Below are 288,358 nucleotides of genomic sequence, written 5' to 3' on the forward strand. Positions count from 1 at the left end.
TTTGGGTTGGCTCCTGACATTTTGGCCTGATTTCCTCCAAGTGATCAGCAGACATATAGTAGATCTTCAGCTCTGAGGCTCTCGGTGGAGGAAAAAAAGCAAACATAGTCCTTAGTTTGACCAACTCAGAAATGTGTTAATCCCAGTGGGGAAGGGAAGGCTCAAGGCATCCCCTCCCCCGCCCGAGAAACTAGAAATCTGTAGCAAGAAGCTGGAGGTGGAGGCAACATCGTTTGGTCACTAAATTTTGAAAATGAGCTCACTGGGAGTGCCTGCCTTGGAGGAAGTCTGTGGAGGATGGAATTCACGCTGAATCTTTGAGACTCTAGTTCCAAGGCCAAGGAGAAAGGAAGGGTGTCATCGGTACCCTCTAGCTCTGAAAGCCACACTGGAGCGCCCCAGTGTCAACTGAGCGGGAGAGGGGCCATATGGCCAGAGCTTATGGGAAGGAGCTGTCGGGGCCATTTCCTTAGTAAAAGCCATCTTATGAAGTTCCTGCATTTAAACAAGGTACCATTTGATGGTGGAGTGGTAAGGAGAGAGGGAGAAGGGTCAGGGCTGGGCAGGAATCAGGCAGTTGTGAAGTGACAGGGTCCATAGTCCCATGGGACTGCCCAGGTGGGTCTGCTGGGTGTGGGGTGGAGACACTGCACACCACCAGGCCCAGCTTGCTGGTTCAGGAGAAACTTCCCTGGGCTCAGCAAGATCACCGTGGTGAATCTGGGGTGGAATATAGGAAAGAGGGAGACAAGAGGCTGTCTGGAAGCTGCTTGGTTGGGGAGGCCAAAGCTATACAGCAAAGCCAGAGGTGATAGGCACGGGTGGTGGGTGCCCTTCCTGGGGGATGTGGGTGTTAGGTGAGCAGCTTCAGTGAAGAAAGAGAGTGTGTGTTGAAGATGGCATAAGAAAGTCACATCCGAGGGGGACAGGGCTCCCCTCTAATGGCCTCCTGGCATCACCCCCCAAAGCTCCCTTTCTCTTTGGTCCCAATATACTTTTAAAGGAAGGAGGCTCACTCACCTCAGTGGCATACTTTGCTCTTCTCAGCTGGAATCTTAGAGTACAGCTGGGTTGGGGGAGAGAGGGAAGTCTGGAGGTTTGGGGGTTATGAAGTCCCAAGTGCCCTGAACTGTATCAGAAGAGAGACAACAGCATTTAGAGTGCCGGGATCTGAATCCTGTGTGGCTCAGGGTAGGTTAGCTATGGGTCTTGAGCTCAGTCTTCTCACTGGAAACCTGGATCTTATCTGTCAGGCATGTGGCTTCTGATGCGCCCTCCCCCAGCCCAGGTGTGGGGGTGGTTGGGGGTCTGGGGAGGGAGGGAGCCCTGCCTGTGGAGACACAGTGCCACTCAGCCTTTGCTGAGTCCAGGCCTTTGACCAAAGTGGGTAGATGTGGGTTAAGGGAGGAAGCCTGAAGCCTCTTGGAAGCTTTTGCTCTGATGGAACACAAGGTGCCCACCTCTGGCTGCATGACCATCCCTAGCCTGGCGCTGACTTGGCTCATGTAACAGTGAGTAGTGTAGATCACCGGGTCCTGCTTGGCCCAGAACTTCTGCAATCTTTCTGTCCCTTCCTGCCCCAACCTGTCCCTCCTGCCCGGCTCTGGGATCTCCTCCACTAGGACCGCCCTTATCTGGCTCTGAATCCCGCTCTGTCCTCGTGCTTGGCCATGGCTCTCCAGCCTGGCACCATTAATCTATTTCTCCCTGAGCATTTTCTTAATGGCACCATCAGTCTTAAACACATGGGCACACTGTCCCTTGACCTCCCTCCAGATGCCCTATTTCTTTGCTCCACTTTACAGCAAACTTGAAAGCACCCCTGGGATTTGATGGCTCAGCTTTCTTACTCCCATTCTTGTCCATCTGCCCCAAGAGGCCCTCACCCCACCACCCCATGTCACCTCTCAGGAGCTGGGGTCTGGGTGGCCTCCCTCCTCCCTGAAACATCTTCTTCCCTAGGCTCCTGACATCATACCCTGTGTTTTCCTGGGCTCTTTCCTGTTCTCTAAATGTTGGAGGGCACAGGGGTTCCCACGTCTGCTTTCACATCGACTTCCCCTGACGCCCAGGTTCTCCTATCCAGCTGCCTGCTTGGCCTCTCCATTTGGGTGTGACACAGGCACTTCAAAGGTGACCTCTCAAGAGCAGAACTCTTGGGGCCCCTGGGTGGCCCAGTTGGTTAAGCGTCCAGCTCTTGATTTGGGCTCCGGACGTAATCTCAGGGTCGTGAGATTGAGTCGGCGTCCAGTCTGTTTTGTTTTTAAGATTTTATTTATTCATGAGAGACACAGAGAGAGAGGCAGAGACACAGGCAGAGGGAGAAGCAGGCTCCATGCAGGGAGCCTGATGTGGGAGTCGATCTCAGGATCAGGATCAGGCCCTGGGCCAAAGGCAGACGCTCAACTGCTGAGCCACCCCGGCGTCCCATGTCGAGTCTAAGATTCTCTCTCCCTCTGCCTCTACCCCTCCCCTGCGCTCTCTCTCTCTCTCTCTCTCTCTCTCTCTCTCTCTCTCTCTCTCGAAACCAAACCAAAACAAAACAAAACCAAAAATCTACCCCCCAAATCCATAACTCTTGCTCTCCTCCCAACTTGCTCTGACACTTATACAGCTTAGTAACTGGTGCTTAATTAGCATCAAAATCCTGGGGCTCCTCCTCCATTCCTGTTTCCGTCACATCCCACTGCTAGCTCACCAGACAGACTCACCTCTAAATATATCCTCACTTGGGTCATTTTTTACCACCTTACTTCCACTGCTGTTCCCCAAGTCCTCATCATCTGTCCCCTACCTGGTCTTTGTCCCCATCATGCCACAACAGATCTCTTTGCTCTGTCCCTGTCCCTTCCAGCCCATTCAACATGCAGAATAATCTTATTAAAAGTCAAACCCTTTGGGGCACCTGGGGGGCTCAGTCGGTTGAGCGTCTGCCTTCGGCTCAAGTCATGATCCCCAGGTCCTGGGATCGAGCCCCACATCGGGCTCCCTGCTGGGTGGGAGTCTGCTTCTCCCTCTCCTTCTGTTGCTCCCCCTGGCTCGCGCTCTCTCTCTCAAATGAATAAACAAAATCTTAAAAAGAAAAAAATCAAACCCTTTAAACACCCATCAGCTGTGTGCTACTGCAACCAGAATAAACCTTTCTTGCCCCGGCCTGCAAAGCCCCACCCTCATCTGCTCCAGGTTCTCTAGCCGCAGGCCTCCCTTCCCTGGAGCAGGCCAAGCTCTTTCCCGTCACAGAGCCTTTGCACGTGCTGTCCCCTCTCCCTGGAAGTCTTGCTGGCCTCCCTCCTCAGCCTCTTTCCCCCCTTCAGGTCTCAGCTCAGAGAAACACTCCCTGACCACTCCTTCTCAAGTACTTCTGTGCCTGCCCCTTTCTATCTGATCTCCATAGCTCTCACCCTCAGGACTTCTTACTCAGGACTTGGCTTACCTGTGTGTTGTCTCTCTTCTCCGCTAAAACAAAAGCTCTGCAAGAGCAGGAGATTTTCTAGGTTTCGGCCCTACTCTCAGGGCCCAACCAGGTCTGTACAGAACTCTTAGGTAATAGCTCTAATCGCTGTTGTAACTAAACCTATACAGAGGGCTCAGTTTGTACCAGAAATCATTCTGTGTTGATCATTTCATCTTTATGACCTTCTGTGCTAAGTACTATTATCCCATTTTATAGGTGAGATACATACGCTGCTCATGGTCACGGGGCCCGTAGTGGCAACGGATTTCAAACCCTCTCTTCACGCTACCATCTGGGAGTCCTGCCCTACTCTACCTCTCACACAGCCTGGGCTGGTCCTGTAGGGTCCCTGTGGTGGGTCCCTGCTCTGTCCTCAAGGACCTGGGTGTACAAGCCTCTTACCCTTCCCCGCTCGGTCCTGGCTCCTTCTCCAGCCACCGCACCAGTGGGCTACCTCTGCAGAGTGTTGGGAGTGAGGGCAGGGGGGGACCTCGGTAGATTTCTTATTTTATAGTTCTTCTGTGCACATTCCTGCTGGTACTGCTTCCCCACGAGAGGCTACCCTGGGCTCAGATTAGGAGCTCCTCCTCTCCCCTAATTTTCTGTTTCAGCCTTTTATTTCCTTTGCAGTTCTTTTTTTTTTTTTAATTTAAAAAAATTTTTATTTTATTTTTTTCCTTTGTAGTTCTTATCATAATTAGTAATCATTTTGTTTATTCATTTATTGTGTCTCCCTCACTGAATGGAAATCCCGGAGAGTGGGAACAGACCCTGTCTTGTCCTTTACCGTATCCCCAGAAGTGCATAACATGTTTGTGGAATGAATGGGTAACCACACCCAGCCCCACACTCGTGGGCATCTCCAGGACATTGGCTCTCAGGAAGCCTCTTGCTGGGGGGAGCAGGGTTTCAGGAATCTTTTTTTCACAATGTCTGGACCTCTGTTCCAACTCAGCTGCATAAATTTTGGTTATGTCCACAGTGCACTAAGGACAAGGAGAAGGGAAGCAAAGTTCATTACTGAGTGTCCACCAGACACAAGGAGTCCTACCCCCGCAGCTGCCAACAGTGATTGATCTCATGGGTCCAGACTTGTGCCGAGATCTTTACATGCATTAATTATTAGCTTGTTTAATTCCTATGCAAAGACCTCGTAATTGTGCCTTTTTTACAGATGGGAATATTGAGTCTCATCAAGAGTATACAACTTCAGGTAGAAGCTGGATGGAGGTATGTCTGACATCCCAGCCCAGCAGGCTGTTTCCACTGTCCGGGCTCCCTCGGGAAGGGTGTCTGCCCAATGGAAGGGGTGCCTGTGCAATTCAGGCAGCCTCCACATCGAAGAAAGTGAGCCATGGGTTTCTAAAAAAGTTAATATGACTCCCCAGTCTAAAATTATGTTAATTGCACCTTTAAAATAATGAAAAAGGGATAAGTGAAAAACCAATCTTTATCGCACCTCCGAGAGATAACTGCTGTTGGAATCCGTTTTTTCCTTTTGCGTGAGACACATCTACAACTTTACTAATTTAAGGCCATATTATTATTTGTCAGCATATATATATTTTAAAGATTTTATTTATTTATTTGAGAGAGAGCAAGAGAGCACAAGCAGGGAGAGCCTCAGAGGCAGAGGGAGCAGCAGGTCTCTGCTGAGCAGAGAGTCCGAAGCAGGGTTCGATCCCAGGACCCCAGGATTACGACCTGAGCGGAAGGCAAATGCTTAACCAACTGAGCCACCCAGGCCCCCGTCAACATACTGTTTTGAAATAATAATTACTAACATTTTTTTGAGAATTCACTGTGTGCCAGGTATTGTTTTTCTGTTAACATTTTCCTATGAGCATTTTTCCACATCACTGCTCTTTGGACACACCATTTTGTTTGGCCGCATGTTATCCTGTCTCATAAATGTAGCATAATTCATTTAATCCAGCTTTTCCTCCAGAGGGTGGGGGCCCCACCCCCTCCCAACCCGAGCAGGGCCCTGTGCAGGTGCCTGGTGAGCTCATCTGCTATAGTGACCTGGATTCCCCTGGGGACCCAGATGCACCCTCTTCTGCAGAGGAGCACGGTCTAGTGAGAGTGCACTGGTGTCCGTATGTGATTATTTTCTAGCATAAATGTTTGAAATGTAATTTCAGGTGGAAGGGCTCAGGACCCGTATTAGTAAATTGGCCCCGGAAAGATTGTGTGCTGCTGTCTGTGGCAAGCCAGGTGCCCTGAGCCCCCTGCTCCATTTGTATGGCAGGTGGAACAGCAGATGGAGAAAGGGCAGGGAGGGGCGTTAAGGGCTCACCTTTACCGGGTGCTGGGGTGCCCACGGGGATGTCTCTGTGCAGTTCTCAGGTGCTGCAAGTGGGTGTGGGCACGGGGACTGGTGGATGCTGGCCAGTGGCAGGAGTGTAGTGGCTAGGAGTCCAGAATGATTTGGGTTGGAGCCCCCAACCTAGGAAGGCTATTTTGCTGCTCTGAGCCTCAGTTTCCTCACTTAGGGAAATGGGGGCAATAATGGGGTCGCTGCAGGAATTACAGTGATACTGTTCTGTAAATGGTCAGCACCAAGGGCTGGGCTGGCCTATATGGAAGCACGATAAATGCTGTGTGTGCATGTGTGTGTGGAAGCTCCAGGAATGGGCACAGGATTAGGATGTGTACAGGGTCACCCTGGCCTGCAGCCTCCTCCCTTGGTGGACCGTGCACTGTCCTCCACATTAGTCCTCTGCACTTGGGCTTCTCGGCACAGTGAGTCAGAGGAGAGGCTGTGAGGACATCTGGGTTTGCAGCCCCAGGAGACTCAGCTGTGGGGGGGTTAGGAAGTGGAGAGGAAGTGTCGTGTGTTGTCAGGGATCAGGGGTGCTTCTCTCTCTGTCCTAGCTTGCCATGCAGGGGAGTCTCTGGGGACAAGGGCAAGAAGTGGGTCCTGCTGGCAGGTGCTCACCCCTTTGGAGTTTGGGTGAGGTGTCAGTAAGTCCATGGAAGGAGCAGGCCTCCCAGCCTGGGCCAGATTCACCATTTACCTCCTGCAGATCAGTGGCCAGAGGGAGGTGGCTACTATGTCTGAACAGGTTGCTGGCTTCATTCCCTGCAGCTCTGAGGAGCCAGGGATCCCCCACAAAGGCCTGGAAAAAGTTTAGTCAGGGTCCCCACACCTGGTGGTGTGGTCTTTTGTTGAGTATGGCATATGGAAAAAGCACTGGACCTGAGGCCCAAGACTGTTCCTATTGGTTCTTACTGTACATTTCGTGAGCAGCTGACCTCTTTGAGCTGCAGTTCATTTAGCTACAAAATAAGTTAACTTTCTGCTTTAACCAGGTCCTCAGGGCGTGACTGTGGCAATGATTAGTAACTGCTGGTCAGCCTGCTGTAAGGGGCCAGCCTAGAGTGCAAGGTCAGAGACATAGGATCCCCCCACCCCTTGGTCCATGTTTTATCCAATTACTCAAGTCACACTTGTCCACTGAATTTAAAAATTAGAAATTACAGAAAGGCACACAGTAAAAAAAATTAAAATATCACACAGAGGTTACCTGGGTGCGTATTTTTGTCAAAACTGATTTAACTGTGCTCTTAGAACAGGTACAGCTTATTGTATGTAAATTGTGCCTCAATAAAATCTTTATTTTTAAAAACTTTGTTTTTAAAATTGCCACCATCATTGGTGTTTCTGTATATTTACTTCTAGATTTTTACTTAGATATAACATATATTCTCATATATATAGGTATGTGTGTGTGCATTTCTCTATATAAATATTATGTACATAAACTCTAAACAACTCTCAGACTCTAAATGTGTGTGTGTGTGTATTTGTTTTTTAAATAAAAATGGACTACGACATGCGTGCTGTTTGTGAGTGGCGGCCCTCTGGAGCCGTGGCTGCTAGTGGGCACTCCCCACTCTCAGGCAGCCTCATCCCGCCTTCGTTCTGGAACTGGGCTGTGTGCACGGGGCCCCCATCCACAGTGCATGCTGTCTCAACCAACGTCACTCAGGGTGGGGAGCCAGCCTGCCTGGCGAGAGTAACACCCCCTGCACTCAGCAAGGCCTCTCTGGGGCCCTAAGGCCCCAGGCAGAGGAGATACAGGGCCTGTGGACAAGGCGGGGGAAGGAGGCCTGGTCCAGAACTTTGCAGTGAGTGTCTAGAAACTTGGGGATGGCATAAGGAGAAGGGAAGGCCAGCATGAAGGTGGAGGGATGGCAGTGGCATGGGCTAGGTCACAAGAGGTGTCAGGGGTTAACACAGAGTCCTGTTGGGCTGATAGAAGGGGGCTCGGCAGAGCTTGGAAGAGCTGTGGAGGGTGGACGGATGGAGGGCAAAGAAGCTTGGATTGCTGTGGGGTTTACCAGAGAGACAGGGTCCCCAGAACTGCCACTGGGGTTTTCGTATGGCTGGAGCCCCTCCTGGGAAGCTCTGAGAGGTGTCTGAGCAAGGGAGCTGGCCTGTGTAGAACATACGATCCATGTCCAAAGGGCAGAGGGGACAGATGAGAAGAGGAGGCTCTAGGGGTTGACTTTGCTTCCAACAGGAACAACAGCCAACAGGCCGGCTGTCTTCCCACCATGAGAGAAACTTCCTGGTCAGTTCATCCTCCATCCCTCGAGCCCCCTGGAGTGAGTTTTCACGGTGACATATTACAGAACCACATGCTCAACAAAGTGCAAACAGTCTGGCTCAGAGTTAGGAAGGATGTGGGACTGGTCACGGAATTGAACAGATGTCAGGACCTGGCACCAGGGCTTTGATGCCTCTCTTTTGCTTTCTCTCTCCTTCTCGATCTCTCATGCTCTTGCCACTTCTATCTTTTGTTTGGCTCTGCCTGGCTTCCTTCTGTAAACAGACGGATTCCAGATGGGGGGACGATGGCCACCGACAGCCCCGAGGGCATGTGCTCCTAGCTCGCAGCCTCAGTGGAATTCTGCTGATAGCCTTATATCTCGGGAGCCACAGTGATAAGCCTGAAGGGGACAGGGTACAATCGGCTTCCAGAAGGAAATGGGGTTGAGAGGGGCTGGCCAACCAAAACCAATAGCAACTTGCTGCCGTCACATACGGTTTTCAGGATAAAGTTAACAATGAGGAAGGCAGAGGGTCTACGCTGAAGACCACAGTCTGTTCAGGATGACGGAAACACGGCAGAGGCCTGTAGAACGTACTAGTGGCTGGCTATCCTCAAACCACCACGAGACTGCTTAGCTCTTGGAAAAATTTGAGTACAGAACTGTTACCCCTACTCTGCGACTGGTTGACTCACATTTCAAGGCCACAGCAGTCAGAGGAATGAAACCTAGAAATAGGGGTCTTATTTTTTTTTCTTTAAGATTTTATTTATTTATTCATGAGAGACACACACACACACAGAGAGAGAGAGAGAGAGAGGCAGAGACACAGGCAGAGGCAGAAGCAGGCTCCTCGCAGGGAGCCCGATATGGGACTCGATCTGGGACTCCGAGATCACGCCCTGGGCCAAAAGGCAGGTGCTAAACCACTAATCGACGCAGGCATTCCAGAAATATGGGTCTTAATTATGGTCACAATACAGTGGGGCAGGGCAGAAGAAGCCAACAGACCAGAGATCGAATACTTGCTCTTTACTAGCCATGTGATAATCAGTGTCTTTAAAGACTCAGTTTCATCATCTGTAAAATGGGAACAGTGAATAGCCTCCTTCCTGGGGTTGTCGTGAGGATTAAGACATGCACCTCGGGTGTTTGAGAGAGCATGTACACAAGCCCTCCATAAATGAGATCCAACATTATGGAAGTAGTCTTTTTCTTTTTAAGATTTTATTGATTTATCCATGAGAGAGACGGAGAGAGAGGCAGAGACATAGGCAGAGGGGAAGCAGGTTCCTTGCAGGGGGCCCAATGTGGGACTTGATCCCAGGACCCTGGGATCACACCCTGAGCCAAAGGCAGACATTCAACCACTGAGTTCCCCAGGTGCCCCTAGAAATAGTCTTTGATCCACTGCAGCTACCAATAAAATGGCTGGAATCCTAGCTCCCTTCCACTATCCTGGGGGGGCCCTTGCTTCCCAGAAGTCACCCCAGATGCCTTCCTTGGGCAGAAATGAGGCATCCCGGTCCTAGAAGGTGGGTGGGACCTCGTTGGATGGAGGAAGATGCCTTGAGGACCTGCCTTGGGCTGAGTCCATCCTGCCTTCCCTGTGACCTTGCCCCGAGGCCACTGGTTTGGCTGCAAGGCCCGGAAGCCCACCTCAGCTACTTATATCAGAGGGACCTGGGATAAGCAATCAGGCATTCGGGCGCACGGCCGCAGGCTGCAGAGCAGGTGTCCCAGCAAGGAAGGACACCAGGCAGCGGCTCCACGTGGTGTTTCTTCTCTGGGGCCATGTGCGCTCTGCAGGCTGCCTTCCTGCTTAGCTGTTCCCTTTCCTGGCCTCTGGCGGCTCACTCTGTGTGCCTCTCAAGGCCCCTCTCACAGGCTTGTGACCCCACATTTACAACCTCCCAAACCTGGCACCAGCCCTGGCTGACTCAATCTCTCCCTCCACACCAGGTGTCTGGGATAGGATCTGGTTGCCTAGCATGGAAACGGGGTCACCCCAGGCTAGTGAGTTCTGATAGGGGAATGGCTCATGGGGGGCTGAAGCCCTTCTTTCCCCAGTGAAGGGTATGGCCAGCTCTCTGAGGGGGCTAGTGGTCAGGAGGTACTCTCGGTCCCCGGGGGCAAGGCCAGACGGCGTCCCAGGGTCTGTGCTGTGCCTCGCGTGCTTGACAAATGATACCAAGAAGTATTTGGTGACACGTGAACACTACATAAAATTCCAATTTGGTGTTGCATTAGTTTCCTGGAGCTGCTGTAAAAAAGTGCCACAATGGGCATCTGGGTGACTCAGTGGTTGAGCGTCTGCCTTTGGCTCAGGGCGTGATCCTAGGGTCCTGGAATCGACTCCTGCATTGGGCTCACAGGGAGCCTGCTTCTCCCTCTGCCTATGTCTCTGCCTCTCTCTCATGAATAAATAAACAAAATCTTAAAAAAAAAAAAAAAAAAAAAAAGGAAAGAAAGTGCCACAAAACAGGTGGCTTAAGAAATCCATTTCTTGGCCCATAGTTCCGGAGCCTTGGAAGTCCAAGACAAGAGGCCCTTGCAGTGCCACTCCCTCTGACCCCTCGAAGGAGGATCCTTCTTTGATTCTTCCGATTCTGGTATCCCCAGGGGTTCCCTGGCAGGTGGCAGCCTGGCTCGGATGTCTGTTTTGTCTCCACTTGGCCACATTCCCCCTGTGTCTGCGTCTTCAGATGGCATTCTCTCCGAGTGTCTGTGACCAAATATCCCACTTTCCCAGCAGGACACCAGTCATACTGGATTAGGGGACACCCTGAGGACCTCATTGTGACTTGATGACATCTGCAAAGACCTTATGTCCAAACCAGCTCACACTCACAGATACGGGGGGTTAGCACTCCAAACGGTCTTTCTGGGGGATGCAATTTCATCCACAACAAGTATTTATGTGTAAATGTAGTGGGGTCACTGCCGTGCTAGCTGTACAGACACGGTATTCAAAACTTAACTACTTACCAACTGGCCCTTCCCAGGGAGTGTTTGCCATTCCCGCCTACAAAGGAGCAGAGTGGGGTTCACAGGAGGAGAAGGTGAGGGGGCATCCAGGCTGAGCGGCCACAAGGCCAACTGCAGAGAAGTCAGAGAGGCTTCTACGGGATTGCGATCCCGGTGCGCTCATAAACAAGGCATCTTGTGAGCTAGAGTTACAATGCAAAGAGGAAAGATGTTCAGATACAGGCCTTCAGTCTTCCCCCACCTCAGGAAGGGCAGTGTGGGAACCAGGGCCCTTCTGCCCGGCAGCCCACGGCAGATCTGGAAGGAGTTCCACGGGAAAGGAGCCTCCATGGGGTCACCTCCCTGCCCCCCGCTGGCCTTGGTGGCTCCCACTGCAAGGGAGAACCCCCCACCCCCTCAGATGACTTTCTCCGAGCAGCCGGAGGAGGCCCGGTGGGCATTGTGATATTTGCTCCTTGGCTATCAGATCCTGTTTGCATCCGGCTGCCCCCTGGGAGCCGTCTTCTAGCCCAGACAGCCCAATTCCAGAGTCCAGGCCTGGTTGGCTGGAAATGTGTGGGAAGCCTCATGTCACATCTGCTGCTGGGTGGAGAGATTTCCCTTTTTGGTAGTGGGCCGGCTGGGAGGGGTAAGAAGGCTGTGGGAGACACCCAGGCCCCACTGGCCCGGTTGGTGAGGGGACTGGAGGATGGTGCCTGCATTTGGCAAAAAAGGGACCTCACGGTAGCCTTTTAGATACACAAGGCAGAAGAATGATCCCCATCTGTCTGCTGGAGACTGCAGCTCAAGGCGTGTTTCCTGAGCTGCCCAAGATCACACAGCAAGGTCAGGCCTGGCAGGACAGGCATCTGGGCCTCGTGCCCCCTAGCCGGGCCTCCCTCTGCTCGTCACCTGCCTTGCGCCCTGCATCCTTTCCTCCTCTGTTCATGGATAACACAACATGGCCACATGAAAGAGAATCATTTAAAGAAAATCTCTCAAATCCTTCCACCTTAACTCATTTCTAACTATATATGCACATGCTCTTTAAAAAACCATCCCTGGCTCAGTAGGTTGAGCCTTAGCTCAGGTCATGATCCTGGGGTCCTGGAATTGAGCCCCGCCTCGGGCTCTCTGCTTCATGGGGAACTCGCTTCTCCCTCTCCCTCTGCCTGCAGCACCCTCTGCTTGTGCTCTCTCTCACTCTGTCAAATAAATAAATAAAATCTTAAAAAAAAAAAAAAACACCACTCCTGTGTGATAAAATTGTATGGAACTACACACACACACACACACACAACTGTCATAAGTAAAACTGGAGAAATCTGAACGAGGTCAGAAGATTCTATCACTGTCAATATCCTGGTTTTGCAAGATGCTACCATGAAGGAAATTGTGTAAAGCTGTATCCCTTTATTATTTCTTACAACTGCATGTGAATCCACAATTGTTTGTGTAAAACTTCAATGAAAAAGAAAAGCAATTCTGAAGGATCTGTGAAATGGTACGAGTATGTACCATTTCACACGAACCGCTTTCCATTAGCGTGATGTTACAAACCATGTTTCTGCGGCCCCAGCAATAATCACAGAAAGGCTGCCCAGCTTTCCATCTCATGGGTGTCAGTCCTTTACTGAATCTCTCTCCTTTCCTAGGTTTTCAGTTGTTTCCAAATTTTAGCCACTGTCAATAACGCCATAGTGAACATTACTATGCAAGTAACACTTTCAGTTTCTTGGGACGCCTGGGTAGCTCAGCGGTCGAGCATCTGCCTTCAGCCCAGGGCATGATCCTGGGGTCCTGGGATCGAGTCCCGCATCAGGCTCCCTGCATGGAGCCTGCTTCTCCCTCTGCCTGTGTCTCTGCCTCTCTCTCTGTCTCTCATGAATAAATATGTAAAATCTTAAAAAAAAAACTTTACAGTTTCTTAAAGTATTTCAATAAGATAAATGGCCAATGAGGGGGGGTTACTGGATGTAAGGTTTTGGAACTTGATGGCTCTATTATGTAGAATTGATTTAATATTTTTTAGGATTGATTTAATATTATGATATCTTTATGATTGCTCTTCCTTTCTAACATACAGATTGGCTTTTCCCCCAGTGAACAAAAATCCTCTGCTGCGCCTTTCAGCATTTAGATTGGTAGGAAAAAAGACAAGGAACCTCCCACCTGTTTCTACCTGCACAATGTCACCTGGGATTAGGGAAGGCAAGGGCAGCAACATTCAGCTACAGGAACTGTCACTGGTCTCACCCTCCTGGGGGGCCTTGGCAGGTGTTCTGGGACCTCACGGACACCGGTGGCACCCATGTCCTTCTCTCCAGCAAGACAAAGCAGCAGAGGTGAGGAAGGGGTGCAATCTTCCTGAAAACACAGCGATATTTGCTCACTCTTTGGGGACTCCTTCCAGAGCTGCAGAAAGCCGTTTCCAGAACACACTGGGTTCAGTTTAAAGCGGTGGAGAAACCACTGCATCCTTCAGCCACCTGGTGGGGAGGATTCTGGGGGACAGGCGCCTATTTCTCAGGGGTGATCGCTGCCCAGGAGGTGCAGTGGGGCGAGCTGGGTGGAGCCACAGGTGGGCCCTTAAAGTGCCAGGCAGGGCATCGGGCTGAGGGCTACTGCCAAACTGCTGGCTTGTGAAGGAGCTAGGACTGGAGCAGGCCTGTTAAATAAACAAACAAATTTATATTATATTATATTTTTCATTTTTATTTTCTGATTTTATATTATATCTATTTTTTTCTCTAAATTTTATGTATTTTATTATTTTTAAAAGATTTTATTTATTTATTCATGAGAGACACAGGAAGGGAGGCAGAGACATAGGCAGAGGGAGAAGCAGGCTCCATGCGGGGAGCCCGATGTGGGACCCGATCCTGGGAATCCGGGATCACGCCCTGGGCCAAAGGCAGACGCTCGACTGCTGAGCCACTGGTCGTCCCTCTAAATTTTATATTTTATGTTAGTCTTAAATTATGTCTTATTTTACTTTTTTAAAAAAATATTTTATTTATTTATTTATTTATTTATTTATTTATTTATTTATTTTGAGAGAGAGCATGAGTTGGGGAGGGACAGAGAGAGAAGCAGACTCTCCGCTGAGCAGGATCCCGGGATCTTGACCCGAGCTGAAGGCAGATGCTTAACTGACTGAGCTACACCCAGACACTCCTTACTTTATCACCATGTTTTATCATTTTATTTTTATACTTTATTAATTTAATTTTGCAATTAAGATTGCTAGATAAAATACAGAACACCCAGTGTAATTTGAATTTTAGATAAACAATAGGTAATTTTTTAGCTTGTGCATATCCTGTTAGCACATCCTATTTAGCATAAATATGTCCCAAGTGTTCTGTCCTGTATTTTTTAAAAAACATTTTCTTTATTTATTTGACAGAGAGAGAGCATGAGCTAGGGGAGTGGCAGGCAGAGGCAGAGGGAGACTCAGGCTCCCCACCGCAGAGAGCCTAACCGCAGAAACCTAACCGACAGAGCCACCCCGGCGCCCTCGTCCTGTATTTTGTTTTAAATCTAGCAACCCTATTTGCAGAACACCTTCTTTGGAGGAAATCTGACTGGGAATCCTAATATCTAACACAGAGAAACTTCCCAGAGGGCAAGATAGCAGGAGTCCTAGCCAGCCTGTCACTATTCCTGTCCTCCTGGATTTGCACCAGCAGAGGGAGCCATGACTTCTGCACTTTGAATTTTCACAACCACGACTGGCCCACATCCTCTGAAAATGTCCCTCAGGCTCATATGTGAGCAACAAGCTCTGAGCGTGGGGCCCAGGTTGGCCACTGTAGGATATGGGCAAGCCACTGACACCTCAGTTTCTCCATCTGTGAAATGGGGCTATTGCTGGGGTTGCACAAGACGAGTAAAGTGAAAGTGTTTGGTGAGCTGCAAAGCACAGATACCTTGATATGCATTATGCTCTAATTCTCAAGCAAAAACACCCACCGATTAGTATAAAATTCAGGGAGCTCTGACTTGAATTGTGTGATTACCACAATTACGTATATCCCCTTTTATCAGGTCAACAAACATTTGTTGAGCACTGCGTCCCAGGCTGTGCCAGGCATTCCAGGCACAGAGACGAAAGCCAGAGTCCTCTCTTGAGGAACTCAGAGCTACACACACAGCTGTGTGAGAAGCAGCACGTGCAGGCGGTGCACCAGGGCACAGAGGTCCATCGAGGTACGACGTTGCTATTATGACTATAACTCCCTTGAGTGTTTCACGACCTGAAGCCCTCAGCCCACCCTGCAGTAGCCCACTGGGTCCCATGTACATCTACACCCTCTTTTCTCCTCTTCATCTGGCTGGAGCACATTCCTCTTCATGCTTTGAGGCCCAACTCAGATGCTGCCTCCTCTGAGAAGCCACTCTGACTTTCCTGAATGGTTCTAAGACAAATCTGTGGCTCTCTGCTCAGTGCATGTGGGGCCTACAGGTGCTTTGGGTTCCAGGGAAGCCCAACAGGAAGGGCAGCAGGGTAGGCCAGAGAAGGATCACTTCCTGTAAACAGCAGGTGCAAAGGGCAGGGCAAGGAGTGTGGGTGCCGGGGCTCAGGGATGCAGGCAGGGATTTTGAGTAGCTTCCTCCTGGACCAAGTCCTCTCTGACAGGAGACTCTGTCCTGTGCAGGAGCCAGAGTTCAGGTATGGGGGGAGAGAACAGTGTACCTGCTGGGTAGGGGCCCTGCTTGCACGGCCTCCTGACTGGGGAATAGGTGCTACCCATTCAAATGCTTACTCAGCAGCTGCCAAACAGGTTCCTACCTGGTGCTGAGGCCTGTCTCCATGAGAGTGCGTGTGAGAGTCAGTGGGGTCAGTGGACAGAACTGGATCAAACCGTTTCCATGCTTTAGCTTTGGGTGGTAGGGGCAGGGGTCTCCCAATCAGAGGATCTGAGTTCTCAGAGCCAGCGGCCAGCCACTGGCCTCCAGGTTCTGTTCCAAGTGGAGAACATGACAGATGTGGTCTCTGTCCTCACAGTGGTGTGGGGGATGACATTTGCCATAGGGCAGAAACGTGGAGTGGGAGGGTATGTGTGGGAACCCAGAGCCGTTTCAATCTTGCCTGTCAGGGTTGCCTTTTAGGTAAATCTGGAATCCACTGATTCCTCTGCTCTATGGCCATCCCAGCCACCGCCATGCCCTAGCCAGATGGCCAAATGTCTCTCCACAAGCCACCCACGGCTCCTGTGGTCAGTTCACACCATGTGATCCTAAACAACAGCAGTGATCCTATTACAGAAGTGATACATGCTCATGGTAAAAATTCAGATCGTGAAGGAGGATATAAGGTGAAAAGTGAAAAATAGACGCGTCTCCCCTTTCCTCAAACTCCAGGCTTACTTCCCAGAGGTAATCAGTTTCTTTTGTATCCTTCCACATTTTTTCAAAGCACCTGAATGCTTTCATCTATGTGTGTATACATATGTCTAATTATACATGTGCATTTGTATGCAACCTTAAAAAACAAACAATTCAGACTTCCGCACCTTGCGTTTTTCCGTAGAAAGTGCATGCTGGAGCTGCGGCCCTATCCAAGGACCGCCATCCTGTTTCCAGTGATTTACTTTTATCATGAATACAGCAGGGAAGTCAGTTCCTAAAAGTGGGGTTGCTGGCGTAACGGGGTCGTACAATTAAAATGTCAGTAACCGCTGTCCAGCGGCCTTTCAGAGTGGCCAGACCCATCAATTTCCATCTGTGTGATCCCACATTTCTCCTCTCCCTTACCAACTTCCCCCTATTTTTGTCACCCTGATGAGGTTAAAAATAGTGATTTATTTTATGTTTTTAAAAGTATGAGTTAGGCTGAGCTGCTAATGTGTCTGTCATCCACGCAAGTCTTTTTCTGCTATGTATTGTCTTGCTATTGTCTTGCTTGTTCTTTTTCCTGTTCTTTTTGATAGAAATATACTCATGCTTTCTTCTCATGCTTTCATGGCCCCGTTTTTACATTTAAAACTTTGATCCAGGGGCACCTGGGTGGCTCAGTGGTTGGGCCTCTGCTTTTGGCTCAGGTTGTGATCCCCAGGTCCTGGGTTCAAGTCCTACATCAGACTCCTCATGGGGAGCCTGCTTCTCCCTCTGCCTATGTCTCTGCCTCTCTCTTTCTGTGTCTCTCATGAATAAATAAATAAAATCTTAAAAAAAACAATTTTGATCCACCTGCAGTTTATTTGGATGGGAAGAAGGGTACAGATCCACATTTAATCGTTTTCTGAATGGGAAGCCATCTTCCCAGTGCCATTTATTGAATCATCCATTCCCCCACTGAGGTAGTACCACCTTTATCATATTCTAAATTTCTCCATAGAGTTGGGGGGTACTATTTTTGGTCTCTTTATTGTGTTCTCTTGATCCTTCTCCCTATTTTTGTCTGTGTGCCAAATTGCTTTATTTACTCCAATTTATAATATATTTTTATTAGCTGGTAAGATTTTTTTTTTTTTTTTAGAAATGTACTGGCTATTTTCACTTGTGTGTTTTCCAGATGAATTTTTGTGTTCTTGTACCCAGGTAGTGTGTAGGCAGTCGAAACATACGATTACAAAAATTATCACAGCAACATACATGTTATGGATGGAAAGCACTGGAAGTTGAGAGGGTGTAAAATGGGGCCCTAGGATCCAGATGGTTGTGTTAATATGTGTGTGGCAAATACATAGGGAGATGGGAGAAAACATCACATTTTCACAATACTGTCTTTTATTTGAGACAAAATGTGTCTTTCCATTCATTCAAGTCTCCTTTCCGTCCCTCGGGAAAGTTTATGGCTTCTCCTTAGATATGTATTACATATTTCTTGACAAACGACTTTCCAAAGAGTTTGTTCTTTGTGTCACTCTTATGAATAGATTCTTTTCTTCCAGCGTGCTAACTGGTTACGTCCTCTGTTACAGGGCATCTTTCTAAGAAGCCAGTCTTGCTCAAAATACTCAAAAACCGGTGCAGACTTCCTGCTGACCCCGAGAGACCCCACACTTGCTCACCAGCTTCCAAGATCCTGGGAGGTCTGGCCTGCTGCACCGCGCCCACCCCCTCTGTGCTGCAGATTCCTGTACCTGCCCCGCCTAAGCCCAGCTTGATGACCTCTGTGTGTCCTTGAATTCTGAGTTTCAGGAAGCCCTCCTGGGGGGCTCGGAAGTCAGATTAAGCTGGGACACTCTGATACTTTCACCTATGACAGTGGAATCAGAACTGTTTCTTTCTTTCTTTCTTCTTTCTTTTTAAAAAAGATTTTATTTATTTATTAATGAGGGAGACAGAGAGAGGCAGAGACACAGGCAGAAGGAGAAGCAGGCTCTCCCATGGGGAACCTGATGCGAGACTCCATCCCAGGACCCCGGGATCATGACCTGAGCTGAAGGCAGATGCTCGACTGCTGAGCCACCCAGGTGCCCCAGCAGGGATTATTATGAAGATTGTGGGAACACAGGCTATGACAGAAATGAAGATACCAGGGTAAAAAACTAGAGTGATTTTGGCTGGGATGTAAGCGCTCTGTATCTTCTTGATTGAATGAATGAACTAGGTATAAAACAGGAATAATCGGAAGCTCTGGGAGCATCCAGGGGTTAAGATGATGTGACAATTTTTTATTTCCTTACTTTCTGTCTTCTCAGTTGTCGACAACGGAGTCAGGCAATTTTTATAATGAAAAAAAAAAAATTCCCTAAATTGTGGTCAAAGCTGCTCTGCGATGGCACTGCACGCGGTGGCCACCAGAGGGCAGCGCTGCCCTACTGTCGGGGTTTGTAACCGCTAGACCGAGTTTATTCTAAAGACTTCACAAAGTGGAGTTTTTGTTACATGCCTGGGGGCCTTCCTGGTGACGGGAATCAATCCCATTTCCCCCTCACCCATATCTCAGCTCCCCAGATTGGAGACAAACTGTGTCTCTTGGGACACCTGGGTGGCTCAGCGGTTGAGCATCTGCCTTTGGCTTATGTAATGATCCCGGGGTCCTGGGATCGAGTCTTGTATCAGCCTCCCCACGGGGAGCCTGCTTCTCCCTTTGACTATGTCTCTGCCTCTCTCTCTGTGTCTCTCATGAATAAATAGAAAATAAAGTCTTAAAAAAAAAAAAAAGACCCTGAGCTGGAGGACTCAGCTAAATTGCTTGCAGGGCTCAATCAATTAAGCATCAGCCTTCAGCTCAGGTCATGATCTCAGGGTTCTGAGGTTAATTTTGAGCAGGGACCTTAATAAAATGAGGGAGCTAGACTAGTGGCCATGTGAGAGAAGGCAGAGCAAAAGCCCTGGGGAGGAATGTGTTCGTTCAGGTGGGAGTGAGCTTGCCCAGGTGGGAGTGTGTGTGTGCTCAGGCGGGATGTGTGTGTCAGGTGCGGGACCTGTAGGGTGTGAGATCCCACAGATCCTGTGGACTATTGTACATTCTGCCTTTTGCTCCAGGTGACTTGCTGCATTGAGAATGGTCTGTAGAGGCACAAGGTGGCAGCAGGGAGACCACTCATCCAGGGGAAATGCCGGTGGTGGCTTTGTACCTGGGACACTCCGTGGAACTGAGCCATTCCACACAGAGCTGGCCTGAAATCATGGCTTCCTTTTTTTTTTTTTTTTTTTTTAAAGATTCTATTTATTTATCCATGAGAGAGAGAGAAGAGAGAGAGAGAGAGAGAGGCAGAGACACAGGCAGAGGGAAAAGCAGGCTCCTCGCAGGGAGCCCGATGTGGGGTTCTATCCTGGGACCCCAGGATCATGACCTGGGCTGAAGGCAAGCACTAAACTGCTGAGCCACCCAAGGATCCCCGAAATCATGACTTCCTGATCCCCTACAGAGAATGGAAAAATCACCACAGGAACAAAGCTTCCGAAGAAAAAACTGCCCCGATTTTGACGGTTGGGGTAAAAAGGAAGATTTATTTCTATTCTCAAATGAGAATCTCCGAGTTCTAAAGCGGGGAGGATTCTGGGCAGAAGTTGCTGGTCACATCTCACATTTGACAGGCGAGTTCTCTAAAACTCCGGGTGGTCAAGTGACTGATCCAGGGTCACCCAGTGGCTGGGAGGCCACCTGGGATTCAGCATTCTCGCCCTGCACTGTGTCTCTTTCTGCTTTGTTCCCTTCCTCGGCCCCTGTTGCCGAGTACCAGTCACCTCGCCCCCGAGGTTCCCAAGGTCTGCTAGTTACTCGGGTACTTGGCAGCTTGGCCAGATTGTGCCTTGTTCTCCTGGGACCCTGGGCTGGCTCTGGTCCTCTCTCCACTTAGCAGGCCACCTGGTTCTCTCACTCTCCATCCAGAACAGAAATAGATTTAGTCCGTTACTGAGGCTTTCACGTCATGTTGATGAGAGAGAGAGTTTGCAGTATCTCAGAATTACAAGTGCTCGTGTCCTTCGACCTAGAAATTTTGCCTCTAGGATTTGTCCTAGAGAAGCAGGAGGAGACTCAGACCCAGGAGCCACTGCTTAGGGTACCCTATTTTGAAATAGCCAATAGCCTGGGGCCCCCTGCCCTCCTGATCGTCCCCTCTCTGGCCTCCCCTCTGGGTCTCTCTTGTGCGCCCCTCCTCTGCCACCCAAGGTCAGCATGGGGCTCTTTCTCCAGGCACAAGGCTTCCATCACTTCTCCCTTCTGTGGGCTACCTTAGGTATGTCTTAGTTCCCTTGGTTTTAAAAGTCATCTCTATGCGGACTCTCCTTCTGTTTGGTCTTCAGTCCTGACCTCTCGATGGCCCCAGTCTCCTTCAGCCAAATGCCTTTTAAAAAAAAAAAAAAATTATAACTCACATAAATTAAAACTCACCATTTTAAAGTGTATATTTCAATGTTTTTTAGTATATTCACAAGATTGTGCAACTATAACCACTGTACAATTCCAGAACATTTTTATCACCCCCAGATCAAACCAGTCACTGCCATCCCCCTCTCTCCCCAGTCCCTAGGCAACCACTACTTTACCTTCTATCTCTATGGATTTGCCTATTCTGGACATTTCCTATACATGGAACCAGACAAACAACATAGCCTTTTGGGTTTAACTTCTTTCACTTAGCATCCTGTTTTTGAGGCTCATCCATGTTGTAGTGTACCTTATGACTTCATTCCCTTTTGTGTCTGAACACAATTTCATTTTATACCATCATATTTTTTTTTTTTAAGATTTTATCTATTTATTCATGAGAGACACACAGAGAGAGGTAGAGACATAGGCAGAGAGAGAAGCAGGCTCCCTGCAGGGAGCCCAATGCGGGACTTGATCCCAGGGCCCCGGGATCACGCCCTGAGCTGAAGGCAGACTCTCAACCACTGAGCCACCCAGGTGCCCCTATACCGCCACATTTTGTTTATCCATTCATTAGTGGATCGACATTTGAGTTCTTTCCATTTTGGGGGCTAATATGAATAATGTTGCTATGGAAATTTGTGTACACGTTTTTGTGTGAGCATGTTTTCAGTTTTCCTGGAGATACACCAAGGAATGGAATTATGTTTCACTTTTTGAGGAACCGCCAAACAATTTTGCAAAGTGGCTGCACCGTTTTACTTTCCCAGCAGTCATGTAGGAGTTCCAGCCGCAGGCCTCTAGAGATTCCCCCCGAGGGGCCTCAGAGGGCTCTCACACTCAAGGAGTCAATATGTGCACACTCTCTCTCCTTCATCTGGGTACTTGGCACCAGCTAACTGTTCAAGCCAGACACTGGGGACCATTCTTTAAACTGCCTACGTTCTTGACTCCTTCGGCCAACCCATCAACAAGTCCTCTCAGTGCTGATCCTAAACCTTTCAATCTGCCCACCTCCACTGCCAAAACCCTAGCCACTCACTTGAATGGCCTCTGTGGTCTCCTGTGGGGATACCCACCTCCAGGCTTGCTTCCTCCAATCTACTCTCTAGCAGTTACTCAAAATAAATTTTGAAAAATTAAATAAAAATTATATACATATTCATGGTGAGAAAAATCAACTATTAGCCAGAATTTACAATGGCCCACAGGCCATCCCTGATCTGACTGCCTTATTACCTCCCTGACCTTATCTCCTACCTCTCTGCCTTGGCTCACTCCAATCCAGCCTCACAGATCTCCTTACTGTTCCTCAAACCAACCAGTACCACTCCAACCGCAAGGCCTTTGCACTTGCTATTCCCTCTGCCAGATGTCCATGTGGCTCTCTCCTTTGCCTTCTTCACTCCTCTACTTAACCCATCACTCAGTGATGTCATCTCTGGCCCATCTATCTGAAGTCGTAACTCCCTCGCCCATCCCATCCTTCTCTCCTGCTTTTTTTCCCCCATTAGCCCTTATCATTCTGTACCATAGTACAGATTTTATTTATTGTCTCCCCTTCTGGAATATAAACTCCATTTTTTTTTTTTTTTTGGCTGCTTCTGCATCCTTAGTGCTTAGAACAAGACCTTGCACCAAAGTAGCTCAGCAAGTATGTGTTGAGTGAGTAAATGAATGAATGAAAAGCAACTCTCCTACCACTCACCTCTTTCCCAACCCCCAGTCCTCTGCCTCAGAAGTAACCGCTTGTCATTGTTTGTTCTGGTTGTTCACTCAGTTTCCCTGCATAACACGCTACTGCTGCTGGTTCTGATTTATCCATTGAAACATCTACTGACTTCCTCTGACCCTGCTACCTCCTTTTCATCATCCCCAAACTTATATTTTACATTTAGTTAAATCATCGGGACTATATAAATACTGGGGCAGCCCCGGTGGCGCAGCGGTTTAGCACTGCCTGCAGCCTGGGGCCTGATCCTGGAGACCCAGGATCGAGTCCCACATCAGGCTCCCTGCATGGAGCTTGCTTCTCCCTCTGCCTGTGTCTCTGCCTCTCTCTCGCTCTGTGTCTCTCATGAATAAATAAAAAAATAAAATCTTAAAAATAAATAAATAAATACTGTTCTCTGCAAAGACAAATTCACGCTCTGATTATCTTTCCTTCCTTAAACAGTTTTTTGCTCTTCTGCTGCTCATGGCTTGTATAATTTCTTTTTTTTTAAAAGATTTTATTTATTTATTCATGATAGACACAGACAGAGACACAGTCAGAGGGAGAAGCAGACTCCATGCAGGGAGCCCGATGCGGGACTTGATCCCCGGACTCTAGGATCACGCCCTGGGCCAAAGGCAGGCACTAAACCGCTAAGCCGCTAAGCCACCCAGGGATCCCATGGCTTGTATCATTCCCTGCGATGTTTATTGCTATTATCATGATCCTGATAATTTTCAAATGTTGCACCACATTGGAGATTCTTAGGAATTTATCTTCCTCTGTAGTATATTCCACAATTTGTAATTATATGCTTATTTCAACATTTACTTTCTTTAATGTCTATCACTCACTGGAGCATAAGCTTCTAGATGCCTTTTTGTTTACCAGAGCATTCCCAACATCTGGCATCTCACCCCGTGCTTGGCACTTAATAGATCCTCAATATCTATTCAGTGCATAAATGAACAGTAAAAACTGGTGACATATGTGGCCATCAGTGGCTGGTTGGTTGGACGAATTGTGGAGTTGTCTTTGCACTGGAATAGCATTCATTTAGAAACAATAAGCTATAAAGGTTGAATATTCCCCATATCATCGTTGTTTTGATTCTTTTTAAAGATTTTATTTATTTATCCATGAGAGACACAGAGAGAGAGGCAGAGACACAGGCAGAGGGAGAAGCAGGCTCCTTGCAGGGAGCCCGACGTGGGACTTGATCCTGGGTCTCCAGGATCATGCCCTGGGCCAAAGGCAGATGCTCAACCTCTAAGCCGTCCAGGTGCCCCTTGATTCTTTTTTTTTTTTTTTTTTAGGTTTATTTTTTTAGTAATCTCTACACACATCAGGGGCCTCGAACTCATGACTCCGAGATCAAGAGTCACATGTTCTTTTGACTGAGCTAGCCAGGCTCCTTTTTTTTTTTTTTTAAAATTTAAGATTTTATGTATTTATCCATGAGAGGCACAGAGAGAGGCAGAGACACAGGCAGAGGGAGAAGCAGGCTCCATGCACGGAGCCCGACATGGGACTCGATCCTGGGACTCCAGGATCATGCCCTGGGCTGAAGGCAGATGCTCAACCGCTGAACCACCCAGGCGTCCCTAGCCAGGCTCTTCTGTTTTCATTCTTATTACTGCTAAATCCCCTAAATTTAGCAGCTTCAAGGTCACCTTTTTATTACAGTCAAGGATTCTGTGGGTCAGGAATTTGCCTCCATGTTATTGTTTTTAAAACTTAACATTGTGGGGCGCCTGGCTGGCTCAGTCGGAAGAGCATGCGACTCTTGATCTGGGGTGGGGGAGGCATGAGTTTGAGCCCCACGTTGGGTGTAGAGATTGCTTACATAAATAAATAAACTTAAAAAAATAAAGCTTAACGTTGTGTTTTTTCCTGTAAGACTGAAACGTGGTTATTACAGAAAAGTCAAAGAAAAAATAAACCTCATCGTCTAACTCCTCTAGCAATAAGCACTGTTAATACCTCCAGCATGTCCTTTCTGAGCCCTTCATGTTTTGTTTTCATGGAAATTCTTCCAGGCTTGAACACATGTAAATGCAAATCCACCATGCTGACTTGCCACTCAACAGCACATGGTGGCTGTCTTTCCCCACCAGGAGTACCAGCTGTCAGGGCTGCCTGGGTGGCTCAGCAGGTTAGGTATCAGGGTCCTGAGCTCAGGGTTGTGAGTTCAAGGCCCACTGGGCATGTAGCCTACTTAAAAAAAAAAAAAAGGATTACTAGACCCAGTGTCACTCTTCTAAAGTGTCATATCACATAGCTTTTGCCTGCTTGCTCATTTGTGCCTTCCTTCTTGAGCAGAGACCTACTATGTGCCACACATGGTCCAGGCGGGGTTGGTGAGGCAGACATGGCTCTGCCCTCATGGGGTCTGGGGTCATGTTAGCATGTGAAAGCACCAAGATTTACTAAACCATACCCACCCCCCCATGGATGTTCATGCTGTTTCCATCTTTTCTTTCTACAAATACAAACAAATACATATATCTTCAGGTATGCCTTAACGCACTTTCTCAGGATGAACATCCTAGAAGTAGAACTGCTTTGGTAAAGGACAGGGACGCTGACAAGATGGATATGTAAACCCAGAGTTGCTATCCAGTGAAGTTGTTTCAGTTTACATTCCCTGAGCCGTGAACGAGGGTCACTTTTTGTTCCTGATCCCCACCTTGTGGGTGCCTGCCAGTGCTTCCATCTTTCTGGGCATACCTGCCATCTGGCCCGTTAGGGAACAGACTATCTTTCCAAGCCCTTTCCTGGTCTCAAAAGAGAGCCCCTATGATAAACACGCAGCCTCACCTGTTCAACACCTCTACTGTTCAACCAGTAGAACACCTGACTATCACCTGTCTACTGGTTGTCTCAGTAGAGGCCATGAGACACCACATGCAGCCCCACCCTCTGTCTCATGACCCCTTTTGGACTCTCCCTCTGGGCCTCTGCCCTCCCTGCTCTGCATCTCTTCCCAGCAACTCAGCATTTCACTCTCCCGTAGCTTGATGTCATTTGGCACCTTCTCTTCAAGGTCATGTATCAAAGTGCAGTCCTTGCACAGAGCCCTGAGATGGCAAGCCCTTCCATCTCGCTGTCACGACGGTTTCCTGTTGGTGACGACACTCCCTCTCACACACTGACATGTTTTCATTACGGTGCTTTTGGTGGAGAAGTTACATGTCCAAGTCTGAGAGTATGATGACGTGGGACTCTCAGCTGCATGCACACATTGCCGTCAAAGCCTCATCCTTTATTCCTTAAGAAGAGGCCTCTGCCTAAGGGATTATTTTGGGATATGGGGGTTTGAGATACTGTAGCAGAATGTGTGGGGGGGGAGCTTTGTATTGATTTATTAGTCATTAAAAGAAATTTTTAAAAAGATTTTATTTATATTCATGAGAGACACAGAGAGAGAAGCAGAGACATAGGCAGAGGGAGAAGCAGGCTTCCTGTGAGGGGCCTGATGCCGGACTTGATCCCAGGACCCTGGGATCACAACCTGACCCGAACTCAGACACTCAATCACTGAGCCACCCGGGTGCCCCTAAACATTTTTTAAATTAATTTTTAAAAAGTCATCTGTAAAAAAAAAAAAAAAAAGTCATCTGTATACCCAATGTGGGGCTCAAACTTATGACCCCAAGATCAAGAGTCAGGTGTTCTACTGGTTGAACCAGACAGGTGCCCCTAAAATTTATTAATAAAAATTTTGTCCTACAACTCATTTTAGAAAGTTTAGCAAATAGGGACAAGCAGGAAGAAGAGAAAAACCCCAGTATTTCCTCAGATAAGCTTTCCTACCATACACTTCCTTCAGAGTTTTACATTTTCTTGTATATAGTCTTTGAAAATAGCAAAAATAGTATCACATTATAGATATTGACTTACAACCTGCTATTTATCACATAATAATAACATGAATATCTTTTCACATCATTACACAGTTTACGACAACATAGAGGTACCTAATCCAATCAATCTGAGGGAGAGACTTCTGGATGCTCATGTTGGCAGCGACCCACTCAGCCATGTGTGCACGAGCCCTGCTCACCCATGAGTTGTAGATAAGAGAATCCCCCTTGGCCACATGCTCTGGCATCTCAGGATCCCCAGACAATGTGCAGCCCTGCCCCCCCACTGACTGTGAGGGGCATAACCCTGATGGCCACATGTGGTCTTGGGTTTGAGTTGATCATTCCCGATGGCCTAGCAGGCCCCTGAATGGGCGGCAGAGGAGGCTGGCTGTGGAGGAGAGACCCCAGGCCCCCTGAGAACTTCTGAGAGGCACCCCCTCCCATCCTCCCTCCTCTTTCTCCATTCCCCCCATGCCCTTCACATCCCATCACCCGGGTCTGGCCATCGTTGTTAGCGTCTAAAACCTACGCGGGCAGAGAGTCATGGGGTCCCGGGGCCTTTGTCTCCCAGCCACTTCACTGTGAGTGCAGCGGGCTGCAGGCCTGGACACAAAGGCCAGTGCCTCCCCCCACCTGCACTGACGCAGCGGGGCCTGCGCTCCTCTGAAAGCCTCTCCCCTCCCCAGGTCCACCTCCCCAGCAGCTCCATCTGGGAAATCTGCCTCTTCAACCCGGAGCGGGCAAACCACTTCCCCTCTCAGCATCTCAAGCTTTTTAAAAGCAGAGGGAAGAGACAGATATGACTACCCCCCTTTGATCCCCACCTCCCTCCACTTCTCCTCCGCATCTGGCTGCAAGGTGGAAGCAGTGACTACCCCAGGAAGAGCTCATGGCTTTGTTAGGGACAAATGGAGCCGGAGCCGGCAGACCTTCCTTCTCCCCACTGGCTGCAGCTGAAAAGGCAGGTCCCCTTGACAACATTTGTTCCCTGTCAATGACTGTCTCAGGGCTAGTGTTCTCAAGGCTGGGCCACCAGCTGCCCTGGGGACTAGTCAGCACAGATCGGAGGTGGGGGTGGACCGTCTGTCTGTGCTGCTCCGTGGCTGGTCCTGGGGACAAAGCTGCCCTGCTCCGTGGGGTCTGTTAAAGGACCCAGAGACCCTTCGTGGGCAACCATGGCCATCATTCCCTTCTCTTACCAATTGGGGTATAATTTACCTACAGTGAATTGCACCCGTAGTAAGCATACCTTTCGTGGGCCCCTGACAGATGCGTACACCTGTGTAACCCACACCCCATTAGGACATAGACTATCTTTCGGACTCTAGAAAGTTCCCTCAAGTCTCTTCCGAGCCAATCCTCCTCACCATCACCAGGGGCAGTACTCATGGGACTTCTTTCACCCTGGATGAATTTTGCCTATTGGAGAACTTGATACAAACAACCATACAGCGTGAATACTTCTGACTTCTTTCACCCAGTGTAATGTTTTTTTCAGATTCATCTGTGTTGTATTTATCATTAGTTTGTTCCCTCTTAAAGTAGCATTCCCTTCTGTGAATATACCATAATTTTTTATAAGTTTTCCTCCACAGTCATCCCATCTCCATTTTTTGTTTCTTTTTGTTTCTCTTTCTTTCTTTCTTTCTTTTCATTCATTCATTCTTTCTTTCTCTTTCTTTCTTTCTTCTTTCTATCTTTCTCTTCTTCTTTCTTCTTCTTCCTTTTTTTTTTTTTTAAACTAGGCTCTGCGCCCAGTTTGGAGCCCAATACAGGGCTTGAACTCATGCCTCTTACATGAAGACCTGAGCCAAGGGACTCCTTGGGGAGCTCAGTGGTTGAGGATCTGCCTTTGGCTCAAGGTGCGATCCCGGGGTCCTGGGATCAAGTCCCACATCAGGGTCCCTGCAGGGAGCCTGCTTGTCCCTCTGCCTAGGTTTCTGCCTCTCTCTGTATGTCTCCCATGAATAAATAAATAAAATCTTCAAAAAAACAACAACAACCCCAAAACCCAACCTGAGCCAAGATCAAGAGTCTGACACTTACCTGACTGAGCCACCCAGGTGCCCTGTGTATGTTTCCTCATACAGCACTGAACTGGATTTTTAAAAACCCATCAAACGTATTTTTTCTTTATAGATGATTCAAGTCCATTTACATTTATGAATATACTTTTTTAGGTCCCAGTTTGTCATATAGCTCTATGTTTCACATGTTATATCAGTATATACCATAGGTTATACATTCTGAGTAGAGCTTTTCATTAGATGGACTATATTTTCTTTCTCATTTTGTGGTGTTTAGGAAGGTATATATTATTGTTCCAGGGATGATCACTAATGAATACTTTTATTATATAATATAATACCTTTAGTTATCTCTCTCTTTTTAAAAAGATTTTATTTATTAGAGAGAGACACAGACAGATACCACAGGTGGGGAGGAGGGGCAGAGGGAGAGGGAGAAGCAGACTCCCCGCTGAGTAGGGAGCTGGATGTGGGACTCTGTCCCTGGGACAGGACCCTGGGATCATGACCTGAGCCGAAGGCAGGCGCTTAACCTCCTGAGCTGCCCAGGTGCCCTCTAGTTATCTCTTTATTTAGAGATTTAGATGTTGTCCCTTGGTTTCCCATTAGGAGCTATATTGACATTAACTATGAAGTACTTCTTTCTCTCTTTTGCCCACTATTTTGCTGCACAGGATTTTACCTCTGTAAAGGGAAATAAACACCTATTACTTGATTTATCAGTTTCTAGTGTATTGTTTTATTTTCATTGAATACCCAGAAGCACTCAGAGACCTTATTCTATTTTACACTTATTGCTTTCCTTCCTCTCCCATTCATTGTTAGTTGAATTATTTCTACGTTGTCAGAACATATAACACATTCTTACAGCTTTGCTTCCCTTCTCCAAGTTTTAGTACTTGGGTTATTCACATTTAACATTAACACTTCCAGACTTATGCTGAAGTTTCAAAGCTATCTTGTAGTTGCCTTAAATTTGGTCTGTGGTCAATCCCTGTGCTCCTCATTGGTTGTCTGTGGTCTTTGCTTTTTTTTTTTTTTTTTTTTTTAGTTTGGAATATGACCTTTATTGAGTTTATCCACTGGAGTGGAAATAATGTCTGTACAAAATCAAATGTTTGTTACAATAACTTCTGTATCATAATTAAAATCCAAACAGTGTTTTTTTTAAACAGTCAACTCAATCAAAACCCACTACTTCAGAATCAATAGCTTCTTTGAAGCCACAGTAACATATACATATGGTTAAGACTCGAATGCAGAAATTTGGTTGGTTGGAAAGCGAATTAAACTTCCAACTTAAAAAGAATTACAAAAAGGCAAAATTGTGTTTTTCAGAGAGGTACAGTCCAGTGGAATCACCAACACTGTAGAGCTGTTAAGAGTATTTGAGTCCTGAGATAATAAGGAATCTAGGCATCCTTTAAACAGTCTTCGTTGTCCTTTCTTCCCAGTCAGAGATTTGTGGATATGTGGAATAACACCACCACCAGCAATTGTAGCCTTGATGAGGGAATCCAATTATTCATCTCCACGAATAGCAAGTTGCAAGTGATGAGGGGACTTACCCCTGAAGACTTACCTTCAAGTCTTTCAATGCATTTCCTGCCAATTCAAGTACCTCTGTGGCAATTCAAACTCAGTCTTTGCTCTTGAAGAATAATTTAGGGCAAGACTAGAACCCTTGGCTCACATTTTTCCATGAGAATGGCACTTTATTAAATAATAATTGACTGTTATTAATTGATAATTGATTTCCTGATAATAAGTCTGATTTTCTTTGATTTGTACAGATTTAGACTTCCTGTGTTATGCTCAAAGCATGTTTCCTTTTAATAAAAGCCCAATGATTGATTGTATGGGAGTATGTGTTGGCACTGAACATTTTGAGTCAACTTTTCAAGTTATGGAACGCCCTTTCAATATAAATATCAACATATATGTATACCTACATATGTTTAAAATTTTTTCACATTTATTATTATTTTTTTAGTCATATCTACCTCCAAAGTGGGGTGCGAACTCACCCCAAGAGCAAGAGTCACACTCTCTTCTGACTAAGCCAGCTGGGCGCCCCATGTATATCTGTATTTTAAGGTCCTTTTAAAAGCAGTGTTTCCTTGAGTTAGAGTTTTATTTTATTTTATTTTTTTACAGATTTTATTTATTTATTCACACACAGAGGCAGAGATGTGGGCAGAGGAAGAAGCAGGCTCCAGGCAGGGAGCCTGATGTGGGACTTGATCCTGAGACTGCGAATCACACCCTGAGCCAGGGGCAGGTGCTCAATCGCTGAGCCATCCAGGCGTCCCGAGTTAGAGTTTTAAATATTTATTCCATTGCTTTGGTTTTCTTCTCTGGAGACTCCAGTTAAACATCAGTTAGATCACAGTTGTTTCACTTCTCTATCATTTTCTCTAGAAGCTTTTCTTTTTCTTTTCTATGTGATTTTTCTTTTACCTATATCCTTTTACACTTTATTTCCTTTCTGTGCTTTCAATGATGTGCATTTTCTCTGGTGTTTGTTTCTGTATTTCTTCTAATCTAGTCTTTATCTCTGAAACATGATTCTCTCCTAATATGTTTTTAATTCAGTAAGCCTTCTTTTGCCTTCTCCTGCCCACCCCCACCTCCCAAATAACTCCTTGAGGTGTTAGATCATATCCCTGTTTCTTTTCCTTTCTTTTTTTTTAAAAATATTTTATTTATTTATTCATGAGAGACACACACACAGAGAGGCAGAGACATAAGGAGAGGAAGAAGCAGGCTTCCTACAGGGAGCCTGATGCGGGACGCAATCCCAGGACCCTGGGATCATGACCTGAGCCAAAGGCAGACATTTAACCACTGGGCCATACATGTGCTCCTCATCCCTGTTTTCTTTTGCATGTTTAGATTGGATGAGTTTTCTGAGGCTACTACAGGAGGAATTGCATGAGATCACGGGACATAGTATTATTGAGATAACAGGAAATATGTAACAATATCTCTGCCCTTGGTTCCTGGCACTGTTCCTAAGACCCTAGCAATTTCCTAAGTGATAAGACTACTAGGGGCATCTTTTGTCCTATTGAAGTGACTCTGAGTGGGCTCCTGGATGGCTCTTGGATGGACCCAGTCACCAGAAAGACCAAGGCATATTAGAAGCTTGAAGTTTTCAGCCTCCTACTTCCTCCCATCCTTTAGAGAGAGGAGAGGGGCTGGAAATGGACTTAATCATTGATTATGCCTATGTGAGGAAGTCTCCATAAAGCCTTAGTAGTAAGGGGTGCAGGAGCTTCCAGGTAGGTAAACACTGGAAAGGTGACACACCCCACCGGACAGAGGCTTCTGCTCTCGGGACCCTCCCAGACCTACCCTATGGGTCTCCTCATCTGGCTGTTCACCTGTATTCTTTATCATATCCTTGAATAAACTGGTGGATGTGTTTCCCTGAGTTCTGTGAGCCATGGCAGCAAATTAATCCAACCTGAGCAGAGGGTCCTGGGAATCTCGTTTGTAGTTAAATCAGATAGAAGTCGTGGGTAATCCAGGGACCTGCTATGTGCAATTGGCATCTGAAGTGGGGTGGGGCCAGTCTTGTGGGATTTAGCCCTTAACCTGTGGGATCTGACTATCTCCAAGTAGACAGTGCTAGAATTGAGTAAAATTGTAGGATACTCTCTGGTGTTGTGGAGGATTCTCTGATGTGGGGGGAAAAACCCATATAGTTGGTGATCAGAAATGTCAAAAGTGAAATGTCCTGTGTGAGGAGACACACAGCAAAGACATGAGAGAAGGGCAGCCCAGGTGGCTCAGTGGTTTAGCGCCACCTTCAGTCCAGGTCCTGATCCAGGTCCTGATCCTGGAGACCAGGGATAGAGTCCCACGTTGGGCTCTCTGCATGAAGCCTGCTTCTCCCTCTGCCTGTGTCTCTGCCTCTATCTCTGTGTGTGTCTCTCATGAATAAATAAATAAAATCTTAAAAAAAAAAAGACATGGGAGAAAAAAAACTGGTGTTTTTTTTCTTACACAAAGGGGTGGTAGGTCTGGGTGGTTTTCAGTTTCACATCTGCAGAATCCCCTTTTCATTTATTATGTTGAGAGATTCAATACAATCCTTTCTCTGCAGCCATATCTTTGTGTCTCAAAGAATTACCCCCTTTTAAATCATGGTGTTATTGAGATATAATTCACATACTATACAATTCATTCGCTTAATTCATGTACAATAGTGGCATCTAGGTTCCTCAGTCAGTTAAGCCTCTGCCTTCAGCTCAGGTCATGATCTCAGGGTCCTGGGATGGAGCCCCGCAACGGGCTCTCTGCTCAGTGAGAAGTCTGCTTGTTCCTCTCCTGCTGCCTCTTCTCCTCCCTCGCCTCTGTGTGTGTGTACACACGCTCTCTCTCTCAAATAAATAAATAAATAAATAAATAAACAAAATCTTTAACAAAAAATAAAGTGTACAATAATACTCAGAGAGTTGTGCCACCATCACCACAATTTTATTTATTTTATTTTAGTTTTTAAAAAAGATTTTATTTATTTGAGAGAGAGAGAGAGAGAAAATGAGCACAGAGAGGCAGAGGGACAAGCAGACTCCCCACTGAGCTGGGAGCCAGATGTGGGGCTTGATCTTATGCCCCTGAGATCATGACCTGAGCCAAAGTCTGACAGCTGACTGAGCCACCCAGATGCACCTCATTACAATTTTGGAAGATTTTAATTACTCTAAAAGGAACCCCTATACCCACGAGTAGTTACTCCGATATCCCCCAACACTCCTAGTCCTAGGTAACCACCCGTCTACTTTGTGTCTGAATGAACGCACCTCTTCTGAACATTGTGCATAATGGAATCACACAGTAGGTAGCTTTTTGTGTCTGCCTTTTAGTTAGCACGTTTTAAATATTCATCTGTGTTATAACATCTATAAGCACTTGGTTTCTTTTTATTGCTGATAATATCCCACTGTACAGGATATGCCACATTTGGTTTGTCCATTCATCAGTGGATGGAGATTTGGGTTGTTTCTGCTTTTTTTTTTTTTTTTAAGATTTTTAAAATTTATTTATTCATGAGAGACACAGAGGGAGAGGCAGAGACACAGGCAGAGGAAGAAGCAGGTTCCATCCAGGGAGCCTGACGTGGGACTCGATCCTGGGATCCCAGGATCATGTCCTGGGCCAAAGGCGGCATTAAACCGCTGAGCCACCCGGGCTGCCCTGTTTCCAGTTTTTGGCTATCATGGATAATGCTGCTACAGACATTCTTGTATAAGTTTGGGGGTATATACCTGGGAGTGGAATGGCTGAGTCATGTGGTAACTCTTGTTTAACTTTTTACAGAGCTGCAAACTATTTTCCATTCCAACCAGCAGCAAAACTCCCTTGAAAAGCAAATATTCGGGGGGATCCCTGGGTGGCGCAGCGGTTTGGCGCCTGCCTTTGGCCCAGGGCGTGATCCTGGAGACCCGGGATCGAATCCCACATCGGGCTCTCGGTGCATGGAGCCTGCTTCTCCCTCTGCCTGTGTCTCTGCCTCTCTCTCTCTCTCTGTGACTATCATAAGTAAATAAAAATTAAAAAAAAAAAAAAAAAAAAAAAAGAAAAGCAAATATTCGGGACACCTGAGTGGCTCTGAGGCTGAGCATCCGCCTTCAACTCAGTCCTGATCCCAGGGTCCTGGGATGAGTCCCACATCAGGCTCCCTGCAGGGGGCCTGCTTCTCCTTCTGCCTTATGTCTCTGCCTCTCTCTCTGTGTCTCTAATGAATAAATAAATAAAATCTTAAAAACGAAAAAAGACCTTACTATAATATAAAGGAGAAATAAATGGGACATAATTGATGCATTTTTTAAAAAAAACTTTATTTTTAAAAAAGATTTTACTTATTTGATAGACAGCTCAAGTGCGCAGGGGGAGGGACAGCGGGAGAGGGAGAAACAGACCCCGGCTGAGCGGGGAGCCCAACTTGAGGCTGGATCCCAGGAATCTGGGATCATGACCTGAGCCACCCAGACGCCCCGTTGATGCATTTTTAAAAATGTGACTTTGAGGCAACCCTGGTGGCTCAGCGGTTTAGCGCCGCCTTCAGCCCAGGGCGTGATCCTGGGATCCCAGGATCGAGTCCCACATCATTCTCCCTGCATGGAGTCGGCTTCCCCCTCTGCCTGTGTCTCTGCCTCTCTCTCTCTCTCTCTCTCTCTCTCATGAGTAAGTAAATAAAATTTTTTTAAAATGTGACTTTGGAGTCAGGAGACTGGCCTTCTGGGGTGACTTGGAAACTGGCCCCGGGGGCGGCTCCCCAGCGGGGTCTGCCAAAAGCTCCAGCGCTGTCCCCACTGCAGGCATCAAGAACAACTGTGGGAGGATCCCTGCGTGGCGCAGCGGTTTAGCGCCTGCCTTTAGCCCAGGGCGCGATCCTGGAGACCTGGGATTGAATCCCACATCGGGCTCCCGGTGCATGGAGCCTGCTTCTCCCTCTGCCTGTGTCTCTGCCTCTCTCTCTCTCTCTCTCTCTCTCTCTCTCTCTGTGTGTGTGACTATCATAAATAAATAAAAAATTATTAAAAAAAAAAAAAAAAAGAACAACTGTGGGGGCGCATGCATGCTTTGAAGTGCATCACTTTTCAGCTGGATGTCAAGATTTTAGCCGGTTTGTTAAATCAAACTACCCCCCACCACGTCGGTGCCCTCCCCCACCCCCAACGTGCGCTCGCTAGTGCGGCGGGATGGGCGCCCGGGGCCGCGGCCCATCAGGTCACCGTGCACCGGTACTGCCCAGGCCTGGCGTCACCCTCCCAGGGCAACGGGACTTGAGGGCACGGCGGGGGCTCTTTGGGCCTCCATTCCTTTGAGCAGGGCATGAAATGCAAGATGAGCCCAACGGGTGGGGCTCCGGGACAGGGCTGAGCTGAGTGCCCGTAAAAAGGCCACTTCAAGCCCCCTCCACAGCAGCCATTGTTGGATCTGCAGGAAGAGGACAATTCCTGGGCTTCTGAATGCCTCTCCTCTGATGCACTAATGGATGTACATTATCAGTGTCCTTCCTGGCCACCAAGTCACTTTCCTGACTTCAACTCCTGGCTAGAGAACTCTGCATTCTTCTGGAAAAGCAGCTGTCACCCCCAAGGCCTCACAAAGGCATTTCCCCACAAAAGGACCATTATGACCATCGCTGCATCAGAACGGTGGCTGCTGGCATCTGGGCTCTGTCTAGAACTAGTGGCAGCAGGGACATCGTGTAGTAAAGCTTAGTGTGTCCTGTATGTCTGTGACATCTTCAGCAAGACCCCCACCTCCAGGAAGTCCACTTTGATTGCACAGGAACAAGCCCTCAGTTTGAAGAAAGGGATTAGGATAAGAGAGTGGGTCTGAAAGAACATACACCTGGTTCTGTGTGCCCATAGACCTACGTACAGAGTGGGTACGTAGGTCTAATTTAAAAAAAATTTTTTTTTTTTGTTTTTTAAAGCAGGTTCCACACCCGGTGTGGCTTGAACTCACAACCCTGAGATCAAGACCTGACCTGAGATCAGGAGTCACATGCTTCACCAAGTGAACCAGCCAGGTACCCTGGAGTGGGTGACATTTTTAAGGTGGGACTGTAAATATGAAACCCTGTCACACTGAGATTGGGCCTGTATAGAGAAGGCCCAATTGGGCCAGCCCCCTTGGGGACTCTACTTGGGGCTGGCCATCTGGAAGCCCCTGGACCCCTCAGTAGCTGCCTGCAGGACTCTGGGCAACAGAAGAGAAGGAGGTTTGTCAGGCCAACCCCCGGCTTCCTCTGGGATTTGGGGAGGAGAGAACAGAGATTTGACTGGCCAATGGAGGCAACTAGAGCAGAAAAATGAGAAGAGCATGAGAGAGGACTAAGAGGAGGGACAGAACTTTGCTCCTTAGGCCAGCAGGTTTTGCTGTCCCCATTCTAGGCCATATTCTGCAAAACTAGCTATTTTTACCACAGAGTTTCACTCTAGATATGAGCTTAAAACCACAGAACATCAGGCCTGGATGGGACCGAGGGGGCCATGGACTCCAGGAGTCCCTTCCCTGCCACTGTTTGGAAGAGACAGACCCACAGGTCGGGGGAGGGAGTGCTGGCCCAGGTTTCAAGGCCATCTGCAGCAGAGCTGGGGCTGGAGCCCTGCCCCTGCTTCTTCCTCCACTCTGGACTCTGCCTTGGACCCTAAAGAGGCTGCAAACCAATTCCAGGGGGGCTGGGGTGGGTGGACTCTGGCTCCTGGGCCCCTCCAGCCTTGTTCCCCCCTCCGCCCCACTTCCTCCCTCCCGCTCCCCCAACCAGATGGAGGCCCAGGCTGCTGCACTAATGCACGCAGGAGTGGATAAAAGCAGTCTCAAGGGTCTCTTCAGGAGGCCCCTTTGGCTGTAATAAAGCAAATTAAAACCCCATTCAAAGGTCAATTGAAATCACTTTCATTCCAATTCTCTGCACAAATTGATTCCTCTTTGCCCTTGGGGTCAAACTGAAGGCCATCGAAGTGGCCCAGCTGCGGTGCTGAATGGGAAGCACAGAGCAAGGGCTGCAGCTGGGGATGTGTGGGTGGCAGGGCATAGAGGGGGAGCCGTGGGACCCCTCCCCCTGGGCCATCGGCACACCTCATCGGGGACCCTCTCCACTGTGCTGCAGACTTCAGGGTCCCTTTCTGGAGACTAGCTCTGCCCCCAGCCCCCATCACGCTCCCCTTGGACGACTTCATTTTTTTTCCCCCTTGGAGGAATTCTAATTAGTGCTTCCATTGATAAGACCCTACTTAGCATTTCTCACACCTGCTTAGGAGTCTCTGATCTAGGGCTTTGAAAATCCCCAGGGACGCTCAGAGGAGTAATTTGCCCAAGGTGGCAGAGCTCATGGTTTTCTCCTCCAAACCTCTGAGGCTTTCAGTATTCCCCAGTATCTCTGAACAATCCCAGGGACTCACTCTCCAGCTGCTTAAACCAGAATCTGGAACCTTCTTTAAACCTTCCCTTTGATAGATGGATAGATAGATACATAGATAGATAAATAAATAACACCCCCCCCCCCGCCTTGCTTCACTTCCACATCTGCTCCAAGTCCCGTTGATTCTGACTCCAAAAAGAAGTTGGTTTTTTGCCCTCAGACTGATTCTGCAGACAACAGCCAGAGCCATCTCTTAAAGGAATTCTAGTGGATCCCATTACTCCCTTGCTCAAAACCCAGCACTGGCTTCCTTCTGTTCTTGGCATAGAATCTAAGTCACCATCTAATGACCTTCACAGCCCTCAAGACCTGTCCCCTCAATATCATAAAGGGAGACAGAACATGAGAGACTCCTAACTCTGGGAAACGAACTAGAGGGGGTGGAAGGGGAGGTGGGTGGGGGGTGGGGGTGACTGGCTGATGGGAACTGAGGAGGGCACTTGATGGGATGAGCACTGGGTGTTATTCTATATGTTGGCAAATTGAACACCAATAAAAAATAAATTTATTAAAAAAAAAAAAAAGACCTTTCCCCTCAGTTTCCTTCGTTCCAAGAGTTACTCTCTTCCCCTTGCTCCCACTGGAGCAGCTCCTGGAAGGCTCTTATCTTCTCTGCCCCAGGGCTTTTGCATGTCTTTTGATTCTGCTAAGAAGTTTTCCCCTCCTCTCTCCCACTGTTTCCTTCATGGTATTCACCACAGTTTTTAATTATTTATTAATGTGAACATTAGTAATGGGAAGCCTCACTTAAATGGAGTTGGGAGGATTCAGCAGGGGGAGCTGTACTGCCCTACCAGTCAATTGCAGACCCAAGAGGAAGAGATGGACTTGACCTTATCTAGACTTGACTTTGCACAGGACACTCCTCTACTACTCCAGCTGGAGGAAGAGAAGCTTTCCTCATTGCCCAGGGTCACAGCTCCACCTAGGAAAAGCCAGCACATTTCAAACTCCCAGTTGGCTCATGAACAGTATGAATTACTGTTAATTCATAACAGCCATCCCAACTTACCCCTTTTCACCTTAAAAAGTATGGCTCTCCTATGTTCTGCAGACTTGTCTATGGTTTGCTGCAGCTTGCTTGTTCTGTATTGCAATTCTTTTTTTTAATTCCCAAATAAATCCATCTTTTGCTGGCAAAATAACTGGCAGCATCTATTTTTAAGGTTAACATCGACTAGTTTATTTGCAGTTTTCCTAAAGCTGAATTCCCCACGAGAGAAGGTCTGTCTAGGCACACATAGGGGTTAAGAACCATTTGTTGAGTGAATGAGTGATAGAAGTAAATCTGGGCACTCCAAGCCAGCACTTTCCCCACCATACCAGGCAGCCTAATAAGCCCTATGTGAGCAACCACTGGGTGCCTGGTTTTGGGCCAAGAGCAGATGGGACAGTAGTTGCTTCAGAGTCAGGATGTCTCAGCTATTCCCCATCCCCGAGCCTCTCCCTTGTTCTCCCAATCTGCCCCCAGCCCCAGGGCCCCACTAAATCCTGCCCAAATTCTCTCCCCCCAAACTTTGCCTCAAGTCAGAGCTAAGGCATGACCATGGCCCTTTAATGGCCCTTCCTCCCAGTCTCTCTCCTTCCCTTGCCCTCCCTTCCCTCCTCTGCTCCTGGGGCAGAGTGTGCCCAAAGCCCTGGTCACCCCATCCACCCTGCTGTAACCTTCTCATGGACCCTCCTTTCTGAAGCATAAGGCTGGTGGGCCTGGGGTCTGTCAGGGTTTTGCTCCCTGGCCTCCCGCTGGAGTCTCCTCTTCTCCCAGAGAAATGTGCCCGAAACGAACTAGGGGTGGTGGAAGGGGAGGAGGGCGGGTGTTGGAGGGGAATGGGTGACGGGCACTGAGGTGGACACTTGACGGGATGAGCACTGGGTGTTTTTCTGTATGTTGGTAAATTGAACACCAATAAAAATTAATTAAAAAAAAAAAAAGAAATGTGCCCCTCTGCCTCAGCCCCTAGGCTCAGGGCAAGGCCACCTTCCTTGTGCGTCCCTCCCCTGTTGGGCTCCCAGCTACCCATCCTTGTTGCTGTCCTCTCAGCTATTCCCTCTCCCCGGGAGGCCAGCTCTGCACCTGTCTATGTAACGCACTCACACCCTGGTGACATTTTGCTTTTTCAATTAAACCCTTAAAGGTGAAAATCTGGAATGACGAGAGCAGCCCTGGCCCTTTGCCTCCAGCCAGGTGTGGGTGCGTCACCTTGTCCCAGGGTCCTCACACTCAACGTCCCTTAAGGAACCCTCACCTACTCTGTCCAAAGACCCTGTGTCTGCTCCCTCTTCTTTCCCTCCCTCCTTCCCTCCCTCCCACTCTTCTTTCTACTCCAGGCTGGGCTCTTCTGGGCCAGAGCTTCTATAATGATAAGGACAAGGGCTAGCTCTCTACAGGGCTAACTAGCAGCCAGGCTCTGCTCTAAGGTCTTTGCATGTATTATCTTATTTCAGCCACATGATAGCCACATGGGTTAGTACAACCACTTCCCTCATCTCACGGATGGGCCTACTAAGTATGGAGAAATTGGGAATTTGCTCAGAGGCTCACAGCTCAGCAGTGGTTGAGTGAAGGGCCCAGGGAGTCTGTCTGGCTTCAGAACTGTGCCCTTAACCATGGCACCATATGGGGCCATCCATGTAGCCACACCTACCTTAGAGAGGGGGCTTCCCTGGCTCCTTCCTTGACACTGATGCTGCCTCTTTAATATTTCATAAATTTACCTTTGTCTCATCTTCCCCCTCCCTGCTCCCACTCCTGGCTGGACTGGTCTCCAGGCCCTGGAGCAGAGCACTGGACTTCTGATCATCCCTTGCTGTCTCCAGGCTCCCTCCTCTCTGCCACAGAAACCTGGTCCTATTGCTCCTCTGACTCAATCCCAAAATGGTCCTCTACTTCCTCTCCTCCTACTTCTGACTCTTTCCAGTATTCTCTCTCTCCCTCTACCACATGCACCCAGCATCTCAGGAACATAATCGGATTTCTCCTGCCTTAAGCTCTTCACACATGCTGTTCCCTCTGCCTGGGTTGCCTTTTCTTTCTTCATCCTGTTGATCCACCGTATCATGGCTCAGCCCAAGTCAGCATTCACTTCTCTGAGAAGCCCTTACTGACCACCCACTGCCTCTACTTGGCAGAGCAACCTGCCTCCAGATGCATGCTTGGAAGGCCTGAGCTTTGTGTAGGCAGTCCAGCTGCAAGAGATCACATGGCAAGGCTACATAGAGACAGAAAGGGGTGTCTGAGGAGTCCCACCTCTTCTTGTCCTCAGCTGTTTGAGTTTTTCCAGCCCAGGAACCAGTCATATGAAGGAGTGATTTTAATCATAGTAGATGCCAGTCCAAGCTGATGCCAAGTGGGGCAGGGACATGCTGGTCATACTGCAGATTTATAACCAAATAAGTGTTGTTTAAAACCACTATGTTTTGGGAGTGGTTTGTAATATAGTGTTAGATAACCAGAACAACCACTACAGACAACACTTTGATATCTTTAATCTTTATCTCAATTCCTATCTCTATTTATACCATTATCTTATTGTATTTCCTTCACTTAACAACACATAGTGGCCATTTTTTATGTCTAGAAATTAATATCTACATTGTTATTTTGAAATGCTTCCAAGTATTCCATTATATGCCTTTAGAATTATACCCTACTATAGATGTTCAGTTTATTTCATTTTATTGCTAACATAAACAATTCATATGAATAGTCTTGAATAGTAATTAGTGTAACTGTTAAGATGATATTCTAAGGATAATTCCCAGGAAATGCTGGGTTCAAAGGTAAAGGCTTTGGTTCAGACAGAAATCCACTCATCTTGCTATAGCTTATCTTACAAGTTTACTTGTATCTGCATCTCCTTCTCCTCCTTCACTACTGCTGTGGAAGAGGAAGACCTTCCACTGTTCTAAGGTTCAGTTCTACCTAAATCCCATCTTGTTGATACCAAAGGCTTGGATTATACAGTTTCTCCCCTCTCAACTGTAGCATCAATTTCCCCCTCTCCACTAGATTATTCCCATCGGCATGTAGTGATCCCCTAGTATCTTTCTACTCTCTTTATCCTTAACCCTATATTACTCTCTACCACTGCCCCACATTCACCATTAAATTCATAGAAAGAGTTGTTTTTATGCCAGGACTAAAGAGAGAAGTAGATGAATCTACAAAAATAATGAGGAGATTTTATTTTTTTTAAAGTATTTTATTTATTCCTGAGAGAGAGAGAGTGAGAGAGAGAGGCAGAGACACAGGTAGAGGGAGAAGCAGGCTCCATGCAGGGAGCCTGACATGGGACTCGATCCTGGGTCTCCAGGATCAGGCTCTGGGCTGAAGGTGGCGCTAAACCGCTGAGCCACCAGGGCTGCCCATGAGGAGATTTTAAAACATACATCTATTCGTAACATAAAATAAGATAATAAATAATCAGAAAGGATATAGAATATTTAAGAAACCATAAAATACAATGTTTTGAACTGGGTATGAAACATTAATCAAAACGGGCCAGGGGATTCCTGGGTGGCTCAGTGGTTTAGCGCCTGCCTTCAGCCCAGAGCGTGATCCTGGAGTTCCAGGATCGAATCCCACAACTGGCTTCCTGCATGGAGCCTGCTTCTCCCTCTGCCTGTGTCTCTGCCTCTCTCTCTCTCTGTCTCTCTCTCTCTCTCTCTCTGTCTTTCATGAATAAATAAAATAAAATAAAATAAAAAAAACATGGGCCATATGGTCATCTATTAAGCAGCTCCACACATGTACACTAACTTCAAAGGACTGAAATAAAATAGAGCATGGTATTTGACCACAGGGGAATCAGTCTAAACATTAGTTTCAAAACATAACTAGAAAATCCCCAATGTTTGGAAGTTAAGCAAAACACCTTTTAATAACCCATAGGTCAATCCAGATATCTTAAGGAAAATAAGAAGATATTTAAAACTAAATGGAAGTAGAAATACAACATAGCAAAACTTGCAGGATGAAACCAAAGCCATACTTTACTTATTTTTTTAAAGATTTTATTTATTTATTCATGAGATAGAGAGAGAGAGAGAGAGAGGCACAGACACAGGCAGAGGGAGAAGCAGGCTCCATGCAGGGAGCCCGACGTGGGACTCGATCCTGGGTCCCCAGGATCACACCCAGGGCTGAAGGCGGCGCTAAACCGCTAAGCCACCAGGGCTGCCCTAAAGCCAAACTTTAAAATAAATTCATAGGGGCCCTTGGGTGGCTCAGTCAGTTAGGTGACCAACTCTTGATCAGGTCGTGATCTCAGGTTGGTGAGATCCGGCCCCATATAGGGCTTCTGTGCTCAGTGCAGAGTCTGCTTGTCCCTCCCTATCCCCCTTCACTTACACATTCTCTCTCTCTCAAATAAATAAGTACAATCTTATTTAAAAAAAAAAAGAAGAAATTTATAGCTGCAAATACATATATCATCAAGAAGAATAAAGGTTGAATATCAATTATCGAAGTAAAAGCATTCATTTAGTGTCTAACTCAAGAGGATAAAAAGGAGGGGCACCGGGATCCCTGGGTGGCGCAGCGGTTTGGCGCCTGCCTTTGGCCCAGGGCGCGATCCTGGAGACCCGGGATCGAATCCCACGTCGGGCTCCCGGTGCATGGAGCCTGCTTCTCCCTCTGCCTGTGTCTCTGCCTCTCTCTCTCTCTCTGTGTGACTATCATAAATAAATAAAAAAAATTAAAAAAAAAAAAAAAAAAAGGAGGGGCACCGAGGTGGCTCAGTTGGTTGAATGTTACTCTTTCTAAAACTTTTTTTTTTTTTCCAGAGAGAGAGAGAGAGCACGTGGGGTGGGGAGGGGCAGAGGGAGATGCAGAGAGAATCTTAGCAGGCTCCATACTCAGCGAGGAGCCAATGTGGGGCTCAATCTCATGACCCTGAGACCAAGACCTGAACTGAAATCAAGAGTCAGATGCCTAACTAACTGAGCCACCCAGCACCCTAAGCCTTTAACTCTTGATCTCAGCTCAGGTCTTGATCTCAGTGTTGTGAGTTCAAGCCCCATGTTGGGCTCCATAATATGTGTTGAGCCTACTTAAAAAAAAAAAAAAGGATAAAAGAAGAATAGATAATTAGGAATTAGAAAGCAAAAAATAATAACAGTGGAAATTTCAGAAGTAGATAAAAGTGTATATGCAATAGAGAAAAATCAATGAAACTAAAATTGATTCTTTAAAAACACTAATAAAATTGAATAACTCCTAAGAAACTAATCAAGAGGAAAGGAGAGATGACATAAATTACCAACATCAGAGATGAAAGGGGACCATAATTATAGATTCCATAGATGCTAAGAGGATAATAAGAAGATATAGTAAACAATTTTAAGCCAATTAACTTAATTTAATTAATTAAATAAATTAAAAAATTGGGCAGCCCGATGGCTCAGCGGTTTAGCACTGCCTTTGGCCCAGGGCCTGATCCTGGAGACCCAGGATCAAGTCCCGCATTGGGCTCCCTGCACAGAGCCTGCTTCTCCCTCTGCCTGTGTCTCTGCCTCTCTCTCTGTTTCTGTGTTTCTCATGAATAAATAAATGAAATATTTTTAAAAAATAATTAATTAACAATTTTAGATAAAATGCATACATTGTTAGAAATATGCACTTTGGGGCAGCCCGGGGGGGGGGGGGGGGGGGGGCTCAGCGGTTTAGCGCCACCTTCAGTCCAGGGTGTGATCCTGGAGACCTGGGATGGAGTTCCACGTCGGGCTCCCTGCATGGAGTTGGCTTCTCCCTCTGCCTCTCTCTCTCTCTCCCCCCCTCCGTGTGTGTCTCTTTGAATAAATAAATAAATCTTTTAAAAAAATATGCACCTTACTCAAATTGACACAAGAAGATCATTAGAATAGTGCTAATCAAGTGATTGACACTGATTCAAAGCCATTCAACAAATAAACAAATGTGGTATCACTGACGAATTATCTCAAACATTTAGGGAAGAGATAAATATCATTGTATATGAATTGTACCAAATTATAAAACTAGAGGAGATGGGGGATAGAGATTTCCAGCTTGTTTTATGAGGACAGCCTAATTTTGACACCAAAATCTAAGAAGAATTCTATAAGAAAGGAAAATTACAGGCTAATGTCATAAACACAGATACAACATCTTAAATAAAAGATTAGCAAATTGAACTCAGTGTTACATAATGATAACATATCATAATAAATTAGGCTCAATCCAGTAATACATGGTAGGTGTAGCACTAAAAATCAACAATGCTATTCACCACATTATCCCAGTAAAGGGGAAAAAATCATATTATCATCTGACACTATTCATTCTATATTCTGTTAAGAAAATTATGTCAGTATAAGAAATCTCTCAAGAAGATGTAAAACATCAGACTGGGGAAAAAGCAATAAAGTATCTGACTAAGGAAAAAGTCTCTTAAGGAAATAATATTGGAGGGGGACCTGGGTAGCTCAGTGGTTGAGCGTCTGCCTTTGGCTCAGGTCATAATCCTGGGGTCCTGGGATGGAGTCCTGCAGGGAGCTTGCTTCTCCCTCTGCCTGTGTCTCTGCCGCTCTGTGTCTCTCATGAATAAATAAAATAAATAGAACTTAAAAAAAAAAGAAAAAAGGAATGTTGTGGATGGTTGAAGTGCCAGGATGTAAGATGGACAGGTGGGAAGTGACCCTTGAGACTCAGGGCAAGGTCAAGTGATAAACAATCTTGTTTACTGTTTAGGAGCTTAGATTTCTCCTGTATCCCAAAAGGAAAGGATTGTGGACTATAAAGCCAATGTCACCAACCAAGAATTCTCACAGGACTGTTGGAGTCCGAAAGAACATCTGACTGGGAATAAAGAAAGCTGCAATTGGCAGACTAAAATGAGCACATAAACAAACAAACAAACAAATAAATAAAACAAGCACCTTGATCTGAAGTTCAGTTTTGTTCTAACACTCCCTCCCACCCCTGCCCCTCACAATTTGTTTCTTCTTTACTCCAGGTTAAGGTAGACCACAGGGAAAGTACTTCAGCTGTTCTCCATAGAGCACCCCATTCCCCTCCCCATTAGTAGTAGAAGGTTAACAGCACCTTTTCCTTGGGGTCTGGAGCACAGGAAGGAGCCTGCTCTGGCCTAGGCCCCAGGAGCGGCAGTGCAACTTGGCTTCACACCTCCAAGAAGGCAACCTTCCCTGGGCCTCAGGTGAGTGACCCCTGACCTTTTCTGCTCCCCTCCCTACCTCCCTGGTTCCCACCAACCTACTCTGCTAACCTGAGGCAGAGGGATTGTGATTCCCCATGACATCTTCACCACAGTTTCCAAAGGATGGGGAAATCTGAGGCATTACAGACACACTCCCCTTTGCGGAATATTTACCTCCAAGTGTGAAGGAGGCTGATGCCAGACCAAGCACGCACACAAGTAACTTCACCCTCTCCTCAAAGACCTCAGCCAGCGCTCCAGGCCTGCCCCACACCGGGGTGCTAAGCCACCTGCTCGTCCTAACTGGAGACCCAACACCATCCTTAATTAAGTTCTCTCCTGATAGCTGCCAGGTGCACCCTTCAGCAGAGCAGTGTTAATTCCAGCCTGCGGGGTAGAGACCCGGCCCCCTTTCCGGGCACTTCTGCCCTTTCGCTAGCCCTTACCTGGAAACCTCCCTCCTGAGCCCCATGGCCCCCCTTCTCATGGTCGGGGGAGTTGCTTGTTACGCTGCCAGGAAGTCCACGTCCGTTGCCCACCCGGGCGAGCCCCGCAGGTATATAAGGACCGAGGAGAGCGACTCGGACCAGGCGGCGGCGGAGGAGAAAGGAAGAAAAGTGACCTGACGAGGCCGCCGAGCATCCTCGCCCAGCGCAGCGGGAGTCGCCCAGAGCGCAGCCTCTCTGCAACAGGTAAGGGCGCAGCGGCGCCGAACCTCGCTCTTACCCCGAAACCCCCTGCCCCTGGGACTCGGGATGGTCTCCCCGGCTCCGATCGCTGACTTGAGGCGCCTCTGGCTCGCTGCGGTCCTGAGTTCCTTGAAAACTTTCTGTCCTGAGTGCGGCGCGGGAAGCCTCGGGATGGTGGGCGAGCGGCTGCGACGCTGAAAGCGGTCCCTTCCAGGAGCCGGCGGCCGTGTCTTTCCCGGGGAGTCGGGCTGCTAGGACCCCTGAGACTCCTACCGCCTTCTGGGGGGAGATCTCGGTAAAGCCCCGTCTTTTGGTTCCTCTTCCTCTCGATTTTCTTTTCTTAAAAGATACCATATGCTGTAGAGCAAATTAACGTTGGAAATGAGAGCAAGAGAACAAAGGCTAGAAGTTACAATAAAATCCCTGCATTCCAGACTTCTTTGGATTCAGACTCCTGAATCCTCCTTTCTCTGCCCACTTTAGGGCACCTGAGGTGTCTGGATGCAGATGCGGGTCTCTAAGACCCAGCTGGGGTTAAAAAGAGGTGGCCCCGTGTGGGAACTGTCCAAGGTTCTGAACACCCTGTGGGTGCCCTCAATAGGACCGCAGAGTGGACCTCTATCCTGAAGACCCTAGATTGCAGGGTGGAAACAAACCTTTGAGCTGTTGGAGGCTTAGTTGATGGAGATTTCCAATGAAAGAGGAAGAGTTCTGCAGGGCATTTGGATCCCCCCAATTTTTCGTGTATAAATGGAAAGGTGGTGGTTCTCACAGACGGCTGGAAGAAGCCAAGGAAAGTACAAGTGCATTTATTTTGTCACTTGTGAACATATGCACAGATTAAACCTTATTTAATGACTTAATATTCCTTTGGCACTTTTGTTTTAGGACTTGATGCACGTGTATCATGGTGAAAGGAGAAAACTCTGCACCTCTGCTCCTCTAATCTTTACAGAAGGGCATGACCAGTGTGCAGTTTTAGACTGACAAACAATATTTTGTTTAGCTCAAAGAGAATTTGCCTACACATATGAAGTGCTCATAAAAGTAGTTCTGTTTAAAGTTAATGTCAAGATTAGTAAATCATAAATTTCTATTTATTTTCCCAAGGCTTTCAATTATTAAATTATATATAACACTATCCCTACCTACAAAAGCACGACATCTGACATTTCTTCGTTACTTTATTGCTTGTAAAAAAATGACACAAGATAATATTTGTTCATTATAGAAAAATAGAAAATACACATAAGCAAAAATAAATCAAGTTGCTTTCAGGAAACTGACTTTTTAGCAGTAGAATGGAACTCTGAGAGGGAGGGCAGTGTGAATGTTATTATGTTGTATGACACAGCCAGTGCAGTAGAGAGAGGAGAAATGCTCTCTGGGGCTTCTCAGGAAGGCCTGAAATCATGAGGTAGGTTTTAAGAAAATGGAAATCATCCCAGAATGGCCAGCCTTGAGGAGAATTGAAGTATAATTGAAGTGACTGGCAGATCTGTATGATTTTACTTTTTCTCTTCTAATGTTATTTTGCACTTGCCCACGGTGATATGTAATGACCATTTTTCTGCCTCTCTTGTAAATCTCACATTTTTCTGACCCAGATGTTTGTATAATCTCAGAGCTTTTTTTTTTAATTAAGATTTTATTTATTTGACACACACACACACACACACACAGAGCACAAGCAGGGGGAGTGGCAGAGAGAGGCAGAGGGAGAAACAGGATCCCTGCTCAGAACCTTGAGATTATGACCTGAGCCAGATGCTTAACAGACTGAACCACCCAGGCACCCCATCAGAGCTTTAATCTAAATTGCTTTGCCCACCAAGTTTGGGCTCCAATTTTGAACTGGAGCATCAAAATGCTACAGTGGGGGCAGCCTACCCCTGGTCAAGACTTAGACATCAAGGGGCACCTGGGTGGCTCAGTGGTGGAGCATCTGCCTTCGGCTCAAGGTGTGATCCTGGGTCCAAGGATCGAGTCCCACATCGGGCTCCCTGCGGGGAGTCTGCTTCTCCCTCTGCTTATGTCTCTGCCTTTCTCTCTGTGTCTCTCATGAATAAATAAATAAAATCTTAAAAAAAAAAAAGACTGAACATCAAGGTTGATCAAATGCTCTCCTGGTTGCCCCTTCAGCCAGCTGACTGGCTGCCAGCGCCACCTAATGGCTGCTCTGAAGACACTCAGGTTGTGCCTGGCAATCATTCAAGAAGGGAGCCCAGAGCTGGCTCAGCTTTGGGGGGAAGGATTGGGGGTGGGACAAAGAAAAGGAAATGGCTTTCTGAACTAGACAATGAGAGCCAGAGAGAACTTTCATTTCCAAAGCCTTCTCTATAAAAAAGATTTGCCCCCCCCCCCCCTCCACAAATAGGAGATTTCTTTTAGGCAAACATTTAAAAATGCAAATGTCCATTAGGACAGATAAGAAAATTAGTCATCCACACCTTAATGTGAATTACTTTTCTCATCTAATTAGATTTCTTTCTGCAGTTGGTTGAGAAGTTCTTCTGAAATGTAAAATGATTGTGGGTTGGTTGTGAGCTAATCACAAAAGAAGCTGACCTGGGTGAGGGGGGAAATGACCATGGGAGAGGTGGAAGGCTGGGGAAAGTGTGGGGTGCAGGGGCGAAGGGCAGCATCAGTGCTCCCTTCTTTACTGCATCCTGACCTCTTGACTTCAGCTTCTGCTGGGAGGTGCTTTCTGACTTCTCCAAAATTGTCTTTGGTGGGTGTTCACAATGGGGGGGGGTAGTTCCCTTCTCTTTTGTGTGTCCATCTCCTTCCCTTCTACACTTATAGCATCTTCCGCTCCGGCTATTTCAGACTATGAGAGACTCAGAGAAAAAGAGGAGGTCCAATACGGAATGTATTTAGACGATGAGCCAATTTTAAGAGAATGGGGGTCTGCTTTAAAAAGAAATCTCTTCAAAGCTGCAGGAATCTGAGAGATAGTGATCGTCTAAGTGATTTCTGTACAGGACCATCAAATTAGGTTGGTTGAGGTTTTGACCAAATTGGCCAGAGGTTTTATTTGCTTTTATGTAAACCTACTATTCATAGGAAATAAGAGTTTCCAAAGAATGATAGGGTCCTAGGGGATGAGGAGGAGGATAGACCATCTTGAGCAGGAATTTCAGAATCCCTTGTCTTTCCCAAGTTACTCCTTGGATCTGGAATGTTAGAAATATGCTGCATGAGGGTGGTGAAATGGGGAAGTTTAGGATAACAGTAGAACTTGTCATGAACACCCAAGTTATTCTCTGTCTCTGGGCCTCAGTTTCCCCATTTCTCAAATAAGGGGCTGGACCAAATGATCCCTAAAATAGCTTCCAGCCCTAATGTCCTTTGGGGTCTGATTTTAACAGGAGACAAAATGGAAATTGTGCAGAGATTACCCAGGTCCCGTTCCCCTGCTCATACCAAACTTCTCATACCACAACTCATACCAAATCTCTCCTTGAACTGCCCCTGTCCTCAAAAACCCTCGAGCTCCACAAGTGAGTGTGTTGTTAATATTGGCTCACAGTCCTTCCTGGTCAGTGGCCAACATTGTTCTGCTCCTCGCAGGGGTCCCACCAATCTTGTTTGCCTCTGCAGAGCCTCAGCCCGCCTGGAAGATGCCGAGATCATGCTGCAGGCGCCCAGGGGCCCTGCTGCTGGCCTTGCTGCTTCAGGCCTCTGTGGAAGTGAGTGGCTGGTGCCTGGAGAGCAGCCAGTGTCAGGACCTCACCACGGAAAGTAACCTGCTGGTATGTGGGCTCTGGCCGCCATCTGGATTTGGGCACTGGCTGGGACTGGGGCTGGGACTGGGACAGCACAAAAGAAAGGGGTGCAGGGAAGGGGAAATTCATTTCCAGAGATCTGGTAACTCAGCTCAGGGTAGGAACAGATCTCTAGGGTGAAGTCAGAATTGAGCTAAGGAGAGAGGGAGAAGCTTCGGGGAGATGAGTCTGGTCCACAATTTCTACTTGATTATCTTCCTACCCTGTCTTCTTGTATGAAGACCCACTCCGTTTAAGCTATTTAGAGATATTGCCATTAAGATAATAATGATAGTAACAGTAATAATAATTGTTCCCTCTATTGATTCTACATTTTCAATCCTTTAGCATTTTATTCCCTTTCAAATAACTTTGTATCACTTGACATTTTCATTCCCTAGAATTCTCTACAAGGAGAAGGAAAAACCCAGGTGCCATTTTCCTCTAACTGGTCCCAAATGTCTCATGCTTCTTCTGGAAGACTGATCTTCTGAAGCCTTTCCAGAAGCATGTAAAGACCCTTTGTGCCAGGCTGGAATTTTGTGTGTGTGTGTGTGTGTGTGTGTGTGTGTGTGTGTGTGTGTATTGGGAGCTCTAAATGAAAAATTACACCACGTTAAGGACTCAAAGACACACTGCCAGTATCAGTGACTGAGTTCCATCCTGCTGCCAGCATCTGCCTGGTGAGGGTGGAATGCACGTCATTACATTTGTGTGCTTCAGTTAAGGTGAAGAGAGAGAATTTAAAAACATGGAGCAGGGGTCATGTACAATATAAAACAGAAGAAAAAGCCCAGGGAGTTATGTCCCTTCCAGTCAGAGAGAGACGCAAGAGACTTTTGATTAGAGACACCCACTGCATAGCCTCTCCTGTTGAGAGTCCACTAGGGAAGGAGCAGTGGCCACAGTCAGAGCCCATGGGTTCTAGCCCCTTCTCTCCCACCAAAGAGTTGTGAAACTTCGCCAAGGTCCTTTCACCTCTCTGAGCCCCCTGTTATGTGTCCAGGGGAGAGGGGTATGAGATAGTTTTCACTTTCCACTGTTAATATTCTGCAGTGTCATGATTCTAAATCCCTGGAGTATGAAATTCCCAACTCAACAGAGTGGATGGGATCCTTCTGTTTCCTCCTTTGCAGTCCCACGTAACTAAAAACTCAAGGTTGCAGCCTATAGGTCATTTCCGCAGGCAAATGTGTACCATAGTGGAGTTGTCTGCTTACAGAAAGCAGAGACATAGGCCCCGTGACTAAAGCAATGGAAATAATCGTGGCTGTTTACCCTTCCCTCCAGTCAGAATGAAGTAACAGGGAAGTGAACTGCTCCCTCCCAAAGCTCACTGACTGGGAAAAGCACAGGATCAGCTCAAAAGACTTGAAAGAAACAAAGAAAGTGCCAGATGGCATAGGAAACATTTTTGAGGCATGGTACAGGGTGTGCCATGAGTTAGGTGTGCAGATCACTGGGGTGAGGTTGAGGCATTATTGAAAACACAGGCTCTAGAGGCCAGGCTTCTATTTCTTCCACCTGAATAACCTCTCCCCCAAATTTCAGCCCAATGCCCCTCCGAGACTCGAACTGAACCATACTTATTTATTCAATATTGATTGAGTGCAAACAGCTACCACCCATTTACCATTTACTGATCAATTCCTATGCATCCTGGGTATTCCGGGAAGCTGCTGCCCCTGCTCACAAAAGCCCTGGGATAAGTAAACCGCTGGATGGCATGGGGTGGGGGTGGGGATTGTTGTAGCTGCCAGGAAGGAGAACCAAGGGGTCCAGGGGACAAAAGGGGTGATGCTTAAGCCGAGTCTTAGACGTCCGCGGGCGCCAGCTGGGCGGGGAGGGCAGGCGTCCTCGAGCGGGGTCCTCGAGCGGGTCCTCCGCGGCCCTGGGTCCCGCCCGCACGTGCTGAGGGCCGCGGGCGCACAGGGCGCATGCGCAGGCGTGGGGGGCGGGGCGCAGGGCCGGGCGGCCCTAACCCTCTGGCTCGCGGCCCTCCCCGCAGGCGTGCATCCGGGCCTGCAAGCCCGACCTCTCCGCAGAGACGCCCGTGCTCCCCGGCAACGGCGACGAGCAGCCGCTGGCTGAGAACCCCCGGAAGTACGTCATGGGCCACTTCCGCTGGGACCGGTTTGGCCGCCGCAATGGCAGCGCGGGCCAGAAGCGCGAGGAAGAAGAGGTGGCGGCGGGCGGAGGCCGCGCCCCGCTGCCCGCGGGCGGCCCGGGGCCCCGCGGCGACGGTGGCGAGCTCGGCCTGCAAGAGGGCAAGCGCTCCTACTCCATGGAGCACTTCCGCTGGGGCAAGCCGGTGGGCAAGAAGCGGCGCCCGGTGAAGGTGTACCCCAACGGCGCTGAGGACGAGTCGGCCGAGGCCTTCCCCGTCGAGTTCAAGAGGGAGCTGGCCGGGCAGCGGCCGGAGCCGGCGCTCGGCCCCGAGGGCCCGGCCGCGGGCGTGGCGGCGCTGGCCGACCTGGAGTACGGCCTGGTGGCGGAGGCCGGGGCGGCCGAGAAGAAGGACGACGGGCCCTATAAGATGGAGCACTTCCGCTGGGGCAGCCCGCCCAAGGACAAGCGCTACGGCGGCTTCATGAGCTCGGAGAGGAGCCAGACGCCCCTGGTGACGCTGTTCAAAAACGCCATCATCAAGAACGCCCACAAGAAGGGCCAGTGAGGGCGCAGCGGGGCCAGAGGCTTCTCTTCCCAGGAAGTCCACGGAAGGCCCCCCTCCTGCCTGCCCTCCTGCCCTCCGCCCCCCGCCCCCCAGCCCCGGATGTGCTCCTGCCCAGGCGGTGGGGGGCAGCCCGGTAGTCAGCCTCCTAAAGCTGCCTGTAGTCAGGAAATAAAACCTTGCAAAGTTTCACACCTGACTCTGACTTTGAATGTCCACTGGGTGAATAAAAATCGCATCCATCCAAACAAGAGCAGCATATATTCATTGGAGAGACTGGTTTCCATGTGGCCGCGTGGCAGTATAATTCATAGGACACATTGGGAATGGAAAGAAAACGTACCCTTCCTTGTCCCCCGTGGGTCTCAAAGGGGAGGCTGCAGGAGCTCCCCTCTGTTAAAGAACAAAAATTCACCTGGGTAAATTAATCGATTATTTATTTATTTAAGTTCAGTTTGCCAACATATAGCATAACACCCAACTGGGTAAAATCTGAAGATGTAATTGGCTTTATTAAGTGATTCAAGAGTCTAGAAGCATCCCATCTAGGAAGTAGAAGGAAGCTCAGAGGAGTGAGACAAGATGGAAGATTTTTATAGGAAGGAGGGCTGGGCAAGAAAGTTATTAGCAAACGAAAGGATTGTTCAGGGCAAGGTGGCTCCCTTAGAAGGAAAAGGCGGGGGGTGTCTTACCCTGATTGCCTAATCTTTGGGGTGGGAGTGGGTGATGTTTGCCTTTGCACACATTGTGCGTGTTTGCATGTTGGGTGCTGGTGGGAGGCAAATGGGAAAGGCCCATGTGACAGATTACCAGATTGGTGCTAGTCAGAAAATTCCCAATAGAGGAATTAGATTTACATTTCTGGGGGAGGTTGAAACTGCAGTTAGGTAAGCCCCGGTTTGGTGACTTGGCCTAAGTGATGCCATTTTGGGCCTGTGGTTTTCTTTTTAATATGTCCAACGGCCAGCCAGACATTTGCTGAAGCTTACTGCTACGGGGCGGGGGGGGGGGGGGGGCCCTCTGGGCTTGGGGGTGGGAAGCTGTGGTAATACCTCCCTGGCTCTAGCTGTCTCTGTGACCTTAGGCAAGTCTCTAAACTTCTCCAAGATTTGGTTCTCTCATCCATCCACCCCTCCATTCCTAGTTTGAGGACTATTGTGAGGATTAATGAGAAAATAGATGTGATTTTTTTTTAAATTTTATTTATTTATAATAGTCACACACACACAGAGAGAGGCAGAGATATAGGCAGAGGGAGAAGCAGGCTCCATGCACCGGGAGCCCGACGTGGGATTCGATCCCAGGTCTCCAGGATCGTGCCCTGGGCCAAAGGCAGGCGCTAAACCACTGCGCCACCCAGGGATCCCAGATGTGATCTTTTCATCACTGAGAGGTTATGTGTGACAGCTGAGGATGGGTAACAGTTCAGATTTGACTGCATTCCCAGGCTACTCACAAATATTCGCAAACCCTTGTTCACACCTACAGATGTATCTTCTAGTCCCCCAGGCTCAAGCTTTCATGTCTCTGGTTTTCTTTTTGCTCTTGCTGCACCCAAACCCCTCCCCATGTTGCCAAGCTGCAACCTTTCTCTTTATTATACTCAGTGCTTAGCCTTGACCTTCACTACCACTTCCTAACCAGCTGGTGTCCTTGTCTCCCCAACTGGTCCCTTTCCTCCCTAACCCATCCTACACAAGTTCTTCAGATTAACACATACGAAATCTTGCTTTCCTCACATTCCTTGGTTCAAGAGCCCAAAGTCACCCCACCTCAATGTTCTTTGAATGTCAAATTCCAAGCCATGGCAGGACCCTCGTCCATCAGCTTCACTCTCCTTACCAAACCCCATTTCCCATGTTTTCACCGACCAGTATTCTCACTCTTCTTTTCCCTTCTTCCTTCACCTGTGCCTGAAACCCCCCACCTCCCCCGATTTTGAAACCCTTTTAAAAACATGAGTCCAGGATTGACTTTAGTTCTGCTGGGAAAGTTGTGATCTCTTCCAGGTAAGCCTCTTCATTCTCTGCTCTGGAGGGCACACAGTCCAGCTGGAATGGCAGTTTCTAGCTGCATGTATATCTTGTACTCTCTTCAGGGAAATTCTAAGCTCCAAAGGGCAAAGGCCAGGAGTTGTGTTTTTCTTTTTCTTTTTCTTTTTTACATAGGCTCCATGTGCAGCATGGAGCCCAGTGGTGGGCTTGAACTCATGACCCTGAGATCAAGACCTGAGCTGAGATCAAGAGTCGGACACATAACTGACTGAGCCGCCTAGGTGCCCCTGTTTCTCTTTTATATGTCCCATGGTGTTTGTACAATGCTGGGGCTGTAGATTTACAGCTACATTTATAATTCACAAGAAACTCATACTTACATATACACAGAGATCCACACATATATGTCAATTGCATTAGACATGCCCGTGAATGATATAGATCAAATCCAGCTGGGAAACATCTATGTATGGCACTTGCACGTAGACCCCCATATATTGATGCTGTAGGAGTTCATAATTAAAGAAAACTGGAATGTATCCTCAGAAATCCCATATAAAGGGAATCAGAAAGCCTGATTTTTAAGTCTATTGTCTCCCCCACAGTGGATTATATTATGGGCCTAGAGTCTAGTTGTTGTGATGAAGAAATGGCCCAGGCTTTCCCATCTGAGGATGCTCCCATGCTGGGAATCCTGAGCTTCATGTTTACATCTTGTTAGCATCTTTTCCCCTAGTCTCCTTCCTTTTTAGGTGAGTAAAGTAATGGTAAGTGGAGGTGGCTAAATGTCAGTAGTTAATGTTGGTATTTTCAGATCCTGTTTGCATCTCAAAAAACCATTTACTTTAAAGAAATCAAATACACAACCACGTGGTGACAACATTAACATTTATTTGAAAAGGGCATCATGAAGACTCACTGGGAAATCATGACTAAGAGTCTTAAAGAATGATCTTGCTAAGAATCCTTCTGCCTACAATCCCCCCCTCCCACTCCTTTTTCCCCTTCCTTAAAATAAAACTAATTTGATCAATGAGTTTAAAATACAGAAAACTGCCACAGGCACTAATTCTGCACTCCCATATAAATACATCAGCTGTTATGTACATATATTGTCAACTATGAGCTACATTAATCACACGTGTGCACGTGGGCACACACACACTCAACCAGGTTATGAGGGTCTAAATGGACACAGACACATTACGATGTATGTGTAATGCTGCAGCATTTGTGGATTTACAGCTCTGTACTACATAGGCCAGAATCAACACTCACGGAGGAAGAGCTCAGAAGGGGAAAGTGATAGCTTGAGGCCCCAAGATCCCCTGAAGGAGAAAAGACCAGGTCAACCTGGCCGGTGCTAAAAGAGAGCCACAGAGCCCCATCACAGTCCCTGTATTGCCTCCCCACTTCCCCAGCTGGCGAGGCCCACCATGAGCATCTTTCCAACATTCTGCAACCTTCAGACCTAGGGTCACTTTTACCAGAAAATTTCTAGGGGATGGAACAGCAGCACATGGCCCTAAACTTCCCCAGACACCAGGGAGATACCTTATTTTAGCAGGATCTGGCTGTCAGGTCTATGGGTTAGGAGAAGCAGGCATGACCTGCTCTGATGGGACATCTTTCCTGTTGACTTTTAAATTTCATACTCAAACTCATACACAGGTCTAGTCCTTTCCCACAGACCCTCATAGGCCAGTTGCCATTTCATGGTCACAGAGAAGGATTGGAAGAAATGGCCTCACTTCCCAGTGACACTCTCTGTGCCCAGGTTAGAAGGCCCAGGGACCATGCAACAGCAACTGGAAGCTGTCATGACCCAGGGGCCCCCAGAGAAACCCAGAGGCCTGGCCTTAGAGCTGTTTCAAGGTACTCTAAAGCTGCTGTGATTCTTAGGCCAATTGAATCATGTCCTCTGGGACCCAGGACACCCAGGGCGAAGGGTAGCATGTATATGATCCTCTTACTACTTCTCAAGTGCTGTAGATTGTTCCAGCCCCACCTTATCACTGCACATCCATTTGTCCTTGTGTAGGAGGCTGGACAAAGGACAGTATCTGAGTGAGGACGTTTCTAATTCTTCTCACCTACTTGGGCTCCTCCTTTGATGAGGAGGCATTTAGGAGTCAAGGAACCATTTATCTTTACTTTTCAGAGTCAGGAAAGTGGGAACAGGCACAGGGTAGCAGGGATCCCATTGAAAGGAAAACAAAGATCCTCCAGGATCATATTGGTACTTTTGCTGACCTGCTTTTTACTTACTTACATGATTCAAACAATATTTTTAAAAAGATTTTATCCATTCATTTGACTGAGAGAGAGCACATAAACTGGGGCAGGGACAGGCAGAGGGAGAGGGAGAAACGGCTCCCTGTCAAGCAGAGAGCCTGACACAGGGCTTGAACCCAGGACTCTGGGATCACAATCTGAGCTGAAGGCAGATGCCCAACCAACTGAGCCACCCAGGTGTACCATGATCCAACCAAATTAACAGACTCTCCAAATCTCAAATACATTCATGCCTCAAGTTCTGCCAACAGAGTGCTAACTCCATGGCCATGAAGCAAGAGTTCTCAGTGGCTCTAGGGAGCAGTTGGCTTAGATGGGCTTTGCTGGCTCAAGCAAAACAGAGACAGGCAGCAAAGAGGGTTGGTCGAGTGACACAGTGCAGCCAGACACCAGAGGGTTTGGAGGGCAGTAAATGGTGAATTTCAGCCAAGGGCTGGGGTGCCTGCCACACTCTGCTTCATCTTTCTTCCCGGGCTTCTGGGAGTGGTGGGGAGCTATGTGTGTGAGTGAAGGATACTGCTCAGTTTACCAAGTAATTGTCTGCTCGAGTTAAGTCACTTTACACTGTGACTCCGAGGCATATTTGGTTAGGATCCAGGTTCTACTTCATGTCAGGAGGCAATCCAATATTCTACTGAGTGAGTTTTTAAATTGAAACTGAGAAGAGGGCATTCAAGAAATGGCTAGTCCTCTAAAAGCAGTTGTGAGGTAAAGAGCGAGCTGCTTTAGACAGGTACAGGGGTGAGTGTGTATGAAGAACAGCAACTGCACCTTCTCTTTTCACTCTGTTCCCAGGGTGGGGAAGAAGGAGAGGCATCTGAGTGGGCCTACGGATCTCTGGTTCTAGTGCTGGCTCTAGAAAGAGGCTCGAGGGCCACAACGCCCCAGTCCAAGGACCAGGACCCCATGGGCAGGGCTCAGGGTACAGCTGCCATGGGGTAGACCCTAAAGTCAAGTGGACACAAGAAAGAAACAGGGCTCCTCATCAAAGACAAGCAGGGGATAAAGATGGAGAGATCTAGTAAGGAAAGATGTTTGTGGCTCAAGATTGAGATTTTTCTCTGAAGTTTCTTCCAAAGGTTATTTGCCTTCAAATTTTAGCTTAAATTCTGTTTTTTAAACATAAAGAGTAAGGTAAAGAGAAATCTTAGTTCATGCTTATAAATTTGGGTTGAGCATTAGCCAAGAGCCATAGGACAGGGCCAAAAGCCATTGGGGCAGGGTGGGGATGGGGAGCAGGAGCCAGGCTCCTGAGGGCTTGTAATCATGCAGGCTGTCTGGAAGCCACAGGCCCATAGCACAGAGGCACTGACCAGCATGGAAACTATGGGAATGAGAGTCAGATAGCTCCCCCATCCAAAACATTTATTGCACATGTAATGGGAAAATGCATATGTTAAGGTTTTCCCAGTTTGGGAAAATACACCTATTTATCCTAATAATCAGGCTTTCATTGTGTGTTTGTGCAGGGCTGTGTGCGTGGGTGGGCCAGGTGTCCCGAAGAAGCCTGCCTTCCCCTTGGCAGAAACATCCTACTTCTGGCCCTTCCCCACACAGCCTAAAATTGTAAAAAGAGATTCCTTTGGGTCAGGAATTTACTTACTCTCTCTGTTTTGAAAAAACAAATTCTCTAGGGAGGAATGGTTTGACCATTCACATTTTCCTATAAGTTATATCAGCTCAGAAAAGTTATGAGAAGTCTGCCTGGAAGGGAAGAAAAGGGCTATTTGGGATTACAGGGTGCTGCCACGGAGGATACCCAGGAGGCTCTGGAGGTACAAAGGCCCCCAGAGGGAGGATGGGTGCGGGGAGCGGAGGGAGCACAGCAGAAGGCCTCTAGCTCTGCAGCAGCCCCTCCTCTGCACACAGGCAGGCATGGCACTCAGGGAAAATGGAAATCCAGAACCCACAAGGGTCTCCACTGCCTGCCCCCCAACCTCAAGCTTTGCCAGTTGGCAATGATGTCCTGACTTTGTCCAAAGAGTGAAGACATCATTCCAATACCAGGTGCTGGGGCCTTCTTTCCTTGAATGAAATATCCAAAAGGTTGACTCTGACAACCTTGCAATGCAAAATGCTATCCTCATAACTTGCTCCCCTTCCCTCTCCCTAAACCAGGCTGGGAGCTTCTTCCATAAGCAGTGAAGTAAGCAGGCCTGGGGCCCCTTGCCACTCTTCTTCCTTTTGAGCCAGGTAGAACCAGATTTTCCAGAACCAGATTATCCCATTCTACCCTCTCTCAACCCAGAGGCTATAGAAACATGCCAGGATCCTCAGGAAGAAAGGCATCAGAGAGAGAAAACTCAACTCAGAGAAACATCCAGAAGGGAGAGAACGATGGGAGGCCCCAACAAGCTCCCTCTGAACGAAGAAGGTGAGAAGATGCCATAGAGGGATGGCGGCCTTGCCCGCATCTGCCGGCTGTTCGTCTGTGGGGGGCAGGCCCAGCCTGGGGAGAGCCAGCCCCCTCTATGGCCAGCCTGCCCACCCTGCCTCTTCATCCTTTCTGGCCCCGCATGGTATCTCTACCGCAGTTCCTGTTGGAAGGGCTCAACATGAACAAATAGTAGAACAAATCACAAGGACACAGCTGGCAGGGCGAGCAGGAGAGTGGAAGGGACAGCAGGCCGAAGGAGGGAACGCTCCGAGGAGCAGCCACCTTCCAGCCTGGCACACTGCTGCTCTCCCAGAGGAGCTGGAAGCTTGCCCTGCTTCCTCCTGACCACAGGCCGTGGCGGCTTCTTCTGACTGACCGAGTCTCCATCTGGTTCCCTCCCGGGGGGCTGGCAGCAGTGACCCCTGACCCACCCCCGTGAAAGCCCTTCCCACGCTACACCACGCAGGAGCTTCTCGGGACCCCAGCCTCCTTCTGGAGACACCCATGGTTCTCGGCTCCTGGTGGACACAGAAGAGGAGAAGGGTGGTGAGATGCTTATTGACCCCAGAGGCAGGGGAGGCCTGTCTCCCTCGGGGAGGACAAGGAGGAAGTGGGAGGGCCGAGAGGTGGCCTGAGGGAGGGCCCTCCACCTTGCTTAGCCGAGAAGGTGATGCCAACCACAGTGCTTTTTCTCTGAGGTCCCAGTTCCATTTCCATGCCACAGGGGTGGGTTGTGAGGGCAAGTGCTTCCCTCAGACCCCACCCCTCCGAGGAGCTCTGTCTTCTGGAATTCAGTATACGCACAGATCAGGAAACTTCATCTCGTAGACGGGGATGGAGTGGTTCTGAGGCTGGCCATAGGCTGCGGTGATGGTGCCTGATGGGCTTGGGGGTGGCCTGGGCAGGAGCACACGGAGGAGAAGGGTGTGGGAAGGTAGGGTTCTGGGGTCCCGCCCCGTGCAACCAAAAAGCATAGCTGATTTGGGTTTTTCTTTGGACAGGAACCAGAGACTGTCACCCCATGGGTTCCTAGGTTGCAAATTCTAGAATCTTCTAAACTTCACTTGAAGTCTAACTTCACTGTAGGTTCTAGTAACACTGTTGCTTTGGAAAGTACCAGCCTGGGACACTAGGACCACTGGCCCTTTTCTGGGGTTCACTGAGCTGTCTCTATCTCTCTCTAGTCTTGATTTCCTTGTCTGGGAAAGAGAACTGGTGACAGACTCCAGCCCTGGAGAGAGAGGCTGTAGGCAGGAGGCCTGGAGACAGGTGTGAGAGGAGGACTCGGGAAGAGGGGTCCCTGCCCAGGGCTGCCACTTACCGGATGGTGATTTCAAAGATCTGGTTGAGTTTGCTCTGCAGCAGTGATGCCTAGACACGAACAGAGGGAATGTGAGCTGGTGGGTCCCCCACACCTGTGCTAGTTCTCTTGGGTCCATCTGTCTAGAGAACCCATGGAGGCATGGGGCAGTTACAGTCTTAGGAAGGGAACTAGTGTGAGCTCCTTTCTGACACTTATCTGTGGATCCTGGCCATGGGTTCAGATTAGGCAGGGCCACCCAGGGAGGCCTGCTGGGGACAGAACAGAGGCCAGGACCACCAGGAGGACCTCGGCAGGCAGTTCTTAAAGGGCCCTTCGTTCCTCTAAGTGGGCAGCAGGGCTTCCTGGGTATACAGTCATGAGGCTCAGAGCTGGTTTCAGATCTCCCCTTAACTCCCAAGGAGTAGCTGTGCAAAACTGGTGGGTTAGGGAAGATGCTCTCTCTGGTCCCTTCTGGCTGCAGCTAAGCCCATGTGTATAGAGAGCGACAGCCTGCATGTGCTCAACTCTGAGCTCATGAAATGAGCAATATCTATTTCTGGAGCTGGGACAAGAGGTGAGAATAACGTAGGCCCAGGAAAATCTATATGCATTTACATATACTATTATATTGTTATATATCATGATATACTAGAAATATAGATAATATATCTTGGGTAATAGAAAAGAAAATACCATGTATTCTTACTGAGAGGAAAAATTACAATAAAATAGAAGTTATTTGTAGATTTTGGATGTCTGCAATTATGTTTCATTGTTATGAAGATGGCCACTGTGACTAACAAATCCTGGCATGTAATCAGTTTCAAGAAATGCAAAGACATAAGTCACTCTTCTTACTTATCTGGCACTTTCTCTTTCAAATCTCTTTTCCAGGGCCAGACTATTCCATTCCCCCTGTTGGGGTCCGCTGGTTGGAAACTGGGCCCTGATGCAAATGTTGGCCATCTGCCATGGCTCCTTCCCCCCTTATCCATAATGAGATGAGCATAAAGGCACAGACCTCACAGAGTTGTCTTGAAAATGACATAAGCTAATAAATGTAAGATGCTCTGGCTGTGCCTAAGTGCGAGTTACATACTTGCTATTCTATGTATTACAATCTGTCCATCTGATGCAGGAGCTCCTGAGTCGGGACTTCCTCATTATACAGAAATTATGAGGTCTAAAGGAGTATATGGCTAAGAGCCCAGCATTCTGGTTCTTGGGGGAAACGATGTAGTACCAGGGCACTGTTGGGATCTAAACCTTAATTTCTGGGTGACAAAAGTGCCAAGACCTCCTAGAAACTCAGTCTGCCCTGGATCCAAATCCAGTGTCTGCTTGGTCCCCAAGGACTCACCCCTGTTAGGGCTCACTTACCCGGGCCCCACAGTGTGCTGCAATCTCCTCAAAGGGTGCCTTCTGGAACTTCTCCACCACCTGTCGCCGCCGTTCACGTTCCTGCTCCTCAACGGCCACACTGTCCACTGCAGCACAGATTGCTGGGTCAGCCCTGGGGTCCCACCCACTGATGCCGGGGTGAGGGCTGGAGAAGATGGACCCCTCCAGGGGAGCTGGGTCTGTGACTGCGTTTTGGGTTCTGCCCTCTGCTGATGAGCAGGGCCATGAGCATGGCATGGGGGATGTGGTGCCCATTAATCAGGCCTACAAAGGCTAGATCTTTTCCTGACTTGGTCTGAGGTTCAGCCCCACTCCTTGTGAAAGAGTTTGAGAACTAGTTAAGTGGGCCCTTAGGCTGGAGTTTATTTATTTATTTATTTATTTATTTATTTATTTATTTATAACAGATTTTATTTATTTATTCACAAGAGACACACAGAGGCAGAGACATAGGCAGAGGGAGAAGCAGGCTCCCTGTGGGAAGCCCGATGTGGAACTCGATCCCAGGGCCTGGGGATCACAACCTGAGCTGAAGGCAGATGTTCAACCACTGAGCCACCCAGGCGTCCCTAAGCTGGGCTTTTAAAGCCCCTGAGTAGCTGTGTTACCACTAGGACTCTCAAAGAAGTTCCTGGAACAGGAAGTACTCTGTCACTAATTTGAAAGGGACAGCAACTATGGAAAAGCCAGATGGGTCCCAAAAGCTAATATGAGAGCTCAGCCCTCCGTGGCTCTGCAATCCGAGATTGTCCAGTTTAAGGCTTCTATGTATTAGCTTCCAAAATAAGTCAGTGAAAATAAAGGGGGAGGGTGGTCAGATATGTTCACATGTTAAGGCGGCAGAGCAGTATGCACATTCAGAAGGTATTACTACCAGAGACAACTGAAATTAAAATGGTTTGGCATTTGAAGGTATAATTTATCATCAGTTATCAGAAAAATTCTCTTACTTGGGACACTTTATTGCCCAATAATCCAAGTAAATGAGGTACTGCTGCATTTTAAAATCTGCTGCCAACAAATATTAATATGATTGGTTCTTAATATCTTCTTTTTTTAAAGATTTTATTTGTTTATTCATGAGCGACAGAGAGAGAAGCAGAGACACAGGCAGAGGGAGAAGCAGGCTCCATGCAGGGAGCCAGTTGTGGGACTTGATACCGGAATGCCCTGGGCCGAAGGCAGGCGCTAAACCGCTGAGCCACCCAGGGATCCTCAAGTTCTTAATATCTTTCATTAGTCAACTTGTTCTTTTGTATTATAGTGCACCAAAAAATGGTCTAAGTATTTATACAAAATTGCTTTTTATCTAACTGGCTGTAACCCTCAATTGATTACTTTTTTTAAAAGCTTTATCACTTTATAAAACATTTTATTTATTTATTTGAGAGAGAGAGAGAGTGAGAAAGAGTATGAGCTGGGGGAGAGGCAGATGGAGAGAGAGAGAGAGACTCTCACTGAGCTGTGAGCCTGATGTGGGGCTTGATCCCAGGACCTCAGGTCATGACCTGAGTCAAAGGCAGACGTTTAACTGGCTGAGCCATCCAGGCACCCCACAACTGATTTTATTTATTTATTTATTTATTTATTTATTTATTTATTTATTTATTTATAATATTTTATTTATTTATTCATGAGAGACACATAGAGAGAGAGGCAGACACACAGGCAGAGGGAGAAGCAGACTCCATGCAGGGAGCCGGATGTGGGACTCGATCCCGGGTCTTTAGGATCAGGCCCTGGGCTGAAGGCAGACGCTCAACTGCTGAGCCACCCAGTCATCCCCAACTGATTACTTTTAAAGGCATCTACTTGTCAGTAGAGAAAGGGTTGCCTGACATAGGATATGCTGGCAGCACTACTGATCCCCATCAGGAAAGTGGAACTATTCACTGCAGTATTTGTAGCTGTCATGAGTTTTGGGAAAGCTGCCAGCCTCCCTTCACCTCTGCACTGAATCCCGTGCACACACCTGTGCCTCCCCCAGGACCAAGCACTCCCTCTCCTCCAACTTACCGATGGCCTTCTTCAGGGTCTCATAGGTGATCTCCTCGGCAGGCACTCGCTGAGAGAGAAGATGCAGAAATGCTCAGAAAGGTAAAGTCGGGGTGAGGGAGGGCGGTTTTGGCAGCTCCTTTGCTTCTCAGAAGAATGTCTCCATGGGCAGAAACTCCCCCAGGACCCCTACATTCTCACCAGTCTCTGAACCTCCCCCAGCAGGTGGCACAGAGCCGCCATGGGTGGGGGGGCCATTCCTCATCAGCATGCAGAGGATCACCAGATAGAGCTCACTGCCCTCCCCCCACCTCCAGCTTGTCCCATTAAGCCCCATGGGAGGAAAACACTGTGAAAGTAAAAAACAAAAAAAAAATCTTCAGAAAATATTGGCAGCAGGAGGAAGCAGTTGGCAAATATCTCAAATGTAAATTTTAAGAAGTGAATAACATTTTGAAAGAATCAGGATATAAAATTATCCACCATGGTGATTTGAATATTTACTAAAGGTCAGACATGCTGAAGTTATTCAGGGACCTGGGTCACAGGATCTCAGCCCTCACAGAGCCTATTAAAGGAGGTGAAAAATAATAAACCCAAAGAAGGATTATCCCATAGATGCCTAGCCCCGGGCCAGAGGCTGAAAGCTGTGAAGAGTTTGAACTAAGTCCCAGGTATTCCCCAGTAGACTCTGAGCTCCCTGAGGCAGGATCCATGATCCACTCCTATCCCATCATTCAAATGTAGTATTAAGTGAAAGAAGCAGACACAGGAGAGAATGATGTCACTGATAGAAAGTGCAAAAAGTGACATAAGTCAGGCTTTGGGAAGAGGGTCCTCTTGGGCAATGACAATGTTCTATTTCCTGATCTGGGCATGATTGCACATATACATTCCTTTTGTGAAAATTCACTAAGCTGTACTTTTGTGATTTGTTTGGCATTCAGCAAATGCTAGTTTGCTAGAACTAGAGTAGTTCCTACTAGAGTAGGAAAGGCCAGAGATGTAGGTATGGGATACAATCGTTTAAGAAATATTAAGTAAGCACTGGGTATGTGCGGGACTTGTGGCTGGTCACTCAGTAGAAATGGCACAGTCTGTCAGCATGGGAATTACAGGCCAGAGGGAGCTGTGCTACCAGCCACTCTGAATCCATCCTCCGCACGTCCATCCATGTAGCTGCTCAGCACTGACCTGTGTGGGAGGTGCCAGGGAAGATCGCAGAGACAAAGAAGATCACTGGTCAAGGGCAGGTAGACAGGGGCTTATGGAGGAAATGGGACACAAGCTGAGCTTGGAAGAGTAGATGGTTCATGGGCACAAAGGTGCAGAGGGAGGGGCTTACATATGGGATTACTAGCAAAGACCTGGCCGAGACCTCACGGGTAGACTGAGCAGACCAGCCACAGTGGCACACAGGCTGCCTGCCAGAGCGGAGAGGAAAAGAACACGAACCAGTCACACCAGCCCAGACTATAAATGGCTCTGGATGCCAGGCACTGGTTGGGGGTTTGATCAAATCAGTATTTATTGATCAACTGCTTTGAACTTGGCATTTAAGGCTATAGGGGGCCAGCGTGGGATTCTGATAGGGCATGGTGGGCTGAGAGTGGAAAGAAGTGCAGCGTGGCGGAAGGGCACAGGGTGGAGGCCCCCACACCCCTTGCTTTGGCTACCAGGCTCCCCCTGAGTTAGGTGGACCCTCCAGGAGGGAAAGGAACCCATTCTGGTGACCCAGAATACTAGAGAGTAGTAGGCTCTGTACATGGGCAAGCATTTCTCCTTCTCCTTCTGCTTCACTTAACTCATCAGTTCCTGAGGGTCTTAACTCCTGGGCAGGGAGAATCACAACTATGGTGGGGGGACCAGCCTACTCACATCGCAGTCCTGACACATGTGAGGTCCCCTGTCCTGCAGAGCTGGAAGGCCTTGGAGGGCACATGGTTCAACCTCATTCTACTCTTCCAGTTAGCCTGACTCAGAGCTTCCTTCTTTCCATGGGAAATTTCCAGACAAGTGTCCCAATGAGAGAAGAGTTGGGAAAGTGGAAAGTGGGCACAGTTGGGGGAAGCTCAGTCTGGACCCCAATGACTTGCCCTTGCTCCAGGGTATCTGGGGAAGGGCTTAGGGTTGAGCTGTCCCCCATGGCTACCCCAGCACCAATGAGCAGAAACTGACCCAGTTCCCCCTTCCCTGCCATGGGCATCCTCCTCACTTCCCGCTGAAGCTCTCTCGTGTGTCTGTCAATTCCGTTAATGGTGGGAGACACCATTAGACACAAGTATGCTGCATCTTATGGTTTCACCTCCCTCACAACCCCCTTCTCTCCCTCTCGACCTCTTTCTCTCCCTATCTGCCCCTCCCCTTATTTCTTTTTCACTTGTAGGAGGAAAGATGGGTCTTTCCACTGTGATTCCTTCTTCTCTCTTACTCATGGGCTCATCTGCTTTATTTTCTGAGGCGGAAGAAGTAATGGCAGGGGAGATATCGCCAGTTAATTTGAGCAGAAATTAGGTATTCATGGCCCCCAAGAGAAGATGAAAGAGAGATCTTTAAGCTGCAACTTTGTCTTTAAAAAAGCACTTCTATCGATCTATGTGGAAGAAACACTGTGAAAGCTATTCTTGCCCTCATTTCTCCCATTAAGTCTTCCAATTTCCTACATGGAGCGCATCTGCCTCCGTTGGGAATGGGAAATGACCACTAGCAAGCGATCCGTGTGATCTGTATGACACTGTCATGGGAGTGTGTGTGTGTGTGTGTGTGTGTGTGTATGTGTGTATGTGTGTAGCACATATATTTTTTCCAGATGGAGATATCTATGATATATGTGATTAGAGACAGTAAGAAAATAGGATATTTGAGAACTTTGCTTTCCATGCAACTTTAAATGTGTTATGTAGTTAAGGGAGCCTGGAGCATGGAGTGTCTGACTGCAGAGGAGGCAGGAGCAGGTTCCTTCCCTGGGGATGCAGGATAGCATTTAAACAATAGGACACTCACTTCCTCCTTCTCGGGGCTGTTCCTAGATTCCACCTCCACCTGCAGGGAAATGGTTTCTCCAATGCTCTTCCTCTTGGATAAGCGATCTTCATCTGGGGAAGAGAAGCCCAGAAGCTAGAGTTTCCACTGCTCAGAGCGAGCCAGGATCACACCCTTCATACTGTCTCCCAATCCCCCTGCCTTTGCCAAGCCCACAGCCCCCGGAGGGCTCAGGACACACTGAGGCTATGGCAGGTTTTTTGAAGGCTGCTGGCCTCCTCTGCCCACCTTAGGGTGGTGATTTTGCTGTTTATGGCTAAGATTTTGAAACCATCGAGGAACACAAAGGTGCTGCTTGTGGCATCTCAACTTGCACGAGTAGCTAGCTGTCACTTGTGGAGCATTTACTAAAGTGCCTTTGCCTTTATTATTCTGTGTGCATCTCCCACCAGCCCTCTAAGGCAGGTGTCATTAAGCCCTATTTTATAGTCAAGGAAACTGAAACTCAGAGATGCCAGGAGACTTGTCTAAGAATTTTCTGGAAGTAAACGGCAGAGAACTCGCACAGTCCATGTGTGCTCTTTAGGGCTCCGTGGGGCTGCTCCTGCCTGGCTCATGGGCCACTTTCTCCCAAGGATCCTGCCCTGGGGAGAAAAGGTGGGGGAATCAGAAGGCTCTCACTTCCACTACGTTTTTCAGCTCCTGTGTGACATGCAAGGTGCCGGGCGGGGGGGGGGGGGGCGAGCGAAGGGCACCCGTGTCCCTCACACCCAGGTGCTGTCCTGTGAGGAAGAGCAAGGGGGCAGGCTTGGATGTGCTTGCATGGAGCACCTACCTGTCAGCTGAGGGATGTAGGGCAAGCAGAGCCTGTCTGAATTGTAGCCGCTGCCCCCCAGGACTTCACTGATCTTGCTCTGGCGGAAGAGGAACTCAATCACTACCCCATCAAGATTTTGGGACAACCTGCAGGACAAAGAAGGAAAGAGGCAACCAGAGTGATTTCCTAGTGACTTGATTATAAAAGGAACATGCATCATGCAAAAGTCCCACTTTCCAGAGTCAACATCTCTACATTCTGCATGAGTTCCTTCAGTCATGTACGCTTCTGCACACACACACACACGCATCACCCCACCCCTGAATTCATCTGTTCTCTGATCCTTTTTATCTACAGATTACACAGTGCGTGTTTCACATGAACTCTTCTTCCAAACCACTGTGGTGGAAAGGCCATAGTTTACAAAGCTACCCCCTATTGTTGGACATTTTGCTTTTTCACAGTATTTTTTTTTTAGTTTCTCTGAGGCTGACGAGGTGCTGGCCCACAGACTGCAGTTGAGGATGCCCCTGGGATGGGTCTAGTGTCTCACAGGAATGGCTCCTCCAGGATGCACATCCCATGGGCTTGGCCAAGGCTCCCAGAGGTTATGTCACATTATCACACAACACACTGATATGGCTCAAGGCGTGGATGATGGCCCCATGACAAAGTCCCACTTGACCTAGGATTTCTGGGCCACAGGGTAGGGTCCACTTTTGACCCTCGTGCTCATAAAGGACTCTGCCCCTGGCTTCGGACTGCCCACCTTCTCACTCCGCTGCCTTGGGTGCCTTTGACCATGTCACAGGTGTGCTCCTTACCTGGGCCTCTCCACAAAGACATCCTCAGGGAGCATGTATGGAGCCTCCTTCTTCCTGGTCTCTATCACCTGGAGTCAGGAGGAACCACATATGAGAGCCGGGTTTGACAGGAAGGAGGAGCTCCAAATAGGCAAATGACGGCATTCCCTCCCCTCCGCACTCCCTCCCCTCCGAGCAGTTCCTTCCTCCCACAAATGCCTTGGCACGGCACCCTACAGCTGAGCTGCTAAGGCAGAAACTCCAATCAACAGTGACCCATAGAGTACCCCAAGAAGCCCAGGCAGACTGCTTAGGCTATCCCCAATGACAGGTATGCATTAAGTGTCCTCCAAATGTAGGGGACTCAGCCCCCAGGAGACAGCAGTTTCTTGTTCCTATGCCCTATTCCTGTTTTCTGCATAAATATGAAAAAGGGAGCACAGGTCACATGGTTCCCCAAACCCTGGTGCATTGCGGAAACATCCTGATGAGCAGTCACACGTGGAAACCTTTGCAAATTTTTGACAGGAAAAGCAAAAGTTATTAAGACAGTAAGAAGTGGGAGGATAGTTGGCAGGCAAGTATGTGCAGGAGGTGAGTAGGCCATGCTGCTGCTATTTTAATGAAGAGGCCCTCTGGGCATTGCCTTTCCTAGGTCCCCTTATAGGCCCATGCTGGGGGGGCACAGTGACACAGCACCCTCTCCCATGCCCCCTAGCACCCCCAAACCAGCTGAGATCCAAGGGTTATTTTATTTCATTTTGCATGTGTATTTTAAAGTTAATCCTAGACATTATATCATTCCACCTTTATACTTTGGAATGTTTATTTATTTATTTATTTATTTATTTATTTATTTATTTATGATTTTATTTATTTATTCATGAGAGACACAGAGAGAGAGGCAGAGACACAGGCAGAGGAAGAAGCAGGTTCCATGCAGGGAGCCCGACATGGGACTCAATCCTGGGTCTCCAGGATCACACCTTGGGCCAAAGGCAGTGCTAAACCGCTAAGCCACCCAGGCATCCCGACTTTGGAATGTTTTAAAACATTTAAAAACATGTCTTTTGGGGACAACTGAGAACATTTGATTATAGACTGGGTACTACATAATACCAAGGCATTATTGGCAACTTAATTAGGTATGTTAATAGCACAGTGATTATGTAGGAAGGTGTCCATATTTTTTACACACAATGCTGATGCAGGTAGGGTAAAACAACATGAGAGCTGAGATTTGCTTTAAAATAAGAAAAAGAAGAAACAGTAAAAGGGGCCAAGGGAAGGAGGGGAAAAATTAGAGAGGAAGACAAATCATGAGAGACTCCTGCCTTAGGAAGCAAAGGGTTGTGGAAGGGGAGGTGGTGGGAGGATGGGGTAACTGGGTGATGGGCATTAAGGAGGGCACATGATGGGATGAGCACTGGGTGTTATACTATATGTTGGCAAGTTGAATTTAAATTACAAAAATATAAAATATAAAAAATTAAATTAAACATTTAAAAAAAAAGAAAAAGAAAACGAGTTAAAGAAAAACGGGGAAAACCTTCCTAACTATTTCATCTGCACGATAGCTATATGGATGTTCACTGTTCTACTCACTGCTTTGGTGATATTTGAAAACTTTCATAATAAAAAACTTAAAAAAAAAAACTAGAGTTAGTCCCAGATGACATGAGAGGCATGAGTGGCTGGGTTTCTGGGAGTGGGGGCGGCACAGAGCAGCAGGAAGTAGAGGCGGGCAGGTAGCAGGTGAGGAAGGGGTACTGGTTCCTGCCTGTGGCGCTCTCCATCATGCTATGTCCTGTCATACAGGAGGAAAGGCTGCCTCTAGTAACTTCTCACTGTCCCTAGTCATTCCACCAACCCTTCCTCAATGCCTAGACTAAGCACAGGGGCTCAGGTAATTAAGGAAAAGTTCTGGGGAAACTGAAAGCCAAGGGCCTCCTGAGCTCTCAGGGTCACGAGAACACCAACCTCATGGATGTGCTGGCAGAAGGCAGGTACTGTTGTGAGCTGGCTGATGAGGTTCAGGTAGGCTGCGCCCAGTGCGTAGAGGGCACAGCGGTTATACACAGGCAGGTTCTCTTCATTGACCTGGGCCACGTCCTGTGGCGACACAGAGGGGCCTGGAGTTTTCTGATTGACAAATTATACTGGTGCCGCACTCTCCACCCAACCTCTTCCAACCTTCTGTAGAGAGGGCCCATCTCTCTAGACTAAGCCTTTTTCAGCATTTGTCCCATAACCTCCCAGGAGACAGAAGTCATCCTCAGTAAAGCAGAAGTGAATCATCCTTAGAACAGTCCATGAGCTGGGAGCTCATAAATACTTGAGTAGAGGGGTGATGACCTATTCTCTACTTTGCAGTGCCAGCTTTGGTGACCTTGACTGTCTAAACCCTCATCGTTAATCCTACCTCTAGGATGCTGTGTCCTTGAATATAGATCTTGAATGATTCTTGGGGGGACTGGGCTGGTTTGCTAAACTGGGTCCATATGTTAAGTTGAAAGAGTTGCAATAGTTACTAGGGATTGGGACACAGAGGAATCTCAAATTCTAGAGTGAAGACAGTCACAGCAGCTGGGTTGGCCTTGCAGGATTTAACACTGGTGGCCTAAGATTCTCTACCACTGAATTCCCAGGGTTGCCATCATTCCTGCTCCTAGGTAGGATATGATGCCACCTAGCTTCAGGACCCTGGACACCCCGGTCTCTTCAGGTCTGAAGGACCCACCCCAATTCTCAGCATCTTTGAGAGTACACTTCCACCCAGAAAGACTCTGGAAGTCTGAAGCCTTATGTAGTGAAGCACTGGCTAAGAGTCATGAGAGAGGCTTGTTGAATCTCCAGATCTCCAGATGTGGGGAGAGAACTGGGAATATATATTTTTCATAATGCTTAGAATAATTCTAAAACACAGCCAACCTTGGGAACCAGACGATCTTTAGAAAAGTTTGTTTTGGGATCACTCGGGGTTTATGAGCAACCTCTTGGTATTCTTGGAGTCTCATCCAGACCTTGTGAGACTCAAAATACTAGGGACTAAAGGGTGTTTTTGAAAGACCCTGTTCCTTGGGTCTCCTTTAGCTGGAGGGATGGGCTAAAGCCATGAATCAAGCATTCTTGGGTGGTTCCCCAAACAGAACCATGGCTTGTGGTCTCTGGAGGAATGGGCAAGCATGGGTGCAATATTCCTGGGCTCTGGACAGTTAGTTGTTGAGCAGCCACAACTTGGTGGTCCCCTGCCCCAATCTCAACCCTATGAGATGCCCACCCAGGTCCCACCTGAACAGCCAACACCAGGCGGATGAGGTCTACCACCACCTCCTCATTGGCCAGCTCAATGCTGATGAGAGCCAGCAAGCCGTAGAGCGCCTCGTAGTGCTTCTGTATGTTCGTCTCCTCCTTACAGCTCAAGTAGATGTGTCTGTAGAGCTGCTGGGAATGCTGGGTGTGGGGGAAGGGGGGGGAAAGTTCGCAGTGGGGTGGGGGTGGAGGCAGGAAGGGCAATGAGAAAGAGAGGAAGACCAATCTGCAGGTGGCACAACAGCTGTGTGTACCCCACCTCCACCTTCAGGGAGAGGATGCCTTCTCTCTCTCTCTCTCTCTTAAGTTTTATTTATTTACAGGTAGTAAATAAATACAGGTAGTAATGCTTACACCCAATGTGGAGCTCAAACTTATGACCCTGAGATCCAGAGTCTTATGCTGTTTGACTGAGCCAGCCAGGCACCCCAGGGAGAGGATGCTTTTAAAGCAGACCCCAGTGGAAGCAAAGGTGCAGGACGCATTTAGGGAAGGGTGAATGTAGCGAAACCAGCATCAGAAGCTGCTGCCTAAACTCAGCTGTGTTTAGGAGAACACAGCCTGCAGCTCAGCTCCGGCTAGGCTCACCAGCAGGTGCTCCCAACTCTGGCCTCTGTGTTGGGCTTGACCCTGGGGGTTTGCTGCCCCCCTGCCCCACCCATGGGTCAACTGGTCTTCCCGACTAAGCATGCTCAAAGAGCAAGCGAGAGAGCAGGCCTGGCGGCAGTGGTCAGCACTGACTTAGGGGGCTGGGAGGTGGGGGTCCACAGAGCCTGGCCCACCTGGGCTTCACTGGGGCTTGAGGTCACACTTGCTAACCTTCTTCATGAAGACGGTATCCTGTCGGGAGCACTTGTCCACTTTCAGCTTCAGGACCGAGATGTCGCTGAGGGTACTGAGAGGGGACATGAGGGGCTGCCTTAGCCCTGTGCGAGGCCAGTCAGAGCTCATGTGGTGTCACTGGGTTTCATCTTGACATTGTTAGTTGAGTCACAGCCACACTGTGCTCTGGTTCTTAGACCAATCTCCACTTTCCTCAAGTTCTCATCCTCTCTCCTGCCCAATTCTTGTTGCTTTTTCTTAAATCCTGATCCAGAGTATTCTCTTCCTCCCTTCCCTCCTCCCCCAGTCTTTACGGATAAACCTGCATCCCCTTCCTTCCTCCCCACCCGCTAACTCCATTTAGTACCTGCTCTTGGTCTCCCCCATGTCCAATCCATCCCCAGGCTCCCTGGGAAAGGTGACCCTCCATCTCTCCTGCCCCCATGGGACCCCAGGGTCAATGTCCGGGATCTGCTCCTGCTGGTTCCCACCAAATAAGGGAACTGTCCTCTCACCTGGGTGTGAGGCCTATCGGGAGTCTTCTCCCCCATCACACACCAACTGGAGGGGAGACCCCAAGTTCACCTGATGGTTGAGAACTTGTGGCGGTTGCCATGACGATCGATGAAACTGATGAGAATCTCTAGAACGAAGAGGCGGATCTCTGCATCCTCCATGAGGGCGGTGGAGAGAAGGCGGTCAAGGAAGTTGCTGGGCAGTGCTGACATCATGTTGTTGCACTGGAAACCTGTGGATACCTGCAAGGGAACCCAGAATGCCCATGCTTAGGAATGCTGGCCCTCCCGGTGTAGGGAGGCTCTCATGCACCCAATCTCTCTCAACATCTCCCAACGCAGGTCCTCTGTCCTCCACCCTAGGCCCTGGATGCCTGATGCAACTTTTTTGAACATGCCAACAACCACCTAGACAGGTCTTAGGTTGTTAAAAGCAAGCAAGGGGTAAGCGCAAGAGGGGAGCAGGAGCCAAGGAGCCTCTGAACCTAATGTTCCCGCCATCTAAGCGCAGCCAGTGAACGCTTACCACAAACACAATGTTGCATTAAGAGCGTGGACAGTCACAACGACATGGAGAGATGGTGGAAGAGCATACAGTTGGGCTGAAGAACCAGAACCCACACACATAAAACAACCATTTTGTTACATCTCTTCTACGTAGCCTTACTGGGGGTCTTCTGGTTAAAGCCAGCGGGCATCAGTAGACACATCATATATGATGTTGTCAAAGCATTCACAAGCAGCAAAACATATTTCTTGTTGAGTTCATATTGCAAAAACAATGCCTTTGATGATTCAGTAGGCCCCAGGGGATCTAGCAAAGCCTGGTGGCATCATTGGTGAACATCAGCTGAAGGATATGAGTGTACCCCAAACTGTCACCTTGATAAGGAGCTGAATGCAGTGAGAGTAATGAGAGTAAGCTCAGCAGAAATGGCAGGAGTACACAGACCAAGGAGGTCACCAGACGTGGGCAGTGCCCGCATAAAAAGCCTTTATAAAAACACAATGACATGAACGGTGTGGACTCGGGACAGGGAATGTATGGGAGTGACAAGGTGACAAGGTGTGAATGGGAGTGAGTGGGGTGTGTGTTTCAGTGTGACTGAACAGAGACTGGGGCTATGGGATGAGATGGGGAGTCGGGGAGGGGAAGGGGACTGGGGATTTCCCACTGTTAGTCTGAGAAGTGTGAAATCTGAAGGCACATCAATTGTACACTGCCACCTACTATTTGAAAAGGAGCATTTCTAGAAAATTCTTCTTGTGATTGTATGTGTGACTGGTGAGGGTAGATGGAAATAAGGACAACCATGAGAAGAATCTAGTTGTGAGATGTCCAGAGCTTAGGTGGGGCCGTGTGTAAGAATAGTAGGGGAGGGGCTGTTATACACAGATTCCAGGACCCCCCTGGGACTGATAGCTCCGAATCTCTAGGGAAGCTATACCTATTTTAACAAGTTGATCATGGAGATGGCATTGGATTGGAGGATAATGAATCTGGACTCCAGTGATGGCTGCAATGATGTAAAGAAGAGGAATGTAAAACCCTGATGAAGGCAGAGCTAGTGGCCAGGGGACAGAGGTGAGAACAAGTGCGGAGGAGCAACAGGTGGAAGGGACCTGGGGAGGTACTTGGAAGGTGAAAAAAGGCAGGAACTAAAGATGCCATCCCAATTCAGAGATGATGTTTGACAAGGCTATCAAGAAACTTTGTGAACATTAGGAACAGTATCCAGCCTGCTCTGGGTGACCCAGCTCTGTGGATACCCAGACTGCTAGAGTGTAAGGCAGGTTGGATTTCAGCCCCCCTATTCATTCACCCTTTAGGCTGGGCATATTTGTGCCGTGTGCAACCTGAACCACTGTATATGGTAGCCTTCTCTTGGTCCCTTGGAGGAGCTGCCTCCCGTAGAGGCAGAGCAGGAATGGGGACAGGAGAGACTCACCTGAAGGAGGGATTTCAGCAGCATAATCTGGGTCAGCCGGTTCCTGTTCTCTCTGTAGACCAGAGACACAAATACTAGGATGGTGATGTGGGCAGAGATCCCATGCTTCCCATGGGCCCCTTGTGATTAGATTCTCCATGAGGCTTGTTACCCAGGACTCCAATTGACTTCGAGGGCCAGGAAACAGACCGGAGAATTATTGGCTTGCCTCAAAAGTAGGAGGTAGCTATTGGTAGGGAAGCTTGAGGAATTGTTGTGGGACCCAAGGGCCCCACTAAAGCCTGCTGAGGGATTCGAGAGTAGAAGAAGAGAAGTGGGGGCAGGACCAGGAAAGTTAAAATGGAGAAAGGAGTCAGCGAGAAAACACAGGAAGGGAAGCTGGGGTGGAATGTGGGCCGATAGAGGAGAAAGGGGAGCAAGGCTGGTAGGCTTACCCTGTTTTCCCTGTCTCCATGGGATGGTGCAGGGAAGGCAGGGGGACCTTGCTCATGATGAAAAGGATCACCTCGGAGCGCTGATAAGTAGGCAGCGTGCTGGCAAAGGAGCCTGCAGGAAAGGGATGGGGCCCAGGTGAGGCTGCCAGCTGCCAGGGTCTGCCCTCCACCCTTCACCTGAGCAAACCACTGCCCAGAGCGCCGGCTGCGTCTCTAGGGAGACAATTAAGACGCAGAGGGAGAAACCTAGACGACGCCAGGGGACTCCCGGGCTCCGGCTCCTTCCCTGGTCTTTCCGCAGGCTGTGGTGAGTGTCTCGGGGAAGCAGAGGGGAGCGCCCGCGGTGCTAAGCAGGGAGGCTCTGAAGTGAGGAGCCCTGCACGCTGGAGGGGTGGAGGCCCGGTCCCCCGGTCCGCAGCCAGGAGCGCACCCACGGCCTTCTCCCTGTCCTCCCTCCCGCTTCTTCTCTTCCTCGCTCCTCCCCTCCAATCGCTCTAGGGCGGAAGCATCAGACACGCCTGACCCGGGGGCTTGGGTGCGGGAAGACTTCGCCGCTCTCAGCCTGTGATCGGGAGTCCAGCCCGAGCAACCCCGCGGACCTCGTTCCGTGCTCTCCCTCAGGCCCGGCTCAGGCCAGTCCCAGAGCTGTGGGCGCCGGTGACTGATTCCATCTTCTCCGACGTCCGCGGGGAACACAATTTGAGCCGACGACCCTCTTAGAGCGCCGGGGCGTCGTGGTCCCTGCGGCGGTGGAGGCTGCCCCCTGCCCCGCCCAACCCGGACTGACCCTGCAGCGCAGGCCCCGCCCACCGCCCGGCCCCGCCCACAAGGCCCCGCCCACCGCCCGGCCCCGCCCACAAGGCCCCGCCCACCGCCCGGCCCCGCCCACCGCCCGGCCCCGCCCACAAGGCCCCGCCCCCGGTCCCACCTATGGTCTTGATGACCGCCTCCTGGAACATGCGCTCTTCGTGCTCCTTGATGATCTTGGTGCCCAGGCTCATAGCCACGTCGTAGCTCCCGGTCAGGGCGTAGTCGATGCTGAGCCGCAGCTGCCTCAGCAGAGTGTTGAACATCTCCAGCACAGTGGGCCCTGGGCGCAGCCGGGGTCGGGGGGTGTGTGGAGTGAAGGGAAGACCCGAAATCCAGGGCTGGCACCTCCCCCTCCCCCCCCTCCGCCCCCCGCTCATTCTCCCCTGTCTTGCATTCCAGCCAGAGGCTTCCTCTGCCCCCACACCTGCCCTGGTTGACTTCTTCCGAGGAAAACCGTCTCTGACACCTCCCTGCGCTCCCTTGCCCTTTTCTGGAAGGCGGAGGCAGCTTCCCGCTAAGGGCAGTGCTTTGTATTTGGAGGCTTCCCGGCCTCCACGCTGTCACTCAGCGCCCCCTTACCGACAGAGCCGGTGGCGGCGATGACGGCAGCTTCCGACAGGACCTCCACGATGCCCGCCCGCACCGTGGCCGCGCTGCGGCTGTTGGCATCCAGGTGGCTCAGGAGCTGCTGGATAACCAGGTGGGAGTGCTGCGGCTGGGGGGAGGAAGACGTGCTGGCCCCAAACAGCAACCCCCACATGGCCTCTGCGCCAGGGCAGCCCTGGGACCCAAAGGCTGGCATGGACAAGAGTGAGGTCCTGAGGCCAGTGGGCGCGGGAGGTGGTGCCCAGATTCCATCTCCTTAGTGTCCCCCCACCTTGGTCCAACAGGAGCAGAGCCCCATCCCAGTGATGACCTCTATTTCCAGAGTTGTCCTGGGCCCTTCCACTTCAAGGGAGTCAAAAACTAGTTTAAAATACTGTCTTTTCATTGTTCCCGGGTCCCAGGTCATACTGATAAGGGCCCCACAGGCTACAGGGTTAGTCCAGTGCTGCACAAAGTGTAGCCGAATTACCCTGGGATAGTACAGAAATTGAAGGTAAGCACTAGTAAGCAATGTGATGATGCTGATGATGAAGCCCGGTATGGTCTGTGGGCTTGTATTTTGCATGAGTTTTCATTTACTTTTTCTGGGAATTCTTTAAGATTTTTAAAAAAGATTTTATTTTTTTTAAAGATTTTATGTATGTATTCATGAGACACACACACACAGAGAGAGAGAGAGAGAGAGAGAGAGGCAGAGACACAGGCAGAGAGAGAAGCAGGCTCCATGCAGGGAGCCTAATGTGGGACTCGATTCTGAGACTCCAGGACCACGCCCTGGGCCAAAGGCAGGCACTAAACTGCTGAGCCATCCAGAGATCCCCAAATTCTTTACTTTTTAAAAAATTTATTTGAGAGAGTGAGGAGAGAGCTCAGAGGGGAAGAGAGGGAGGGAGAAGCAGGCTCCCCACCAAGCAGAGAACATGATGTGGAACTTGATCCCAGGACCCTGAGATCATGACCCGAGCCAAAGACAGATGCTCAGCTGACTGAGCCACCCAGATGCCCTAAGAATTCTTCTTAATTGTATTTTATAAAGTATTGATCTGTGCTGGATCGGAAATAAAACTGAAACCCGCCCTTCCTCACGGCTAGATCAATGAAGCGGCATGTCTCGACAAGTAGGGGCTTGGAAGAGGTCACAGAGCAACCCTGCTTTCTCCTTTAGCACATTGTCCTGCCCCCCTCCCCCCGCCACCCCGAGATGTCCTGGGCTAGGGGTGAAAGCTGGACCGAGGGATCCACCATACCTGAATTGAGTACATGATGATTTTAAAGCAACGGATGGCGAACACCTTGGGTTCCCAAAGAGAATGGTTATCCAGGTGGCTGTGAGGCAGAAAATATGGGGGGATGGCTGTAAAAGGCAAATGACTGAGGGAGGACAGGCAAGCTTGAGGGAGAGGGACCTCCTGAGAGACCCAGCCCCTGGTTTCGCTCCCAGGTAGCGAAGGTTATAGGTAGCCCTGAGGGAAGGGGATGAGGGACCCCGGGGCCGTCCCGGCGCAGGAGCTGGAGAGAAGACAAGGACTAGAGTCCCACAGCTGTGGACTCAGGAGTGAAGCTGGGCACTGTCCTTCTGTTCCGGGGGGCCTCCTAACCAGCACCTCTCCCCAACACCGAGCTAGGCCACTGTGGGGTAGCTTCTGCTGTCACGGTGCAGGGAACACAGGCACAGAGGACCATCTGGACACAGCACCACCGCCAGACACCTCCTTCCCCTCTCCCCAAATCAGCCAGCAGGATGCCAGCACCTGAGACAGTTCTCTGACGGCCAGGGGCGGGGGGCACTCACATGAGAACAGGCTTGATGGCATTCTTGATGTTGCCAAAGGCAGCCCGGCCCAGCAGTTCCCGAAGGCACCTCTCGGCCAGCTCTGCTGGGTTCTCTTTCTCCTTCTCTGGTGCTTGGAGGGGCGAGGGCGAGCGGCTATAGAAACAAGCAGTGTGTGGGGGTAAGGGGCAGCCAGCAAAGCCGGAGGCAGGCTTCGTGCAGCCTGCGTTTCTACGCTGCATCCTTGCCAGCGGTGGCACTAAGACAGGCAGGAATTTTCCGTGGGCTGAACGAGATAATGTAGGAGATATCTTGGCTGGTGGAGATGAAACAGGGTAAAGAAGCCCAGGGTAGAGGAAGATCACGGGAGAAGGGATCCAGTTCTCTTTCTGGAAAGCCTTGAGGACCTGTGTCCCCCACGGGAAGGGCAGATAGCCTGCACATAGTGGGCCTGGTGAGGCTCGGACCGAGTGCCTCCATGCCCCGGACCTCAGGAAAGAAAAAGATGGGGTGTGAAGAGAGGGAGGCAGAGTAAGAGAAGGCATGAGTAAGTGGGAGAGAGGAGGAAGAAGAAAAAGAAGGAGGGGGGGGAAAAAGAAAGAAAGGCATGGAGGTTGGCCCAGGTGTGACTCAGTGGTACCTAAGTGTCAGGGGCTGGGCCGGGATCTGGACAGAGGAAGGAGCCTCAAGGTCTCCGGGAGCGGGAGCGCGGAGACCACGGGCGGAGCTGGTCGGTGAGGCGCAGTTCCTCGAAGGGCCACCAGGGGGCACTTACTCCCCCCGCCCGTCCCCAGCCGCAGAGGCTGCACGGAGTCGAGTGCGGGAGGACCTTGCTCTGCGCGGACAGCGGGACAGCGCGGGGCACAGCCCAGGTGCACAGGGGCACCAGCCTTTCCCTGCGTCCCGCTTCACAGTCGGGGAGAGCGAGGCGCAGGGACAGACTGGATCCCCCGACTGAGGGCTCCCAGATTAAAACGCAGGACCTGCAACTTGTGTCCTGTGGCTGCTGGCTGGTCAAGAGGGTTTTAAGGGGCTGAAATACCATTAGGAAGGGAGGGAGGAAGGTAAAGTCCTCAGTAACTGGAGCCAGTTGACTTGGCCTGCTGCTTTCGGGGAGACAGAGATAAATAACCTGATTCTTGGTTCTGTGTGTTCTTACCAGCACACACTTTCGCTCAGGGAGTCCAGCACAGTTACTGTCTTTCCCTCCGGATGGACGCAGACCGTAGGGGGTACAGCAAGCTGGCAAAAGGCCAGACCCAAGGCTCCTAGGGAGCCGGCCTTGGGCTTATTGCAGAACAAGCCACAAAAACCACGATCCCTGGCCTTTTAGTTAGGCTTTACCAAGCAGCCCAAGCCGTCTGGGTCCCCAGCGGATGGCAAAGGCAGCCGGTCTGCTGCCCAAGCTCCAGCCTTGCCTGCTTACCTCTCAGCCTCTTCCACATGCTGCAGATTGAAAAGCAGTGATGGGACAATTTTGTCCATGTGCTGTGGGTCCCAGATATTGGCTTGCAATTCATCGTTCACCGTCTTCCTTACCACCCCTTGCAGACCTTTGATGCCTGACATTCTGATTCTGTAAGAAAAAAAAAAAAGGCAAAATGGAGCCATGGAATCCTCAGGCCCTGAAAGGCCCAGCTTCTGTGGCCAAGGGAGGAGCATGGCGTGGGGACTGGGGATGCGCTCATCCATCTAAAGGCAGAATGGAGCCCACCTTCTACCCGTCGTGTGACTCAGCCTCCTGGCTGGCTGGTTTCCTGTGCTAGTGGATGCGAGCCCAGGAAGCCACGACCTCTGGCCCATCCTGGAGATTGCCAGGTGCCCTTGCCTGGGACCACACGGGCTTCTCCCTGATGCTGCCAGTTGCCCCAGGCTCCTCCTCTTTAGTACCCTGCTGGGTTTGTTCCCAAGATATAAGGCCTCAAAGTACTGCCAAGAACTGATGAAGCAGGATCCAGGGCTATGAGTAAGTTACAGCAGGGAGGGGATCTGGATGGAGAAGCATGGTGCTGCCAGACTCTGAGCCCAGAGAGGTCTCAGCTGGGGCTAAGCTGGCTGAGAATCCAGTAAATCGAGTAATAGTGCAGAAAAGGCCCCATTCACCCCCACCCCCACTCTTGTACCTCTGCAAGTTCCACTGTGCTGACCAAGGGTCCTTGTGGGGTGGGGGGTGGGGCTCTTTACTGGTTGTGTATTTCAGCCCAAAGTCTCTTTTTTTTCTTTTTGCAAACTTTTTTTTTTTTTTATAATAGTCACACACACAGAGAGAGAGAGAGAGAGAGAGGCAGAGACACAGGCAGAGGGAGAAGCAGGCTCCATGCACCGGAAGCCCGACGTGGGATTCGATCCCGGGTCTCCAGGATCGCGCCCTGGGCCAAAGGCAGGCGCCAAACCGCTGCGCCACCCAGGGATCCCAAACTTTTTTTAAATTATAAAATAATACATACCAATTATAGAAAAGTATAAAGAAGATTTACCCCTATGATCACCATTCAAAGAGAGCCTTTATTGGCATTTTAGTGTCTTTCCTTTCTTCTGTGCATAATACATAACAGAATTAAGAACCTGTACTGGCTTTTTCTCCCCATAATATTCCATCATAAGCATTTTCTTATTATCATTAAGTCTTCATAAACATGCATGATGTACTGTCATAAGAACTTTCTCAACCAGTCCCCTGTTGGTCATGTGTTTCAAACTTTTTGCTACTGTAATAATGCTATAATGGACATCACCAGATAAAACACTTTATAACATTACAAATCATGGCCATGAGTGGAAGTAATGAATCAAAAGGTGAGAAAGGAGGGGCACCTGGGGGGCTCAGTAAGTTAAGCAACCGACTCTTGATTTTGGCTCAGGTCATGATCTCAGGGTTGTGAGATGACCTCTGTGTCGGGCTCCATGCTCAGCAAGGAGTCTGCTTGAGATTCTCTCTCCCCCTCTCCTACCTTCTGCCTCTCCTGTGCCCCCAAAAAGTGCATTTCTCTCTCCCTCTCTTGCGCTCTCTCTCTCTCTCTCTCTATATATATATATATATATATATACACACACACACATGCATGCACTTATTTACAAGTCCCAGGGGTTGTTCTGGGCTCTGGGCTCTGCCAAGGCTATGAATGAACAACAGAGGGGATCTCAGGGAAAAAGGGTGCATGGAGGCTGTAGAAAAGAGAAACAGAAAGAAAAAGGATGACTGATGCTAGAAACACCTGTCACCTGGCAGGCCTTCCTTTCAGGGTTGGCCTGTGGGTGCTAATGGCACTGTCCAGTTGCCAGGAGGAAACCTCAGCCACCCTCCTCCTGATGTGCAGCACATCCTGAAGCTGTTAGAACACAGAGCTAGCTACGTATGCTTCTGCGCCTTCCCCTACTGTGTACTGTGTGTGTGTGATTGTACATGTGCTGTTGCACGTATGTGTGATTATGTGTGTGTGGTTGTGCATGTGCTACTGTGTATGTGATTGTGTGTGTGCTATTGTGTATGTGTGATTGTGTGTGTGTTTCCCCTCTGCTCCCCTCCTGAAAGCACTGCCCGAGTGGCCAGCACCTGTTCCAGCCACACCTGGCTCCAGTCTGGCATCTTCCCCAGCACCTGCTCCTGGACATGCCCCCAGCTGCTCTGGCCCCTTCTGTCTCCTTACAGCCTGTCTGCAGTGAGGTGGCTACTGCAGGGCCAATGCTGGGGACAAGATGAGGGGCTCCTTCCTCCAGGGACTCCCACTGTCCGCCGGAGGCATGGGGTAGCACACTTCCAGACCGGGACTATTTTAGGAGATGGGGAGCTGTGGAGGCTGGGATGCTCCCAACCACTCACAGGGTGGGTGAGCTGTCCTGGAGGCGCTCCACAGGCTCACAAGCTTTGGGAACTGGCTACCTGTGGGATGGAGGGGTTCACTTCCTGTTCTGCTAATGCAAACCCTCAGCTGTGGTGATAAGCTGTTGTTCGGGACATGCAGGGTTCCCTGACCCCACTGTTGCACAAAACATGGCAATACCCTCTGAAATACTGGTGTGATGAAGGAAAAAGCCATCAGCTGAGTTCTGGAAAAACCACTGGAGAATTGGGGTCCTATTGGCATAACTGGCCACATGTCAACTTCAGCCCCAATCCTCCTTTCTTTCTCTGACGACTCCTGCCCTTTCCCTTCTCTTCTCTTCTCTTCTCTTCTCTTCTCTTCTCTTCTCTTCTCTTCTCTTCTCTTCTCTTTCTCTTTCTCTCTTCTTTTCTTTCTCTTCTCTTCTCTTCTCTTCTCTTCTCCTCTTCTCTTCTCTTCTCTTCTCTTCTCTTCTCTTCTCTTCTCTTCTCTTCTCTTCTCTTCCCTTCCCTTCTCTCTTCTCTTCTCCTCTTCTCTTCTTTCTCTTCTCTTCTCTTCTCTTCTCTTCTCTTTCTCTCTCTTCTTTTCTTTCTCTTCTCTTCTCTTCTCCTCTTCTCTTCTCTTCTTCTCTTCTCTTCTCTTCTCTTCTCTTCTCTTCTCTTCCCTTCCCTTCTCTCTTCTCTTCTCTTCTCCTCTTCTCTTCTTTCTCTTCTCTTCTCTTCTCTTTCTCTCTCTTCTTTTCTTTCTCTTCTCTCTCTTCTCTTCTCTTCTCTTCTCTTCTCTTCTCTTCTCTTCTCTCTCTTCTCTTCTCTTCTCTTCTCTTCTCTTCTCTTCTCTCTCTTCTCTTCTCTTCTCTTTCCTTCCCTTCCCTTCTCTCTTCTCTTCTCTTCTCTTCTCTTCTCTTCTCTCTCTTCTCTTCTCCTCTCTTCTCCTCTCCTCTCCTCTCCTCTCCTCTTCTTCTCTTCTTTTCTTCCTTCCTTCTTTGTCGCCTTTAAACATATTCTCTGGTTTCAGATAGCCTCCCCGAGTTGATCACACACCCTTTGTGGGCAGAGGCTGACTTCTAGTCATTTTGCACCTTATCTGTCCCATGATAGGACTTTGCACAAAACACCTACTCACGGGGATCCCTGGGTGGCTCAGTGGTTTAGCGCCTGCCTTTGGCCCAGGGCGCAATCCTGGAGTCCCAGGATCGAGTCCCACTTTGGGCTCCCGGCATGGAGCCTGCTTCTCCCTCTGCCTCTCTCTCTCCCTCTCTCTCTCTGTCTCTCATAAATAAATAAAATCTTAAAAAAAAAAAGAAAAAAACCTACTCACTGCTTCCTTGCCTCTGAGTGGTAACTCATCAGTCTGCTGCTGTGCATCCTGCCTTGGCTTCTGTAGGCATATATTCACGTATATGTCTTTGTGATGTCATTTGAGGAGTTTTATTTCTATGTTGATAAGTGTGTGACTGTGAGTTAGATAACTTTATAAGTTTGAGTCTGTATTCTGTAACTCAAAATGTTTATCTGAAAGCGTTCATTTGGGGTGCCTGGCTGGCTCGGTTGATAGAGCGTTCAACTGTTGATCTCGGGGTTGTGAGTTCGAGCCCCATGTTAGGCACAGAGATTACTTAAAAGAAATATAGTCTTTAAAAAAAAAAGAAAGCATTCATTCATTCATTCATTCATTCACCCAACAACTGTTTATTAGTTGTTTACTGATCCCCAGGTAGCACTGCAGCAGGTGAGATGCAGCAGTGAACAAAACAATGACTCCTAGCCTCACAGACTTTACATTCTGGTGTGGGGGTTGGGCAGACAATGAGTAAGAAACAATATGTTACAGAACATGTTTGAAGGGGATTGTGCTATGGGGGAAACAGCAGTGTGAGGGAATAGATGTACAGGATATTCAAGAGAAGGGATTATTTGAGCAAAGGATTTGAGCAAGGGATTGCAAGGGGTGAGCAAGTGAGCTAGACAGATATCCAGAGAAAGCTTTCCAGGCACAGGAACAGACTGTGCAAAGGCCCTTTGGCAGGAATGTCTTTGGTGTGTTCATGGGGCAGTGAGGCAGCCTGTGTGGCTGGAAGGGAATGAGCTGGGGAGAGTGTGGAGGAGACAAAGTAGGGTGCCGGCAGACGTCAGTCAATGTGAAGACCTGGGCTTTTTATTGGCAGGGACATATTGTGATGGAGAGTGGTGAGTGGGTACGTTTCTGGGGGGTATAAACACATGTACTTCTAAACGAAAGAGCACAGGTGTGTGCATGTGTGTATATATGTGTGTAGCTGACTCTCAGATTTGGCTCCCAGGACCATTCCCTTCCATCTGTTCCTATTTTGTGCCCCAGAAGATTTTCCTTTGAAAGCACATGCTGGGAGCTGGGAGCCCAGCTCTGTCCACCTGCCCACCTGCGTCCCACCAGGTGTTCCTTTCCTCCTCAGCAATGTCAGAACAGAGGTAGACACTGATGAAGACAGACAATGCACTCTGCGCTGGGAGCTCTGTAAGACCCTTCGATGCCCTTGTCATTAGCTGAGTGGGCCCCCTCACTTCCCCCACTCACTTAGTCTTGATTTCCATGTCATCATGGCTGGAGTGGCACATTTCACTGAAGCGGGACACAAAGAAGTCATAGCTCCGGTGATAGGATGGGGTGTCCTCTTCGATGTTGGCAAATTTCACAAACTACCCGGGAGGAGAGAGAGAAGTACAGGTGAGAAGTGACCCACTGTGCTCTTCACCTTCAGGCTCTAAGCTGTGGGCTCTGGGACTTGCAATCCCAAGGCCCCCTGCCCTAGAAAAGCCATGGGACAGACACATCCGGGAACCATGCATTCCAGGACTTGGCTCTAGTCTGCTTCCCACAGCATAACTGGTCTCCACACCTCTGTGGGTTCCAAATCCTGCTTTTCCTTCCTGTCTACACCACCAGACTGGACCTCTGGCCCTTTTAAGCCCTTCTCCGTTGAGGTGAGCAGAGGATGGAACGGGTGATGACACAGAGGGGACTCCCTTAGGCTCTGCCCCCTTCCATTTCCAGAATTGCATCAAACACACAGAGGCTGGGAGGCAGTGAGGGGTCCACTGAAATAAGCAAAGCCATCATCAAACCATGTCTCAACACTTTAGAATGAATTCTGGGAACCAAGAACAAAATTGAAATTTGATTTAAAAATGTAATTCCGTTTTTTAAAAGATTTTATTTATTTAGAGAGCTAGAGAGCACAAGCAGTGGGGAGAGGCAGAAGCAGGCTCCCCGCTGAGTAGGAAGCCCCAGGGCTCAATCCCTGACTCTGGGATTATGACCCAAACCCAGGGCAGATGCTAAACCCACTGAGCCACCCAGGTGCCCCTAAAAATGTAATTCCATTTTATTGTTTAAAATATGAGTACAGTTGTAAAGTTTGCCGGTTCAGTGCTGTTAAGTCTTGCTCAGCATTATCAGCTGTTGAATTCCTTCTGCCACCCGGCTGCAAATTTGCAATTCTAAATAGGGACTTAATTTCAATGGAATCCCACGGAGAAGCAAGAATCATGGACTAAGTAGAGTTAAATAGCTAAAAATTAAGTATAATTCTTATAGGTTATTTTGTTTAATGTTATAAATTTAGTGCTGCAAACAACTCAAAAGATTACGCTTATAATAAAATCTATTCTCCATTATTCTATCTTGTATTGTTATTTAATTTTTGTAAACATTTGTTGGTTCTAAAAGGATATGCTATTATTTCTAAAAATTATCTAGTTAGTGCAGTCATGATATTCATTATCAATTGCCAATCTGTTTCTCTAACGATTCAAAATTTGTTAACTTTTTCTGGATGACAATTAGCAACTTCCTTTTTTTTTTTTTTTTTAAAGATTTTGTTTATCATGAGAGACACAGAGAGAGAGAGAGGCAGAGACACAGGCAGAGGGAGAAGCAGGCTCCATGCAGGGAGCCCGACATGGGACTCGATCCCGGGACTCCAGGATCACGCCCTGAGCTGAAGGCAGGCACTAAACCGCTGAGCCACCCAGGGATCCCAATTAGCAACTTCCACCAACATTAATTATTCTTTCACTAATAAGTATACATTTGTTTTCTGCTGACTAATAGAGTCTCAACATACAAAGCAGATAAGGAGGTCTTTCTTTCCAAGTTAACATCTAAAATGTATACATCTATTTGGAAGTGAATATTCTGATATTAGCAATAAATCCAAAGGACACTGCTTGCATTATTGATGGGGTTCTGGAGAAGAGGCGTAACGGTAATTCATGTGATCATAAGATCATTGATTAGATATAAGTTCAGGAGTTCTAGAAACAACTATAAAGCCAGCCTTTGGCTACATGAACGTCTTAAGCCCACAAAAGGTTAGAACACGGATGGAGGCTGATACCCAGGCTAAAGTGAAGTTTAGGAGTACTGCTGCTCTTACCCACCAACAGGAAGTTTCCAGGCTGCACTCCCCTCCCCAGAAGCCTGGTGTGGTCAGGGCGTCCATCTACTCAAAGTGGACAGGCAGCTATTGGGTTTCCTGCTGCAGATCCACCTCTCAATGGCAGTGTGACTTTTGAGTGGGACATTTAACTTCTTGTATGGTTTGTTTTTCCCGCGTGTAAAATAAATACTGCAGTCATCATTCACTAAGATTCTTAATTTTTAAAAAAGATTTTTTAAAAATTTATTTCTTTGAGAGAGAGAGAGGGAGAGAGAGCGATTCCACATGCATGAGCAGAAAGGAGGGCAGAGGGAGAAGCAGGCTCCCCGCTGAGCAGGAAGCCCAGCCCCAGGACTCTGGGATCATGAGTGCACCCCTTAATTTTTTTTAATACTGTATGTACCTTACATATGACGAGGCAGCTTAAAATAAGACAATCTGAGTGTATGCAAGAGAATATGCATTTAAAATAATTAAAACATGGGCAGCCCCGGTGGCGCAGTGGTTTAGCGCCGCCTGCAGCCCACGGCATGATCTGGAGACCCTGAATCGAGTCCCACGTCAGGCTCTCTGCATGGAGCCTGCTTCTCCCTCTGCCTGTGTCTCTGCCTCTCTCTCTCTCTCTGCATCTCTATGAATAAATAAATTAAAAAAAATCTTTAAAAAAATATTTAAAAAATAAAACAATTAAAACAAGACTGAAAAAAGAGACCATAATAAAGATGGAGAAATAGTCAATGAGTTTAGTCTAACATTTACTGACCGTGTAGACTCAGATGTGTATCAGGAGGATGAATGCCCAAACTTCATGTTCTCGGGTTTGGGAACCGGGGGCTAGCAGCGAGGAACATGCAGAAGCTCATATATGTCAGGTACTACCCTAAGCATTTCACACACATCATCTCTTTTATCTTTAAGAATGACTCTAAGTGCTCCAGAGATTATGTACAACGGAGTCATGAGGCTTGGGAACCACGGAGATTTGCGTCACCAGCCCCAGACATGCTGAGTCACTCTGGGATGAGGCCCTGGGGTTTACCTTTTAGCACAGTCCCAGTAGTCTTGATGGGACAGTCTGCATTTGTGGATCGCTGCTAAGTCACTGACAGACAACCTGGCCTCCGGGCTTGTGCACACTGCCCCCCTCTCCCCACACGGACCCTTCTCTGAACCGATTCCTGACCTCTGTGCAACATGACGTCAAGTTCTCTTGCACTTTCAACTTTGACTTTCCTCTTCTTCTTCTTAAGATTTTATTTATTCATGAGAGACACAAAGAGAGAGAGAGGCAGAGACACAGCAGAGGGAGAAGCAGGCTCCATGCAAGGAGCCCAATGCGGGACTCAATCCCAGGACCTGGGATCACGTCCCTGGGATCACGTCCTGAGCCAAAGGCAGATGCTCAGCCACTGAGCCACCCAGGTCCTCTGACTTTCCTCTTCTAAGTGCCATGAAGCCATTAGCAGGACCGGCAGACAGTCAGGGGCATGGCCTGGGCGCTTGTTCACGCCCAGTGTCTGTTGAGACTGGCCATTCCCCACGCTGCCCAGGCTGCTAAGTATTTTTGACTAGTACCAACTGGCTGTAAGGTTAGAATTAAGATTACAATCAATTTTTAAAAACCAAAAATTCCATGACAGCCACTCTGGTAAAGCGGGATAGAACACATCCACGGGGATTCTTTTTCTACAACCAGGGGTGGCCTTTTTCTAGTTTCTTCTGAATCTATGCCAGTGGGGCCAGTCCCTGCTGCTAAGCACAGGAAGCCGCCCTGGTTTTTCTTGTCTGACTGTGTTCCTGGGTTTTCACTCTTCTGCACTTTTCTTCCCTGGAAACTTTGGTCTGAGTCTTCTCAGCTCAATCAGAGTTCTTCCATTTAAATGGACAATAGTCCCCCCTACACTACTGTAGTCACAGTTGGATGGCACCTCCTTACTCTGCCTCTTGTCATCTGTGTGACTATGGACCAGCTGGGTAACTTCTGAGCCATGGTCTCCTCATCTGTGAGTAGGGACACTAGGACCTATGTCACGGGGCAGTCACTGGGATTAAACGGGGCGGGAGGGGATGCTGAAGCAGAGTGACTAGCACAGTGCCTGGCACAGGGGAGGTACTCAGGAAACAGTGCTGTGGTGACCATGGTGACAGTTGCCAGTTATGGCCTGGTCCATCAGCTCTAGGACCAGGCAGAGTGACCCTCATCCTTTTCATGTCACCAACACAGGACTGGCTAGGCAATCAGAGGAACCCAGGTGGGAAGCATGGACCAGGCAGGCAACACACCTCAAATGCCTGGGGGTGTGGAGAGAAGGAAAATAATTTTAGCCACCCTAAACTGAGGGTGGGAGTGATGACTGCAGTGGAGGGCAGGGAGGATGGAGGGTGATGGCCACAAACCCTGAGGCACCATTCAGGGACTGAAATCATTTAGTGCAATAGGGTGGGACAGAGCACAGCACAGAGGGGCAAGAGGGTGAGACTACGGGATAGCCAGCAGCCATCACTGCAAGGCCAGGGACAAATTGGTGGAACACTGGTTTTCTTCTCTTTAAAATGCATACATCATCTCCTAGGAATGTGAATAAAGTAGAGATAATTAAGAAAAGCTCCCCAAGTTCCTGAAATAACAGGAGTTCCATGAATCCAAGTTTCAATATTAGTAAGGTTCTTATTTCTAAGAGGCTTAAGCTTTTTTATCAAGAGGTGGGGGAGGGGCAGAGGGAGAGGAAGAGAGAATCTTTTTTTTTTTTAAAGATTTGATTTATTTATAAGAGACACAGAGAGAGAGAGAGCGAGAGAGAGAGAGACAAAGACAGAGACAGTGACACAGGCAGAGGGAGAAGCAAACTCCATGCAGGGAGCCTGATGTGGGACTCGATCCCGGGACTCCGGGATCATGCCCTGGGCTGAAGGCAGGCACTAAACCGCTGAGCCACCCAGGGATCCCCAGGAAGAGAGAATCTTAAGCAGGCTCCAGGCCCAGTGCTGAGCCTGATGCAGGGCTTGATCCCCTGACCATGAGATCAGGACCTGAGTCAAAATCAAGAGTTGGAAGCTTGATTGACTGAGCCACCCAGGTGCCCCGAGGCTTAAACTTTTTATGATTCCTACAGGATTCGGCATCACACGACCATTGAGTGGAGTGCATGCTGGGGCAGCGTACAAATACATTCAAGACCACTCAACAAATAGTGGTCTGGTCTTTACACGTCTGCGACTCTGCTCATTTGTGCTTTCTCATCCCACCTGACCAGAAACACAAATTTCAAATATGTTTGTAGTGAAGCTTGTTTGCCTTGGTTTAACTCATACCTTCTTCTGTTGGAAGTCCTCAAAATATTCAAAAGGCATGGGTCCTAGGAAAAGCTGTTTATAGAAAGGAATTGTATCAGGTGGAGCCACACAAAGCCCAGCCCATCTTGACTGCTGAAAGTGGATGGCAGCGAAACACAGAAGCAGCTAACACCCATATTCTAAGTTATAACAACATTAAATATTTCTATGGCACCTGCAGCTCACACATCCTATTAGTTCCCTGGGGCTGCACCACACCGGCCTTTGCCTTCACGCTTATCTCCTCTGCATCAAATCTCCTTTTGACTACTTCTTATCAGACTCTTGTGACTGCACTGGACTCATCCAGGATAATCTCCCCATTTCATGATCCTTAGCTTAATCACATCTGCAGAGACCCTGTTTCCCTATAAAGTGATGTTCACAGGTTCCAGGGACGGGCACATGGACATCTTTTGGGGGGCCTATTTTTCAGCCTACCAAAATATGTGTCACCTAATGTAATTTTTGGCAAACTGGCAAGTTTTTGCAGGATCTCTGTTGTTCCCATTGTGAAGATAAGGAAATTGAGGGAGCAAGTGAATTATTTTGGGTCATCCAGTGGTGACAGGTAGAGTCGGGCCTCAAACTTGGAAATTCTGATACTCTGGTGCTCTTTGCCCTCCACCAGTGGGTTTTAAATTTTAATGTGCATTGGAATGACATGAGGGAGCTTGTGGAAAATGCAGACTTCTGAGCCACCCCAGGCCTGGTGAACAAGACTACCTGTGGAGTAGGGTCCAGGTATTTGCATTCTGAAGCGCCATCTCCCAGCCAACTTTTGCACAGGAGGTTCTGGGGCAGGGGTTGCAGACCCTATGTCCTTTGTCCCTTTACTGGCAAGCGGGACCAGTAGCTCTAGAGATGTTCCCAGTCCAGGCTTATGCAGGATGCTAGAAAATGCAGAGAAGGACATCCCTGGGAATGAAGATCAGCAAGGCTGGCTAGATGGCCATCTCCTTTGAAGACCACCTCTTTTGAATTGAAGTGGTTCAGAGTTAAACCAAGGATTGGATAGGTGACGGGGCCTTGGCTCCATTTCTGGGGCCCAGAACAGCCTCGGGGCAGGGGGTGCAACCATTTGAGGCTTTGGCTGTCAACTATTCTATTCCCATATTTGCCAGGACTTCTGCTCTGTTAGGAGGTCTGATGATAAGACTGCGCTTAACCCTATTCTGAATCTCCCATACAGAGAGTATGTGCCCTGTTTATTACATTATGGGTCGTGCAAAATAGGTAACATTTTGTTACCAGGATATCTGAGCATCTCTAGGAACCCTTGGTGTGATAGCTTGATAGAAGGAGCTTCCCTCCCTCGAGTCTGAAAGTATGACTCCCCAGACACACCAGCAACAATGGCCTGGCCAGGGAGCATTGGCCTGTGGAGTCCCCCAGGGACACCTCCCAGAGAGCCCATCCCAAGCTGCTCCTGAGGCTTCTAGAGGTTGACAGGAATCTTTGGTGATCGTGATTCAGAGGGTCAAATCGGGGTGCTTCAGGGGGGCCCAGGTCAAGGCCCCACACTCACTGTGGAAGTCCATCAAGACCTGCCAGACATGGGGTTAGAACACTCCAGTTTCATAGTGAGTAAGGCCTCCGTTCCTTGTAAGAGAGACAGTATAGTGCTACTGTTATAAGAAGGGGTCTGGAGCCAGACTGCATTTCTGAATCCCACCTCCTCCACTTATGAAGCTTATCTGCATGACCAGCCCATCCCAGGTGACAGCTGCAGCCTCATCCACCCCCCACCCCCCACCCCATGGCATTTTTGGCTTGCTAGGAACAACCCCTGGATTCCTACTGAGTGCATTTACCTGTGTGGCCGGTCACTATTTTTTAAAATGCACAATACAGCAGGTACTTCCTGTCTGCTTCGCTCCCTTTATTGCAAATTCATACTTTACAAATTGGCTCTTGTTAAAATGCTACTTGCCTAATGAATAAGGTTGTGAAATAATAAAACTGGGTTTGTTTTTGGTTTCAGTTTTTTAAGATATAGTAATGATGAAGAAGGTCTCCATAGCAACAAACTGAAGATTTGGGACATGTGACACTTCAAAGGCCCCAGGCACTGCTAGGGCCACCCTTTCAAGATCAAAGTTTCAGTCCTTTATACCCAACAAAGGGTGCCAGCTTGCTGGAGCAGATGAGCCACCTTTGGTACAGGCGGGAGGGAGCCACAGTTATGTGAATACTGAGGGTTACTAGGGGCCTGAGTTAATAAAAGGAAAGTGATCTCCAAATATTGACATTGTAAAAACAGCTCTCCCCGGGGAGGGGAAAAATGGAAGCTGAGCTGGTTGGCCTCACTTCTGTGCTGAGAGTCTCCAAGCAGGAGTTAGCCTTTCTCTCTCGTACGGATGAGCATTCTGAGCCACACGACTTCCTGCCATCAACGACAGACCGCAGTCTACAATGTTGAGCATGGAGAGAACCCCAACTTTCCCCTAGATCTAGGACTGCAGGCCGCCTCGCTGTGTTTACCTCTGCCAGGAGAAATGGGAACCGCTTCTCAGCTTTGCTGAGATAGATCCTAGCTGGGAAGCAGATCCTGCAAACCGCATGGGTTGGACTGTAACACCCCCTGCCCCGTCCTCCAGCTGCTCTTGTTGATAGCAACTTCCAGAGAAACAGTTCCACTGTGATGTGATCATGTCCTGCCAATGCCAGCTGAGCCACGGTCATTCCCTAGACCTTACGTTTTGCGAGATTCTTTGCAAAGCTGACATGGTTTCAAGGTCTCTCAGGAAAGCCTGGTCCTTGCCACTAGAGAGGGTGATCCCTCCAGCCCCGAGCAGCCCCACATACCAGCCCGGTAGACACAGACCCAGGAAAGCCCCAGCCGCCCCTGCTCTAGAATCCCCGTGGTGTGCTGGTGCTGACCCCTGTGACCTAAGCGGTACAACTGGCCTCACAACTGTGATTTGATCCGCCTGCAAGGAGCCCACTTCTGGCATGTGGGTTTCCAGCAGCGGTTCCTGCACTGGTGTTGGGTGGGGGAGCATTTTGAGTCAATAGATGACAGTCAAAACCGCAAGAGCTGATGAATCGTCCAGGGGGAGTATACAGAGGGAGAAGATGAGGGCACCAACTGTGGAGACCACAGACATTTAGGGGCATGTAGAGGAAGAGAATCATTGCAGGAAACTATGTTCATTTCCGATTGCTGCCGCAATAAATCACCACAATTTAGTGGCATAAAACAATACAAATGTATTATCTTATGGTTCTGGAGATCAGAAATCTAAAACAGGTCTGTAAGGCTGTATGACTTCTGGAGGCTCCAGGGGAGCATCTCCTTGCCTTTTTTAGCTTCCAGAAGCTACCACCTATGTCCTTTGGCTCACAGCCCCCTTTCTTCCATCTTCAAGGCCAGCAGAGTAGTATTTCAAATCTTTCTCTCTTTCCCTCTGCTTCCATCATCATTCACCTTCTAGACTCTGACCCTCCTGCTTCCCCGCCTATAAGCATCCCTGTGATTCCACCGGACCCACCTGGATAATCCAGGAAAATCTCTCTATCTCAAGATCCAAAACCTGATCATATCTGCAAAGTCCCTTTTGTCATTTAAGGTAACATTCATGGATCCCAGGGATTGGAATGTGGATATCCTTGGGGGGACCGTTGTTTAGCCAGACATGGGAACTAAGGAGCATAAACCAGGTGGGAAGAGCTTGGGCAATAGGGCCAGGAGGTCAAGGGAACCCCAAGAAGGTTCAGTCAACAGGGAGATATGCCATTAAAGATACAGCAGCTGAAAGACGAGTGGGGAATGGATTACTTGCCTGGTTCCCACAGATTTCTACTGGCAAAGACAAAAACGTGCTTTTAATAAGGAGAGAACTGGTGAACACCACCCTAACCCAGGATGGCATCCATGAAAAAAGTGAGATCTCAGACATTTGTGGTCTGTCATAATTGCAGTTTGCAAGAAGTATAGGCGACAGAAGAGCAAAAGAAATGGTGCCACAAGCAATTAACCAGAAAAACCCAGAATGTGGGGCCATTCCGCAGAGCAAATGACCTGGTCTCTCCAAAAAGTCAGTGTCGTGAAGAGCAAAGGTGGGCAGGAGAGGGCTGGCAACACGCCAAGAGGCAGAGAAACAAAGTGAATGCATCATCCTTACTGAATTTGGATTTGACCGATTGCAACACAAGACAATTTAGGGACTCTTAGGGAAATTTTGGGCACTCAATCTGAAAAGAATATTAGGGAACAATTGTTCATTTTGTCAGGTGAGCTGAAGGCATTTTGCCGTTATGCAGAGTGTATTTTTTTCCCTGTGAGTTTGTTTATTGACTTTGTTTATGTTTATACTGGAAGAGACTTGGATTTACGTGTCCACCGAGGGAAGGGACCAGAGAAGGGATGCAATAAAGACCTGGAGGGGCAAGAGAGAGAGAGAGAGAGGATGGAGGAAGGCTCCTGACCAGATGGGAGTCTTCTGGAGAGGAAGATGAGGGAACCTCACCTATTTTCTTAGGATAGGAGAAGGCAAGGCCACCTCTGACACAGAGGAAGCCACTATGGGGAGGGAGTTTGGAGAGAAAAATAGAAGGTTTTCGAAGAGACCACTGAGAGGGTGAGTGCAGGCAGTGGCCAAAAAATGGACCAATGAGCCATGCTGAGAGCCTGAATAAAATTGTGAAACATGTATTTGCAGAGGCCCCGACCCACACATTTTGTGGTTTTCGGAGACACTTCTCTGAACCCGGCCATTCAGGTGGGGAGGGCAGTGTGGCCACAGGACCGGGAGGTGAGGGCAGGTGGAGAGCGGATGGCTCCCAACAGGTCCAGGAGTGGGTCAAAGAAAGGGAGGACCAGTGGCAGGTGAACTCTGGAAAGAAAGGAAGGCATCCTGGAGGTGAGGTCTGGAAGGGGCCAGCGAGGACAGGACAGGAAGGACAGGACACAGGCAAGTCCCAGCCAGGAAATCTGCTTTCCTGGAGGCAGAGGGCTGGGGCGCCTGCAGGAGCCTGCATCCCTCCTGCTGGAGGAAGGAAGCCACCCTTCCCTGCCGCACCTCAGTTGTCACCTAAAACACGAACGAACATGAACGCCTCTGTGCCATTGACCTTGGGCTGCTTAGGGCTGAAACTACGGTTTAAAAAATTTTAGGTAAAATTTACAAAACCTAAAGTTAACTTTTTTTTTTAAAGAAAAAGAAGATTTTATTTATTTGACACAGACAGAGCAAGCACGAGCAGGGAGAGCAGTAAAGGGAGAGGGAGAAGCAGGCTCCCCTCTAAGTAGGGAGCCCGACTCAGGGCTCTGTCCCAGGACAGAGCCAAAGACAGATGCTTTACCGAGCCACCCAGACACCCTAAAGTTAACCCTCTTAAAGTGTACAATTCAGTACCCCTTGTTAATTTTCTAGCAGCAAAACCCTTTATCCAAATGAAAGTTGCAAACTTCCACACAGGATCCTTCTAGTCTTCCTCCCAGGAGACCTCAAAGCCCCCATGAAAACCTGTTGAAACTCTGAGGCTAGACTCTCTAGGACTACATCAAGTGCTAGCATGCTGGCAGTTCTAAGATGATGAGGAGCAAAAGAACACTGTCCTAGGGAAGGCCTGTGGAGGTCCCAGGCTTTGTGAGCTCGAAAGAGCATCTGCTTCAGGGGCACCACTAGCAAAAGCTGCCTCCAAAGCTGGGCTTTGAATCTATTGCATTTATTTGATTTACCTTACTCATAATCACCTGTCCTTATATAACCTTCATTGTGTGCAGTACAGGAATCATTAGCTGACTCACTGTTGCTGAGGCAGTGATTGTCTGTGATGGGGAATCTAGGAATCTGCAAGGCTGGAGCTAACAAAACCCCTACCCCGGGCCAGGACTTGCTGTGGGGAAAGATAGCTCTGGCTTCCGTATCCCTCGGGGGGAGAGGCCCTCTGGATGCATGATGACTGGTTTATTTTCCATTCAGATGTTCTCTCCTAGGCTATAGTTTTCTTAAACAGGATAAATGAAACAGTATCTGGAGCTGTTGCCAGGGCAACCTGACACAGGACCTCACCCTCAGGTACTGTATATGTAATTTGTCAAAGGCAGCTGGCTTACGGAGAGAGAAAAGGAAGGGAATAGTTGCTACTTGGGGTCCTTAAAATTAAATTTAAAGACTATCTTCTGGTTAAATCAACTTCTGTGGAACAAGAAAGCAGTTGTGATCCTTGCAATAAAAATTCAGAAAACTCAGGTTGGAAGGTTAAGAGGGCAAACGTTTAACTTTTCTTTTGTGATATCTGTAAAATCATTGCGTATCAGGGCTTTTAACACCAAGCTGCTTGAAGGCCTGGAGCTGAAAGCAATGCCCTGAAGGGGATGGAACAGTTAGATGGTGTGACACTGAAGGTGGGTGCCTGGGTGGCTCAGCGGTTGAGCATCTGTCTTCAACTTGGGTAGTGATCCCGGAGTCCTGGAATCAAGTCCCACATTGGGCTCCCCGCAGGGAACCTGCTTCTCCTTTGGCCTATGTCTCTGCCTGTCTTTCTGTGTCTCTCTCATGAATAAATAAACAAAATCTTAAAAAAAAAAAAAAAAGACACTGAAGAAAGCCAGCAGGATATTCAGGTATATGTAGATAAATATGAAATGGGGAGTTCTTGACACATTTGATAACTCTTCTCTCCTCAGACCATAACCTCTCATGACAGTAACCACTTGTACAGAGACCAGCATTACAGAGCATTGCAGAGCTTGGACCAAGTTCAGTCAGCTCACAGTATGGATAAAAAGACTGGTCCATAAAAGATAGCCCACTCAAGGTTAGCTGGCTGGGCAAGGGCAGAACTAAGCCAGAATCCCCGTTTCCTGCTTCCCCATGATCTTTCCACTAATCTGATGGCTCTTTCCTGTGAAAGAGGCACAAGCTGGACAGCTTTCAAAGTATGCCTCATGGAGCCAGGGGCCGAGCTGTGAGGGCATGGGCCATCCCCTGCCCTCAAAGGAATGGCTCCCTTTCCATCTATTTTTATATCCACTGGGGCCCCCACTTAAAATTATTTAAGGGAAAAATCTTTACTAAAAAAAGTTTGAAGATCACCAGTCTAAAAAGATAAATTCAGTAGATCGTGGTGGTAGTTGTGCAACCTTGTGAACATATTAAAAACCTCTGAATCATATGCTTTACTATAGTTATCCGTTTTTTTAACATTTGTTTTATTTATTATATATTTATTTAAATTTAAAAAACTAAATAGCCCTTTATTCACACAAAAAGGAGCACTAAGATAAGAGGTGAGTGGTACTTAGGGTCAGGGACCAAATAGGAATGGAATAGAACAAGGCTGAACCAGACATCCTCCATGCCCACCCCATCCTCCCCACTCCCAAGCCCCTGGGCAGCTCCTTACCGAATTGGTGCCAAGGATCTGTAGGTTGGGCTTCTCTGATTCCAGCAGTTTGGCCACCATCTTGAGGAAACTCTCTACAAAGAGGTTGATGCTCTGGCAGTGGCAGGCCATGAGCAACTGGTCCAGTGCCTCCATGGCGATGCACACGTACCTGGGGAAAGCAACACCATTACTGGGTTTCATGCCCATCCCACTTCGTTGCATGACTGGGACGATCAGCATAGTGACCATGTGGCCAGAATCTGGGTACTGAGGCTCTTCCAATAGGCTGCCAATGTCTGAATAGCCATTCCAACTAGTGCCTGCTCCAGTCCAGCACCAAGAATCAGAAGGAACCAGAGCTGGAAGGGAGCTTGGAGACCAGCTCCCCCCTAGTCCCTCATTCTACAGATGAAGAACATGAGGACAGACGAAGTGTACCATTTCATAAGTAGACATAAGCAGAAAGGATTGATGCCTGGAAGAGCAAATTCTGAACCCAAACCCAATGAGATCAAAGAATTCCTTGATCCGAGGTCAGGAACTGTTTGTTGAGCACCCACAGGAGAAACTCTGTCTTGGTGCAGGGATGTAAGGAAAGAGGAAGTCCTTTAAGTCAAGGAGCCTCAAGTTAGATGGACAAGATAAACACAAAGATACCTCCTGTAAATGGAAAATAAGAAATGCTGCAAGAAAATCATGCAGGACATCCCAAAGAGTTCCACCGAAGGGTGATGGTTCCAGGGGGTGGAAGAGAAGAGCTCTAGGAAGGACATTTGTGAAGAATCTGAGATGGGCCTGAAGACCAGTCAACTGCAAAGGTTAAGGAATATAAAATCTGCAGGTATTGCATTTGAAGACCTCAGAAGTCCTATGATCATCACACAATATGGCTGATGGCAGGCAGCATGATATTTAGGTGATGCATACCATACCTCGGGAGCATCTGTACCTCACAGAGGATAAAATACACATGGAACAAAATTATTTTTTTTCCTAATGAGGATGATTCTAAGTCCTTACTGACTTATTCCCTCTAAAGTCTAAAACCTGAGTGAATACCTCTGGAAACCAGAAATACGCAGTGCCCAATGATGAATGGCTTCTGAGGTAAGTCAGGTCATCCTATTTTTTGACAACCAAATAAAAACTTCTTTATATTTCAAGCTAAATCTTAACAACTTTATCCTTTATTCACAATTTTACTTTCAGGAACGGTAAAAAGACAGGGCTATACCTTTTACATGCCAGCCCTTCAACCACTTGAAAAGATCAATCCCGTTTTTCTTGCTCTTTTCTTCCCCGTGCTAAAAACATCCAATCCTTTACAAACTAGCCTCTGTTGGACAACCCCTGATTATCCTGGCTGGTAGTTGTCTTCTTCAATGCCTCTCTTGAATCCCAAGAAAAATGCCACAAATCAAATTCCTATTGAGAGTGCCCTTTGAGTGCACGTCTGAGTCCAAACTCGACGTGTGTTCTGTGGTGGAGACACAAGTGCATGGTCAGGTGAGGTATATCATCAAGGGTACATGTCCCCCTTATAAAGTACTTGCACACTAAAGAAAACAGATGACCTGGGTGGCTCAGTCAGTTGAGTCTCTGATTCTTGATTTTGGTCCAGGTCATGATCTCAGAGTTGTGAGATGAGGCTCCACATTGGGCTCTGCACTGGACCTGGAGCCTGCTTAAAATTCTCTCTCTCCCTCTCCCTCTGCCCCTCACCTTGCTCTCTCTAAAAGAAAGAAAGAAAGAAAGAAAGAAAGAAAGAAAGAAAGAAAGAAAGAAAGAAAGAAAACGATGTAGGTGTTCAATGGAAAAGGTTATTGTTTAACTTCTGACAAAAACACTGTTGCAAATCTGTCCAAAATAATTTTATTTTTATTTATTTTTAAAAAGATTTTATTTATGTATTCATGAGAGACACAGAGAGAGGCAGAGACATAGGCAGAGGGAGAAGCAGGCTCCCTGCAGGAATCCTGATGCAGGACTTCATCCCAGGACCCCGGGATCATGCCCTGAGCCAAAGGCAGATGCTTAACCACTGAGCCACCCAGGTGCCCTGTCCAAAATCATTCGAGTTAAGATCTTTATAATTTTCTTTTGGGAGTTAGGTTTCTGACGCAGAATGCTAGAAGTCTTTCCTGTAATCTCTTCCTCCCTCCTCCCCAGTAATTAGGAATTTTAGCTGAGCTTGTGACTGCTCACCAGGATCAGTTCCCAGCCCCTCTTGCAGCTAGCTGAGGTCACATGACTGAAATATTGCCATTAAAATGAGGGACAGTGAGGTGAACAATGTCAGCGTCACTTGCTTAAAGGACAGGATTGGCCTCCATGTCCTCTCCTTTCCTTTGCCTGCCAGCAAAGGAGTGGCAATACCTGGAGTCCCAGACATGGAAGTCTCTGGACAGCCTCAGGGTGCAGAGCCCACACAGCCAGGCTGGACAGTAACACGAGAAAGGGCAAAACCACTTCCATATTGCTGGAGCCACTGAGTTTTTATACAAATAACACAGATACCTAATGATCAGGTTTGGGAGTGCTTGGGAAGCCTCATGACGCAAATAAAAGCAAATCCTGAGCAATCCAAAGCAAATCAGTGACTGATCTCATAAGAAGGAGAAGAGAAGCTGGAAGTGATTCTATCCTGTGAGGGGAAGATTATCCTAAGAACCCTGCGGACTCATGTGTGAGCTCACGTGCTGTTCCAGGGCCTCCATCCTCCTACTTGTTAAGCCACACCATGTGGACTAGAATAGTACTTCCTTTTACACAGAAATGCACGACAGGTAAAGTGGGCAGAGAACTCCTCACCCTAACAGAGGTGCTGAGGGATCAGGTTAATGCCTTCAAGTCAAAAGCAAGTAGCAAAAGACTTGTCTGAAAGATTATGGTGGATGTGTCAGCACGAGCTTTTAAAGTGTGAAAGCTGCCTGATGCTCGAAAGCCAGGTTCATATGCCAGGCATATCATAAAGGATGAATGAAAAGATTTATTCTCCTTTATGCCTCAGTCCCAGTCATACCCATCTTTGGAATGTTAGGCAGATATTTGAAAAGCCTTGATTAGCTAGTTGCTTATCTTCTTTCTCAAACAAAGTTTGGTTGAATAAAAAAAATAGATAAAAAGTATGACTATGAGGTGATTTCTGGAGGTACCCTGAGGCCACAACACAAACCCGCACAACGCTGCTTGTGGCAGCTGTTCAGTTTCAGACATCATGTGTCCAAACTGCCTGGCACATGAGCCAGCTCTGCAAATCCAAACATATAAAGTAACAGCAGCCGTGGCATCTCCTCAATGTTTGCGTTTTTTTTTTTTTTAAGACATCAGATACCATTTCTTAGATACCCTTGAGCTAACTTTTATACTGAGCAATCGTAAGAAAAACAGCTTCCCTACTCTGAAATTGTCCTGTCCATTTTTGAAAAGTGTTTACTGAACTGAGTCTACTATTATTAAATTATTATTTAATAATATTAAGCACTATTAATTATCATCTCTGGGCATGTTTACAAATGGATCGGGTCATGCTCTTATCTACAGAATGTCTTTCAAATATAAAGCCAGCATTGGTTTAGAGCTCCTGGAGCGCACAGGAGCCACCAGTCCCAGCTGGGGCAGGGGTGGGGCGGGGGGGTAGGAGTGGCTGGCCATTCCTAGCACACGACAGCCTTGCTCTTCAGAGGCCATCCCCATCACAGTCCAGGAAACCTGCCATTCTTTGCAGACAGTCCCTGCATGTTTCAGGTCGGCTGTGCTGGCCAGTGAGGCAGACTGAATCCCATGTGGTTGGGGAAGCAGCCTGGCTGAGGCCCTTCCGAAAGAGACACGCTTTCCTTGCAGACGAACCTGGCCACGTTTGGGCAACGGTGGCAGGAGAGCAGAATTCTCTTCTCTCATGAATCATCCCAGCATCTTAGGTATGAAGGGCTTCACCATTTGTTCACTAAGTTCAAATGAGGGAAAGGAAGAGGTTGGGTGGGGTTTGGCACGAGAAGAAACTAGAAGGCTTCCCAAATTCCAGAGTTTAGATCACTGCTTTTCCTCTTCCTGTAAAATATTCCCAGAAAATCCTAATAAGGTAAAACCATCCTTTGCAAACAAAATGAATGAATGAATGAATAAAAAGAAAAAGAAAAAAGAAAAATTGGCTACTAACCAGGGGTGGAAATTCTGATGGAAAGTGAAAATTATGGTGGCAGAGAAAGTGAAAAGTCAGGCAGTTGAGGGCCTACTTCTTTGAATACACTCTTCTTTGTCCCTCATGTGGTGCCCCAATACTAACGATGGAAGGATTGTAATTATGAACTTGAATTTTTCAAAGTATCTTATAAGATTCAAAGCTCTCTGTGCTGGTCTGACCTTACCATAGCCCTCTTGGATACGACCTGTAGTGGGGCCCATCCTCTCAGGGAGAATAGAGCATGAGCTTCTCAGGATGATGGCTGCTCAAAGGACCAGAGCCAGACGGGTCGGTCTCAGCAGAAATCTGATCTGGGCTCGGTGTCCTGGAAGGAGTCCAGCATAGTAATAGGTCTGGGAAACTGAACTGGCCTGAGAACGAGGAGCAGGAGGGAGCTGGTGAGGACGAGCCCGCCCCAAGGGCCCAAGGGGGAAGGGCAGGAGCGGGCACAGACTGCAGCAGCAGGTGACAACCAAGGGTCCTGGATGTACTCGTAGGGCTTCCCAGCAGGTGAGGAAGACAGAACCCATGGAATTTGAGATAGAATCGGGTTCACAGGTAGCAACCGACACTGGGAGAGGACACTTGACCGGTGACAACAGGAACGCAGGGGTGAGTGCCAAGGCAGGAGGTGAGTTATAACAACGGAGGAGAACACACAGGGCATGAGGCAAGAAGTATCTCATATTGAATTCCAGAACAGGCAGCTGGTTCTGCTCAAACACCTTGCACTCAGTCAAGAGGCACTGAGCTCCAGGAAAGGACGAGCAGGTGTAAAGAGTCTGGGAACGGGGTGGGTGGGAGAAGACAGGCAAATTCAGAGATGAAGACTGGCAGGCAGGAGATAGGGGACAGCTTAGACAGGGCCAGTCACTGCCCAAGAATCACTCAGAAGTCAATCGCCTTAACAGAGAACCTCTCATTCTATGCAGTTAGAATGGACTTGGTCAGCCCCACTCCTGGACAGAAACTTCTGGGTTTTAGGAACACAAAAGTAGGGGCTGACCTCAGCCAGGGGAGGAAAGGATAAAGCTCCTCTTCTAGTAGGAATCTGCAATATCTCTGTCTGAAGGGTCAGGGCCATCCTCCAACCCTGTTCAGGCTCCTTCCGGGAAATGCGTGTCTCTTAGGAGTCCCACCAAATCAGGTCTGGGGTCAAGGTCCTCAGGGAGTAAGCCCATCTCTCTTTGGCTTGGGGATGTCCACCCTCCAGGCTCTAGGCACTGAGGAATCTGATAGAATCTGTATATGGTCAGAGCTCTGTGGTCACTGCCAACTGATCTTGAGTCTCACAAGGCACTTTCAGTGCCCCACCCCCGCTATCCCATGCTCTCCAGTTTCTAGGGGTGTTCTAGCAGTTGGGCTGAATTGGAAGGAAAATGTACAAAGATGGAGAAAAATAGGGGGAAATCTCACTTTTTGCTCCTCTGCATATCTCTGCCCATCATGGCCCATGTCAATGAGCAGTAACTTGGAATTCACACCTTGTTCTCTCCCTGCCCGCATCTGGTTATCATCCCGGATACTAAACACATATAAAGGCAGAGTTCACACACGACTGGAGTTGGGTGATGAAGCAGGGAGGCAGTGGGGTAAAAGAGGACAGTTCTGCTACTGATTCCAATACCCAAGGTTTGTGTCATCCATATGGTCAAACCATAAATACAGACACCTGTGTGATGACATGGGGACACAGCCCCTGAGCCTGAAGGAGGATATTTTGCTCTTCCAGAGCTGCCATCAGGAAGTTACTGATTACTAGGAAGATAATAATGATGTGCATGGGATTGGGGCGGGCAAGGAGAAAGAATAGGAGATCAGATCTAACAGATTTTTCTTCTCCAAATGTTTATGATTAAAGCTTCCAGTGAGGCCTTCAAGCCTTTAAATACTTAGATGCTGCAATGACTATTTTTAACAGAATGATACCAATTTTGAATTGCAGTTCTAAGGGCAGTGGAATATGATTCGAAGTGGCTCTGCTGGCTACAGGACATTTTTACTGAGAACCATCACTGCAGAGAGGGCAGATAAAATTAGTATTAAATGTGTAATGTTATTGCTAGCATATTAGTTTTAGGTTCAATCTAGGATAAAGTCATTTTTACTTGCTTGAGCATGCTTTATAATATGTCAAGGCGATTTATATAATCAGCACGTACAGTGCCTTTGTGCCCTTTTTATTGAGCGTGTAGCCTAATTTTATTTTATAAGATGATGATAGAAATGTATTGTTTCTGGTCTTGCTGTTACTCCTAGGGATAGTTTGATTCAGATTTGCTGGTGGATCCTGCAGAGGTTGGACCTCTACACCCTATTGGCACAATGCACACCTTTTCATTCTAGGGCTCATTCTGGCTTCCTCACCTGGAGGAAGGTATCTTGGCAGGTGGTAGGGCTGATGGGCAGTGGCGGGGGCCCATGATGGTGGTGGGGGGTCAAGGGGAAAGAGCACTGCCCCTTGAGAGAGAGGTGTGAGGTACAGAGAGCCAGGGGTGATCGCCAGCCGGTCTATCTGGAGTGGGTCTAGAGCAGGCATGGCAGGTGCAGCAGGCATGGCTGGTGGAGCATGACTTAGGGCCAGGTTGTAGAAGTCCCCAGAAATTAAGCTGAGGAACTTGGATTTTATTCTTAAAGAGCCAGATCTTCGTTTTGAAGATCTTGTCTGGAAGAACTGGAACAAGAGAGATGAAGCAGGGGAATAATTTCTAATGCTGCCATAATCTGGAGTCTGCAGCAGGAGAAAGGAAGAAGTAGAGGATGGATATATGGGGAATAGAAGCAACAAGACTTAGGAACAATTGTCCTAGATCTACCCCACCACCCGCCCTATCAGCAATGCCACCAGGGATGTCTTTGGGTTCCTTTACACAAATTCCCCAAATTGTGGTGTAGGTAGGACAGCAAACACAGTAGGTCCTGCTGCTCACTCTTCTTGTTGGAAAGTAACACATGCTTAATAGAGAATATTTAGGAAACACACAAAAAAGGTAGATAGGACATAAAACAAAGCACGCACACACACACACACACACACACAAACCTAAACACACTGCTCCAAAAAAGAGCACTCCTAACATTTATGGCATAATTGTTTTTACTATATTTTCTAGGCATTGAGATTTGTTGTCTATTTTTTAACTTGATTGTAAAATACTATACACATCATTATTTATTCTATTTTTCATTTACTTAAGGCATTTTCATTATTATGTGGAAAGCATGTTTATGAACATCATTTCTATCAAATTATATTCTATTTTTCATTTATTTAAGGCATTTTCATTATTATGTGGAAAGCATGTTTATGAACATCATTTCTATCGAATAGATAATATTTCACTAATCATAATTTGCTAAACCATTTTCCTCTTATTGGACATTAATTTTCACTATTTCATTATTATAAAAAACACCATAATGAACATATTTGTGGGTAAAGCTAGTTTATATTTAAGATTGATTTCTTGGGATAGAAGAATAGAAAAGGAATTTAGTGGACCAAAGGGCATAAATGTTTTTGAAGATTTGATCTACATTTCAAAATTACTTTCTAAAAAGGTTCAATCAATTTGTACTTATTCTTGAAAAGTATGAAACTGCCCCCCATGTTACCATTCCTTGGTTAATACTGGAAATACTATTTTTTCAAGTTTTTATTTACTTATTTGACAGAGAAAGGGAGAGAGAGTGAGAGAGCACAAGCAGGAGAAGGAGAGGGAGAAGCCAGCTCCCTGCTAAGCAGGGAGCCCAATGCAGGACTTGATCCCAGGACTCCAGGATCACCTGAACTGAAGACAAAGACACTTAACTGACAGAGCCACCAGGTGCCCCTAGAAATAATTTTTTATCAGTTTGCTAAGTGAAGATGTTCTCTTAGTATTTCAAGCCACATCTTTGATTATAAGTTTGTTGACTATTATTATTTCTTCTTCCTCTTTCTGCGAATTGGTTATTTGCGGCTCTGGCTTCACAGCTTTTAGTGACTAATTTTCTCCACTCCAGCCCCACCATTTGTTATATGCAACTAATAGATGAGTTTGAATCCTTTGTCTTATTCTTTCAAAACACTTTTTTTTTTGTTCTCTTTTAAATTTTGATGGTTTCTTTTTTTGACAGCAAAATATTTAAATTTTTTAAACAGTTAAATCTATTGATCAGTTATTTCCTTTTTCTTTTTTTTTAAGATTTTATTTATTTATTCATGAGGGACACAGAGAAAGAGAGAGAGTGATAGAGAGAGAGAGAGGCAAAGACACAGACAGAGGAAGAAACAGGCTCCATGTAGGGAGCCTGATGTGGGACTCGATCCGGGGTCTCCAGGATCATGCCCTGGGCCAAAGGCAGGCACTAAACCACTGCGCCACCCAGGGATCCCTGATCAGTTATTTTCATTTCAGATTTCTTTACTAAACATAGCAAGTCCTTCCCTCTCAGAAGATTGATAAATATTTCATTTAAGTGTATTTTCAATGGACAAATTACCCCTAACCTTGCCTTCTCCCTAGAATGTAGATGGTCCCTTTTTAATATTTAATGCCTGATTTTTTTAATTAGAGAGAGAGAGAGGGAAGTGGGCCAGAGGGAGAAGGAGAGAGAGAACCCCAAGCACACTCAATGCGGGGCTTGATCTTAAGATCCTAAGATCATGACCTGAGCTGAAATCAAGAGTCGGCATTTAACCAACAGAGCCATCCAGACACCCCCCTCCTCCTACTCTGCTTTTTAAGACTGTAAGTTTATTGGTTTGATGAGAATAATTGCAGATTCTGGACTAGACCAACATTTCAAGGCCCCAGATTGTGGGTGAAGACTTCTGAATAGAGACACAATGGGTAAATGGTGAAGGCTTCTAAATAGAGACACAATGGGTAAAAAGAGGTGCTCCTAGAAAGCCAACATCCCCTTCTTCCTACATCTTGACAGCAACATCAAATTTTACTCTGCCATTGCAGGAACACATGCAACTCTCCCTCAGGCCCAGTCCCTGTTTTCCTAGTTTGCTCAATGACCAAGTCTACTATCATTTTCATAAAAGGATCCTATATTTTGCCCTAAAAATATAATATTTTTGAAAATATCTCTCATTTTCTCACATTTCTTACCCATATCGATGACGACCCACATCACGGATGAGCCTCTCAGAGAGGTAGGCGCCAATTCGATCCAGCTTCTCTGGAGCTGAGAGGGCATAGAAGGTCAGCTTCTCCATGTTAGTCTTCACTAGGCCATCCTGTAAAAGACAGGCCATCATGTTGCACCATGGCCATTCCATGGCTAGAAGGGTTCAAGTCTAACGGTAAATAATATGTCAATTCAATAATCATTTTCCAGAGTGCCATTCTGTATGTGACAAATCCCGCTATGTGGGGTCAGGGATATAGAGATGGTTAAAGCATCATTCCTGCCTCCCAGGAACTCACAACTTAGCCCAAAGTGTGCCAGCTATAAATTAGAATAGTGGCATAAATGTATATATTATGTGTATATATATATATATGTATGGGGGTACATGTGGCTGTGTATATATATGCACGTGTATATATGTGTGTATACGTGTGTATACGTGTGTGTGTGTGTGTGTGTGTGAGTGAGTGAATGACAAGGCTTCATTGAAAGCAATCAGAATTAAAATGTACTGGGTATCCAGCACCAAGACATGAACAGGAAAAGAAGGCAGCTCAACAGCAATTAGGAAATTTTCCAGAGGATGCTGGAAGTATGGTCCTTCAACTGTTCATCAAGAAGATGTCACTGATTTCCGGAGAGCAAATCAAAAACATCAGATTCTGTCATTTCCAAAACCACACAACCTGTCATGCAGCCTGAGCAGGGAGGGGCGGCTGGGAAGCCGAGAAGCCAGGCCTTCTGCGTGCGTGAGTTCATCCAGACACCTGGCAGCTGCCAGAGGGAGCCACAGAGAAGACACGGGCTCCTGAGCCAAAACCCAAGAAGGGAAGTGCTCCCACTACACAGCAGGGAAATAGAACCATCAAGAGAGTTTGCTCAAGGCATCATCACTCAGAGAGGAGACATGAGTGAGAAGGATGTCTCAGTGGTACAGCGAAGGCCCGGAGTGTGCCAACTTCCCAAACCCTCTGCAGATGCCAAATCTCCTCAGCCTGCAGGCCCCCAGCTGGCTCTCCCCACTGACCAGAGTCTGAGCAGGCCCACAGGCAGGGGCCTTCCCCTCACAGCCTTGGATGGGGTGAGGCGGTAGGAGGTGATGCCAGGGGGAGGTGTCACCCACCTCGGGATCCTCAGGGAAGATGTTGTCAACCAGCCTTTTGTACCGGGGGCGTAGAGCACCGCAGCAGCCACACACACCTACAACGGCAAGAAGATAAACCTGTGAGTGTAGCCTCCCAGGTAGGCTGAGGGGACTTGGGAACCAGGCCAAGGTGGCTTGTAAGGAACCAAACCCATGTCAGGAAGCAGAAAGATCCCTCCCCTAGAGTGCCAGGGGCCCTGGGGTGACTGTCTCCCACAACTTGCCCACATTCTAAACATTTGTCCTTTGTGTTTTGCGTCTTTTGTTTGGGGCTCCAGCGCAGGAGCATATGTGAGCATGATACCAGCATGTGTTCATGAAGCCAGGTGTGGAGGAGCACTTTGAGGGCTGGGAGCTCACCTAAAGGTCAGGTGCCACCCCTACATATGTTCCTGGTGCATGGGCGGGCATGTTCAGGTGGACACACACACACACACACACGCACACACACTTTTGGGGGCAGGACTGTAAACCTGCCTCCGGCAGCCCAAGAACCTCCCCTGGCATCCTGGGAAGGTGGACACAGCTTGGAGGCATGCTTGTTCCTCCTCCTGCTCCTCACTGGCACCCCACTTCTTCTATTCTCTTCTCCTCAATCTCCTCCACCATCCCATCCCCTGGAGCCATTTCTATTATAGAACGTTACATGAAACTATGATAAATTAACATGACCATTAATTATTAACATTTGAAAATGCATCTTGAATGCGGTGTAAGGGTGGTGTTTCAGGGTGGGGTGGGGGTCCTAGCGGTCAGCCAGGCCATGCGTGGTCCTCCAGGCCAGCACCCCCACCCCACGAAGTGTCCACCAGTCTGTGGCGAAAGACTAAGAACAACGTGGTACATTTTTAGAAAGCTGAATCTCTTCCATGGAGAAGACTGTCTGACATGACCTCTTTCTTTGTCTTCAGGTGCTTGAGATGGTGGTGTTAGGAAGTCAGCAGTAATAGAACAAACCTTGGGAAAATAAGAAGCTGACTCTTGTAGGTCCCACCATCAAAACTTTCAGTGGACAAAGGAAACTGAACCATCTGGGAAGCGCTGCTGCTCTACCTTCCTCGGGGGCCCAGGGATCCTGCCTTTCACATCTCAGCCGCACCCCTCCCTGTCCCGTGGGGGGAGTGGGCCTTGTGGGGAGGCGCCGAGGGGAGGGCAGGGAAGGGCCTGGGAAAGTCCACCCCTCCCCAAAATAATTGCTCCCTCATTCTCCCAATTAATGCTTAATTCTGCTTGTACAAACTTTCCAGTTGAAATGCAAATGCACCACAGAAGGATCAAGCCTACGGGTCATTCAGAAAAGAATGAATTACTTTAGTGGGAATTACTTTAATCACACAAAGAGCTTTACAGCTTCGGAGAAAGGCAGCTCTCTGGGAATTTTGATTGGGAGGGGGTGCAGGGCTGTGGTGCCAGGAGGAGGAAGGAGCAGTGATTTGGGCCCTGGGGTGACTCAGGTACAAAGGAATGGGTGCTTTCTTGGGGAAGCCAAGGGACGTGCCAGAGGAAGGCAAGATATCGCATAACCGATTCATGTCACCCCTCATGGGGAGCTGTGTGCCCCCAGCAGCGCCCCCCCCCATGCATGGGGGGCAGCAGAACTGGGCCACGGCTGCAGAGCCAGGCTGTCCAAGTTCAGTCTCACTGGGTTGGCCTGGCATCTCCTCATCTCCCCTCTGCCCATGCCTGGGGGTGGCGGGCGTTAGGGCTCTGGATGCCAGCTGGGGCTAGTTCTCATGAGTGAACAGCACCCAGGGGTGGCGTTCTCTGTCTTGGGCCTGCAAGCCTGGGATTTAAACCCATCCTCCTTCCCCCTTAGGCCACCTTGACTTCTACCCAGGGCAGCTGTCAGCAGGCTTCTTCCCGAGACGCCCACAGGACCTGCCCTACACTCTCCCGGCAGCCTCTTTGGTTTCTGTCCCCAGACCAGGAGCACCGGGCCTTTGTGTCTTAGGGGAATGAGGAAAGAGCAACACAGAGAAGCTAGGGTGGCAAAGCCGCAGGGCCCGTCCCTTCCTCAAACATCTCTGAGAGGCCTATGAGACAGGATCTGCGCTGGACAGAGGCCAACTCATGGTTGCTAGAAACTCAGGCTTGTTGAGGAAGCACAAGCCCATTTTGGGTACTCAGGGCAGAAACCTCTGTGCAGGGACCCTGAGGGGGCGTGGGGTTCTTGGTGTTACCAGGGGGACCAGGAGCTGCTTCCCACAGGCAGCAGGCCCAGTTGTAGTTTGGTTTAGGGACGCTGGCTCTGTTTCTTCCCTGTAGAAACCAGGCAGTCTGTTGGTCTCCTGCTGTCTTGTGTTCTAGAAGGAATAAGAAGCCTCAAGCTACTCTTCTGCTCCAGCACCTCTGCCTGGAATGCGCCTTTCCCAGCACAGAGAACTCAAGGAACCACCAGGCAGGGCTCCCCACCCACCCCTCTGTGGGAACCAGTCACATTCAAGGCCCTAGGGCACTTACCCACCAGACAGGAAGAGGTAAAAAGGCCTTAAAATAATAAGAGAGGAATGCAGGTGTCTCCTCATCAGCAGAGCTGGCATTGCTTTCAGGCTGCTTCCTTTTTCCTTTTTTAAAAGATTTTATTTATTTATTCATGAGAGACACACTGAGAGAGGAAGAAACACAGGCAGAGGGAGAAGCAGGCTCCTTGCAGGGAGCCTGATGTGGGACTCGATCCCAGACCCACATGCCCTGAGCCAAAGTTAGACGCTCAACCACTTAGCCACCCAGGCGTCCCTTGGGGCGCTTCCTGACTGCTTCTTCCTAGTCTGCTCTTTCTTTCTGACCTCCTCAGACCCCTTGAGGGCTCTCGAGGCAGAGTGGTCAACAGCATGGGTTTTCATTCATTCAACCTTTCTTTTTTTATTATTTTATTTTACTTATTTTTTAAATATTTTATTTATTCATTCATGAGAGACACACACAGAGAGAAGCAGAGACACAGGCAGAGGGAAAAGCAGGCTCCACGCAGGGAGCCCGATGCGGGACTCAATCCTGAGGCTCCAGGATCACGCCCTGGGCAGAAGGCAGACGCCCAACCACTGAGCCATCAAGGCATCCCATTCTTTCTTTTTTTAAAAAAAGATTTTATTTGGGGATCCCTGGGTGGCCCAGCGGTTTGGCGCAGCCTTCAGCCTAGGGCGTGACCTTGGGGACCCGGGATGGAGTCCCAAGTCGGGCTCCCTGCGTGGAGCCTGCTTCTCCCTCTGCCTGTGTCTCTGCCTCTCTTTCTCTCTCTGTGTGTGTCTCTCATGAATAAATAAATAAAATCTTAAAAAAAAAAAAGAAAAGATTTTATTTATTTGAGAGAGAGAGAATGAGAGAGAGAGAGCACACGCATGTACAAGCACCAGTAGGGGGAGGCCAGAGGAGCTGGGGGAGGGCAGAGGGAGAAGCAGACTCCCCGCTGAGCACAGAGCCTGCCCATAGGGCTCAATCAATAGGACCCAGGAGATCATGACCTGAGCTGAAGTCAGGCGCTTAACCGACTGAGCCACCCAGGGGCCCCACAGCACAGCTTCTAGTTAAATCCCAGGACCGCTACTTCTGAGATGCATGACCTGGAGCAAGTGATGACACAGCATTGGTGAGTGTCCTGGGCTTGTGGCACCAGGCTGTTATGTTGGGAGGTCAAAGTGAGTTGGTGGCTGCAAAGCCCACGAAGCAGGGCCAGGCGGTCGCACTCAGCGAAGGCTCACCAGTACTCTCCTTCCCTCTGCATTCCCCACCCCCGGGTCAGCTGAGCCCTTCCACCGCTGCCCACTGCTCTGTGCTGGCTGGTACAGCGTAGTGGGGCTTGCCCCATTGACCAAGGCCAGTGGACACCCAAAAAGGCCCAAGAAGTGAGGCTCACAGCAGTTCCTTCAGATCAAAGCTCATTGGGTCTGTGGATCTGAAACATGAACCGCTTGCCCAAGGCAGCTCTCTGTACTTGCCTATCACAATAACTTGACTCCACCTCCAAGGACTGGCTAGCATCTTCCCTAACCGAACCGAACCGGGCGTCCCCAAACCTTCTTGTCTCTGCAAACCCCAATGCAAATGTGACACACCAGGCGCTCACTCAACAGAGAAGACTTGGATGCTGATGCGATAAAGCAAGACTGTTGTTGGAGAGAATCCACAGGCCGGCCCTCGGGAAGTCAGTCACTAGCACAGCAGTTGCTACATGTTGAGATGGAAACAAAAGGGGCCCCACGAGAGAAAAACTGGTTTTTTTTCCCCTTTGCTTCTTTTTGGGCTCTATTCTTTCTAGGACCTGCACCCGCACCCCATTTTATACATGCTTTGTAATGCAAATAGCATATGCCCTCCTTTTAAGGGACAAGAAGCTGATAGATTTCTCTGGAAGAGATAACATCTAAGGAAGGATCCGGTGAAAATGACCAGATGAAGCTATCATTTGCATATTCCAGACCATAGTCAAGGTCCCTGGCTCCAAGGAATAACACCTGGGTCCTAGTCTTTATTTTAACTGATTCCCAGATGCCTGCGAGGACAGGTACACCAGACTACCATCCTCAATAAAAACCCGCAGACCCAGGCAGCCCTGGTGGTTCAGTGGTTTAGTGCCTGCCTTTGGCCTGGGGCGTGATCCTAGGGACCCGGGATCGAGTCCCACGTTGGGCTCCCTGCATGGAGCCTGCTTCTCCCTCTGCCTGTGTCTCTGTCTCTGTCTCTTTCTCTCTGTGTGTGTCTCTCATGAATAAATAAATAAAATCTTAAAAAAAAAAAACCCGCAAACCCCAAAGAAAGGCTCATGTTCTTCTCCTTTCCAAGTCTCCCAGATGGTCCACCTGTTTCTGCTCTCTCTGCATCTTCTGGCTCACTCCAGCCTGCCAGCATCACTGTGGGGGAAGTGAAGATCAACCTCAATGAACAGACCAGTACATGGGGATAGAACAGAGGTCTGGAGAACAGAGCTGCATTCCCCAAACCACATTCCATGAAGCTCTAGTTGTGAGATGCTAACAAGCATCCCTCGGGAAAAGGGTCTAAGGACAGATAAATGTATCAAATTGTGCATGCCAAATCTCCCGATTTCAGACTCATGGTGCAAATTAACATATTAAAGTCTCTGGAAAGTCACAAGGTAAAGGAACCTGTTGACACTTGTCAAACCAACATCTCATTTTTTTGCAATTACAAATATCACCGTGATGAATACTTTTAACATTCTTTTTCCAAGGTATATGCACTTCCTATCATAATGTACTATAATACAATGCTGTAAATGTAATACATTGGAAATGGTGCTAATTTTAGAGTCTGAAAAGGACTGGGTTCAAGTCCTGGTTCTGTTGCGTTGAACTCTGAGTTCAAGTCCTGGTTCTGCCATTTTATCTTTGAGACTTATTTCAATACAATAAGAGGAAAAGTTTCTCCCTAAGATACAATGCTATGACCACAGTCCCAGAATTTACCACAGATTCCAGAAAGGGAGAGATCACCTAGAGTTCTGATGGCTAGGGGAAGGGCTTCTCAGAAGAGAAGAGACAAGATGTGGGGTAGGATTCACAGAGGTAAAAAACACAATGGGTGCTTTATTTTTTATGTGTCAGGCTCAGTGCTAACATACTTTACTAGTGTTAACTTATTAAGTCTTTACAACAATCCCATGGGGTGGTCCTATTTTGTCGCCACTTTACAGACAGGGATACTGAGGCATCAGAAGGTTAAGTTACCTGCTTAGAGTGACACAGCTGATAAGTGGCAGACCAGGATTTGAACCCCCAAAATCCAGGGGCCATGATGTTAACTATCATGCCAGAGAGGGAGAGGAGTTGGCACCGTCATGGAGCTTAGAAAACCAGGGGCTTATATGGAAAGAGAAGAACCATCAGGGCAGCACATCCTGAAGGGAACCAGAAAATGTCACCCTAAAATATGCCTCTTTGACATAAAAATTATTTTGAACTGAAGGCCATCAAGAAGCAATAAATGGGGGCACCTGGGGTGGTTCAGTTGATTAAGTGCCTGCCTTTGGCTCAGGTCATGATCCAGGGGTCCTGGGACAAGTCCTACATCAGGCTCCCTGAGGAGCCTGCTTTTCCCTCTCCCTCTGCTGCTTCCCCTGCTTGTGCTCTCTCTCCCTCTGTCAAACAAATAAAATCTTAAAAAAAAAAAAAAAAAGAAGCAGTAAATATAGAAATACGTCCCCCTTTCCTACATGAAGGCAGAAATGCAGAGAAGGTACCAGAGGAATCTGCAAACAAACTTTATAAAGCTAACCCATATTTTCCTAGTTACTTCTTCACCATTTACAAGTAAGCCAAGCCCTTTTGTTTTGTCAATTCTTCACAAATTTTTTGTGTCTTTGTCTAAAATATATGAAAGCTTTCTTCTGGTCGCCTGGTAGGTTCTCATTCTCTGATGAAGGTCCCCACCTTCCTCTAAGACTTCAAGTGAATTTGTCCCATTAATCTCTGTCAGTTTCATTCTCACACCCAGCCCTAAGAGGGTCAAGGGAGACTTTTTTCTCCCCTAAAACCTTAAGCCATAAAGGGCATGAGTCATCTGGGGACTTCACTAAAATGCAGATTCTGGTTCCGCCCACAGGGATGGGGCCTGAAACCCTGCCTCCCCTCGGCCACCACTGCTCCTGGTCCACGGACCGCACTTTGAGGGGGAGGCACCCCAGCACTGCGGTTAAGAATTTGGGCTTAGAGGGTCACCTGGGTGGCTGAGTCGATTAAGTGTCCCACTCTTGATATCAACTCAGGTCATGATCTCAGGGTCATGAGATGGAGTCTGCTTCGGGTTCTCTCCCTCTCCCTCTGCCCCTCCCCCTGCTCACACATGTACTCTGTCTCTCTCTCTCTCTCTCTAAATAAATAAATTTAAAAAAATTTTTTTAAAGATTTTATTTATTCATGAGAGACACAAAGAGAGGCAGAGACATAGGGGCAGAGGGAGAAGCAGGCTCCCTGAAGGAATCCTGATGGGGGACTCGATCCTATAGGACCCCAGGATCACGATCTGAGCCAAAGGCAGATAGTCAACCACTGAGCCTCCCAGGCGCCCCCTCTAAATAAATAAACTCTTAAAAAAAATAATTTGGATTCAGGGGTCAGACGGGCTTAGGTTGAAATCCCAGCTCTTCTTGTTTCTGACTGTTTGACCTGGAATATGTTCCTTAACCCAGAGCCGAGTTTCCTCACGTGACAAATGGAGCCAGCGATGGCCCCTGCCAGGGGACCGAGGTGCGGATCTGGCCACCGCAGGCCCACCGCCTCCTCTCTCTTCCTCAACTCACTTAAAGGGAAGACACAGGTGGCCAGGCTGGGCCAGCCGAGGACAGCTTTGCGCAGCAGGCTGGACAGCTTAGGTTGTGCCTAGGTTACCAGGAAGCTCTGGGAGCCGCGGTAGCCGGGGGTGACAGTGACGATCAGCCTGGAGGTGGCATGCAAGACTGGACTCAGATTTAAGGCAGAGAGAGTGAGTGATTAGCCCCAGGTGGGGTAACCGCCTGCAGTGAGGGATGTCATCGGGATGGGGAGGAAGGGGCGGAATCCGCAAGACTGGAGACCTGCGGGGAGGAAGGGCAGATGGCACTAAGGGGGACTGCAGGCTTTCCAGGACAGTGCCGGGATCTAGGCTGAGCTGGGAGGCCGGGGGGCGCGGGGACATCGGGTGGGACTGCCTAGGAGGGCAAGGGCTTGTGAGAGAGACCAAGGCTGGAGCTCCGAGGCTGGTGGGCCCAGACACCACCGACCACCAGTGCCATGAGCCGGGGTCCGATTGCTCAGGGCAAATGGGCAGGAGGAGCAAAAGACAGAGCCCCTGAAGACGGCTGCCTTGTCCTTTCCCTCTGCCACTTTCTTCCTGTTTTCCCCTCCCACTAGTTTTCTGTAAAACATTTCAACTTTTCCTCATTTTTCTCCCCTTCCAAACGCCCTCCATCTAAGGCATTTGGGGCCTTCAGGCTGCTTGGTACCAGAAACATGGCCTTATTAGCATGCTAAAAATCAAAATTCCCTCAATAATCTGATTATCTAATTCACAAGATGCAGTAGCTGATAAACAGGCTTCCAGAGGGCATATGCATCTTTAAAAAAAAAAACAAAGAAAACAAAACCCTAAAACCAAACAAAATCATGTCTAACAGTAGAATCGTAGAGGCATGGGGCAGGGATAGGATGTTTATATGAGAAAAAGCAGTACACAAGTGTCTATAAAATGATCTGTTGTGTTGGACACTGGAGTTTTTTGTTTGTTTCTCAATCCTTTACATACATAGTTCTTAAAAAATTTTTTTATTTATGTATTCATGAGAGACACAGAGAGAGAGAGAGGCAGAGACATAGGCAGAGGGAGAAGCAGGCTTCCCACAGGGAGACTGATGCGGGACTCAATCCCAGGACCCTGGGATCACACCCTGAGCCAAAGGCAGATGCTCAACCACTGAGCCACCCAGGGATCCCTACATACCCAGTTTTAAGGAAAATTAGGTAGAGAAACAAAATTAATAGGCTTGTTCTTTTGGAGCAGAGAGGAAGTATAGAAAAAGTGAAAGTATGGAAAAAATGAAAAGTGAAGTATAGAAAGAATGTTTTTTATGTTTTTAAGCACAGGGTGACTTTCAAAAGAGGACAGGATGGACAACTCTGAAGCCATACAGCTGACCATATTCTGGAGGAAAGAAACACAAGAACAGATCACAGAGGAAAAGAAATCTAACACTATTATGTACTGTCTTATCTGCTCCAGGTTAGAAAGGGACCAGTCATATAATGAAAGAGATTTTTTTGGAATCTCAGCCAGAGGGCAGAGAGCCTTGAGCTGCACTCTACACTTCCTGGGTAAGTAATCAGAGCCAAAAGCAGAAGATAAAAGTCTCCTCTCTGATAAGGGAGATGTCTGGCGAGGCTTGGTCAGGACCCCCTGGCCTCTGGGTGCCATACCAGCTCAGGAGATGATAGGAACCCACAAGCACCACTAGAAAGCTTCCAACCAGGAGATGATGAATTCAAAACAGCCACAACTGGGCCAGGGGTAAAAAAGCCAAAGAACAGAAGACATTTAAAAGAATTTGTAGGGCACCTGGGTGGCTCAGTGGTTGAGCATCTGTCTTCTGCTCAGGGCATGATCCCGGGGTCCTGGGATTGAGTCCCACATCAGGCTCCCCATGGGATGGCTTCTTCTCCCTCTACCTATGTCTCTGCCTCTCTCTGTGTGTCTCTCATCAATAAATAAATAAAATCTTTAAAACACAACAAAAGAATTTGAAAACAGTTCATTGCTACAAGAGATTCATTGATACATTTTTATGTATTTCTTTAATCCTGCTACTGACAGTATTTATTCTTAATGTCAGTACAAAGAGGTAGGTGGAGTTTAACTCACAGCCGTGTGCCTGTAAAAGAACCTTTTAAATTCTGAGCCATTTTATTTCTAAGGCAGGAGTACTCTTCCCCAAAGCTCTGTCTTACTCTCCAGGGATCGCGTCTAGCAGATCCAACTACAGGATGCTAAAGGTAAATTAATTAAGGATCCTCCTCTGTCATAGGACTTTTCTTGCCTAATATTTTTATATCAATTTTTTAAAGATTTTATTTACTTATTTATTAGAGAGCACTCACGAGGAGCAGTAGAAGGGGAGGGAGAGGCAGAGAATCTTTTTTTTTTTTTTTTTTAGAGGCAGAGAATCTTAAGCAGACTCCCAATTGAGCATAGAGCCTCATATGGGGCTTGACCACAAGACCTGAGATCATGACCTAAGCCGAAAGCAAGAGCTGACACTTAACAGAGCCACTTAGGTGCCCCCTCTGTACCAATTTTAAGAAAGAGAGGGAAAAGTGGCATAGCCAGCCTCACTACCATGTAGCTGCACTGGTTACTGAAAAATCACATCTGTAGGGATTAATGGTGTTCAATGAACAGGATTTTAGTGGCCTTCTCGAACTTGCAAATTCTAAGAATGGTTAGACCTGCCTCAGCGGCCCTGCCTCTCCTGGGACCTCTCTATGGCTCTCTCTGCCCCAGCTGCATAAGCCACGTTGCGTGACCCTGTCTCAAGGTCCTTGTACTTAATATTCCCCCATCTGGATTATTCTTCCTATTTCCTCTGGGCTCCCTGGCTTTTTTTCTTCTAAAGTGTTTGCCCAAAATATCACCTAACCAGTGAGAACTTCCCTGACCCTATTCTCCTTTAATTTGGGAGAAAGGGATGATGGTCATATATATTTGCTGAATGAAGAATGAGTGTATAACTGGGTAGAAAAGGAGTCACGAATTTCAAAGTCAGTAAGGGGGGGGGCACCTGGGTGGCTGAGTGATTGAGTGTCTGCCTTTGGCTCAGGGCTTGATCCGAGGGTCCTGAGATGGAGTCCCACATTGGGCACCCTGCAGAGAGCCTGCTTCTCCTCTGTGTATGTCTCTGCCTCTTTCTAATGAATAAATAAATAAAATCTTAAAAAAAAAAAAAAAACCAACATCACAAACTAAGTAAGGGGACAGCAAGGCATTTAACAAAAGAACAGAGGTCCAGGAGGGCCTTGGGGAAATGTTCCCTTTGGAGAACCACTGATGCCAGCCCATCTTCTGGGGTTGTCACCACCTGTGCCTCTTGAGATCAGGGTCACTGGAGCCCAGCTCCCTCCAGGTGGTTGGGGATGGGGTGGGGAGGGGGTGCTTTGGATGGTGGGTGGTCAGGGATTAGGATTCCTTTGGCCCTGTCCCTGCCACACACTGGCCCCCTGCTTGCCAGCTCCCAGCTTGACCTGTGGCTGCCACCACCCTGAGTCTCAGGAGGAGCCTGAGGTATTCCTCCATGATTCTGGTGCACAGCCAGGGGGAGAAGCACTGGCCTGGCTCTTTGCACGTAGTAGCAGATCTCACAGCTGCTGGCAGCCTCTGCGGACTCTGGACCTCTCACCTTGTCTGCCAGCAGCATCTGTGTCCCTGCGCCTCCTACACTTGGCAGCTCTGTTTCTCCTTTGCTCTGCTTGCCTGATCCTGTTTCCTCCACTCATCTGTCCCCTTGCTAGGAACTACCCATGAACCCGGGTGATTGGTGATCTGAAATAAACAAACAGTAAATCTCAAACAAATACTATAAGCACATCATTCTTTTCAACATCGAGGGCCCTTGCTCTAAATTCCCCATGAACACATCATCTGTCAGATGCCCTGAGATACTGTGTTCATTCCTTTGGAGTCCCACCTGTCCTTTATCACTGCCCCAGCTTCTCATATCAGCTCCTCTTTAATATCTAAAAAAAAAAAAAAAACCCAACCAGGGTTTACCACCTACTCTATGCTTAGCGCAACACCAAGCACTCAACAGATATTTAATATAATACTCATAACTACCCAGTAAGGTATGTACTATTATTCCCATTTTACAGATAAAGAAGCAGGATCAGCGGGGCTAAGTGCCCTGCCTAAGGTAACACAGCATGTGACTTTCTGCCCTGAGGCTCCTCTAATTCTCCCATCATTTTCCCAAAAATACATCTTCAGCAATTCCTCAGGTTCATCGCATGCTTTCTTTTGCCATAGCCACTGTGCTAGGATGCCTGCAGGACTCCTGCTAGCCAGTCCTTGGAAATGCCTCTTGGCCAGTCTCCTTGCTTCGGGTCATTCTATGTGTAGTTTTGAGGCAAATCTTTGTTTGATTTAGTTTGCTTCACAGCCAAGCAGTTAGTGCAGCTAGCCACTGCATTAAATGCCAACCTTTCCACATAGTATTCAACATGAGGTGGCCCATAAAGGTGGGGCGGGGGTGTGCTCCAATCCATGTCCTTCCCCCGCTGTAGGTTGGCCTCTCACCCATGCTCTCCTCCTGTGACTGCTGGTCCAGCAGCTAGAGACCACATCAGCTGTGAGCAGAGAGGGAGGTCTGAAGAAATAGGAGCAGACAGGGGGAGCCACCCAGTTACAGAGAGTCCCATAGCTGCAGACAAGAGGGTGTTTGGGTGACGAGGATGGTGCAGAAGCTGGAGATGGTGAAAGGGCAGGAGACTCAGAGCCTCAGACCTGGGGGCCTTGAAATCATCACGTTGGATGGATCCTGGCACCTGCTGGGTCCTCCTTGAACAACCTCCATTAACCACAGCCCTGGCTCTAGGCATTACCTTCCGCTCTGCCAGCTGTATTCTTGTACTGTCTCATACACTCTTCTATCACCGTTCGCTCAGTCTAAGTGATTTTCAGTGACTCATATATCCTCCCTGCAGATAAACTGTAAATTCCTCAGGTCTCTTTCCTCTGACCTCAGTACAGTATCCTGAGCCCAGCAGGACCGGAGGAAAGCTGGTATGACGCGTGATGTCTTTGATCAGCGTGAGACCCAGTGAAGCCACCTCCTCTCCTGGCCCTTACTTTTTCCTTTTTATAAACATCAACTGCATGATCCCCATTCACCAAGAGAAACGCCTTTTTGCTCAAAATAGTTCATATTTATTTTCTTAGCTTTACAGTCAATCCTTACCAAAGCAAACTAATTCTATTTAAGCAATTTACAAGAAAATTTAACCCAGGGCTGATAGCACAGACACCCCTTCCAGATGAATTGGAGGAAACAGAACAAAGTTAGGAGAGCCGGGGCGTCAGACTCAAGTGCCTCCAGAGAGGGCCTGGCCTGTCTCCAGCTGATGCTAACTGACCTAGCACATTGCACAGTATTTGCTAGGTGGGGTGGGGAAGAGGAGGAAGTTTAAAATATATAGTTTCTGCCATCAAGGAACTTACTCTCCAGTTGAGATTGACACATATTTCAAGTTGATGATGTGTCATAATGAGACATATCAGCAATGGCCACAATAGCCAAACTGTGGAAGGAGCCTCGGTGTCCATCGAAAGATGAATGGATAAAGAAGATGTGGTTTATGTATACAATGGAATATTACTCAGCAATTAGAAATGACAAATACCCACCATTTGCTTCAACGTGGATGGAACTGGAGGGTATTATGCTGAGTGAAATAAGTCAATCGGAGAAGGACAAACAGTGTATGTTCTCATTCATTTGGGGAATATGAATAATAGTGAAAGGGAATATAAAGGAAGGGAAAAGAAATGTTGGGAAATATCAGGAAGGGAGACAGAACATAAAGACTCCTAACTCGGGGAAACGAACTAGGGGTGGTGGAAGGGGAGGAGGGCGGGTGTTGGAGGGGAATGGGTGACGGGCACTGAGGTGGACACTTGACGGGATGAGCACTGGGTGTTTTTCTGTATGTTGGTAAATTGAACACCATTAAAAATTAATTAAAAAAAAAAAAAAAAGACTGAAGAAATCTCTGGGATTTCGATGAGTCCAGGAAGGCTTCCTGGAAGAGGCAAGACTTGAGCTGGATCTCAAGGGGGTGGAGAGAATTGGTAAGTACAGGTGAATCCGCAGAAGGAAAAAGCAATAATTCTTCAAAGGGGAAAAATTTAAGAAAACCAAAAAGATTCCATCTTCTCTTTTTCCTTTTTTTCTTGTTTCTGATTTTAAAAGGAATACATACTTCCGTGTGTATGTTTGTAAGATAAGAAGAAATAAAAATGAATGTAAACATCACATAATCACACTCATCGTGATTAACTCAAAATTTTAGTGTTTTCATTGTATTCATGTGACTACCAAACTCCATATTAGACACCACAGAGATGACTGAACATTTCCATCATCACAGAAGGCTCTATTAAGCAGCACTATATTAGAACATTTTCATACTGCCTTTTCTCAGATCAGTTCATCTGTGTTAGAGAACATGGATATCTTAATTTGATGGCTCATATGTTCCATGAAAATTCTTGAAGATACAATTGTATGTTCTTTTTAATTTTCACAAGCTATTCTCGCTCTGCTTATTTCTTTTGCAATTTCCTACAAAGTTTTTTCCAAAAAAAAATTTTTTTAGTGTATTTGTTCTAGCTTTCATTTCCATGTCTGTGCCTATTTTTAAATATATGCATAAAAATGGGTCATACAGTATGGTGTTAATAACTTTTTCTTCTTTTTATATTGTACCTATCTTCCCACTAAATGTTTTCCAGAACCTCATTTTCATAGCTACTCATTACTCCACCTTTTGACAAGACTCTGATTTATCTAATCATTTCTTCCTGTTGTTTCTAATCTTTCATTATTCTGAATGATGCACTGATTTGCCCTTGGTAATTAAAGCCAGGAATCATGCAGGGAGAGCCTGGTTTGGTTTTATTAGGGATCAGGAAATCAAATGGCGACATGTGGCTGCTGGACTAGTGATGCAGTACAGGGGGCATGTGGAGGGGCCAGACCTGTCTCTCACTGTTCAGGAAGATTTGGGAGCAAAGAAACCAAGAGGATGTGCTGATGAAAATGAGCTTAAGGGAGCACCTGGGTAGCTCAGTAGATTAAGAGTCTGCCTTTGGCTTGTGTCGTATTCTCAGGGTCCTGGGATCGAGCCCTGTTGTCGGGCTCCCTGCTCAGCGGGGAGCCTGCTTCTCCCTCTCCTTCTGAGGCTCCCCCCTGCTTGTGCTGTCTTGCTCCCTGACTCTCTCTTTCAAATAAGCAAATAAAATCTTTAAAAGAAAAAAAAAAAGAAAATGAGCTTGAGAAAGGAGGAAGGGTCCAAGTTTCCAGACAGATTTTACTGCGGAATGGAATTAAATAGCCAATGAATTGTCCCTGGGTAGACAGTTTGGGCCAGACCATGTCTGACAAACCAGTAGCTACCAGCAGCCTGACCTTTCTGAGCCCTCCCCCCCTTTCCAACATGCTCACTGCTTTCCGGCCAATCTTGGTTAATCCGATTGCCACCTTAATTGAGGATGGGGATGAAAACAAAAAAGAGAGAAATGTGTCCAATTGATTTCATGTCAAGGCTTCCATTCTTTACTAACGCCCTGGGCTTTGGTATTGCTCTTCAAGTGAGAAATTCATTAAAAATACACAGAATTTGGGGCGCATGGGTGGCTCAGATGTTGAGCATCTGACTCTTGATTTCAGCTTAGGTCATGATCTCAGGGTTGTGAGATCAAGCCTGTGTCAGGCTTTGTGCTGAGTGTAAACCCTGCTTAAGATTCTCTCTCTCCTTCTGCCCCTCCCCCCCACAGCTCAAACTCTCTCCCTCTCTCTAGAAAAACAAATAAAAATAAACAGAATATTTTTCCATTCTTTATCTCTTAGAACCACTGACAGAGGGAAAAATTTATCCCAACTATTTTCAGGAGCCAGACAGCCCAGCTTCTGACCCCAGTTCCAGATCTCACCAGCTGCACACACTTAGGCAAGATATTCAAGCTCTCTCTGCCTCTGGCTACTCATCTGCAAAATGGGCACAACAGAACCACTTCATAGGGTTGTGGTGAAGATGGGCTGAGTTAATACAAGTGAAGTTCTAAGTACTCTTCCAGGCACCTAATAAGCACTCAGAAACTATTAGCTATTATCATAATTAATATTACTCTAATAATTATTATTAAAAATTTCTTCCCCAGCTTAGGAGAGAGAAGGCAAGATAGAATAAAATGGAATTTCAGAGCAAGAACGACCTGGATATCTCTTGGTTTTATTTTATACTTGGGAGTGTGGAGTAAAGCACAAACAACTCCTTAGAGATTTGAATCCAAATCCAGGTAGATACACATCACCTTGCAGATGCCCAAGGACAAAGCTCCCAGTAGAAGGACAACTGGGCAGCTGCTACCATGTTTTGAGGCTGTTTGTACCAGGTGCTATGCTGACTGTCTCACTTGCCTTGGTTTGTTTAATCTTTACAAAAAGCCTATGAGGTTTATATAATTATCCTTGTTTTAAGATGGCACCAAACCTAGGCTCATCCAATATGTCGACTTGTAGAAGTCAAAGCACTGAGGTCAGTCCTCAGATACCTTAAGGTACAGACAGGCAAAAATAGAAATAAAAATATATTCAACAGGAACAAAGAACGTATAATCAGGATCGTACTAATTATATGTTACATGGAGCAGGATTGCTGAGGTAATGAGAGATGGGATGAAAAAATCTTTCTTAAAAAGAAAGATTCCATTGAACTGTGAGAAAAAGAGGGCTTTTCTACCCCTTTCGAGAGGGTAGAAAGAACATGCTGGTATTTCCTGAGTGCCTATGATATCATGTTCCTAGGTTAAGCACTTCACACTTAAGCAAGAATTCCATGAGGTTAGTATTGTCACTTTCTGGATGAGAAAACCAAAGCTCAGAGAGGTTAATTAATTTGACCAAGACCACACAGGGAGCAGGGAACAGAGTCAGGAACAGAGCAAGAGGGCCCTCTGACTTCAGAGCAATGGTGATGCATAAAGATTTGAAGTGAAAGTAAGTATGTCAGGCAAGCATATGAAGAAAACATGCCCAGGTAGAAAAAAACAGTTTCTAAAGTACATTATTTTTCTTTGGTATATATAACTGATGATGAAATCTGAACCAGCTCTGTGGATTGTACCAATGTCAGTTTCCTGGTATTGATACTCAAAGTATTAGTATTACATACTAATTATGCAAGAAGTAAATATTGGGGGTGGTTGGATTAACAGTTAACAGGCCTTCCCTGTACATTTCTTTGGAACTACCCGTGAATATATTTTGCAAAATAAGTTTTTAAAATGTTGACAAAGGCACTTGCTTTGAGTGGAGGTAGTAACTGGAAGAGGACCTTGACTTTGGACTCTGATCTGTTTCCGGAGGTCACAAGACTACCATCATGCTGGAGCCTTTCCCACTGCCCCTTTGAATGACCAGCCAGCACCATGCTAGGTTGGCTACAACTGGAGGGAGAGATAGGCTTATCAATGCATACACTGAGAACCTACTATGGGCTCTCACTGTGCCAAAGGCTGCCTGGGTATACGAGGTGTTAACAAGACACAGGTCTGGTTTTCGGGATTCTTACAGTCTACTTGGAGAGAAGGACACAGCCAATAAATAAAATGTAAGTTAGCCTGGGTGGACTGATGTTTCTCAAGCAAAGATGCATGTGTTATAGCAATTCAGAGAAGACATGCTCCTTAGGTTGGGTTGGTTAAGGAAGATTAACCCTCTAGGGGGGGTAGGATTTAGGGCAGAGCCCCAAAGGATGTGGGCCTAGCAAGTACACACCCCAAATAGAAATTGTGTCATAACATAGCTACTATCTTATATTTTATAGCAGAGAAAGAACATGCTTTGGAATTAAGCAAAACTGGAACTATGAACTAGGTGACCTCAAACAGGACATCCAAGCCCTCTGCTGGTTTCCTTGTCTATGGAAGATGAACAAAACACCTAGCAGGAACTGGTACACAGTAGGTGCTCCATAAATGTGAGCTGTCTGGTCCCCTTATTTCATAAGCATTTCTCCCATTACTGAATTGTCATCATAATCATCATTGTTAATGTGACTTAAAAAACCCCAAAAAGAAGACCTGTAATCATTTGCTGAACTTTTTCTATATTATTTGACATTTATTTTGTTTACATTTTCATGCTATTAAAAACAATGTCAGGATGAGTGTGTGTACATTGCAGCTGTTTTTAATTTTTTGGATTATTTCCTTAGGACAGATTTCCAGAAATTGAGAAAGTTATCTCATAGATGATGGGGAGTCATTCGAGGGTTTGTTGAAAGGTGAGAATCGTGTAGTAATCTGGATGGTTGAATGTTAGTTTGGAGAGAACAGAAGAAGGGAGGCACCAAGAAAACGAGCAGGAACCAAAGCATAGGACAAGAAGGGCCAGAGTAGGGGAGAACGCAAAAGAGAAGAGAGAGGATGGGCCGGATGAGTCATACCTGAGCACAAGGACAGCCCATGGCCCTGGCTGATGGAGCAGAGTTGGGGGCAGAAATCCAGCGCTTGGAATTAGTGACAGAAATAGGGCCCCCCACCCCCAATCGCGTTTCACTGGCCACACTGGTCCTGGAAATGGGGTGAGAAATTCAGCCACTGCTTTGGAGTGCCAGCTTTAGCAGCACTGCATCAGAATGCCATGCGAGATGTGGGATCAGCCATGACCAAGAAGGTGAATTAAGGCCAGAGTCTGAAAACTGTCCAGTAAAATCAATGCGCTGAAAGCTGATAAAAATCTGGAGGGAAAACAATGGAGCAGAGCCTTCCAGCCCTGGCTCTCCTGTTTTCCAGATGTCTGCTAATCAGAAGCACAGGAGCCACGTTCACCACGATGTTTGTAAACAAAGAAACTCAGACTGAAACTTAGCCAGCTGGCTGGCATGTCTTCAAATAAGTAATTTAAGTGCAAACCTTATTGGCATAATTTTGAAGACTAGGAGATGAAACATTTTGGGATGGGGTGTTTAATGAGAAAGGTATATGCTTAAGCGTGTCCACAGGATGGCCCAAACTATGGAATTATGGTCAAACCAGGACAGGAGATGTTCAGTCAGGAAAGGAAACATGTTGACCTGTTGGGGGTATCAAACCACAGCAAATTTTCTCCTTTGTTTTCATGCCTAGGAACGCTGGATATTTTAATTCTTTCCCCAATTCCACTTCTCTGTAAGTCTGACTAGCAGGCTCTGTTCCCACAGAGCCACTGTTCCCTTTCCGTGTTCTCAGTTCTATTCCTTTCTCCTTTCCTGGTTCTTGGTTGGACAATGGTCCTTTCCTTCTCCTGGCTGTGGAGGGGCATTTCTAATTTATAAGATGCTACCTGCTGTTCACCACATTCTTCCTCCCCGGTTAAACTTTAAAATCACCGGTAACCCCTGTTAACCACTGGGGAAAAACCTAGTACAGAATCCTTACTGATTTTTATTTCAGCATGCTTTGAAATGAGGGGAAAAACAAAAACAAAAAGAGCACCAGATAAGATACACACTGCGGCCACCAGAACAGGCAGTGGCCTCTTCAATTCACACGAACTACTGGCTATTCCCAAGGTGTGGACCTCTTTCGCCTCACTTAGAAAATGACTCTCTGGTACAGATCGGACAATGAATCTTTGTTTTACTCATTGCTCAACACCCAATTTTCAAGTGCCAGCAAATATATGGGTTTTTAAGGCCAGTTACCTTATTTTGTGCCCCAAGGTGGGAATAATGACTGTGCTTTGAGAAATCTAACTCAAAAAGGAGGCACTGAACATTCCAGGGTTTTTGCAAGCTCTGCATTGGACTCGGGTTGCTTATATTGCTGAATGCTGTCTGTGTCATCTTCAAATTGTTATTAACATCTCACTATTTTCAGAGCTCATCACAGCCTGTTTGATAAAATCTAGGTTTCAGGTTCTCAGCACGAGCAGTGAAAACAAAGATCACAGTATTACATGGCTGCCAGCTTCCTACAAAATAATAACAACACCAATAATAATGGCTCTTGAGCACTGTCTGTCGGCCCAGACCATACATGCATGGTCCAGGAGAACCAGGCCTGGGAGAACCAGGGGTGGAATATAGATACTTTCCCCTTACCTTGGTTCAGAATTCCATTCTCAGTATCTGCACCTGCCCAAATGCACAGGGAAGCAGGTAAGAATGGGTTGATGGCGGGCACCTGGGTGGCTCAGTAGTTGAGCTTCTGCCTTTGGCTCAGGGTGTGGTGATCGTGGGGTCCTGGGGTCGAGTTCCACATCGGGCTCGCTGCAGGGAGCCTGCTTCTCCCTCTGCATATGTCCCTGCTTTTCTCTCTGTGTCTCTCATGAATAAATAAATAAAATCTTAAAAAAAAAAAAAAGAATGGGCTGGAGGTTTTGTTTGGAAACAGCCTCAGTGTTTATCAATAGGGAACTGACTAAATAAACCGGTGAACCTCCAGGCAATGGACTTTATGCAGCAGCTGAAATTAATAAAGCAGGGCTATGAGCACTGCCCCCAGTAACTCTCCAAACATATGATCAATTAAAAAGGAGGCTGCAGAACACGTATGGCATCATATCATTTGTATGAAACACTCAGAGATGAAACAAACTTGGCATGTGTGTAAATGTGTATATAAAACAAGCTGTGAATGCACAAAGAAAGACGAATAAGGAAACGCAGTGCAGGGTTAGCAATGGTTCTCCAGCGTGGGGGCTGGAGCTTGGGGCCTAAGGATGAGGAGACAAAGTACTCATTAGCCCCTTGTGGTTATTTAAGTAAAATTTAAGGTCCAATTTCTCAGGCACAGTAGCCACACTTTATGTGTTCAACAGCCACATGTAGCTAGTGGTTACCATATCAAACAACATAGATATAAAACATTTGCATAACCGCACAAAGTTCTCCTAGACAGCTCTGACTTAAACCTTTAGTCTTTATTTCAATTTCCTCCTCCAACAAAAATGTTTATGTATTATATAATATAAAAATGTATTATGTATGGATAATACATCAACATACATAATTTTCATGTTTCTGCCATTTTCTCTTCAAATCTGATGGGAATCATTTTCTGTTCAAATATTTGGAATCCAAGAATTTAAACACACACACACACACACACACACACACACACAGAGGCTGTTTTCTGCACTTGTTCAACTAGGTTTTTGCTGGAATTTTGACACAGAGTTGCTGTTAAAGACCTAGAAGTCATTTCACTTATTCACCCATGTGCACACCTGTGCATGCAAAAAAACACATCCGGTACATCAGACATGATAGAAGATGAAAAGAAACAGAATGCAGGGCTCTCATCCCCTTGGAGTGAAAGCATGTGCACAAGCAGCCTTAACAAGGCAAGTACCAGTGTCACTGGAGTTAGAGAGCCAGCGTGCTGGAACTTCCAAGGGTGGAAATGTCGTTTCAGTTGAGAAATATTGAGGCACAGATAATATTTTGACAAACAAGAGAAGCACAGGCATTCCAGGCAGTAGGAACAGCATCAGTAAAAGCTCAGAGGGGCCAAGTCCAAGGGAGCATTGCATGGTGCGCGTGTGTTAAGGAGGGGGAGGTGGTGAAGTGCCTCCAGATGGCAGGTCAAGAGGGGAACTGTCATTATTAGGAAATGACAGCCTCGACCACTTTTTTTTTTTAAGGTAATCTCTACACCCAGCATGGGGCTCAAACTCACAGCCCCAAGATCAAGAGTTACATGTACTACTGGTTGGACCACCCAGGTGCCTCTCAACCACATTTTATTGGGCTGTAGAATGTGTAATGAATCTACTTCCAATGGATGATACATGGATGGAGCATGGTCTGTTCCTCCCATAGACCACTGGGAATGAGATTCTTCCGGCAGAGAATCAAGACAAGGTGTGAACTAGCAGTGCCCACTTGGAGGTGTAATGAATGTAAGGGCCCAGCAAATTCAGTCTCTTGCCACAGTGGAGTGGTGAGTAAGTAAAAAGAGAAGTCAGAAGGAAGGAAGGGCTTCTGCTCGGTGGCTCACCTGCCCCAGAGCGAATGATGACATTTGGGATCAGAGATGAGGTGGGCAAAATGCAGGCTCCCCTCGGCCTCTCTCCCTCCCTTTTTCTGTGGGGGTCACCAAGTGGAGTTGACAACTGAAGGGGAGTAGAGGGGCCATCAGGACAGACACCTGGAGACAAGCAAGAGCAGAGCCTCACGGCATCAGCACCGTGACAGGCAAGGACGCCTGTCATCAGATGGAGGTGAGCACCCAGAGGGCACCCGTCACAGCAGTTCAAGGGCAAAGGGAGTTTCAAGAAGTGTAAATGGTCAAGATAGGAAAAACCTGAATGCTGAGAGGACAGTGAAGGCATGGGGCTCGGCAGTCAGGCCTCCGCTGGCAGCTTTTCAGACAGGTTTTCTGTGGAGAATTGGCAGTAGAATCTCAAATAGAATGGATAAGTGGACAGCCACCAAGGAGGAAGGAGGAGAGGTGTACTGTCATCTTCCATCACTTCTGGTTTAGAAGCGTCTAGAATATTACATGAGTCATTTTATGTAACAACAGCAAAGGTCATGCTTGGTCTATCTATGCATCCGTCATGGTGGACACGCTGCTCTGGCAGCGCCCCAACCTGCTGCCAGGTGTGGGCACTTGAGGAGCCACAGGCCACCTCCAGAATCAGCAACACAGGCTCCTGGGCTCGGGGGCCAGCTTCTGAAGTGGCCTCGCTCCTTGTGCTTCGAGAGTGGCCTCGGTACCCTAGACATATTTTGTAGCTTTGATGATAGAATTACTGTTAACAGAGTAATTATTGAACCATTGCTCTTTAATGATTCACTTAGTACTACTTTATAAGCATTGTTTATCAGTATAAGTAGTGTACTGGGTACATTTGTGGAAGGAAGCATTTTGTGGCCCTTTGAAGCCCAGAGAATCTTAATCAATGAGAGCAAAGAGGGGAAAAAAGTGAACACTTATGTGTGTAGTTGTCTGTAAGGTGTTCTGAGCTCAATGTGGGAATTCACTCATCTGAAATGTATTCATCTGAATACAGCACATTGAGGCATTTGATTTTTCTTTTAAGATTTATTTATTTGAGAGAGAGTGTGTGTGTGTGCGGGTGGGAGGAGGGGAGGAGAGAGAAAGAAATTTCCAGCAGACTCCCCACTGAACACAGAGCCTCACGACATGGGGCTCAATCCTAGGACACTGAGACCATGACCTGAGCCAAAACCAAGAGTCAGATGCTTAACCGACTTAGCCACCCAGGTGTCCCTTGATTTTTTTTTTTAAAGAACGTTTGAACTGTGGGGCATAAGAAGCCTTCCAATAAATAAGTCCTGCCTTCAAAAAGCTCGCAGAATAGTCCGTAGAATCTATCCCATGAAAACAGTGCAGCGTTAGAAATTTCACTGGCAATTTGGCTTAAGTTTGGAGCTAAGAACTAGAAATTAGGATTTAGGATTTACAACGCATGTATGCCTTCCCCGTTCCCATAACATGTCCAGCTTCCTACTGTGGTCACTAAGCAGCCTATAAAAAGCAGGGTTACTCACCTCTAGCTTTCCAAATGAACACACAGTATCAAATATAGAACCCAGAGGAAGCTTCATTGTTAGGGAGCCAAACTGATTGAGAGCAAGTGTGAGTGCTCTAAATATATAGAGGAACCAGCAGATTTAAGATGCAGACTCTTACGGGCTATGAATCCAAGATCAATCACTTAAAGAATCCAAATATATAATCAGAAAGTCTGTCACAGCACGAGCTGTCAGTGCCAGAACGCAAAATCGGCACCATGCCCAGAGATGCTAAAAAATAAAGCCAGGACCAGGGTGGTCGCAGTGCCAGAGGGAAAATTTCAAAAGCAACACTTTTGAAATGCAAAACAGAATCAGGAGCAAGTACCAGAATTCTGCAAAAATGCAAAACAAGTACTAGGTTGAGTCATACTAAAAATGCCAAGTAAGCAGCAGGCCGAGCACAGCCAAGACTCATTTTTAATGAAGCAGTTCTAGCGCACATGGGTGTTCTGGACAAACCGGCACGGGGAAGAAAGTCCCCCCAACAGGTTCTGGCCTCTGCAAGAAGCAGAAAGCAGGTGGACTAGGAAGACAGCCCAGTGAGTGCAGTGTGTCTCTGAAAGCAGAAACCCAGCTGGAAAGGAACAGCTCCTTAGAAAGCTCTCAATGAGAACTGCAGAATGGCTCCTTGGAAGCATATCCTCGGGCCGTGTTACTGCTCTGTTGTCATTCAAAAGGAGGTTCATAGTAAAATATCTATTATGACCTCACCTGTTCATATGAACGTCAGCTAACATTAAGCTCTCATTATGTGTCAGGAACTCCTAAGAGGTTTGAATGCATTATGTTATGTAATCCTCCCAACAATATTGAGGGGGGGTTTCCCCATTTTACAGATGAGGAAAATTGAGGCTTAGAGACTTAAGTAACTTATCCAAAGTCATACCACTGTTAAGAGAGGTAGCTGGAATTCAAACCGAGGCTGTTCACACTTGACCCTGGCCTATAAAGGAGACACTGAGATTTATTCCTTTCTGTGTGTCCTTAGGGAAAAAAAAATTTAACCAGGTCTTTGTGCAGAGATGTCACAAGCCAGCACATTTTTAAGAATTATTAAGACTAGGTGAATAATAAGGCTCAGAATTCTTAAGCAGAAGACATCGCTGTGGGCCATGAGGTCATGGAAGCCCCAAAGAAGAAATGGAAAAATCAATCCTGTATACATGCCCGGCCCGGCTCAGCCATCAGCCAATGCCTATGTTTGTACTGAGACGGTGTTGTAGACCTGGTAAAGCCAGGCTTTAGTTTGTCATTTAAAGTCCCAGAGAATGCCAGTGGCAGCTCTCAAAAGGCCTTACAACAGATGGCCCTGCTCTGTGGGCCCTCTGCCCACTGCCCTGCCGGTACCATCAGCTCCCCGGCTGCCAGAGAGGAGCTGGACTTCCCGGGGCACTTTCCTCCACTCTCTGCTCAGCAAGTAAGTTGTCTAGCAGCATACCCGCCCTGACCAGCAGCTCTCAATGATTGCTTTTACTGGGGTGCTGGGGACCATCTTGGGCTGCGGGTAAGATCCCTGGTGCCGGCTGGCACAGGTCCTTGGCTGTCTCCTGGCACACCGACTGCCAGCAATGCAAAACAGACCCACTATTGTTTACATGCATGTTTTCTTCTTTAGCTGGGTTTCGTACGGTCTTATTGCAATATAATTAACATGCAGTAGATGCTCAGATCTTAAGAGTTCGCTGACTTGAGTTTTGACAACTGTTTATACACTTGTGTAACCACCACTCAAACAATAGATAAAACATTTTGGATCCCTCTAAAGAGTCCCCCTTACTAGTCAAGCCCCTTACCCAACCACTATCATCTGACTTCTAACTTCTATCATCATAGATCGGTTTTTGCATGCAGTCTTGCATAATTGTTTCTAAAACATAATTAGAAGATTCTAGATAACTCTCCACAGGCTCTTAATGATGACAAATACTTTTAATTATATTTGTGTTCCACCATGAAAACCCATGCTCACTACACAAAATGTGAAAAAAACACAATATTTTTTAAAGGAAATTCAAAGATCATCCATAATCCTATCACACGGAAATAACCACTGTTAGTATTCCAGTGGACTTCTTTCAGGGCTAGTACACATGCATTGATTATAGACTGGCTCCCTAGTGGAGCATGAGCTTTTTTTGTAAATAAATAAAGCTTGTTGCTGCTCATCTCAGAGCAGGCCATTTAGGGCTGTCTGTGTGAGAGGCGGCTTGATAAAAAAAACTAACCTGCAATTTAGGGCGCCAGCCCTCTGGTTCAGAGATCAACATCTGAATTCACTGTTTATTTTCTTCTGTGGAATCTGTTTTGCATGCCTTTTCCCCTGGACCTCTAACGGAAGTCACTGCTTACAAGGACAGTCGCTAGTTCCTTGAGATACACCCCTCACCTAGTATACACATTTGCCAGCCACTCAGACCACCTGTAATGGACCCTTCAAATATCAATCATTCCAGCCACTTCCACCACTACAGGGCAGTATCAGACACATCCTCAATTTTATTTATTTAAATCTTCTTTCTTCAAAAGAAAAAGAAGGTACTTTGGGGATGCCTGGGTGGCTCAGTGGTTGAGTGTCTGCTTTTAGCCCAGGTCGCGATCCCGAGGTCCTGGGGTCGAGTTCTGCATCAGGCTCCCCTGCAAGGAGCCTGCTTCTCTCTCTGCCTAGGTCTCTGCCTCTCTCTGTGTCTCTCAAGAATAAATAAAATCTTTTTTTTTAAAATTGGTTCTGTAATGATATTCTTCATTCAAGTTGGAGGAGTTTTTCAGAGAGGCAAAGAATATGATGACATCAGTTTGTGGTCTCCTTTTCTGTACACCCCGAGCAATCAGGGGACTAACGCTAGGTCATCAACCATGTCTGAGGCTGAATAATGTCCCATTGTATGTATAGATCACATTTTGCTTATCCATTTAGCTGTGGATAAGCACTTGGGTTGCTTCCACTTTGGGCTATTTTGAAAAATGCTGCTATGACCGTGGGTGTACAAATACCTTTTTGAGGCCATGTTTTCACTTTTTTCAGTATATATCCAGAAGTGGAATTACTGCATCATATGGTAATTCTATTTTTAGTTTTTTGAGGAGCCGCCATACTGTTTTCCATAATGGCTCTATCATTTCACATTCCCACCAGCAGTGCACAGGGGTTCCAATTTCTCTATATCATCACCAATACTTATTTTCTGCTTTATGACTCTGAGGTGGTATATTATTGTGGTTTTGATTTGTATTTCCCTAATAATTAGTGACACTGAGCATCTTTTCATGGGCTTGTTGCCATTTATATATCTTTGAAGAAATGTCTAAAGTCCTTTGCTGATTTTTTAACAAGTTTGTTGTTGAATTGTAGGTACTTTTTCGGAGAGAGAGAGCATGTGTGAGGTGGGTGGGGTGATGTGGGGGAGGGGTAGAGGGAGAGGGAGAGAGAGAATCTTAAGCAGGCTCCAGGCCCAGGGTAGAGCCTGACTGGAGACTTGATCTCATGACCCAGAGATCATGACTTGAGCCAAAATCAAGAGTTGGATGTTTACCTGACTGAGCCATCCAGGTGCTCTGGCGCTCTTTATATATTCTGGATAGTAATCTCTTATCAGATGTCTGATTCACAAATATTTTCTCCCATTCCATGGGCTGCCTTTATACTCTATTGCTAGTGCCCCTTGGTGCACAAAAGTTTTTAATTTTGATGTGGTCCAATTAATGATGGTGTTTTTGGTAAGAATCCAGGCATAATAGAGGAAAATAGCATTGGAATGAAATAGACCTGCTTCTTTTCTTGGCTATGCCACTTAATGAGCTGGTTGACCTCTAGCCAGACATTTAACTTTTCTGAACATTCTTTTTTTTAAAGATTGTATTTTAAACTAATCTCTACACCCAACATGGGGCTCAAATTTAGAACCCTGAGGTCAAGAGTCACGTGCTCCACCGACTGAGCCAGCCAGATGCCTCCTTTTCTGAATTTTCTTATCATTATCTGAAAATGGGTCAGGGGAAAGGAATATCACCCCCTCCCTAGGATTTTTGTGAAATGTGAATTACATAAAGCAAGAATCAGGGGAGCCCAGGTGGCTCAGCGGTTTAGCGCCACCTTCAGCCCAGGATGCGATCCTGGAGACTCGGGATAGAGTCCGTGTGGGGCTCCCTGCATGGAGCCTGCTTCTCACTCTGCCTGTGTCTCTGCTTCTCTCTCTCTCTCTCTGGGTCTCTCATGAATAAATAAATAAAATCCTTTTTTTAAAAAAAGCAAGAATCGTAGTGCCTAGCACTTGGAAGGTACACAGCTCTTATCCATGCTTATCCAATATACTTGTCAGCTTGCATCTTCCCATTCAACAGGACCCCAGGACAGACACTGTTTGTATTAACAAAGGGATCATTATTCTCATCTGATCAATGAGGAAATGGATGCATAGCCAGGTTACATAAAGGTCCTGAGATCCCAGTGTCTATGTTGCCATCCAGAACTTTTGAAACAGCTCTTGTGGGTGCACCATCAGCCCCTGCTTCCTCACCCACAGGACAGATGACAGGGGCTCCAGCCCATTAGCAGACCCAAGAACTGGGAAACCCTTAAAGACCATCCAGTCCAGCTCTCCCAATTTGCAGATGGTGAAACTAAATCTGAGGGAGGTTGGGAATTTTGCTCAAATTCACAAAGCCAGAATCAGGCCTGATGGCCAACTCTCCCTCCCAGCACAGGAATGAATGTCCTTGATCGAGCAGAAGGAAAGCGTTGTATGACGTCCAGGACTGCCCACTCCTCAGAACATTCAGCCTTGTTCTCCGATAGTGCTGTCTGGGGAGAAGTGGACATTCCTAGTAGTGCTGAGGAATAGCTCTGGGGCGGAACTTCTCAGGACAGTCAGACATGTTTACTGCCTTTACCAGCTGCTGGGCCAGGCAGCTAGTAGGACCAGGCACTTTCAGAAGTTGGATGGGAACACTATGGAAAGACTCTGGTGTTTGTTTTCTCTTCTATTCTATGACCCTCAGCCAAGATTTGCATACTTGCTATTCTACTCAGCTCTTCCATATTCCAGCTCTGAGACTGCAGGTGCACAAGGCTGTGTAGTGCTTTATCCAGGAACATTCTGGTGAGGTACCTCCAAGCAATGAGAAAACAGACATTTCAGAGTGCCTGGGTGGCTCAGTCGGTTGAGCATCTGCCTTAGGCTCGGGCTGTGATCCCAGAATCCTGAGATCGAGCCCCCGCATCGGGCTCCTGGCTCAGTGGGAACTCTGCTTCCCCCCCTCCCTCTGCTCCTCCCCCTGTTCATGTTCTCTTTCTTGATCATTCTCTCAAATAAATTAAATTTTTAAAAAACCAACAGACATTTCATTTTTTTTTTTTGCCTCAGAGGGCCTTTTTATCTTTCTTGTTTCACAAAAGAAGAATGTACAAAAGATATGAATGGAAATCAAAATAGAGATTTGCCCATAATTATACTACTAAGTGACCTTCCTTTTTGAAGAAAAAGATTGTGATATTTATTCTGAGCTCCACAAACCAAGGAAAAATGTGTGAGAATGTTTCTCGAACTGCCCTTCACCATTTCTGCAGGCAGACTAATTAGCTGTTTCTCATAACTGACACTGTCAAAGTCTAGACGGAAAGTCTAGACTATTCTGGAATATTCTTTACTGTATACAACATTATGACCAATGGGGGAAGACAAGACAAAGTAAAATGATGAAATATTGTTGCTGTTGCTACAGGATTCATTATGAGATACCCCCCCCCCATCCTGGCCCTGCCCACTATCGTTGGTGCTCTAGAAACATAGACTGCTCATAGACTGCTCTGGATGGATGGATGGATGGATGGATGGATGGATGGGTAGATGACACATAATTATTATATAGTTAAATGCAAACATTTGAACACTTCCTACAAACCAAAGATCTCTGCTAGATGCTAAGAAAAATAAAGATAATTAAGATAGAGGCTGTGTCTTTGAGAGTGTCACAGATCTAGTGTAGAAAGAAAGAAATGACATTCAGTGTAACAAATAAATGACAAAAATAACAAGCAAAGCATAAGATACAATGGGGACACAAAGAAGATTGTGGCAGGAGGCTGTGGGGCTCTTGATTTTTTTCAGCATCATCTCTGATGCATCTGCTTTAGAAGCATCCCTCCTGTACAAGTAGTGAGAAGACGTCACATTACAGGCTTTCTGTTCTGAAGAAACTCTGCCAAGGTCTTTATAAACGCTCTTGTAATTTGGGGATTCTTTTTCACACAGTTTATAAACATTATTTAAACTATTGTCTACCTAAAAAGAAAGTTGGGACACAGAGCAAAGTCTTTCTCAATAAGCATGGAGCTCTGCCAAGCTAAGAATCTAAGACTCCTGCTTCCCAGGTGCTAGAATTTATCTAGGTCCTTTTGTAGGGTGATGGCAAAGTCAGTATTTGAACCCAGAAGCCCTAATTCTCAGATTTATAGTCAGACCACAGGATGTGAATTAGGGCACTGAGCTTAAAAGTCATAGATGTAAAGCTACAACAGAACTATGCCACATCTACTAAAGTATTCGGTTTAGAATTCTTTCCCTTACGGTGAAATTTGCTGTTTGGCATAAGGTGCACGAATTGCCACCAGGTATGAGGGCAGTGTTTGATCTCACACGAAGCTCTGTGAGCACCTGCTTAGGAGACAGTGGAGAGAAATGACTTGAGCCAGCTGCATGACCTTGAGCAAACTGTTGGCCTTTTAAATCTCTGTGCCCCCAGCTCAGCCACAGAAAGAATGGCACCCACCATCAAAGGACTGTTCTGAGTTGAGATAATGAGTAGAATGACACGGGGTTGCTAACTGTCAGTAATATGTAAGAACTTAGCATAGTATAAGACTCGGCTAAAGGGGCCCTGTCTATCCTCTTGGTGGTCTATAAGATTTTCTGGTCTTTCTGGTGCAGGGATGAAAGGAACAGAGTCACGGACTGCCAATCTGTGAATGGTTCTCGAGGAGACCTGAAAGTGCTCAACATAATCAGCATTCTGGTGGTCCCATCTCAGGGGCCCCACCTGGCAGGCAGATTTCACAGAGGCAGGTGTCTAGCTCGCAAGATGGAAGCCACTCACTGGTTTTACTTTTTTTTAACCTTCTATCTAAGACATTTAAAACAGAGTCTAAACATAACACCTCCATCCCTGTATATAGGGATTGTCACTGTTTCTGGAAAGGTTAAGGGCATGCCCCGGAAACATCCATTAGAATTGCTTGGATGGAAAAAAAATTGCTTGGATGGGGATAATATCACTTTTGATAGGCATAGAGTTCTGTGTATGACAACATACTCACCTAGACAGTATCTCTTTTGACCCTGTCGGTAGACCCTCACCACATCAGACAGACTGATTATCCCTATTTTACAGGGGAGGAAATGGGCTCAGAGGGAGGGGAACTACCTGTCCAGGGTTCTATGGCTAGGGAGTGGTTATCTGGGACTGGGGCTACTGTCCCCCTTTCCCCCACATGGCTTAGTCCCGACCCACCCCTCAGAGGCCACGATCACCACATCCAGACTAGCTGGACCTGAAGGTGTGGGGATTCGGTGTGGAGAAGGAGGTTTTTTGGTTTTTTTTAAGATTTTATTTAATTATTCATGAGAGACACAGAGAGAGAGAGAGAGAGAGGCAGAGACACAGGCAGAGGGAGAAGCAGGCTCCTTGCAGGGAGCATGATGTGGGACTCGATTCCGGGTCTCCAGGATCACGCCCTGGGCTGAAAGCAGGAGCCAAACCACTGAGCCACCCGGGCTGCTCAGGAAGGAGTTTTAATTCACAGGCAAACTATTAGAGAAGCAAAGGTCCTCCTGCTGGAGCATCTGGGTGGCTCAGTGGTTGAACATCTGCCTTTGGCTCAGATGGTGGTCCTGGGGTCCTGGGATGGAGTCCTGCATCAGACTCCCCACAGGGAGAATGCTTTTCCCTCTGCCTATGTCTCTGCCTCTCTTTGTGTCTCTCATGAATAAATAAGATCTAAGAAAGAAAGAGAGAAAGAAAGAAAGAAAGAAAGAAAGAAAGAAAGAAAGAAAGAAAGAAAGAAAGAAAGAAAGTTGTCCTGCTAAAGAAGGTGCCCAGTGTGACACCTGGGTGGCTCAGCAGTTGAGCGTCTGCCTTCGGCCCAGGGCATGATCCCGGGATCCTGGATCGAGTCCCACATCGGGCTCCCTGCATGGAGCCTGCTTCTCCCTCTGCCTATGTCTCTGCCTCTCTCTGTGTGTGTCTCTCATGAATAAATAAATCTTAAAAAAAAAAAGAAGGTGCCCAGTATCCCAGGCCAAGTGCTGACTGGAGAGCATGTCTTGAAGAACACTGCCAGTCTAGGCATGTGTGTAACTCGGTGGTGGTTGTGACAGCCCCACTCTGCTCCCTTCCTGTCCCTCTCTCTGTGACACATTGGCCGTGCCTCCTCAGATCTCATGCCATCACTGGCTCCTATATCCTCTTTTGGCCATAGCAGCCTGCTCTCTTGGTTCCTCTCTTACTTACTTGTGCATACCTAGGGCTTTCCCAGGGCCCTTTCTCTCCCACAAAGCAAAGCAATGATAAAGAAGGTAAGAAGGGTTCCAAGAGGCAGAGGACCCTGTTCAGAAGTGAGAGCTCCCAGCTTCCATGCTAACTAGCTTGGGACCAAGGAGAAGGCACCGTCCCCTTCAGGGCTTCATGCCTGTCTTCCGCACTCCCCACTGCGGCCCCAAATTAATATGTGTGAGTCTGTGAGGTACAGTGAGCTCTACAGAGGAAAGGTCTGTATTCTCTGAAAAAATCATATTATGGGGCAGGCCAGTGCTGTGGAAGGGAAGGGGAGTCCACACTCCACCTAGATTGAAATCCCAGCCCTATCACATATCTGTGTTGCTGTGGGCAGGTTACTAAACCTCTCAATGCCTCCCTGCTCTCATTTCTAAAATGAAAATAATAATCCCTAACTCATAGAATTTGGGGAAGATTAAATCACTTAATACATAAAAAGTGCTTAGATTACTCCTCAGCACACAATAGTGCCCAGTGAATGGAAGCTAAAGTAATAGTAATTGTATTGCCATTAGAAATACATTTAAGGCTGAAAAATGTAGAGGATCAGGTTACAAAGGTAAATAAAAAAGATGATACTTAATTTAGTATTCACTCATTCAATAAAGTTTTTGAGTGCCTTATTCTGTACCAGGTAGTGTCCTTTTTTTTAAGATTTTGTTTTTATTTATTTATTCATGAGAGACACAGAGAGAGAGAGGCAGAGACATAGGCAGAGGGAGAGGGAGAAGCAGGCTCCCTGCGGGGATCCCAAAGCAGCACTCAATCCCAGGACCCCAGGATCACACCCTCAGCAGAAGGCAGATGCTCAACCACTGAGCCACCCAGGCATCCCTACCAGGCAGAGTCCTATGCCCTAAAGAGGCAGTTGGGAGAGAGAGAAATGATTCCTTGTTTTCATGGAGCTGACAGGCTAATGGAGAACATACAGGAGAAATACTGGATTTTGATAAACAGCTGTGCAAGGCAGTAAACTAAGGCACATGGACGAGAGGAACCAGGCAGTCTCCCTCACTGCAAAGGCAGGAATGGCTTCTCTAGGGAGCAAACTCTCTGAAGACTCACAGCCATCTGTGGAAGGAGAAATCACATCCGTGGCCGTGAAGTGGTTCAAGAGCCTCAGTGAGTCTTGGTTTACTGCAAACCAGGAAGGAAGCTGAGAACAGAGCCAGAGCAATTTCAAGGTAAGGAATCAGAACCCACAAATTTGTATTTGGACAGGTCTTAATACTCTCCAAACTGGCAGGGAGCACATTAAGGGAACTACATTTGCAAAAGAAAAATCTAATTTAGATCAATATTTATGAAATATCTTGTCTTTTTGGTGGAACTCAGGCAGGATTTTTCTCTCAGATCTTAGCATCTCAGAAAGCTGTTTTGGGCTAAGGCAACTGGAAAAAACACACATATCTACAGATGCCATGAGTCTTGCAAATGACTTTTCCCCTCTTTTTTGGCCTACGGAAGCTCAAAACTGAATTTCCTGTAGAAAACTCAAAACTCAGTTTGCAACAGGACCTGCTGCTATGCACTCCCCACCAAAATAACTTTATTCTTGGCTTTATTTTTTTTCTGTATAATTCTTGAATTTTCCCTGCTTTGATCTCTTTATTATATTGCAGGTATGTGAACATGTGTATGTGTATGTATAAAGTATAGGCTCTCAATCATCTTTAGAACAAGTTAGAGTATAATAACTTTATAGCCCTAAGTAATTTAGCACCTATTTTGAAATATTTTTTTCTTTTTCTTGTTAAAAAAATTTTTTGAGAGAGAAAATAAACTATTTTCTGTACATGTTTGTATAACTCACATTGATGTAGCATGGAAAATTTTTTTTTTAAGTTTCAATTCCCTTCCCTTCCCCACCCCACCCCCATCCCAAGTCCTACTGCTTTTTTTTAAGGGACAAACATTTCCCACTGAAAATGCACCATTCTAAGGGGGCCAAAGCTTTCCCACTCTGGTTACTGCCTGTGCCTGCAACAACTCTCTCTACTTTCCTTCATTTTCACTTTATCCCGCACCCCCCCCCATTCCATTCTGTAGAGTGCCCCCAGCTTCATTTCTCTAGAAGATCAATTGTGCAAATCAGCCTTTTGGCAGTTTAAAATCTTCAATGGCTCCTAACATTCATAGAGTTAAGTGAAAAAACCCTTATTTCGACAAAAATCTCCTCCATCAAGTTGTTCCCCAACCTGATCTCTGCCCAAACCCAGGTAGCACCTGCCCCTAATTCTCTCTGGATAGGTCTTCTCTTTCCCCACCTCCATGCACTTTCTCACACTGGTGCCTCCACCGAGAACACCCTCATCCCCTTCTCCATTTAGTCTTCAGACCCCCTTGAAAGTCCTCCCAAATGGTTTCACCTCGCAGTGGTCTCTTATATTTTATACCTCAAGATACTGCTGGCTGAACATCTTAATGAATAACTCCTGGATCCTGCAACACTGCAACTTTACTGAATCTACCTTTGTATCATTTACAGTCTCACATGTTTAATAACTTGGTTACCTACTGAAATTGTAATCTTCTTGACAGAAAGGGCTTCTCTAAGTGTTTTTTTTTATCCCCCTTGATGCCCTATGGAATATCATATGTAGCTGACACTCCAGAAATACTTGACAGTGTGCATCTTCAAAACACAGAGCATAAAGCAGATAGCAGACAAGTAGTTAATATCCTCAATAAATAAAGGACTCACATGTATGAAAATTCACTAAAATGCAAATGGCAAAAATACACACCAACTGCTTAACTGCTAGAAATAAAGAATACAAGTTAAAATGATACAACTTGTCTATCAAATTAGCAAAGGTTGGTGGGAAATTTCAATATTTAATGCTTTTGAGAGTACAGGGGGACAGGTCCTCTCAGGACTGCTAGTGGGATTACAACTGATACAAACAAAATAACCTGCCAATATGTAACAAATATTTTAAATGTTTATATACCTTGATCAGCCCATTTGGAGGGCTATAGCCTAGGGAGATAGTCTAAAATTCAGAGAAAGCTTTGGTATCCTTCCCAGCGTCATAATACTGTATGTACAACCTAAATGTGCAAAAAGGAAATTATACTTCCACTCAGTGGATTGTTACATAGCCATTAAAAATGGCAGCCATGAACCAGGGGCAGGGGCAGGCAGGAATGCTTATATTGTAATGTTAAAGTAGAAAAAAAAAATAATACAGAATGATGTAAAATAATTCCAACCACATAAATGCATAAAGGAAAGATACCAAGACAGTAAAAGTGATTATACTTCTTACAGTTTACTGTGTTTTCCAGATTTTCTAGAAGGATTGGATGACTACCAGGAAAAAAAAAAAAAAAAGATGCTTTTCATATTAGATTTTCCTTTTTTTTTTTTTTTAATATAAGGAACAGTCTCACAAGCACTGATATCAAGCTTTTGGGACATACATTTTCGTTTCCCCCTGGCCTTTTTATTAAGAAACGGAGAGAGTTGAGGAAAGGGAAGGAGGAAATGGGAGCAGCCCTCTTATCCTGATTAATCTCTGCAGTGAGGTGGGCGGGTTTTGTCATCTTTGCAGAGCCAGGAAACAGGTTCAGAAAGGCTCAGGTTCAAGGTTACCTGAAGGACAGAGTCAGGGTTCAGACCCAGGCTATGGGCCCCTCAGTGCTCCCTCACCCTCACACTCAGGGTAACCCAGCCAGGATGAGGCAAGGAATTGCAAGGTAAGGGCAGAAGGTGAATACCAAATCCTAGTGGTCATTTCTATGATAATATTTTATTTATTTATTTTTTGATTCATTTATGATAGTCACAGAGAGAGAGAGAGAGAGAGAGGCAGAGACATAGGCAGAGGGAGAAGCAGGCTCCATGCACCGGGAGCCCGATGTGGGATTCGATCCCGGGTCTCCAGGATCGCGCCCTGGGCCAAAGGCAGGAGCCAAACCGCTGAGCCACCCAGGGATCCCTATGACAATATTTTTTAAAACATTGGTTTTAGTGAGTAGGACTGTGGACAGTTTTATTCCCTCCTCTTTCTTCTAGACTTTCTGTAAGGCAGTATTAACTTTCTACTTTTATACATGTACAAAAAGAAAATTGCGCTTGGGTTAACTGAACCGTGAGCTGCAAGATCTCACCCTGCTCGAGGGGACCAAGGATATTGAGGTGGGGTGGGGTGGGCTAAGAGGAGGCAGGGCACACAGCTCCTGGCCCAAGCCAAACACCACACCATAGGGCTGCAGGAGCCTCAATATTTGGGGGAGGAGACTGCAGTGTGTGTGTGTGTGTGTGTGTGTGTGGTGGGAGTTGCCTGTGATGAGGAGGAGCAGCAGGAGCTATAGAGCTTTCTGTGACAGTGAGCCTTGCACCTCAGAGGGAGTCAGCTCCACCCTGCAGCTTCTCCACACCAACCACACAGGCTGCACACATGCGTGCTCCGTAAGACACCTTTAGAGAAGGCTGTGCACCGTGGCTCACTGGCCTACAGTCAGCATTCTCAAACACAAAGCATGAAGACAGGCAGGTGTTGAGGATGAGACAGGATCTAGAGTTAAAGAGGGATTTGTGAGGGATGCCTGGGTGGCTTAGTGGTTGAGCATCACCTTTGGCTCAGGCAGTGATCCCGGTGTCCTGGGATTGGGTCCCACATCGGGCTCCCTGCATGGAGCCTGCTTCTCCCTCTGCCTGTTTTTCTGCCTCTCTCTGTGTCTCTCATGAATAAATAAATAAAATATTAAAAAAAAAGAGGGATTTGTGAGAGCAGCTTCTGTTCTAGTGGGATCAGGCTCCGTGGACTGTGGTTCTGGGAAAATCCTGTCCAGTGGCTTTCCATGGCCCACTGCCCTCATCCTGAAGGGTAGTGTTTCTTGGAGAGCTCTGCTTCACCTCGGTGGGTAAGTGGGACACTCCCAGGCAGGACTGCTGTGGCTCTATCCCAGGAGAGAGGGATAGGGAAAATTAGTTAGACAATTCTAACACAAAGAAACATTAAGGGGAATTCTTCTCTTTCCAGAAAATTTGCATACCCTCTTTCTACCCAGTACCAAATGTTTTTATTTTTCTAGCTCCCTTATCAACCTGCGTTTATCAGTCTAAACAAGAATCTGGGAAGTCACTGCATCCCTTTGGAGAGCCATTTCCAGAAAGTGACTGGGGTTTAGGAAGTAAGGAGGTAGGAGGGGTGAGTTTGGCAAAGGGGAAGCAGAAGCAGTTCAGGGGCTTGAGTGGCCAGTGAAAGAAGGTGACCAGCGTGGTTATGCTGGAGTGGGAGGTGATGGCAAACAGTTTTCCAGGAGCTGGCAGAGAGGAAAAGAGAAGGGTAGAGGCCCAAGAGAATCTGAAGGGACCAGGCTCTTGAGCGACCTGTCTTGTGAGTGCAAAACCTCTTAATGTACTGTCACACCCACTACCCAGCTTTAAGGCTCACCCACAGACCCAGGAGGCATAGATGGACACTCACTCCATCAGTTCATACCGAGATGTAATTCCGAGGGATGACCCCACTTATTTGTGGTCCCAAAACCATGAGCTGGCTCTTGGATTGAGTGGGCGGACCTCAGTTCTAAGATTCTGTCTCGAATAGCACTGTGTCCTCTAGCCAAGACAAGGGGCTCTTATTCTCCCACAGACAGAAGAATGAGGAGGAAGGAGATTGACAAATTCATAGTGGATCAAGTCACCAAGGTAGGCGGTCAAGGGACACCTTTACATAAAGCTTAGGTGACTTTTGGCTATCCATGGGGCCCCCACTGCCCATTAGCCACTAAAATCCTGAGTGGCATTTTCCTAATGAGCATTTTATTCAAGGCATTCAGGGGAAAGGGGCGCTGAGCTAGGAAGCCTCTTTTCATTTTCCCTGGTTCCACCTATGTCACCTTGGGCAAATCACTTGGAAAATATGGTAAAGCAAGAACCAAACATAAGACTGTGCCTTCCCAACCTCTCTATCCACTTCCTTTTTCATTTCTCTCTTGACGGCTGGAGAGGGAATGATTATAAGTATTCACATGGACCCTTTCTTTTCACAAACTTTAAGAAAACACTGAGATCCAGGCCACTGAGCCCTCCCCTTGGAGAGCAGGCTCCCTTTTACAATCTCCTAAGACAAGGCTTTGCACTAAGCAAGACTCAGTAATAATCTCCCAACCAGCACTGGGACAACTTTCCTTTGCTGCAGGCAACTGCCCAGAGGATTCCTTCTTTATAATCTCTCTATGAATGATTTAGGAGTAACTACCATCTCTCTTTGCATCTGGAGGAATAAAAACATAACAGAGAAATGAAAAAGCTGTGGTGAATCCAAAAATAACACCCAGCAACGTTGGCTTCCCACTTTACTTTTCTGTACCAACCAACTCTTCCTTGATCTGCTTCATACAAGGGAGGCAGATTGGGACCCCCTCAATGTCCAGATATCCGGGATCAATTATCAAACTGTCTCACACTAAATGCAATGAGGTGGCCCAGCAGAACTCAGGTTCCTAATTCTTCCTCACCCTGATGGGCCTGGTCCTTACTCCCTCCCCACTGCAGGTGCCCTGCAGTCACATGCTCTTGTCAAGTGATCTGCTGCTTTGGGCTGCATACTCTGCAGAAAAGAATAGGGGGTAAAACAGAAAGAAAGAAAATACAGCTTTCTCCTGGGAACCTCACAACCTCCCAGCTTATAAAACAACTGCCTTGTTACCTTCCTGCAGAGTCCCCACTGGCCAGCAGAACACACTCAAAAGGTCAACCACCCCTCCCTTTGGTGCATCCAAGAGAAAGAGTACTTGCTGAGGGGATCTGCTGATGTCTCAGCCTGGTTCAGAAATGCAGATATGTGACCAATGGGACAGGGGAGGATGCGGATGAAAAGGCTGAATTTCTCTCTCTCTCTCAACAGTGAGGCCAGCCGATTGCGGAGCCTTTGTACCATGCTCAGCTTCCTCTGCCTCCACCAAACTTTGTGACTCACAGTCTGTGTGCAGAGTGAGGCAGCTGAGCGGGCCTCAGTGGTGGGTTAAATCGGGAACTCGCTCCTCTCCCAACACTCACCTCTCAGCTGTCACCTGAGTCCCTACCTGGCAGTGGGGATGGGAGGTGAGCACAGTTCCAGTTCTTTGGTCCTAAATAGCTGTCAGAACTGGGACCTGGGTTCTGATGGACTTATGTCCATCGGGATCAGGTCTCTCTCTCTGTGTCTCTCTTTTTCCCTCTCTCTCTTTCACACACACACACACACACACACACACACACACACACACACACACACACCAGGTCAGAGCATCTGGAGGCTCTGTAAGGCGGTTGGTTTCTAGACTGGTCTGGGTCTCCAGGGCTCCATCCATTAGAGATGCAGCGTGAGACCCAAAGCGCTCTCTTTTCTTCACCCATGCTGCCTCCAAACCTGAGAAATGCCTGGCAAATTTTTAAAGCAGAACTGTTCATCAGGAGGGTCTGGCTAACTGTTGCACATCAGTTGAGGAGATGGCTGGGGAAGGGGGGAAGAGAGGTAGGTGGGTGGGCAGCCAGAAGGTGGCTGGCTCCCCAGAGCTGCGCTGTACCCTCAGCAGCGTCTCCTCCCTCCATCACTGCGGAGGGCAAACCTGGAAGTTGGGGAACCGGGGACCCACGGGCCGCAGGGGCGGACAGAGGCCGCGTCCATCCAGGGGCGGCGACACGAGGCTCCCAGTCCCGGCGAGCGCCCCAGCCCCCGCCCCGGCGCCGCCCCCCGCATCCTCGGAGCCCCGCGAGCTCTCCCGGCTTCCCGCAGAAAACTCCCCGGCACAACCCGCTTTTGTTAATTCCGCAATTGCTGTCACACGATCACCTCCGCCAACGCTCCCTGCCGGCTGGGCTCCGAGGGTCCAGGAGGGGACCCGCTCGCCCCGGCGCGCGGCCGCTCGGGGTCGCCCCCGCCCCCGCCCCGCCCCGCGGACGCCCCCGCCCCGCGGACGCCCCCCGCCCGCAGATGCCCGGAGGACCCGCGGTCCCGGCCTGGAGCATCTTTGTCCTCCGAGCGCAGCCGCGCGCTCGCAGCGGCAGCAGGGACCCAGCCGGGCTCCGAGGCTGTGCCGCCCGGCCCCGCCGGCCCCGCAAGTTTGGAGGCGGGGGCAGAGGCCGCCTTACCGTACATCTCTGCGGGGCGGGCGCCTCCCGGGAGGCCGCGTCGCCGCGTCGCCTGCAGCCAGCCCCGGCGGCGCCTGCCTTTCATTCACAGCCTGGGCGGCGGATGGCGGCGGCCGGCGGCGGCCGGGGCGGGGCGGGGCGGGGCGGGGGCCGGAGCGAGGGCGGGACGCGGAAGGGCCGGAGCCGGGGGCCGCGCGCCGAGGAGCCGCCGGGCGGAGCGCGACCGGCCTCGGCTGGGGTCGCGGGCAGGGCCGCGCCGGGAGGGGAGGAGGCTGCGCTCACGGGGGTCCCGCCCCCGGCCCGGCCGCCCCGCCCCGCCCCGCCCCGCCCCGGCAGCTCCCGCCCTCCGCCCGCCCCGCCCCGCCGGCCTCCCCCGAACCCCCGAACCCCCGACCCCGGGGCGCGCCCTCCCCAGGCTGGGGCTCCCAGGCCCCGGGCGGCGCGTTTTCCAGCCGCAGCGTTCCTCGGGGGAGCCGCGCACCCTCATCCCCTGCTCCTGCCGGGATGCGCAGGCTGACAGCTGGCCTCGCCACGAACCCGCGGGCCCCGAGGGCCAGCCCGGGCTCCCGAGGCTGCAGGTGTACCCCTCCCCGCCATCTGTCCGGGGTGCGGGCTGCGTAGGCAGAGCCACGGGACGCAAGGAAGAGGGACTGAGGAACAACCCCCCTCCCCTGCTTGGCTTCCTTAGCGAAGCCGCATTCCCTAATTAAGAACCGCCCTGGAGCCTTCCCAGCCAGTCTCCGGCCAGGTGCTTGCTGCCGAAGGGCGTCCTTCCTGGGCCAGCCCCGCGGGAAACACCCCACTCCACCCCCTCAGGGCTGCAGGAAGCCGCCTTGCTTCTCCTCTCTCCCATTATACGTGCAATTCACACGCTTCGAGCCCAGGATCCTCTCTCCCTGTGTCCCAGGCGGACCTCCCCCTCTGTGACTACAGGAGAAACAGACTGGAGGCTGAAGGCTCAAGCCCCAGCACCCTGATAAACATCCTCTGGCCCAGCCCAGGGCTTCCCTAAGGCTTCTCCATCCGGCCTCCTCTGTCTCACACATTTATTCACCTGGCCTTCCCTTCAGCGCCTCAGTTTCTCCTCCTGCCCCGTGGCTGAGGGGTTTTGTCCCTAACAAGTAGGAGTGAGGGAGCTAACAACCTTAAAGACTGTGATGACTCCCATTTTACAGAAGAGGAAACTGAAGCGGTTAATTTGTGTTCTTCTTCCTAGATACTGAGCTGTGTTTCTGCAGGCCAGTCTCCTACCCTCTCTGAACCTCAGCTTCCTGCAGACTATAGGGAAGTTTATATAAAACCTCATGAGGGGCACCTGGGTGGCTCAGTGGTGAGCATCTGCCATTGGCCCAGAGCGTGATCCCAGGGTCCCAGGATGGATCAAGTCCCATGTGGCGCTCCCTGCAGGGAGCCTGCTTCTCCCTCTGTCCATGTCTCTGTTTCTCTCTCTGTGTTTCTCATGAATAAGTAAGTAAAATCTTAAACAAACAAAAAAACCCTACATGAAAGTACACAGTGGGCACTCACACAGTTATCTTTTTCCTTTCTTTACCCAAGGCAGGGAACAGAACTGAAGAGAGAATACTGGTTGCTGGACTCTTGGATCAGTGCTCTCTCTTTGTATCCCAAACTCACGTTTCCTATTTCTCTCTGGCCTTACCACCTCCTCCTACTCCCTTGCTGTTTCCAGATTTTGTTCCTGTTCCTTTAAATCTTTACCTCTCTTAGCAACACACATGAGCCCTGGAGCATTTTTGCCCCCCATGCCCCCCTGGGAGGGTTCTCAGGTCTCATATTTAGTCTAGACCCTTAGATGACTTACAAAGATGCTCTGTCTCTATTTTCCAGTTTTGGGGGGTCAAGTGGCTTTGAAATCTGCTGAGAGTCACACCTGAACCAGGGCAGAAGGGAGAATTTGGAGTCAAGCTCGGTCTGGACACCTGGAGATACTCCCAGCCCACAGTTCTGTTCAACACAAAATATACTCATTAAACTCTGGTGCCTGCAGCGTAATGGCAAATGCACTGTCTTCATGGAGTGAAGTGTCTGGCAGGTGTTATTCCCATGTGAGGAAGTTGGGTGGGGGCACAGTCTTTTGGCTCACAGATTTTGTTTTTGTTTTTGTTTTTAAAGATTTTATTTATTTGAGAGAGAAAGAGAGAGCACAAGTGACTAAGCAGAGGGAAGAGGAGGAAGAGGGAGAGGGACAAGCAGGGACTCTGCATTGAGCATGGAGACTGATGTGGGACTCCATCTCAGGACACTGAGATCATGATCTGAGCTGAAATCAAGAGTCAGGTGCTTAACCAACTGCAGGTGCCCCTGGCTCACAGTTTAAACATAAGTGCAGAACCCAAGGGTCCCAATATGCAGGATAGTGTGCCATCAAGTAGCTATCAGCAATTTAGGTGAATTGTGGTAAAGAGGAAAGGTCAGAATTGCGATTTCTATCGCAGCTAGGTTCTTTCTGTATCTGCAGAAACCCAAAACATGGTGATGAGTATGGCAGAAAGGAAAGTGGAGAAGAAATAACATTTACTGTGTATGCACTATGCATTGGGTTCTGGGTCAAATACTTTACACAGGTTATCTCTGCTAACACTCAGCAACTTTGCAAGGTCACTAGTATTATTCCCATTTTTCAGCTGGGAAACTGAGTTCCAGAAAAATGCAATAACTCTAGTAAATATCAAGCAGGGATTCAAGCCCAGAACACTCTGCCCAGGACTCATTTTCTTCCCACCACACTCTGATGCCTTGCAGTCCACACTGACGTACACAGAACAAAATTTTATTTAAATTCAATTAATAAACATATAATGTATTATGGGTTTCAGAGGCTGAGGTCAGTGATTTATCATTCTGATACAATACCCTGTCCTCATTACATCACGTGCCCTCCTTAACATCCATCACCCAGTTACCCCCTCCCCTTCTCCCCCTCCCCTCCAGCAACACTGTTTGTTTCCTATAATTAAGAGTCTCTTCTGGTTTGTCTCCCTCTTTGATTTCATCTTGTTTTATTTCCTCTCTTCCCCTATGATCCTCTGTTTTATTTCTTAAATTCCACATATGAGTGAGATCATATAATTCTTTCTCTGATTGACTTATCTCTCACTTAGTATAATGCCTTCTAGTTCTATCTACGTCATTGCAAATGGCAAGATTTCATTTTTTTGATGGCTAAGTAGTAGTCCCTTGTATATATATGTATACATATATATATATATACATATATATACACCACATCTTCTTTATCCATTCATTTGTCAATGGACATCTGAGCTCTAGTTTGGCTATTGTGGATATTGCTGCTATAATCATTGGGGTGCAGGTGCCCTTTCGATCACTACATTTGTATCTTTGGAGTTAATACACAGTAATGCAATTTCTGGCTCATAGCATAGCTCTATTTTCAACTTTTTGAGGAACCTCCATACTGTTTTCCAGAGCGGCTGCAACCAGCTTGCATTCCCATCAACAGTGTGTGAGGGTTCCCCTTTCTCTGCATCCTCGCCAACATCTGTCATTTCCTGACTTGTTAATTTTAGCCACTCTAACTGGAGAACAATCGCATTTTAAACTGAGTAGTTTTAACAGTGCAAAGACCATGCTCCCTTCCTGCTCTTTTACTTGCTTTCACTCCCCTTCCTCATCTGTATTTCATTCCCCCATTACCTGAGTTTGGAGGAGAGAGCAGAGAGAGGTCTCAAACTATCCAGACCAAAGCAGGTGCTCTAATTTCCACCCTCCTAGGCCATCAGCAGCAGACCCCTGTGGTCTTAGCTGTTCCTCAGTCAGGCTGGAGGAACTAACCTAAGGAAAAGTTATTCTTCTTTACCGAGCGTGCACCCAATTAACACAATCACTCTGAGCAAGGTGCTTAGCTGCAACAGTTCAGTGATCCCCGGTGACATGAGCAAGCACCACAATTTCCAGAGTTTCCATATGGACCAAAGGTCAAATTTCCCTGGATTTCAGAGAAAGGGGAGCTTAGAAGTGGGAGGCAATCCACAACCATGGCACAAAAACCAGGACCATCATTTGCATCCTGGGCCCCAGCACAGCACCAGGTCCATCCTTCAGTCCAGGAGTCTGACTTGTGATGCTCCAACCTCACACAGCCACACCAGCTCCACTGGTCTGCTTAGGAGCCTCTAATCACCCCATCAGCCACAAAGCTATGGCAGCTCTTGTTCTGGGCACCAGCCTTGAACAGGCAAGGGCTTTAAAGGGCCTTCCAGAGGGAGGGAAAAAGGCAAGAAGATGACAGCTCCAGGGGATACAGCTTCAGAGGAAAAAAAATTATGAGGCCTAGAGAAGGATCCAGGGAGAACCAGAGGGGAGAGTGTCCCCCTAAGATTGTCAAGTAGCTGATTAGCTGTGAAGCCTGAAATAGAAGTCAGGATTCCTGACTCCAGGCCTGGTGACTTGAACTCCTGGCACTTCTTCCTTGAAGCAGGTACCTTGACCTACTTCTCAGAAGCCGCAGGGAAAGAACAGCCTATAAAAACAATACCCAAGTCTAGGAGCGGGTGGGTATCTAAGGGCTGAAGAATGCATCTCCACAACACGGAAAACAGCTCACGAGCCGGGTCAGTAGGACGTGCTCTTGGCTAGGTTCCTGGAAGCTGCCTGGAGGGACACAGGGGGACAGAGCTGCTTGCTGCCATGAGATCAGGGCCTGAGCATCTGGGGTACACGCAGAAGGCTGCTGCAGACTGATTTCACCTCTAAACCAGATTTTACCAGAGAGTGAGTGAAGTTTGAGGTATTGATTGCTGACATGTCAGAGTTTAAGGGTACTGAGCAAATTCTCCTACCCTCTTCCCCATCTCTGGTTTACCTTGTGTTCACCCTCCGGGGCAGTCAGCTTCCCTTCATTAGTTGCTGCTGCTGCCCGTGGTCCCTGGAGAAAAGGCTCCATTCCCAAGGGAGGTTCAAATCCATGTCCTCTTGCTTCTAGTAAAAAGCTCAGGCATTACCATGCCTTTTGCCCTGACCCTTCTGTCCTTTCACTTTGTCCTTGCTCCCAGCTATCAGGAGGCACCTGTTCCCCACCCATCACCTCCCATCTCCAGCCTGTATGATTCTTGCTTCTACTGGGACACACTGAAGGACCTGAAGGCCCATGGTGACATTTTCATCCATTGATAGGCATGGCTTAGAAGAAAGGACATGGGAAGCTAATAGCTGATCAGACAGATCATCTCAGAAGGTCAGATCTGGCTTTCTAAACCTTGACTAAGGAGACCCGTATGGCACCACAGCCAGCAGGAACAGGTTTGCCCAGAGCCTGGCCAACATAGTGAAAGTATGGTTTAAATGAAATTGGAGGACGGAGGAAAACCTGACCACTAGGGAAGGATATGGAACAGACATGTGAGATGCTGAACTCTAAGACCAGGAAAGTGTTTCCAGTGGAGGAAGAACACTGGGGCTTCAGTGGGCTGGATGCCAAGACTCCACAGAAGTTACCCTGGCTCTCCTGAGCCAAACCCAGGCTCCCCAACCTTGTCAACTCATAGACTTGTGTTGGTTTTGGAAAGCACCTCTCCTTTTCTTCCAAAAGATGCTCAGCCTTTGGCAGCCATGCAGTGAGGAATCCCTGGCAATGACCATTTCCCCCTCCCTGGACTTTGCTTAGCCATAGGACCCCTCTTTGATACTCAGCCCCATTTTCAGCTTCTAAATCTCTAGCTTAGCTCTCACTTTTCTGGCTCAGGAAGACAGCTCAGTTCAGTGTCATGACAGGATGCTCAGCAATTCTCAGGTGAAAGTAATAGAGAAGCTCACACATCTATATATCAACACGCATATAACAAAGAAAGTCAATTTGATGGGGCACCTGGGTGGCTCAGTCGGTTAGGCATCTGCCTTTGGCTCAGGTCATGATTCCTGGGTTCTAGGATGGAGCCCTATGGCTGGCTCTCTGCTCAGCAGGGAGCCTGCTTCTCCCTCTCCTTCTCCCACTCCCCCTGTTTGTGCTCCCTCTGCTTGTGCACTCTTTCTCTGTCAAATAAATAAAACCATAAAAAAAGAAAGTCAATTTGATTTTGAACCCATTAATATCTGATGTCTGTTAGGTTTGGACTCAGTGGTGCTCTGACTTATGGGACATGCATTTATTGAGAGCATACTACATGCAAGAGATTCTATTAAACATCACGGGGAGAGAGAACTAAGAATGCTCCCACCATCCAGAAAACTCAGTCTAGTAGAGAAGTCAAGACAGAAAAATGACATATCAGAGGAGGGATCAAAATAGAGTCTCAGGACTCTGAAAACTAAAATGTTGCTTAGAGGAGTTAAGGAAGACAGACATGAATGGGAAGACATCTGTATTCATGGATTAGAAAATTTAATATTGTTGAAATGTCCGTAGTATCTAAAACAATCTTCAGATTCAATACAATTCCCATCAAAATTCCAACCGCATTTTTCTCAGAAATAGAAAAAAAATCCTAAAATTAATATGGAGCCACAAAGACTCTGAATAGTCAAAGCAATCCTGAGAAAGCAGAATAAATTAGAGACAACACACTTCCTGATTTCAAGCTATATTACAAAGTGATAGTAATCAAAATAATATGGTACCAGAATAAAGACAGGTATATAAACCAATGGAATAAAATGGGGAGCCCAGAAATGAACCCTTACATCTATAGTCAAATGACTTTCAACAAGGGTGCCAAGACCATAGGGGAAAGGTTGAGCTCTTCCACAAATAGTCCTGGGACAACTGAATATCATGCAAAAGAATGAAGTTAGACACTTACTTTATACCAAACACAAAGATTGACTCCAAATGGGTTAAAGACTTAAACATAAGACCAGAAACTATAAAACTCCTAGAAAAAAAGCATACTTGAAAAGCTTTTTGGCATTGATCTTAGCAATAATTCTTTGGATATGACACCAAAAGCATAAGTGACCAAAGCAAAAAATAAAGAAATGGACTATAGCAAACTATGAACTTCTATACAACAAAGGAAACAATGAACAAAATGAAACGGCAGCCTATAAAATGGGATAGAATAATTACAAACCATGTTCCTGGAATGGGATTGATATCTAAAATACATAAGGAACTCATACGATTCAACATCAAAAGAATGAAGAACCTGATTTGAAAATGGGCAAAGGATCTGAATAGACATTTCTCCAAAGAAGAATGGTCAACAGGTATATGAAAAAATGTTCAACATCACTAATCATCAGAGAAATACAAATGAAAACCATGAGATACCACTTCACATACGTTATAAAAAGATAAGAGATAACAAGTGTTATGAGTGTGTGGAGAAAAGAGAACCCTTGTGCACTGTTGGTGGGAATGTAATTTGGTATAGCAAATGTAGAAAACAGCATGGAGGTTACTAAACAAATTAAAAATAGAACTACCATATAACTCAGCAATCCCACTCCTAGATATACACCCAAGGGATATGAAATCAATATTTTGAAGAGATCTGCACTCACATCCTCAATGCACCATTGTTCACAACAGCCAAGATATGGAAACAACCTAAATGTTCATTAGCATCTTGTTTAGTAGAATGGATTACAGGTGAGGAGCTCATTTCTGTGATTATGCCAATCTCTGAGAAAGTCTAGTCCAATTCTGTACTCAAGAACAGAGGGAATAACTATGGGGAATTCAAGGGTTCTAGAGTCCACTGTGAAGTAGATTCTGGCCAAAATTCCACTTATGACCTGACTCTAATACACCCTCACTTCAACCAGTGGGCAGTAGCAATATTAAGTGTTCTGAAGAATTAGTGTTACATCAAAGTCATTGTCCAATAATCCCTTGCTGATCCTTTTTTTATGGCCACAATCCCCTTTGGGAAAGGGTGGAAGAAATATAAATTTGTGGTGGTTCTGCACTGTTGTGCCTTAAAAAAAAACCCAGGCTTTCCCTTTATTCATGGAGTCTTAGGTCTAGCAATTTGATGTGAGGCTGCCACTCTCTTGTAAAGACTTGAGCCAAATATTTTTTTCAGCAGACCAGGCATTTGGTTTTCAAATGTTTGGTTTGTTTGCTTGTTTGCTTGCTTGTTTCTTTAAAGATTTTACTTATTTATTCATGAGAGACACTGAGAGAGAGGCAGAGACATAGACAGAGGGAGAAGCAGGATCTCTGCAGGGAACCCGATGTGGGACTCAATCTCAGGACCCTGGGATCATGACCTGAGCAGAAGGTGGATGCTCAGCCACTGAGCCACCCAGGCATCCCTAAAATATTTTTAAATCAAATGGGATCCTACTGGCTAATCATTCATTTTAGCATAAAAAGAATCCTTGGAGGCCTGAAGCTTCTGATTTATCATACCAGCCTTGCTGCCCAAAATGCAAATCAAGTCCCTGTACCACTAGCAATCAAGTGTCACCATTTGGTCTTTGCTGAGCTAGGATCTGTTCACAATAATTGAAATAAAGGAGGGGTGGATGTGAGAGGGTCCATTTCAGTTGTAGCATATCACAGCCATTCCTGGCCTACTTAGAATAGCTGCTAAAGCACTCTCAAAGATTCCCTTCATGAGCATTTTCTGGGCCACCTTGGGAACATAGAGGATATGAAAAATGCCTTCTGATATTTATACTTTTTGGTGTCTTTGAAGCTCTTCCTCAATATTACACCACATTGTATCTCAGCTTCACTTAGCATTGTTCTCTACTGTGACTAGAATTTAGGCAACCCACCAAGAACATAGGTAGAAACACTTCCAACTACTCAAATTAGTATGTTAGGTTCAAATTTCTAGAAAATATATATCCATGTCTATACATTCAGCCTGAATCAAAATGTTGGTTTTCTTCCTTAAAAAAAAAAATCTATTCCTCTTTGTGTTTTCCCCCGTATTCATATAAATTAACAAAAGTTAGTGTGTGTGTGTGTGTGTGTGTACTTGACCACAGTGGGTTCTAATCATTAACTCCTAGATTGTACTTTGTAATTGGCCTCCCTGGGCAAGCTGGTACCTAATTCTAGTTATGTTTGGAAATAATGAGGAGTGAAGGGGGTAGAGTAGGGAAGGATAATTGGTTTCTCTTTGCAAGTTAACTCCCTTAGATACATCTTGATGTAAAACAACAATAGACTCATTAGATATTGGAGCAGATCTTGTTTGGACTGGTGGAGGAGATTCAGTGTGAGGTTTAGGGGAACATGGTCTTCTGAGTTCTTCAGGTTTTTGCATATATTGCCATTCTAGTGCTTGAGGTACACCACTTTCCTAATCAATGCCCTGGACTTTGATATAAGAGATCTAGTGAGGCTGTGAATTCAGCTGAATTTGTAATTCAACAAGTCAGGGACTTTAGCTTTGAGTTATCTCTGTCCTGTGGCTGTAAGAAACGAATTTCTTTTTCATGCACTCTTAGACAATTTGTATGACAATCTGAGAATTTAAGGATTTGAGCTTGTGACTTATTTTCTTCTAATCAAATTCAATCCAACAGAAGAAGTTATACCATTCTGTAGTCCTTTCATCCCTTTCAACATTCCTGCAGTTTGGCAGGAGCAAATAGTTGGTTCTAATAAACAGAAATCAGGGGCATTATTTATCTTTTAATTTTTTCCAACCATTGTATATCATGATATTTACTATTGATTATCATGATAATGATATTTACTGCCCTTGGTCTTAAATAACTAGGTGGTGGATTCTCTCTTCCACCCGTTTCCCCAAGATTCTGTTGCTGGCAACCATCTCCCAGCACCAGTTTCTCCCTACTAGTCAAGGTTTGTCCACATAACATAAACCAACTCTGGCTAGCTTAAGCAGCAAAGGAATTCATTAGAATAGTATAGAGTCAACAAGGAAGCCAAAAATCCAAATCCAGCCAGGAACCAAGAGAGATTGGGTATCCAAATACCATCAAGATCATGTCATCAAAATAAGGCCATCATCACTGACACCACCACCACTGGCTACTTGCTGCTGCCACTTTTGGTGTCTCTGACAAAGGATCCCCATCCTCTGCATGTTCTTTCAAACCCAATACTGCAGTAATACAGAACTCCCACCTTCTTATCTTCACAATATTCAAAGTCCTGTACAGTAGCATCTGTTTCACTGATTGCAGACCACATGCAATGTTCTCCACCAAGGAGAGCTGTTTTTCTTGGTTTCCATAGTGAGAGGTGGAGCCTTGTCTCCTATATATGTTGGATCTTTACATGAGAAGAGTGGATGCTAGGTAGTCCCATTCCACTACCCCATCCCTGAAAAAGTCTAATGGTCTTTAAACTGAAACGATTAGAACAAACAGCAAATAGACAAAAGCTAAGGTAAGTGAAAGTAATTTATTAGAATTAATTTTTTTAACAAGTGAAAATCTCCATACCTAGGTAAATTTCTAAGATGCTAAGAAGTCTTGGGAAAAATATTGCAAAATAACTATCAATAAGCCTTAAAAATTCATGAGAAACTAGAGAGGAATTGAAATTGAATTGACCTTGTAGGAAGGAAAATTGTGGGTTCTGCTAATTACCAGCTTCGTGTTGAATGCTGAGAATTAATACAATCACTTGGTTAAACAGGGTTGCTTGCTGTGAATACCTAGAAAATGATTAAATGAACACTTGGAGCCAATATGAATTTATTAAGGACCAGTCATAGTAACCATCTTTATTTTCTTTTTGAATCAATCATCAACCAATCAATCAATCCATTAGCCCATTAATTAATTAGTTTTTGACTATTGGTAGAAAATGAGAATGTTATGGGTACTGTGTCTTTAAAAAGTTAAAAATACCATTATTTGCTTTTACTATAAAAAGAAACCATGGTAATTATGGAAAAGTAGATAGAATTTTCTAGTGAAATGAACTCTGACTATTATCTATGCTTCCTCCCCACTGAAGTTACATTAAAAGAATAAGAAATATAAGAATCCACAAGGAAAAAGAGACTAAGAGAAGAGAGAAAAGGATCATAGAGGACAGCACATCTTTGGAAGATGGAAAATAAGTGAATGCATGGAACTGATTTGGCAGCACATACAGAGTAGAAAGCAAGTGCCTACAAAGAAGATGCCAATGAAAACAAGGCAATTTGGATAACCGAACTCCAGGAATTCTCAGGAATCAAAGGCAGTAAGAACCAGATGTAAGAAGTGGAGCTGAAAACAGGAGAATTGGATACGACTCCTGTCCACTTACATTTCTGATATTTTTGCAAGTTGCTTTTACATAGGAACTGAAAGCCAAAGATACTCAGCTGCTTAAGAAAAAGATCTAACATGAAAGAGAACAAAACACAAAACAAACAGTAAAAAGGGCTTGCAGGAATTAGAGGCAATACTGGTAGTAGGAGAAACCTTTACATTTAACATCACCAGAGAGGGAAGAAAAGATATTACATCAATGAAAGATGGCTTTTATTTTATTGTAGATCCTTATCTGTTTATTGTACAGGGCAAGGGGTAACCAAGTGAATAGATCTCCCATTAACACGGACACTCTGGATTTTTTGTTTGTTTTATATACTAGAATTTAAAAAATGGTTTAACAAAATGTTAAAGGGCTCTAGACTGAGTTTCAAAAATTAATCTTTAAATTTATTTGTTATTGAAGTATACTTGACACACCATGTTACATTAGTTTCAGATGTACAACATAGTGATTCCACAACTCTATACATTATACTATGCTTGCCACAGTTGTAGCTTCCTTCTGTTACCATGCACAGAGTTTTTGGTTCAAGCAACAGAAAGTAATACTAGATAACTTAAACAAAAATGCAATTCATTATAAGGTTATGGGTATCTCACCAAATCAAAGACATAGGTGAAAAATCGGAATCAGAAAAGGCTGGAGCCAGGGCAGCTCTAGGTTCCTGGCAGCAGGAATATTGGATCAACCAGTTGGATGAAGGCATGACTGCTGTGATGCATGTTTCAACTTTTTGTTTTTAAAGTGCTGGGAGGGAGAGGAGCCCACTTGTCCTAGGTTGGGTCAAGGGTACACTCTCTAGCTAGGGAAGCAAAAGGTCCATTATTAGATAGTTTCACTAAACGTACATCAGTAGAAAAGGTAAGTCTCCTCCCTGGAATGTCAAAGTAATATTATCAGGAGAGGGAATAAAACCTAGGGAGCAAACCCAGCAAATTTCTATAATATCAATGGCTAAAAATAAGTTTGGAAACAATGAATCTGCAAAAAAAATTTTATTTTTTTGCAATGACAAAGAATAGTCCATTGGAAGTATGTGCAAAAATGTATTCAATCAATTACCTCTTATAGGACATTAAGATTGTTTTCTATTTTTTGCTTTTATAAATAGTACCTTGACAAACATCTTTAGATCCCAGTTTTTGCAGGCATCTTTATTGAAAAGTGGTCATCTAGAATCCTTATGGATGAGATGGAAATTTCTAGGGTGGATGACTTCATATGAAGAATGCTGCTGGTCCATTGATGTTGACTTGCAGAGACTTTACTAAAGTTCTGTGGACTTTGCCTCTTTTTGTTCTACAACTTTATGGATGATTTAGATATGCCATTAAAAAATGTGCTTAACAAATATGTAGATGCCATAGATGTAATAATAATAATAAATATGGTAGAATGTCATCAAACTTCAGAATGAAGGGCGGCCCGGGTGGCTCAGCGGTTTAGCGCCGCCTTTGGCCCAGGGGAGATCCTGGAGTCCTGGATCAAGTCCCAAATGGGGCTACCTGCACGGAGCCTGCTTCTCCCTCTGCCTGTGTCTTTGCCTCTCTCTCTCTCTCTCTCCTCTCTCTCTCTCTCTCTCTCTCTCTGTGATCTCAAGAATAAATAAAATCTTAAAAAAAAAAGAAAAAGAAAAAGAAAAAAAGAAATCAGTCACCTACTGACCCAGCTCACTATCAGTCAAATAAGGGTCTGGTGATCTTTACCAAACTTCAGAATGATCCTTATGAGCTGAAATACCAGGTCTAAGTCAACAAAATTAAAACTAACAGGAAGAAATGTTAAAGTTCTGCTTTTTTTTTTTTTTAATAAAAATCAATTGTTCAGAGACAGGAAGGGTAAATGCCATTTGGACAGAAATTCACACAAAAAGATCTGAAGATTTTATTAAATGCAAAGTCAGTATGGCTCAACAGAATGATAATCCAAGCCAGTGTGATCTTAGAATGTATTAAAATAAGTAAAATATCTAGAACTTGGATGCTAGCCTCCCATATCTTTTGCTCTGGTCAGACTGGAGTGTTGGGTTTTAATTTTGACTGATTATACTTTTAAAAAGAGTAACAAACTGGAGTGCATGCAAGGAATGGCATCCAGTGGGTATAATGATAACTTACCGAGTGCTTACTATATGCCAAGCACCATGCCAAAGACATTTTAAAAAAAAACTTATGAAAGAGGTATAATTTTACAGATAGGGAAACTGAGTCATAGGATGCTCAATAACTTGCTCAAGGTCACACAGCTAGTAAGTTAAAAATCAGAGACTGGAACTCGCGAGTCCAACCCGGGAGATTGCTGTCACCCATCTCATCACACACACTGCTATTTTGTGAAGCAAAACAGGTAACTCCACCACGTAAGTGTGATTTGAGGGACTCTGAGCACATTGTCTGTAGTGAAATATCTCACTGGCTAGCTGGACCACACAAACAGGCACATTATGTACTTGGTCTTTATATCTAAACCCAGAAATCTTAATACTTTGCAGATTGAAAGTCAGCTAAAAAAAGATTTTGATAAAAGGAAGAATTGTTCAAGGGTGCTAGATAGTGGAATTCATTCACTCAACAGCTAGTTGAGTGCTACATCGAGAACTACAATGTACTTGGCAGTGTGGTAGGCCTGATAACATAATGATGAAAAAGACTAATGTTTTTCTATTCTGGCAGAGCTCACCTTCAATGGAGGGTTGAAAAATACAGTTGATCCTTGAACAGCACAGGTTTGAACTGTGCGGATCCACTTATATGTGGATATTTTTCAATAATTACAGTATGGTACTGTAAATATCTTTTCTCTTATGATTTTCTTAGTAACATTTTCTTTTCTCTAGTTTGCTTTAATGTAAGTATACAGTATATAATACATATACAAAACATGATAATCAAATGTTTGTGTTACCAGTAAGGCTTCTGGAAAATAGTAGGCTATTTGAAGTTAAGTTTTGGGGTGTCAAAAGTTATATGTGGATTTTCCACTGTGTGGGGGTCAGCGCCTCTAACCCCTGCATTGTTCAAGGGCTGCTATAATGAAATCAGTGATGGTAATAAGTGTAGTTGGTGAATTAGGAAGGAAGGAGAACCATGGAAACCTTCCTCAGTCTAGAGGGGTAGGAGTTTGGGGGTAGGGAGCATTTCCTTGGGAAGTGAAGGCCACGTTAAAACTTGAAGAGTAAGTTCAACTTTACCAAAGGAGGAGATGGAGAGAAGGAAGAGTTTTCTGGGCAAGGTTCAGATAATTCCAGTAAGAGGTGAGGATGGCCAAGGTATGGGCTGTAGGGTGAAGAGAGGATGGATTTTTCCAGAGAGTGGTGTGCTTACTACTTGATCAGTACCTGAGATTATCACAGGTGCTCCACAGATATGTATATCATACTAATTATGTGCTTATTTTAATATATATATTAAAAATATATAAAACTAGCATATCAAACTTGATTTCCTGGATGGTATTATTTAAGATGAAACTAGATACTTACATTTTAAAAAGCAAGTCAGTTATAAATATTAAGCAAATAATGGTACTGGTGACAGAAAGCTCTTTATGGGTGGGGAGCAGAGCTGCAGAATTGCTGAGGGCACCACGTTGCCTAGGGTCAGCCCTGCCAGTAACAACCCTGTCCTGCCCCTCCCTTGACCCACCCTTGGACTCTTTACACAATGTTTGCCCTGAGTCTTAGCCTCCTTTGTTTTATTCTTGAAATTTCTCACTCTGCCTGTGTGTGAACAGCTCTCTCTCTCGCCATGTGCTCAATATAGGCGTTCCCTGACTTAGGATGATTCAACTTATGATTTTTCGACTTTACAATGGTGCAAAAGTGATGTGCATTCAGTTGAAACTGAATTTTGAATTTAGATCTTTTCCCTGGGCTGGCGATATACAGGATGAACCTCTCTCATGACGCCTGGCAGTGAGCACAGCACCCAGTCAGCCACACGACCATGAGGGTGAACCACCCACACACTGACAGCCCTTCTGCACTTATACGACCATTCTTTTCCTTGTTTTCAGTGCAATCTTCAATAAATTACATGAGATAACCAACACTTGAGCATAAAATAGGCTCTGCCTTAGATGATTTGGCCCAACTCTAGGCTAATGGAACAGTTCTAAGCACATGGAAAGTGGGTGATATTGTGTAGGTTAAGTGTATGAAACGCATTTTTGACTTGCAGTATTTTCAACTTAACAAGGGATTTCTCAAGATGTAACCCCATTGTAAATTGAGGAAGATCATAATCGGCTTTTGCAGCTCCCTAATTCAGGCTGTTGATAAGCCTTTCAGAGCTCTTAAAAGAGCTTTTTCAAACAAACATATATCCTTTTATCTTAAAGTTTTAGAGCACGCCTTCTTTGAAACACAGTGGTGGACAATTTCCACGTTCCTTCTCTTCCTCTCTGCCATGCCCATACCCAAACCACCATGTTCCTTAGCCTCTCCAGCTTCCTGTGGATTCTCATCCTGGGTCATATTATAATTTTTTAAAGATTGTATTTATCTCTTCATGAGAGGTACAGAGAGAGGCAGAGGCATAGGCAGAGGGAAAAGCAGGCTCCCTCCGAGGAGCCTGATGTGGGACTCAAGGCCAGGACCCCAGTATCATGCCCTGAGACAGAGGCAGACCTCAACCACTGAGCCACCCAGGCATCCCCTAGGCTGTATTACTTACACCTCAGCAGAATCAGAGTGGAGAGCTCAGTTCTAGTGTGATGACCCACCACAGTCCAAGCACCCACAGCAGAGCAGAATTACCGTGTCTGCGATTATGGCTCAGCAGCCCTGTAGCACCTGCCTCCTCATAGCTGCGGGGGGCCAAGCACTTATCCAGACATCACGGCTCCCTGTTGTGACAAGGACTATGCCAGAGCGACTGTCACACAGGTATGATGCACAGTAGGCAACACACACACATACTGAGTTCAGCCAGAAACAACCATAACGATAATCTTCTATGTGGAGCTGGGATCTGTCTCACACCTCTAGCCCCAAGCCAGGGAAGCATACTATGCCTGGTTCAGGCTCAGGATAATGGAAGGGAAACAACTGTGTCATCACAGTGATCTGGAACTAACCTGGCTAAGTCAAAGAAACATACCATCCTTGGTCATGCCTCCCTGTGACCCACAGGCAGCTCTGGGAATAATAAGTTCTGCTCCCTGACCACATGGTGTAAGGGACAGCCAGAGATTTAATTCTAGGATATCACAACGATCATTTTGGAACAAATAGTGAAGTGGAAAAACAGAGTGCTGATAGAAATGCCTCTGGGGACTGACAGTCCCATGGAGGAGACCATGTTCCCAGGATATCCCCGGCCCCACTTCAACTTTGAGTCAAAGCTATTTTCTCTTCTTGTTCTGAGACCAGAGGATTCAGGTGTTAGGAATTGCAGGGTGATAAGGAGGTCTCCAAGGGCAATAGAAATCATTGGAAAAGCATCTGTGAGCAACTCCTGTTCCAGTTTCTTCCTAATGTCTATGAATAGATCATATTAAATAATGTAACTGAACGAAGTTTAAAAAAGAAAGACCACAGAATGTGAAAATGATTTATGACAAATATAACTCGTGGGAGCTTACATTCCTAAAACATCTAGATCTAATAAAAATTTTTATGGCTAATCTTTAGCTTCTCTGTGGCAACTGGTCAGAGTGTAAAAGGATAAGTATAGACATATATAAAATATATACAGGAAAATATAAACTATGGCCTAAGCCTCTGATAGAAATTAGATAAATACAAATCAAACAGCTTAGATATTTATATATATTTAAATATTATATACTTACAAGTCTAGCAAAAATGAAATAATAAAAGCCAGCATCATTGAGTAAAGAATTCAAAGGAAAAAAACTTGCACAATGATACATTCACAGCATTACTTATGATGCCAAAAATAATTTAGGAACAATCCCTGCACAATAATCCCTGGGGACGCTTGGGTGGCTCAGTGGTTGGGCCTCTGCTTTTGGCTCAGGTCTTGATCTTGGGGTCCTGAGATCCAAGTTCCACATCAGGCTCCTTGTGGGGAGCCTACTTCTCCCTCTGCCCATATCTCCGCCTTTCTCTGTGTCTCTCATGAATAAATAAATAAAATCTTTTTTTTTTTAAAAAAGAAACAATCCTTAAAGCTGTCACAGTAAAGATAATTGAGTGAACTGTGGCATAATCAATAAATGGAATATTATATGGCCATTAAAAGTAATAAGCATGATGGTCATAGAAATGTACATATTCAGAATATTGCAGAAATACAGGGAGTGTGTTAGGCAACAATTTCAGATGAATGTACATATTCAAATGAGGGTTAGAAGCGATTTCAGAGAGACATACTTGGTTTATGGAATTTCCTTTTCTGTGAAGTGCATAATCAAAATATATGCATTTATAGACATACAGCGCATGAAAGAGAGGATGGAGAGTAATTTCTTCTTTCCCCTTGCTTCCCAGGGAAACCATGAAGACGAATTAAGTGGTTTGAACTGCTTGGCTCAAAAGTATTAAATGCTTAGATGAGTGAATGGTTCAGGTTCTTCCTTGGAAATAGTAAACAATATCCATCTGTCAACTGTTAGGATGTTTTTAAATTAATTTAATGACATTAGAAAGTGCTCATATGTTGGCAAATTGAACTCCAATTTAAAAAAAAAAGAAAAAAGAAAGTGCTCATGATTAATGCTGGGGGGTTTTTTGGAAGTTCTAGAATGCATTCCCCTACATGTCTCTCCCACTCCTCTCTCTCACATTCACACACACACACACACACACACACACATATACACAGTACATTAAAATTAAACTTTATTATTTGGCATTACTAAGAAAGGAGGAGAAGGAATCTCCAAAGTAGTTACCATATGGGTTCCCACAACTCTTCTATTTAATTCATTTCCTTACTCCCTTCAATTTGTTGTCCCCTACTACGCACTTGCTATACTCACACCTCCTACCAATCCCACCACCACTATCCAGAAGCAGTGATAGAGTATCATAAACTGAGATATTCTATTTCTTCCCCTTGTCCTTTATTTATCCCGATATTCTCTGGTATTGGATTGATAATGTAACAGGCCAGCCTTATATCAGAACAAGAAATGAGCCAAGAGTTGTCGCATCATTTGGAAAAAATCTTATATGAAAACAGTGAATCTTTTCATTATATAAGGAGATATGAATAATGATAAAGAAACATTTAAATATTTCATTTTCACATATGTTAACATTTTAATATTTCAATTCTTTCATTCTTGAAGATGGAATGTGTTTCATCCTATGAAAATTCCCAAATGACCTCCAATGCTTGTAAAATTCTGAAAAAGACCTTGCAGGATGGTGATTTATCCTGTGCCCCCACAAGACAGTGCCCACAATGTGTTAAGTTTTAAAAAAAATCAAAGAAGTGGTAATGCATATGATTCAGTTAAAATAAAAATACAACAATAAGTATATAAGACATCAGCTAGGCAACACACACACGTATGCGCTCCTGTCCATTCAGAAAAAGAAATTTAATAGTGGCTGTCACTGAAATGGTGTAACTGTGGACAATTTAAATGTTCTTCTACATAATTTCCCCCAATTTTCCACATTTCCTATGATAAGTGTGTGGTAGCTTTGTAACAAAGAGACAATCAGAAGAGCTATCAATGGAAAGTGATTCTGAGTGTCTGGGGAGAAGCTCTGCCATGAAGTCAGAGAGCAGATGCAGGCAGGAGCCACGATCAGGAGCCACGGTCAGGAGCCACAGTCAGGAGCTGGCAGCTATGGCAGCTCCACTTCAGGAGAAATGTGAGAGAGAACTGTATCTAGTCAAGGACAGGCTGTCAAGGGAGGGTGGCCAAGAGGGCTGGAGAAATAAATCAGACCTGAGAGAACAAAATGGTAGATGTGACAAAATTTCACTAATGCTTAGCTCAAATGGCTTTGAGTAACATCAATATGGAAGGAGAAGTACAACTCTGCACTCGCCGAAGGTAACCTCCTAAAGGACCACAGGGGATGTCTGGTTCAATCTCCATTTCAGAAAAGAGTCCCAGAAGGGTTAACTTCATCCATTCACAGCTGCTTTGTGGCAGAGCCAGGATTAGAACCCAGGATCCTGAGGCCTTATCAGTGCCCTCCACGTCTCAGGGTGGGCAGTTAAGTGCTGCTGTTATTGTGGTTGCTGCCATGGTTTGCATTAAGAAAGTACTTCATAGGGCAGCCCAAGTGGCTCAACGGTTTAGCACCTGCCTTCAGCCCAGGGCGTGATCCTGGAGACCCAGGATCGAGTCCCACGTCAGGCTCTCTGCATGGACCCTGCTTCTCCCTCTGCCTGTGTCTCTGCCTCTCGGCCTCTCTCTCTCTCTCATTCTCTCTCTCTCTCTCTCTCTCTCTGTCCCTCATGAATAAATAAATAAAATATTGAAAGAAAGAAAGAAAGAAAGAAAGAAAGAAAGAAAGAAAGAAAGAAAAGAAAAGAAAGAAATACCTTGGGATCCTTGGGTGGCGCAGCGGTTTGGCGTCTGCCTTTGGCCCAGGGCGCGATCCTCGAGACCCGGGATCGAATCCCACATCGGGCTCCCGGTGCATGGAGCCTGCTCCTCCCTCTGACTGTGTCTCTGCCTCTCTCTCTCTCTCTCTGTGACTATCATAAATTAAAAAAAAAAAAAGAAAGAAAGAAAGAAAGAAATACCTTATAGAACCTGGCCAAGGCTGGGACTCCTGACTGGGCCTGCTTCCTTGACTTCACTCCAAACTCCAAATGGATCCTTTCACATTATTCCAGATTCCTGGGAGGTCTGTGTTTCTTTTGACTCCAACCTTCCTCCCCAAATTCACTGCCACTGTCTTGGATCAAGCTTTCATTAGGTTTTCTGCTTCCCCTCCTTTTTATTCTTTCTCATTGTGTTAAACCTACAAAAAACATGAAAGAATAGCGCAAGAGCTCTTGTATCCTTCACTTAAACATAAATTATTAACATTTTGCCATGTTGCACTCTCCTTCTCACTCCTCCCCTTATAGGACATAGATATGAAAGAGCACCCATACATATCACACATATGTCACATATGCCAAAGCATCCGTATAAAACATATGTGCACATATATACAATTACACATTTGATGGAGCTATTTGAAACTAGGGTGGAGATATCAAGACACTTCACTTCTCAGTTCTGCAGCATCACCTAAGAGTGATGACATTCTCCTATGTAGGAATGATGTCTCATTACCACACTAAGAAAACTATTTTCTAATATTTAGTTCATATTCAAATTTCCCCAGTTGTCCCCACAATGCCTTTTATAGCTGTTTCAAGTTTTTGATCAGAGATTTCATTAAGTGTTACCTATGTCTGTGATTGCTGGGTCTCCTTAACCTCTTTTGATTTAGAACATGGCCTTGCATTTTGTATTTCTGTTTTCCATACACTACATTTTTAAAGAGTTCTAGCCATTTTTCTCAGAAAATCTCCCACATAATGGAATATTACTCAGCCATTTAGAAATGACGAATACCCACCATTTAGTTCGATGTAGATGGAACTGGAGGGTATTACGCTAAATGAGGTGAGTCAATCGGAGAAGGACAAACATTATATGGTTTCACTCATACTTGGAGTATAAGAAATAGTTAAAAGGATAATAGGGGAAAGGAGGGAAAATGAGTGGGAAAAATTAGAGACGGTGACAAAACATGAGAGACTCCTAACTCTGGGAAATGAACAAGGGTTGGAAGGGGAGGCGGGTGGAGGGATTGAGTGACTGGGCCCTGAACGGGGACTTGACGGGATGAGCACTGGGTTTTATACTATATGTTGGCAGATAGAACACCAATAAAAAGTTTATTACATATAATATATTAAATATATTAATATTATATTACAATATTACATATAATATATAATTATTATATATTAATATATAATATATTAATTAAAATATATAATATTATTTTATATATAAAGAAAATCTCCCACATTCTGGGCTTGTCTGTTTCTTCATGATTAAATTCAGGTTACACATCTTTGGAATGAATACTATATAAGCGATATTTTGTGTCTCTTACTGCATCACAGCAGAAGGCGCAGAACATCGGATTGTTCATTGTGCTAAGCTTGGCCTCAAGGTTTAAGGGATGGCCAGCAGATCTTTCCACTGGAAAGGCACGGATTCTCCTTTGCAATTAGTAATCCAGGAAGTGATTCTTTAAGATCCTAGCGTCAGTGGATAATCACAACCCTTGCTTGAATTGGGATTGCAAAATACTGATTTTGCTACCTCTTCTATTTTATTAGCTCCTATTTTATTCTCTGTAAAGAAGTCCTCCCCATGTCTTACATGCTCTCCCACGGCAGTGTTCTGACTACTTTTCCTGCCTCCAGTCTGGCTCACTCCGCTCCATCTGCTGCCAGGAGCAGTATGCTCAATTGCAAATCTGGACACATCCATGCCCTGTTTAGAATCCTTCAGGGATAAACTCAAATCTGTGAGTTTGGTGCAGGGATCTGTGATCTATCTCCAGCCTACCTCTTGAGCTTCACCACTCCCTGAACTCCTTGTGTGCATTACTCAGGGCTACACTTCTTCAGACACAGTACCCTACTTTGCGCCCCTGTTCCCCTGGATGCACTAGTCCATCTGCCTGCAAGACTCTTCCCCATTCTCCAACATCATCTAACTCCCACTTGTTTTTCAAGCGTTGGCTCATCCATCTGCTACTCTGACACTGACCCTAGAGTTAAATAGGTGCCCTTTTTGGGGTGGGGGGTGTCTCATGGCAACTGTGCCCACGCCTATCATTACATTTGTGGCCCTACATTGAAAATGTTTCCTGGTTTGCTTGTCTTTCTCACCTGATTGTAAGGTCCTTATGAGAAGAAATTTGTCTTTTACCTCTATATGACAGAAATCTAGTGTGTCTGGTGTTAAGTAAGCGCTCAGAAAATAGTTTTCTGATAAAATAATTCATGTTTCCTCAAATTATTAAATAATGTGATCAGCTTCAGAACAACTAGATTATATGCTATTTAAGGACAAAAAGCATGTCTTATAAATCTCTGTATTATTCACATGTCCCACCCTATTCCTCGCTAATTTGTGTTTTTTTTTTTAAGATTTTATTTATTTATTCATGAGAGATACACAGAGAGAGGCAGAGACGTAGGCAGAGGGAGAAGCAGATTCCATGCAGGGAGCCTGATGTGGGACTCGATCCTGGGGCCATGGGATCATGCCCTGAGCCAAAGGCAGACGCTCAACCGCTGAGCCACCCAGGCATCCCTTCCTTGCTGATTAGCTTTTCAGCAAGTAGGTTGACATTTTTAAAAGTGTATAGATACATTGCTTTCTACCTGCCTGGTACCTTTTCCTTTTGAGAATTATTCCTTTTCTGTTTAACAGGATGGCCAATCTCTGGCCTGGTCTTCCCACACATGGTGGGCACATTATGTGAGCTAGCCATTAAAGGATTTCATCCCACTGACTGCAAAGATTGGTTCTCTTGGCCCAAGCCAAATCTATCAGAGTCGTCCCTGGGACCTTTGAAGGAGCTAGCAAGGAAGTCATGAAGGGAAAACAACGTAATGGCTACTCCTACCAGAGGTCATCTTTGCTACAGGTGAGGAGAACCTACCAGGGCAAACTAGTCAACAATGGGAAGACAGACTAATGACTTTATTTAAACCTCTAACCCCAGTCACAACTGAAGTCATGTTTAGGACTACCTGGTACATGAGTCAACAAATCTCTTCCTTCTCGCCTTTAAAAAAAAAAAAAAAGATTTTATTTATTTATTCATGATACACAGAGAGAGAGAGAGGAGAGAGAAAGAGAGAGGCAGAGACACAGGCAGAGGGAGAAGCAGGCTCCATGCAGGGAGCCGAATGAGAGACTCGATCCTGGGTCTCCAGGATCACGCCCTGGCGCCAAACCACTGAGCCACCCAGGGATCCCCTCCTTCTTGCCTTTTATTTTTTATTTTATTTTATTTTTTTAAGATTTTTATTTTTTTATTTATTCATGAGAGGCACACAGAGAGAGGCAGAGACACAGAGAGAGAGAGAGACAGGCTCCACGTAGGGTGCCCAATGCGGGACTCCCCATGTCTTACATAACGGGACTCCAGGACCATGCCCTGGGCCGAAGGCAGGCACTAAACTGCTGAGCCACCCAGGGATCCCCATCTTTCTTGCCTTTTAAGTTGACAAAATTCTGACAAATATACAAGATCTGATTCCATGACATTCCACATTTGGTCAAGCAGGTAAAGTGAGATGAAGAATGAGAATTTAGCCTTCATTTAGTCCTTTCTTGATTTGGAGAAATCAGGCAAGGTGCTATTTTAGTGAAGTTTCTCCAGAGGGGAAAAAACCCACTAGGATATATAGTTACATATAAAAGGAGATTTGTTGTAGAAATTGGCTTATGGGAAGTCCTACAATCTACCATATACAAGCTAGAGAACCTGGAAAGTCAGTGGTGTAATTCATTCCTAGTTGAAAGATCTGGGAACCACAGCTGATGGTATAAATCTGAATCCAAAGGCTTGAGAATCAAGGGCCACTGGTATAAGAACCAAGAGTGTGGGATGTTCCAGGGCAGGAAAAAAATAGATGTCTCAGCTCCAGTAAAGAAAGCAAATCACCCTTCCCCTTCCTTTCTGTCCAGCTAGGACCCTCAATGATTGGATGATGCCCATCCGTGTTGGAGAAAGCAGATCTTCTTTATTCAGTCTACCAATTCAGATGCTAATCTTTTCCAGAAACACCCTCACAGACATATTTGGAAAAAATATTTTACCAGCTCTCTGGGCAGCCCTTAGCCCAGTCAAGTTGATACATTAGGTTAACCATCACAAACACCTGAATCAGCACCATCTCTGCAGCCCAGGAAGAGAGCTTTTATCCAGGCTGCTTCTCACATGCCTCAAAGGATTTGAGGTATATTTGGGGGCCCCACCCTCATATTCCTGTTCCCTAAGTCTCTTTCAAGAGGAGCAAAACAGACAAAACATATCATAAGTGGTAATCACTGGCTTGCATCTTCATTATTTCTGTTCCAGATAATTGATTTCTTCCTCATCATAGCTGGTACTTTGCATCTATTTGCTTTTTGAGGCCAATAGTAATCTACTCTGCTTCTGGAAGCTCTTGATTTCTGGGGAATTTAAGGAGTTTAGGGTGGATGGTAAGGATCAGGGCTACCTCTAGACACAGAGATGTGGACATTCACTCAAGAACCTGTTGAGTTAAAAATGCCGAATACATTTCAGGAAACCATCCCTGGGGACATTTCCTAGCTTTCACTTTACATTTCTGGCATAAGAGGAGGTGATCAAGGTGGGACTTCTCTTAAGTGGCCTGCAGAGTTTGGTGACCACAAAAGGGGGGATAGAGGAGACTCTTGATTTAAAGAGGATTCCCTCATATCAGCCCAATTGGGTATCCTGTGTGGTTATTTCAAGAGGTCAGGAAATAGCCAAACTTTGTAAGAAGAGCATTTTCATGACTTTAATTTGAATTAGCTTAATTAGATGCTTTTCTCCTAACTACTAGCTAAGATAACCCACCCCCAGGGAACCCATAGCTGTGATGAAATGTGGAAGAAGATAAAGGAGAAGTCAGTGTGCACTGCTGCCCCAGGGGATCTGGCTGGGGCATTTCAGGATAGAGCACCATGGGGAACATAATTCCCTGGAGAGAAGTAAATTAAAAGGAAAGGGCAATGCAAAGACAGGGGCACAGAAAAGAAATGAGGACACCCAACATAAACTATAATTTCTTTTCAATTTCACTTAAGGCTAGAGCTGCTGGTTGACCTTAAATGTGTCCTTTCTAGAGATGCAGGGGTAAAAAACGATAAGAGAGTCCATCATGTTATGTCCCTGAGCCTGGTAGAAAGGGAGACGGCCATGCCTACTTTCATTCCCTAGGAATCTATTCCAATTTTGAACTTTAATTTTTCTGACCTTGCTACCAAATTTCATGCTGAGGCAAGTGGCAGAAACCTGGTCGGGAACAGGGAAGATTGATGGAGGAGAGCAGAGCTCATCTCTTCAAACCTGTTGCTGTGGTCTCATTCTGCCCTGGACTCTAAGTTGAAAAAGACACAAAAGGGTGATGGCCATCAGCTTCAACAGAACCATACCAATTAAAAAAACAAAAACAAGTTGGCGAGCTCAGGGAAAGGAAGGAAAAAAAGACTGTGTTTCCTTCCTGCCTGCAGGACTGGATTCTGAGGGCATATTTACTTCCTCAGAGTCCCTGGATTTATATAATTCGAGGACCTGGGGATTCCAGAGCATTACCTCATAGCAACTATTAAAAAGTACCACGAGCACTGTTTCCCCAGAGGGTGTGGGAGGAAGGATGAGAAGTGAGACACAGAGAAGAGAGAGGGAAGGTCAAGGGCTGGCACAGCTAGGGGTGGCCACTCTTTCCTCTTGGCTCCTGTAACAGGGCCAGTTGACACACAGGCGGACGATTAGCTTAAGATCTGTACAGTGCACCACATTCAGAGGAGCTTTCTCCAGGCAGGCAGGTTAGAGCCCTGATCTGCTATTTCACCTGTACACCTGCTCAGGCTCCACACATACAGCCCCTCTGGCCTCCCCTGAGTAGCCACGGTCAGCTTGTAGCACCGATTCTCCTGGGGTGGCTGCTGCCCCCATGGCCATCACTGCCACAATTCCAGAGGAGCTGGGGCTGTGCAAGCCAAGGAGCTGTCCCTGCAGTCTCCTCAGATGCCTGTAAAGAGCCAGAGCCACTGCACACGGCTCTCCCCGGCAAGGGAAAACCAGGGGAAGGCTGAGCCTGTATCCCTGACTAACAATCACGCCTTCAGGATGGGAGGCAGTGACTCAAACTGTGTGGAGGCACAGCAAATGGAAGAAAGAGTGGGAGGGAGGGAAGGGACAGGGAGGAAAACACAGATGCAGGGCGGAGAGGAAGGAGAGAAAAAGCAAAGGAACAAAGGCCTTGCAACTTTGAATCTGTAAACACGTCCTACCCCGTGGTCTCTGCAATCGTTAATGTACAAAACAAAACAAAACAAAATATCTTCACATGATGATCCAGCAGTCCAGTTTGATGTCACTTAGGAAGGAAGAGGGGACTAAAGTCATAAAAGGTTATTACTATAATACAGCAACTGTAACTTGCAATACAACCTCATATATACCACACAGGCAAATTCAGTGTTCTACAGACTCTGAAATCTTAAGGACAAGAACCATGGCTCCTTTTAAACCAAAAAAGTAGTAACACACACCAAAACTGTTTTAGTTTGGTCTTATTCCAAGAAAACAAGCCTGGCCAGGAAGGATATTTAAAGACAAATTAAGTTCAGTTTTTCCACAGGAAGTTGATATGTCCTGGGGTATATCATTTGACATGTGTTCTTTCTGATTGCTTGTAATCATAACAAGCTATGTTATAAGAAGGGATTTGTTTTATATGTGCACTTATGCATCTATGTGGACACATAGATTGTATGTGTGTGTGTGTGAACTATAGTTCTAGAGCTATATTTAAAAGTCCGTTTTGGGGTGCTTGAGTGGGACAGTCGGTTAAGCATCCGACTCTTGGTATTGGCTCAGGTAGTGATCTCTGGGTCGTAGGATCAAGCCCTGCATCAGAGAGTCTGCTTAAGTCTTTGTCCCTCTCCCTCTGCCCTTCCCCCCAGTCATGCACACTCTCTCTCTAAAATAAATAAATAAATCTGTAAAAAAAGAAATAAAAGTTCAGTTAATATTCCAGGATAGTGGTTCCAATTCTGCAAGATCTAAAATTAACTTTTATTAAAAATATTTGTAACATTCTGAAATGAAATTCACAGGCAATACAGATAACATAATCACATCACTTCCTAAAATTGATATATTCTTGTGATGTAAAGAAGAAATAGGGCAGCCCAGGTGGCTCGGCGGTTTAGCGAAGATCCTGGGGACCCGGGATCGAGTCCCACATCGGGATCCCTGCGTGGAGCCTGCTTCTCCTTCAGCCTTTGTCTCTGCATCTCTCTCTCTGTCTCTCATAAATAAATAAAATCTTTAAAAAAAAAATAAATAAATAAAGAGGAGTGCCTAGATGGCTTAGTTGTTTAAGCACTACCTTTGGCTTAAACCATGATCCCAGAGTCCTGGGATCAAGTCCCAGGCCTAAGTGGGGAGCCTGCTTCTCCCTCTCCCTCTGCCTGCCCCTCCCCCTGCTTTCTCTCTCTGTCAAATAAATAAATAAAATCTTTTTAAATTAAAGAACAAGAAATAAAGAAATGTAATTTATGATGAAACAGTTTGTATTTTAATACATAAATATTCAGGCACAGCTAAGCCAGAAGATATTATAAAACAGGCAGATGCTTATGACTACTTATAATGAATAAGTTTGGATTTAAGAAGAGTAAGATGACATTCATCTGAATACTGTTGATCTTTTATCTTTCTAGTTAACATTTAGAAATAAAGGTTAAACAAATATGTTTCTACAAACCATTAAAACACCGTAGATCGGACAGACACAAATGCTGGATGATATAGGTATGTTGATTCAAATTCCACAAGTGATATGATTTTTTGAAACTTTGAGCAACTCTAGGTAAAGTTTCCAACAAAACAAAGTGCAATGTTCTTTCAATTTAACCAGCAACTGTCTGCAGTTGCACTTGAGAAAAATTCTGTATATACAGTTAGACCATGTAAACTGTGCATGCATGTGTTCATATGTAAAATGGAGTTCACCTCTTGGCTTGGATAAGTATAAGAAGGATTTCTCCTACATGAATTTCTGGTGGCATGGGAAACTTGTGTGGGATGGGGTAAGTTCTCCATTCCATGGGCCTGTCTACACATTACACAATGTCCAGCATCTCTGGCCCCTGTACTACAACCCACTGGCGTTCTTCAATCATTGAGGCAAACAAAATGGCACTCACAGATATCCAAACACCTCCAGGGAGATTGTCCTTTTTCAAGGTTGTTTTGGCTATTCAGAGTTTCTTGAGATTACATATGAATTTTAGGTTGGATTTTTCTGTTTCTGAAAAAAAAAATGTTACTGGGATTTTGATAGAGATGGCATTCAATCTGTAGATCCCTTTGGGTAGTATTGATATCTTAATGATATGAAGTATTCTAATCCATGAATACGATGTCTTCCCATTTATTTGTTCTGTGCCCTTTTTGATTTTTTAACTATTGGGTCAAATTTTGTTTTCTTTGTAAAGATCCGGTTTTCTAAAATCTAAGTTACTGGTCTTACTATGCCCCAAATTCCCACCCATTCCTTCCACTTTCTCATGACTTCTCCATTAGGAGTTCTTTCTCAATATTTCCTGATATAGTGTTGTCAAGTCAAGTCAAGAATCTATCAGATGTCCTTTCAACAGACTAAGATTTCCAGCAGGGATGCTAATGAAGAGATCCCAGAATTAGGTGAGCTATTGAACTTACTGACTTGTGCACTTTTCACCAAGACCAAGATTCTAAGATATCTTTTTCCCTCCTTAGACCATACATCACAAACTTTTTGATAATATTTAATAAATATTAATAACTATTAATAAATATTTTAGGCTTTACAGGCCATATAGTCTGTTACAACTATGTATCTCTGCCAATATAGTGCAAAAGCCACCACAGAGCCATATAAAGAAGTCCTGATACATGCTCCCAGGAGGAACCCTGGAAATGTTACACTAATTGAGAAAAACCAGACACAAAAGGCTGTATGATTCCATTTAGATGAAATGTCCAGAATAAGTAAATCCATAGAGACAGAAGGTAGATTAGTGGCCTCCAAGAGCTGGGTGGGCAGGAGAATCGGGAGTAACTCTTAATGAATATGGGTTTTTTGGGGGGGATATAATTAGATAATGGTGATGATTGAACAACTCTGTGAATATACTAAAAACCACTAACTTGTATGCATTAAAAGGGTGAATCTTACAATATGTGAATTATATCTCAATAAAGCTATTTTAAAAAACAGCTATAGACAATATGTACACAAATGGATGTGGCTGTGTTCCACAGGCTTATTTACAAAAACAGGCTGGGTTTGGCTGTAGTTTGCTAAGCTTTGCACTAGACTGTAAGATTCATATAGTCAGAGCTATGCCTTGTTTATGATTAACCTCCAGGGCTTAGGATGATAAATAAGTAAGATTTCAAATAAGTAAGCATTCAATAAATGTTTGGTAAGTGAGTGAATTCAAGGTCAACATGGAACCACTATGCTTTTAGTAAGTATCTTGATAACATTCTCTTTGGTGTCTGTAGAAAGCCACATCCAGTTCCATCCACCTGAACTTAGCTTTTCTAAGCCACACAACAACTCCTAGTCTTTATTTCAATCATCTTCTAGTCTCCTATCCTCCAAGAACAATGACCCTGCTTGCCCATTTACTGCTCTGCTGCCATGTAACAACCTTATCTCTCTTCCAGTTCACTGCTTATTCCTCTTATATGTCATCTCCTCTCTTTGCTACCTGCACTTTCTCATTAATCAATTCATTTATTTATTCAACAACAAATATTTATGAAGCACAAAATACTGATTGTTACCTATATTTTCTTCTGCTTCTAAAAAGGGTAGGGCCTAGTGTAACCCCAAAGTTAGCCTGATCTATGATTGATGATCCCTAGTCTCTGCAGGGTGTCACAGTCAAATAAACAGATTTTAGCAATAAAAAGTATTTAAAAGAAATTGTGATTTCTATTTGCCTCCTTCAAAGACTATTAATAAAGACCTATTCATAATTTATTGTAATACTTCATAAAAAATCTCCTTCTCCACCATTCCTCTTGATCTTCATGTCTCTTTTTAACCATTGTCAATTCTTTTTCTTCCCCCCCCCCCCCCCCCAGTACAGCATTTGTGGTTTTTCACAAAGAGTGATACATATCATTTTAGGCCATCCACTGTTCCTTTTATTTATATTCCAACCCCCTGTTGGGGGAGTGTAATCTTAATGGAGGACTCTAGAGCTGCTGCCAGATTCTTAGTTATTCATAGTTTCTGCCTGAAATTCTTAAGGTTGAAGAATGCAGAATTTCTCTAGGAGAAGTTGCCTTATCATATATAAGAAAGTATATGTTCACTGGGTAAATTCCTCAAAATTGCAGGCTTCCATTAGCTGTTCCTCTTTGCTATAGCTGAAGCAAATATGGGGCCATCCGCCATCTGCCCAACTTTTAATGGTGGTCAATAAATTAGAATCTGAAAAATGCCAAGAAGCCGGTGATTGAGTATTCACACTGATACCGCTTATGACACATTCTACACTCTGAAAACAAATCAGGCTGTGAAGTCTGTAATCAGAGCCCACTTGGCTTTCATTGCTCCTTGACTGGGTCTGGAAGGCAGCTGACCCCTGTACACTGAAACTCACTGACCAGAGATCTGGCTTGAGGGGTAGAGGCCCAGCTATGCCACTTTCTTTGCTGCTCCAGGACTTAATCATCCAATCTGTTCTCTTTTCTTAAGAGTCATTCTGGTTTCTTTTTTGCTTCTTCATCCCTGAACAAGTCACCAAAACTGAGAATTCAATGGGACCCTTGAGGCTGTGAATACATCTTGATTACATATTTCCTAGTATACAATCATTCTTAAGTTATCTTGATTATTCAAGTGCCACTGGTTCTCCAGACTTTGTTCCTTTGACCTCTGTGAATATCCCACTCTGGCAGGAATACATCATAGATCTGTTGTCTTCTTCTTGCTGGTTATGAATTTGACATTTCATCCCCCAAATTATCTATCCAACTTGCTGTTCTTTCTTTAGAGAATAAAGAAGAATTCACACCAAAATTATGTTTTTTTCTGTTTTGAATTCCATTAACACCTCAGGAGGGGACTTTGGAGATTGTCATTTGGCTAGTGGCATTTCTAGGCTCCCAGGGATTTTCACTTCCATAGCAGTGCCTGGGCATGTGTTGACCATGAATCAAGTACTTTTCTCATGTCCTAATCTTTCCCTTTCTGTATATTTCTTGGATCTCTGGCAACCATTAGCCTGAAGCAGTGATTCCAAAGCCCACTTGATACCAAATGCTACAGCAGCTGTGGATGCTCAGACCTGGTCTTCTTCACAGATAGAGCTGGGCAGAGCCTTGAGCTGTGACAGACCACCTGTCCCTTTCCACCAGAAGGCAGGTTAAAAACTAGCATCTGGTTTGCAACCACACAGGGACATTTTTTGGCTTCCTCAAGTTAGTGCAACTGTTAATATGGTTCTCTTTCTGGAACCAAATAGCCAGTGCTAAGCAACCCATTCTCTCCCAGTTATATTTGTGATGCTAGTATCTTTTCAGAGGCATTGGATTTTGCAGCCAGAGCTTGGCCCCATCTTTCCTCTGTTTCACATTTTAGTTGAAAGTTTTTTGATCAGGTTAGAAGTTCTGTCCTGAACACACTCATCTTTGTCTTATGAGGAGCATGCTGTCCCTTGCTGCCATTCCTTTTGGCCTCAATGATGTAACACAAAATTTCCAAATTCTGTTCTTTGGCACCATCTAATTTGTTGTTTGTTTCCAATATCTTTGCTTCTTCTTATTTTGTCTGAGACGTTTATTTTTTGAATAGTCAACAGCTGCACATGGTACAAAACACAAAAGGTACTAAAGGCATTCAGCAAGGTCTCCTCCTATTTCCCAATCCTCAGCCCTTCTCCCTATACACCCATGCCAGTCTCTCTGTATGTCAAAAATGGGTGTACAGATTCTTAAAACAAACAAAGCAACAAGAAACCTACTCATGGTGATGGTGCTTCACACTTGGCTTTTTCTTCATCCACCTTTAGGAGAGAATTTCCCATCACTAACACAGAACTGCCTCGTTCTTTTTCCTAGACCATAAGAGAGCCAAAGCCCTTCCCAATGGACATATGGGTGGTTTCTGATCTTTTAGTCTTTGTTTTCATGTTCAAAACTATTAACCAGACGAAGAGAGATGAAAATAGCTCTTGAATATCAGCAGCCTCAAGGTTGCCACCCATCCTGTAAGGCTTTATAGGACTCTGTGACATTTCCCACCCAAATCAGGTGATGAGTGTTTAATGACTCTTGGCAAGTTTTCTGTCAGAACCTGGATACTTGCTCAAGGAACAGAACACCTCCTGATGGGGGACAGCAGGCATACATGTGGCTGATTTTGCATACTCATCTCTAGATTCCTCCTCTTCCCTTCTCTCTTATTGTATATGTGATAAAATAGCAAAATAAATGGCAGAAATGATAAGGAACATGAGAGTTTGGAAGAAAGAAATTTTTGTGGGCTAGAGAGAAACAAACAAACAAAAAAGATTCTGGAGAGAGTATCTGAGTGGGGCTGGGCCAGGGGCTGGTAGAGAGGAGGGATTTGTGAACCAAAGGCAAGGAAAACAGTGGCTGACTTAGTAGGTGGAGCATGAAACTCTTAATCTCAGGATTCTGAGTTCAAGTCCCATGTTGCTGTAGAGATTACTTAAAAATAAAATCTTAAAAAAAGAAATAAAGGCAAGGAAAACAAAAAGAGCAAAGGGGAAAAAAGGAGAGGTAATAGCAGCTTAGAAGACAGGGAGAACACCAAATAGACTGGAAGAGCATTTCATGCTGAGGAGTGATGGACAATGAGGTAGGTTCCAGAAGGCAGAGCATGGTTATGGACAATCTGAACTCATAGATGGTAAGATTATATACTTCATGTTAGAGGGTCTAAAATAGGTCTTTCTATCCAACAGGACAAATTTCACCAACTTATTCTTTTTCAGGAGTATCTTAACAAGTATTGGTCCTCTGTCCTTCCAGATAAAATGTACAATCCCTTTGTCAGGTTCCTTTTGGGAGTGGACTTGTAATGGCATTGATTTCATAGATGAATTTAAGGAGAACTGACATCTTTATACTTTTTTTTTTAATTCTCAGGAGATTTCATTTTAATTCTCAAGAAATCTCTACAAATAATTTTCCAACTCAAAGTCAAAAAAGCTTGGTTAAGCATGAAGGGAAATAAGCCAGCATGAGAGAAGGCTGACAGAAAGAACTGACAGTGGAGACAGACCAGCAGGGATTTCAGATAAAGAACTTTTAAGTATGGATTATAATATAACTATGCTTACTGTATTTAAATAACTAAAAGGTGGCTCATGACTATCTGCAGGGCTAAGAAACCACAAAGTTAGCAGAAACTTGGTTTTGTTCACTGCTGAATGGCCAGGGCCTAAACTATTGCCTGGCACATAAGTACTGAGCCAAAAGTTGTTAAAGAAATGACTGTCTATACCTTAGGCCTCCTGCCTGAGCTCTTGTCACATATCCAGCTGCCTGATGGTCATCTTTATTAGGATGTTCTTTTGTTTTTTAGCTTCAATTCATGTTCAACACATCAGAATCTGCAACATGTTCAAAACAGAGCTCACCATCATCTATACTGCTTACCCTCTTTTCTCACCACATAGTATTCTCATCACTATCTTAGTCACACCAGCTCTAAAACTTGGGGTCATCCTTTCCCACCCTCTGCTTCCCCATGCCTACTGATCACTGGGTCTTCATCTGTTGCTCTTCCTCCATCTGTCCCTTGCTGTCCATCTCACTGTCACTCGAGTGTGGGGTTTTTATTACCACATATCTAGGTAACTACTGGGCTCCTGATTGCCAACCATCCCTACTTCTGTCTATGCTTTATACAACTCCTAAAATAATCTTTCTAAAATGGTATTCTGTGCATGTTAATCCCCTCTCCAAAATGTCTATCAGTTGCACAGAAAAAAAGCCAAGGACCTTGGCCAATACAGAAGTCATACATGCATAACTTTCTCAGAATATCTATCTCTTTTTTATTTTTATTTAAATTTAATGAATTAACATATAATGTATTATTGGTTTCAGAGGTAGAGGTCAGTGATTCATCAATCTTATATAACATCCAGTGCTAATTACATCCTGTACCCTCCTTAACACTCATCACCAAGTGACCTCATCCCTCCACCCCCATCCCCTCCAGCAACGCTCAGTTTATTTCCTATGATTAAGAGTCTTATGGTTTGTCTCCCTCTCTGATTTCTTCTTGTTTTATTTCTTACTCTCTTCCTCTATGATCCTGTTTCATTCCCTAAATTCCACGTATGAGTGAGATCATATGATAATTGTCTTTCTCTGATTGACTTATTTTGCTTAGCTTAGCATAGAATCCTCTAGTTCCAACCATGTCATTGCAAATGGCAAGATTTCATTTTTTGATGGCTGAGTAGTATTCCATTATATATGCATATATATACATATATACATTATGTATATATATAACATCTCACATCTTTATCCATTTGTCTGTCGATGGACATTTGGGCTCCTTCCATAGTTTGACTATTGTGGACATTGCTACTATAAACATTGCAGTGCAGGTGCTCTTCTGGATCACTACATTTATATCTTTGGGGTAAATACCCAGTAGTGCGATTGCTGGGTCATATGGTAGCTCTATTTTCAACTTTTTGAGGAAACTCCATACTGTTTTCCAGAGTGGTTACACCAGGTTGCATTCCCACCAACAGTGTAAGAGGGCTCTCCTTTTTCCATGTATCTCTTTTATTCATCCAGTTCTTCAACAAATACTGCGCTTCTGTTCTGTACCAAGATTCATGCTAAGTACTGGGACTAAGTGAGTGGCAGAGACCCAGTTCTTGCCCTCAGCAAACTTCCTGCCTAGAGGGGAAGATAGCCACTTCATAAAACAAGTGCAGTTCAATGTGACAGGTGTTATCATAGAGGAAGTTCATAGCTGGTGCAGAAGCCCATGGCAGAGAACTTGGGGAGGGTAAGTTTTTAAAAGAAGTGTTGGAGAAGGCTTCCCAGAGTAAAGAACTTCTTAAAATAGGCTTCAGGCCCAGTGTGGAGTCCAGCATGGGGCTTGAACTCACAACCCTGAGATCAAGATCTGAGCTGAGATCAAGAGTTTGACACTTAACCAGTGGAGCTACCCAGGAGCTCCCAGGGTAAGGAACTTTTAATCTCATTTCTCATTGTACCCCTCTTGCAACTTTCTGTTGCGTTACTCATCATTCCTTCTATATCTTTTCTTTCCTTCAAGATCCATATTAATTTTTTCCCCAGGTCTCATACCAATGTGTGCCATCTCCTTCTTAGTTCTGATAGTAATGCTAAGGTAATACAGAGGCTAGGCTAGCTTGGATTTATGTATGTATGTAATAGGTATACATATGTACACGCATACACACATCAGGTTGAATCACAAAAATCACTGAATATTTAACCATTTTTAACCCACAAAAATGGCAATTCCTTATGGTCCAACCATATGACTTGAAAACTTTGCCCAGAGCTATCCCTGCATAAATCCATCATACAAACTTACAGTTTAGCTCAAAGACACAAACTTATAAAGCAGCCCCACAAATGCTCTCTTATACATCCTACATATTTCCATAAGTGTAAATTCTCATTTACATATTTTACATCTGATCACACGTACGTATATAAAAACTCGAAATGACAAACTCATTCACAAATGTCCTCACATACCACATACCCGATATACACACACAAAACTGACAGATGCACACGATGCAAATCTACACATGCTCTCTCACACACATTCATCATAACCAACACATTGATATACACATAGACTTCCACAGATATACTTACTCGTATTCAAATATATGCAGAATCATTCTCAAACTTAACAAAGCCAGACACACATGCACCACTTCAGGGAAAATTCACCCACCCACTTTTAATTTGTCTTTTTATCGACCTAGAACACTAGATAATGAAATGATATAACTATCATTAAAATAGGAATTAATAAAAAAAATAGGAATTAATAGGCTCCAAGCAAAGACTTGAAGGACTTTGTTGTAAGTAAAGTGCATGTGCATGAATGCACAGATTCTGTAACATTTGCTGTCACTGCTGTAAGACGTTTTCAGGCTTATGCCCTCAGTAACAGTCTACTTTGGAGCTGAGGTCAGCCCATAAGTGAGCTCTAGGTAGTGAGGTATTAGCGTCCCTCATCCAGAGCAGGTTTTTTCTATTTTGAGCCCCTGCCAGGACAACACTCCTGCTGGGTTAAGTAAAATGGAAACCAGTCATGGAGAGAATGAGCTAGAACTGGGAATGGGGTGGATTCCCAGTAAGTTATGACAAGCAATCTTTGTCACAGTTGTTGTAGGCAGACAGTTGTGTTAGCAGGGAACTGGCAGTAGCCTACGTGGGATCCGAAAGTATGTTGGGGTAGGGGGAGATGCCAAGAGTGTCTGCTCCTTTGTCGCACGTGCCTCTTCCCCAGGCTCCCCTCCCTTCTTGCTTGCTTGCACACTCTGTCTGGTTTCCATGGACACCAATATCTATCACAGCAACAGCATGAGAAACTCTGAGCAGAGAAAACCATCAGGCCAAGGGCACTTTTTTAGCTCTTCTGAAAATTAGGCAAGAATTGTTCTTGTAAACTTTGTGTGTGTGTGTGTGTGTGTGTGTGTGTGTGTGTGTGTGTGTGTTGAAGAGTAACATACTACAGGGAAGTGCACAAATCCCTAGTGTGTAGTCCAGTGAATTTTCATAACATGAACATACCTATGTGATCACCACTCAGATCAAGAAAATGAAACATGACCAGCATCCAGAAACCCTCTTTGTTTTTTAAAAAAATATTTTATTTAATTTTATTGGAGAGAGAGAGAGACAGAGGTAGCAACAGGGATAGCAAGCGAGAACCCAAGCGGGGAGGAGAGGGAGAAGCATGTTCTCCGCTGAGCAGGGAGACTGGTGGGGCTCCATCCCAGGATGCTGGGATCATGACCTGAACTGAATGAAAGCAGGCATTTAATCGACTAAGCCACTCAAGCGCCCCCAGAAATCCTCCTTACACCCCTTTTCATTCACTATGCCCAAAGATAACCAGAATCCTGACTCCTAATACCACTGATCAGTCTTACTCATTTTTGAACTTTATATAACTGGATCATCTCCAGAGATCCAGAGATCATAATACTCTTTTGTGTTTAGCCTCTTTAAATCAACATTATATTTATGAGGTTCATACCAATAGTGTAGTATCGTACAGCAATACCATAGTATTCCATTGTAAGAATGAATATTCCACGACTTATTTATCCATCTGCCATGCTGGACAAATGAGTTGCTTCTAGCTTTCTACTAGTACATATAGTACTGCTACTTGTGCGGGTTGTGTACATCTGATAAAGGATATATATCTAGAATATATATAAAAAATTCTTATCAGGGGATCCCTGGGTGGCTCAGCGGTTTAGCGCCTGCCTTTGGCCCAGGGAGCGATCCTGGAGTCCCAGGATCGAGTCCTGCGTCGGGCTCCTGGCATGGAGCCTGCTTCTCCCTCCTCCTGTGTCTCTGCCTCTCTCTCTATGTCTATCATAAATAAATAAGTAAATATTTTTTTAAAAATTCTAATCAATAAAAAATATAATAAACAACTCAACAAAACATTAGACAAGATGACTCAACAGACACTTCTCAAAACAGGAAATGGCCTAGGGCAGCCCCCGGTGGCACAGCGGTTTAGCGCCACCTGCAGCTTGGGGTGTGATCCAGGGGACCCGGGATAAAGTCCGGTGACAGGCTCCCTGCATGGAGCCTGCTTTTCCCTCTGCCTGTGTCTCTCCCCCCACCCCCCGCCCCTCTCTCTGTGTCTCTCATGGATAAATAAAATCTTAGAAAAAAAAAAAAAAAGGAAATGGCCTATACACATATGAAAAGGCACCCAACCTCATCGTCATCAGGGATAGGCAAATTAAATCTATAGATATAGTTACAAACCTATAAGGGAGGCTAAACCTAACAAAACTGATGAAATTGAAGGCCTATGAGAATTTGGAAGAACTAGAACACTCATTCACTGTTGCTGAGTATAAATCGTTAGAGCTTCCTTTGAAAAACTGTTTGGTACCCCCTACCAAGGCTGAATATATATCTACCCTATGACAAAATAGCCACATAGAAATGTGGACACCGTAATTTTGATGGATTTGCAAAATGTTAAAATTGCATAAAGCTCCTAATATGTATGACTAATCAGTAGCAGATTGGTCATTTTAAATATTTCCAACATAATCATCAGAGTTCCTATTTTTTATGATTATCCACAACTCTTATCAAAGACTCTGCTATATCTTAACCCAAACTGCTAAAGAGAGCTAGGTAAAAAGCAGAGGCCTATAGCATAGGATTAGAGATTTCCTTCCATCTTTGCCGCTGCTTCTTCTTCTTCTTCTTCTTCTTCTTCTTCTTTTTAGGGGGAAGCAGTAGAGGGAGAGAAAGAATCCCAAGCAGGCTCCAGGCCCATTACAGAGCCCGAGGTGGGGTTCAATCTCACACTGAGATCATGACATGAGCCAAAATTGGGAGTCGGATGCTTAACTGACAGAGCCACCTAGGCATTTATACTCTTTGTTTCTATTTCTTGTCATTCCTTTCCCTTCCCTTTTTTGTTTCTTAAACTTGTTATTAGGCAATTCAGTGCCATTAACTGCAACTAGATATATAGGTGGAAACACTGGTTTGTGCCAAAGTCTCTCCTCCCTGGGGAACCAGACCAGTATGGCCAAAGCACCTGGAAATCGGAGGAAGAGGAAACTCAGTACAAAGACCAAGGAGTTCAAATGAAGTTGGAATTCCAAGAATGGAAGGAAGATGGCTCTTGAGCTCTTTCTGTAATTCACTTGATACCCTAGGATGTCTACCCCCAAACTGACACCTTGCTTTGAGCTCAAATTCCTTCGTGGGGTTAATGGCAATTTTCTACCTGTCTATATTATTCAAGAATCATCTACTATATATTTCTTAATTGCTACATTCCACTTCTTATTGGCATCCTTGTTTCATTGCCTTGGCACATTCAAGATGGCTCAATCCATGGCTGGCAGTTGGTGCTAGTTGGCATATGGGAACTCAGCTGTGGTTGTGGGTGGTGGAAGACCTCTGCTCCTCTCTATGTGAGCCTCTCCACGAACTGCTGGGGCTTCTTTACAATTGAGGTCTACATTCCAAATGTGAGTATTCCAAGAAAACTAGAATTTGCATTGCCTTTTATTAGTTTTTAAAGTGTCATAATGTCAATTATGCCACAGTTATAAGACTACCCAGGTTCAGGGAACATAGACTCCCACTCCTATCAGGGGGAGAAATGTTAGCCCCATTGTAAGACTATTATGTGGGAATCTTGAAAGTCATTATGCTAAGTGAAATAAACCAGTCACAAAAGGACAAATACTATATGATTCCACTCATATGAATCATAGAGACAGAAATAGAATGGTGGTTGCCATGGTCTGGGGAGGAAGGATGAGGGATTAGATAGGGTACAGGGTTTCAGTTTGAGAAGACAAGAAAGTTCTGGAGATGACTAGTACTAGTGGTTGTACAATAATGTAAACATACTTAATTCCACTAAACTGTACACTTAAATTGCAATTTTTGCATATATTTTAATTTTATCAAGATAAACCATGGGAAGGGAGATAGTGTTTCATCCATATCTAGAAAATGCAAACTGCTACCCAGTCCTCAGCATGGTAGTAGGATGAACCTGTAGATGTCTATGTAGTATTAATATCCATGCCCTTTGATGTGGTGTTGTGCATGCTCAGAACTAAAATCTTGTACACTGAAAGGTAAGACAGAAAGGGCTAATCAGAATCAGTAGGTTCTCAAGTCCTTGTATTGTTCAGGAAAAACCCATCCCTTGCCAGTCATTTCTCCAAGGCTTTTACTTCCCTCCACCATCTGCCTGATTTTTACTACTTTTACTACTCTTCAGAACCTCCAGATAGTTGTTTTGTTTTTGTTTTTGTTTTTGTTTTTTACCAGAGTTTATAGTTATTAATGGGAGCATTGGTCTGTAGGGACTTGCACTGCCATACTGGAAGCAGAACTTCTCAAGAAATGGCATCTGTAGATAAAAATGTTTCATTTTCCATTGTTTTCTATTGCCACATACCAAAGTACTACAAACCTAACAGCTTCAAACAACAGGCATTTAATATCTCACAGTTCAGAGCACCTGGGGGGCTCAGTGGTTGAGGGTCTGCCTTCAGCTCGGGTGTGTGACCCTGAGGTCCTGCATCAGGCTCCCCAGAAGAAGCCTGCTTCTCTCTCTTCCTGCGTCTCTGCCTTTCTCTCTCTCTCTCTCTGTGTCTTTCATGAATAAATAAAATCTTTTTAAAAATCTCGTAGTTCTGTAGGTCAGGAGTCCAGGCATGAAGTAGCTAAATTCTCTAGGCCTGAAATTTCACAAGGCTACCATCAAGGTATCAAAGAGCTATGTTCTTGCCTGGAGCTCAGGAGCTCTTTCCAACCTCATGTTGGTTTTTGGCAGAATTCAGTTACCTAAGATTGTAGGCTTGAGGTGCCCATTTTCTTGCTAGCTATTGGCTAGAGGTCACTCTCAGCTCTGAGAAGCCACCCTTAGGTCCTTGCTATGTGGTGCCTTCCATCTTCAGAGCCAGCAATGGAGAACCTCCCTCATGTTGAATCCCTCTCATTCTTTGAATATCTCTTGCTAGAAGAAGACAGTCCCAGTTAAGGACTCACTTGATTAGGTCTGGCCCATGGAGGATAATCTCCCTATCTTAAAGACAACTGATATTGTTGAAGAGTTGAAGCTGGGAAATGAGTACATGGAGCATTGGTTACATTATTTTCTCTACTATTGCCAGTATATTAATTCTGTCACATAAATTATTCCAGCAAGGAAAATGAGACAAAGTTTCCAAATTAAAAAAAAAGATTTTATTTATTCATGAGAGACATGAGAGAGGCAGAGACATAGACAGCGGGAGAAGCAGGCTCCCTGCAAAGAGCCTGATGCAGTACTCGATCCTGGACCCCAGGACCATGCCCTGAGCCAAAAGCAGATGCTCAACTGCTGAGCCACCCAAGCGCCCCTAAATGTTTTTTTTTTTATGAAGCAAGTATAACATGAATATTTAAACCAGCTAAAGTATCACAAAATAATTTATCATTTAAGAAATTTAATTTGAATATCAATTAAGAATATTGATGCAAAATTTCTCAAAATGTTACCTTACAGAATTTGGTAATATATAACAAAACTAAATCTGCATTTACCTCTGACCCAGTAATGCGTTTTAAGAAGTTTACCCTAAAAAAAAAAGAAAGAAAGAAATTTACCCTAAATAAATGCCCACAACAATACAAAAATACATAAGTGCCCATAAATATATTGATTGGAAAAACCATGGAATATCTGTGCAATGAAGTGCTGTACCATGAAGCTGCAAAAAAGAATAAGTATGATCTTCATGAACTAATATGAGATGCTGTCTAGGATACACTGTTAAGTGAAAAAAGCAAAGTTCCAAAGAATAGACATACCCTTTTGTGTAATAAGGAAGGAGAAATAAGAAAATATACATGTAACTGCTTAATTTTTATAAGAAACATAAGAAAGAAGAAACCAGACTCTAGTGTGATTAGTGGTCATCAGGAAGCAAGTGGGAAGAAGGGAAGAGGATTAGGATGAGGTGGACAGTGACACTTTTCCGAGTACACCAATTTGTATCCTTTTGACTTTTGAAACTACATTCATGTTTTACATATTCAAAAAATAGTAAAGTTATCAGTAACGAAGAGGAAAAAGCCTGAGTACAAACAGAAATAAATCAACTTGGGATGCCTGGGTGGGTCAGTGCTTGAGCGTCTGCCTTTGGTGCAGGGTGTGATCCCGGGATCTGGGATCGAGTCCCACATTGGGCTCCCTGAGAGGAGACTGCTTCTCTCTCTGCCTATGTCTCTGCTTCTCTGTGTCTCTCATGAATAAATAAATCCTTTTTTTTAAAAAAAAAAGAGAGGGTAGCCCAGGTGGCTCAGCGGTTTAGCGCCGCCTTCAACCCAGGGCGTGATCCTGAAGACCAGGGATCGAGTCCCATGTCAGGCTCCCTGCATGGAGCCTGCTTCTCCCTCTGTCTATGTCTCTGCCTCTCTCTGTCTCTCATGAATAAATTAATAAATAATCCTTTAAAAAAAAGTCAGCAATTAAAAAAAAAAAGAAATCAACTTAACTGCATTTCATATGAAAACTATAATCATACCCAAGAGGGAAAAAAGGATTAACCCAATTAACTTTTGAACATAATACTTATACTATATGAAACTGAATGAAAAACTATATATGTTACTTTGAGACAAAACAATAGCTATAAACAAATATGGAATTCTAGTTTGAAATATTTCCTTTTTTTTTTTTTTTTTTTTGGCGGAAGCGCCCGCGCCCCCGCCCGGCAGGAGCCGCGGATGCGCCTGCTATTTCCATTTTTTAAAATGAAATGGATTAACAATTCTGAAACTACTTCTTGTGTACTGTGGGTTGGACAAATTAGTAAATATATTAAAGGTAATGACAGCCAGGTTTCTCATTGTTGAAGCTGAGAGTTATAAATGCGGAGAAGGGGAACACCAGAATGAATTCTGTTGTGCTAAAATGGATTGGGGATATCAATGTGAACTATGTTTTAATACAAAGATTTAGATGTGTGTATATATAAATAGGTACGTATGTATGTATGTATGTATGTACGTATATGTATTTTTTGCAGGCTCAGTTAACTAAAAGGGTTCAAGCAAATGCACCCAGATTTTGGTTTCTAAATACCATTCTCCACTAAAAGGACCCAGGGATCCAGGGCTCACTGTTGGCCAGAAAGCAAGGAAATAACAACAACAAAAAAATGGTGAAGACATGCCAAAAAGATATAGAGCCAACTTTAGCATTGAAATAAATAATAGTAATAACAGAATATTCATGGAGTAAAATAAGCATATACGAGGGTATCCTGATATAAGTTAAGTGAATGAATGAGAAAGGAAAGCTCTCCCTTATGGTAGACTACTAAGTAATAAATGTAGGAGAAATGATGGAGTGAAAAAAATCGCCATTTTGCATTCATCATAATAATCTCTTCAGTCATAAATCCGCATTGGATTCTGAAAATCTGTGGGTGCAAGTTCAATGGAGAAAGGATATCTATATAATTTCAAAGTATCTGCTTATAGATTACTTATTACAAAGGGAAAAGTCACTTTACTGTGAATTAACCCAGTAAACACTACACCTTAACTCAAGTTAACATTACCAATAAATGGAACATTGACATCACTGATTTTCTGATATACCCTTAAAAAGACATGTCTTGGGATCCCTGGGTGGCGCAGCGGTTTGGCGCGTGCCTTTGGCCCAGGGCGCGATCCTGGAGACCCGGGATCGAATCCCACATGGGGCTCCCAGTGCATGGAGCCTGCTTCTCCCTCTGCCTGTGTCTCTGCCTCTCTCTCTCTCTGTGACTATCATAAATAAATAATAATAAAAAAATTATTAAAAAAAGACATGTCTTTTCTGTGATGTTTTAGCCAAACACTACTGAATCTAAACATAAGGTTATATCAAAAAACACAAACTGAGGTCTGTTCTAAAAATAACTTATTGTGAAGAAAAGCTGGGGCACTTGGGTGTCTCAGTAGTTGAGCATTTGCCTGTGGCTCAGGGCATGATCCCGGGGTTCTGGGATGGAGTCCTGCATCAGGTTCCCCATGGGGAGCCTGTTTCTCCCTGTCTCTGCCTCTCTTTCTGTGTCTCTCATGAATAAAATCTAAAAAAAAAAAAAAAAAAAGCTGAGGAACCATACTAGATAGAAGAAGACTAAAGATATATCACAACTAAATGATGCTGGATGAGACTCCAGACCAGGTTACAGGGGAACATAGCTATGATGGATATTATTGTACAAATGGTGAAATTTGAATACAAACTGTGGGCTAGATCAGTTTCCCAAATATCTTTGTTCAAAGTGCCCTTAGTATCTCAATTTTTTTCAGTGTTCCTTGGTCAAAGGAAATATCCAGGTTCAAACAACATATTATTTATGTCCTGACAATTTAGTTGCCATTTGAAAAAATAATACACATAAATTGAAAGCTTTTTATTTCATCTGAACCACAATGGGATTTGTGCGCCTGTTGGGCATTGCACAATTTTTCAAACCTTGGCATCAGATTGGACAAAAGCACCCTCATTTCCTGCCTCACATTGATTTTGGTGCCGTATTTGCTTTTTCATCACAACCCCTGAAAAATCCAGCTTCCCAAATATGTGACATAACCAAGGAATATGGTGCCACCTATTGTTGAAATTGTACATGACCTTGAGCTAATAGTTTTCATTTTGTTTGCCTTGAAAACTTACAATGTAAAATATCCCAGATATCCCCTTGGGTAACCCTGTGAGGATGTGGAGCACTCCAGTGCACAGTTTGAGAACCACAGGATTAGATAATAGTGTTCTTGTTACAATGTTACATTTCCTGATTTTGATAAATATACTACTGCTATGTAAGAGAAAGTCCTTCTTCTTAGGAAATATACACTGAAGTATTTATGGTATTAAAGAAACATGTCGGACAGCCCCGGTGGCGCAGCGGTTTGGCGCCGCCTGCAGCCTGGGGTGTGATCCTGGAGGCCCGAGATCGAGTCCCGCCTCGGGCTCCCTGCATGGAGCCTGCTTCTCCCTCTCCCTCTGCCTGTGTCTCTGCCTCTCTCTCTCTCTCTCTCTCTGTGTGTCTATGAATGAATACATAAAAGAATCTTTAAAAAAATAAACATGTCTGCAAATTACTGTCAAATTATTTAGGAAAAAAAAGTGTGTGTATATATATGAATATATAGATAGTGAACACAAGTGATATAGTAAATGAGGCAAAATGTCAATACTTGATGAATCTGGGTAAAGGATATATACAATTTTTGCCCTATTAAACTTTTCTGAGTGAAATTACTTCAAAATAAAGATTTTAAAAAATGCAGCACAATAGTCTACATTTTAAGGTGTATACACATATGTAGTAAAAACAATTTTTTAAATGCCTGTTAATTAAAAGCACCAATTCAGATAGTTGCAAACTTTTATGAAGAGGAAGGATGGATGTATTGGGAAAAACTACGTATAGTATCAGTGATATTTTATTTTGCTAAGCTATATGATGGATGCATAGGTATTATATTATTCGTTATACCTTTAACGGTGTCTAAAATATATTATAATTTAGTTTAAAAATATTCACTTAAAATATGTAGTCTTTAATACATAAAAATAAACATGAGTACAAGAAAACATAGGGCTATTTACTGGGAACTACCATGTACTTCATGTGCATTATCTCCTGCAAGTCTTACCCTCACCGCGTGCCCATCTTATGCCAACATAAAATATAACAGGGCTGACTCCAAAGCTCATGTTCCTAATCCCTGCCTTCCAGGGTTCACACTATACACAGCTAATGCATACTTTTAAAAAAAAATTATTTTTAAAGATTTATTTATTTGAGAGAGAGAGAGAGAACGAGTGATGGGGAGGAGCAGGGGGAGACACAGAAAACACAAGAGAGAAGCAAACTCTCTGATGAGAAGGAAACCCAGGGCTGGATCATGACCTGAGCTGAAGGCAGATGCTTAGGCAACTGAGTCACCCAGGCACCCCTACACTTCTTTCTTCTTTGTGCATTAAAGCCTGGAAAAGAAAGGGGTGGGGAGAACCTGGAAAAAAAAAAAAACTGGAAAAGAAAGCTAACTTTCTTGCTTTTTCTATTCCGAATTAATTTAACACACCTAGCAGAAAATATGGCTATACACTTTCAAACCTCACAAATATCAATATGAAAAAATGGTAATAAATTTTAATCTTTGGCCTGTTTTACTGCCCATATGCTCAATAGTATCATACCTCATCAGTCTTTTACTAAGTGAAGATTTGACATTTTGCAATTGTTCTTCCACAACACCAGTTCTACTGCAGGGCCAAAGGTGAACCAGCAAAGAAATAGACATTTGTTGATTTATTAAATTATTCTGAGAGATCAGCATCTAGATTTGTGAAGAATCAGTATAAATTCAATTATTTTGAACTTTAAAATATCAAAATCCTGACCAGGACTTGTATTTCATGGTCGTAAAAAAATCTTAGAAGCTTCATTAAACTAAGATTTATTACTTGTTCATTATAAATACAACCCGGAGTAAGCTTTCTTAAAAACCGTGTCTTTAAGACAAAATGTTTGAAAATCCGACTCAATATAGCTAAGAAATATTGAAGCTTTATTCAGTATCTCCCTGCAATGTGTATTTCCTTTAGAATATTGAAAGCTATGTGAAAACGAAATGCTACTTTTGCCCTTGTAATTTACTGGGAGGTTGGGCAGCCGTTCTTTTTCAGGGCACTAAACATTTCTCAAGTTCTATTTAACTTCTGTAAATCAAGAAAATCAAGGTTTTTTAATCACTCAAAAAATTACTCTTCCTCTGTTTTTGTTGTTGTTGTTGTTTTCTTAATCCAAGCAGGTGCTTTTCTCGTCCCCTGGAACAGAAAATTGGTTATGTTAGGATTCATGATTATTCTACTATCATATTACCAGTTACAGGGAGGGTGAGCAAAAATGATGGGGTTGGGACGCCCGGATGGCTCCGATGGTTGAGCGTCTGCCTTCGGCTCAGGTCCTGGGATCGAGTCTCGCGTCCAGCTTCTTGCTCTGCGGGGGGGGGGGGGGGGGGGGCTGCTTCTCCCCACCCCCCCGCGTGTTCTCTCTCTTTCAATTAAATAAAAAATTAAAAAATAAATGATGGGGTTAAGTTTGAACGTGAATGGGAGCGAGAGGAAAATGAAGGAGCAAACAGCCACAAGCACACACACCCCATTTAACTGGAAGAGTCTAAGAAATGTCTAACGTGAGCTTTCTTCCTACACATAAGGATCACTTAATAGAAGACCAATGACTCCACTAAAATCCGTTTTTACTCCTAATAGACAACTTGTTGTTTTTTTTTTTTTTTTTAACGACAGGAACGGGATTCAGATGTCGCCTAACGCCTCTGTTCCAGAACCAGAGCCCCGACTTCCCCCGGCTCCCCCGCAAGTCCGAGCAACAGAAACACAGTATGGGGAGGCGGGGTGGGGGGTAGCGTAGACGCGCCCATAGGGACCTTTAGAATTCAGGGGAAAACCACCCCAGACACACCGTAGTCTGCGAGCCTATGGGCCTGCGCCCACAGCTCCAAATACTCCCAGCCCGAGGATCTGCCCCAAACCAACACGTTTCTACCAGTCGCTGCAAACGTCAACAGACGCCGCCGGCCCGCGCCCTCGCACCCCACCCGCACTCTCCGTGGCAACAGCCGCCCCTCGACGCCGACTTCCTGCCGAGGGACTCGGCCCCGCGCGGAGGCGCGACTCCCGGGAACAGGTAACCAAAACCGCGTCTCCAGAGCCCGGTGATGACGTCACGCCGCCCCTCCCTAGCATCGCGAGACTCTCTTCCCCCACCCCCAGTTCCCAGCGCTCCCGACCGCCCGCGCCGGCTGCTAGGCAGCGGCGGGGATGGCGAGCCGCGGAGCCGGGGCGGTGACGATAGCAGCGGTTCCGCCATTGGACGAGGAGGCCTGAGGGACGGGCCAGCCTAGTGAGCAAGGAGATAGCGAGGCGGGTGGCCCCGAGAGAGCGAGGGCAATGGAGGCCAACATGCCGAAACGGAAGGAACCTGGCAAGTCCCTGCGCATCAAAGTCATCTCCATGGGCAACGCTGAAGTGGGAAAAGTGAGTACCGCGCTGGGAGGGGCGGGACCTCAGCGCGGCGGGGCGACGTGCCGATTGGCTGCGACGGCGGCCACTCAACAGCCCGCGGCCCAGCCTCCTCCCCGCCCCTGAGCAGGCCGGGGTCTCCTCCTAGGGGATGCGCCTCCCGAGGAAAAACACTTCCGACCTTTTTGACCTTTGGGTTGCCCCCCTCCTCCTTCACTGACGTCACTCTCCATAAGGAGGTGCCTCATGTGACCGCTAACCCCTTGAATGTACCCCCCCAAAGAGTAAGGAGGCCTAGGTCCTGATGTCAGCTCGTCTGCCTAGCTACCCTGGCCGCGTCCTAGGTGACCTGTCCAGGACTTGGAGGTGGAGAATAAAAGTTTACTTATCCCAGCAGTTCTTGGCAGCCTAAGGGAACTCACGGGGGTGCATGTGAGGATCGGAGTTTGTAAATGTTACTCTGCAGACATGGAGCCCAGAATCTATTTTAAGAGCGTAACTGATGGTGACATGTTTCTCAAGGGAAGTGCGGTGGATGTCAAGGAGCCTGCATTATTTTTTGTGTATTGGCTTTATTTTTATTTCTGGTAGTGTCGTCATATCCATTCTGTCAAAGCCTTAGTTCCACCGCCTTTCTCTCTGTTAGATCTACTGGGTATCTGCTATAAAGGTCTCCCGCATTGGGGGTGGGGGGAGGGGGAGGAGGGTGGGCAGGGGAACCAGAGGCCTTCTCCCAAGTGAATTCTAAACTGTCTGCTTTTCACCCAGATTATCTTCCTTTCTAGGGAAGTGGAAGCTATTGGTTAAGAACCTCCCAAAGATCATCAAATCAATGACAGAGACAGGATTAGAACTTGGATCTTTCTTTCCATCATTGTATGCTGTGAAAATCAACTCCAAGTAGGAACTATATGCCAAAAGAGCTGTTAATGCAAGTATTTAGGCCAGTGCCTTGCATGTAGTTGATGCTCAGTAAATGTTTATTAGTGTCATTTCTTTCCATTTAGCAATGTCCAGTACTATTTTAATTATGTATCTGTCTGTATGTATGTATTAACGTAGCAGTCACTGAAAGTCAACATTTATTGAACATCAAATATGTGCCAGGCATTAAAAAGTAAAGAATAAAGCCTCTGAAAGGTTCAATAGTAAGCTGGCTAAGTAATCATGCATCACTTTTTAATTTTCTATGCTTAACAGTACAACATTAAAAATACCCCAAAATGCCCAGTGTCACATTTATTTGGCATTGTTTAGATTTATTAGCCAATGCAATTAGACAAGAGAAAAAAAAATATGAAGTGCTGGAAAGAAGAAAGAAAGAAGAAAGAAAATTATTGTTATTTGCTAGTGATATGATTATTTATCTGGAAACCCAAAGAGAATTAACTGAAAAGCTTTTAGAAACAATAAGGGATCCCTGGGTGGCTCAGCGGTTTAGCGCCTGCCTTTGGTCCAGGGTGTGATCCTGGAGACCCGGGATGGAGTCCCACATCAGGCTCCCCACATGGAGCCTGCTTCTCCCTCTGCCTGTGTCTCTGCCTCTCTCTCTCTCTCTCTCTCTCTCTCTCTCTGTGTGTGTGTGTGTCTCTCATGAATAAATAAATAAAATCTTTAAAAAAAAGAAACAAGAAAATTCAGTAAGGCAACATTAATATACAAAAAGTAGCTTTAATGTATCAAATGATATAGGACACCTGGGTGGCTCGGCAGTTGAGCATCTGCCTTCGGCCCAGGGCGTGATCCTGGGGTCCCAGGATTGAGTCCCACATCGGGTTCACCACAGGGAGCCCGCTTCTCCCTCTGCCTGTGTCTCTGTCTCTCTCTGTGTCTCTCATGAATGAATAAATAAAATCTTTAAAATATATATATATCAAATGATATGTTTTAATATATAATTGAGAAATTATTTAATTTACAATAACAGCCAAAATAAAGTACCTAGGTTTAAACTTAAGAAGAAATAGGTAGGACCTAAATAAAGAAAACTTTCAAGCTCTACAAAGTGACATAAAGTTACTTAGGCAAATGGGAAGATATACTTTCTCCTTAATAAGACAACTCAACAATTTAGGGATATCAAATCTTTAAAATAATCTACAAATGTAATTCAGTCCTATTAAAATACCAACAGGGTTTTTTCCTTTCAAAATTCATAAAAGATACTGAAGTCCTTATGAAAAATTAAATTGAAAAAAAATTAAATGTGAAAATAACCAAGAAAACTGTGGAAAAAGAAAACACTACCAGATAATAAAACCTATTTTAAAATTACCAAACTTTTCCTATTGGTGCTGGAAAGGGCATAGAGAGACATCAGTGGAACAGACTGGAGTCGAGAAATAAATCCAAACAAATAAGGAAATTCAATTTACAACGAATGTAGTAAAGCGATGGGAATGTAGGGACCATTTAATAAGTACTGTTGGAACAACTATTTACTATTTGGGAGTGAGGTAGATTCCTTTGGCATTGCTTTCTCAGAAATGAATTTTAGATGGACCACAGATTTAAATGTAACTTGGAAAAAAATACCATTTTGTTGGGCCACCTGGGTGGCTTTGTTGCTTAAATGTCTGACTCTTGATTTTGGCTTAGGTCATGATCTCAGGGGTCATGAGATCCTGCCCCATGCTGGGCAAAGAGGCTGCTTAAGATTCTCTCTGTCCCTCTCCCTTTGGCCCTTCCCTTCATGCTCACTCTTTCTCATTAAAAAAAAAAAAAAAAAAGCCTTAGTTATAAAAGTAGCACCATGCTCATTTTAAAGAATGTGGAAAATGAAAAAAAAAAAAAAGAATGTGGAAAATGTAGAAAGATAAACAATTTTAAGTTAAAAATTAAGGAATGGGGGGATCCCTGGGTGGCTCAGCGGCTTAGCACCTGCCTTCGGCCCAAGATGTGATCCTAGAGTCCCGGGATCGAGTCCCACATCAGGCTCCCCGCATGGAGCCTGCCTCTCCCTCTGCCTGTGTCTCTGCCTCTCTCTCTCTCTCTCTCTGTGTCTCTCATGAATGAGTAAATAAAATCTTAAAAAAAAAAAAATTAAGGCATGTCCTAGTAAATAATCTTTGGGTCAAAGGGCCAATCAAAACAAATGACAAAATAACTAGAAAGCAATGCAAGGGAGAGAATCTATACTGAAACCCTCCTAACAAAATTAAAGCTGTAGTGAAAGGAAAACACATTATCATTCATTTCTAAAGAAGAGAGAGAAAAACTAAAGGAACTTAACGGTTTTACAACTTTGTGAGTATACTAAAACCACTGAATTGTATATCTTAAAAATGTGAATTTTGATATATGGTTTATCTCATTTTAAAAGACTACGTAGTGGGGATCCTTGGGTGGCTCAGCAGTTTAGCGCTTGCTTTCAGCCCAGGGCCAGATCCTGGAGATCCTGGATCAAGTCCCACGTGGGGCTCTCTGTATGGAGCCTGCTTCTCCCCCTGCCTGTGTCTCTGCCTCTCTCTCTCTCTCTCTCTCTGTCTCTCATGAATAAATAAATAAAATCTTAAAAAAAAAAAAAGGACTACTTAGTACCTAAGACATTAGAAAAAGGTCACAAGATAAACCAAAAGTTTTGGATTTTGAGAATTAGTTAATGAGAGTCAAAAAAAAAAAAAAAAAAGAAAGAAAGAAAAGTGCCTAAAAAATCTATTTAAGAAAAATAGAAACAAAAAATGACAAAATTAGTACTGAAAGAGAAACATAATTACATACCAGAAGAGATTAAGACTGACTAGAGAATATTGCATTCTAATTCTATAGAAGCACATTTGAAAATGTAGAGGAAATGGAGGACTTCCTAGCAAAATATAAATTACCAAAATTGACTTGAGAAGAAGTAGAAAACCCAATTGAGGGATGCTTGGGTGGCTCAGCAGTTGAGAGTGCCTTTGGCTCAGCGTGTGATCATGGTCTGGGGATCGATCCTGCATCAGGCTCCCTGCATGGCACCTGCTTCTCCCTCTGCCTATGTCTCTGCCTCTGTGTGTGTGTGTGTGTGTGTCTCATGAATGAATGAATGAATGAATGATCTTTTTTAAAAAAATCATTCTTTTCCCCTTAACCTTAAATATCACCTTGGTCACTTTTAAAATTTCTTCTTTTAATGAGATCTATTTCTGGGCTCTCTGTTCTGTTCTACTGACCTATTTGTTTAATCTTATGCCAATATAATACTGTCTTGATTGGTTTCAGACTATATTTTAATCTCTTAAGATGGGTTCCCTCCTCTTTCCACTGCCCTGTCCCATTCCTCTTTTTCATAATTTGATTATTTCTTCCCAGACAGTTGTTCTTTCATATGAATTTTAGGATTATTCTATTTAAAAAAGAGGCTCAAACCTGTTAAGATTTTAATGAAAACTGCATTAAAAAAAGAAAAGTACCTAAAAGTCTATTTAAGAAAAATAGTGAAACATTCTCTCTGTATTTATGTTATTTAACTTAGCTTATAAGATCCTAAGGGCCAGGAACCCTGTCTATTTGTGTTTTAGGGATAGTTATTAATACAATTACTTAAATGTGTGTCTTGTGAAACACTTAGAACTAGTGTTTAAATAGTGTACTGGAGTTAAAGGGCTGCCGAACCCCTTAATCTTATGAATAATTTAGAAAAAGGCTATATTCATTTTCCCCGGCTATTGTGAGAGAAAGTATTTGTGAAGTGCATTCAAGCTATAAAATGTTTTAAAAGTAGAGCCTCTTAGCAGTAGTCACTCAAAGAAATTTTTCCTTCAGTTCACAATAAGCTTATTAACTGCTTTTTAAATTAACTGTCCTATTAAATTTAGGTTCACGTTCATCAGGGAAGGATTTGAGCAGAATAAACTCCATTACTAGCACTCCCAAGTAAATTATAAGTTTCATGAGTGTTAAAGGTTATTAATATACAAGTCTTCTAAAATTGGTTTTCCCTGGCACTAAGCAAATTTCATTGGCATGAACAAAAGAGAGAAAGAAGTAAAATATTGATGTTTGTTATCCTCAAATAGTTTACTGTCTAGCTAAAGAGAGAAGGTAAATATACACATGTGAAATGATAACTAACAAAGCAATATATGAGTGCTGGTGTGCATGTGTGTGTATGTGTAATATATGCATACATGTTAGTATGCATGTAAAGTGTTAGAAGAGTTCAGATGCAGGGAAGATCTCTTACAACCTGGAGCTCAGAGTTTGAGCTGGGTCTTAAAGGTTAAGTAAGACTTGTAAAGAAGGGAGTAGTACTTTTCCAAGAAGAGGGAGAAGTAATGACAAAAGTCAGGAAATCGGGTCTCTGGGAGTTTTGCAGAAATGGAGAGTTTATGTTAGAAGGGTTAAGACAGGGAACACAGATTAGGGCCATATTATGGAGAATTTTGAATAAAGGACAAAGGAATTTGGATTTCAAACTAGCAACGAGAAGCCACTGAAGACTTTTGAGTTAGGGAAGTGAAATAATGTCAGTGGTATGTAGTATTGACTGCAGTTGGGAGGAAAGGAAAGCAAAAAGACCAGAAAAGAATTTCTTGTAGCTGTCTAGGAGTAGATGATGAGGATCTAAATCCAAATGATGTCAATGGGAATTGGAATGGGGAGAAAGAAACAAGAAACATTTGGAAGATTTAGAAAGGCTCAGAATCAAACATGGCTTTAATATTCTGATCTTCTGTAGTAGGGAAAATAGTGGTATTATTAACAGAACAGGGATGTCAGCAGGATGAACTGATTTTATGTATAGGATTAGTTCATTTTGGGGCATATTGAATTTGAGGTAACAGCAGGACACCTAAGTAGAAACTAGTCTTAGTATTTTAAGTTGTAGATCTGCTTTTGAGAAGGGAGGTCAGACATTTAGACAAATGTATAAACATAGACGTTTTGGTGGTATTGTTGAAAGCATGAGTAAATCTTCAAAAAAAAAGAGCACAAGGATCAAGAACTAAACTGAAACATGTTTAGTATTAAGGGAAGAATATTTAAGTAATTTTTCTTTAAAATTTTCACTTTTAGCATTTGTTTTCTCAGAATGCCTGGCTGGCTCAGTGGTTGAGTGTCTGCCTTCGGCTTAGATCATGATCCTGGGGTCCTGGGATCCCAGGGTCCTGGGATCAAGTCTTATATCAGGCTTCTGCAGGGAGCTTGCTTCTCCCTCTGCCTATTTCTGTCTCTCTCTCTCTCTCCTGTATAAATAAATAAAATATTTTAAAAAAAGAAAATGCTTTCTCTTTCATTGTGATGATGATGAAACTGTAATGAAGAATTGTGCTCATTTTGTATGTTTCCAGAGTATATTTACTAATAGCAAGTATTTTTCTTTACCTTTTTAGAGCTGTATTATAAAACGGTACTGTGAGAAAAGATTTGTGTCTAAATACCTTGCAACAATTGGAATTGACTATGGAGTCACAAAGTAAGTACATTGTTTCTTTGGACTTGTAAATTACATAGACTTGGGCTGTTCTAAAATGATACATCTTGAAATAGAGATTCTGAAGATAAATCAGGGAAGATAGGAATGAGACCATTACAGATAAGGTAGTGATCATATAATTTGTTCATCACTGAGCACATTCTTTTTGCCAGGCCTTGCCTTAGGTGTAGGGTCTACAAAAATGAGGAGGTCAACAGCCTAACTGGCAGATAATAATAAATAAAAATAATAGATACCAACTCCATCCTTCCTGTTTCTAACATAGTGAAGCTCAAATTCCAGCATGCTGAGAAGTACTTTAAGAGTTTGTAAAAATGCAGATTCCTGGGACCTGTCCACTAAGAGTCTCATTTGTCAGGTCTGAAGTGGGGCACAGGAGTCTGCATTTTTAACAGCCTTGGGTAATAATGATGCAGGTGGTCTCCAGGCCATAACCTAGGAAAGTATGACCTTGAGGTAAAAAAGTACCATTTCTCTTAAGGTAATTTCCTGTCTGGCATCTGAATTAAATTAACCTCTTTGAGTTTTAGTGTGTGAATACATTTGTGTTCATTCCCGACTTCATAACCTTTAGTTACATCCCCTCTCAGCTGCTCTCTCTTTAAAGCAAAATTTTCTAATATAAATTGTTATGCCAGATCTTCTCCAGATGCTCTTAGACTGTTGTTATTTTGTTTTGCTGTTCTTACATCCTCTTTTATAAGATGGATCCTGATTTCACAGATGTTAAAATGAAAACAGATATGTGTCTTAGAATTGCTGAAATGTGGTTGAGAATTCAGGAATAAAGAAATGATTAGTGGTTAGCTTGATTTAAATCTACAAGTAATATAAAACAACTGTAGGAATTATGGTTTCAGAACAGAAAATGGAGGTTATAAATGTGAACAAGGGAATAATAATAATAAATAAACCAGGAGGTAGCGTAGGGACAATGAGAGTGAGTACTGATGTCCTTGTATTCTGTAGGAGGGAGTCATGTCAATGCTGTCTAAACTGAAATATGTCACTTAAGAGCGTGATTCTAACCTGTTATTGTTAATAATTCCTATTCTTAATTTAGAGGGGTCTTTTAGGAAATACATCTTGTGATGAGGAAACATTTAAAGTTCAGTAATTCTAGTTTACTTCAGTTTCTTTTTCTTTTATTCAATTCAATAATGAGTAACTTTTATACTTTTTATTTTAAAATAGCATAATCCCATTTTTATGAAAATACTTATGTTTATCAGTCATATCTATGCATGAAAGAAGACTGCAGTGAGGTTCATATATATTGACAAAGGTTTTTTTTCTGAGTCATAGGATTTGGGACAAATTTTAAACTTCCATCTTTGTATTTTTCTTTAACATTTGAAACACAATATTTCATTAATTTATTTTCCAATAGTGATTTTTCTTGAAAAAATAAAAGGACAAGATGCAAATATGCTACAATGATGGACAGTATTTAAAATTTCTGATACAAATGGGTGTTATTTTCCCTTTTTGTTCTTTATTTAAATTTTTTTGAAAACAAGCGGACTGTTGCTCTTGTTCAGTGAAAGTCACACAGACTTTTTTTTTTAAGATTTTATTTATTTATTCACGAGAGACACAGAGAGAGAGAGGCAGAGACATAGAGGGAGAAGCAGGCTCCATGCAGAGAGCCCGACGTGGGACTCCAGGATCATGCCCTGGGCCAAAGACAGGCGCTAAACTGCTGAGCCACCCGGGCGTCCCTCACACAGACTTTAATAAAATACACCTTAGTGGGCAGCTCCAGTGGCCCAGCGGTTTAGCTCCGTCTCCGGCCCTGTGTGACCCTGGAGAACCGGGATCAAGTCCCATGTCGGGTTGACAAGCTGCTGAGTTGCTAGCTTCTCTTGTAACGGTTATTGGGAATCAAGAAGAGGTGCTAAGAAAGCCTCTTTTAAATTTTCTACACTAGGGCAGCCCTGGTGGCTCAGCGGTTTAGCGCCGCCTTCGGCCCAGGGAGTGATCCCGGAGTCCCGGGATTGAGTCCCATGTCAGGCTCCCTGCATGGAGCCTGCTTCTCCCTCTGCCTGTGTCTCTGCCTCTCTCTCTCTCTCTCTCTCTCTCTCTGTGTGTGTCTCTCATTAATAAATAAATTCTTTTAAAAACCTTAAAAAAATAAATTTTCTACACTACCTTTTTAAATTCATAAGTGACATAAATGATATGAATGGGAATGCAGAAGCCATAACCTTCTTTGGAATTTTTTGCATTTGAACATTTCAGAGTACAAGTCAGAGACAGAGAAATCAAAGTTAACATCTTTGATATGGCTGGCCATCCCTTCTTCTATGAGGTAAGAAAGCCTTTTTGGGAAAACTTGTATCCAGTATTATCAGTGGACTAGGGAAAGATCCTGAGCTATCTGAAACAATCAGTATGCAAATCATGTATAAAATTAGGTGAATTTAGCTGCTGTTTTTGGCTTCCTTTCTGAGCTTTAACTAAATGTTTTGGCTTCCTTTCTGAGCTTTAACCTGTTGGTCTTTTGTTCCATCCCCTTAAATAGTGGTAGGAAATTTCATCACTAATGTTTCAGACACATAGATATGACTGTTTAACTTTCAAAGGACTGTTGCTTTATACTTTATACCTTAGCCCAGAGATAATTATATTCACACTTGGACTTAAGAATTCAGCAATGTGACTTCTTTCATTGCAAGGTTCTAGCGTGATCTTTCCAGTTCACTCCTCAGCCTTATGTGTTATCTCTCCGGAGAGAACCCCACCTGGTTTACTTTTGTCTGCCATCCATTCTGAGAAGTCTCAAAATAATCTCAAAGCCATTCTCTTTTATTTTTCCTTCCTTGGGTTTTTCATTTTCCCTGAGGAGGCTCTTAGTTCTTTTCTAGTTTGGCCATTTGACTTCTGCTTTTATCTTTTATTTCCTCCCTTCTGCTTGCTTTGTGTTTCTTTTGCTCTTGTTCTGGGTTCTTTCAGATGGGAGCTTAGATTATAGATTTGAGATTTTCTCCTTTTCTAATGTGTGCATTTGGTGCTATCAATTCTCCTCCCAGCACCATTTCTCAGTGTCCCACACATTTTGATATGTTGTATTTTCAATTTCATTTATATTTCATTTTATTCATTCAATGTGCTTTTGGTTTTTAGTTCTCTTGAGACTTTCTCTTTGACCTATGGATTTTTTTTAGAAGGGTGTTGTTTAGTTTCCAAGTAGTAGAGATTTTTTGTTATCTATTATTAATTTCTTTTAAAAAAAAAAAGATTTTATTTATTCACTCATAAGAGACACAGAGAGAGAGAGGCAGAAACATAGGCAGAGGGAGAAGCAGGCTCCCTGTGGGCACCCTGATGTGGGACTTGATCCCAGGATCCCGGGATCACAACCTGAGCCAAAGGCTCAACTACTGAGCCACCCAGGTGCCATCTATTATTAATTTCTGATTTGATGCTATTGTGATGAAAGAACGTACTGTATGATTTTGATTCTTTTAAATTTGTTGAGGTTTTTTTCAGGACCCAGGATATGGTCTATCTTGGTCTTCTGTGAGTACGTAAAAAGGATCTGTATTCTGCTATTGTTGGATAGAGTGCTCTACAAATATTTATTAGATCTTGTTGATCGTGGTGTTGTTGAATTCTTTTATATCCTTGCCAATCTTTTGTTTGGTGGTTCTATTAATTATTGAGAGAGGGCTGTTAAAGTCTTCAACTTAGTTGTGGATTTGTTTCTCCTTTCAGTTCTATCATCTTTGCTTCATATATTTTGCAACTCTGTTAGTTGGTACATACACATTTAGGATTGCTATGTCTTGGGCAGCCCCGGTGGCACAGAGGTTTAGCGCCGCCTGCAGCCCAGGGCATGATCCTGGAGACCCAGGGTCGAGTCCCACATCAGGCTCCCTGCATGGAGCCTGCTTCTCCCTCTGCCTGTGTCTCTGCCTCTCTCTTTCTCTGTGCCTCTATGAATGAATTTAAAAAAAAAGTATTAAAAAAAAAAAAGGATTGCTATGTCTTCATTATATAGTTTAAAATAAAACTATATGTCCCCCTGTGTCTCCAGTAATTTTTTTGTCCTGATGTCTACTTTATCTGTTATTAATATAGCTTTTTTGCTTTTCTTTGAGTAATGTTTGCTTAATATATTCTTTTTTATCCCTTTACTTTCAATCTGCTTATATCATTGTATTGAGTGACTTTCTTGTAGATAGCCCATTGTTGGGTCATGCTTTTTAATCTATTATTGCCAGTTTCTGTCCTTTAATTGGTATCTTTAGACCATTTACATTTAATGTAATTATGGGTATATTGGAGCACAAGTCTGCTGTTTTATATTGTTTTCTGTTTGTTCTGCTTTTCCAGTTCTCTGTTTTCTGTTTCCTGCCTCCTATGAGTTAGTTGAACACTTTTTTGAATTCCATTTTGATTTGTCCATAGTATTTTTTTTAAGATTTTATTTATTCTTGAAAGACACAGAGGCAGAGACATAGGCAGAGGAAGGAGAAGCAGGCTCCATGCAGGAGCCCAGGGTGGGACTCGATCCTGGTACTCCGGGATCACATCCTGAGCTGAAGGCAGACCCTCAACCGGTGAGCCACCCAGGCATCCCTGTCCATAGTGTTTTTCAATTAATCTCCCTGAATAGCTACATTCATGGGTGCTGCAATTATAAAACCAATGAAGTTAGTACAGTCTTCTGGTGTCATCATTTTAACACTTTGAGTGGAATTTTAGAAACTTTTCCTCCCTTAGCATCTCTTTATCTTCTCCCATTTATAATTGTCTTAAAATATTCTCTATATACTGCTAGAACCACATCAAACTGTTTAATCTTTGCTTGTTTGTCAAACATAATTTAGGAAACTCGAGAAAGAAGAAAATGTTATATTCACCCATATTTTTGCTTACTTTGTTCTTCCACCCTTTGCTGTATTCCATAAGTTCCTTCATCATTTCCTTTCTGTTTAAAGAACTTCCTTTAGCCATTCTCTTAGCATAAGTCTACTGGCATCAGCTTAGTTTTCCTTGTTGAGAATGTCTCAATTTCCCCTTTGTTCCTGAAGAATATTTTTTCTGGTTATAAGATTCCAGACTGATAATTCTTTTCTTTCAGCACTTGATTAGTGTAGTGCTTTCCTCTGGCCTCCATGGATCCTGATGAGAAATCTGCTGTCATTTGAAAATGTTTCCCACATAGGAGAGGTCATTTGTCTCTGGCTGCTCTCATGATTTTTCCCTTGTCCTTAATTTTTAAGGTTTTTAGTTAAGTGTGTTAGCATGGATTTCTTTGGGTTTTTCATGTTTAGGATTTTCTCACCTTATTTAATCTGTAGCTTTATGTCTCATACCAAATTTGGGAAATTTTCAGCCATTATTTCTTTAAGTACTTTTCAGCCCCACCTTGTTTCTTCTCTCCTTTCTGGACTGATCTCTTGTAGTTCTATTGGTCCCTGGGGCTCTGGGTATTTTGTTTTTAAGTTTATGTTCTGTCTATTGTTCCAGATTGGGTAAACTTTACTGTTTTGCCTTCCAGGTCACTGAGTTTGTTTAGTGTCTCCTCCATTCTTCTGTTGAGCCTAACTACTAAGCTTTTTTAGTTTAGTTATTTTCAGTAATTTATTTTTTCCACAATTTCCTCTTAGCTTCTTCTTAGGTGGGTGGGGATGGAGAGACAGATTGTTCCTGAGGTGTGTGGCTGGAGTAGGGTTATCGTCTAAAGTTCTTTGTTGAAGCTGTCTCTTTCTTGCTCCTTTGGCTAAAGAGAACAGGCTTTTGTTGGGCTTTTATTTGTCTGTACCCACTGGCATTTCTAAGTTGTATTTCTTTAGTTCCAAGTCTTAGATGTATGAGGCAAAAGAAAATCCAGAAACTTACCATGGTGTCATTTGTTAGATCCTGAGGTCCCTAGCTTATCTGCCTTCTTCTCTCCATCTTCCATGTGTCTTATATGTGTTTTATGTAACACTCACAGTTTTTACTTGTACTTAGCAGGAAGAATAGTGAAAAGTATATCTATTCTATCTTCTTGGGGAAAAAAAATGTATTGGTTGTATAACTTTCTATCTTGTGAATGTACCCAAATATGTATGTAGAATGAATTCTTTTTAAATGTGAAGGCTTACATGGGTTAAATCAATTTTACAAGTATATATTGTCAGTAAAAATGGAATGGAGGCTGTAGGTGCCTGTAAGCTTGGCATAGATTCTGATTACCAGAATAAATCTTAGATTTCTCCAAAGTTATAAAAATGCAGTTAGAGGGCAGCCCTGGTGGCACAGCGGTTTGGCACCGCCTGCAGCCTGGGGCGTGATCCTGGAGACCCTGGATCGAGTCCCATGTCAGGCTCTCTGCATGGAGCCTGCTTCTCCCTCTGCCTGTGTCTCTTCCTCTCATTCTCTCTCTGTGTCTCTATAAATAAATAAATAAAATCTTAAAAAAAAATGTTTTAAAAAATGCAGAGTTAGAAAATGCCTGAGAATTTAATGTGGGCCAGACCTCTGCCTACTGTAGGATTTCTTTCTGTAACTTCCCAATCAATGGCTGTCATTCATTCACCACATACCAGTATGCCAGTTTCTGTGTTGGACACCAGTAATATACAGCTCCTGTCCTCATGGAACACAAATATGTCAGAGAAGACAGATGTTAAACAAATGACAGAATGCTTAGGAATACAGTTAATACCTAGCCTAGCTTATCTGGGAGGATAGAAAGTCTTGTTGAAGGAAGCAACATTTAAATTAAGCTTTGAGGGGATCCTTGAGTGGCTCAGAGGTTTGGCGTCTGCCTTTGGCCCAGGGCATAATCCTGGAGTCCTGGGATCAAGTTCCCCGTCGGGCTCCCAGCATGGAGCCTGCTTCTCCCTCCTCCTGTGTCTCTGCCTCTCTCTCTCTCTCTGTCTATCATAAATGAATAAATAAATCTTTAAAAAAAATAATAAAAAAATAAAGTAAGCTTTGATGGATAAGTTGGAATTACATAAGTTGGTGGGAATCCAGGGATGATATGATATACAGAATAGTTTTGAGTGGTACGGACTGTAATAGTTTGGAGAATGAATGTTTCTAATGATGGGATCACACTACTTCACAAGTTCATCCTTTATACGGTAAAAATTCTAGGTTAACAACTTCCTTTTGAAGGCTGCCTTTCTTTGACTTTTGCTATTGATCCTCACCTTGTTTTTGGAACACCATAGACTAAGTCTGTGCTTCTACTAGAGAACCTTTCTAATATTCGTTACTCTGTTGCTTTTCAGGTAAAATATTTTCTAGTCCTGCCCCAGCTAGGCCTTTAAACATCATTTGTGGATAATTTCTAGTTAGCTGATAGGGAGCTGAGAACTGAACACAACATTCTAGACATTGTCTACTGAAAAGCACTGAGAGTTCCTTTACTTTCTATCATTAGACACTAGACATCTTATCAATGCAAACTGAAATTACAATAGCTTTTTCTTCCAGCAGCTCAAAAAGATAGAAGTATAATTAATAGAATTGAAATCACCACTTCTGAAGTACTGTTTTTCTGAATAGCTGTGATTTTTCCCTTTTTTTCAAATATTTACTTGTCTGTAGATCAAACCCTCCTTTTTGACAAGACCAAAGCCATCTCCTCCCTAAGCTTCAAACTGACCAAAGTATACTTTTGCTTGGCACACACCTGGTGAAGCACCCATAGCCATTCTCATGATCCCTGGCTTCCCCTCATCCTGGAGGCCTGTCCTCTATTGAAACTACTACTGTCATCCATCCTTTTGACAGATTTACCCAAAGGCCCTACTGAGAAAGGACAGTCTACTTAACATGTGAGACAGCACTCTCAGAGGACAGTGTCAAGGAGAGGACAGCAAGGGAATGCTGGACCTGTATCTTAACAGCAATCTCGTTTCCACTGATGCACACATCATTCTGGGGCTTGCTGGTATGAATTAGACAGTCTACAGAAAATTCTTGAGGCCCGAATCATATTTTTTATTTATTTATTCATGAAAGACAAACAGAGAGAGTCAGAGACATAGGCAGTGGGAGAAGCAGGGTCCCTGCAAGGGTGGGACTCAATCCCAGAACCCCAGGATCATGACCTGAGCCAAAGGCAGATGTTCAACCACTGAGCCACCCAGGCGCCCCAAGGCCCAAGTGACATTAAAGTAACAGCTTTCTCTGATCTACAAGCTAGAAAGTTTGCCATTCCCTTAGCATCCTATTTAATTAAACTTTGGATACAGCAAGACTTCCAGGACTAACTCTGAGAACTGTTTGGGAGCCAAGAATAAGAGAGCTGTGGGGGACTCCATTGAGGCTTCTCCTTTGACTTTTTCATTTTACAGATGAGGAAACTAAAGCTGGTGATAAAACCACTTAGTCAAGATTACAAAGGTAACTAGTTGCTGAAACCCAGACTTGAACTTGAGGCAGTTGAAAGAGAAATCCATGGAGCTTGCCTAAATCTCTATTTACACACAAATCTCCCTTTGGATAGCATAATTTGCATTTTGAAATTCTTTCTTTTCCCCTTTGGCCTCTACTTACATTCTCTACTTTCAGCTCTTCTTGATTTAAAATATCTAAAATACTTAGACCTGCTAGGCCCTATTGGCAACACAAAGATGGATACAAGATACATGCCTTCACGTTGCTTGCAGTCTACTGGGGAAGGCAGCTGTATATGCTACCAACTATAAAACCAGACAGGAAGTGATATGAGCACTACTAGAAGCACAAAGGCTGTGGAATTCCTGGAATATGGATATTAAATTGTGTTTGGAAGGAGTTGGGGGTTAGATGGTGAGGGGTGGGGGCAGAAAAACCAGGAAAGATATGGTGTCATAGCTAAACTTGAAAGATTAAAGATAAAGAGGTGTTTGTTTACAGATGGAACTAGAGAGGCAAAGGGCAGGTTTAGGGAATGAGAGATTATCCAGTTTGAAATAACAGGAGATAGGAGGATAAGGCTGGGAAGCTGGTGGAAGGCTGATCAGAAACTGTCAACACCAGTGAAAAGAATTTGAACTTTAGGATGTTGGCAGTAGGAAAACTCCAAAGAATTTTTGAACCAGGGCTTTAAAGAGATAAATATGCAATGTGTATAATGTTGCTGGGGAGGTTACTTAGAAAATTCTTGCAGTAGTAGTCAAGAGATAGTGTAATGTTGGGACGTGGAAATGGAAAGGAAGTGCCAGGTGCAGGAAACCTAGCAGAGGTAGCTCCTACAGGATTATTTGTACCTGCTGAGTGAAAAGGGAGAGGAAAGCAAAGCAGCAAAGGTTAACACTAGTCTTTCAATCCACCTGACTCAGAGAATGGTGTGCTTCTTTCATCACTAGAAGTTCAAGGAATGGAAAAGACTAGGAAGGAATAAGCTGGAAGGTTTCCTATTGTACATACTGGATTTGAGATTCCAGCAGGACATTCAGCTGGGAGAGTCTAGAGCTAACTGAAAATGCAGGTCTGGAAGCACAGATGAAAAGGCTCACTTTGGAGATTCTCACAGTTGAAACTATGCAGGTGATAACGTTGTTTGAGTTGGAAGAAAGGATTGAAAAAGAAAGGCTGAGGGCCCAGGATGGGATTTGGGGAATTATGGTGGCCAGCTGGAGTGGAAACAATGGAGAAAGGAGAAGTTGGTAAAAGACTAGTCAAGAACCTGGAGAATATGGTATATGGGGGCCAAGGCAGTAAGTTGCAAGAAAGAGGGGAGAGGCTGGTTTTCACTACTGCAGGTGGGCTAAGGACCTTAGGGGCTGAGGGGAGAAGACCCCTGCTGTTCATCACTTTTAAATTCTTTCTGATTTTGTTGGTTTTAATTTAGGTGATAGCTTCTTCTGTTTCTACAAATTGATAGGCTTTTGCATTCTTGGCCCAGGCATCTGTCTATGTTCAGAAACCTAAATTTCATACCTGATGTGTGTAAGATGTCTTCATTTCTTACTACAGACTGGTATAGTTGTGTACATACTGGAATTCTATGGGAAGAATGAGTAACATGTGTCTTCTATCTCTTACTGGAATTTTGGCCTAAAACCCTGAGTGTGTCAATGTTATTCTGCATCCACTTGGCCTGTCATTGCCTCTGCTACTTTCGTGTGCCCTGTACTTCATGCTGCCTCTTCCTAGAATTATAGATATGTACCAGAAGCAAGTTGCTATTTCTAGCAAAAATATCAAAGGAGGACAATTAGAGAAGGAGTGTGAAGAAGGAAGGCAGAATACATTGTTTTGCAGGCACCATCTAGGTGCTTTGCCTTCATTATCTCATGTAATCCTCAGTCACCCCCTGAAGTAAGTAGTACTATCCCCGTTTTACAGATGAAAACACTGAGATGCAGAGAGGTTAAGTGACTTGCCCAAGATCATACAACTAGTAAGTAAATGTGAACCCAGATCTGTGTGACTCCAGAGCCATTACATCACACTGAGGCTCTGAGTTCAGAGTTCTGAAGTTGGTGTGCAGACGTAAGAGTTAGAGAAACTCTGCCTAGCATCCTGGGGAACCCAGCTTTGGGCTGTGGTATATAAATGGCTGTATCTGTTGCTGATGCTTGTGTTATTTTTGCCTTAAGTTCTTCAGAATTGTTCACTTACCCTCTGGTTCTTCCTGAGAAGAGCTTCACTCTATAGAATTTGTGTTATTTTAAGGTCTACTAACGAGAAATAAAGATTGATTGCCTCTAGGGAGTAGAGCTGGAGGTGAGAAGGGGTGGGGCAGGAAGCTGTTGTTTTCATCACAAGACCTTGTACTAGTAGGGTTTTTTAAATCATGTTACTTTGATTTTATACGAAGTCCTTTAATGACCAGTAGATATTGAGATACAATAGCAAATACTATGTATATACGAGAGAACATGCTTTGTTTCATTAATGACTGTGAGGTATATTACAAAATCACAAAACTGCAATTTGTGCATCTGTTCTTTTATGTGAAGGTTCGTAATGAGTTTTACAAGGATACACAGGGTGTAATACTGGTCTATGATGTTGGGCAGAAAGACTCCTTTGATGCTCTTGATGCGTGGCTAGCAGAGATGAAACAAGATCTTGGACCTCACGGAAACATGGAAAATATTGTATTTGCAGTGTGTGCCAACAAGGTAACTGCTTTGGAAATGGTATGCTTGACTTTCTAGATTCATTATGGGAAGAGTGCAGCTCTGAGTTTTGGGGAACAAATGAAAAGAAAAGAAGCCCTTATTCTATAATATAGTAATCAACAGCTTTTCAAAACATACATCCCTAGAACATAAAGAATAAAAACAAAAACTCCCATGTGTCAGGATAGTTATCCACTTTTTTTTCTGGTGCCTTACACGGGGAAGGATATTGGTGACTGAGCAGGAGAGTCACCGACTAATAATTACACCGACCTCATTAGAAAAGGGCCAATAATTAGGTGCAGCATGGATTACAGAAAGGTATGAAAAGTATACTGTGGCCCCTGGAGCATGGGAGATATTATGAAGTTAATTTTTAGAGAGGTATGGAGCAGTTTTCTTAAAGGATAAAGTGTGGGAGCAGGCACTTGTCATTTCGCCACAGGAAATCAGTCTATGTTCAACATTGGCAATTTTTTTGGTCCTTTTGGTCCCGATAATTGTATGTATATACTGGCATTCATTTAAGAGTAGTTTTTGCCTCAGTAAAGGATTGATGAAGACTTCACTGGACCTATGCTAGTGAATCAAGTTTGGAGTCTTCTCTCTGCCCACCCCCCAAATTTCTATTTCAGATTGACTGTACCAAGCACCGCTGTGTAGATGAAAGTGAAGGGCGTCTGTGGGCCGAAAGTAAAGGGTTCCTGTACTTTGAAACTTCAGCACAAACTGGAGAAGGAATCAATGAGATGTTCCAGGTAAGCTAGCATTGTTTAGTTTGCTACAAGGCTGACCATGCCAAATTTTAGTTTAAATTATGAGAAGCAGAAATATAATAGGAGTTGCTCATTAGAGCAACTCTTTTTAGAAGCTGGTGAGAAAAAGACTAAGAGAGAGGGAGAGAGAGTGAGTGTGTGTGTGTGTGTGTGTGTGTGTGAGATATCTGCCTACAGTGTACAAGACCTGGCTGATCATCAGAATTACTTTGGGAAATTCTTCAAAACACAGATTTCTGGGCTCCAGACCTACTGGAAGCTTAGTGCTGTGATAGAACTTAGGAATCTATATTTTGAAAAAGCTTTTCAGGTGATTTTGATGACCATCAAGTTTAACAACAGTTACTATATACTTACAGTAGGAACAAAGGTTTTCTTTGGTTAATGGTATTTCTTTGGTTAATGGTATTATAGGAGAATGGCATTGCAGAGTAGCCAGTCACATAAAAATAAGACACCAAGTAGACAATGGAAGGATGTACTCATATTGGAACTGAATGGATGGTGATTTTTAAAAATTATTAATCTTGAATATTTTTAAGGGAACAAGATTTATTTACTTATTTTTATTTTTATTATTTTTTAGAAGGTGAAGGGCAAAAGGAGAGGGAGAGAGAAAATCTTAAGCAGGCTCCACACCCAGCACAGAGCCAGATGCAGGCTCGATCTAACAATCCTAAGATCATGACCTGAACCAAAATCAAGAATTGAATACTTAACCAACTGAAACACCTGGGTGCCCAGAATAATGGTTTTTTTTCCTTAAGATTTATTTATTTATTTGAGAGAGAGAGAAAAAGAGAGCACAAACTAGAGGGTACAGGGACAGGGAGAGAGAAAAAATCAAGTGGACTCCACATTGAGCATGGAGCCTCATGTGGAGCTCGATCTCATGAACCTGAGATCATGACCCTAGCTGAAACCACGATTTGAATGTTTAGCCAACTGCACCACCAGGCACCCCCAGAACAAGGCTTTTTTAAAACAATAAGTTATAAAGTAAAATCAACTCTTAATTACAGATACATTTGGAAGTAAGTGGTGGCATGAATTATGCATTTTTTTCTTATGAATATATCTGATATTTTGGGAATTTTTAGCATTTCAAATAATGTAGCTATACTATAAAGAGTTGTTCTTAATTATCGAGTGGGATTTTATTTAATCTTTTATGCTAAATTTCTTTCTCTTAAAATGTCACCGCCCCTACTAGAAGACAGGTTTCATCCTTGGCTGACAGGCTGAATTGGGCATCAGTAGCTTCTATTTTAAGACCATAAGGTTGATGTTGGCTTGCCACACTTTCTATTCTACTGAGTACATGAACCTGTGTGCCTATTTATGTGCAATAATGATACTTAATCATTTGAATAGTGTTTTACAATTCTGGAGAAGTTTACATGTTTCATCTCATTTGAGACTTACTGTGTGTGGCAGGTTTTATTCTCATTTCAGATGTTATAACATCTAAGAGTAGTAAAATGACTTGTCCAAAGGGTATAAATAATGCTTGTTGACAATTAAATTTCTTTCAGCACTTTAAAGATGTTGGTCTATTCTCTTCTGGTCTCTTGCAACTCATGAGGTGTTACCACCTATTTTTACTCTTACTCTTTTGTGCATAATGTGTTGGGATTCTTTTCCCCCTCTGCCCACTTTCAAGAGTTTTCCTTTATCTTTGGCTTTCAGCTTTGGACTATGTGACTGGATGTGGTTCTCTTTATTTTTATCCTGCTTGGTGTTGTTGAGTTTCTCAGATTTGCTAGACAGGTGTTTTCCACCATTATTTGTTTAAAAAGTTTTTGGCTCTATTTTCACTCTTTTCCTTCCTGGACTCCAGTTACATATATAATAGGCTGTTTGATTTTTGTCCCACAGTCCTTGAGACTGTGTTATTTTTCTTTCCCTTTTCTCTGTTTTTCAGATTCCATAGTCTCTGTTGATCTGACTTCCAACTGCTGTTAAATCCACTGAGTGAATTTTTCACTTCAGTACTTTTCAGTCCTAGAATTTGCATTTGATTTTCTTGTATAATTCCCAGTTCACTGCTGAGATTCTCTATCTGTTCACTTATTAAGACTATATTTTCCTTTATCTCTTTGAAATATTTATAATAGCTACTCTAAAGTCTGTCTGGTAAGTCTGATATCTGAACCATCTTGGGTCCAGTTTCTATTGACAGCTTTTTTCCCCCTGACTATGTATAGATCACATTTTCTTGTTTCCTTTTTTTTTTTTAAGATTTTATTTATTTATTCATGAGAGACAGAGAGAGACAGAGAGAGAGAGAGGCAGAGACACAGGGAGAGGGAGAAGCAGGCTCCATGCAGGGAGCCTGACATGGGACTTGTTCCCGGGTCTCCAGGATCACACCCTGGGCTGAAGGCAGTGCTAAACTGCTGAGCCACCTGGGCTGCCCACATTTTCTTGTTTCTTTGTATGAGTAGTGATTTTTGATTAAATACCAGACATGGTGGATAATACATTGTAGAGGCTCTAGATTCTGTATTTTCCTCAGCAGAATATTGGTTCTTATTTCAGCAGGCAGTCAGTTACTGGCAGATCATATTGAATTTGTGTGGGCTTGTTTTTTGCCTTAATAGCAAGGATCTGAACAAAGCCCAAAGTGTTGCCCAAGCTTTTTTAACATGGCAGAATTCAGCCTTCAAATTCTGTCTCCTTCTCAGATCTTGTCAGCTCTTGGTTTTAGGTTTTGTCAGGATGAGTCTACTACCAAACCACAGTCTTTCCATGATGTCTCAGCTAGATACGAGGGTGCTAATGAGGTAGTAAGGCAACCTCTGCACTCTGGCAAGGTCAAACTATAGTGTTTCCATTATACCTCTTTGGGAAGACCTCTAGTATATTGGTTCTATTCTCAATCCCATAATAGCTATTACCTGGTAAGCCTCAGGTGATCTCATCCTGTGTCTGTAGAGCCTGACCTCAGCTACAAATTAGTAGGGAACCCTCGAGGACATGGACTTCTGGGGCCCAACTCTGCCTAGTTGCTTCCTCTCCAATGCCCTGCTCTGCAGATTCTAACCACTTTCAGAGGTATCTTTAACCTCTGATTTCTGTCTCTTCAATTCAGTGGGACTTTGGGACCGCTCAGACAAGAAATGGACTCCAGGTAGAAAGCCAAGTGGCAGTGTTGCACTTGCAATTGTCCACTACCTGAAAATAATTGCTTCGTATATTTGTCCATTTTTGTAGTTTATGGCAGGCGTTCTAGTCCCATCTAGTACCCATCACTCCATCATGGCTGGAACTCAGACGTAGAATGTAAATAGACTTTTGACGTCAATTCTGCTGTCCATATAATATGCCACAGCTGGCCTTCTATGACCATGGGTGTTATGAGTGAATACTTGCCCTCAGAAATCTGGGGGCATTTTTATTTCAATTTAACTTATAAACTGGAAGAAAGCTTTACTGATACAGAGCATAAGCAAACATCTGTGAACTCTTCATGGCTTTTAGGTTGCTTTTATCCTTTCAGATGAATCTTGGGCAGCACTAATAAATTAGTCTGTTTTTTATAAAGCTAACCAGGAATATAATAAAACTATTATGTGAGCAAACACTTAGAAGTAGTGCTTTCCTGGTGGCTCAATTTAATATTTTGTTTCCTATATACTTATAGATACTTTATGTCAGAAAGGAGCTTAGTTTTGTCTTACTCACATTGTGAATGGAGAGTAAGACTAAATCACATCAACTCTTGTTTTGGTATCTAGTGGCTTTTCCTTTTACACCCTTCTCACAAATCAAGTCCTCTTGTTTAGGTTGCCAAATCTATTAGCTATTACTGGAGATAAGGAGAAGTCTAAGAGAAATATAAAAACTGGAGATAAGAAGAAGTCTAAGAGAATTATAAAATTTTTAGATAACAACAGGAACTATGGAAATATCTGAAAAAGAAGAGGAAGAGATTTAAATAAGAGTTGGAGGGAAGAGGAGATGTGTCCATTGGAAAGCAATATAGTATATATTAATTAGTATTTTGAACAAAGGGAATCTAAAAAGTGTACAGAGTATGAAATATGAACAGAATCAAAAAAGTTTTCATTTCGAAAAACATCAAAAAGTAGTCAGAATCTGAACAATTTACAGAAAATGGAAAAGTACTAAGCATATGAAGACACTCAACCTCACTTATAATTAAAGAACTCAAATCCAAACTATGTACTACACATAGGCTTGGCAAAAGTGAAGCTATAGGGCAGCCCCAATGGCGCAGCAGTTTAGCACCACCTGCAGCCCGCGGTGTGATCTTGGGGACCCTGGATTGAGTCCCATGTCGGGCTCCCTGCATGGAGCCTGCTTCTCCCTCTGCCTGTTCCTCTGCCCCCCCCCCATCTGTGTCTCTATGAATAAATAAATAAAATCTTAAAAAAAAAGTGAAGCTGTACAATAATGCCCCATAGTGACAAGGATATAGAGAAATAGCACTGTCAGACACTGTGATGGGAGTTTAGTTTTTTTTTAATGAAAGATATTGAAATAAAAAATTAAAATGCTTCTACACTGTTATTTAATACTTCTCCTTTTAGGGATTTATCCTAAAGCAGTATCTCCACAATTGTGCAGATGTGTATACATACACACACACACACACACACACACACACACAGTATTCATTAAAGTACTGTGTGTAGTAGCAAAACCTGGAAACAATTGACTTGTTAAATAAATAAAGATACAGTCACACAGTGAAATACTGAAGTCATGAAAAAGGATGAAGAAAGTGTCTATATGTACTCTCCAGAGAGAAAGAGTCCAAGATGTATTTTTTTAAAGATTTTATTTTTTTAAAGTAATCTCTGTACCCAGTGTGGAGCTCAAACCACAACCCCAAGATCAAGAATTACACACTTTACTGACTAGAACAGCCAGGCACCCCTGTATTTTTATGTGAAAAAAAAATGCAAGGATCTAAGCAGTATGTTTAATCAGCTTTCTTGTATGTCAGTGTTTAGTGTGTAGATGAATGCACTGGTATTCTGATAGAAAATCTTTCTGGAAGATGCTCAAAAAATATTAACAATGGTTACTTCAAGGAGAGGAACTTGAGAGACAGGTAGTTTTCATTTTATACTTTTATTTACTATTTGAATTTTTCTAACTGTGTATCTATTACCTTTTAACCTCTAGTGTGATTATTTCAGAGGAGGATTATTATGAGCCATTTAAATTTTATTCCTTATGCTTTACGGTGAATTTTAAGTTATTGGAATATATCAAAATTCTTTAAGTTATGCTTAAGAGGAATTCCTATTTTCATAAAATCAGTTCTATTCTGGGATGGTTTCTTTTTGCAGACCTTTTATGTATCCATAGTTGATTTATGTGAAAACGGCGGGAAACGTCCAATCACTAATAGCAATGCTAGTTTCACCAAAGAACAAGCAGACACCATTCGCAGAATTCGAAACAGTAAAGACAGTTGGGATATGCTGGGAGTCAAACCTGGGGCCTCAAGGTAAGCAACACCCTAGGATATTAGTGCTGAGTTCTATCCTGGAGAAAAACTCAGTTGTCAACATCGTAGTCTGGTAGATCTTCTTATAATTGGCTGGAAATATGAAGATGTGTGGAAATGCACTAGATTATGTAATAACTCTTCTGCAGTGAATTAACTGAATACCAAAGAATCAAAATAGAGGGCACAGTTGCCTGATGTGAAGAACTATGTAGTGTGTTGCATAAATACTTTCTGATATGGTGTGTTCTGCTTTTGTCTGTGTTGAGTAAGAGACTTGAAGCAAATGTAACTTTAAAAAAATACCTTACAAAAGAGAATTCTTAAATCATAGAATTTTAGAAGAGGAAAAGAATGTTAGCAGCTTTTCCAAACACTTCATTTTATAGGTGAGAAAACTGGGATTCAGTGAGACTAAACACATGTTCAAGGACACTAGGAGTTAGTGGTACAATTGGTTTTTGACCTTGAACACTGTGTGTCTGCCTGGCTCTGTGTCTTTCTACAGCCCTCAGAATCCTGCTAGGTTCACATCTGTGTATGAATTTATGTTAAATGGTTTTATTTTTAGCCAAAAGAAATATTTGGGAGGAAGAGGAATACAATCACTATTCTTTGTTGCTTGTGCGAGAATAAATCCTTGTTCGGTATGGTTATGTAACCTTTAACAATAGAACACTTCTGTTACTGTACATATTATGATTTTTATTGTAATTATAAGGGTTCTCAGATCTTTTTATTTTGCACCATAACTTTCCTCCCCATCCTTCTCCCTTTCTACTTTGTCACCTTGGTTCCCACAAAAAAAAAAAAAAGTGCATGTTGAAATCCCTTGTCAGTACCAGTGGCATTAAGTTTCTTTTTTCCATTTGGGTCACACAGCCCACCTCAAGCCCAGAAAGAAAGAGGGCAGGGGAAGAGTAAAACAGTTACTGGTCACCTCGACCTACCAGGCCTAACAGAGGAGGCTTTAAACACATGAACAGTTTGGATGATCTCATGTATATAGCACAATTAATTGGTATCTTTTAAATGTCCTTTTGGAGTTCCATAGTCTCATTCTAAAGTCTTCTGTTTCACCTCCAAGGGAAATTGGCTGTAAAATTAAGAAACTTTACTTATTAGTTAACTTAGAACAGTATTTATTAAGGAAAAAGAAACTTTGGGTTCCTTACAAACTATGTTAATTGGAATCTATCCAAAATGTACGGGACCTCCATAAGTTCTATATCACTGACCAATATAAACATGTGTTTCTTTTAGCTCTATTTCTCTGGGTCAGATTAATTCCACTTGGCAGTGAGAACATTTAGCAGAACCTAAAAACAGTTTTTTAAAGTTATAAAGAGTTTGAATGTTTGTTCAGTGCTACGTTTACTGTTCTTGAACTTTAAGAAAATTTTCATCTTCAGCAGAATTAATATATTTGTTACTTTGTTAAATGTATTTGTTAATGTATGTGTTATTTTGGAGAAGAATCCTGGCAATTTGAGTCTTCAGAGAGGGAGAATATGATTTTTGTTAGTTAATATCAAAATTATCTCTGTAAAAAAGCCCCATGCATGTTTTAAAACAAGAGAATTCAGGATTTATCTAAGAGCAGAAAGCAGAAAAAGCCTTAGAACACATACCCCAAACCAAGGACAGCTGTGAACATGGCCTTGTGACCTCAGTCTTTCCAAGTGGGCACTCAAGAATTTTCATCACTGCAAGACAATCAAAGACCACCTCTCTAATTCAGAGAGCTAAATAGAAATTCTTCTGAGAAAACATAAAGGAGAAAAGCTAGGGCATTTGGGAAGGCACCATATCCAGGCTTGTAGGATAATTGGAACCCTGAATTACGAAAAGAAGGTAGGAAATAAAACTATCTAGTAAGGACAGAGCTAAACCTGACTGGAGGAGGAGCTGGGTATTTAGAAACATGTGGAGGCCTGACACCAGAGGACTATGAAGAGCAGGGAGAGGGGCAGATGGTCTTCAGGCTCCTCCCCAGCCAGTCCTTGCTTGTTGAAGAGCTCAGAAGCCTGAAGACCCCTCATGGAGCTCTTCTGGGCTTTGGGAAGCACTCGCTGTCCTGCCCTCTTTCCTCTCTGGGTAATGCTCCCTTCTCTTTTGTTTCTTCTTTGGTCTTAGGAGCTCGCTGGAGCTCTCAGGTTCCCCCTTTTGCAGCATCCCTTTCTTGATCATTGGTGTCACCATCTTCCCTGAGTGTCAGAGTCCCTATGACCCTGGAACTTATTTCAGCCCCTTTTCTTCCATCTCTTCTACCTGTATATCCGGTTCATCACCTGTTTCTGCCAATTCTTTTTCTATATTATCTCTTGTCTTCCCTTATTTGTCTCCACAAACACCTTAATCCAAACTGTTGTGCTTGGCTTATTGTAACAACCTCCTCTCTGTCTCCTAACTTCAAGAGACAGCTTTCTGAGCACCTTTTTTGTCATGAAATGCCTACTGATGTCATTGTTTATCAAATCCACTTTTTCGTGATTGTTTGGATTTCAAGGCCCTTCTCTTACCCCTGCTTCCTGGCCAACTTTGTTTTTGTTACCCACCCCCACCAGCAGTGTCCTCATGGAACTTCATGCCATGGCATGCTGTTCCTAATTCCTAGCCTCTGCCAGCTCTCTCCCAGTTGCTCTGTGTTTCCCCACTTGTGCCAGAACCCCACTCTAGAGGCCTACCCTGATCACCCTGTGCCCTCATCGCTTCACAGCAAAGTTTGCTGGGTGCCTGCTCCATGCCAAGGACCTTTTCACAGATCATTCTTTTACCAGGCATTTCCTTGGTGTTTCAATACTTGCTTCACTTTGAATTTCTTTTTCTACTTGTATGTAACATATAATGTATTTGTTTATTGTGTGTTTCTGAGTCTTTTAGTCCCACTTGTGAGAAAATGTAATAATGATTTGGGAGATGCTTACTGTGAGAGATATGATGTAAGTCCACACAGCCAAACTGCAGTGGGTGGGGGCTGACCCCATTGCTGACACATGGAGCTTGGCTTCTTTCTCGTAGGGATGAAGTCAACAAAGCCTATCGGAAACTCGCTGTGCTGCTTCATCCTGACAAGTGCGTGGCACCTGGTAGTGAAGATGCCTTCAAAGCGGTTGTGAATGCCCGGACAGCCCTCCTGAAAAACATCAAGTAGGAAGTAAGAGAAAAAGACAAATGCGGGCCTCAAGTATGAACGGACTGTCCCTAGAAGTGAAATAACCAACATGGACTTTTTTTCTCCACAGAAATCTTACTGCTTTTTTCTCTCGTGTTGTCATTTGTAAATTAGAAATTCAGGTGCCTGTTATCATTTCACAGAGTGGTGACAAGAACCAAGTGCCACTTGTATGTATAGTTCATTTCCTATTTCTAAATAATCTGAATTTTTTTCCTCCTTCATTCGTAAGCTCTATAGTGGTAGCATCCCTCACGCGCTTCACTCAGGAAAATCCAGGTTTCTGGAGGGAGGAAGGGGGACAAGAAGACCTCTTTGCTTTGCTTTTCCTTTTTTTTTTTTTTAAGTTCATTGGAGAAGGAAACAGCAAAAACAGAAGGAAACAATATCAAAACCCGCAAAAGTTTGGTGGGACCTCACAAGCAAGTTGCTTTTTTTTTTTACGAGTTCCTTAAGAAATATTTGAATCATCGATCAATCCATAATTAATGAACTCTTGACAGCCCTTTGGAAGTTTGTGAATTGAGGCAGTTCCAAATAGAGTAGCCCTTGTAGGACATGCACTCTGTCCCCATCTCCAGCCACCAGGGGGAGAGACAGGCTAGTCCTAGGAAGGAAAAGGCAGGGGCAACCAAGAGTTCTGGGAACACTGGCTATTACTAGTCTTGCCCCTGGATCAGAGGCCTTTCTTTAGCATAGAACCAGGTGCTGGTAGTGGTAGGGAGCATCGTGCACCTAGGAAGCAGGAATCGGACCCCAAAACAGAATTGCTTGCAGGTTACAGAAGCATGTGTGTGCACATCCCCAGAGGGCAAGATCAGAGGCAAGGCCTAAGGGCACAGCCAACCTGGCTTGGGCTTGTGTGATGCCCCTAGGAGAGCCTGTGTATGAGGCTTGTGCCTTTTCTCATTTCTGCACAGTTTGCCATAGATAGGTAGGAAAGATAGGGTTACTCCTATGAGCCGGGCCTCTTTTTCACTTCCTTATCTGCATTAGTTCCCTCTTCTTCCTCTTTTCTTCTCTTATTATTATTATTTTTATTTTTTAATATACCACATCTGTCATTTTTCTCTTATTGAGTCCCTGGCTTTTGGCCACTGCCTCTTCCATCCTCTCTTACAAGCCCTGGTTGACCAGAGACAGTATGGATCCTTTGAGTGTTGGTGGAGGGAGAAATCTTAAGGCCTGAGTGGAAAGAATCTCTAATTTTTGTTTGGGCTTCATGTTTCTAAATAGTAATATTTTTAAACTATAGAAAATGAAAGCTAATTTTACATAGAAAAATATATTCTCTTGCCATAGTCTCCTCCTCAGCATCCAAGGAATGGTTGAAGATGAAGTATATGAGGACTGACCATTCTTCCAGAGCTTTCAGAACTGGTCTTGCTGTTTGACCCATTATATCGTCAGTCTCAGTACATTGCTCCTACTTTTAGCTGCACTAATTAGGCTTTGAGGTACATAAAATGTTACTGTGTGTGAATTTTAAACAGCTATCTCATATTGATCACCACATAGCATTCACCTTCTACCCAAGAAAAGCCATGTTAATTTAATTCCAGCCCTCTGCAGTCTGCTGGATTCTTCTCTCCAAAGCAGCTTCCCTTTGTGTGGCTGCACTTGGGCTGCATTGAGCTTGTTGTCAGGAAACCAGAGCATTGTGTTCTACTATGACTTCTCATCTTGGTGGTATTGAAAATGCTTCTTTTTTATGAATTGATTCTGATATATGATTTCCTAGGGATTTTCCTCTGGACTTTTAATTTTAAATAGCTTCTGGGACTACAGAACACCAACCCAAAGTTCTTCTGAATTTAAATTTTGCTTAAGGCCTTCATCATGCCTAAAGTAATTAAATGTAGATCTATTCTTGCAACAGAACTAGAGTCAAAAAAAAAAAAAACAAAAAAAACGAGGGATTGTGCATGGTAGTGTCAGTCCAAATTGACATGGCAGGTCACTGAGTATGTGGCTCTGTATAAAGCCTGTGCCAGTTTTCATCACTGTTACTAAAGACCAGATTGGTCATCTTATTCAACTACATTGTGCAGATAGATGAGCAGTTATAACAGAGTTCTATAGTGCTTCCATTCCTATATAATGAGTGACTTGTTGAAATTTAGCCTGATCTTCATTCTTAGGTCTTGGAACCCAGTTCCCAGCACCTCCTTTATTAATGTTAAGGTCAGCCATGAACTACTTCATTTATGTAGAAGAAGGAAAAAAAAAAGTTCAGCTTCACAGCCCTAGAATTTGTCTGAGTGCCATAATCCTTGCACAGAATATTAAGGGATAATAAAGCATGATTTGCAATGCAAAGTCTTTTGGTACTAACTTCATACAAAACTTTGTAGACCTCTGTGTATTAGTTTAAATTCTCGGTGCAAATATATGTACTTTGTAGTTCAACTTTATGAAATTCCTTCAGCCAGTTAGGATTTCAGAATATGTTGGTGAGAGTAACAATTAGCAGAACCTTTCCATTGGCTAAAAAAAATTTGATGGAGAATCTTGTTTTTCAGAAAAGAATTAAAAAGTTTGCACAGTTCTTTTGAAAGAAAGCCATTACTTCCATGTCTGAGTCACCAAGAATGAACAGTTTGAAAGCTTGTTAGAAATCCCTCGAGGCATTTCCACCTAATTGCCCATCCTACCTAAGCACTTTAAAATACACCCTCCTTTTCCCCCTGTTCCCCTGTGTGGCTTCTTTTGAATTGATGTTCTCAGCCATCAGCAGTCCTCCTAATTCCGCCTTGTCATTTCATATCATCACGAACAGGTGTCCTTGGCCCTGTTAGCCTGTGAACATGAAAGTCTAGGCCTGGAGTAGTGTGCCGCTACCCAGGATAAATTGCTATAATCCTAGAGTGGCACGCTGTCCTTTAGGGCTTACACTTACCTCAGGAAACGTACTCTAGTGTGTTCTCATGCATCAAATTCTCAACTGGTAAATAATTTCTTTGTACCCAAAAACTGGTACCTAATTCACTGCTAGTTAAAAGAGCCATAGATAAGGCAGCTAAATTTCTGAAAGAAAACCAGAGTGAATAAGCGGCCCCTGTAAGCCCTGAATCAGTAACAGTAGCTGTTCCTCGGAGAACAGCAACAAAATCTCGAGGGGGTGGGAGGTGTTTCAGGCCCAAGTTAGAAAGGGTGCAGCAGTGTACAGATTGCCCCTGACAGTGACAGCGCCCTTCTCAAAGGTAATTTCTGTAGGCGCAGGGATGTCACTCCCTTCTCCACTGCACTCCATCTAGCTGCCAACATTTCTGTAAAACTCTTGAAAATGAGTTTAGCTGAAGAATAGAGCTCCCTACCTTCCATTGCAAGTTTTGCAAAGTGAAGAAAGGCTCATACTTCTCATATTTGGTATTAGCACAATTGTAAGACGGCCAATAACGTTTGTGTGTTGGTTATTCCATTAAACCTTTCTGGGAAAGACGAAAGCTTAAATTTGTGATGTGGGTAAGTTAGATTGTGTCTAACAAGCAGTGCAATATTCAGCTGTGCCAGAAAGGCCCCGGTGGTGAAACGACTTGTTGGCAGGCTGGACGGTTTGGGTTAGTGTCCTGCATTGATTTCCCGTGGGGCACGTGTCCCCTTTGACTGTGAATGCAAAGTATCTAAAGAAACCCTTCGCTCTTACGAGGTAATTTACATATTTGCTTCTGTTGAAATAACTGAAAATGTTAAATCTAACAGTTGTTTATGTCTTGTATAGAGAGTGTCATATGTATTTAAGTTGTGTATTTTTATAAAATAAAGCCAAAACTCAAACACTGGTCTGTGGGCTGCACTTATTTGTTGAGACCTTGGTCTTCAATGTAAAATGGACTTGTCTAGGAGCAGCCCAGTCCCTCACCAACTGAGACCTTACAGAGAACATCTTGCTTGAGTTTCTGGGTGGTAAATTTAGGAAATTTTATTATCAGTCCATCAGGCAATTCTAAACTTAGTAAGTTGTGATGAAAGCATTTTGATCTCTTAAAGAAAGATGCTAATATTGTGTTTGCCTTTTTAATTCAGATGAAACTGTTACCATCCTATTTTAATAATGCAGCGCTCACTCAGCTGGATAGCTTACTAACTCAGTTAACTGGTTCCTGGAAAAAAGAATCCTTAAGTAACAGATTGTTGTGAACCCAGAATTTGGAAAGGAAAGTCTTGTAGGGCCAACCTACAGAGGCAGTGTATCTCTGAAGCCTTCACACAAGAGCTGGAATTTTCATTATGAACTATATGTGTTGTCACCTAAGAATGCCCACCAGTCTTTTGGGGAACTGTTCTACCCTCTGTATCCTGCTAGCATGCTTTCAAGAGGAGCTGCCAGATTCTCCTCTAAGCCACCCTGGCTCCCTAACCACCCAGATTGGTCCATGAGATGGGAATGTCACCCAAGCTGAACCAATGGGCATCCTTCTCTGGGATCTTTCCAGTTGGAGCTAGGAAAACCACCTTCCTCTCAGGAGAGTAAGATCAGATAAGTCCTGTTGATACTGGCAACTGTGATTCCAGTATCATGGAAAAATTCTGAAAGATTGAAGCAGATATTCATAAAGAGACAGAATCCTGATGGCAAAGACTTGCCTTCCAATCCCTGAGGTCTCCTGAGCAGGTTGTCTTTGAATCCTTATGCCACTCCAGAATCCTTCCCACAGATCTCCAACCCCTGTTTTCTGCTTAGGTTCGTTGGAGTTTGCTTTCCATTACTTGAAACTTAATATTAGAAGATAGTAGACCTCAAGGATTGTAAGCAAGAATAAGAAAGCTATGGTCTGTAGACTGTACAACATTTGGTAAGTATACTATTAACATTTATATATTATAATATGTCCAATTACTTGATGTTTCTCTTGTTTTGTTTGTTATTTGTCTTTTACTTGATGTGTCTCAATTGGAGTCTTTGGCCATATCTTAAACCAATAATAGCCAGTTGTAAACTGAAAAGCAAAATTAGGTTTATTAAATTTGTTTCAGGGTCAATTTAAGATGCAAAATACTTGTGATTTCTTAAATTTCTAATTGAATTTTATTGTTAAAGTATTCATTTTCATGCATGTCTTGAGCACCTACTCAAGTAGGTGACTCATGTCAGCCCTGTTCTAGGCACTGAGTATATAACTGAGCTCAGGACTGACAAAAATCCCTGCCCTCCAGCTCTTAACATTCTAGTGTCGTGTGTGTGTGTGTGTGTGTGTGTGTGTGTGTGTGTGTGTGTGAAGTTTTGAAAAAAGGTTCTTATTTTTCTATAGGCTTATTTCCTATATAGGTTTATTTCCAAAGAGGCAAGTTTGTTCTTTTTGAGTAGTCTCCAATATATGCAATTTGGAATTAATACTCTGAGTGCTACTATATACTGTAGATCATGGGGGGTGTTAAAATGCTGTATTAAGGTTTTTTGGAGAACTTGATTATCATCCAAAGCTCAATTTTTCATATTGGCATAAAGGAAATAGTTCCAGACTTAAAGAGTTTCTTTACATATGTTTTATAATTAATGTATTCTTTCAAAGCAGTTGATAAGGTTGTATTTATTTGGAGGAAAATATCTAGAATTTAAGTTGTTTTAGTTAAAACAATAATGTGTACCTCTGATATCAGCCAATGAAAATTTTCATTTAAAACTGACTGTTGGGGGCAGCCCTGGTGGCTCAGCGGTTTAGCGCCACCTTCAGCCTAGGGCCTGATCCTGGAGACCCGGGATCGAGTCCCATGTCGGGCTTCCTGCATGGAGCCTGCTTCTCCTTCTGCCTGTGTCTCTGCCTCTCTCTCTTTCTCTGTGTCTCTCATGAATAAATAAATAAAATCTTAAAAAAAATAAAAATAAAACTGACTGTTGTAAAGGATGCTATGACTTCAAAAAAATGATTCTCTCTACATCCCAAGCAGTTAGTTGTTAGTGATCATTATAAAAGCAGCCAATGCAGCCCCCAATAGCATTTTACCCAGGGAAGAGACAATAAAAGTCTGCTATGATTGAGGGAAATGAAGATGGAAGGTGCCTACATGCCTCAGATAGCAGAATGTGAACATTCTGCTAGTCTCAGAGTATAAGAGAAAACAGAAAGGTTAATAAAATAAATACTTAAGAGAGCAAAGGCATCTTAGTGGTTTAAAAGGAAAATAAACCTTTAAAAGGAAAATAAACCGGAAATAAACCATATCCAGGGTGCCTGGGTGGCTGTCAGTTAAGCGTCTGCCTTTGGCCTGAGTGGTGATCCCAGGATGCTGGGATCGAGTTCTGCGTCAGGCTCCCTGAGCCACCCTCTGCCTTTGCCCTCTGCTCTTCCCTCCTGCTCATGAGCTCTCTCTCTCTCTCTCAAATAAATAAAATCTTTTAAAAAATGAAAGAAAGAAGAAAAAGAAACTATTTCCATTCTGAGTATCAGGGAGGAAGGAGAAAAGCCCTAAGCCAGTGTCTGTCAGATTTCTTTATTGACAGAACCCTATATTTCTAGTGAGCTCCCAAAACAGGGTCCCTGTATGTAAAACAACTAAGAACAACATTTTATGAGGATAAAATTGTAAGATAATAGTTTTAACATCACTCCTTAAAAAAGCAACTTACCAGGCAGTTCTGCCTCCCAAGGTAGATGGCAGAGTTCCTATCAGAAGATAAATCCCCATGCCATTCCCTCCCACTCGCAAATATTGATGGGGGAGCACCTCACCCAAGAGACTGACGGGGCTCAAGGAAACACTCAGTTACCAGCTGCTGTCAGGCACTCTGCTGGTGTGCTGGGCAGGGACTCTGTTTAGTGAAGTGCCCCGATGACATTTTAGACGTAAAGGAAAGTACCATGGCTTTGCGTCGTAAGGCAAAGAGCTGAGCTGCTCTTCCTAACATGAACAAGACTTCTAGGGGTTGGAGCTGCCAAAAGAGGAAGAAGGACCAGGAAGATGATGCAGAAGGCTGGAGTCCTCTAAGAAGGATAGTTGGAAAGACATTAGATACTAAAAATTATTAGAAAAAATAAATAAAATAAAAGTAAAAATAAAAATTATTAGATATTAGGAAATATTAGGGCAGCCCGGATGGCTCAGTGGTTTAGTGCCTGCCTTCATCCCAGGGCGTGACCCTGGAGACCCCGGATTGAGTCCCACTTCGGGCTCCCTGCTTCTCCCTCCGCCTGTGCCTCTGCCTCTCTCTCTGTCTCCTCTCTGTGTATTCTCATGAATAAAAAAAAGAAAAAAAAAAGATAGGTACTATTAAAAAAAAGGAAATATTAGAAAGATAGCTAAAGAGAAGAGCCCAGTGACAGAAACAACCAAAGGACTTCTAAAGAGATGGATATGTTTTATAATGTTAACAGATGAGAAAACTGAGGCTCAGAGAGGTTAAGTGACTTGCTCCAGGCCACATAGGAAGCTATTCAAACCTAAGCTTGCCCAGCTCCAGAACACAGGCTTGAAGTCTACGCTATCAGCCTCAGGATCGAAATTTTAATATATTCTACTTTACACCTGTGAGTAATATTGTACCCTCTTGTCCTGTGTTGCTTAAATGGAATAAATAGGTGCATTTTTTTTTTTAAAGACCACAAATATGAACAGCTCTGGTGACTCAGCAGGTTTAGCGCCGCCTCCAGCCCAGGGCATGATCCCGGAGACCCAGGATCGAGTCCCACATCAGGCTCCCTGCATGGAGCCTGCTTCTCCCTCTGCCTGTGTCTCTGCCTCTCTCTCTCTCTGTGTCTCTATAAATAAATAAATAAATAAATAAATAAATAAATAAATAAATAAAATGTTTAAAAAAAAAAAAGACCACAAATGTACAGCTTTCCATATAATGACACGTTTAAATCCTGCATGGGTACACAGGAATGAAGGAAACTTCTTTCTGAGGGCGTCCAAGCCAAGAGAAGTTAGCATGGCAACATAAGTTAACAGTGTGTTAAAATATGGAATATAGAGGAGCCTCTGAACAGCTTAAAAATCATGTTTTAAAGGGCATCCACCCAGGTCAGCAACTAAAGGATAACTAAACCTATGGATCTGAGAGATAGACCCTGTATAGCCTATGTCAGCTTAAAGGTTTGTTTCTGGGTGATTTTCACATCCTTAATTTATTCTTGTCATATTAGAACACATGAAGCCCTAAAAAGGTGGTTTCTCTCCCTCCCTCCACCTCAAAGCCCTGCCCTGGCTTTTTGTGTTAGAATCACTAGCACCACAGGAAGAAAGGTGGTTTATATTCACCAAACTGTCAAAAGAGTGTCTGAGGAGAAGGTTTTAAGGGATGAAGTCAGGATAATTTGACTTTCTACCCTATGCTTGTCTATATTATTTGCGTTTTCCCAATGGATATAAATGATTTTAGTCATCTAAAAAGTTAAATGAAACAACAAAAAATTAAATATGGTACCACTTTAGAAAAAGAGAAAGAAGGAAGAAAGGAAGAAAGGAAAGAAAGAAAGAAAGAAAGAAAGAAAGAAAGAAAGAAAGAAGAAAAGAAAAGAAAGAAAAGAAAAGAAAAGAAAAGAAAAGAAAAGAAAAGAAAAGAAAAGAAAAGAAAAGAAAAGAAGAAAGAAAGAGACTCAGTCCATACTGTGGGAATCTCTAAATTGGGTGGCTCTGGGCTGTAATTAAATCTTGCTTCTTTTACATTAGTAGAAACTCCATTCTAAAAGAAAAAAAGCTTTTAGTCTCTTACAAGTTTGTTTGAAATGCTAACATAGCAATCAGTGCTCTCCAACTAGAATTTCAAATTCACTTAATGTAGTTACATATCCATAAACTCTTTCCTGTAATCCAGAAACAGCAGAACTGAAATGGGAAGAGCCAGGACAGAGCCTTAGCTCTCCAATTAATTAAGAGAGTAGTCTTGGGCAAGGGGGTCTACCTTCCAAGGTGCACTTTCCTCTGTTATTAGATGAGGCTCTCGGTTAAAGAACACCTCAGGTCCTTTGTAAAGACTATCACTTTTGAAATTTGACAAAGGCCCCCCAGACCTCTTGTATATCATTCTTCTACATCTCCACCACTCCAAACACAGAAAAGGAAAGGGAGAAGAAAAATGACTTTAGAAAAATGTTAGTGAGCTAGACTTCTGCTAAAGTTAGGAATAATAGGCATTGTTGAACCCTTTCGTTTCTTTTAATAGACCTCAAACTCCTGCGACACGCAATCATGATTTTTAGCAGCTCACTCTACAAAGGCAAATGGTGTTGGAAATTTTTAGTAACAAGTCCACAAGACTCAGATGTACAAAGAAATTCTTTATTCCTATAAAACGGAAGTCATCTTGAGTCCTGAGCTCACATTTTCCACCAAACGTGGGAAAACTTAAAAGTTGCCTCTTAAGGCAAGTTAGTCACTTCTGGTTTTAAACATGATCAGCTCTAAATTAAAACCCAGTAAATGCAAGACCCCCTCCTCCTGACACTTCTACCCCTTGTCTTCCCAGAGGAGATCTAGACTTGGGCATTGCCTCTCATCTTGGCCGAGAGAAGCATTTGCGGGCCCTCTTGCTGTCCCTCATCCTTGCTGGCCTCTAGCCAGTCCCACCTGCTATGCCATTTGCTGCCGACGTCATGGTCCCACCAGGGCCTCCAGACCCCATGTTCTCCTGGTTGTGCAGGCTGGCCCTTGGCTTCTTCTGCCTTGTTCCTTGGGCCCCTTAGCTCCTCTACATCCTGTCCTCCTGGAGGGTCAGTTATTCCACTTTTCCCCAGCCCAGCCACGGAGGCACAGCCCTGGGGGCCCCTCCCAGTCATGGTCACTCTGGCTCCGGTGCCCTGGCAAGAGCAATGTCACACCAGGCTTCCCCCAAAATTGCACCCTCTAGGCTATACCTTGGAAGCCACCTTGAACTTATCTACGTGGCCCTAGGAGTTACTGGCGTGCTAGCAAACTGGCTGGGGGCGGGGGGGGGGGGGGGGGGGGGGGCGGTGCGAGGAAATCCTGATTTGTAGCTTTTGCCCAATTGTTGTATAAATACCCTACTCATGGTAGATTTCAAGCTGGGAAGACACGTCAACAAGTTTTCATAACCATGATACCACAAACTCCAACTTGGCACGGTTCACCCCAGGAAAGTGTGGGAGTGGGCAGGGGCTTGTAGGCATCCTCCCACACCTAAGCTCTCCCCACACCCTTCCCGTTCCTCCCCTCTTATCTCTTCCACTAGATGGTTAGCTCTTCCAGGCAGGATTACATCTCAAAGCCCTGGCTCCCAAAGCACTTCTCACAGTGACTGCAGGAGGCACTCAGTACTTATGTTGATGGATTACATTCCTTAACAATATTGCCACTGAAGACTCTTTTTAATTCAATTTTGTTTCTTTTTACTAAAGTATAATTGACATACTGTATCCTGTTAGTTTCAGGTATACATCATAGTGATTCGATAATTTTATACATTATGAAATGATCCCCCTGATAAGCCTAGTTACCATCTGCTGCTAAGGACGTTTAAAACCCCACTGTTTTGCTCTTAGAGGCATAAAGGTGGCTCACTTCTTGTGCTTTTCCCTACAAACCGGATGAAATTAATCCAATGCCCCTTAGCTCCTCAACCCTGCACGGAGAGCATGCCTGTCATATTGCCAGGGAATTTTTTTTTTTAAGATTTTATTGTTTAGAAAAAACAAAAACAAACAAACAAAAAAGATTTTATTGTTTAAGTAATCTCTACACCCGACGTGGGGCTTACACTCACAAACCCAAGATCAAGAGTCACTCCACCAACTGAGCCAGCCAGGCACCCCCACCCAGGGAATTTTTAATACGGTGAAGTGTGGGGTTTCATGAAATGTATTTAGTGGGATGGATTTGGTTGAAATCAATTTATATCATGATTTAAATTACTGAGCAGGAAGACCTGACTTAACTCACTAGCAGCCTCCAATCAACATTGTAAGTGGGTGTTAAGTCTTTGATACACTTTTTAGCCCACAGTATATGACTCCTTGCAACAAAGACTGACTGAACACTTAATATGTGCAAAGAAGGTGCTTCTGGAACTGAGGAAATGTGTAGGACAATGATTCTCGAAGTGGGATCTGGAACCAGCATCCTGGGCCACTACTGTTCCTCAAGGGGCAGCTGCACCTCTACCCCCTCCTTTATCCCCACACTGACTGAGCCACAGATTGCTCAGAGCCTCACCTGCTGCCCCTGTGCAATCAAAAACAGAACAAATTTGGGAAGTGGCTCTTCTTTTCCTCCCTCCTTATAAACCTCTTGCAAGCCTTCTGTTGCCCCATAATTCTAGTCGGAATTCCTACTGTTTACTGAGCACTTGCTAGAAACCAAGTCCTTTCTCAGCAATTTAAAAGCATTTTATTTCAATCTCACAGTGACCTTTCAGGAGAAACATTCTTTTTTTAAATTTTTTTAAGTAGGCTCCACATCCCACATGGAACCCAGTACCGGGCTCAAACTAATGACCGTGAGATCAAAGCCAAGATCAAGAGTCGGACACTTAACCAACTGAACCATCCAGGTGCCCCCCAGGATACACATTTTATCCCCAAACTATGGATAAGGAAATGTGCTCAGAAAGGTTAAGGAAGTGATCTAATACCATAGTCGTGTTGCTTATGGTCCCCCAAAGATATGTCCCTTTAGAACCTGAGAACATGACTTTATTTGGAATAGAGTCTTTTCATATGTAATTAGGGTAAGGCAAGGCTCTTAAGATGAGATCTCAAGCCAATGCCACATCCTTACAAGAGAAGGAGGAAAAGACAGAGGAACACAGAGAGAAGAAGACCATGAGAAGAGAGAGGCAGACACTGGAATTCCAAAGCAGCAAGTTAAGGAAGGCCAGTGGTCACTGGCAGCTACCAGAAGCTCAGAGAAGGGCAGAAATGGATTCTCCCTCAGCCTCCAGTGAGAACCAAACCCTACTGACACCTTGATTTTGGATTTCTGGCCCTTCAAACTGTGAGAAAATAAATTCCTGCTGTTTTAGGCTACCCAGTTTGTAAAACTCGCTATGGCAGCCCTAGAAAACTAACATAATCACTGAGCTAGCTATTCTAAGAGTGGAACCTGTGTGCAGACTGGGACCTGACTTCAGAGCCCATGCCTTTTGCCACAACACCACACTGCCTTGGCCTGGTTATAATCCGGCCTTCTTCTACCTTCTCACATCTCTTTACCCTCCTGTGTGCCTTCTTGCTGTTCTCTGAACACATTCAATACTCTTCATGGCTTCTGTACCTTTGTAACTCCTGCCCTCTGGACCTGACACACTGTTATGGACTCAATGTTTGTCCCCCACCTTCCTCCTGCCACCCCAGATTCAGATGTTGAGGCTCTAACCTCCAGCGTGATGGTGTTTGGAGGTGGGAGTATTTGGAGATAATTAGATGAAGTCATGAGGGTAGAGCCCCTACGATGGGATTAGGGTCCTTGTGAGCAGAGGAAGAGACACCAGAGAGTCTTCTGTCCAGCAGGTGAAGACACAGTAAGAAAACAGCCATCTGCAAGCCAGAAAGAAAGCTCTCGCCAAGAACTGAATCTGCAGACACCTTGATCTTACACATCCATCCTCTAGAACTGGAGAAATAAGTGTCTGTTGTCTGAGCCCCCCTGTCTGTGGTATTTTATTCCAGCAGGCTCAGCTGCCTAAGGCAGACATTCTTTCCCTACTCCTCTTTGCCTCACAAACTCTTACTGAATTTTTATATCCACCTCAAATGCCACTGCCTCTGATTTTTTTCTAGACTCACTTCTGCTACTCAGGCACATTTAGCAGATTTTCTCCTTATCAGGGCAAGGTCTCCTCAATGTATTACTTCTTGGCAGTCAAGAATTTTGTCTTTTCTGTCCTTGTGTTTTCAGTGCCTAATAAAAACATAGTAAGTATGTATTATTTGTAAATAAGTATTTGATGAATGAATGAATGAATGAATGAATGACCTGTGTTGCTGCACTGTGGAATAGACTGTAGATCCTTCAACCACACGATTCTCGACAGATTGAATGTTGATTTAAAAGGGGGCCTGAAAAAAAATAAAATAAAAGGGGGCCTGAGAGTAAGAAAATAAAAGCATATAGGTGCTGTTAGCACCCAAATATGTTGCTCACTAACCAATAAAATCTTGGTGTAATTTTCTTGATGATATTTGTCTAAGAGTTGCCTTAGTTTGTGGAAGTTCCTCATAAAAATGATTAGAGAGTGGGCTTTGCCAGGAATCAGGTCTGGCCTTTGAGGGAACCCACACTGTTGATGGCCTATCCAATCGTCATTCCTCCCTTCTTCCTTGCTAGCAGATTCCATAATGGACATTCCTGAGGGGAGCTTTTGGGAAAGATTTTGTACTCCTGAAAAGAAAGGCATAGGAGGAAACTGTTCCTCTTTTTCTGTGGTACAATGTCCTATCTGCATATGACCCTGGATTGTGGCCCCATTTTGCAACCATGAAGAGTGCTAGCTTATGATGGCAAAGCTGATATCCTAAGGGTGGCAGGGCAGAAGGTGGAAAGTCTCGTGGATCTTAAAGAGGTTATTGAACCATTGAATAATGAACCTTAGATCTGTGCTGTCCAAAGACTGGATAGAGGTCCTGTCCAGAGATAAGTTATAGGGTTGCCTGGGTGGCTTAGTTGGTTAAGCATCTGCCTTTGGCTCAGGTCATGATCTTAGGGTCCTGGGATTGAGTCCCTCATTGGGCTCCCTGCTCAATAGGGAACCTACCCCTCCCTGTCCCTCTGCCCCTCCCCCTGTTTATGTACTCTCTCTGTCAAATAAATAAAATCTTTATAAAAACAAAACAAGACAAAAAAAGATGTGTTATAGAGGTAATATATTTCTCTACCATTTAAGCCTTTTTTAAAAATAATTTTTTAAATTTATTCACAAGAGTCACAGAGAGAGGCAGAGACATAGGCAGAGGGAGAAGCAGGCTGCCTATCGGGAGCCTGATGTAGAACTCGATCCCAGGACTCGATGCTGGGACTTGATCCTGGGACTCTAGGATCATGCCCTGAGCCAAAGGCAGGCACTCAACCACTGAGTCACCCATACATCCCTTAAGCCATTTTGTATTGGATTTGGGATTACTTAAAATGGAAACCATCCCAACAACTATCATACAACCCAACTGCCAAAAATATCTCTCTGGCTCCATCCTGGGAGAGAAGTCTGAGAACGCCACTGTTTTCAATTTATTGAAGAAAAGTTCTGCATGTTGAACGGCAAGCTTTACTCTTGAGAGGCATAAATCACCAAGCTTTTAACAGTTCAGAATGTATCCATTGATTCCTAAGCATCCCTTCCTCTGAGTATTTATTCAGTGTCTTCTCTGTGTAAGTCACTCTGCTATGCTCTGGGATGAAGATATAATGAACAGTAAGTATCAGCTTATAGTTTGTAAATCCTCCTTCATGTCATTCTCTCCAAAGTTATTTAAATGTGCAGCTGGCCCTTGAACAGCACAGGGGTTAGGAGCACCAACATCCATGCACTTGAAAATCTGAGTATAACTTCTGACTCTCCCCAAAATTAGCTACTAACAGCCTATCTTTGACCCAAAGCCTTAATGATAACATAAAGATTGGATTAACACGTATTTTGTGTTATATGTATTGATACTGTATTTTTTAAAGACCTTATTTATTCATGAGAGACACACACACAGAGAGAGAGAGAGAGAGAGAGAGGAGAGAGAGAGGGGAGAGAGAGAGGGGAGAGAGAGAGAGGAGAGAGAGAGAGGCAGAGACACAAGGCAGAGGGAAAGGCAGGCTCCATGCAGGGAGCCCGATGTGGGACTCGATCCCGGGACTCCAGGATCACGCCCTGAACCAAAGGCAGAAGCTCAATGGCTGAGCCATCCAGGCGTCCTGATACTATATTCTTAGGAGAAAGTAAGCCAGAGAAAAGAAAATGTTTTCAAGAAAATCATAAGGAAGAGAAGTATATTCATGGTACTATACTTTACCAAAAAGAAAAAAAAAAATCATGTATAAGTGGACCCACACAGTTCAAAACCGTGTTGTTCAAGGGTCAACTGTAAATTATTTTTGTTTAAATGCATATTTGAACTTAGACTTCATTAAAACAAACAAACAAACAAACAAACAAACAAAAACTAATTCCCACTTATAGCTACATGAATACAAAGTTATGAACAAGATGAAAAATCTCCAGTCCATCCAGGTTAGTGTCTGACTGTGACTTGCAGAGCAGCTTTTATGAAGGGAAGCCTCAGCGCCTGGGGTGGCTCAGTCTGTTAAGTGTCTGACTCTTGATCTCAGCTCTGGTCTTGATCTCAGGGTGGTGAGTTCAAGCCCCACGTTGGGCTCCATGCTGGCTGTGGAGCTTACTTTAAAAAAAAAAAAAAATGGAGAAACAAGGAAATGCAGACCCTGAAAAATCTGTTTCTACCCTGTGAAAGTGACAGAATGGAGGATGCAGGCCAAAGCTGAGCAGGCCAGGGAGACGGGAGACGAGCTCTTGACCCAACAATGAGAGCAAGTCCCTGACATCACGGGAAGGAGAGAGCAGCAGGCTGCAAGCCAGCAGAAAGAGTGAGTCAATGCTAGCAGTTCCTAAAAATAGCAGAGCAGGGCCTATAAGCTTTCCCATTTGAAGAGACTTAAAGCTGACAGGTAGTGTGGGCTCTGAAGGGAAGGACTAGAGTCATTTTGACCCGAAAGCCTTCCCCTGGAGGTTCTGGGCCCCCACTCAGCTGTGAGGACAGCGGTCACCTGCCTCTCCCTCGTCAGGGCTGGTTGCATGTCGAGCCAGAGGCGTCCTGGAGCGGGAAGAAGAGTGAGAGACCCAACTGCTGAAACCCACTCTGAACCTCTTTCACTGAGATGAGTTTTAATCAAGTGAAAAAGTTTTAAATTAAAATAAAAACTCTAATTAGAAAAAAAAAAAAAAGAAAAAAAAAAGAAAAAAAAAAAAAGGACTAAGCTCTCGACCTGGTTTTGAGAAAGCTTAGCACGCCTTCCACCGAAGGTACCACTTTCAGAAAGGTGTCTGGCCTCCCCCACGCGGCACAGCAAGATTGGAAAAAAGAATGACAGAGTGGGTAGCTCATTTCTTTCCGCCAGCACTTGTGCGGTAAACAGCATCCTTTTTAAGAACACAAGAGGGAATACAAAGCCAGCATGAATTATTTAACAGCTATAAAAATTACTATCTGTAAAAACACACGAATATGCTTACCCCCAAACCTGAGCGTGTCTGATTTGGGTGTAAGTCAGCATGACAGCCCATGCGCGAGGCCTGAGCATCTTGTGGAAGGAATCCTAGAGAGCATTACTTAATTTGGACCACAGTCTTCTGGTACTTTTTATTTTGTGCCTTCTTGCCAGTTTTCCCTTGATAGTCTCTCCCTTTTCCAAACCATCTTTTATTCCAAATCAATCCTCGGAGAGAATGTAGCCAGTCAGGACCTGTTGCTTGTCCAGATGAATCCTCGGCAACTGTAAAGCGTGAAGCCCAAACACAGACGCTTTAGCTCGGCATTCAAGGCCTTCCCTGATCTGGCCCCTTTCTACTTTCTTGCCTCCCCGTGACTTCCCTTTTGACACCCTTCCACTCTCTACCTGCGTTGGCCATTCCCGTGTCCTGGCTCGATGTCCCCACCTCCGCTCATGCTGCTCCCTCTCTGTGGGCTGTCCCACCCTCATCCTGGGCAGATACACTTTCCTTGCTTCCTCCCAGATGTACCCTACTGCGTGGAGCCTTTTCTGGTTTTCTCTTTTGACGCAAATGTTATGAATGCTGCTTCATAAACTTCCACAAGAAGCTTGACCTGGCAGAAAGAAGGTAAGGTGGCAGCTAGAGGGAACAAAGGGGCTAGCAGGGTTGGGTTTCATGGTTTAAGATGGGAGCAGCCTCATCTGTTGAGGAGAGAAGGGGAGGGATCGGGTTGGGTGTAGGGGATGGTCTCCGGGGCAAGGGGAGGAGTCAGCCCCAGACAGGAGGCAGGGACCTCTCTCTACAATTTCCATTGTACTGTGTGGATCCTATATGCTCTGATATAAGGGTGGCAGGGGTGGAGGTGGGGGTGCTTGGAAGGCCACTGTGCCTAAAAAATACCATCTTCCCTTACCTACTTAGTGAAATCTGAAATGCCATTGTTCTGACATTCCTTTGACCCAAGTCTTTGACCATCAAAGGTGTGTGTGTGTGTGTGTGTGTGTGTGTGTGTGTGTGTGTAGATCATTGTTAGTGGAGTACTCTCCCTCTCCTGCTTCTATAGATCCCCTGGAGAGCTCTTCTGGCTTCACTAACTTTCCTCTGGTGAAATGGGGAACAGGAACTGTGCGGGACCCATCTGCTTGGTCCTCTCACTCTGTTCCCATTTGCTGCTTGGGTGAGAGATGGGGTGCATTTTGTCCTCTCACTTCCGTATCCCCGGGCAGGCTATGCCCCTCCAGGGGGACCTTTGGTCACCTCCCACAACACCTGGGACTGAGTAACGGGGTTCAAGTCCAGAATGAAGCATCATCGCAGACTGTGGCCACATGTCTGAGCTCCAAGCTCTGGCTCAACATCCATCCCTGGGGATTTGTGCATCCCATCTGCCTGCTTCCTGGGTCTGCTTCCTGGGTGGCTCAGATGGAGGAGCAGGTGGAGGCGGAGCTGATGATCGCCTCAAGACCTCAGCAGTAACATGCAAGTCACTCCTGCTTCAGGTGGATCACTCTCCAGGCTCTGGTCCTGAGGGGGAGAAGTGAAGAAGAGAAGCTGAGAGGCCCAGACAGTGGGCGAGGGGAGGGGTTGGTGCCCTAGAAGACCGAGGGAGACAGACAAACCTTGGCCCTGCAGACCTGGGGCTCACTGCACTCCGACTTGATAAATATAATCCCTAAAGCCTGTACTCAGTGTTTCTTATTTTAAGATATGAAAATGGGTCAGCGGTATGTAAATCAAGCTGACCTGAGTCCTTCCTGGGCCCGAATGCAAAGACTACCCTTGGGTGTTGTTGCCCTGTTGTGGGCCTGCTGTCTGGTTTTCCACCCTTCTAACTGGGCTGCCTTCTTGGCCCCCAGGCTGGAGGGGATAACTCTGGGTTTGAACACACATACCTTAAGGCAGAGGCCCAGCCAGTCTACTTCTTTGCTTTCTGAACCCCACACCCTGTGGTCCAGCACTAACTTGACCCCTGCCCAAGCAGGGGGCAGGTTACTGAGTCTGTCATTCCTTCAGCAATGACTGATAGGCAGGGTGGGTCAGATTGCTCAGCACCTGGGTGAGCAAGGCCCTAGGGTGAGGTACATTGGTACAAACTTGGCCGTGCCCTTTATCTGCTATGGAATCTTAGGCAAGTTCTGAACCTAGGCTCAGTTTTCTCATCTGTGAAATGGACACAATAATGATATTTTCATCACAGAACTGTTGTGAAGATACATGAGATAAGGAGCTTGGGGCCCAACCAAGAAACATGCTGGATGCTAAAGACTTTAGAATTGAATCAGAAAACAGTAAGAAAACTATAGAGGGGGGCGCCTGGGTGGCTCAGCGGTTGAGTGTCTGTCTTCAGCTCGGGTCATGATCCCAGGGTCCTGGGATCAAGTCCTGCATTGGGCTCCCTGTGAGGAGCCTGCTTCTCCCTCTATGTCTCTGCCTCTCTCTGTGTTTCCCATGAATAAATAAATAAAATCTTTAAAAAGAAAAGAAAGAAAAGAAAGGAATAGAGATATTTGAGCAAGTGCAATAATCTAAACTGCTTCTGGGAGACTATTCCAGTGGCAGCATGTAGGGGGTTTGGAGAGACTTGGAATGAATCCTGTGAACCTCAGGCATTCATTCTGCTGCGGGATCACCTCTTGTTCCCAACCGCCTTCCTGGAACAATGAATCTGTTCTGTTAATGCAGATTAGGTAACTTGGAGCAGAGTGGCGGACCTCTTAGGCAAATGAGTTCCTTCTACAGCTTTCTCTTGCATTAAAAGATTTCAAGGGCCTCTTTCCTCTCAGAAAAAAGCACCTTTTCACAGACTTTCAAGATGGTTTACAATCTCCAGGCTTAACCTGCTAGTGCCATTTAGCGCAGCAGCAAGATTAGAAACATCCAGGGAAGATTCGTTTAGGAGAAATGAACTAACATGGGTCCTTGCTCTAATCAGCACTGCCTGGCCATCCTGTCAGGAGCTTATTGGGGCAGGTAGAATGATGGCCCCCCAAACTGTCATTATCCCAATCTCTAGAAATGTTACTTTACATGGCAAAAGGGATTTTGCAAATATGATGAAGGATCTTAATCATATTTGCAAATATGATGCAGAGATGATCCAGGTGGGTCTAGCCTCATCCCATGGATCCCTAAAATTGGAAAACTCTTCCAGGCCCTGGTCAGAGGGAGATGTGGCCATGGAAGAATGGCCAGAGAGATGTCACCTTGCTGGGTTTGAAGGTGGAAGGAGGAGACCATGAGCCAAAGAATGTGGGTGGTCTCCAGAAGCTGGAAAAAGTAAGGAAATAGATTTTCCCCTAGTCTCCAGAAGAGAATGCAGCCCAGCCAAAACCATGACTTCCGCCCAACGAGACCCATTTTGGACTTCTGACCTCTGGAACTGGAAATAAGAAATTTGTACCATTTAGACACTACATTTATAGTAATTTGTCATGGGAGCTACAGAAAAGGAGTACATTTACTATGGGCTGACTTGATGCTAAGCACATGAGGACCAACAGCTTAAAAAACCAAAACAAGGGGCTCCTAGGTGGCTCAGTCAGTTATTAAATTAACTTAATTTCAGTTAAGCTGAAATTTTGATTTCAGCTCAGGTTGTGATCTGAGGTTTGTGGGATCAAGTCCTGTGTCAGGCTCCTCACTCAGTGGGGCGTCTGCTGGAGATTCTCTCTCTCTCTCTCTCTCTGCCCCTCCCCTTGCTCTCTCAAATAAATTTGTTAAAAAAGCAAAACAGCATCTTTTTTCCAACAGAACTCACATTCTATGGGGAAGAAACAAGACTTATGAACAAACAATTATACACTGTTGTTGCGGGCAGAATGTGCCATAAAGAAATATGAAGCAGGGTGAAAGGATGGATGAGAACACACTGCCCACCTTTGAGGAATTCGGCCTGAGTGGAAGACAGGTGAGCCCATTGTCCTCACAGTGGTTCCCCAGGGGCTGCCCCTGCTGGGGATCAGAGAACACCTCACAGACCAGGTGACAAGGGAAGGGGGTCTTTGGGGATGAGTAGTAGTGTATCCAGGGGAGAACAGGGAGAAGAGAGATCTGGGCAGAGGGATGGCATGTGCAAAGTGATGAGGGCATGAAGAATGTGCTCAGAACTGTGAGGAGCTCAGGATGTGACTAGGCTCAGGAGGAGTAGCAGGGCAGTAGGGGTAATGGCGTGGACCTTGGGCATCTCCAGCATTCCTGCAGATATGGAGAGAATGAGCCCTCCATGAGATCTGGAGGCATGATCCAGTGATAACACCCAGTGTCTGTGTTCTCGCAGTCCTGTCTCGTACCTCAAAACAGATACAAATTCATGTGTTCCACTCACCAGTCAATCCCTGGTGGATTCACGATAAAAATAGTGATTAAAATTACTTGGCAGTTAAGTCACTCAACTTCCCTCCAAGGGAAAAAAAAATCACTTCAAGTAGAATTGAAGTCTGGGAATAACTATGAGGTGGATTTTCCCAGCTCCTGGAACATCTCTGGGTAATTGAAGAAGCTCTGTGATCAGAAAAGAGGAGCCAACTGATCTGTTAGTTTAATTCAATGAGGTTTACTGATAACCTACCAGGGGCTGGCACTCCAGGTATGAAGGTAAACCAAGGCCTTGACCCTGGGCTCAAAGTCCAGTGAATGGGATGACAGGTAAAATTAGAACGAATGTTTAATACTAGCAAATATTAAATACAGGTATAGAAAATGTGCTGTTGGATCCTATCTTTGGGTTCTGTGGCTCTCATAACAAATTACTACATGCCGGGTGGTTAATTTTTTTATTTTTTTATTATTTTTTAAAGATTTTATTTATTTGTTCATGAGAGACAGAGAGAGAGGGAGAGGCAGAGACACAGGCAGAGGGAGAAGCAGGCTCCATGAAGGGAGCCCGATGTGGGACTCGATCCGGGGTCTCCAGGATCAGGCCCTGGGCCAAAGGCAGGTGCTCAGCCGCTGAGCCACCTGGGCTACCCTGCCGGGTGGTTTAAATGTATTCCATTGCCATTCCAGAGTCTAGAAGTCTGGAATCAAGGTGGTCAGTAGGCCTGCACTTCCTCTGGAGACTCAAGGAGAGAACGCCTTCTTGCCCCTTTGGCTTTGGGTGGCTCCAGGTGCTCCCTGGCTTGGGGCCCCATGCCCCACCCTCTGCCTCCATCTTCACATGATCTCCTCTGTGCCTGTCTCTCCAAAGGACACTTAGCATTGGGACTAGAGCCATCCAAGCCATTCAGGATGGTCTCATCTCAAAATCCATAACTCAATTACAACTGCAAAGACTCTTTTTCCAAATAAGGTCACATTCACAGGTTCCAGGGCTTTGGACATGACCTAAGTAAAAAAAGAAAAAATCACTGATGGTCGTTTGGTGCAACTTGAAAGAGAAGGTGATATCCGAGCTATGAATTGACTGAAGGGTGAGAGGGGCAGGATCAAGGGTGATTCCTGAGCTGGGGGTGAGACAGGTGGGAGGAGCAGTGATGGGGATGGTAGATTGTTTTCATCTGTAGTGAGGGCTCTGTGCCAGCCCTCTCTCAGCCCTTCCAACCTGACCTTCCACCCAGGGGTCTCAGCCTCGCCCTTCTGGGCATTGTGACTTTCCACCTGTGAGAGTGACTGTGAAGTTAGAGACCCCTCTCCTCCCAGCATCGGCCTTCTCTCACCATCTCTTGTTGTTCTAAAATCTTTGTCTGCTCCTTCTTATCCCCAGCAGGCTGGGGAGAGGCTTGTTAGCACATATTTCTATGGTGCCTCTTCCCAGAGGGGCCCTGGTTTGAGTGCTTTTGGAAATGTGACATTTCCACAGAGGCCTTGGGATTACTCAGCATTCACACATTGCTTCACACTCCATGGGCATGTGTCCTGCCTTCCCCAAATTTAACCTGTCTAGGCTTCAACTTCCTCATCTGGGCTGGAGCAGAATGATGGATGGACGCCTTGAGTCTCTTTCCTCTGACATACAGGGAGTCACGATTCTACAGGCCACTTCTGGCTGTCAACTAAGCACCTGGTCTCTGAGATCGAGGACAATCTTGGTTAAGGAAGCAGCAACTGACCGGAGGAAGCTTCTTGAGGATTCCTGCTTGAGCCAGATTCCAGTGTGGCCTAGAGCACATTTGGCATCCAGCCCTCTCTCTGAGGCCCCTAGCCTTTGGGCCACTGAGCCCCAGTTTTCTCACCCATGTAATGGGGATGTTAGTACTTACCTCATAGACCTATAGGAGAGAGCGCAAACCACACGGCATGGGTGCTGAGGATACTGTCTTCACCCCCTGTTGGGAGGCCCAGGAAAACAGACATATGGTTAGGGTTCACTTGATGTCAGTTCAGTGGCAAGTTAGGGAATAACTGGTCTGTTTGTTTTTTTTTTAAGATTTTATTTATTCATGAGAGACAGAGAATGACGCAGAGATATAAGCAGAGGGAAGAGCAGGCTCCCGGTGGGGAGCCCGATGTGGCACTCAATCCCAGGACCCCGGGATCATGATGTGAGCCAAAGGCTCAACCACTGAGTCATGCAGGTGCCCTTAGCTGGTCTGTTTAAAATGTTGGGCTGGAGGGATCAGGGGACCTGCCCTGCTCCCAAGGAGATGCTGACACCCAGGAATAGGCCAGTGCTGTGGCTCTCTACTAGCTCCCCTCTGCCCACTGGGGAGGGCTTGAAAGATCCCAAGGGCAATGAGCAGACCACACAAGTGGACAGAACAAGTGGGGCATGGGGACCGGAAGGGAAGGCTGGAGCCACACCTGCAGGGCACAGGTTCACACTGTGTACGTGCTCACTCACTTGCATGCCGATCATGCCCACTGATCCCACGCACACCACATTTGCTCATGCACATGCAGTGATCATGCTCACTGATGGTTACACTCATATGCTCACACTCATCACACCTACTCACACTGCACACACGCTTGCCCACACGCACACTGGTCTCACACACTACACACCAATTGGACGTACATTCACGTATACACTGATCACACAATACACAAAACACATACTCCTATATACAACACACACAAATACACGCACACATACTCACACGTTCTTTATCCTTACACACTCATACAAACAGAGCGGCACAACCAGTGGCCCAGAAGCAGAGGCACCAAGAGACACAGAGAGGGCCAGGGATGACAGCAAGGACAGAGAGAGACAGAGAAGCGATGGACAGGCCGATGCTGCCAGAGAGGAAAACTGCAGTGGAATCAGGAGGCTCCCGACGCAGGCAGAGAGGGCTCCAAGGAGGTGGCCGCCCAGCCCAGCACAGGTCAGTCTTGAACAGGAGCAGCTGGAGCGCTGTGGGGACCCGGCCATGAGGTGGCCCGGAGTTCCCCATGACTGCTTCTGTGGAGGTGTGCCAATCACTCGGGTTCCCGTTAATTCTCGGCTTCCTCCTAGTGACCCCATGTGGGGCTAGTGCTGTGTCATGACACCCCCAGGACCCAAGTTTAGGGTGAGTGAATAACCATCTGAGATGCCAGGCAGCGTCAGCAGCACGGCCAGGGCACAGGCTGAGGTCTCAGACCTCGAAAGGCCAGCTTCCTCCTGCACGGGAGGAGGTCCCTCCTCCAGGCGATGGGATGCAAACCTCCAAGCTGGCAGGTGTGCATGTGGGGTCTGGGCCCCATCTGGGACACTGGCCAGTCACAGGCCCATCCTCCTGGCCCACGGCTCTACTCTACAGGCAGGCGAGGCATCTTGCCCCTCTGCGCTGTCTCGTTTCCGCCCCGGAGCCCGGCACTTGGCCCCCCTGAAGCTTGCACACACCGGCAAGTACTCAGGAGTGAACACACCCCGGGTAACCCTTCACCATGGGGTAGGGAAGCAGGTGGAACGACACTCCCCTCTTCCAGCCCTCTGGTGGGAAGTTCCGAGGTGCTCATTGCCAGAAGGAATTGAACCCTACTGCCCACAGCGACCCCTCATCACACACCCTTGTATTTACCAGCTTTTCTGCCTTCTTGCCCTGGGAATCACTTGTCCAATTAAACCCGCTGCTTGCAGGCCCTGGTCGCAGGCTCTGCCTATAGCTAAGTCCCCAAACAGGGATCTCCTGGGGCCCAGCACCAGGGGAGCTAATGATCTTCTCTCCTCCCACTTCTCTTTCCCCTGGACACCAGGGCTCTGCTCTGATCTATTGTTTGCTAGATTCAGGAGCCACCACATTTCCCCAGGGCGCCAAACCACTCTTGTTTATGCAACAACTATTAATGCTCAGCAATCTCCTCCGAAGCCATACAAACAAAAGGTATCTTCAGCAAGGAGGGATCCTATTCCTGATCCTGGGTTAAGGTGGGGGCTCAGGACACCAACCAAGCTTCTACCCAAGCCCAAGATTTTGTCTCCACTTTAGGACACATGTCCTTGGCAAGTCACCCACACAACCATTCATAGTCTTGGGTTGTGTGGGTGCGTGCATGTGTGTGTACGCGTGTGTTTTAAGATAGATTTACTGTATCTTTTGATTACGAAAGCAAATGCTTGCTGGTTGTCCAGATGATAGCAATACAAAATGTATAGCTTGGAAACTGAAGGCACCTCCTACCCTTTTCTTGAGTGGGGTTATTTTTGATTTCCTTGGACCAGGACATTTTCAGCATCAACGAATGAGGTCTATCGGCTCCCTCAGGGGTAGGAGGTGCACTTATAAAATGTTATTTCTTCTTAGGGAAATCATTCAATGACTGGCTTTAGGTGCTGGAGAAGCTGCCAAGAGCAAGGTAGACAAGGAAGGCTCGCAGGCCTAACTGCCTGTCTCCCAATAGTTGTGTTTTCCCTGATCTCTGTAGGCAGGACCTTGCACAGCTTTCTTGCTTTGGAATAGTCACTCAGTTGCCTCTGGCTCTTAGGAAGGCCTGTGGAGCTTCCCATACCCACAGGGAAGGGTTGCACCCATTACCCAGAATGCAGAGCAGGGTACACTCCCACTGCTGAGCCTTTGTCAGGAGGCTCCAGGCTGCTAAGGGCACCCCTTTCAGGACCAGTTCTGAAAGACCCAGTTTCAGGTCACCTCTGATTGCCACCTGTGCACAACAGAAAGTCTGTCTTGTCAGTGGATCCAGTGTTCTCACAAAGCCAGTAGGCATCCTGAGGGCAGGGGCTCCTTTGGTCTTCCCTGATGCCTGGGCCCAACAAAGAGAGGAGGATTGTGGAAGGTCAGAGAGGGCAGCAGTGTAGGCCAGCGATTAGAGCAGGAGATCAGGTTTTTGTTTTGTTTTGTTTTGTTTGTTTTTACCAGGGGCAGCCGTGTGGAATCCTCTCCCTTCATTTGGTGGGTGCGGAGCAGAGGCTAGGGAATAGGGGCAAAAGCCCAGGAAGGAATCCACATGGCCCAGGAGCCAGGCACCGTCTTGCCAACTAGGAAGCCAGGAAGGGGAAATCCAAACATTGTCACATGTCCCAGGAAAGGGGGAGGGTGCAATGTGGGCGTCCTTTGTGCCAAAGCAGACCCAAACAGTATTTTTAAGTGCAATTTAGTTAACATGTACTGTATTATTAGTTTCAGGGGGTAGAATTTAGTGATTCATCAGTTGCATCTAACACCCAATGCTCATTCCATCAAGTGCCCTCCTTAATGCCAAACACCCAGTCACCCCGTCCTGCTCAGGCCCAAGCAGTATTTATCAGCTCTTCTCCTTTTATTTTTTTATTTTTTTTTTAAATTTATTTATTTATTTATTTATGATAGTCACACACAGAGAGAGAGGCAGAGACATAGGCAGAGGGAGAAGCAGGCTCCATGCACCGGGAGCCTGATGTGGGATTCGATCCTGGGTCTCCAGGATCGTGCCCTGGGCCAAAGGCAGGCGCTAAACCGCTGCGCCACCCGGGGTTCCCTCTTCTCCTTTTATTAGCATAAAAATCACACCACCTTTAACAGCATGTAACAACTCAAAGTAAAAAATGTTAGGACTCCAAACAAATGAAAACAATGGGAAAAGGTGCTTTATTCGAATTATGCTCCCCCTAAGTCTGATGTTTAGCCCCCAACCTTGGTAATCAAAGCCCTGACAAGTTTGCACTGAGGTTGGCAGAGTTTCAGAATTTGAATGAGGGATGGACAGAAACAGCTGTGATAGGATAAATCCCCTGATGAATTTATTCCTGAGGGAGGTGAGTTGACTGGGGTTCTAGAAAGGGCATTCATGGGTGACTCTCAGGAGCTGGAGGAGTTGTCTCTATCCAGGGCCTGGATGGCTGAGTTTCTCTCCTCTGACCCATTTCTTCTACACTCCCTAGGGGAGCCCATTTCCTAATACTGCTGGATGTCCTCAGCAACACCCCCCCCCCAACTACACACACATGATTTGTTCCCCTTTCCCTTTATCTAAATTCTTAAAGCCTGATTGATCTTAGCAAGGTGTCCTGTCAAAGCCAAGGAAAGTAACTTATACTAAGGTGTAAGAGACTAATAGGCTTAACCAGCCACAGGAGCATTTGCGTCTTTGAGGCGTGTTTGTAAATTCAAACCCATCTCAAACAGGTGGAATGTACACGGGAGCGCTTTTTGAAGCCAGGTCGCTGGCAATTCCACGTGCCAGGTGCCTCCGGGCCCCTCCCACCTCCTCCCTCCGCGAGCAGAGCCCAGCTGCGGGCCCTTCTGCGGACGGCTCAGCTCGCGCTGCCGCTTAGGCCCCGGCGGGCCCGCGGGGCGGGCGTCCGCAGACCTCAGCCCCGGCCTCTCCTCTCCGGCCCAGGACCAAGCCGCGGCGGCCGGGGCGGCGGCGGGGGTGCAGCGAGCGCGCCCCACCTGCGGGAGGGCACGTCCGGGCTCTCCCCCTCGGAGCCCCGGCCCGCTGCGGGCGGCGCCGCCTCGCCCCCCCGTCCTGCCCGCCGCCCGGGCTTGAGCGCGGGGCCACCGGGGCCCCCCCGCGCCCGCGCCCTCCCCTCCCCCCCGCCCGCGGGGCTGCAGCCCGGCGCACCCCCCTCCCCAGCTCCGGGCCGCGCTCCCCGAGAGGGCGGCGACTGCGGGGAGGGAGGGGGAGGGGGAGGGGGAAGGAGGGAGGGGGGAGGGAGGGGCGCCGCCCGCCGCCCGCCTCCCGCCTCCCGGGGCCTGGAGCGCGCGTGGCCCCGGAGCCGCCGGCGCCGCGCGGGGATCACAGCGCAGCGCGCCGCGCCCGCACTCGGCTGTCTCGGCTCGGCTCGGCTCGGCTCGGCTCGGCGCGCCGGCGGCCCGGAGGATGCTGGCGGGCTGCCCCGGCCTCGGCCCGCGCTCCCGCCCCGGAGGGCCCGGGCTGCGCCCCTAGAGCCGCCGCCGCCGCCGCCGCCGCCGCGACCGCCCAGCGCGGGGGCGAGAGGGAGGGGTCCGGCCGCGCCGCCAGCCGCAGCCGCAGGGGCAGGCGCCCCCAGATCTTCCCGCCCCGCCGCCTCCGTCCTCCAGCGGCCCCGCGCCCGCGGATGCTGGGGGGCAGCCCCGCGCCCCTCCCGGCCGGATCCCGGGCCTGACGGCGGGGGGACCCGGGGACCCGGGGACCGGCCCCGAGCCCTCCTGCCCCGCCCGCCCCCCGCGGGACCCGGCCCCGCAGCCCGCGCGGGGACCGGCAGGACCACGCGGCTCCCGAGTCCCCGCACAGGTAAGCGGCGGCAGGGCAGCCCCCCCGGAGGGCAGGTGGTGCCCCGAGGTGGAGGTGGAGGCCCGGGGCCGCGGGGGGGGGGGGGGGTAAACCGGAGGAAGGTTCAGGAATCCCCGGGATGGTGCGGGTGGCTCTGGCTCTGGGGCACGTTCCAGCTCCAGCTTCTGAGGCTTGGGCCTGGCGGTGCCCTGGGTGAGGAAGTCAGGACGGGGGCAGCCGGAGGAGCGCGCGGGGCGGAGAGGTGGTCGGACCCTGGGGAAGCCAGGGCGGGAGGAGAGCGGCGGGGACAGGCCGCAGGGCCTGGAGCCTCGTGCGGCGACGATTCCTGCGCGGGGGGCGGGGGCGGGGGCGGGGGCGGGGGCCGAGGCCCGGGGCCCCACTTCGCCGCCCTTCTAGGTCCCAGATGAGCGGCGCTGCCTGTGCCCTGGACTCGCGCCGTGCGCCGCTGCTGGAGGGGGCCGGCCCTCGGCGTGCCCCAGGCCCCCCGGAGCCCCGCTAGGGCCCGCTCCAGAGCCTGCCTCCGCCCCGGGCCCCGTCGAGGCCGCCGGCAGCCAGGATGCCGAGGACCCAGGGCTTCTCCGAGCCGGAGTACTCGGCCGAGTACTCCGCCGAGTACTCGGTGAGCCTGCCCTCCGACCCTGACCGCGGGGTGGGCCGGACCCACGAGATCTCGGTCCGGACCTCCGGCTCCTGCCTCTGCCTGCCGCGGTTCATGCGGCTGACCTTCGTGCCCGAGTCCCTGGAGAACTTGTACCAGACCTACTTCAAGCGGCAGCGCCACGAGACCCTGCTGGTGCTGGTGGTGGTCGCGGCCCTCTTCGACTGCTACGTGGTGCTCATGTGCGCGGTGGTCTTCTCCAGCGACAAGCTGGCCCCGCTCCTCGTGGCCGCGGTGGGCCTGCTGTTGGACATCCTCCTCTTCGTGCTCTGCAAAAAGGGGCTGCTCCCCGACCGGGTCACCCGGAAAGTGGTGCCCTACATGCTGTGGCTGCTGATCACTGCCCAGATTTTCTCCTACCTGGGCCTGAACTTCGCGGGAGCCCATGCGGCCAGCGACACGGTGGGCTGGCAGGCCTTCTTCGTCTTCTCCTTCTTCATCACGCTGCCGCTCAGCCTCAGCCCCATCGTCATCATCTCGGTGGTCTCCTGTGTGGTGCACACGCTCGTCTTGGGGGTCACCGTGGCCCAGCAGCAGCAGGACGGGCTGCAGGGCATGCGTTTGCTGAGGGAGGTGAGTCCTGCCCTGGGTCCCACCAGGGGCTTCCCCTCCTGCCAGCTCTGATCCCTGGGGGTACCGGTTTCAGAGGGGGGATGGCACTGCTTGTTTGCCTTTGAGCCAGCATGTGTTGCGGGTGTCTCGGGGGCTCTCAGCTGCTTGTGCAGGAAGACACAGTCTCTCCCGCAACCCCCTGGCTTTGCACTAGAGCTTTCTGTGGTGGGCGGGAGGGAGTGCAGGATGTCAGGTCATTGGGCCTCAGGGCCACTCTGTCACCTGCGTCCTGCCAGCCCAAGTGGGTGGCAGGAAGGCCCACTACGGCTGGTTCCAGGGCACATTGTCCCAGCCATTCCCTGTCCTTGACCTCCTTCAGGAAGACCTCTTGTGGGGAAAGGAGTTTCCTTAGCTTCTGATCTCCAGCCTGTCATCGGTTAGCTTCAGCAGTTGCCCAACTTGTGTGGACACAGTGCCCCTCTGTCAAGTGGGGACTGTCTGCCTGCCTGCATGAGCGGTCATTACCAAGATCAAAGGGAATGTGGGTGAAGACACGTTGGAGACACGAAGGTGTGATAGTCCCAGATCCTGCTCCTGCTGTTGGGAGCTCAGAATGTGTGGAGGACTTAGATGATGGGAGATGTGGCATTGGGACATAACCAGGGACAACTGTGCTGGCCACGGCAGTGGAGGGTCTGCTAGTTCTTTGAGGACATGTGTTGCTGGAAGGATTGGAGTCTGGGCCTCCACTTAACAGCGTTGTGCTCCTGCTGGGAGCCAAGAGCCTGGCTAGGTGCTGAGGGGCTGTAGAGACTGGGAGACGGGATTCTCAGCATCTGCGTTTACCCGGTAACCCATCTGGAGGAGTCTGGGGAGGCTTAATCAGTAAATTCCACAGTGTTGTGACCTCCCTGCTACCTCCGCTATGCGTGAGCCCCGAGAGGGAAAGTGACCTGCCCAGGCTACATAGGTGGGTACAGTAGTCACATGCCTGGAGTGTCTGCTTCTCAATTCCGATGTCCACGCTCTTCCTACTGTCATGATGCTGGCTGCATCTTGGCTAAAGCCACTGTCCTTGTCTTTTGGGCTTGAGGGCTGAGTCTCTAGGAGCCCAGCAGCGCCCTAGGGAGTTGATGCGAGAACCCAGTGAGGCTTGTCCCATTGCCTCCCACTTGGTTAGAGGAAAACACAGATTTTCTGTTTTGACTTCTTCCTTGTTCTTGGGCCAAAATTCTTCTGTTGTTTCATTCTGGCTCATGTACCGTCCTCTCTCAGGAAGCCCTGTGCTGCTGTTCTCCAGGAGCCTAGCCCTGGGCTGGTGCACATGGACCATGTGGGTCCACCAACAGTTTTTTTTCCCCTCCCAATGCCCTGCTCACATAAAGTGACAATCTGCCACCACTGGCTTGGCTTCTGGGTTGGTGAATTTTAGCCTGTGCTTCTCCCAGCCAAGGGCCCCGCTGGAAGCTATCGGGGGAAGCAAGATGGGAGTCCTTCTGCTTGGAATCTGTTGAAAGCACAGCTTGGGGCAGATAGGTGGACATGGCAACATTTGGGGTCTGGGATCTAATTCTGAAACATTCATTCCTTTCTACTGAATGGTCACTGCTGACGTTTCCTCTCTGCTGGGGTCCCTGGACCACACGAGTTTCCCGTATGCCTGATTGTCCATGAAGGGAGCAGAACAAAAATTCTCTTTGGAGCCCCTGATGCTAAACCCATGATTGAGGCTGTCCTTTGGGCACCGCTAAGAGACAAAATCCCCAAGATTAGAAAACAGGAAAATCAAGAAGTAAATAGAAGATAACTGTATTAGCATCCCAGGAGAGCATGGTCTTGACGTGGAAGCAGGGCCCTCCCTGGATGTGGCTTTGGGAATGGAGGGGATGGAGGAGGTGGCTCCCAGGGTCCATTTGGGAGCCTGGGATAAAATGCAGGAGGCCCCAGTTTCCAGTGGGCAATGTTCCAGAAGTTTGAGTCACTTGTTTGGAACTAGTGTGACTTCTTAAAAGGTGCCTGGGTTCCCAGGCCCACTCGCCCAAGTTGTCCTTAAGTGAGAGTTCCATGCATTCAGTATTTCTGGATGTGGATGTGGTGGAAACTAAGCCCAGATGGCTGAGTGTTGCTGTGAGCACACCGGCTGCATCTCTTCTCCGGCTGTGGAATGAAGCAACACTCACCTGCCACTGCTCCTCTGGGTGCGTGTTACTTCCTGGGATGGAGGCACCATCGAGGATAGGATGGGCCAGGGACGTGAGGATGAGGTAGCCAGATCCCCAGCTAGGGTGACACCAGGAACATACCCCAGCACCTCCTTGCTTTTCTTCCTCTTGCCTACAGCCTCCCCTTTTCTTTCTCTTTGCCCATCACCTCTTGGATCCAGCCAGGAATTCCCTCCTGGGCCTATGAGAGGTGAACTAGGTTAGAAGCAGATACCAGGGGATCCCTGGGTGGCTCAGTGGTTTAGTGCCTGTGTTCAGCCCAGGGTGTGATCCTGGAGTCCTCTGATCGAATCCCATATCAGGTTCCCTGCATGGAGCCTGCTTCTCCTTCTGCCTGTATCTCTGCCTCCCTCTCTCTCTCTCTCTCTCTCTGTGTCTCTCTCATGAATAAATAAATAAAATCTTAAAAAAAAAAAAAAAAAGGCAGACACCGGATTTTGGAAGTTTGGGGATGTTTCTGTTGCTGCTGCCACTAGCAGTACCAGGAAGCCTTTCCAGTGTCCATGTCTTCCTCCTCTGCCCCCTCCATTCTCTCGAACCCAAACTCAGGTCTAGTGAGGAGTGGCAGTAGATAGGGACAGATGGGGAGGCACAGCCTGACAGGTCAGTGGCAAGCCATCCACTCTGCCCCTGGTTCTTCTCATGGGAGGCAGGCCGGTTGGGGTTCCAACGGGAAGAGGAGGTGGGGTCTGGCTGTCAGATGGGGTGTGGGATTGGGGTGTTGCTGGGCCTTCTTAGTGAATTAGTGCATATTACTGAGCAATAGGTATGGGCCTTACAGAATCTAGGAATAACAAGAATCAGACGATTGTTCTGGAGTGTAGGGGAGCTGGAGCTGTGGGGAGCAAGCTGCAGCTGGCAGTTTCCCCATGTCCCTCCCCTTGCCTGGGTCCTGGCACCTGGCACCGCTAGGCCTCTTAGGACACAACTTGCCTTATACTGCCCCAAACTGCCCTTAGGGTGATGTGATGGAGCGGGAGGGGGTCAAGGTCAGGACTGGGCAGCAGCCGATGGGTGAGGGTGGGTGGGGGGCAGAAAACACAGCTAGGGTGATGGGGAGCATTCCTGAGGCCAGTGGCCATTCCCAAGACCATTGGTGCACCCACAACCTATTAGCATCTGATGCGGTTGTTAAAATCTGTGATGGCAACATTTGAAAAATACCCTATAGCTTTATTTCATAGAAGAAAGACTATTTGGAAGCAAAATTTTCTCTTGAAATTAATCACTTGTTAAGACCTTACAAATTAGAACACAATAGAGCTTCAGATGAAATAATTCCCACTACACGTACAAATTACATAGACCATTCACGCCGTGAAGGAACATTTGCCTCCAAGGTGCTGGAGGCAGCTACAGTAGGAGCATTGTGTGAGGGGCTGACGCTTCCAGACTCCTTCGGGGGCAGGCTGGGGTTTAGGGTTCTATAGACATCATCTCGTTTGAGCCCGGATTGTAACTGGCTCCATTTTACAGATGAGTAAACCGAGGCTCAGGGAGGTTGAAGGTTGGAGGGGCTGGGTAACTGGGGAGGGTCACTAGTGAATGACAAGGTGGGGGGTGAGGGAGGGGCAGGACCCATTCCAAGGCTTCCCTGAAAGCCTCTCTTTCTCTATAATGTGGACTTTTGGGTCTCTTTCTTGCTTCTCTGGCTGCCCCTAAATATCTTTGCTAAGTGGTGTTGAACAAAGGTGCCAAGAGGTGGAGGGGGGGCCCTAAAATATCGAAGGAGGCATGCCTCTCCCATCCCTCTGGAATTGGCCAAAAGGAAGAAGCCCATGATGGAATCTTCCTGGTGGGAATGTGGCAGGAGTATGGGAGAGATGAAATGTGATGAGTTGGAACAGGAGCTGGGTGGAATTGGGCAGGAAGACTGCAGGCTGGGGGGGCTCTGAGCCAACCAGAGGCATTGAGGTAAGAGAGGGGTGTGGGAAATGCCAGGGAGGGGTGCTGCAAAGCCAACCCTGGATTGGCCCTCTGCTGCCATCCTGGGACAGAAGCAGTCATCCCACCCCGACCCCTCCCCTCCTTTCACATGCAGAGTATGCAGGTGGTCATGTTTTAGGAATCAGAATAATAAGGAAAGGTGTAGAAGGGGTGGGGAGGCCCCATCAAACCCAACTGTGGAAGGACAGTTAATTATCAAACATGTAAATGCCTTTGCAGCAAGTCAACCCCTCAATCCTGTCCCAGGCCACTTTTCTCTGTGGCCTTTTCTGATCCTTCTCTATGTGAAAATGGCTTTTCCAGTATGTCCGGTCCTGCATGTGCAACTGGCCCTGCCTTTCACCACATTGCCACACTGATGTTTTGCCTCATGAGTATCCGATCCCTTGTGTTTGTTTTAAATCAGCACTTTATCATTAGTGGGCTTTTCTGGAGAGGAAACCAGAGCACAGGGCTGGGCTGCTAGTGGGTAACTGGGTAGTAGCAGAGACAGTAAGACACCTGTGTTCACGCTGGGATCTCCCCTTGCCCCCTGCCAGGCCTGCCTTGTGAGCAGGTACGTGTTGTGTATATACCCATGCGTGCGTACACACACACACACACACACCCGTGGCCTTGGTCTGCCCAATAGTCCTGATGAATGCTCCTTGAGCTGGACTTGCTAGGACCCCAAGGTTATTCTTGTCCTGCAGTTCCTTTGTGCAGTAAATCCCACTACTGTGCTCCAGCCCTGAATAAATATTCAGACCTGCCCTCACCCCACCACCCTGCCTCCCTATCCTCTCTTGATATGCACTGTTGGTGGGTTTCCACGGATGTAATCCTGACCAATGCTCAGATGTGTATGCTCAGGGGCAACATGCATGTTCAGGGCCAGGCCTGGGCCCACTGAACACGGGTATACCCAGGGTGCCCTCATCTCCTGAGCTCTTGCTGTGTTTCGGTTGAGTAGTTCCCAGCAAGAGGTAGATCTTTTTATTTTACAGAGGGGGAAACTAAAATGTGTGATAATTGACATGACTCGTCCAAGACCCCATAGCTAGCAGGTAGCAGAGCAGAATTTGAACTCAGGTCAGTGGGATCCTAGAGTTCTTTTGCGATCATAAAGGAACCATCTAAACTAGCTTTCCTCAGAACCTGTTGAGCTTAAAGTTCCGGGAGCAATAGGATCCTTGCTTTCTTAACTCAAAATCCTTAGAAGGAGCCACTTGGTGGAGGATGGATGTTTCTAGGGACAGGCATATCCCCACTGATGAGGAACACAGCTGTCTGGAGGCTGAATGGGGGTTGGAACCCAAAGCCTGCACGCACACTTGTGCAACTGCTGGAGCTTTCCTTACGTTCCAGGACTGGGTAACCAATGTGTGCAGTGATGACCCACTCATCAGAAAAATACTAGATTACATTTAGTGGAAGAGGGGATGCAGTATTACATCCTAAAAACATTTTTTGTCAGAATTGGGTAAAAACCTGTTTGGATATTTGGGTTCTCTAGGAAACTCAATGTGGGATGGCCCATTCCTCTGTGTCCTTCCTGCACACATCTGTGTACACAACTATGTGACTCTACCCATTGCTGGACCAATCTGGACACGACTACTGCCTGATGATTCTCTGGGTTGACTGTGCTAAGCTGAGCAGTTTTTCTATTTCAGGTGGCACTGGCTGGGGTGGCTCACTTGACTTACATTCAGTGGACTGCTGTGCTGGAAAGCTCTAGGAAGCCCTTACATATCTGGAGCCTTGGCACTCCTCCAAGTGACCTCTCTGGCCAGCTTGGGCTTCCTCACACGCATGGTGTTCTCCGGGAGAAGGTGGAAGCTACCAGAGTTTTTAGAGGCTGGACCGGTCACTATGGTCAAAGCAAGTCGTAAGGCTAAGCTGGAAGCAGGATAAGGGGAGGTGGATTCTACCCTTTGATGTGAGAGTAGGAGGTGTGCACAGGGATGGAAGAAGTGGAGGATAGGCATCTGAGGCTGTCCACAAGCCGGTGGGGGTGGGGGCGGGAGGATGCTGAAGACAAGGAATTAAAGAAACCCGTGAGTCTGAGTGGGGTACGAAAATACCACGTGCCTAAGGGGTGCTCCAAATGTTAGAAATGTGGTCCAGGTCAAGGCATATATAACTTTAAGGCATTTCTTCTCTGTGAAATCCATCATTTCTAAGATTTTCAGAAAGTTTCAGAAACTGCATTGCCTGTAAAAAGATAGTGGCTCGTGATTCATTTGCATGGACTTCGCCTTGCCTTACTTTCCTGAATTCATTCTCTTGTCAAATGTGCTCTGTCCAGGGCACTGTGCACATTTCCGGGAAAGCTGTCCCGGCCTCCAGCCACAATCCCAGCACCAGTCCTGGTCCTCTTTTTCCACGAATCAGCTAGATTGGCAGCCTGGCTCTGATGTTTGTAATCCTTTCGCAGGAGGGTGGGAGTTTGCTCAGGTACGTGCTTCAGAAACATGTCGAATTTGTCTTTCTTAGCAGATTGTCATTTGCCTCAAGGAGAGAGAAAGCCTGAGAATAGAATTCCTCTTCAGTCCTTTGTGGTGCCTTGGTTGTGACTGTCACTCTATAAATGTTGAATACATACATTCCTGCTTTGTTTTTACCTTTGTTTCCTTCCTCATCAACTCATGGAGAATTTGATAAATTTTTGGCTAGATCCAAGATAGGGGGAATGTTCTAGTGTTAATCCAAGTGATTTGGAATTTTTTAAAGTAAGATTTATATAACCCTTCAGGGATACTAATCAATACTCCTTTGTCACTTGTTCATATTCTTGTTTAGGGGGAAAGCCTCAACAGAGGAGGATTCTTAAGAGCCAAAAAAATGAGTCATAGATATCTTGTTTTGGCCTAATTCTAATCTCCTCCTTGGACAAAATGATTTGCATGAGATCATGCAGAAGAACGGCTAAGCAGAGTTGGAGCTCCTACCATTCTACTTCCTCTGCTTGTTCTCCAGTTTAAGGAGAAACTTCATTCCTTCCGTCACTTCTCAAACATTTCATCAGGGCTGCAAGCATTGATCCTAGTGAGAGTATACAGGGTAAAACTTGGCTCTTTCCCTCAAGGAGCTCACAGGCTGCAGTACAAATCCTATCAGTGAAGGCCTGCCTAGGAAAACAAGGCTTTTAAAGAGCTGGCTGTCCTGAGTTTTGAAGGATATGTAGGAGTTTGCTAAGTGGAACAGTGGGAATGGGGCTTCCCAGGCAGAGTTGTAAGATGTTCTCAGTTGACTGGGACTGGTGAGCATTATTATGTGACAGGAGCTGGAGAGATGAGGTGTAGAGAAGCCAGATAGCAGAAGGACTAAAGGATTTGGGCTTTATTCCTACAATAATGAGGTCCTTTGAAGGAATTTAAGCAGGGGCAGATAGGATCTGATTTGCATTTAGAATAATCATTCTGGTGGACTTGAGTGAGGTCAAGATTGATTAGGAGACTGCTGAGGTCATCTGGGGCGTGATGCCTGTTCTACCAGGCCATCTACCCACATGGAAATAGGCTGAAGAATTTTGTGGTGCCCATGGGACATCCAAGTAGAATTATCTGATTATTCAGTGGGTAATTATTCAACATAGGCCCTGTGTTCAACAGTGGGAGCTTAGAGACAGATGTTCCAGCTTTGGGAATTGTTAGCATTTAAATGACACTCATCACCGTGGTGAAGGTGAGTTTTGCCCAAGAAAAGTGTGTAGAATCAGAAGAGGGCTTTAGGGCCTAGCACTAGAGGGAGTAGTCAGAGAAGGGGGGTCCCCAGCACAGAACATCCGTGCCCTGCCCTGCTTCCTACCCAGGCCTCGGCTTGTGTATCATTTCATATCATCTGTAAATAGTTAAACTTCTTCCCTACCAATACGGATGCCTCATTCTTTTTCTTGTCTGATTGCTACAGCTAGGATTTCTAGTACTACATTGAATAAAAGCGGCAAGAGTGGAAATCCTTGTGTTGTTCCTGATCTTAGAGGAAAAGGTCTCAGTTATTCACTGTGGAGTGTGATGTTAACATGCAGTTTTTATATGTGGCCTTTATTACATTGAGGTATGTTCCCTCTGAACCCACTTTGAGAGTTTTTATCCTGAACAGATGGTGAATTTTGTGAAATGCTTTTTCTACATCTATTGAAATGATCATATGATTTTTTATTTATCCTTCATCTTGTTGATGTGTATTGTGTTGACTGATTTGCAAATATTGAACCATCCTTGCATCTCTGGAATAAATTTCACTTGATTGTGTGATAAGTGATCTTTTTAATATATTGTTGAATGTGGTTTGCTAATATTTCCTTGAGGATTTTTGCACTTATGTCCATCATGGATATTAGGCTGTAATTCTCTTTTTTGTGTGTGATGTTCAATTGAGCATATAATTTTTCACAGTGTTCTCTTCCAGTCCTTTGTATTCTGTGGTATCAGTTGTTACTTTTATTTCTGATTTTATTTATATGGGTCCTTTATTTTTTCCCTGATGAGTCTGGCAAAGGGTATCAATGTTAATCTTTTCAAAGAACCAGCTTTTAGTTCCATTAATTTTTTTCCTATTTTTTTTAAGTTTCATTTATTTCTGTTCTTCATGATTTCCTTCCTTTTACTCACCTTGAATTTTGTTCTTTTTTTTTTTTTTTCTTTTTAACTCTTTTAGGTAAAGTTGGACTGTTTGAGCTCTCTCTTGGCCATTTTGTGTTTGATGCATCTTCCTTCCTCTGATCAGGTTCTCAGCCTTTTCCTCCAGCAAAATTCCTCTTTGTGGTTTCTAAGAAATTTCCTTTGATTAGTAATGAAGGCTTTTCTTTTCCCTTTCCTCTCTTCAAGAATGCTTTCTTTGTTGTAAACAGAACAGAAAATGACATGTTTAAGACGAAATCCCACCCCACTCTCTACTCCCATTCAAAACCCCAAAGTAAGTGGACTGGAGTTGAACCTTTGCAAGATTTCCATGGTTGTGGTTTGCTGTTCCCATGTCCTTTCAAGACTGGTCCCTGTGAAATGTAACTTGGTGCCAGCTGAGTCAGATCTGGCAGCATAAGGCCAGGCAGCTGCTTCTCCCATTTCCATGGTTGGCTCTAGGTGGGCTTCTTGGCTGCCTCCTGGAAGGCTGTTTTTCACTCAGTGGGACTGGGCCCTGGGCAATTGATCTCTGTGAGCCAATATCTTAAGATACTGATAAGCCCAACGTGAGATCACTACTACTTGATGATGGTAGGTGGACCTTGCCACCCTCACGAGGAGGAAAACTATGTACGTCTGTTATTTGGTACAAATTTGCTACAAATTCCTAAGAAACCAAATCAGTAATTTCCTGAAAGGGAATCTGAACAAGGAGCATTGCATGGTGCTAAGGGTGGGTCATCCTCTTAGGCTGGGGCTGGGAGCTGCTCCTGTCACCCCAAGGCCCATTTCCCAGTGTCCAAAGACTCTGTCAATTGCCAGGAAAGTGGTACAATTTTCACCTCGGCTCTTTTTCTAAACTCCTACACGTGATTATAGCTTGTCTTTCATGAGCACTCTGGAAAACATTACCGCTCAGAACCCCCTCACAAATTGGGATTGTAGTTTACATTGCCTGCCCTCTGGGAACAAATCTGGGACCCTGCTGCTTTATTTCAGTAAGGACTTGCTGTAGTGTGATCATTTTAGGGAGCATTTCCTCTCCCTTCCAGAGCATCTGGTTCCAGACCCAGCTGACCTCTGCAGTTATAACCATGTAGGGACCTCAGGAGTCTGGCCTGCCAATGAGCTTTCTACTTTAGGAATCCAGAAAGCCACTTGGCTTCACTATTTTGACTCCAAGTACCTCCTGGCTCCCAACTTTACCCACTGTGAGATCTTAGGTACATTATTTAATCTCCATCTAGGATCTGCCTCTGTGAAATGGTTCAGTCCTGAGAAGAAACACGCTAACCTATGTACATGGCCTTCCCAGCAGATGTCTGGAGGGCACCTTGGTTGGGTTATTGAACTCTTAAACCCCCCTTTTTGGTAGGGGAGGGGAGCTGGGCCACCATTTTTTGTTGTTGTCATTGTTGCTTGGTAAGTGTTAGAGGGAATGTGCTTTTCAGATGAAGTTTCCCATGAGGACAAAGAATACTTTTTTTTTTTTTTTTAAGATTTATTTATTTATTCATGAGAGAGACAGACTGAGAGAGGCAGAGGGAGAAACAGGCTCTTTGCAGGGAGCCTGATGTGGGACTCGATCCTGGATCCTGGGATCATGACCTGAGCCAAAGGCAGGCACTCAACTGCTGAGCCACCCAGGCGTCCCGACAAAGAATACTTTTGATTGAGGTTTTTTTGTTTGTTTGTTTGTTTGTTTGTTTGGGTTCAGTTTTGCATAATGGCAGTGGCCTTTCATTTACTTTCCCTATTTGCAGAGGAATGAATTAAGAGTAGGTAGTGGGTGGTGAGACTCAGTGAAAAAAAAATCTCCAGAATGGATTTAATATCAAATGCATCCTTCCATGGGATCAAATCACTTGAGCCATGTGGGACTTGGTTTCTTTATTGAGAAGGAAGAGGGCCCTGGGGGCTGTGGGACACCCCCTACTGCTTCTGGGTGGCCCCAAGTGGCTCCTCTCCACAAGCATTAGTGATACACCTCCCAAGACTTCTCACTGAATTTAGGGGGTAGAGAGGGTCGTGGGGCTCATGGTCCAACCTGCAGACTGTGGAATTCCCGACACGACCTCTAATCTTTGTTTCCATTTCTCTGGAGATGGGGAAATCCCTTTCAGGACAGCCTCATTGGTCTGAAGATGCTGTTAAAACTAGTTATGGGGGCATTTACATAGATCTTGAAAGTACTTTTTATCTGCTGAGTGTCTTCAGTCCTCATACCTACTCTGAGTTGATATTGTCTCTGGCATAATATATGGAAGAGGAGAGGGAGGACAGTTACTTGGTGGGGGGAGAAGGGCTAGATGAGGCAAATAAATGCCCAGAACTGTGAAGGGAAAATGCAGTGTAGGCTCATCACAGGTCTTCTAGATTCAAATGTGGTGAAAGTTTCTCACCTGATGAGATTGGAACAGGTCTTTGGTCAGTTAACGTGCAGAGTTCTGGTGACAGTGACCACACAACTATGTGTCAAAACACATAGACTATATACCAAAAGGAGTGAATTTCACTGTATGTGAAAAGGAATAAAAATAGCTGGATGGAGGGAGGTCAATGGGATGGAGGGAGGGATTTCAATACAGTGTGTTAAGTAAGAGCTGTGCTACCTCAGCAGGACCGTCTGTGGAGTGAGGGGGGCAGGCTTGGACTGGCCATCATGGAACATTTGGGGGTGAAAAGAAGTGTTCCAAATCGTGACTGAGGGTGTAGTCACACAGCCGTATGCATTTGTCAACACTCTTCAAAATACACGCTTGCTGATTGGAAACAAGAATGCCATGAGATAGATTTTTAAAAAAGTAAAATCCAGAGATCACAAAGCGGTTGTACATCTGTATATACATTTACATGTATTTGATCTTATTTTAATTGAACACGGTTAGCTGTATGGCTGCTTGCTCATCTTTTGTTGAGGAAAGATCTTTCTTTTAGTGTTTCTTGTAGCCAGGATATGTCGTCTGTAATTCACAAAGAGAGAATTAAAAGTCAATTGGAAATAATCTGGGTACAGAATTTTAGATTTTTTTTAGGACTTTTTTTGGCCAAATTTTTGCTGGTATCTTGCTCACTTCTAACTTGTCAGTGGTTTCTTTAACTGCTCAAATATTTCCAAGACGTTCACTTTACTTTTCTTAGAAACAATCGCTTTTTTTTTCAAACTCAAACTTTATCTGTTAAGGTTATATTTAAGTTATATAAATATGATGCCAAAAAGCAGCGGACATAACCAGGTTTGGGACTAAACACAACTGCCGGTGGGGAAACACTCCATAAGTTAGAGCAGAAATGCAGGGGAGTGTTCTAGAGAGGATCCTGCCAGCTGTGAAAGGCCGGTTTTACAGAGGGACAGATGCTCTTGACTCATCTGGAATATTGATCGGTTCAGAGCACTTCAGGGCTGTCCTGTGCTCCTAGCCCTTCTGTTCAAGCCCCTTCCTTCCCAATCTTAGCATCTGTTCCTGGTTGTAGTTTTTGTAGAGAGGGATGCGCACCTGCCTCCTATTTATTCTCTCCAGCAGCCCGTCAGTACTTAAATTCAGCCATCTCGCTGCCTCCAGTTGTCTCAGCCAAATCACCTTACCTTTTCAAGAAGTGATGTGGGTTTTTAGATCTTACAGGATCCATGTGATATGGGTTTTTGGATCTTACAGGATCCGGGGCAGCTTTCTGCTTGCAAATGACATGCGGTGCCCAGGGATGCCTGTTCCTGTCTTCCAGACATTGTTACCCCTGCCTAAGAGCCTGCCCGTACTACCTGGCTTTGGGACTTATGTGCTAGAGGCGTCAATTCTTCTACAGCTCTTTAAGATTTGATGGAGAGGATGGTCTCTCTTGGAAAATTAAGGTCTCAAACCTTCATGAAACAATTATAATCTACATAAGTATTTGTTTTAATGTAGCTGCCTGGACAGCCCTGTGGAGACTGTTGGAATGTTCCCCTACCTGGCAGATTGTGCTGTTTAAGAGAGTAGGGAGAGGCAGAGGAACCCTTCCAAGGGACTATTCAGCTGGGGATTGCTGCTCATGGCTGGAGGGGGTGTTGACCAGCCTGGGCTGCCCATGGCCGTGACCCTCTGCAGCCTGCACACGCCTATGCTGTCTCCTTCATCCATTGCTTCTCTGCTCCCATAACCCTGCTGGAACGGCCAAGATGAGCATGATTTCCATGTTAACCAGTCTGACCCATCCCCTTCTTTGCCAGCCGTTCTTACAGGGATGCTGCATGTGGTATGACCTAGACTGTAGAATTTCATTTGTGTGTCTGTAGATGGGCATCTGTTGTTCATCTAGCTAGTATTTTATCTTTTCACCCAGCCAAACACCTATGGCTCTGGATATATGTTTACACAAGTTGCTGGGTGCTGGGTGCGACAGAGATGGATAACCTGGGGTCCTGCTTACAAGGGGTACCCAGCTTGGCTTATTTAATATAAAAGAATGGTCTGAATATGGGCATGGTGTCCCTCCATAAATATTTGTTGAATTTTTAAAAAGAATTTATTTATTCATGAGACACACACAGAGAAGCAGAGACACAGGCAGAGGGAGAAGCAGGTGCCACGCAGGGAGCCCAACACAGGACTCGATCCCGGGTCTCCAGGGTCAGGCCCTGGGCTGAAGGCGGCACTAAACCACTGAGCCACCTGGGCTGCCCTATTTGTTGAATGTTGATGCATGAGTTATTAGGTTGAATCACATAAAATCACCAATATCCAACCACTTTCAATCTGTTAAAAAAAAAACAGACCTTTCATATGGTTCAATCTAATATAGAAGTAACAAATGTGCCCATTATGGAAAGCCCAGAAAATGCTAAATCATATGGGAATATATTACCCATGATATCATCCCTCCAGGATGCCTACTGGTAACATTGGACCCCTTTTTATAGATTGATAGATTCGAAGATTGATTTTCCTCTATGTTGTGTGAAGTGCTTGTTCTAAGAAATGATTCGACCCAGGCAGGAGTTATAAAAAGTAACAATGAAAGCGCTCCCCTTCCCATAGGCAACCATTGCCAAGTGTTGCCTTTGGTGCACGTACTTCCCGGGAGCTTTCTATGAATTTGTATATTTATGTGAATATATGCACATTTAGGATTAAAGGATTATTTATGCGTTTATGCAGATCAGTGCTAACACCCGCACGCTCCTCTGTTAACTAGTTTCCCTCTCCAGGTGGTGATATACTTGCAGTCTGCAGCCCTTTCCTCCTTCAGGCAGGTGGGTCCACCCAAGGCTCACCTGGTGCCTCTTGGGGGCAGGGGTGGCTGCTCCTTTAGCTGAGGAAGAGCCAGGCTGGAGTGGCAAGCTGCTCCTGCCAGCCTCCATGTGACACAGCAAGAAGGACTCTAGCTGGGTCCCACTGAGCAGGAAGCGTGGGCACAGCCCCGCCAAGCAGGTGGATGGCGGAGGTGGCCGGGTGAGGGGTGGGCAGCAGCATCCTAGCCAGGAGTGAGGTGCTGCAATTAGTCCTGGCATCTGCTATGGGCTTTATTCACTGGGACACTCAGAGGCACCCGAATTAACACAGATCAACTTGTAGGGCAAAAGAAAAGGAGGGTGACAGTTTGTGCAGAAGGAGGCAGAGCCAGGAGGAGGGAAGCCAGGCTAGGAGCTGGATGCCCAGGGCTCTGTGCAGCTCAGGGAACCTGGGGCTTCTGCTGGAGAGTTGGGGCTTTGTAGTACCCACATTTCTGGCAAGTGCCGACCGTCTTTGTGTTGCTGATTTTGCCTGTCTCACCTTTGTTAGAGAATAGGAGTTGAGTTCAAATGCTAGCCTCTGTGAGTGCTGGGGTCATAGGCAAGCCATTTGCTGTCATGGGCTTTGGTTTGCTCTTCCCTTAGTGAGGAGAATAGAGGGGCATGTACCTGATGGATGAGAGCCAAACACAAGGCCAGACGCTGGGGTTCCAGGTTGGCCATTTTTATTTGTATATTTTTTATTGGAGTTTGATTTGCCACCATTTAGTATAACACCCAGTGCTCATCCCGTCAAGTGTCCCCCCCATGCCCATCACCCAGTCACCCCATCCCCCCACCCACCTCCCCTTCCACTACCCCTTGTTCGTTTCCCATATATGTTTGTCCTCTGATTGACTTACTTCACTCAGCATAATACCCTCCAGTTCCATCCACCTTGAAGCAAATGGTGAGTATTTGTCATTTCTAATGGCTGAGTAATACTCCATTGTATACATAGACCACATCTTCTTTATCTATTCATCTGCCATTTATCAGCTCTGTGATCTTGGTCAAGTTGCTTAGCCTGGGTCTGCGCCTTATGAAATCTCTGAATGAGTTGCCATGGGTAAAGCTCTTAGAACAATGCTTGCCTCATAGGTTTGCTGTGATGATGATGACGATGATGGCTGGCTGGGTTGTGGCAAGGAACCCATGAGACAATGAGTGAAAGTCCTTTGTAAACCACAAAGCCCTATTCAGATGCAAGTGTTACTGTATTTTTATCTGTAATGCTGTTAAGCTGTTAAACCAGAAAGCATGTATCCCTTTTGAGAGGTGCTAATTTTGCTTGTGTGGAATTTATGAATTGGGATGAGTTGAGGTCTGCATCTAAGAGGATCTTGTTCCTGCTGCCTTCTGCCCCCTACTTGGTGTGTTGCTTCTGCCAGGTGGGGATGGCCTTGGAGATATTACTGTTTCCAGAGAGAGAATGCTGAAGCTCAGAGGGGAAGTCACTTGTTCCTGGCCTGAGGACAGAGGGACTGTGTCCTAGTCCCTATCTGGCTCCCAAACCAGTGTTCTTGCACCCCCTCAAAGCAGGGAGCTGATGAACACTGTGGCACCTGTTTATGTAGTGAGGCAGGGCCCTGCAACGGATACAGGCAGCAGGAGATGGAGAGTCTGTTCACAAGTAATTTTGAATCTGAGGGGGAAGACCTAGACAGCTATTTGAGATGGCCTTGGCTGCAATCTTTAGTCAGTGGGGAGAACTGCTGTCCCAGGAGGGAGTGCAGAAGAAATATTTGAAGTAATAATGGTGGGGAAATGTCCAAAACCTATAAACCCATGGTTTAAGAAGCATGACATAATTCAGGCTCTGCTCCAGGTTCTTACATGGAGATGGGAGAGCTTCGGGGAGCTGTGGGCAGAGGGGGTAGGTGGGTATCGGGATATGGAGTGACAAGGGTGAGTGAGGGATTAGTGGGGTGTTATGAGGAATTTATTCAAGTGGAAGGTTATTGAGTCCGTGGTTGTGTGGGGAAAAGGACGTGAACCGAGAGATGGATGGAACGAAGGCAGGTGACCTCGTGTAAGCACATTTGAAGGGGATCGTCTGGCATTCTGTGCCTTGAAAGAGTTGCCAGTGTGAAACTAGGGTGGTCTCAGGCTTCAGATTTTTGCTGGTGAACTGCTCTTGGTTGCATGGTTGATCTTGCTTCCCCCCCCCCCCCCCCCCCCCCGCCCAATCTTGGGAATGGTTTGCTGCCCTGGAGACAGGGCTCCCTCCCCAGAGATCTGGAGCCAGGAGCTGTGTGGTTTCCTGGGCCATGATTGCCTGCCCTTGATCCCCTGGCTGTGTAAGAAGGAAGTCAGAAGCTGGTGTGGTTTTTTTCCCCCAACTCCTGAGAGGCCGTATTGAGAGAGGCTGATTTGAGAGTAAATACCCTGAGAGGTATTTCCTCTGGCTCAGAATAATTGACTTAATCTGCAATGTGGCTCATTTTTCCCTTTGGAAAAAGGAGAGATACAGCCTGACTCACTCCTTCATACGATACTGTTGCTCAACTTCTCCCCCAGGAAAGTCTCTCATAGGCATGTTTTGATATAATCATTGCTTTGCCTCCCATGACAGAGACAGCAGAGTACAGTGTCTTTCCTTCTCCTGGATGTGAGGCTGGGGCTCATCCCAAATTGACTGAAAGGATGTCCTCAAGTCCTCAAGGGGATACTATGACACACAAGACTTGTGAAAGTACAAAGAAAATGCCTCTTTCTGCCTGGATTAGGAGTGGGCTCATGGAGCAGGCATTACTGAGCTGGCCCATGGGGGGAAAATTGTACTGTGAGCCCTATATTGTTATGAGGCAGAAGCAAGTTTTGAGCAGTGGTCTAAAGGATAAACACTATATATATATATTATATACACCCATATATATGTTGTATATATAATACATGTGGGTATACACACATATATTATAATGTTATATATAACATATGTATATATATATTTAACAGATTTTTTGGAGAATTGGGTAAGATAGTAAGAAAACTGGCAGGTAATTTTGAATCTGAGGGGGAAGACCTAGACAGCTATTTGAGATGGCCTTGGCTGCAATCTTTAGTCCGTGGGGAGCACTGCAGTCCCAGGAGGGAGTACAGAAGAAATATTTAAAGTAATAATGGTGGGGAAATGTCCAAAACCTATAAATCCATGGTTTAAGAAGCATGGCATAATTCAGGTAAATACAAAACTAAAAGAGAATCACATAACACTGTAGCATAATCAAATTACTTGATACTAGTAATAAGGAGAAACTAATAACTAGAAAGAAAATGAAAAAAATGTGTTACATGGAAAGAAGAATGACAGCAAATGTCCAGTCAGAAATTATTCTAAGGCAGAAGACAATAGAACTGAAAGATAAAAATGATCAATCTAGAATTTTATATCCAACAAAAATATCCTTCAGAAAATGAAGGTGAAATACTTTTTTGATGGGGGTGCCTGGCTGGCTCAGTTGGAAGAGCATGTGATTTCTCGATCTCAGTGTCATGAATTCAAGTCCCACACTGGGGGTAGAAATTTTTTAAGTATTTTTAAAAAAGATTTTATTTATTCATGAAACACACACACACACACACACACACACACACACAGAGGCAGAGACACAGGCAGAGGGAAAAGCAGGCTCCATGCAGGGAGCCTGACGTGATCATGCCCTGGGCCGAAGGCAGGCGCCAAACTGCTGAGCCACCCAGGGATCCCCTAAAGTATTTTTTAAAAATATTTTTCAAGGGGCACCTTGGTGGCTCAGTGGTTGAGTGTTTGCCTTTGGCTCAGGTCATGATCTGGGGGTCCTTGGATCAAGTCCCACTTTTCTCCCTCTGCCTGTGTTTCTGCTTCTCTGTCTCTCATGAATAAATTTTTAAAGATTTATTTTAGAGACAGCACACACACGAGAGCATGCATGAGTAGGAGGAAGGGCAGAGGGAGAGAATCTTCAAGCAGACTCCCTGCTGAGTATGGAGCCTGCTTGGGGCTTGATCTCAGGACCCATGAAATCAAGAGTCAGACACTCAACTGAGTGAGCCACTGAGGCACCCCAATAAACTTTCTTTTATAGACAAATTATGAAATGTTCCTTTGTCCCTGGTAATATTAAATATTCCAAAGTCTAAATTGGTCCAGATGGTTGTTCAGTTTCTTCAAATGTTCTATATATTGACTAATTTGTCTATTTTACCAGTAACAGAGGAATGATGCAATCTTCAAATATCATGGGTTTGTCTTTTCTTCCTTTTAGTTCTGTCAACTTTTGCTTCATGTATTTTGAAGCTTTGTTATTAGGTGCATATGCATTTAGGATTACGATGAATATTTAGTGAATCACCTCCTATATCTTGAAAATCACAATATATTTGGAAATTAAACAGATACCTAAATAACCCATGGGTCAAGACAGAAATCACAAGAGACATTAGAAAATATGTTGAATTAAATGAAAATATACTGGGATGCCTATGTGGCTCAGTGGTTGAGTGTCCGCCTTTGACTCAGGGCGTGATCCTGGAGTTCCAGGATTGAGTCCCACATCAGACTTCCTGCATGGAGCCTACTTCTCCCTCTGCCTATGTATCTGCCTCTCTCTCTCTATGTCTCTTGTGAATAAATAAATAATCTTTAAAAAAGTAAATAAATGAAAATATGCCAAAATATGTGCAATGTAGGCAAAGTAGTACTAAGAGGGACATTTATAGTATTAAATGTTTATATTAATAAAGGTCTAAAATCAATTATGCTTCCACCAGAGTAAAAAGTAGAAAGTAATAATAAAGATAATTAAAGAAAAATCAGTGAATCCAAAGCTGGTTCTTTGAAATAGTTCAAATTGATAAATCTCTAGCTAGATCATCAGGGAAATTAGAGCAGAATCAAATTACAAATACCGGAAATGGAAATAGTCATAGATCCTACAGACATTAACAGGAAAATATAGGTTATCTATTATCTAACTACTATATGCCAACAAATTTGACAACTTAGACAAATTGAACAAATGACTTGAGAGATATAAACTACCAAAGTTGAGTAGTCCTATATCAATTACAGAACTTGAGCTTGAACTTAAAAACCTTCTCCGAAGAGAACTCCAGTTTCACCTGCCTTCAATGCTGAATTCCACAAAACAATTAAGAGTGAAATAATATCAGTTTTACACAAACTATGCCAGAAAATAGAACGGGAACATTTGCTTGCTCATTTTATGATATGAGGTCAGCATTCCCAGATATCAAAACCACAAAAAAGACATAGGAAAAAAAGAATAGGTAAATAGCTCTCATTGTGTGTGTGAATATCTTTAATAGAACATTAGCAAATAAAACCCAGCAGTGTGTAAAAAGGGTAAAACATAATGACCAGTTAGGGATTTTTGAAGGAATATAATGTTGTTTTGACATGTTAAAATTAATTGATATAATTTAACATATTAGACTTTTTAAAAAGGAAAATTCATGATGATTTCTATAAATACAGAAAAAGTACTTGATAAAATTCAACACCCATTTGTAGTAAAACGTCTTGGCAAACTAGGAATAAAAGAAAATTTCTTTGACCTGAGAAAAGGCATCTATGAAAAACCTACATCATATTTAATAGTGAAAATCTAAATCCTCCCCTCCTAAGCAGTTTTGGCTTCATGGGCAATGTGGCTTGTGCAGTCTTGAAATTCTGATGTTATCTTTGACCTTGTGTTTTGTAACTGAAGTCTACTGGGACAGTGGAACGTGCCCGTGTGCAGAGGAAGTATACACAATATGTGTGTTTTCCATTCCTTGCCTGGCCCATTTTCATGGAGTGTTTGCAGTGCTCCAATGGCATGAATCATAGTGTCTGGGAGTTCAGCAAGATGCAAAACAAGTACAAAGTAAATGTGTTATATCTACAGCTATGTGGAGATCCTGACAACCCTGAGAGGCCATGCTTTCTATTCAAATTAGAACTTCTAATGCAGAAAGAAGGGCTGTGGCATTCTTTTTTATTTTTTTTTATTTTTGTTTTTTGGCTGTGGCATTCTAGTAAACATGAGCATACAAGGAACCAACACCATGTCTTTATTACCCATGTTGCTTTCCTGTGTTAGCCAACCATTTAACACAGAAATTAATGGCATAGAAGGAAAAGGAAAGGTAGAAACCATAGTTCTTTTTCTTTTCAGGCCTTCATTAGTAAGCTAAGGTAAACCTTAGAATGTGTGCATATCAAGAAGTGAAATAAAAAGCTTAGTTTTGTACAATGTTTCCACTGTTTTGGTAAGAATGACATACATATATGCACATATAGACCTAAGATACTCATTGTTTCATTTTAGTGTTCTTCATACGTGTTAAATGCTCTTATATTTGCATTTAAAACTGGCATTGTACATTGTAAAGATAGATGGTAAAAATCCATGCTAATTACTTTGTTTTTAAAGATTTTATTTATTCATGAGAGGGGAGGAGAGAGGCAGAAACACAGGCAGAGGAAGAAGCAGGCTCCCTGCAGGGAGCCCAATGCAGGACTCAATCCCAGGACCCTGGGATCACACCGTGAGCCAAAGGCAGATGCTCAATTGCTGAGCTACCCAGGTGCCCCCATGCTAATAATTTTAAAATTTAACTTAGACCAGGGTTGAATAAAAAATAAAAATCACCATGACAAATCAAACACCACAGAGGACAGGGCAAAACCTTATATTTTAGTACCTTCATTGGCTCTTTTTTCCTGCTTTTTGAATAAGGGAACCTTCTTTTTCTCTTTGCAGTAGGCCTCTAAGTTATGGAGCTGTCTCTGTCCCTCAGGTCAAGAACAGGACAGGAAAGAAAGTTTGTTCTCATCGCTTCTTTCATGAGGTCCTAACCAGTGCAATAAAGCAAGAAAAAACAGTCCTACAAATAAGAAAGAAATGAAACTGTAGGTTTTCATGTGATATGATTATCTATGTAGAAAATCCTAAGGAATCCTCAAAAATCCTAGAAACGAACTTAACAAATTTGGAAGTTACATGATTAATATTAAAAGATCTATGGTAGTGTCTCAGTTAAGCATCCAACTCTTGATTTCAGCTCAGGTTGTGATCTTAGGATTGTTGAGTTGAGCCCCAATGTTGGGCTCTATGCTGGGTTATTGAGCCTTTTTCAGAGAAGGTTCTTTTGGGCAGCCCGGGTGGCTCAGCGGTTTAGTGCTGCCTTCAGTCCAGGGCCGGATCCTGGAGATCCGGGATGGAGTTCCACGTCGGGCTCCCTGCATGGAGCCTGCTTCTCCCTCTGCCTGTGTCTCTGCCTGCCCCCCCCCCCCCAGCCCCCTCTCTGTGTCTCTCATGAATAAATAAAATCTAAAAAAAAAAAAAATTCTCTCTCCCTTTGCTCTGCCCCCCCCCCCCCCCCCCCCCATCCTGCTCTCATGCTCTCTTTAAAAACAAAAACCTGTTTTTCTGTACTGGCAACAAACAATTGGAAACTGAAAAAAAAATCCATTTAAAGTAGCATCCAAAACCATGAAATACTTAAGTCTTCACACATCTTGTTAAATTTAGCTTTTTATAGTGAAAAATATAAAACCTTGCTGAAAGAAATTAAACCTAAATTAATGGAAAGAACACAGATAATAAGATGTCAATTCTCTCTAAATTGTTACAGGTTCAATTCAGTCCAAATAAAAGTCCCATCAGTTGTTTTTTTTTTTTTGTAGAAATTGATGATTAAAAATTTATATAGGGATGCTTCGGTGGCTCGGTGGTTGAGTGTCTGCCTTTGGCTCAGGACGTGATCCTGGAGTCCTGGGATCGAGTCCCGCATTGGGTTCCCTGCATGGAGCCTGCTTCTCCCTCTGCCTGTGTGTCTGTCTCTGTGTGTCTCATGAGTAAATAAATAAAATCTTTTAAAAAAATTATTTGGATACATAAATTAGAGAAAGAATTTAAGAAAGAGGACTTATATTACTACCTGATTATGTGATATAAAGTTACAGCAATCAAGACCAGTATAGTACTAACCTAAGCATAGAATCCAAATAAAGTTCAGAAATGTGCACATCTTTGATCAGTTAATATTCAATGAAAATGCCAAGTTAGTTCAATGGAAAAAATTATAATCTTTCAATAGATAATACTGGAATCATTAGATATCCATATGGGCAAAAATCATAATCTGTACCTTACCCCGCATATAAAAATTAAGTTGAAATAGATCATAGTAAGACTTCTACTATAGAACTTTCAGGAAAAAAAAAATCCTTGTGACCTTGGGTTGGGCAAAGATTTCTTGAATGGAGATAAGTATTAAAGCTGCTAACCTTATTTTCCATGGGAGGAAGTTGAAGAGGGAGGTTTTATGGGACCTAACAAATGATAGAATAGGAACTTCTCTGGCTCCAAAGCCATTGCTCAGGGAGGCCTGGGTGGCCCAGTTGGTTAAGCGCCTGCCTTCCACTCAGGTCATGATATCCTGGTCCTGGGATCAAGTCCCATGTCAGCCTCCCTTCTCAGTGGGGAGTCTGCTTCTCTTGAGCAGTTCAGGCAGATGGTTCCAGCAGCGTCTGGCCCTGCCATGAAGAGCCCTCCTGGTCAGAGAGGGTAAAGGGACAGGAGAGGGACTGAGCCCTCCAGCTGAGCAGTAGGGTCCCAGGGTCTGGCTGGCAGGCTGACTTGGGGAGAGCCAATGGGCCCTGGGAGAGGGTCACAATAGTGGGGAGACGCTGAAAGCTGTGTGTGGGGACAGCTTGAGTAAGCATCAAGGTGAACCTTCTAGGGCAAGCCTAAGGGCCATGAAGTTGCATTTATTTTTTCTTAAGTAGGCTCTGCACCCAGCGTGGAGCCCAACTCAGAGCTTGGACTCTCAATCCTGAGATCAGGACCTGAGCTGAGATCTAGAGTTTGGCACCTAACCGTTGGAGCCCCCCGGGCGCCCCATGAAGTTGTGTGTAGATACTAACATGCAGCAGGAAGATGATCCTTCACTCTAGTGGTTCCCGAGTGGAACAGGCTATGCTGGGATCCCCTGGGTGGGGAGGAGGGCTTTGCTCAGAATGCAGATTCTGGGTCCTTGCCGGCGGGTGGAGCCTGGGAGCAGAAGCGCACAAGGGCTTGGGAACCACTGATGCCCCTACCGGGCCCGGGGATGGAAAGCCGGGGATGGAAAGCCGTTAAAGGGGACTCAGGGGGCAGCCCCGGGGGCTCAGCGATTTAGCGCCACCTGCAGCCTGGGGTGTGATCCTGGAGACCCGGGATAGAGTCCTGCATCGGTCTCCCTGCATGGAGCCTGCTTCTCCCTCTGCCTGTGTCTCTGCCTCTCTTTCTCTGTGTCTATGAATAAATGGATAAAATCTTTAAAAAAAAAAAAATAAAGGGGGCTCAGGAAGCTGGAGAACTGGGAACAAAGTTCATTGCAGTGTCGGGAATTTACAACGTGCCTCGTCGTAATAGCTGACGTTCATCAAGCCTTTCTGTGCGGTCATCGGGGACCCACCACAGAGGATGCCACAGGAGCATGGTGCCCAGGGGTGAGCTGGGAGCGGCGGGGCAGCCACGGGGGCAGGGCTGGCAGCGCTGACTGACGACAGGCTTACATCCCGCACTCGGGCCGAGAGAGTCCAGCTCTGGACTCTCAGTGTGTCAAGAGCAGAAGGCTGGTAAGTGGGAAAACGAGGCAAAACCAATGGAAATAATTGACTTTATTTTTTAAGATTTTATTTATTCATGAGAGACACCGAGAGAGAGGCAGAGGGAGAAGCAGGCTCCATGCAGGGAGCCTGATGTGGGACTCGATCCCGGGATTCCAGGATCAGGCCCTGAGTTGAAGGTGGTGCTAAACCGCTGAGCCACCCGGGCTGCCCACAATGGAAATAATTTAAAAGTCAGGAACTTCTCGGGAAGCCAGGGGCTGGTTTTAGAACTTATGAAAGCCCAGAAAGCGTGTGTGCCCAGGATGGGAAGATCCCAGCCGGCGCTGTGGCAGTGGCCCATCTCTGAGGGAGCAGATGGATGATGGCTCTGGCAGGTGGGAATAGCATTTGAAGGCAAGAGGAGGGAAATGAGGTGGTTGCAGAGATCAGCCCGACAAGTGAGTCGTGTGGCATCATTTGTGAGGGATGGTCAGGTCGATGGCTATAGGCCCTTCGTGCCAGCAGCAGTTGTCCAGCAGAACCCCAGTGTCCAGTGGCTGGACCATGTGCATCAGCTGACACAGAACTGCTCAGAACTGATTGTAGTCCCCTTGTCAGCTGGACTCGCCCTTGTCCTGGAGGGAAGGCTCATCTGAGATGACAGTTCTGTGGGGACAACTCAAACCAGTTCCAGTTTATAATGGCAATGCATCCCCTATAAATGTTGGCACTGAACGATGTGGGACAGATGACTGGCTCGCACCGATGTCTGGGCAGGCAGGGCATCTTCCATTCCTGGTGGCCGTGACCCTCTGGTTCCCAATTCCTGCATTTCACAACACAAGAGCCAGAGAGCAGAAGGTGAGGCCATTGGATTCTGGGCCCACACCTTGTTTGAGGACCGTAGGAAGATTTCTCTTCCCAGCTGATCCTTTGAAAGATCTGGTGGGAGGCGAGGCATGTCCCATAGAAACAGAGAGGAGGTGCTTAGTGTACTCATGGACCAGGTACAGAGGCTCTGGGCTGGAGGTGCTGTTCACAGTGCAAGGAGGGAGTGCCCACGAGAGAGTCTGTCCTAAGGGGTCCCCAGGTCTGCTGATGGTCAGTGTGTTCCAAGTGAGTGGAACTTTCAAATATGCTCGTTGTCTTTATTTTCTCTTCACAAAGATTTATGATAGATTATAAGGCAAAAAAGGACAACAGAAATTGTCTTTTTGTTTTGTTTTGTTTTCCAGAAATTGTCTTAAATCCACAGCCCAGGCAGCCTCTGTGGCACAGGGATTTAGCGTCGCCTGCAGCCCAGGGCGTGATCCTGGAGACCCGGAATCAAGTCCCACGTCAGGTTCTCTGTGGAGCCTGCTTCTCCCTCTGCCTGTGTCTCTGCCTCTCTCTCTCTCTCTCTCTGTCTCTCATGAATAAATAAATAACATCTTTAAAAAAAATCCACAGCCCCCTCACCCCCCAAGATAACCACTGCTGACATTTTGGTATTTCTGCTCCTGCCCTATCTTGTTCTGTAAAAAAAAAAAATGAGATGAGAACATAGCTGCGTATTTAGATCTTTTCTTCTCTTAATTTATCTTGCAGATATTTCCTCTTCAAGAGAAGTAGGGGAGAGAGTGATTGCTCAGAGGTGGGGCTGTCAAGGCTCTGTGGAGGAGGCAGGGCTTAGCTAGATTTTAAGAGAAGGGTGAAAGGGGGTAGGGTATATGGAGGGCATTTCAGATGGGGCGCTTCTCATATTGCGGGACGTAGGACTGTGTTTGCTGTGTTGGAAGCCTCAGGGTCATAGCTATGGAGGTGACATTTCCTTTCCTCCGTCACCCTGTATTCATTACTTGTATGGGCCTGGTGTTTGTTGAGTGCTGGGGATGGGGTGGTGATCAGAATAGATTTTGTCTCTGCCCTAGTGGCGCATGTAATATAATGGACAGACACATCTGTTTTACTCAAAGGCAAACATTTAAAAACGTTTAAAGGTAGTAATACAAAGAGGGGTTTTTATGGACTAGAATGCCAGGTCCACATGCCCTAGCAAGGTAATATGTGAGGCTTCCTCCCAGGTACCTCAGAGGGAAAGTTTGAGAGCTCTGGAAGTATGGACCACAGCCCGTGCTGAGACCAGACATGCCTGCTGGGTCTCGGCTTGGCTAAAGCAGATGCGCTACATCAGGGACTTGGGTCAAGGGGGAATACTTAGAAAAATTCATTGAGGCCAAAGTGTGTAGGACTTTGAGTGCCAGAATGAGGATTTTGAATTTTTACCTTTTAGACGATTGGAAGCCATTGATGTGTTTTGAGCAGGTGGTAGCGCTTGCAAAAAGACAAATTTGGAAGATTAATGTGATACCAGGGGGGTGGATGGGCAGGACCAGAGAGGGACCAGAGAAAAGTCTGTGCCCAGTCCTGTGGGAGGGGTGAGGCTTTGGCCAAGAAGTAGGGGGAGGAATGACAAGGAAGGAAGACCAGAGAGACCAGCAGGGATGAATGACCCACTGGAGGTACACAGAGGACCACTGGCTTGATAGGGAGAATGGGCTGGTGCTGGTTCAGGGAAGGGCAGTAGGAGGTGTGTTTTTTGGGGATGAGAGGTGAATATTAGGGAAAGAGACTCAGTGGACAGAAGACAAATAGGTGACAGGCACAGGGAGGTGATATGAACCGGTTATGTATGTTTGTTTATTAATTAAAGATTTTATTTATTCGTGAGAGACAGAGACAGAGGCAAAGGGAGAAGCAGGCTCCCTGTGGGGAGCCTGATGTGGGACTCGATCCCAGGATCCTGGATCACGACCTGAGCCTAATGCAACTGCTCAACCACTGAGCCACCCAGGTACCCCTGGTCATGTATGTTTAGAGTTTGGTTTACAGAACCAGGAGTGGAAGGATCTTGGCTTTACTTTCATACTTATTACATCACCTAGAACAGTGATTTGCAGAAGAGCCTCACCTAGTAGAGAGTGTGCAATTCAGACTCCTGGGCCTCAGCAGGCAGGTGGGACCCAGGAGTCTCCCATTCTTTTCCTCATCCCCTGGAGACACCAGTGCACTTGGCTCAGGAGCATGGAGCTAGAGAAACAGCAACTAGGGAGTAAGCCCTGAGGGGGTCAGTTGGAACCAGTGACTTCAGAAAGCCATCCCGGATGTCCCTGGACAGGCTCTGAGGGGCTGTGGGGAAGGACCCCTGGACAAGGCCTAAGAAGCCTGGTGGGAGAAAGGGAGTGGAGTCCCCAGGGAGGAGTGATGGCTGCAGCTTGAGAGTTGCAAAAAGTCTTACTCTCAAGATCTGAGTCATTCTGAATTTAGAGGAAGTTCTGGGATCCTAAACTTGCTCTGTTCCATGGGCACGTACGTAAGGGCTTTGATGGTTTTGTGTGATGGGCGAGCTCCCTTCACATTTCCACATGCCAGGTTTATCTGCCGATTATATTTCTGGAACCCTAAAACTCTTCTGTCTCCAGATTATGTGCTCCTCTTCCTCCGGGGTAGTACGTTTGTTCTTGAATTCATTCAAAGACAGTTCTGGAAAAGTCAGGACCCGTGCATTAACTGCAACTGGTATTGCTTGCAGATAACAAGATTGGAGCAGGCAGCGCGGTACCCTGTGTTACTCTGATGAGGATGCAGTTAATTATTTTGTGCCTTTTTTTTTTTTTTAACATTGGTCATCAGAAATTGGTTTAAATTTTCTTTACCATCCAGAATCTGCATGTTAAAATGTCTGTAAAAGCTCAGTGTTGTGTGTGTGCAGGCCCTCAACCAAGTGTGCCAGTCCCACTTTTGCTCCCTTGGAGGGCCCTTTGCTGGCCTACCCTTCTCTCCATCAGGATTGGTCTGTGCTCCCTCTCTTCATCCCTGCCAGAGTTGTGCTCTTGATGTCATTTTTTTACCATCGAGGACCCAGCATGGGGCCCCACGGCTTGCCAAGACATCAGTGGGGTTGAGTTTTTTAAAACAGGATCCAAAGCCAAACATGACTAAATGTTTTAAAATAGAGTCCTTTAAATAAAATTAGACTTATTTGGCCAGGAGAAAAAAAACAGAGTGACCAAGTACTGGGGTCTCCTCAGTGAGAGAAGACATAGAATGCTGTGACCAGATGTTTTTTGGCTCTAGTGAAGACCCTGGGGGAGAGCCGGGAGCTTTTGATTAGTTCTGTGGCTCTTAAGCATCTGGGTTTAAAACGGATCCTTTTGAGAATCTGGTAAGAGCAATGGATTTGCTCCCCCAGGAAAGGGTGACACCTAATTTGCCCCTAATTTTATGGCGTCCCTGACTCTCCATCCTAGTCCCCAGACCTCAAGGGAATAATCCCTGGGTCAGTGTAAAATGTTAGATGTGGGGTATTTATTCCTGTGTTTCCTCCTCCAGAGACCGGATGACCTTCTCTGGTCTCAGTCGTCCCTCGCCCAGTGATGTGAGGCCTTCTTTCCATCGTGGGTGGGTTTATCAAGATATTGTGTCCTTACTTTCAGGGAGGTTTTCCTCTTAGCCCCAAGGCCTATGATTGGCCTAAAAATCTGCTCACTTACATCTTTGTCCTCAGAGTTCATTATTGGTCAGTAAGGAAGCTTAGGAAAGTTTCATGTGAATACTCAGAGATCAGAAGGGAAGAAGGCATTGTTTTAGGCAAGGTTTCCCGACCTTGGATCTATTGATGTTTGAGGCTAGGTAATTACTCATTGTGGGGACTGCTCTGTGCGTTGTAGGATGTTCGGAAGCATCCCTGGCCTCTATTGGAGGCACCTGGGTGGCTCAGTGCTTGAGTGTCTGCCTTTGGCTCAGGTCTTGATCCCGGGGTCCAGCATCAGGCTCCCTATCTCTGTGTCTCTCTTTCTCTGTGTCTCTCGTGAATAAATAAATAAAGTCCTAGAAAGAAGCATCCCTGGCCTCTACTTGGTAGATCCCAGGAGCACCCTCTCTCCTAGTCACAACTATCAAAAATGTCCCCAGACATACTGCTGCATGGCTCCCAGGAGGCCAGAGCACCCCTACCCCCACCCTTACCCCCACTCCTGGTCGAGAACCACTGCTCTAGCCTTTCTCTAGCTTGATTTTGACACTCTCATTAAGGGAGATACCTCCATGGAGAATGAACTCTTCCTTGGCTTTCCCTCTCTTGCCATTCATGCAGCTCATTAGCTGGTGCTCTGTGCCAGCCCCAGAGGTGTGAGACACCCCCTGCTGTTGGGGGCTTACTGTGTCTTGGGTGGGGGTGGCCTGTGAAAAAGAGGCCTGTGACCCAGGGCCTCTGCAGTATTTTCTCCATCCAGGTTGCACTTTCTTCTGAGTTTTCCTGTGGCTGGGTCTTTTTTGGCATTCATACCTCCACTTAAATGATCCTGCTTCAGGGACGCCTGTCCCAACCACCTGCATCAGCCAGCTGTTTTCACCTGATGCAGCATACCAACCCAAAGCTCGGTGACCTGCAAGTACCCGTTTCTCACATGCACATCCACGGCTTGGCTCGGGTGTAGCTGATCCAGGCTGGGTGCAGCTGGGTTTGGCTCCAGACTGTAGCTTGGGTTTTGTGGGGCTCCACAAGTCTTTCTTCTTCTTTTTTTTAATATTTTATTTATTTATTCATGAGACACAGAGAGAGAGAGACACATACACAGACAGAGGGAGAAGCAGGCTCCATGCAGGGAGCCCGACGTGGGACTCGATCTCGGGTCTCCAGGATCACGCCCTGGGCTGAAGGCAGGTGCTAAACCAGTGAGCCACCCAGGCTGCCCTCCTCAAGTCTTTCAATGTGCTGGGCCAGTGTGCTTCTCGGTGTTCTCAGGGCAACAGCAGAAGCACAGGACGATATGTGGATGTATCTCAGACATTTGCTGAGACATTTGCTCAGACATTTGTGTGCAAGACATCCATTTGGGTTGGAGCAGATCCCGTGGTCAGAGTCCGCCCAGGGAAGAGTTTTCGTGAGGCAGTGGCAAGGGTGTGGCTGTAGGAAGCTTGTACAGGGGAGGGAAGGATGGGGGCCAGCAGTCGCCCTCACCTGATCTAAAGCAGCTACCCTATCATTTTTATTCTCTGGGGAGCTCTGATACTCTTCTTGTTGAATTATGTTTCTTTGTATCTACTGTTACCAGTATATCAGCTCCTGATAGCAGGGACTTTTTCTGCCATATTCACTGCTGCATGCCTAGTACCTCTCTGGCACAGGATGGGCATTCACTAAATCTTTGAATGAATGAATAGTTCTCTTTGGGGAAAAAGGGGTGGTGATGTTGGAGCTGGGTCTTGGAATTTTAACAATAACTGTCATTTACTGGGGATGACTAAGGCCAGGTATGTCCTGGGTTACATGGGAGGATCATCATGTGTGGCCCTCCACAGGCAGAGCAGAGGCAGGATGTTCTGGTTAGAGCCATGGAGCCCTGAAATAGCACATCTTGTTAGAGGATTGGAGAGAGGCACAGTGTGGCTGGAGTGAGGGGAACTCAATAGGCAGCTGACAGGTAGAAGAAATGAGTGACTCTAGAGCCTAGTTGTCAGGACTGCCATGTTCCATACTTGTAGGGGAGCCATCAGGTCAGAGTCTGCAGAGTGGTGCCCCTGGGATTATGCAGTGCACAATCTGAGAAGCCATTCTGGCAACCCAGCAGATCATGAGGGACCTCATATAACAAGTCAAGTTGGCTGAATGACTATTCTGGAAGTCGTCTTTGTTTTGGAAGAAGGTGGACATTGAATGTCTTTTAGCAGAGCCATGACCAAGCTATAAAATGAGTTGGAAACTTCTGGAAGGTCCTCTTGTTTTGTTGGAAACTTCCCAGCTTGGAAGGACAAGCTTAGCATTATTCCGAGGCTCGAACCTTGAATTGTGCTGAGTAGGGTTGTATTTACTGGAGACCCCAGACCTCTCTCGGCACGTTGATTCTAGAGTTTGCTGCGGGGTAGCATGAGAAAGCCCCCCCACTGTCTGCAGATCTCCCCACCTGTGTAGATGCTTCAGGTCTTTACTGGCTTCTGTGCTGCCTATGGGGCCCCCCAGTGCCTTGGATTTCACTTTAGCTTCATCACAACTCAGCTAAGTAACATAGGGACAACCCAGGACTCGTGCTTGGGTGGCGTGCTTGCTAGTTGGGGGCGAGGGCCGCAGTGGACCTGCCCCAAGGCTAACAGGTCTGGTCAGGCTGGCTTCTGATAATTCAGTCCCCTTGTTTGGGGGCAGGTTTTTTTTTTTATTTTTTTAAAAGATTTTATTTATTTATTCATGAGAGACAGGGACACAGGCAGAGGGAGAAGCAGACTCCATGCAGGGAGCCCGACGCGGGACTCGATCCCAGGACTCCAGGATCACACCCTGGGCTGAAGGCGGCACTAAACCGCTGAGCCACCTGGGCTGCTCTGGGGGCAGGTTTTTATTAATATCTTGAAACTTGAACTCTGTGCTTGTAGGCGGGAGAAAGTTGAAAGAGATCTGAGCTCCAGTGTCAGCGCCGCCAGGAGACCACAGCCTTGTGGCCTCATTTCCCTGGACTTCAGATCTCTTCCACAGAATGAGAATAAGAGCTTTACTTGTTGTGACAAATAAGGATAGTGAACGTGAAGGCTCTGATGGAATGCTGTTGTTACAGTACAGTCATTAGGCCCTAATTTCCCAAAGTCACTCAGCATGTTTTGTGGCAAGCCCTGTACCAGGTAGTGTGTGTAACCTGTCTTTGGATCTTACTGGAACAGCCTTCAGGGTTATTGTGGGGATGAAGACATCACGTCTCAGAGGGGAAATGACTTGTTCCAGGCCACACAGCCCAACTTCTCTCTGCCACTCATTCATCCAGCAGGCGTTGGCCGTCCCGGGTGCTGGGGAATAGGCAGAGAAACAGAACCAAAGCCCTGTCCCTTGGGAGCTTTATCTCTAGTAAAGGAAACAGAGTAAACAGACAAATAAGAAAAGGGTGAGGGAATGCTAAGTGCAGATGCTTCTCTGCAGGGCCTTAAACAGGAAAACATTATAGAGAGTGAGGGGGGTAGTCAGGAGGGCCTCTTGGAGGGGACATATCAGCAGGGACCTGATGAGGAGGACCTGACTGATGAGGAGGGCCTGCAGTGAGTGTGGCTCTGGAGGGGGCGCTCCTGGGCACTGTGTGGGGGCCACTCCAGGCTCTGGCCTGGGTTGGGGGAGCTGGTTGCCTGCAGAGGTGCCTGGTCCCTTCCCTTGCTCCGTCCTGCCCCACAGCTCCTGGGAGACCTTTTTTTTCCCCAAAAAAACATTCTAAGTTATTGTTAATGTACAGAGGCTCCAATATGGTCTTCCCTGACAGCAGAGCATCATGAGGTCTCCGAGGGCAGCTGACAAGGAGGTTGATTCGCCAGAGTGGCTTTCTTTCCCTGGGTTTCTTCTCCCCAGTTCTGGAATGTTCTGGAATCTCCAGGCTGGAACGAGCCTATGGGGAGGGATCAGCCTAGGCAGCAGAGGCACCAGCCCTCCTCCGATGGGATAACTTCTTTTTTAAAGCCCTGCTCATAGCAGCCTGTCTGTGTCCCCGTGGACTGTTAGAAATGTGCAGGATATTGTGATTCATCAAATTCCAAGGGGAAGGATTTTGTAAAGGAATTTTCTCACGGCTGTGTTTCTGAGCTGGGGTATTACAGACGCTTCATCCGGCTGTCATGGGTTAGATGAAGCTGTAGTCTGAGTGTTTACCCACTTGGGAGATTCATTCATTGATTCTCATTATTTAAAAAATCTCGTGTTTAGAAAAAAAAATTCTTTTGCAAAAAAAAAAAAGTATTTTGCAATGAGACTGCTGCTCGGTCTCTTTCACTGGGGAAAGGGGGCCACTGGGGTAAGAAGAGGTGACCTTGATGGTACCCCAGAGCAGGGCTTCTCAGGCTTGTTGTACAAGGGAGTCACCCTTAGACTAAGCCTGGTGTGTGTGTGTGGGGGGCAATGGGGTGCTCAGTGACCGCAGCGCAGAGCCGGGCCATGCGTCAGGGCTCCTGCTCGCTTTTGCAGCTGCTGGGCTGGGTGCCTCTTCCCTGTCTGCTCACGGGGTCAGGTGTCATATGAACCCCTGCCCCTGCCCCCCCCCCACCAGGCATTACTGACAGTGACAGGAAAGGCCCCCCTGGCCGTGCTGCCATGCTCTCATGGTCGCTGAGTGCTTTGTCTCGAGGCCCACCTCTTCCCGAAGCTCTGTGACACCTCCCTGATCCAGTGCGGCCCGCCCAGCCTCTGCTTGTACCTCGGCCTTGTCCCCTGGATATCCCCGCAGTGGACTGTCGTCCCTCCTGCTGTCTTGGCCTGTACAGTCCCCAGCAAAGTGACTGAACCTCATGCCTCTGTCCTTAGGCTGGAGTGGGGTGCAGTGGGAAAGGTTGGGGTGCAGCGGATGGGATATTAATCAGAGGGCTGGGTCCTAGGGCGGTCATGAGGTCCTCCCAAACCTGGGAGGTCAGGTTTGGTTTCTGGTCTGCTCATCTGCTGACCACAGGCTGCAGGGGTCTGGGGTGAGCAGCGAGTTGTGACGTGGTTACACTACACTAAAGGTGGGTCTGGGGAGCATGGGGGCAGCAGGGGGGCAGCTGAGAGGAGAAGAGAGGCAGAGTAGGGCTCTTGGGCAGGGGGAGGGGCCCTCCAGGTGGGCCAGGTGTAGCTGGGGGAGGTTTGCCCAGCGGTGGGTGCAGGGAAGGCAGCCCTGGAAGAAGAGAGGAGTCCTGAAAAGGAGATCCTCCCCCCTTATCCTGGGGTGGGAGCACCAGAAACTTAATCTAAGGCAGCAGAGCTGAAGGCTCGGCCTGGAGGCACCTACTTGTCACGGTCCCACGAGAAGCACTTTTCAGACTCACCAGGTTTTCCCTGGCTCTGCAATTCTTAACCTATAGCGGGAAGCAGAACCAATCGGTGTGTTTTAGAGAAACAGCAACCTCCCTGCTCACCCCGTCATGTCCTCCCTGGGCCTCCCCCCATCAGCGGTGGCTCTGGGGGCAGGGACAACATCTCAGTCACCGTGGACGGCTCCGTGCCAGCTCCGTGCTGTGGAAGGAGCAAAACCCATTTTTTTTACATTGATATTGAGCACATCCGTTCTGCTAAGCGAGACACATTTATAGTGGTAAACGCGGAATGGGAAATGTCTGAATTTTAAGAGCTTAGAGACAGTGACCGCTGTTATGTATGCGACCTGTGCACCCCTGTAGATGTACTACTTTATTTCAGATTAAAAATGTGAACAGCTCCCACAAGAGTGCCTTAGGACTGGTATCTTTTTTTTTTCCCCCAAGATTTTATTTATTTATTCGTGAGAGACACAGAGGCAGAGACACAGGCAGAGGGAGAAGCAGGCTCCCTGCAGAGCCTGATGCAGGACTCGGTCCCAGACCCTGAGCCAAAGGCAGATGCTCAACCACTGAGCCACCCAGGCGTCCCAACCTGATTCCTATTATATTGTTTGGATAATAGTCTTTGGTGGGGGTTGGTTTGAAGCTTTCCCGCAATAGTTGCTGTCTGAAGAGCAGGTGTGGTTTCTTAGGCGGGCACCTTGATGAGTGATGACAGCAGTCCTTCCTGACACAGCCTCAGCCCTGTACACCTTACGGTCTGTTCTCTCCACCCTGTGAGGTGGCCAGACAGGGCAAGGAGACCCCTGAGCATGCAGCTTTGTCCCTGGCCCAGTGCAGCAGCCCAGACTGGCTGTAGGCAGCTTGCCTTGTCTGGAGCCTCTGGTTCGAAGTTGTAGATACTAGTAGATATGGGCCTAGATGTGTGGTTCCTCTATTTGCAGCTTGCTCCCTTGACCTCTAGGACCCATAGCCTGGTAAGACCGGAGACCCTTGGCCTTGGTGACTGCTGTATCTGGACCCTGCATGGGCTTTAGTAAAGTGCTACTGCCCAGTGAGGATGCATGAGGTACAGCCTGACCGTGTTGACTTCCTATACGGTGAAATTGGGGCCTAAGCAGATTTCCAAGGCTATACAGCCCCCAAAGGGAGGTGGCCTTTGGGTTGGCTTGGACCTTGGGCCAGACTGGCTTTCAGACCCAGCATGGTCTGTGTGATTTGCTTCGATTCAACATAAATTGGCAGCTCTTTGGACTATCAGGTATTTAATAAGTGGCCTGAGGCCATACTGATACTGACCGGTCAGGTGGGAATGGCCTGTCATGGCCAAGCAGAAGTGTAAGAGATGTCCCAGAGGATTTTGAAATTGCCCATTTGCTGTATGATGTAGGCAATCGGGGCTGCCCAAACCCAAGAACACAATGAGATGTTAGTTGCTGGAACTAGCCATCAAAGGAGCTTGTGAAATCTGCATCTGGTGACTTGGTGACCAGTATCAAGACACCCCTCACCCTCACCTACTAACAAATTTGTTATTCAGTGGCTGAGTGCCCGGGCCTGTAGGAACTTTCTGCCAGAGGTGGTGGGTCCCCAGGGTTGGCATCGACCAGCCCTGATGAAACAGAAACAGAGAGGCATGTGGTATAACCAGGAGTCCCAGAAAATTCATGTCAGAGTTAATTAATCTCTCTTATTGTTTATTAAACCATCTTGTTCAAAAATCTAAAATTGACTTCCCCACATCTTTCACCTATTCAGAAAACATTCTACTTTGCTAGGAGAACATTTTCTTTCCATAAGGCCAGAAATGCACTTCTGCCTCCCTACCCACATCTCAGCTACCAACTTTTGCCTGAGAAGAGGAGGTCCCCGGCAGGACTTCAGGGACCCAGGTGGGGAAGAAGGGCATGAGCTGGCCTTGGGGAAGGGGGTTGGGACAGACCTGGAAATGGGCTCCTGGCAGGAGAGAAGTGGGAGGAGCTAGAACTGAGTCCGCCCCACATGGGTCAAAGGCTATGGCCATTAGCAACAAGCACCAGGAAATTGGATGTGGTTTGGATGTTCAGGTCCATATCGAAGGTTACCTGTGGCAGGAGACAGTTGGGTCTGCAGTCCCAGCAGCCTGTGGAAGCGGACTGAGGACCACAGACACCTAGGAGAGCCTGCGAGTATCAAGGATGGAGGAGCAGACTCTCAGTGCCCAAGAAGGCCTTTGTGCCAACATTCTGAGCTTGCAGAACAGATGTGTGGCCCCACAGCTGCCCTTTCCCCTTCCTGTAGCTTCCTCAGGGGACCTGGACCACCAGTCCTGGCAAGTGAGGTTGGCTGAGAGGATGTACGTGAATCCCAGACCCCTATATACCTGTGGCACCCCATGTGAGGTAGCGTGATGACTGTGAGTTAGTCCTGGACTGCTTCACATCTCCTATGATATTCCATACAACCTGCAGCTTTTAGGATTATACACTCCTGGCTAGTGATCTGGGTTTTGAACACTCCCCTGCCGCGCTAATCAGCACAGCACCTAAGGGCACCTAATAAGTCCTCAGTAAGTGGTGGTTGAACGAGTGAGTGAGTGAGTGAATGAATGAATGAATGAATGAATGAATTGGGTAGTAGAGGGACTGCCCAGGCCCCACAGGTGGGCAGGATTGGCCAGGTTAGCTATGATGTGAAGCAGGAGGGGAGAACAGCCCCTCCACCAGCCTCTCAGACCTGGGCTTCACCTGTCCATGGCAAGTGAGACCTAAGTACCTCACTGAGGTCAGACGCTCTCTGGGGTACCCCCTGGACACTGAGTGGTTAGGGGTTTGCTTTTCGTTACCACCTGCCCCCCCTTCTCCATCCCTCCTCCTGAGCAGGCTCCTTCATCATTGTCCTTTTCTCTTCTTCTCGGGGCACAGATCCTAGCCAACGTCTTCCTCTACCTGTGCGCCATCGTCGTGGGCATCATGTCCTACTACATGGCTGACCGCAAGCACCGAAAAGCCTTCCTGGAGGCCCGCCAGTCACTGGAGGTGAAGATGAATCTGGAGGAGCAGAGCCAGCAGCAGGTATGGTTCAGGCCTCCAGAGGCCCCTCCAGGGTGGCCTTGGAGCAGTCTGGAAGGGGGTGGGCCTGGTGCCGTGGCCCCCAGTGCTCCATGGGGCTTGCAGTTCACCTGCCAGGGTCAGGTGGGCCGCCTCCTGCCCTCAGAGGGCTCCTCCTGACTTCAAGGAGCTTCTCTTGCTGGAAACTCCCTCCTAACTCCTCCATAGTTGACCTAAATCTCCCCTCCTTCTGGGTTTTTTCCCCCTATAATTTAAAACTTTTTAAAGAAATACGATGGGGTGCCAGGGTGGCTCAGTCGGTTAAGCATCTACCTTCAGCTCAGGTCATGATCCCAGGATCCTAGGACGGGATTCCACTTCTTCTTCTTCCCCTCCCCCTGCTTGTGCTTGCATTCTCATTCTCTCTCTCTCTCTCTCTCTCTCTCTCTCTCTCTCTCGTAAATAAAATCTTAAAAAAAAAAAAGAATCCATTGACTCAAGCAGTCACCGATGACTCCCTGCATTCCTCTTTCAGGCAAAAAAAGTTCTATGTGTTTATTTTGAATGTTTTCCCCCATGGGCGTCACTTCACATTCGTCCTCCCCTGCCCCCCTTTCTGGTTCTAGGGCTACAGGGTGTGCGCACCCTCAGTGCACCCAGAACCATGGTCTCTGCGGCCCTGGTGGGCCCAGCCGTAGTGGGCAGCTTCCTGGGTGAGGCCCAGCAGTCCGCTCCCCTCCACCTAGAGCACCAC

At 45.7% G+C, this 288,358-nt stretch overlaps 4 protein-coding genes across 10 annotated transcripts in view; 3 read left to right on the forward strand and 1 right to left on the reverse strand.

Moving 5' to 3' along the window:
• The first annotated feature begins 46,068 nt into the window (after window positions 1-46,068).
• POMC (proopiomelanocortin) lies at window positions 46,069-52,806 on the forward strand. The gene is made up of 3 exons (XM_025983949.2): window positions 46,069-46,179; window positions 49,780-49,931; window positions 51,952-52,806. Exons 2-3 carry the CDS (start codon window positions 49,800-49,802, stop codon window positions 52,615-52,617), a joined length of 798 nt encoding a protein of 265 aa, XP_025839734.2. The 5' UTR covers window positions 46,069-46,179; window positions 49,780-49,799; the 3' UTR covers window positions 52,618-52,806.
• Window positions 52,807-55,479: 2,673 nt separating this feature from the next.
• On the reverse strand, window positions 55,480-148,273 carry EFR3B (EFR3 homolog B). 7 transcript variants are annotated; one of them, XM_072767520.1, is made up of 23 exons: window positions 148,068-148,273; window positions 108,143-108,219; window positions 106,998-107,125; window positions 97,728-97,878; window positions 85,175-85,296; window positions 80,227-80,376; window positions 78,822-78,956; window positions 78,277-78,355; window positions 77,003-77,138; window positions 76,542-76,703; window positions 75,614-75,725; window positions 75,180-75,231; window positions 73,301-73,473; window positions 72,713-72,788; window positions 71,873-72,034; window positions 70,562-70,693; window positions 68,603-68,670; window positions 67,797-67,924; window positions 66,983-67,074; window positions 64,001-64,049; window positions 61,964-62,070; window positions 60,602-60,651; window positions 55,480-60,177 (listed from the first exon to the last, which is right to left on the reverse strand). In XM_072767520.1, exons 3-23 carry the CDS (start codon window positions 107,102-107,104, stop codon window positions 60,072-60,074), a joined length of 2,349 nt encoding a protein of 782 aa, XP_072623621.1. In that variant the 5' UTR covers window positions 107,105-107,125; window positions 108,143-108,219; window positions 148,068-148,273; the 3' UTR covers window positions 55,480-60,071. The 7 variants fall into 7 exon arrangements, with proteins under 7 accessions (XP_072623621.1, XP_072623619.1, XP_072623620.1 ...); XM_072767518.1 differs by having other exon boundaries at window positions 77,003-77,111; window positions 148,068-148,195; XM_072767519.1 differs by having other exon boundaries at window positions 77,003-77,108; window positions 148,068-148,175.
• A 46,660-nt stretch (window positions 148,274-194,933) lies between these two features.
• On the forward strand, window positions 194,934-226,061 carry DNAJC27 (DnaJ heat shock protein family (Hsp40) member C27). Its single transcript, XM_025983913.2, has 7 exons — window positions 194,934-195,379; window positions 201,679-201,761; window positions 204,024-204,093; window positions 212,684-212,848; window positions 213,484-213,606; window positions 218,949-219,109; window positions 222,131-226,061. Exons 1-7 carry the CDS (start codon window positions 195,293-195,295, stop codon window positions 222,261-222,263), a joined length of 822 nt encoding a protein of 273 aa, XP_025839698.1. The 5' UTR covers window positions 194,934-195,292; the 3' UTR covers window positions 222,264-226,061.
• A 23,631-nt stretch (window positions 226,062-249,692) lies between these two features.
• Window positions 249,693-288,358, forward strand: part of ADCY3 (adenylate cyclase 3) — an 81,389-nt gene continuing 42,723 nt past the window's right edge. Inside the window, exons 1-3 of the mRNA XM_072767541.1 lie at window positions 249,693-249,960; window positions 250,357-251,191; window positions 287,479-287,628. Of these exons, the coding sequence (XP_072623642.1) occupies window positions 250,517-251,191; window positions 287,479-287,628 (825 nt within the window). The 5' untranslated portion in view covers window positions 249,693-249,960; window positions 250,357-250,516. The remainder of the gene's footprint in view (window positions 249,961-250,356; window positions 251,192-287,478; window positions 287,629-288,358) is intronic.

This window comes from Vulpes vulpes, chromosome 8 (assembly GCF_048418805.1).
Source record: "Vulpes vulpes isolate BD-2025 chromosome 8, VulVul3, whole genome shotgun sequence".
Lineage (NCBI taxonomy): Eukaryota > Metazoa > Chordata > Mammalia > Carnivora > Canidae > Vulpes > Vulpes vulpes.

Excerpts from the sequence above, each read along its gene's own strand:
- DNAJC27 (XM_025983913.2), top strand. The coding sequence starts at position 195,293 with ATGGAGGCCAACATGCCGAAACGGAAGGAACCTGGCAAGTCCCTGCGC. Across the intron at positions 201,762-204,023 it reads ATTGACTATGGAGTCACAAA|AGTACAAGTCAGAGACAGAG; the intron begins GTAAGTACATTG and ends TGAACATTTCAG. Across the intron at positions 204,094-212,683 it reads GCCATCCCTTCTTCTATGAG|GTTCGTAATGAGTTTTACAA; the intron begins GTAAGAAAGCCT and ends TTTTATGTGAAG.
- EFR3B (XM_072767514.1), bottom strand. The coding sequence starts at position 147,671 with ATGAAAGGCAGGCGCCGCCGGGGCTGGCTGCAGGCGACGCGGCGACGC. Across the intron at positions 72,035-72,712 it reads ATACCGTCTTCATGAAGAAG|CATTCCCAGCAGCTCTACAG; the intron begins GTTAGCAAGTGT and ends CCCCACACCCAG. Across the intron at positions 68,671-70,561 it reads TCTGCCAGCACATCCATGAG|GTGATAGAGACCAGGAAGAA; the intron begins GTTGGTGTTCTC and ends TCCTGACTCCAG.
- POMC (XM_025983949.2), top strand. The coding sequence starts at position 49,800 with ATGCCGAGATCATGCTGCAGGCGCCCAGGGGCCCTGCTGCTGGCCTTG. Across the intron at positions 49,932-51,951 it reads CCACGGAAAGTAACCTGCTG|GCGTGCATCCGGGCCTGCAA; the intron begins GTATGTGGGCTC and ends CCCTCCCCGCAG.